This window comes from Dryobates pubescens, chromosome 17, assembly GCF_014839835.1.
Source record: "Dryobates pubescens isolate bDryPub1 chromosome 17, bDryPub1.pri, whole genome shotgun sequence".
NCBI lineage: Eukaryota > Metazoa > Chordata > Aves > Piciformes > Picidae > Dryobates > Dryobates pubescens.
In genome coordinates this window covers 14,851,553-15,124,926 of record NC_071628.1, presented here as the reverse complement: position 1 = coordinate 15,124,926, position 273,374 = coordinate 14,851,553, and the positions used below count along the sequence as shown (strand labels likewise).

The 273,374-nt window shown below is 37.5% G+C and overlaps 2 protein-coding genes across 2 annotated transcripts; one reads left to right on the top strand and one right to left on the bottom strand.

Moving 5' to 3' along the window:
* Positions 1-3,733: 3,733 nt before the first annotated feature.
* On the top strand, positions 3,734-10,847 carry RSL24D1 (ribosomal L24 domain containing 1). Its single transcript, XM_054168930.1, has 6 exons — positions 3,734-3,868; positions 5,928-6,041; positions 7,697-7,769; positions 8,443-8,506; positions 8,840-8,925; positions 10,427-10,847. Exons 1-6 carry the CDS (start codon positions 3,788-3,790, stop codon positions 10,498-10,500), a joined length of 492 nt encoding a protein of 163 aa, XP_054024905.1. The 5' UTR covers positions 3,734-3,787; the 3' UTR covers positions 10,501-10,847.
* A 106,941-nt stretch (positions 10,848-117,788) lies between these two features.
* On the bottom strand, positions 117,789-255,350 carry UNC13C (unc-13 homolog C). Its single transcript, XM_009906444.2, has 32 exons — positions 252,380-255,350; positions 239,889-239,911; positions 239,299-239,363; positions 227,629-227,707; positions 225,855-225,860; positions 220,472-220,543; positions 216,812-217,031; positions 209,445-209,672; positions 206,332-206,473; positions 198,202-198,371; positions 195,625-195,740; positions 194,316-194,479; positions 189,759-189,909; positions 187,326-187,394; positions 185,897-185,986; positions 184,664-184,792; positions 171,377-171,510; positions 160,094-160,179; positions 150,464-150,590; positions 149,416-149,512; positions 148,829-148,972; positions 147,781-147,858; positions 143,405-143,482; positions 136,949-137,037; positions 134,251-134,400; positions 133,176-133,299; positions 130,983-131,039; positions 129,832-129,912; positions 128,454-128,601; positions 120,774-120,866; positions 119,918-120,077; positions 117,789-119,211 (listed from the first exon to the last, which is right to left on the bottom strand). Exons 1-32 carry the CDS (start codon positions 255,345-255,347, stop codon positions 118,926-118,928), a joined length of 6,624 nt encoding a protein of 2,207 aa, XP_009904746.2. The 5' UTR covers positions 255,348-255,350; the 3' UTR covers positions 117,789-118,925.
* Positions 255,351-273,374: the final 18,024 nt, after the last annotated feature.

The following is a 273,374-nucleotide window of genomic DNA, read 5'->3' as shown; positions in this document are numbered from 1 at the left end:
GGTTGGAATAACCCTGCAGCAGTTTTGCAGAAAAGGGGATGGGCATCCTGTTCAAAAATAGGTTGACCAGGAGCTAGAAGTGGACTCTTGGGGCAATTAAGGCCACCTGCATCTGGGGTTGCCTTAGTAAAATGAAGCCAGCAAGCTGAGGAAATTTCCCCTTATATTCAGTAATTATAGGACTGCAATTGGAGTTCTGTGTCCTATTGTGGGTACTCCAGTAGAAGAAAGACATTGACACACTGGAGTGAGTCCAGCAGATGCCACCAAGATCGAGAGGGCTGGAACACAAGGGTTATCAGGAGCAAGAACTGGGTTTGCTTAGCTTTGAGAAGGCTAAGGGAGACCTTTTTGCTGTCTTGAAATGTCTAATGGGAGGGCATAGAGAAGATGAAACCAGACCCATTTTGGAAGGCACAGGGATAAGAAAAAGGCAAGAGAAAAGATGGTGTATAGAAGATTTGGATTAAACATTAGGAAAGATTGTCATCATATGAGCAGTCAGAATTTGAAACAAGGAGCTGAGGAAGGGTATGGAGTCTCCATCCCTGAAGACACTGAAAACTCAACTGTATGTAGACCTGAGCCACCTGATGTTAATTTATCCTACTTTGAGCAGGACTTTGGTCCAGATGACCTCCAGAAATGTCTTCCAACCAACATGATTATATGCACATGCCTGACAGCTGTTGGTTCTTTAATATGACTGCATATGACAGTTTATATGAACTGCATATGATAGTCCTTCTATTAGGAAACTTGGACAAGTCTGTAAACACTTGCAGACCAGAGCTTTGCTGAATTTAATCCTTGCTGTGTACAAAATCAAACAAATAAGCTTCTCACTTTGCTGCAAAACTTCTTCTTAGCAAGGCTGTTTTTTTAGCTGGATACCTAATTCTCTCTGTGAATAACTGTTAATGGAGTAGAAGTACGTGTTCTTTTTTCATCTGGATTCTGGTTCCGGCAGCCTTCATTCTGTATTACCTTTTCGATCAGGCATAAACACTTCAAATGCACAACATAATGGCTTGTGCTTCGAGATGAGATTAGTGCCTTGATATGAAAAAAAGGAGGGGAGGGGGGAAATGCAATTGTTAATGCTTATAGTATCAGCATGCTCTCACATCCCATCTGTCTGCTGGAGGCGTTGGTGACAGTCTGCAATCCACAGTGTTTAAGTTACAGAAGCCTCCAAAGACTTCACAATATAGTAGTCTGCCTGGAAAAGGCTGTTGTCGGTGAAATAAATACAGCCCATGGGGAAAAATGTTGCATGGGCAGGAAACTAAAAGTAATCAAGTTGAAGGACTGCAGTTGCATATGTCCTAGACCTAAGCAAACTTGTTTACTCTTTGGTTTTGCCTCTGGCTGTCAACTTGGTGTCTTCATAGCTTCCCTCATAAAATTCCTTTGTGTACATGCCTCCACTATTTCCTCTTATCTGGGTTGCCACCTCCTGTGGCAGCCAGAGACTTCCTTTTGGTGTGCAGCTTGAGACTAACTAATCCACCATACAGTCTTACCTTGCTGTCTCTGAGGCAGTTCAGAGCTGTTCTTCCTTTGGGCTGGGTGTGAGTAGTAGTCACCAGTCATATGCTTTAGCCTGTCTCCTGCAACAGGATGTGGCTGAGGTCTGGTTTTGAAAAAGATTGGAGGCTGTGCTGATAAGGTTAGTGACTCTACTGTGTTAAAGCTTTTTTTTTTTTAAATTCCATCTTTCTTAATAGAGCCCCAAGCTGACTGCCATTTTGCTGTTCTAGAAACCGGGAGTCACGTGCAAGTCAACGCATGGATTTTTCACCAAACACTCAGTCTTTTTAATGAAGAAGCAGTTGTGGTGGTGGGAAAGCCTCATGTGGTGAGGAAGACTTTCAGGCTTTGAGCTGGGATAGCATCCTCAGACTACGAACAGAGGGAAGACCCTCTTGAATTCCAAACACCGTAGGAAGGCACAAGGCCTAGCATTTAGATCCTTCCACAATGAACAGGCAACTGTAAGGGAGGGGAACAGGAGTAGCAGATTCCTTAAGAGTAATGTGTGCTTAAAAATGAACTCCCCTTAAAATATTGAAATGGAGCAGAAATTGTCTGAATTACAGAGTAAAATAACTAGATTTAAAAAGATAAGCCTGACTCCCTTACCTTTCCCTGAGTCTCTAGCCTTCTGATAATACTGAGCCATGTCAGCTTCATTCATTTCTCACACTTAGAAAGAACAAAACTTTGCATTTATAATGAGAATTCAGAGAGGATCAAACACAAGCTGATCACAAAGTCTTTTAATTTATGTTTAATTTCCATACTAAGGAATGTTTCTCAGGGAAGTAGAAAATAATTTGGGAAAGAGAAATTCAGCTTGCTTTTGAAGATGCAGGATTGTCTCATAGTTCAAACTTCCTGTGGTGGTGGTTTTTTTTTATGGTGGTTTTTGGTTTTGAGGGTTTTTTTTTGGTCCCCACCCCCCCTTTTATTATTTTAATGACTATTTCAGCGTTTAATAGGGTTCTCTCTGGTGCAATCAAAGGATGGATTGCCACTAGCATGCATGTGGCTGCTGTGCATATCCAGAGAGTGAATGCAGTGTGGTGGCCCTGTGGCCCAGTTTATAATTTTTTATATATTTTTTATACATTCTATATATGATTGATCTGTTTTATTAAGGGATCTTGTTATTTAGGAAGACTCACAGTCCTCCCTGTATTTCATGACAGTTAGGCTTGCCAAAGAAATTAAGACCAGTTTGAAAAGCTTATGCTACTTCGAATTAAAACCAAACCGAAACACTCAAAAAATGACACATTCTTCCAGGATCCTTGGGAGCAAATGTCATCTGGAAAGTACTGCCTGGGGAGTCTGGAACAGGCTCCACAGAGAGGTTGGGGAGTCTGTCCAAACCCACTTGGATGTGTTCCTGGGTGGTTTACTCTAGGTGATCCTGCTTTAGCAGGTCCCTTCTAACCCCTACCATTGTGTGATACTGTGCTTGTTTTGGCGAGGTCAAGAATCATGCCTGTGTTGAGCTGTAAAGGGGTTTATGTCCTATGGGAGCTGTCATTCCTATTTCCCATCAGTCGGGTGCAGAGTGCATCAAACAGTAGCTGTGTCTGATCTCTTCAGGCATCCTCAGCAAGCGGAGCTCATTGTTTTTTCAGGTGCACGTCATGCGATCAAAATTACAGGTCTCTTGGGGGTATCATTTTGGATTGCTGGCTTCTTCACAGGGTAGGTCGCTGGGATGCTGATACTGTTGGCAGAGGAGCACTAACTGCTCCTGTGCTGCATGGCTGCCCACTATGGCTGTTAGGACAGGCTTCCACGGCCCCTGAAGCAACTGAAGTACCATTTTCCAGAAAGTAGCTAGTGAAGAGCAATGGTACTTGTGTGCCGTACCTCTTGGCCTACCATCAGCTGCTGGCTCAATAGCAGTAGGAAGTGAAATGGGGCGAGATAAGGAAGCAGCTATCGCTTGCTCCTGCCTACCTAAAGGGTGGCTGTCGCCCCGTCACCCACGGGCTGGCTCGGCCGGAAACCTAGAGCGTGCCTGCGCCAGGGCTGTCTGCGCTGCCGATTAATAGGAGCTGTGTTCAGTGCGCGAAGTTGAACACAGCGAGGTGCACACAGTGAGCACAGGGCGACAGAGTGAGGCGTGCTCCGCCACCGCTTTGGCGACCCGCGGCCGGCAGGGGGCGCCGTGGCCATTCTCCCGGCCGGCGCCGCTCCGCCTCCGGTCAGCTGAGGACGTTCTTCCGGCGCGGCCTGCGGAGCGGCGCGGCTCGGCCCGGCGATGAGGATCGAGAAGTGCTACTTCTGCTCCGGGCCCATCTACCCGGGCCACGGTGTCATGTTCGTGCGCAACGACTGTAAGGTACAGCTTGCCGTTGGGAGGGCGCGGCAGCCGCCTGTCTCTTCCTCCTTCCTACGCCACGCGGTGTCTGTATTTCTCATGCGGTTTGGTGACTGGCCCAGAGGGCTCTCCGGGGCTGGTGTCCCGCTTCTGGGACGGGGTGCAGCAGCTTACACGCTTATCAAGCCTCCTGGCGTGGGGAGGTCTCGGGGGGCGGCAGGCCGCGCTTGGCGCTCCCGTTGTTTCCGCCCACGGCAGTGTGGCGCCCACGCACCGGCCGTGCGGACGCTGGTGAGGTGGTGCCTGGTGGCGTCATCAATCCGCGCAGGTTTGTTTGCGATGTGAGAGGCCTTACTTGGGTTTGGTGCTGTAATTTGGCAAGTATTGCGGCTGTCAGGAACAGTGTGGACTGAATTACTTGTTTTCAGATTTTACTAAGAAGTGTGCTTCGAAAAGCAGTACAGAATTGTCATCCTTCAGTTGTCCATACCTGTCAGCACTTTTGGCTTCAGATTAATCGCAGGTGATTCTAAAGCTTTGAACCATCCCGATCACAGACAGTGCGTGCTGAAGCTAACTGTTTATGGCCAGCTCATGGTACTTGTCATGGGTCGAATTTAAATTTGCAACGATCATTCAAAAAAACCAGCCTTATGCCAGCTTCAAAATGGAAGTGCTGGCTGGAGCAGAGTATTACGAGGCTTGAAGTTCAGATTGTAACATGGGGGCTTCTTGGTCTGGTTGCTGCTTTTGGGTTCCGGCTATTGGACGTTTGTTTTTTTTCTCTGGCAGCGGTAGGGATGGGACTTGGGTAGCATGCTGGGTTTGGTTTTGTGTTTTATGCTGCTTTCTTTTCCTTTCCTGCATTTTACTGCTCTTTTTCTGCAAGTAGGTTAAGCTAAGGTAATTAAAATATTAACTCTCTACTTCAACACGCAGTTTTTATGTTACTTTTCCTTCACTCCGTGTTGAGGGGAAGCAGGCAGGTTAACCCATTCATGGTGCTTTAACCTGTTACTACAAAAAGTTGTAAGTTGTCGAGATATCTGATGTGACTTATGCAATTGAGGCTGTCATACCAGGATGTGCATAGCAGTTTGGGCTTTACATTGTGGTGACAGTTTTGTATATAAAATGTTATGTGTAGTTTCCCAGCTTCTGCTGTACTCCTTGTTGCTCCTACAGGGCATTGGAGACCCCAGTGTGAAATGAAGCTTACACAAATAGCTTCCTTCTCATGCTCAGACGTCAAAACTGTATTGCTCGTCTGAGTCACAGTTTTGGGGAATTTAGGTAAATATAGATTGATGTAGTTCCATTTACTGGGAAATATTCACAAGTGCTACTTCTTTAAAAAAAACAACCCCCAAGCTAACAGATGGCAGGTTGGTTGTGAACAGATAAGCTACGAAAGAGCGCAATGACAGGTTTGTCTGAGTAGAGGTGAAAAAATGTGGTAGAGGAATGTTTTTTAAAAAAATCTGGAGATTATTATCTTTACCAGGAATTTCATGTTTTCTATTAATTTTAATTAGAAGAAACTGTTAGATAGGAAGGAGAGTGTGACTGAATCAAAGTAGGAGTTTTCCAAAACTCATGAGTAACAAATGTAGTTTTGAGTATTCTTAAGTGTCTGCTCTGGATATTAGACAGCTCAGGATAGGGTTGCACAAATTTAGGGATGATTAAGACTGCAAACAGGGATACAATCCTGTATTCTGCCCCCAGTCTTACTGCCATCTTGCTGCATATCCTTTTTGACTGCAAAATACCTGTATGTCAGTTGGATTTGGGACAGTTTGAGATAGAGTTGCTCTTTAGCTTGGTCATTAGGTGCATAATTTCAACATTAGTAAACCAGAAATTTCAAGTATGGATGGTAAAGGGTTTTTTTGTGCATCCCTAACATCTGGATGAACTTAAGGCATTTGAAGTAAAAGTACTGGTATTTGCAAGATGAATGTTATTTTTGATGAGTGCTTTTGTTAGAGAAACTTGTGTGTTTGATATCACACTTGAAGTGGGACAGGAATAGCGTGATTTGACTGTAACTTTATTTTTTTTTCCCTCCTTCTTCAAGATATTTAGATTCTGCAAATCAAAATGCCACAGAAACTTCAAAAAGAAAAGAAATCCCAGAAAGATGAGATGGACCAAAGCATTCCGGAAAGCAGCAGGCAAAGAATTGACAGTGGTAAGAAGTGGAACTGTTTCATGCTTTACATTAGCTCGCTAAAACGACAGGAATCTAGCCTCTTCCAGTTGCAGACTGGTTAGCTCAGTGTGTAAGCATTTCATTGGATGAGCATGAGGGATAGAGTAAGTGAAGAACAAAGGGATTGTGGAAGATCATGTGAGTTTTCTTGAGTGAGCTATTAATTCAGCTTGACTGTGCTACTTCCCATTTCGGCTTCAGTGTGGAAGCCAGTGTATCAGGTGTCTGCATTGATGATAACTTGGTGATTCCCAAGTAGCAAGGCTTTTTTTTTTCCTTTTTTCATCTATAAATCTCCTACCAGTGTATATACATTTGGAAGCTGTATTTCTGCACAAATAACCAGGGTTATCCCAGGAAGATTCTTTACAGACACCTTTAGAAGTCTCCTCTAAAGCATGCAATGCATAGCTTAAGTCTTGGCACACAGGAAGCTTTCAAAAACAGCATCTGAGATCTTGGAAACAATTCAAAGACAAAATTACTTCAATGGTAAAAATGCTAAACACATTTGGTGGGACAGTCCTTAAATAATTTGGGAATTAATGTTTCTTAATTACTTGGTTTTTTGCATAATAATAATCTAGTAAGTATTTTGACATGGTGACTTGCTACTTTCTGTGGATTTTCCAGGAGGAAGAATGTGATCTTACTCTGTGTGTGCTGACTAGCCCACCAGCACCTTGTGATTACAGTGAATTAATGTAGTGCTCTGTCACACTTAGCTAAAAATGAAGACTTTTTTTAAGAACAAGAATAGCATTTAGATGTTAGCAGACAGTATGCCTCACAGCTTGTATTTTGGGTATTTTACTTGATGAAACTTAACATTCTTCTGCTAATGGAGCATGGCTTGCCAGTCTGCATGTGCTTTTTCTTGCTGTTCTGTGTAGTTCCTTGCATTGGAGCTGTCTTTAACTGAAGAGAAGATTAGCAGCCGGTCTAATAACTGCTGATTCATGTCTGCATGAAAGAACTTTTTGGCAGGAAAAAGTCCTCAGATAAAGTTGATACAAAGCTAAGTGTGCCTAGCAGAAAAAAGTTAGAAAATTGTTCTTCTGTCTTAAACTCTTTACTTTTCAGTATGTTTTTCCCCCAAACCTCAGCTGTCCCAACCACCACAACATTGTCAATGGAAATGTTTTGCAATTTTAAATTATTTTATATTTTGTCAGTATTCTTAAAGTGAAATTGTGATTTGTTGTTTTCTAAAACATTTTCAAAGTTGCAGGCTGTTGAGTAGAACTTACTTGAAATGCATTAAATACCTTTGACTGTACACATCTTCAGTTTTACCTTCCACCAGTCTAGTCTACTCTGTACTTCCAACTCCACGTTGGTCTTCTCTGTTCTTTTTTGTCTTGCTGAAAAGGAAATAGCTGAGGGAGATGTTATGGTAAATAGTTCTCTTCACATGAATCACTACAGCATCTGACACTTTTAGGTCAAACACTCCACTCTGTTTCCTTATAGTTTAGGAATCTCTAAAGGTTGTTAAAGTACAGGAACTGAGATTCTGAAAGAAAAAAAAATGTTGTAAAATGTTAAATTATAGGAGTGAGTGCTATAGGAAGAATGCACTGATCAAAACATGCTTCTGTATATAATCTTTATTTACTTTTTTCTTAATACAGGATAATTCATTCGAGTTTGAAAAACGTAGAAATGAACCAGTGAAATACCAGAGAGAGTTGTGGAACAAGACTGGTGAGTCATTATAGAAAAAACCCAAGAGATGAACTGTGGAAAGTAACCTTACTACTTTCAGAAGTAGTCTTAGCATATTTTTTGTAGTGATTGTGTTTGAAATCACTGAAATCATGACCAAATTCATGTGTGGAGGAGGTTTGAGTTGTGAACAGGTGTGGAAACAGGTTATAAAATGAGGTACAGCATTCCTCTAGTGTGAATTCTTGTCCTAAAAAAGCTAAGTGTTTCTCCAGCTTTTTAAGGGGTTCCCAATGTAAGTCTCCTATGCAGATGCCATTGTTTCTTAGTTCCTGCTCATTCCACTTGAGTTTAATAAATCAGTTGCTATAAAATGAATGAGTTGCTTATGTAATGAATGAATGACACAAAGGTGATAATTTGCATGCGATTTAGAGTAAGAGCCTTTTGTAGTGGTGGTTAATTGTAGAAAATATGTGTAGGCACAAAAGTGGAAGCATAAATAAGTTTAAAAATACAATTTATCATAGGTGGTACACTGAATATTCCTCTGTCCTTCTCTTTGAAGAAGGAATAATTTCCTCTGTATAGTGTAAGAGTTGTCTGATACAGAAGTCTTAGGGAATACTGGTAGTGTTGCTCTGTAAGTTAGCATGTTTTTTTACCTGTAAGTATGTAACCTACATGTAAAACAGCTTCTGCTTTATTTCAGTTGATGCAATGAAGAGAGTGGAGGAAATAAAGCAAAAACGTCAAGCCAGATATATTATGAACAGGTGAGAAATATTTGTCTTATGGGAGATTTCACAAGTCTGTATTAGTCCATCTTTCCAGAGAAATAATGATGGAAAATTTTAAATGGTTCTTTGCTTTTTATGTATGTAGTCATCCAGGTGATGGGGTGCAATAGTTTGAGTGGGCTCTACTACACTACATCTGTACTTTATTTACTGTTTGATGAAATGTTGGTTTTGGACACTCAGTAGCAGTATTTCCTTATTTGTGATGGGCGGTCTTAAACACCTGGTAAGAGTTGATATAGTGCATTAAAACAAAAGCATGCATCTCCCATTTTGAAGGTAATTACATTTAGTTTTCCCCTTCCCCAGATTAAAGAAGAGCAAAGAGTTGCAGAAGGCAGAAGACATCAAAGAAGTCAAACAGAACATTCACCTTCTGCGTGCTCCACATGCAGGTAAGAACTTGGTTTGCCTGTTTTGCTCAGGAGAACTTGTAATATGACTTGTGTATACATTTTGTTGATGGATATTATTTATTTATTTCATGTGACCTGGTTTTACAGATCAATAATCCTCTGCCTTTTTCTTACCATTAATTTGTCTATTGGAGATGGAGGGTAGCTCTTGCCACTAAATGTGAGCAGTATCTGAATCAAACATACCTTTTTATTTATCTACTCCTACTTTTATTCTTTTTTTCCTTATTTGAGTATTTGTACTCAATACCTGGTATTCTGTGAAACTGAATGTTTCTTAACCAATACATTTGTCTAAGTCTTCCCTTTGAATGGATTATTTGAAGTCAACAGACTAAGCTGACTGATACAAAAATACAACAGTTAAACTGCTTTTTGAATTTGTTAACTTATTGTAAGAGTGGTGGGGGTTTTGGTAGTTTATAATGGAGCTTACATGAAAATACTATTTCTTCAGTGTAAGCCTAACATTCTTTACAATATCATGGTAGTTCTACAAATTTTCACCAGAAGCTGTGCCTAGTTGAGACACAAGAATGTATTCTTTGTTAATGATCTGAGCTTTCTAGTTGGAGAAACCAGAAAATTACATAGGAAAAAACAGCTTTCTAAACTATCACTAGTACTAGCTTGTGTTAGATGATGAAAATAGATTGTAAAGGCTATTTATTTTTCAAAACACAGTTAATGGAGCAATGGAGAGAAGTTAAAAGCATCTTATTTACTGTTTAATAAAATTTACCAATTATTTAGTCCCCGTGGATGTAGGTGTGATGTATTATTCGATGTTAACTGGAAGTCTGTTCTATGTTTTTTCTTTCAGTTTGCACTAACTATAGCCAAAGATTGGATAAATTTGGAACAGGGCTTTGTCAGAATGTTTTTAAACCTTGGGTTAATTTCTCCTTTGTTTTTGAAGGAAAAGAAAAGAAAATATCTGAATTCAGAAGGATAAAACGGAGAGTCTGTTTCTTTTGTTTGACTTTGTGTTCAGTGAATGATAACACCACATCATGTAGTACATCTGTTTGTCAAATAAAAGCTACCTTTCCAGGGTTTTTCTTTGTTCTTTTTGGTAGTGTTACTGAGAGTTAACACCCAACACAGCATTCAGGAGGGCTTAAATCTATGTAAAAACTGGTGTGTGAAAGCCATTGATAGGTTAAAAGTAATGCATTTTTATAGCCCTTTGCAAGGTTGTGCTAGTTACTGCCAGCTGTATCAAAGTTCACCATACTACCTTAGAACATGTTTGACTGCATTTTAGATTTTGCATAATAAAGGTATCAGCTTTTCTGTTGCATAGTTCTTCAGTAGTTCCAGTAAGTACTTGTAAGGTTGATGAGTTTACCTCTGAACAGCTCTTTAAGCAATATCTTTAGGCTGTTTCGCCTAGAATAGGTGCATATATTGCTGAAAGAAGAACAGTTGTTTCGGTTCAGAGAGACATTTCACATTTAATTTTCCCTTTTCTTTGAAGGCACACCAAAACAGCTGGAGGACAAGATGGTGCAGAAGCTACAAGAGGATGTGACTATGGAAGAAGATTCTTAAAATGCTTTTATTTTCTATTTATATCTCTTCAGCAGTTAACAGTTCCGTACTGCCTCACCTGACATCATTCAGAACTGTGTTTACAGTTGAAGAAAAGTACATTCTGATGACTGATGGTTGGTTGCAGGTTGAATGATTTTTGGCTTTATAAAAAAATAAGAAAATGGGCAGTACTTAAAATTATGTAATTGGAGAAAACCTTGTCAGCAGGATAACAGAATAAAGCATATTGTTTGAGATATTATGTGCTCCTTAGAAAGTTATGCTCTTTCTTTCTTTCTGGATAACTTTTCTGTCATAATTTGAGCAATAAAAGATGTTGGCCTCAAGCTTTTCTTATTTAGTCTGTTCTTTTGTAGTGGTAAAAAGGGATAAAAAAGTCTGCCTGAATGGTTACAGGGTGGGGCAGGCTGTAGTATTCTTCATCAGACTGCTGTGGTCCAGGCCTATTTTTACACTTCTCACTGGGTATTTTTTTCAGTTTGTTCTGAATGTATATAGTATTTGTTTTATCTCATTTTAGAGTCAGCTTCCCTAGGATTATATTGCAGTTGACATCTAAGCCTGGCAAAGCTAACATTGATAGATGACTTATTGCTGTTGGGGAAAATACCAATGGTGATAGCATCCAGTCTGAAGTCAGACCTGCCATCTTCCTGACTTACTGAAATTCAAATCTGACATGTGATCAGGCTGATTGAGGTGCTCAATAAATCACACTTTTGACTGTTTTTACTTAATGCTTGAAGTATTGTGATAGAATAAGAGGTCATGTTAAAGCACCGATACTTTGTGTATCGTGGTGGTGTCCTGGCTTAACAGCCTGCTTTCACAATTCCCCCTCTCCCCATAAGGACAGGAGGGAAAGTGACACCCAAAAACCCAACTCTGGGTTGAGATAGAGTTTTACTGGAAATGAGATAACACAGTGCTAAATTACCTTAGCCTGTGTGCAGAAAAGCATAGCAAAATGCAGAAGCAGCAGCAGAAGCCAGTGATGAAATGGTTCCCTCACCCAAGCACACAGAAGCCCCCCGCAGCAGAAAAGACCCAACACCCCAAATACGGAAACCAAAGGCAGCAACTGGAACAGGAAGCCTCTTGTGTAACAATCTGAACTTCCAGCCCCATGATATTTTACTCAAGTGAGCACTTTAATTTTGAAGCTGGCATGTGGGCAGCATGGTATTCAATATCAGCAGTAGATACAACTCAGCCCATGGCAGGTGGTATTTATTCAATCTGTTATCTGTCCTAAAATAAAACCTGCTTTTAAAAAGTATTAGCAGTTTATCCTCAGAAAAATCTTTCAAAGGCATTTGAAATAGTTGTCAGTGCTGGTTATCCTGAAAAATACTGATCTGTAGTTCTGTTCCAGACTGGAATATGTGCTATATCAAGCACTGGAAAACATCCTCAGACCTACCGTCTATCTGTGTGTTGTGTAGTTCAGAAGAGTCATCTCTGAACCTAAGAGACAATGAGGAGTGTGTGAAATAAACAGCCATTGTACTCCGTCTTTCATCTTGATTCATGAATTATGTTTAGATGTTTTAGATAATAACTGAATTCTAGGAATACAAATATGTGATTCCTTCATATTTTTCCTGAAATTAAAATCTTCCTATAGCTAAAAATTCTCTGGTAAGTATTTTAGATGTACAGTACCATAAACCAATACAAATATCTCAAAAGTATATCGTAATTTGGCCAGGAGAAATGTCAATGGGTTGAGATCGCTTAGGATGCTGCAGTGTAGTCCTTGGACATAATGAAGGCAGATCTTCACAGAATGTTAATTAGTGTGCTTATGTGTGACTGTACAAGTTAATATTTCAACTAGGGAAATCTGTTTTGTTTGTTGGTTTTGTGCTTTTTTTGTTGTTGCCTTTTTTATTTTCTTGTTGCCTGTTTTAACATAGTATTTGATGTCCTTAATCCTTGAAATGAGATACTTTATCTAAAAATCTTGTTTGGATTTGGATAATTTTTTTTGTTTGTGTGTTTAGATTCTTGTTTGGATTTTATTTTTTTTAAACTGAGTTTTAAAGATGCAATGTGTAAGGAATGTCAAGTTTTAATTTCCCCCCAAAATTATAAAGCAAACCTGTGCAAAATAGAGAAAGCTGATGGATCCCATTGTATGCTATGTAGTTTTTATATCCAATGTCACTTTGTGTCCTTTTTTTTAGCATTAAATGGTTTCTATTATGAAATATCTATGGGTTTTCTGTCCACATATGTGTAATTGAACTGCAGTGCTTGTTTGTGTGCTTTATGAAAGTGTCTCTATGGGATTGTTAACTCTTTCCTATGAAGGTCTGTAAAAGAAGTAGTCGTGCAGCAGCTGGGTAGAGCCATTTGGGGCTTATGCTACAACCATGAATCCTAAGTGTCCTGCCAGTTGTATGAGTCACCCTACCTGTACTGCATTAGAGCCTGTGTAACAGTGTAATGCAAACAAGAGCCTTTAAAGTTCTGAAGTTGCCTATCGTTGTGCAGGTGTGCTGTTCCACTGAGAAGCAGAGACTTGTAGTATGTAGGAGGTAGTTGACTTTGAAAATTTGTCATGAGTAACATGCTTACAGCACCTGTTCTGAAGGTGCTTTTGTGATATTTTAATTCAATTTTATTTTTTAGTTTAATTGCTATGGTGTCCTGTTCTTTAGTCTGTGTCAGAACAGAACGCTGCTGAGATTGCACATGGTAAAGGGGGAACAATTGCAGCTGAAGAACACAGTGCTGATGCTCCTCCATCTTACACTTCTCTGCATAAATACACTACATGCAGAGTCCTTCCTGAGAAGCTGCAGAGTGGTGGTTTTCTTTTTCTTTTAGGGGGTTGTCTGTGGCTTTTACTTAAAGATGGTTTGGTGAAGAGCTGTTACTTTTTTGCTTGCTTAGGATGAAGATTTTCAGCTCAGCCAAATCTCACTGAGAGTTCCTTTAGATTATTAACTTTGTTTACAAGACTTGAAGAGAAAATGCCCCACTGAGCAGTATTCTGGTGGTCGTGGATAAATACTTCTAAATTTCAGAAGTAAATGTATTCTGCTTTCAGCTTGGACAGCTTTGGCTCAGACACTGGCTTGTGGAGGAGTGCAGTGTAGTGCAAACAGGGAAGTCTTGTCTACCTCCTGCCTGTGGGTCTGAGCAGTGCATTGTCCTCTGGGGAAGCAGGACCTGCCATCGCTTCTCAATAGCAGGCCTGTGGCCCTGTGAGGTTAAGCACTGAAGTACATCCCCAGAGATACTTTTTTACACCTTTCACAAAATTTCACTCTTTCAGAATGTGATTATCATCAAAACTATGCAAAACCTGACTGCTCAGGGGTGGTCTGTGTGGAATGAGTGGCCTGGGAAGCCTGTGGTCTGGGAAGCCTGCGGCCTGGGAAGCCTGTGGCCTGTGCTGTGTTGATGCCACCTTAGAAATAACATTTGCTTTAGATGTGGGATGCTAAGGTGGTGAGAGAAGGAAAGAAGTGTCATTTATTTCTCTGTATCAAGCTGTGAATAAAATACATGTCTATTGCCCAAGGTGGAGGAGTAGCCATGAGGGGTTCCTGAGAGAAGAGCCCTGACACAGCTGCTGTGCTCCATAGAGAGTCTGAGGTTCCTCTCTGGGCCTGCACTTTTGCTAAGGTACTTTCTGTATGTCAATACAGAATAAGTCCTGGAGATACTTTGCCTTTGCTCATTGTTTGTTTTTGTAATCCAATTCTTGTTGCTTCATTTTTTTTTTTCCTGTGAAGTCTCTTGTTTTCTTGTCAAATTTTGATCCTGAGGGAATACCTGGAAAAATGAACTGGTGGGCGATGGTGGGTTTTTGTTTTGCTTGTTTGGTTTCTTTTGAAGAAAACAAGCAAAAACATTCTCAGGCTTCCCTTTAAGTTTTTCCTTTGCAAGTGCTGACTAATCCAGTGCTGAAAAGGGAAAATGACTGCTTTCTGTGTGATTATGTGCAGATTTTCTTCACAGGAAATTGGGCCTTCCCATAGTTTTGAAAGATCCAACTCTTTTACTCAGAGATCTTCTTGAGAAATTCTTACTTTTAGAGTAACATGATAGAGCCAGGAACGTGCATGAGATCTGCCCTGTTGTGAAACAAAGAAACATAAATCAGTTCAATATGTTGACATGGTTGTATGTGTCAATGGCTGGAAAAGCAATATAGACAGCTGCTAATAGATCCAAAGGCTGATCTCCCAGGAGACAATATTTCAACCTCCAGGTTGTTCAATTCCTCAATTACTGTTCTGGCCTCAAAAATTCAATCTTCTTCACCAGCCTAACTTATTTATGGGTTGCAGTGAACTGCGACCAGGGAGAGCAGAAAGCTGAAATAAATCAACCGCTGATAAAATTGTTTAAGTCTGCTTTTTGTCTGTCTATTTTTAGATCTCAATTTTAAAAGACCTTACACAGAGAAGTGACTATGATTACTTTTTTTTTTTTTTTTTTTTTTTTTAATTACTAATCAGTTTTTGGTGATGTTTGCTAAATTCAAGGAATTTTTTTTCCTAATTGACCTTACTATAGCCATAGTGTTTGGAACAAGCACCAGTACTTGAGACCAAGTAGCAACAGAGGGAGAAATAGGGATTTGTGGAACTAGCTGATTTGGAAGACATTCTTTGCATGTTTTGATTGTATGGTTTAGTTTGGTTGTCTTTTTTTTCCCACTTAGGTTTTTCATTTTATATTTATTGGTAAAAGCACTTGCTTCATCTTTAAAAAGTACTCAAAGAACATTTTTTCCTTATGTGTGTGTGTGCATATATATAAATATATATATGGCAGTAAAGTTATGTACCAAGTTTAAAAGCTCTATATATGCTCTAGCTCTACAAGCAGTGTGATTAGTGATGTTGTTACAGTGCAGGCAACTAACTCCTGAATGGGAATAGATGTGTTATTTGTAAGGCAATAATATTGTTCATCTACAACCTATCACGTGGAATCCAGGCAAGGGTCCCTGCATCACTAAAACAGAAATTATTGCTTACAGTTACATAAGCTGTTTTCTGTAAGGCTGCACTCTACACAAAACTTGCTGATTAAGAGAATTGCTTTGGTAATCTACTTTGACTGAAGTGATTACTGAGGAGAGTCTGAGAGATTTCTTAGTACTTGCAAAATAAAAGGCTGTCAGAATTTCTCTCTTGTGTTGAAGCCACCATTGCTTACAGTACCTCTGTTTATGCAAGATGCTGTCAATGGTAATGTTTTCATTCTTCTAGCCGCACTGCAGAAACTGACTCTAAAAACAGAACTGAGAGAGCGGTGGAAAGACTAAACAGTTTAGTACAACAGCCATTGTCTGCTGTTCCCAGCACTCAGCAAGTTCGGATTGCACTTCAAGTCACCGTGTATTTAGGCTTTACATACTCCCTGACACAAAACTTGAGGACACAGTAATACAAGCTATACAGGTTTGGCTTCATTCATAAAGGCTGCAGACCTGTATCCATTAGTCTTCAGACTCAGCTGCGAAGACAGCTTTTTCTTCTAGCAGGCCTAACAAACTGATGGTGGGTTTGGAAGTCAGAAAGAACCAGCCAAGCTGGCCCCCCTGGGCTGCTTCTGTCTTCTCTCTGTGGTTAGTTGTGCCTATGTACAGATGGAAAGTCATTTAAGGTTAATTTGATTAGCTCTACCCAGCTTATGAAAAATCTCTGGGGAAAATCTTTCTTTTGAAATGGAAGACACAGATAACATAATGTGATCCTAATTCATGTGTGATATTTAGAAAGAAGTAGCATTTATCCTTGAGCTAGGAATGAATTTAGAAAGCATGATCTAATCCAGATTTCTTTAGGACATGGCCTTGCTACTGCTTGGGATGCCTTATAGAGAGGTTCCCCAGGATATCTGGGGAATACTGTGATGCTGCTTTTAAAGAACTTGTGTTTTATTCTGCATAGATGTCTACCTCCCTGTCTGGTGTTGACTTGGGAGGAGATTTGTGTGCCAGATGTTGTCACGGGCACTGTCAGAAAGGTGCGATACAAAGGTGACAGGAAGCATTCTTCACTTTTCACAGCTGATATAGATCCATTTGTTTTGAAAGGGAAGGATATATGTCTCTGAAAATTGCTTTTACTGGCTGTGGAAGGCTTTCTACAGCAAATATATAGAGTTCAGGCTCTGCTTAAAAAGGTATAGCTGAAAATGCAGGAGGCATTCTTAGGTGAAACTGAAGGTGCTTGAGTAGGGTAAAAACATGTAGGCTTCTAATAACAAATTTAACTACTTCCTCTTTGGATAGGAAAATATTGTCAGGAGGCAGACTTTTCCAGTCATCATCATAGTTGGCACCTCACTTGGTTCAGTTTATTTTCTTATTGTATCATATGTAATAATATACATGAACCCAGTCATATGAGGAACAACTAAACTGTACTCTGTCTTCTAAGGATATGCCAATTTTTGCTTAACTACTTCTCCCACGCTGTGTATTTTTGCTTGGCAGTCATTTAAACCTGCTTTCATTACCTGAGTTTCATTTGTTTGACCAAAATTAGTCAACAGTTTTTCACTTTTTCTGACAATTGAGTTGAGCCCAGTTTTGGAAACCTTTAAAGCCTTTAGACCAAGAGAAACTTTCATGCTGGTTCATATGTGAAGTCCATTTAACTTACTAAAACCAGTGGTGGCCATTATGACAGATCCTAGCAGGGAAGTATAACAAAGAATGCATCTGAGTGACCTTTTCCATGGTTTATCTTCCCAAATTCAAACAGTCAGTAATTTAGTAATTTCTTTGGAAAGTCTTAATTTCAAATGTTGCTTTAATTTCTCAGCTTTAATGTGGTGATGAATACTCCTGTTTAATTGCTTGCTGTGAAGAAGGACTCATTCATGATTTGGGTTTGATACCATTGAGTTGTCTGTATTTCTGGTATTGCAAGAAGCTGAATAATCGCTGTGATCCTCTCTACAGTGTTTGCAGTGTTGTAAACCTCCACTTACCTGTTTTCTGAACCAAAGGACCCTAATCTGTTGCCCTGTTCTGTAGGAAGGCCTACTCCTCTGAGCATCTTTTTTGCCCTTCCTTATGTCTACTCTTCTTGATGAGAAACTCTTGCAGTTTTCAAGATATGGATATGCCCTGTCTACACTGTTTCTCTTGTGTTCTTTGTTTCTTTTATAACGAACTGTCTTTCCAACCAATACCCCTATGTATGTTTGAAGAAAGAAAATAAATGTCACTGTTCACATTTCTTTTGTTTTAGAATTTCCCAGGTCACTTATTCTAAATCTTTAGTGAGCAGACAAGTCCTCAGCTACCTGAATGCATCGGATATCACAGTTTGGATTTTGCTTTTAAGAGAAGTAGGATAGACAACATTATAAAAAAGTAAACAGACACACACACAAAAATCTGCAAAGGGATTAAATTCTGTCAAAACTGGTCTCAACAGATGGGCATCTGCTGCTCTTAACAAGCCAAGAATATAACCTTGAATGCTCTTCATTCTTGAGAATTGTGACTTGGAAGTGAGCGGTGCTGTTACTTTAAATGCTTGAGTGCAGTAGATCATAGGTGCAGCAAAGTGTTCACTGCTGTGGAGTTTTATGAATAATTTACCATTTAGAGGTGAATTCTGACATCCTAAATGCATCCTTAACACATCTATTTCCTTTCCTACACATTACATGCAATAGATGAGCAGTGAGCAGATAGTTACAAGTCAGCAGGTGTGAATTTTATTCCTGGCTTTGCTTCTTCAATTATTTTATTCAAGATGTTCAATTGTTCTGAGTTCTGACTAAAAATGGTCTACTTTTCCAAATTTTCCATGTATACTAAAGGTCTGAAGTGGGACCTGTCCCAGCAATCAATTGTAATTTTATTTTAGGAACCTACAAGGATATTTTTAATACCATTTCAGTTTTAGTTTCCTAGCTCTGCAACAAACAGAATTCCTTTCTTCCGTCCTTTCCACCTTTCCATCATGGCTTGCTTTTTTTTTCTTTTTTGATAGGTTTGCATCACTGGCCTCTGGGGCCAGGTTCAATCATGAAGCAGTTTTACTGGTTGCTGTGTAACCCACATGGGACTGTTAGGCTTGAGGTGAGGAGAAAGTTCTTCACGGTGAGAGTCCTTCGTCATTGGAATGCGCTGCCCAGGGAGGTGGTGGAGGCACCATCCCTGGAGGTGTTCAAGAGGGGATTGGACGTGGCACTTGGTGCCATGGTCTGTTCATGAGGTCTGTGGTGACAGGTTGGACTCGATGATCTTTGAGGTCTCTTCCAACCTTAGTGATACTGTGATACTGTAATATCTGTGCCTGACAGAAATCAGTATAATACAGATCAGACGTGGTGTCAGCCAACTAGAAGTTGACTGTTGTTTTACTAGGTGAATGCCTTTGGCATGGGGCATCTTGCTTACTTGTACTTATTGTAATGAAATTCTAGTAGTTTTATAGCTAGTAACATTTTGCATTTAATGTGATTCTTCCATTAAATCACAATTCAGAAGCTCTTTCTGTTTATGTGATTTAGAAATCCTGATAGACCAGCATAAATGTAGTAAGTAACTAAATATAGCACTGAAATCTACACTTATTATCACTAGGGGGACAGGACAAAAGAGCTGAAATATTGCTAATCTACTCACTGAGGCTATAGTCACATGTATTTTGTGTTTCCATGTTTGCAGATTTTGATTTATAGCATGAAATCCAGTATTTTAAAGTAATTGAAAACTTATTTCCTTAGCCCCCAATCTTATGAAGAATGTGTCTCAGCCAATTATGTATGCCTTAAAGATACGATGTCTTATTCAGTCTGCAGACAAGCAAAACAGATTTTCCCTATTTTAAGTCCCATTTTGATTCTGAAACTTGGGTTAATCAGAATCAAACCTGGCAACTCTTCAGTGTGTTGATCACAGCAATATTTGATATCCTTTCATTGCCCCAAAATAGTTCTTACTACCTGACAACCCTGAAGGTTTTTAAGCTGAAGTTGTTATTGATGATGAAAATGTTTCTGGCATATTGAATCAGAGAAACATAAATTCATTCCGTTAAAGACTATGTGGATTGCTATACTAACTATAATTTCATAGGTAATTCTTAACATTCCTCATTGCCTCTTTAAAACAAAACGATGAAGTCCCTGCTAATTGGTGTCAGAAAACAGTAGAAAATTATGAGGGAGACAAAAAGCCCTTGGCTGAAATCAGATTTCTATGGCCAGTGTTTTAGAAACTTGATCTGCTTGAGCCACTGCAGCCTGAAGGAAACAAGTATCTTTCTTGAAAACTTAATGATGGATCGCAGATAATCAGTAACCTAGGGCATACGCCTGAGGATGCAGAAAATGCAGTCAGAAAAGCTATAAAAACTTGAAATGAATCTCAGCCTCTACTCATTAGCATTCAAAGCCCTATCCAGTCATGAAAACGTCTTTTTGCTTTGCTCTCCTCAGCAATGTATTTATTAAATGGTAGGAATTTGGTACAGAAGTTAAAACCTGAGGAAGGTGTTGAGTGTATTGTGATTCAGCTACCTGGCAAAAGATTTTGCTTTGGCAGCCCCCAGATTGATCTCATGAAATATTCCTGGGGAAAGGAAATTTCTTTCCAGAACTTTCCCCCTTTGGTGTGACCATCTGTCTCTATGCAGTCATTTGGGCAAAGATATAAATTGCAAACAGGAAATTGCCCTGTTGCCAGACTAGCTGCAGAATATGCACTGACACTCTGTTCACTCATGAAGATTTAGTGCCAGGGTTCTCTGCTATGGATAAAAAACTGTATCATTTTTTCCCTTTCCTACTGGTGTTAGATCATAAAATAAATCCTGCTTGTTTTACTTTATGAAGTAGTACCAAAGGATTTTGGTTGGGGTTCACATGAAGAACAAGCAGGATTTGGCATTCTGTGTACTTTGAAAATGAAACAGAGGTAAATGTTATCAAAAGCTTTAGTTTATTGATGCTATTTCACCTTTTTTGCTTGTTTTGTGTTCTGAATCTTTTCTGCTTAATACATATTTAAAGATGCTCAGGTAATTTCAGAAAAATCACTCAAAGTTCTGTAAGTGGAAAGTAAGAAAGTTGTGTGTGTAGGACCTTAATCTAGCAAAGACTTGAAATAAACTACACAAGTACTTCTTCCTCCTTAAAGTTAGGCACATACTTCAGTGCTTTGCTTAATTTGGGAGTTAACATAGAGCACATCCTAGATTCTATGCAATGGGTTAGTGGAAGAAGTTCTGTCAGAACAGACCTAAACAAAACCTTTCTTTCTTTTCACCTGCTTCAGTTTTTTACCTCTTTGGGGTTGCCAATTTGTGATTAAGGACTAATTTTTGAATGCTGAGTGGAATCTGTTTCGATTGTTCTCCTGCACTTTAGTTGCATTTATAGTACTTTGGAAGGATCCTCTGAGGAAAACTGTCTTTCCTGGGGAGGGAATGCATGGAATCTGAGCATGCAGTGTCCCAGGAGCACAGAACACAAGTGGGCAGGGAAATCAGGGAAGATAGAATGTAATTTATTCAAATCCTTCAGAATACATGGCCCTAAGGTGAGAGCCAGAGTGGCCTGGTTAATCCCAGAACCTCGTAGGGACCGTTAGTTTTCAGAAACTAATTTAAGAATCCTGAAGATCAGTAATAATCTTGGGTGGAGCCAGGGGGCAAGCCAGGGACAGGGGACGAAGCACTGATTCCTTGAGCACTAGAGATGTGGGGTTTCTATGCAATGGGAGTTCTTTGCTGCTGTTATATTCCTGTCTGTAAATTTAAAGCTAAATATGTCACAAGGATAACATTAGTCTGTCTTGAATGTTTTGTGCCTTGGGCTACAAAGAAGCAAACTGGATCTGAAGGCATCCCTTATTCAAGGGAGACCAACTTTGCAGCAGCTTTTGTGTTGTAATATAGCGTTGTTGTCGGGGTCAGCATTTGTTGTTGTATAGGTGTCCGATCACCATGAGCACAGCTTCCAGGACAAGATGTAAGCAGACGAGGATGTTTATTATGTTTTACAGCAAAGTTATGTAGTCTATCAGAAGGCACATGTGTCACATCTTAATTGGTTATTTTCTATTGGCATACAATAGGCTAAAATAACAAACCAATATTTTAACTCATCCAACCAAATTCTGCCCAGTTTCTTCTCCTCAGTCACAAGATGTTTACATTTGTTTCCAAGTCAAAGACTAAACATAAACTTCCAAAGTTATGCAAACCACCCTTCTCTTACACTTTTGTCCATGCTACACAACAGTTAGAGAATTAACTTTCAATAAATTTCTCTTGTACTTTCTTATTGCCCTGCAGCTGTCTGCTCCAGCCATCACCATTGTCCTTCACAGCTACCCGCTGCAGCTCTTTGCATGCCTGTTTGCTGTCTGCTCACATGGCAGTGTTTGATCCTTTCTTAGTCCATAGGCACATGTCTTGGGAAATAATAATGCACAATCAATACTGCATTTTGAAAGATCCAATCCATATAAAAAGTGCTCTAGTCAAACCCAAGTCTGTGATTCTTGACCTGAATTTTTTGCTCCATGGAAGTATATTAACTTCCTGAATGAACTAAAATGACCCAAAATGGCATGATGTGGTTTTCCCTTGGGGCAAGGACACAGTGCTCTACTTTGTATCTCTACATTTGGCTCTTAGTTATCTCACTTATCAGCAGTCCAGAAGCCTTTATGGGGGCATAGGTAATAAATCCCATATGGTAACTTTCTTACTGTTGTTGCATGGTGCATGGGTGATTTAATGCTGCTCTTGGATTGTGACAGACAACAGCAGAAAACATAAGGCCCCAAGAGCTAGACGTGACAATTGCCCTGGTGCTCTTTGCCTATAATTCCAGACAGAGGGGAGATTTGATAGATGGTTTAAGTGCTGAAATATGTAATGCATTTTTGGTGTTTTCATGGGAATTTTTCACATTGTGTTTAGGTACTTGTCCATCATGTGGGATACTGATTGTTTATTAAAAATGTGAACAACCAAAGGCATAATTTCATGTAGGCTGATAAGAAGGAAGTTCAGTGTTTGTGAGATGCTGGCATTTTAAACACTTTTGACTAAAATTTAACAAACTCACAAACAAGAAATTCTTGACAGTGTTTTTCACATCCATTTTTGAGATACTTCTTTTGAGTTATCCTGATTTGATCCCTGATGTTCCCTAGTCTTTTTGTTTCAGCCTGTCTTCCCTGAATATTGATAGTGACAAATGGAAACAGAAGATCCAATTACTTGATCTTTTTACACATGCTTTCACTTTTAGCAAAGCAGCAAGGTGCAAAATCAGAGCATGTTTAAAGCAGTGTCAGTCCTCATTTTTAGTTGTGGTACGTTGCTTCTGTAAGAAACAGCTGAAATGGTATGTACAGCATAACTACTTGAATGAAATCTGTCTACTACATCATTTAATTCTCAGTGCCTAGATGTTTAGGATGAAGAGCCATTTTTCTGGTTGAAATGGCTTTTCAGCCTCATTAGTAGAGAAATGGAAAACCGATAAAGAGATTCTACAGGTTCTGCAATATACCAGAGATGCAAGGTTGTTATCTTTATCCTTGAACAAATTACTCCCACTCCCTTCTATATGAGAGATGCATTTATTCTTTCATCTGTGTCTTATTGATCCCACACTTATCATGCTTTTCATTTTGTTTGTTACCAGATCTACACCAGTCTGATCTTGTGGTATCACATTTGAACTGCATCATTGTCTTGCCATCTGTTAAAACCCTGTGTCTGCTGAGCACTGTTTGAGAGGGCTGCCAATTGCTAGCCAAGTCAAGAGAAGGTAACAGATTTTTAATTATGCAGACAGGATGGGGGTGGTGGGGGACAGAACAGTGAGTGGTGATTGCTCAGACAGTGGTTGTCTCTCAAACAACCTGTTAACAGCATGAGATCTACCAGAAGTGGCTAATGCTGTGCATGGGTAACAGCTCTTTGAAGATAAGGGAAGTGGACTTCCTGGGGAGAGCTGTGATTGATGGGTGCCCAGCTGTGTGGCAAAAGTGGGCACAGAATTAATTTAGTCACAGGTTTGGTACTGGGAAGAAGCTGAAAGCTCCCTGTAGCCTGCATTCTGACCCAAGGTGTGCTGAACCTACATCTTCTTGCTTTGATAAATGAGAAGACCCGTATAAATAATTGCTTCCCCTATTTCCATTGATTAGTATTCAGAAAAGGCCACTTTGGAGCTGAAAATGAGGAGATTAGGTATTGGATGCATATAATCTTTAGCCCATTTTGCACCAACAGGTTGCTGGATGCTCCCCGAGCCATTCTCCACATTTCAACAAAGGAGATGGGAGAGAAGAGGCATTAGAAGCTCAGAGCAGGTCTGTTTGACTGGGACAGAGTCCCCCAGGCTTTAACAGAAACTTGTTCTGCTTTGTTCTCTTTTCTCTGTACAAAGGATTAAGAACATCTATGACAGCACTAAATTGAAGATCAAAGAGCAGAGTCTGTTTGCAGGGGTCGTGATTGCATAATTAAAGACTAGTCTGGAGGTGGAGTATGGAGGATTTATTATTCCCTTAGAATTACTGTGTGTAAATTTGGCATGGAATGGATTTATTTAGGAATTAAGAAGGAGGGAATGCCATCTCTAGTCAGCAAGGCTGCCTGAAGATGTCATGCTGGGTCCTCTGAGAGCATTGCTAATGCTGCCTGTTTTCAGGACCCTAGGACTGGGACAGGACTGGGGAGCCTTAAATTACAGGAAAGTGATAAATGCTCACTACCATACACTGGGGTTGGGAAAGAGGGATTGCTTTCCTTCTGGCTTCTGAAGCATGACTATTACTCAGATGGGACTGACATTTCAGCATTAGATTAGATTTATAGGCTGGAGCCTTTCACAAGTCCTAAACTACCCTGGCTGTTTCATCCTTGGCTGTCCTCACTGGAGTGTTTTTAATCAGGAGTTTCTTTTCCTAAAGAACTTGCACTTGTACCCTGACATCATGGAACACAGTTAAAAAATGTCAGGGAAGTCTGCGTTTGAATTTCCCTTTCATGTCAGTTCTGGCTTTCTGCCATTTCTGCTGTTGAATGAAGCTGTAAATGAGCTTTCTTTGCTGCCTTGGCTTGTGGGATGGCTGCAGGTGCTCTCTGAATGCTTGGTGGGTGCTGCCTGCCCTGGACTTCCCCTAAATGGGAGAGAGAAGCCTGATTTCTCACACTCTGAGACAGCTGCTGGAGGAGTGGGTATAGACCTCTGTCCCGAAACGCAGTCAGTTGCCTGCATTTGTCAGTGCAACCTGTAAAGGGCTTGCATGCTGCCCACATGTTGGCTTCTGTGTTATGAGGCTTCATTCTCAGTAGCAGTTCATTGTGCAGTACTCCATCCTGGAGGTGTTTACTATGAATGCTGTTGATTTGTTGACTCAGTCTAATGACTGGTTAAAATAAGGGCAAGAAAAGAGATATGCTCTTGTCTGGATTTCTCTCCCACTGTGCCCTTTGCTAGACTGTACTAATTTGAGTTATGGCTTCAGAGATTTTCTTTTCCATGATGTAAATATAGTCAATTAAATAAAAAGCTTATGGAAATCTGATTTGCTGAGTCATCAGATTTCTACTCTTGCTCAAGAGCTCTACTGTCAGAACCAGGCTTCACGGGTTTCAGATTCCCAGATTGTTACTGAAATGTTTATTGGGCAGCTGAGCACTTCTTCACAGTGTTACTGAGATAGGAATTTGCTTGCTAATTCTTTCTTGGCTGACCCAAAGATAGCTTGTGGAAGAAATTTGAATAGAATTGGGGGAGTTGATTGTTTTGGCACATCTTTTGGTTTTCTATGCAAGACAGTTGGAAAGGCATTGCAAATGAAAGCTTCTGAGTCAGCAGAGAGCCAGCCAGGATAGGAATTAGAATGAACAGTACAAATTTTTGACAAAGCCAAATGAATCTATAACTATACCCATTTAAGCTAACAAACCTTTTTTTGTAAGTATTTGTGCCATGTCCTGCTGTGATGCTAGCAAATACCATTGTTATTGAATTAAATAGAGGAGAATTTGCATAGCTGCTAGTGATGCACAGGATAAACAGTTTAGGTTACACGAATGTGGACAAAGAGAATTTAAAGGTAACCTGAAATAATTTGATGAATTTTGACTTGTAGCCAAAATATGTGATGCACTTCTGGAAGTGGGGAAGTGTAAATATGCCAGGTCGGATTGACTCTCTTGTCTGTACTTTTATCTGTGTTGCTAACATGAAGAAGTTTCAAATGATTTATGTTCAAGAGATTTGACTCTTTTGTAGAGTGACCTGTACAGGATAATACTAAGGCTTAGAATTTTGTCTTCATAACTAATTAGAACCTTTTTCAGTGTGGGCTTTACTGGACAATATATTAAACTACCTCTTGAGCTCTGCTGGTCAACACTGAAGGAAGGCAGAAAATGGTGCTTGTTAGTATTTGCCAGCTAAAACCTGTAATGAATGTAAATTGGTTATTTTAATGTATTATTGTTATGTTCCCTTGTACAGGAAAGGCCAGCATATGGTGGGGTTTTGTCTTTTTTGTTAATGTTCTAAAAATTTGGTTTGTGCATGAAGCACATAAATTCCTTTCCTAGATATAGCTGGTATTAATTTTACTGGCACAGCATTACTCATCTAACAAGCATATTAATGATATGCTTTTATATGTCACTAAAGCTTGCCTATTTTTGGGATTATGCTCCCTATGAATGCTGCTAATTCTTGCTATGTAATCTTGAGCTTGATATCTCAAGCTTCAAAGAATACACACAGAATTACAACTTTCAGATCATGTTAGCTCATTGGTAAATCACCACTGGTAGTGAGTTGCTGCAAAAGCAGATCATCCACTTGAATAAAGTGTTTTCTCCCTTCATCCAGGCACGTTGGGCTGGTCTCCCAGAGCCATTCCAGCACAGGGGCCAGCCCCAGCAGGGTGCCATGGAATGTTGCTTTTACCTGCCTTCCTGCCATGGTGCTTTGTAAGGTCGCTCAGTACCAAGCTCTTCAGACTCACCTTCAGATATTAAAATGCTGGAGTGCTAAGTTTACCAAAGGGAAAGGCAAACAAAGCAAGTGTGGCAGAAAGGGCATTGATGGATGGTGCTGGTGGATGGGGAGAAATGATGCTTTTCTTTCAGCTGACACAGCAGGGACAACTTGGATGGAAGTCATGGACACAAAGTAATGAGGTCAATTTTTTTGTGTTTGGGATCCTCTACATCTCTATGACAGTGACAGAAAGAAGATCAGGGAATCTTTCACAATTAAAGGAGCTTGTAGGAGAAGAAAAATACAGTTTGTACAGAACTGTAATTAGTCAACCTTTAAGAGAGAAGCTTAAGATGCAACCACATTTCTAGAGCTAAGCCAGGATCAATGTCCTTTTATTTTTATTTAATATATTTTTAATTTGTTGAGCAGTCAAAAGCTATATGGGAGCAAATCCAAGGAAATAAAACCTTGTGGAATAAATAAGGTAGAGGTTATAAATACCAGCATTCTAGTGACTGCACAAATATCAGAGGTATTGAATCATTTGACAGTTTAATAAAGGAGGTCTAAATAAAATTAATTCTGAACATATGCTTTCTCACTGCTTACAGTCTGAATTTTAAAGCTGAAATACTTAGCACACAACAAGCATTAAGTTCCCTATTTGGAAAAATGAGGGTGGATAATAAGTGTAAGTAGGTATGTAGACAGCAGGGTCAGTAATAAGAGTAACAATAGCCATCTGGTAATGACTGGGAGCTATACTTACAGAAGAAGAAATAAAACAGAGAAGCAATGGCTTCTAATTACACAGCTGAAAAAAATGCCCTGGCACGTTGTTTACAATATACTGCTGAAAATATATTGCAGCTAAGGCATGAGAAGAGAAAATCAGTCCTCTGATAAATGGGAATTGGGAATGTGCAATAAAGATATACCACCCCTATTGATATTTTGTCTTTAGCGATGCCTGATTTCATATGCTCTGTAAAATCTTCCACCAGCCCTGGGAATTCTGCACACAGGAGTGATCTCACCTGCCAAGGAGGCAAGCAGCTAGAGAAAAAAAGCAGAGCAGTTTCTCCTTTCTCTTAAGAGAAAATATTTATGTAACTTAATGGTAAATATGGAAAACGTGGGTGAGTGATGTTTGGGAGCTTGATCTGGTTGACCAAAACTACTCAGTATTACTCGCTCATGGCTGTGTTGGTGGGTGATTTGCCTGCCTAAAGATGAGGCTTAATGAAGGCCCTTTAGTTTTAATATTGGTGCAGCTGCAAATCAGGCCTAAAAACTCTTGATGCCATGTATCTGAGTTTTGAGAAGAAAAATAATTGTATTTTTAGTTGTTAGCATTACATTTCTAAGGACTAGGGGGTAGACCACATGATTAATATTCAGAGAAAGTACTGACTTGTGTCAAGTTGTCAATTAGAAGCATATCAGCCAAAATCAGCTGTGAGGAAAACCTTGATAAAAATAATAGAAGGAGGTTTATCAAAGTAAAGTGAAATTTCACTAGAAACACATATTGCTTGACAGGTGATTTTGATTAGGAAGATAGTGTGATTGCTGGTGGACCTTCTCTAGGACAGAGCAATCCTTCTTATTTATCTTGCCTTAGAAAAAGATGCTGATAATCTTGTTGAGGGAACACTAAAATTAAAAGCACAACCAGAAGAATGTAACAGGAGAGGAATGAACATTTCCATGGAAAGGAATTTGAAGGTGATGGAAACTGCCCTTCTGTGGGCAGTTTCATGTACAGATTTGTCTTATTCTCAAGTATAGCTGAAATGGAGTTTTAAAGTGAGTTTGGTTGCAGAGCAGAGCTTAACATTGTGGCATATTTAGGGAGAGGTTTGAACCTTTTGTGCAGTTATGCAGCTGTTAAAAATATGTATATATACTTCATCAAATGCTTTTGTTTTGCTTTTCCTCTGCTTAAAGTAAAGATATTTACTGATTTGTAAATCTCATTAGACCTCTCGTTAGGCTGTCTCAGAAGACAGCCTCTACTGAACTTGTTTCTGACAGTCAGGCAGGCGAGATCTCCAGTGAAACACCTACTTCTAACTTCACAAATCAATTCCTGGGTATCCCCCTGAGGTTTCTCTATCTAGACCTGCACAGGCAGCCCAACAGCAGTGAAAAAAATGCACTAGACCTAATTCCACCATCTCCAACTATGCCTGATAGACCTATACCATTCCACATTTCTCATGTAGACTTTTACAAGATGAATGTTCCCAATGTTTCTCTGCTTTTCAGGTTCTCAGCAGATATTAGAGCAAATGTCTGTCATTGATTAGTGTGCCTGTCATCAGCCCTTTGATGGATCACATGCCTGATGTTGTTTATACAACATGTTTGGTAGTGTCACTTGCAAGAGCTAACTGGTGTAAACTGGATTTGAAACAAAGGGAACTGTACTGATCAGCAACGGAGAGTATACATTCCATTTGTAGATTAGCAATGATTTTGTTGTAGTTCCCCAGCTGTAAAGCATATTTTACAGAATGCTGTGTGGGTTTTTTTTGTTGGTTCTATTTATGCACTATTAGCAGCTGGTGATTTGGAAAAGTAGGAGCTTGTTTTTCATGAGTGAAAATAGCAGCCTCTGTTTTGAATGTGACTTTTCATTTTTCTCATGTTCTCCGCCACACTGGCAACCATTCTGTTGCTGCACCACATTCTTGTTTCTTAGTCCAACTTGCTGTTCTGCTTCCATGTCTGTTATCACAGCTGACACTAGCAAATTTTTCTCAGCAATAAAAGAGCTGGGGGTCCTGATCTGGAAAAACTTGCTCCTAAATGCTTTTGTAGGGCATGCAGCTCTTACTTTTCTGTAGGGTGAAAAAAGCCTGAGAATGAATGTGTTGCTATATAAACAAGCCTCAAGAGGAAACTCCAGGGAAAGAGTTTTGGCATAAGTGATGTACATAATCTGGCAGGGAATAAATTAGGATCAGAAGTGAACTTCCCAGGTGTCAGAGGAATAAAACTCTTGGACAATGTATCTATAGCAGAAGCAAATGGAGAGCTCAAGTGCAACTGTTTTAGTTTAAGAAAGGTTTATCTGAAGTGGGTATGGTAGAAAGTGTTGGAGTTGATATCAGGAAGAACCTTAGTCCTGTACACTTCACTTGCAAACTCCTGAGGGTCATTTCTGTGAGCTGAGCTTGAATAAATGTGATACTAAGAGAGGAGCAGCAAGTAATGATGAAACAATTTGTACTGCTAGTGTAATGATTTTTCTTTGTAGAAAAAATTCAGGAAGGATAGTCAAATGTCTTCCTAAAGATCAACTTTAAAATTGGAGCACCAATAAAAAAAAATATAGAAGTGCTCCCAAAATTTCTGTTCTGAATTTGTGATGGTCAGTTATTCAAATGACCTGAATTACCTGATGGTTTTGCAGGATGTATTGGAAAATACAGGTGATCTGTCTGAATAGCAATATACTTAGCACAAACAGCTGAGAAAAAGCTCATCTTCAGAAGGTGCTTTGTTGCTTGGTTGCTGTGAACCAAGACTGACTAAAGCCTTTTCCAACTAAGAGGTGCCTGTACTCCTATGATCCCTGGGTATGTGTCACTGTTATGTCCGTTCTTAATGAAGAGGCAACATTTTGCTGTGATTGCTTTTATAGCAGCCTGCTGGTGACATTCTTGGAATTAGTGGTAGAAAAATAGATACCCTGTAAATTGTCTATGGGAAAGTATTTCATTTTGTCATGACCAAACAGTACAGTCAAGCATGGAAGGCTACTGTAGACCATTGTCATGGTACTAACACCTACCTTTTCTCACTTGTGTCACTCCTGGTTTTACTCATTCAATGAAGTCTCTATCAATCTTGATTTTAATTTTCACACTTACTTCCTTGTTAAATCAAGAGATTATTTCTTGATGATATTCATTCAGTGCTTGATGTTTACTAATTCAAGCTTCCTTTAATTTCTGAGAACTTTTAATACCTTGTGAAAATAACCACATAAGAAACTGCTAAAGTAACAGGAATAAAACAGAATTAAAGCCATCTCTTCTGCTGAAAGCTGAACAATACATGTAAGCATCCCGTCAGTTTGTGACTATTGTCACTGTATCAGGTTACTTTATGATACAAAGCTTAGGCTCTTCAACATTCAAGCACACCTGTTTTGTGAAATTTGGATTTTGAAGTTGTATGGAAGCTGTTAGCAATCAATATATGCTTATCCCTTCTTGTTAGTTAGTATCAGAAATGTGCAAAGACAATAATCTGACTGGTTAAAAAAAAGAAATTCAAGGGGAGGGGAGTGTACAATTGTCATTAGCTCGTTTTTCACTGACTGGTGAGTTGCCTACTTTTTAATCTGTTCAAAAACACAGAAGATTATTTGAAGCATTTAAAATGAATGGGAAAAAAATGAGATGTAAAGATCTAGGTATTTTCATCTGAGAACTATCCAAATCTGATTTTCCTGCTTTTTTTCTCTTTGGTGTTGCAAAATTTTTTTGCTCATGATAACACCCTAAAGAGCTATTTGTTTAAATTGTGAATGAAGTTATGGTTAAGTCAGAAAGCTATGCTAATTGGTACACATCACAACAAAAATGAAAGGTTTATGAAACAGCTCTTCACAAGCGGTGTATACATAGTGTTCAACTACTTGGGGAGGAAAGGCTAGTGGCCCTTCTGTGTTCTTGTCATCTTAGTATTAAAAATAGGTTTGTCTTTGCTTCCAACCCGGGCTTAATTTGCAATCAACCTGCAGAAGGAAATCTGATTTTTTTTTTTTTGATTAAATGAAATTTTATATGTGAGAAAATATTGTGAATTTCTGAAAAAAGACATTTAAATAAGCTTCTCATGAGTCACTCTATTGACCTTGGGTGACAGCAATGCAAGTATAAACCATTCATGATCCTCTAAAACATTTAATCACAGAATTAGTGTGAAATTGCTACATTTGCTAAAATAATTGCAGTAAATTATTACCCTAAATATGGCCTTTATATGACTACTGATTATTAACTTGCTTTGATTTATTTTATTTAGTTGAAACCCCTTTGTTTGCTTACATTTTCACTTTAGTGTCAGCATAAGCCTAATTGACTTCTAAAATCAAATTGCATCTGAATTAAATTCAACTCTTCTTAACTTTCTACACTGAAATAATTAACTGGTTTTAAAAATAAATGCACTTAGTTTAGAATGGTATGACTAGTTTTGGGGACAAGCCATTAGTCTGAATAAGCAGTCATATTTAGGCTTGGAGATGTTTACTGGTGAACAGCACATGCAAAATACAGCTTTGTGACAAGGCAAAGCAGACTTTCATCAGTAACTACAAAAATGGTGCTTCCCTAGGGGGCACTTGGATGTGCTTCCCTGTCAGTGGATGCCATTAGCATCCAACTGCAAAGTCAGACTTCAAAATCTGGTGTTTAGTGTACCCAAAAGGAAGCATAAATATAGACCCCGAGGAAGAGTCCACTGGTTTTGGATGGAAATTGCAGCAGCTGCTTTATGCTGGCGTTTGTGGGATTCCTGTATTTCATGTACGAGTGCCTGAAGATATTCAGCTCTTAGCTCCTTGAGGCACAGCAGCCTTAGGAATAATTGTGGCCTGTGAGAGTCCAGACTGACAGGACAGGATTCTGATAGTGTTATCTAATTTCTGTCTCCTTATAACCATAGACACAAGCAAGCTGTCTTTTATTTCATTTCACTTTTTGAAGTTACTGTGATTTGCTTTTTGTGTTTGCATGTCAGCTGCTGTCTGACTGCATGTTACATTTTGGCAGAGAAGAAACTGTAATTCAATTTATCAAAAACATAATTTCAGATATCAGCATTTTATGGTTGTCCCTTATCCACGTCCAGACTCAGCAGGCACACATGAGACAGCAAATCTCCATAGAGACAAACAAATTTCAAAAGTCACAGGCTGCAGCCTAGATTTTCCTTCACTTTGGAGAGTGTAGACAGGAGATCCAGCTCTGCCTTAGAGCAGTGTAGAATTTAAGATCATAATTCCTGTAAATATTGAACTTAACTAACAGTGACTGGACAGCTGGGCCCAATAAATTGTGGTGAATGGAGGTAAATCCAGCTGTTGGCCAGTCAGAAGTGGTGTTCCTCAGGGCTCAGTCTTGGGACCACTTCTATTGAACAGAGGGTGATACAGAGAAATAGGTGCTGCTCTCTTCTCACAGGTAATTAGTGATAGAACAAAAGGGAATGGCCTCAAGCTACACCAGGGTAGGTTTAGGCTAGACATTAGGAAAAAAAAATAAATCACTGAAAGAGTAGTCAAGAATTCAAACCGGTTGCCCAGGGAGGTGGTTGAGTTATCATCCCTGGATGTGTTTAAAAGTTATTTAGATATGGCTCTTAGTGATATGGTTTAGTGGTGGTGTGGTGAACTAGGTAGAGGAGGGTTAATGGTTGGACCTGATGATCTCAACAGCCTTTTCCAACCTGAATGATTTTGTGGCTCTAAATCAACTAAATTACAAGCTGTACTCCTAATTATAGGCACGCACTTGTGGGAACATAATCATACAATTCCCTGAGGTATATCTAGATTGCTGTGTTCAGATTGTGAAAAGTAGAGTGTATGATATTGGGTTTTCCTTTTAACATTAACATGAAGTGAAAGCCAGGGCCCTGAGGCCACATGGCTCAATACATGCTGTCCTAACACAATAATGAAAGCTTGCTTTGAAATAAAGCAGGAAAATCTGCCTTCCCTGTAAACATCAAACCTGAGCAACAGAGTGGTTTTTTGCTTCTTGAGTCTACTCCTTGTCACAGGGCAAGAGTCCCTGGAGGTTAATACCCTTGCAGTAAACTGTAATCACAGAAGACTGCTACTGCCCTGAAATAACATAGAGAAGGTTCCCAGTGCCAGGAAGCAGCAATGGCAACACAGAGGAAAGGCTGAACTGGATCAGTGTTTCATTTATGTAATGGATAATCTCCTGTTTAATGAATATCTGAAATCAAAACATGCAATTTTTATACTGGTTTTGTGGGAAACATTACTCATGTCCCTACTGTAATGCAGTGTATAAGCCTGCTTCTGAGCAACAGCATCGCAGACGTCACTCTCTGTAACTTGTCTTTATTTTGCTGTTGGAGCTGAATCCTCTTAGGGCTGCAGGCAGGGATCCAGTCTGTGCCGCAGCCCCCTCTTAAGGGAACACACCACATGACCAGTGTATCCTCTCACATGAGCTAGCAATTTGCTTCTCATTCTTTACTTCATGACATAATTTTATCCAGTGGGACAATGAGGCTGCTTGTGCCCCCCCCCCGCCCCGTGTTTGTGCAGCAGAGTACTATTGCCCCTCTGATTTAATCTTAGAGCAGAAGCAGTCATGATGGGACTTTACCTTCTCATACTGTGTGAAGACAGCTGTCAGAAAAATGTTACAGTTCTTATAACCCTCTCTTGCATGGTTGTCTGCATTCTCGAAACACAACTAGTTGGGTTGCTTCTTCCCTACTAGTGATCAGTGATAACCTTTGAGTATATCTCAGCTTTGACATCTTTTAGCCAGCTGGTGATGAGATCTGCTGGGATAACAACATGTATCCAGTCTCTTGCATTTGAGATTTCTTGCTTGGTCTTCCCATAACATTAACAAAGGCAAGGGAGAGAAACCATGGATTTCAAGAGACTCAGGTTTTATGAGGTTACTAAGCATTTCATGGAAAGGTAAAAAAATCAGTAGTTTTATGAGAAAATGCTGTTTCATATTATAAAAACCTACCACAAGAGGGCTAGCATATTAATGAAATGCTGCTCCTATTAGCATTGAAGCTGTTGAAATGCTGCATATTAATAAGGACAGTATTTCCTTTAGTCTTGCCTACAAAGCCAAAGTCTGCTGATGTTCTTGGGAGATGATAAACAGATTCACCAGGTTTGCTTTTCAAGTGTTGCCACTTAGGATAGTAACACCATTTTCCTCTGTGGCTTGTCAGGTTGTCCTTGGGGTTATACCTGATGAGCTAGCAGATATTTGCTGTGCTCTTCTTGAGTTGCAAAATTTTATTGAAAGAGTTTGTATATTTATGTAAATAATATTTGCCTTTTCAGTAGCTTGAAAATAATTGCTACAAGAAGCAAACTGACCTTCACATGTTTGTTTCTTACACACACATGTGTAAAAACCCTGTATGCCTATTTGCCATGCTTCTGATGCAGGACATACCTAGCTCAACAAAAGTACTTTTTGCAGTCTCGAAACAAACTTCTGTTGTGATGACATTTCCCTTGCTCAGCAATATATTTAAAAGGGCTCTTCGTGCCTCTGAACGTATTGCATACAAAGGAAGGAAAATGGCAACATTGCTAATCTTTTTCCTTTCTTCCTCAGATGAAAACCTCTGTTTTTGTCTGGGGTTTACACATTCAGAAAGAAACTCGCTCCTGTCACTGTCATCAATCTGATGGTGACATTTACTGTGGTGTTTTCCTGCAGCATGGCTCCATTCAATGTAAGTACAGAAGTTCAGTAAGTTTTACCTTTGCATCAAGTAGAATTTGATGCACTTTTGCAAATCCCTTACAAAGAAGTCAAATTAACTTCTCATGAACATTTTTTTTTTCTTTGTAGTGCTGTTAACAAAATATAATTAATATCTGTATCTTCTGTATCATGCCAAAAAGTAGGCCAAGGAACAAGCTTTGTCATGCTTGTGAAGTAAGTGTTTGGCTTGTATGTGTCCAGGTGCTTGGGATGGAAAATCTTTGTGAAAATTGGTATGATGGGATTGAATCTCCTTTCTGACTTTCTAAGTGCTTAATTGAGTTTGTAATGGTACTTGCTCCTGGTAAAAGTAATGAGAATTAAACCATGTGGAATTCCTGTAAAAACTATTAGCAGACTTCTTGTAAGAAATACATAGAAAGGTAGCAGTTACGTATTTTCTGTGCTTTTATTCAGTTCCATTACCTAAGTAACATATCCTAATCTATTATAATTTCAATTTTTTTTTATATAAAGTAACATCATTATTACTGCTTTTAAAATAGGCTATTTCCATTAATTTATGACGTTCTTTCAGTTTACAGTACTTACAGTGTTATTTAAAAGATGAGCAGACAGAACCGTATGGTGAAAAAGCAATTTATTTTTCCATTGTGGAGGTGCTCGAACCACCTACTTCTTGGAGTTGTAATGTAAGAGGAAAACCTGCAGAGGGCAATGTATTGTCTTAGATGAATTTGACTTCAGCCTCGACTAGCACATAGGATTTTCTAGGTTTCTGTATTTTGCTAAAATTTCAATCAGAAAATATACTTTTATATGTATAGTGCGAGTTTTACATGTAAGTGGAGTTAGAGATTGGACATCAGGATTACAATCTCTGTTCTTGTGTATTTGAGACCAAAAGGTATAAAACAGAAGTAACATCTCATCTTTTCAGCATGATTCTTGCCCTTGCCTTCCTTACTTCACAAATGATTGTCTGAACAAAGCAGTGCTTGGCATTGCCAAGCCATGCAAGTGCTTGGGAAATTAATATTCTACCTTAATAAGGTAAATTCTGGAACTGCTCTATTTCAGAACAGGAGATTTGACACACTACTTGCAAAGTGTGCAGAATTCACTTCCATCGATCTAATGCAGGGCTCAGATTTCAGACAGGAGCTCACCTTCCGTGTTGGGAGGATGTTGCAACACATCTTTTCTGCAGAAAGTGATTCCCAAATAGAAATTTCTGCTGACTCTGGTCTTCCAGAAATTACAAATTTGTCAACTCTGCTTGTACAGACAACATATTTGTGATTGCTGGAGAAAAGTGATCAAACTGTTGTGTCTCATTGTGTGCTTGTGGAGTGGGTTTAAGTCAAATTTAGTGATTTTAAAATGCAGACCATGTTACTGCATATATTTTCAAGTCTCCTTGACATTTTTGTTTAGATTAAGGATTTCTCTGTGAGCCAGCTGGTGTCTCAGCATTGCAACAGTCTGCCTTGTTTTTCTTCTGCAGATAATTATAATAGAATTTACTTTCTGGTTTAATTTTCACTAGTGTTTAGATCTGTGTGTGAAATACAGTCATGTCTTCTAGGTATTATTGCAAGCTCACATGCACCATTTGCAAAGGGGGTTGTTGCTTCAAAACTATTTCTATTGTGTTTTGAAAGCTGAACTTCAAAACAGACCTCAAGATCAGCTCTCATTATAAAGTGATTCTTTAGAAAACAGTGAAAAATGAGAGAGACTTTTACAGCCAGTGAAGTGCTCATCTAAAAAATCACAGATGATAATATCCCTTTATGTATATCTTGGGTCTCCTAGTTTTTCATACTTTGAACAATCTATCTTCTGTAATTGGGCAGTGTTATGTAAGACTGTGATGGGTATTCCAAGAGGCCCTATATCTGGCCATCTAGTAAGCCTGCTGCAGTTTAGTAATTTTGTTCTACCTGTAAAACCAGGTAAAATTAGTGTCCTACAAAACAGAAAAAAGGGGAAAAAAAAAAAAAGACAGAAAGAAGAAGAAAAATAAGAACTAAGTAATCTTGATTCAGACCTTGCTTTAGAAGAGGTTACAAACGATCTTCACCTTTCAGGCCTGTGGCCAAACTTTCATCCTTCACTTCTTAGCCCCAGTCTGGCAGCCCCTCCTCCTACTGAGCAGGAGACAAGCTGATACTTGACATCTGATCAGACTTTTTTGCAACTCAGCATCTAAAAATGCTACTGTCCTTATGCATTTCTGTCAAGGGGACTGAAGATAGGTGAAAGATTCCTGTTCCTTGGTAAAGCAGAACTATTCAGCCATAAAGAAAGTTTATTTGGCAGAGGATAGCTTCTGTTCAAGTCTTCTAAGGTTCATTGTGCTGGCACTTCCTAGTGAAGGGGAGCTTGTTTTTCTGACTGGACCTGCAAACTGGCACCTGAAAATTATATTAGAAAAAATGCTGATAATTTTATGGCAGAAATATGTGAGCTACTTGTATCTGAATGCTTTTGCTGAACAACAAGGAGACTTGATACCAAATTTATATTTGGTTCTCTGCTTGCATGCCTGCTATCAGAACTTTAGTGGTTCTCTTAGTACCACATAGCTAGACCTCTCAGAACAGGGGGTAATTGTCATAAAAACAAAGGTTGAAAAACTGAAAAGGCAAATTTTGCCTGTGATGGAAAATGATGTCCTCTGTTTATCTTGATCTGTAGAATTAAATTAGAGCAGAGTGACCTACAAAGTTGTGGACAAGGCTGGAAGTCCTGGCACTACAGTGCTTTTTGACACTGTAAAAGTAGCAGGTCTGAAGCAACATAATGCAAAAATCCTGTATTTGTTTGTTCCTGCTCATGGAGCCTGTCTCCTTGATGCCTGCCTTATGTCTCCAAGCTCCTGCTAAGTATTGTGAGAGTGCAAGGTATTAGCAGCTCTGCTGAATGGTGACTAAGAATTCAGCACAACCTTGTAGCTCCCTTGCAAAAGAGAACATTGAATTCACATCGGTGAATTCAAGACAATGCAAGTCAAGACAATACTAAAGCACTCACAGAAGATAGATGTATTCAGATCACTCAGAAGTGATCCAGTGCTTTCAATAGCCCCTTCTGGAAAGCCCCTGAAAGTAATTACTCTTTGAGAACTGAATGGCAGTACTGTGTGCTTGGTTTTGCCTTGTGCAAAGTCTGGAGAGTGTGCCACTGGGCTGAATGGGGAGGTGGATTAAAAAAAACCCCACCTATTGCATAGTGGCTGTGGTTTGCTATCCTGGCTGACAAAGACAGGAGAGATTAAAGATTAAACTAAATGGACTATTTGTGATGCTCTTGGCCCATTCAAGTCAAGGTTTAGGTGTCCTATTTTCAGACATCCTTTTGAACTGGGAACTCTGGATACACACTATGGTTAAAGTGAAGATACACAGGAAGGTTTTAAGAGCATCAGACTCATTTGTAAAGAAAGTACTTGCATTTCTTATAAACTGCTCTTGCAAACTTTCTAATTAAACTTTCCTACACCAAATAAACAGGGATACAGTTAGCCTATGCCAGTGCTTCAGACCTTGCAGGACTTGAGGACTCCTGTAAACCTTGACACAAGTCTCTGCCTGCTCGCCTCTTCCCTGAGTACGTACTCCAGGTGGTAGGGACAGATGCTGTCTGCAATATTCTTACCTGAATGCAGAAACAGTAAAGGACAGAGCCACAGGTCTTTCTAAAAATAATTGCATAAAAAATAATTTAACTGGCTGATCAGCAGCTATCATTGGAGTGCACCACAGTGGCTTATCAATAAAGTTCACAATACTATAGATGGGATTACGGCAAGGATGTGCAGAAGTATGCAAAAAGACTCTTTAATCAGAACTATGCCGTGAACACCTCTGAATCTTAGTAAAATATGCCATAGAATCTGTAGTAATTGTGAATACTCTGGACTGAGACAACAATGTCCATAAAATTAGAACACTTTGATCTGTTCCCATGCTGCTTCTGTTTGGCATCCAATATGGGAATTAGGAAGCAAGATTATTTCCTGTTCCTCTTTGCATTAGGTTATTAGTCCCTGAAAACCACATCTGAAAATTCTTATACTATGTTGTGGACTGAAGACAAATTCTGTTATGTAGTTATAAACCTCTGTAAATAGGTTTCTCTACTGAAGTACCTGACATATTCATAACTGTACCACTGCAAATAGTGCTCCTAATACATACAAATGGGACAACTGTGCATCCATCATAATGTAATAGTAAAAAACAGTTATTATCTGTTTGGGAGCACATTGATTTATGTAGCTGACTACATGGTGACTTAAAGCAGATTAGAGGATAGTGAAGATGTTTGTCTCTTCTGTGCTGATTCATATGGGAGACCGTCTCAGCAAACAGTGATTATTATTTCATGGAAAAAGCTTTTAATATAGTAAATTCCATCTACTGACAATATAATGGGACTCTTTTGAAGTAACAAACTATATAGAAACCTGCTGGGAATATTGGTAGCATAGCACCAAATTAGAGGTATATGCAGTAATCTGTCAGCTACTTTTCTGCTAACTGACATATAAAGAAATGCAGAGCAACCACATTCTTTAAGACTGGGAGCTGCAAGAGTAGCCTTGTAAAGAGGTATTTGAAGATGGAAACAACAGTAAGAAATTATCTACTGAGAACGGGCATCTTCACTAATATCTGCTGTCCCAAATCCTATGCTAGAAAAAGGCCAGCTTTTTAGAGAAGGCAAAGTAGTTGGCACTTCATTCATTACAACTATATTAATAGCTTGCTAATTAGTAATTTGCTCTATCCTATAATATAAAGCAATGCATTCAAGGCTTTAGTTTGCTTTTGTACTTCTGTAGTGCATTAAGCATGAACTAAAGCTTTTTTGGCTACTGTGTGGTACAGGATGACTTATTATGAAGAAATATTTTCTCTGTAGAGTGAATGTGACTTGGTAAGCTGTAGGAAAGGACTTCTACTCACACATACCAAAACTTCTCAAAACAGCACACAATGTTAGGCTATTTGCTTACCTTCCTTCTCTCCTTCCTCTCTGTGGCTGCATTTTAAAAGATTCAAGGTGTTTCTGAGGTCTGTGTACTTGTCACTTGGATTTCCACACTAAACCTCAAGTTATTCAAGACTGACAACATTCATACGCACCTCCAGTAATCCTTCCACCCCAGGAAAGATTAAAAAATATAGCAGAGCTTCAGATTCAGGAGGAAAGCTTTTCTGAAACCATATAGGTCTGATCTGAAGAGAATACAACTTGTTTTAAAAAAAAAAATTATTTTTCAAATATCCTGGGGAATGTCTAGGGCGAATATGAAACCCTAGAGTCTTCTGGACAGTAAGGCCTGCATGACTTCCTGAGATATTTTTCCCAGTGATTTTGTTATAATATTAAAAGCAAGCTTAGAGATTCTGCTGCACATTTTGGGAAGTTCCTGATATTTTCTAAGCTGTACTTCCATTTTGTCAATTCTGTGCATATAAAAGGAATTAAATATTTTCTCCAGTATCTGCTTTTTACATGAGTTTAGGATTGGAATAGGAAACATAACATCATAGAGACTCAGTAGACATCAGCAAGTTTTCTACAGTCTGGTATTTCTCTCTAGCCCAGTTCTTGTGGCACTCTTTTTCACCTTGTTTAGAGTGTGCATTTGAGAAAAATTCCACATAAAATACAATATAAGCATAGAAAAGCATCATGGCAAACACCTAAATAAGTATTTTTTTTGTTCACTTCTCAGTAAACTACAGTCGTTCTCTGTGCAACAATTTTTTAGGGACAATGTTCAACTCAGATGAAGTTCCTCTCAATTTTATGCCATACTCCTACTTATAACCATAGGTTGCCTCTAAATAATGTCTTCATTCCACTGTTACTGTAATGGATTGAAGTAATGAGTCATGGCAGAAGAGAGCTCAAACTGGTGCTGAAATTCATCTGGCCTGTGAAAAATGGGGATTTGGCCAGTGGTGCAGTAATTATAACATCTCCTCGAGGTTTTGCATAGCTGTGGACAGATATGTTTTATGCTGCCTGGAAGGCAAGAAATTGGTGAACCAATTTTTTCTGATGAAGTGTTTGAACTTTGTATTGACTAATACTTCTCTCTAGCTTTTCCAGCTTTTTCTCCAGCTAGGCATTCTGTGTGTGAAGGTGAGATGAATCTGTTTGGGTAAATGAAGTATTTTGCACTTCCTATGTGTTATAACACATATGTGTTATTTAAGTCTGCTCCTACACAAATGGCTATAGTAGTCCAGTAGTCTAAGTCAAGTGGGGAGATACTGACACTCAGACCAGTTTATAATTTTTTCTGCTGGTCTTTTCATAGTTTCAACATGTTGTGATATGTTTGTTCACATTTTGTTAAATGCTTGTCTTAAACCTTGAGCTCTTTCTGGAGCTCTTCCTTTCCATTCTTTGTTGCTCTGCAAAAGAGAAGAAACTTTATGCTACAAAGGCAAAAAAGTTTTGTATTTACCCTCAAAACCAGGTTATTGTCATTATTTTTTTTTTTTTGGTGAGGTGTACCTTTTTCTGTAGCTGTTCTGAGTTCCAATGAGAACAAATTTGTGTACTCCAAGAAAGGTATTGTGTCACAAATGTTTTATTGTTTGGTTTGCACTCCAGGGAGTTCCTAATACTCAGTCACAATACAAATTGCACCTATTATTTGCAGTTTTGCCAGATTACTTCATTTACAAATAATCCAATTTTAAGCAATCTTGTGGGGCTAAATAACCCAAACAAATAAAATCAGTTAGAAATTTAAAATTATTTTTTCTGGTGAAGCAGGAGATGAAAGTAAATGGAATCAGAGAGGATGATTTATGCTTTGGTTTTGGATTAATTGAATGACAGACAAGAGAGCTTTTTCCCCCCATCCCAAACAGTTCAAATTTAAATTCTGAAACAACCCTCCACAGTATTTTTCAAGCTTTAAATTGTCCCCAGTAGGGATAAAAAAGCAGCTAGTGACAGTTATAAATAATGCAGTCTGTATCAATGCTGTGTGCTGTGGTGTGATTTGTGCTTCAGGGAAGACAGAACTCAGCTTTGGCAGGGGTGATTTTGAATGAAAGGTTCCAGGAAACCATAATTTTCTTAGTATTAAATATCTGACTTTATTCTTGTATAAACACAAAGATTCAGCACTGACAGTTGTAAGCTGATATAAAAACTTGTTCAGGGAGAAGTCAGTGTTTGTAATAGAGCCCTGGTCAATATTTTAGTGTCATTTTCTGAATGTGCAGAGCAGCTTCTGTGATCATAATTCACACAGCCCTGGGCTTCTACTCCCGAACAGCAGGAATGGTAGGAAGGATGGGTGCTCACAGCAAGTAACAATTAACAGAGTGGCTCTGGTCCAGGGTAACTTAAACAAATCCAATATTCTTCTGTGACCTACTGCAGCACTGAGGTCTCCCTCAGTAATTTTCCTTGCTTTCTGACTTCAATCAATATCACCTTACAGATGCAAGGCCATTTCCCTTATGTGTACCCTGTTGGTCTGACTGTCATCTTCCATCTAACACTTTTTTTGGGCTGCAAACTATTCTCATTGTTTGAAACTACCACACTAAAAGGGCTATATTGCAGGAGAGTAAGAGTCAAGAAGAAAGGACTTTGTGAAAAACAAAAAAACCCCAAACAGTTAAAAACAGACATATTGTCAAAAATGGTGTTCCTTGCTTACATCTACTAACAGAAATGCCTTCAAGTGATAAGAAAGATGCTTTTTTTTTTTTTTTTTTACATTTAATTTTTGGTGTGATGGGACTCCAAGGCAGGCAGAGCTTTGCAGTGGACCTGCCTAGACATTTTTTTAAGTGAAGTGTCTGGGATGCCCAAAAGACTTTAAACCATATCCTTCTAAAATGGTTTATTAGAATTAAATGCAAAGATGTAGTATTTGAAACAAACAAACAAAAAACCCCACTCCAAAACTCAGAGAAGATGAAGCAGGATTTAGAGCTTGTACACAGTTCTATCACCCACTGTCCTTGCAGGGGAGCTTTGTATTCCCCAACTCAACACGTTTTGGCACCAGCGAACTCTGTGCAGTTCTCATGAGTCCCTGGGTAGCTCTTTCTTCCCTGTTTCTGTATTTGTGCATGGACCTCTCACCTCTTCCCCTGCCCACTGGGCTTCTCCCTGTGATTTCTTCCAGAGGGCACCACCTGGCTCTTCTCCTACTCAGGAAAGCACGCGTCTCACTGGCACCGCACAAATACAGCCCCCTTTTTTATTTTTTAAGTTTCTGGTGCCAAGGAGGGGCACATTTGTCTAAAAAGCCTATTATGGAATGGCCTTGTGTAAAATCCAGTGAGGACTGCATGATTCTAACTCTTGCAGAACTCACTGTTTTGAGTCTTCTTTTTGAGGTTTACATATGTATGCATGTACATACCTGCTGAGCTAAACTCCATGTTATGCAAATGTTGGTTATCCCTGTCTGTGCAGCATACACTAGCAGCATGCACTTAGTTTTAGATGGTGTTGGGTGATAGGTTGGACTTGATGGTCTTGAAAGTCTTTTCCAACCTGGTTAATCCTACCCTGCCCTGCCCTGCCCTGCCCTGCCCTGCCCTGCCCTATTCTATTCTATTCTATTCTATTCTATTCTATTCTATTCTATTCTATTCTATTCTATTCTATTCCGTTCTGTTCTTTTCATCGTCCAGTGAAGCTTCCTTGTTATACTTCTGAAATTTGGTAACTGTAATAACTGCACCTGAACAAAGTTTAAAAACTGTTGGAAGGTTTATGGAGGTTTCCTCCATTTCTGCTAAGGACTGAACTGAATATGTGAATTGGATATTTAAGCATTTCTTTTTACAAGAAATTCTTGATAACTTTTCATCTGAGAGCAGGTGAAAATTGAAGCTCTGCAGTCAGGGTAGTGTGAAGATGAAGATCTTAAATTCAGTTTCAAAGTACAGAGAAATGTGGTAAATTTGTTTTCCTTATTATAATTTAATAGCTGTTAAAAAGCAGAATTTAAATTGTATTTAATTACTACAAGGGAAAGAAGCTTAATGATAAAGTAAAAGAAAAGACTTCTTTTATGCTGAAGCAATAGTGCTTGTAAATGAACTGGATTTTAATCAAATGATCTGTACTAAACCTCAGTCTCTTCTATTGCTACTTCTGACATTTCTGATGAATCCATATCACGTGTTTCTGAGATGATAACGAAACTCATCTTATAGAAGCATTGGAAAAACACTAAACTTTGTAAACTGATTTCTCATCATCAGATGAGAAACTAGCTAAGTGGAAATTTATGCCATAAAGCTTCAAGTGTCTGGAATCAGAGAATGTTTAACATGTATTTGCAATTACGCTAGGAGTTATTTTTGTGAAACTCCTATCACGTAATTGATGGCTCTTTCAAGAGAGGTAAGATGACAGCAATAGATGCTCTATAAATCACTAAAATTAATGTTTGCCTTGCACTGTTATAATAGCACTGTTATAATAGCACTGTTCTTGATTAAATCATCTGGGCTCTGCTCTTGCTCCTAGAGAAATCTTGGTGCTGATGTTGGTGAGGCTGTCAGCGTCTCATTCGCAGAACAAATAACCTGGCTGCTCTCAAAGGGTTTGGAGTTCTTACAATAAAACTAGCCCTTTCAGCATAAATCAATATCCCAAAGTCATGGAAACTCTGTAGCAAGGCAAATAAATAGTTGTACTAGAATATCCTTAGGTTCTCTTTATACATTTAGCGCAATCACAGAAGTGCTATAAAGATTAGCAGCTTCAGAAATGAATGAGATAGTAAGTGGCTCTGTTAATGTAGTTATCTAATTAAGTTGGGTATAAAAGCATGATTTAATCTCCCTTATTATCTACCTGCTGGAGAAAGAACAGTTAGTAAAATGATGTGATTTTTTCAGGAGGAATAGCAGTGCAAGACCTTCCTTTCCTGGAAAAGTCCCTTTTTTGGGAAAGTAGCTACTCGTAGATGGGTGGGTAGGGAACAAACCTAGTATTCAAAGGGCAAGTTATGCAAACTAGGATCATTTCATTTGCATGAAAGTATGCATATTCACACTGAAATAGTGGATCTTTAAGTATGTATTGTTTGATTTATTTCCCTCCCACCCCCCAGTTTCTGTCCTTTTGGAGGACTTTACCATTGTTGCATGTGCCAATGTGATTTAATGCAAGTTAATATCTCTGGGCATTTTTCTGTAAGAAAAAAATCATAGATTCCCAAAGGTTCTTCTCACTGGAATTTATCTGGAACAGAATATCATAATGAATTACATTTTGCAATGAGGTATTCAAATATTCTTCAGGTTTGATTTCTTGCAAAACTACAGAAAGCCAGAATAACAGCTGTCAGTGTATCTCATCAGAGCCTGAAGAACTGGGTGAAGGCAAGTATCTGTACCTGTGGTGAACTGGGTAGCAACAAAACCCAGCAAAACAGGGGCTCACATTCAAGCCACTGCTACTTTATTCAGTAGTAAATTCATTAGGAAATATTTTCTGTTACATGTTTGAAATATTCTTCTTTAAATTTGACAATCACCTCTGAAAATGATTTAGGAGTTCTTAAGCTACCACAACCATTTTGAATACTCTGGTTGCATTGCATCCTGATTCCTTGCTTTTATAGGGGCACAGTGAGATTCTTATCTTCCTATAGCTAGTCCAATACTTGAAGCAGTCTGCAGTTAACATATACATTGTATATACAGTAAACCATGCCCTAAGTCTTGCGACAATAATAAAACATGCTTATTTATGGGGGGGAAAAAAAATCTCTAATTCTTTTCTCTGAATTAAATCCTCTCCCCTCCTTCCTCTTCTCTCAGCTGTGTCTCTCTTTCTCATGTTACTGGAAACGAGAATCTTTTCCATGGGAAAAAATACTTAGAATCACTATAGAAACGTTTCTAATTTTCTCTGTTTGCTTTTGACAGTGGTTACCAAAGTCCTGACAGCAGCTAATTAGACTGTAAACATGTGTTCTAATTATAAACATGTGTCTAGTGAGGAAATGAATGATATTCTTGAGAGGACTCCTTCACTTTACTGGTTATATTTGATCTCTGAGCTTTAACATAACAGGAGACAGAAGCAGTTACAGAAGACGCTTGGACACACTTTTCATTGGCTCTTCTGAATGTATGTTGATATTAAAATAACAACAGCAAGAATAATAGATGGGGACCCCTGAGGCCTGCCCTTCTTTCCGGGATGATGCCCTGGGAATCTCAGCTCAGGGTGGCACTTCAGGCTGCTGGTCTTATTGCAGGAAACCAGGAAATGCTATGAAGAGCTGGGACAGATGGGATGGCAAGGAGGCAGATGAGTGGGCAGGAAGCCAGAAAGCTTCAGTCATTAGTGTTGACTAAACTGACTTGCCCTTGCAGAATTTTGCTGGATTGACATTTTTCTGATGGAAAATTTTGGTCTGTGTCTGTTGAGGAATGGTATTTTTGTTGAACAAAGAGTACTTCCCTGCCAGGCTATATTCGTCACCTCACTTTCTGTGCAACTTGGAGCAAAGATGCAGGGCCAGGAACGGTTGCTTCAGTGAGGCAGCGTGGCAGTTTTTGACATGGACTCCTTAGCTAAGGACAGCTGATGCCTTCCACTGGGAAACTGGGCAGTCACAGCATTTCCTGAATGCAAACTAGAACTAACCTCACTCAGTTCTCAGCTAGACTAGACTATAGACAGACTAATCTATTAGTCAGTTTTGTTGAGCTCGTATGTTTTGGTTTTACTCTGAAAATGCCAGAGTGAAGTGAGCATATTTTAAAGAAATTTTTCTTTTCCCCCCTGCAGTCTCACAGTAACTTGTGAGAGATCTGCAGCCTGTACACAGAAGACCCTAAAAATGCTCTTCTGTTTTTTGTTTTGCTAGTACCCAAGAGAAATAGTATTTGCTGTTGCTCTCTGACACTGTTGCTCTCTGACACTGTTGCCACTTATTAATGAAGTGACCTCTTGCCCTATGGGGACTTGTATCCTGTTTCTCAGAAAAGTTGCTCCTACTTATTTATCAACTTATTTGCTTTTAGCAGATCTAGTTATAGGAGCTGTCTGGTTTCCTTTACCTTGCTTTTTAAGCATGGAATTTCGATTACATCCTTGTCACATCTGAGATATGAAAAGCCATTCACAGTATTGTTGACATGTCAGTTATAATACCTTCCCTTCAGCTCAGAGAGCCTACCAAGGAAGTTTGTATTTGAGGGAGATAAGTATTTTTGATGATCACCTTTAAAATAGGCTGATGAACAGAATTTTCAAATCAATTTTACTGCTTGACCCCGGGGGAGAAAAGAACAACATATACCGGGATGATTGAATATAACTAATCTTCATATACTTTGCTGTTGATTTTGTCTCCTTCCTTAAATTAATAAAAGCTTTGCATATTCATATTAGGAAACTTACTGACAATATATTGGTTTCTACAAAATTTCCAGAGCAAATTATTTTTTGTGTAATGGTTTACCTCAGACCATTTTCTAAGTTTTCTAACAGAAATTTGGATTATCAATCAGATGAAAGTATTTTTATGTGTTGTCTGACTTGCTTAGCAGTGCTTACTAACTGATAGCTTCAAACAGGTAGGAAAACAAGTTTTGAAAACTTTGCTTGGACAAAGCAGGAGAAGGCTGAGATGTTAGGAGAGTCTCCTCTGCTCATTTCTCAGGCATTTGTGCTCTGAACACCACAACAGCCTGTAAAACCCATTGTCATGCCAAAGGGGGCTGCTTGTCCATATGGGCCCAGCTAGCAAACACAGTGTGTATCAGAAACATTGGATTTACTGCCCACGCAGAGATCACCTGTGCCACATATTCACAGCAGGTTCCTGGGTCAGATTCCATTCTGGAGGATATGCAAATGGCTGAGTTTAGACATGAAATACAACTTTGAAGTTTATAATTTTTAAGCCTTTTCTTTGATAAAGATTTTTCTGCTCCAGTCCACCTGAATTTTGATATATCATTTAATCATATCTTAATCACTGGACAGAAAGTCTGCAATATTTGCTTTCACATATGGTGCAACTGCTGCAGAGCCTGCACTAACAGAAAAGGAAATCTCCTGTCTTAAGAAGTAAAACAGAAAACCTTGGAAAATACTTGATGTTAATACAAGAAGTGTTACAGTAGAATAAGACATTTGCTGCCTTCCAAATAATAGGAACAAGTCAGATGAAGAGTGATTGTCTGGAGACAATTCTCTCCTTGTTTTTTTTTTTTTTTTTTTTTTTTTTTTTTGAAAGATTGAATTTCTTCTGATGGATCAAAAAAAAAAAGTCCACACAAATCTTCACAATAATAGTTAATAGAAAACAAGGAAGCAATAGAAAATAAAGTTGCCAAACTTTATGTCCCTTTGGGATCAAGGATCAGTGAATCATACAAAGACAGATTGAAGCACCAGAGTGTAGAAGTTCTCTAGCAGAAAAATAAAACCACTGAGATTTACTTTCCTCCTATTCACAAGGTCAACACACACATTCTCTGCTACTTCAGTCTAATTCCTCCATGAGAGCTGTTTGCTGAGGTACAATGAAACAAAGTCCCAAACAGACAGAATATCTAACACCTTTCTGATTTTGTTCTTCTGGCATGTGCAGGTGGGAGGATCTAAGACAGTCTTATTCAGCTCAGAAAAATAAGAAACACAGTGCTTCCACATGTCATTATCTTATATGAAACTGAGTTAGTTAGTGAGCACAGTGGTTATAGGAATGTTTTCCTGTGATCCTCCTATCTCAGCTAAAATAAGCAGGCCTAGCATCCAGGTAACATGTTCATCTCTTACAAAGTAGATTCCTCTTTCCCTTCATGGGCTTGATAAGTATGCAAGGGTATGAACCAGAACAGAGCAGCTCTGTCTCTGCAGAAAATGCATGATCCTCAAGGCATTGTTGATGTCACAAGATTTTGGTTTGTGCTGAAATTATGTGGCTGTTTTGCTCTCATGTTCTCATTCTGTTTCATAAGAAATGAAAATGTCTTTCAAAGTAGTTATTTCACAGCTATGTGTTTTTCAATCAGAACTGATAAGCAAATTAACAGTTGAGGGGAATGCTGGCATTAGTTTCACTAGATACTTCTGTCACTGCATTTATTTTAAATGTAGAATCTTCACTTCTGTATATGACACATTAACTGCCATATTCTTCTGGCTAAGACTGTCTTCTCCACATCAGAATTATTTTGACTAATTATGTTACCCATGGACATATATTTAGCCTATTGCTATGTCATGAAAAAGCATGCCAGTGGATTTTTTTCTAAATACTTACCTTATTTGGCTTGAGTGCCTGTTGGAGAATGCTAGCTTTGCTTAGCATTCTAATAAATGTTATAAAAGTGGGTAGAATCTTGATGACATTGAATCTGTTAGCTCCAGGACCTGACACTCTAAATCTGACTAAAATCTAAACTCTTTAATGCTTCTATACTGACCAATAAAACAGTAGTGTGGGCTGAAATTCTAAGTACTCTGTGAAATGCAGCAGCACAGTGATTTGCTTGCTTTAGCTAGGATTCTTTGTGTTTCCCTGGCTGTTTAACTGAAACACTTTTCCTGTCCTATAGCATTTTGCAGGCTTGTGATTGAGAACTTTCTGGAGAAAATGTAGCGCAGCAGGAGGTTATTGAGATCCTGCCTTTGCTGTTAATTTTTTGAGTCCTGTGGTTACAATTAATGACAGATTTGCGGAAGGGTTGTAGCTGCTTTGTAGTTTTGACTTCTAGCAGGACCTGCACTGCCAAGCACCACATGCCACTAACCTGATCACAGGGGTGCACCACTACAGAGCTGTTCTTATCATGTTTTCCTTCTGAGCTCCCATTCTAATAAGGAAAGTGCCAAGCACCAGATGATTTCCGATTTGACAAGCAGAGATGAAAGTCAAATATTTTGTAGGCGGCAAGGGAGCTCGATACCCTGCTTGTTTGACATTACTGAGGCGTTCTGCTGGTGGTGTTTCTGCATATTAACTAGTCTAATGTGAAAAGGTTTGGTGAAAATCTAAGGAAACATTTGTGTCTTTACAATTGGATCTTGCGCTAGCCATGGGAATATGTGGCCCTCCTGGGAAATGGGGATAGTTAACCTCAGCCTCAGGGAAGTGCTCTGAACTCTTTTGGTGCAAAGAGTGGTGGTTAATACAAACATCAGCATTAATCCCATTGGAGCAGCACAGAAGGAATATCCTTGCACAAAACATACTAAGGCTTGATCTGCAGAGCGATAATTAGGTCTGCTTTGTGGTCTCAATCTTTTCCTACTTTTAGTCAGGTGAGTTGAATTTACTGGTTAAGATGAGGCAAATTTAAACTAACAAAAGGGAATTCAGAATGGTAAAATCTACATTCTTCTTCCTGTGAACCGTAGCTTTTACCTCTAATAGGTATAGTGTAAAGACAGATGGATATGCAGTTCAGATTGTCATAGGATACAACTTGGTAATAACAAACACTTTAAACCTGTAATACTGTGCAGGGTTTTTTTTTTTTTTTGTTTGGCTTTTTTTTTCTTTCTTTCTTTTTTTCTTCCAAATGGAGGTTACTCTTGTCACATGGGGCCTCTGGTGTTTTGTGGCAACAAATCTGAAGAAACTTCCAATAAAGCAAATCCTTCTAAAAATGGCAAGTTCTAGCAGAACTTAATTACTGGCAGAGGGTAGCAGGAAGAAAACTAGCAGTCAGATGAATAACTCCCCTAAAGGTTTTAACTTTTAATTATAGATTAAAGAAAGCCTTTGCTGAGTTGCTTAAGATCAATATGAAATACAGATCATTCATTCACGCTACAGTGCATTGGTGGCATAGTTATAAATATTCAAAAAGAAAAGGAAAGTAATATAAGCAGCCCTGTTTTCTGAGGACAATTACTTCACAACTTACAATACTTTCATATGCTGTGGCACATTGCAGACTATTCAAAACCAGAACAGTTCCAAAGGTCTAGAAGTATGCAAGAGAAAAAAAAAATACTTAATTAGTGACTGCATATATTCATAATGACTGAATTTTCCCCAAAGGTTCCTTCTGATGGATTCTTGCCTGGCAGGTGAGCAAGCTGCAGTGTTACATAATGACGTTTGCAGAATGCAGTATCTGGCGCAGCCCTGGCAGTGCAGTTCAGTTCAGTGGAAGAGGGTCATACTTCTAGGCTGAATTATGGCATTTTATTGCTTTACTTAATTTTTGCACAAATTCAGTTGCTAAATTACTGACCTTTATCCTCTCTGAGACTGTTCTGAGCTTATTAAATTAATTATGGATGTATTGAATAATGATATTTAACATAGCCAATAGCCATTCTGTGTTCTATGAAAGAATGAAATCAGATTCAATTTTCATTTAATGAACTTTTGATTCTTTTTGTGTAATGCTGAAACAGGTACATTTATTTTAGTTTCGTGTTTGCGAGAGTATTCCCTTTAAAAAAACCAAATCCTTCCTTTGACAAGTGAGGGAATTTCTATGAACTAAAGTGACTATAATAAAGGGAGTCACCCTCGTGAGCCAGCTACATGGCTGATGTGAGTCCTGCTTACACTGTCTCCAGGAAAATTTGCTCTCAACTCCTGGTGCTGCAAGTGAGCTTACTTTGTTGTTCACGGGTACACAGAGATGCTGACATGATAACTTTTGTTCTATGAAAGCTGGAAGTATGTGAAGTTACATTGGAGGGACTGAGGAACATGTAGAGCAAGAGCTATTTGCTGCAGATGCCAAAGATAATTATGGGGCCTTCACCGAGCCTGGTTGTGGAGATATCTAATTTGCTATGTAATTGATTAGTTGCAATGATGTTTATAAATCAAATTCACAAGATTGCACCAATGCTCTTTTAGTTATGCATCATTCTGTCAGCACTGCTGGTCACTGCCACAGAAAAACTACCTTTTATTCTGCTTTACATGGCTGAATACAATGTTGAAGGCAGAAACATACTGATGCCTGAGGCAGACTGCACCTTTTAATAGTATTTCAATTGAAAGAAACTTGTCACTTGGGTAAGACAGCAGAAGAAAATAGCTTCTGGTGACCAGTCTGACTTTTGAGTGAAACTGTCTTGAAATATACAAAAATGTCTTACGGGCTGATGTGTGGGAGCGGGATGAGAGATATTGTCACCTGCTTGTGGAGTCAGTAGGGAGAACAGGGCAAGAGCAGGAGGCCCAGAAAAGCTGGGATTACTGACAGGTAATGAATTCTTTCAGATGCTTCTTTTTACTGACCTCTGTTCCCTCAAATTCCTTATTAAAGAAGGTAGATACTAGAAATCCAGTGAAAGATAACAGATGTTGAGTAATGTTTCTTGTGTTTTACTCTGTTGCAACTTCAGGTCATGAAAATGTGCAAGCCTTTTTGCACTCACTAGCAACAAAGGGAGCTGTGAAAAAGGGGGACTTACTCTGCAAAACTGGTTTAAGTCAGCTATTTTGACTGAGAAAGTCCAGAATCCTTTCATCAATTGGATTAAAAACCTTTTCACAACAGTTCTGGCTTAGCAGTCATGTGTTGTTTCTGAGCTCTTTCCCTGCAGTTAGCAGAAGCAGGTATTTGAGCTGTTGTGATTCTGCCCGCTGTGTACTTCACTTGATGAGAGCACAAGTGGAGTTTGAGATTTCATATGGTTTGAGTTGCAAGAAATCTCAAGATTAGTTCACCACTGCAAGTCATAGAAAAACATTGTTTGAGATTATTGGTGCAGGGGAAGGAAAGAAAATTAAAGATGAAAAGCTAAGATGCCAACAGTGGATGCAGCTGGCAGAAGCATCCTGAACACCAGCCAAAGTATCAGATTGCAAACGTACACACTGGCATTTCTAGGGGGGCAAGTTAGCATGTCTCTAGCATTAGATAGCCCCAAGATGTGCATTCAAGAAGGAGCATTAAAAAAAACAAAACAAAACCAAACAAAAAAAGCAAACAAAAAACCCCGCAACAAAACCAAAACTCCAACAGTTTTCTGAGCTGTTATGAATAAACTTACCTCATTGCTTTAACAAAATCAATTCAAGAATGACTGATACAACCTTTCAGTTTCACTAGCACTCCATGGGACACCCTTTACTGAGAAACCAGAGGAGGTTATGCAGCAACAGACTTTATGGTGTTTCTGGTAACAAGAGGTATTCAAAGCAATAAATATTTTTGGTCTTGAAGTCCAGGTATACAAGTCAGAACCTCCACAAGAGCAGAGATACTGAGCAAAGGCCAAGTGGTAGGGATTTTGTACAAAGAGCAGGAAGATAATTCAAAGTCAAAGGGGAATTTAAGCTGTCAGGGAGTAATTACAAAGAATTGGAGCTGGGCCAGCATTCAAGGACTGGTGTCCTTGTCTTGTACAAATGGCTCTATGAAATCTTAATGATGAGAAAATGTCAGGTCCTCAGGCTTTACGCTTTGGGCAGAATTTCATCTCTTGTATGTATTCCCTGAGGTCTTATTGGGCTGTTTGCTCTCCCAATAAAAAGACCCTGTCCTATGAATCACTATCATAAATCCATGGAACACCTCTCTTTTTGTGGAAGGTCTCCCATTCAAACTGTTTTGCTAGTATAGGACTTCAAATCAGAGATTTCCAAAAAATGTACAACAAACATATGTGAATTAAAAAATTCTACAAAAGTGAAGAAATAATAGTTGAAGGAATTTAATCTATTCATGACCATTAGTTAGGATTTCCATCTGTGTCCACACTGACTGACTGTTACCTCATTTCTGGCAGAGACGTGAAAAAGAAGCCGAGAAGGGAGGAACTTAGTTATCCATTTTGTGGGTGGGGGGTTTGAAGAGTCAATAAACCAAACTGTTGTAATGAAATATTGTTTTGTATCATTGGTGATATGCCATATAAAGAGGGTTTTTAAAAATGAATTTTTATTTTTCTTATTGATAAACTGAATCTGTAAAATAATCTTTGAGCATTCCCCCATCCCCATACATTTGCTAGAGGTAAACATTTGAAGTAATTCCAGGGGACTTTTTTCAGCCCAACACCCAGGAGTCTGGGATAATTATAACTGCAGCAGATTCTACCTGTTTGAATGTTTGTGTCTTTTTCATGGTGATTTTTCTGAGGGAGATTGGTTTTTTCCTTCTGTTATTAATGAGAGAATTATACATTAGTTTATATCTTTATGATCAGTCTTTAACTGACTAAACAAAAAAATCAATTTTGCTAATATATTTTCAGTCATATTATTTTTAGCTTTTCAGAAACATAGCCTTTTAATCTGTTTTTTTTTTTTCTGTATGAATTAATTCAAGTAATCCAAGAACTGTCAGTCTTTGAAGTACTATGGGCAGAAAATTTAATATTTCATAAACTTAGCATATCTATGAATTCAGATGATCTTCCCTGAGTTTTCTTTCACTCTGTTTCATTGATTGGCAGATGTTATGCATGTTTTGAGCAAAAGAACAACTTTGTGAGCTGTCATCAGTTGGTGTCACGTGAATTTCTTTTTAATATATACCAAATAATGTCACTGTAACTTTGTTGAATTCTCTCTTGAATAATATTTGATTTATTAAAAAAGACAAGGCTGAAGTGATAAAGCCTTGGAGTGAATTCAGATGAGTTTAATTGTCTTCAACAGAGTTAGATCAGCAGCTAGTATAAGGCTCTTTTTCTTACATCTGTGCTACTGGCATTAGCTTCCCGCTCTGGAGACAGTAAGCAAACTAGAAGTCAAACACATAATCGAAAGTGTTTGATTTATTTGGAGTTTCCAGCTTCCTAGTTCTGGAATCTTTTGCCAACAACCAGCGAACCAGAATTTTCTGCTACATGAAATGTTACCAATTTGTTGATTCATCAAAACCAATTCAGTATAATTTCCATTTATTTTGCTGTGACTGGCAAATATGGTCACAAATTTTTACACGCTGCTTGATATCTGACTGCTGTAATAGTTGCTTTCTGGGAATCATGAAAAATAATAATGAAAATCATAATCCCTGTGACAGAAATTCATGATGCATATGCATTTTTTTTAAAAATTATTTTCTTCTATAGTAAAACTCAGAAGGTCTAAATCGTGTGACGTGATGTTGTAGGAAGCATAGAAAGGGTAGACTGTGAAATGTGCTGCTTTATACAAAGTTTGTTGTAAAGGGTGCAGTACTACTAAAATAGATCCTATTTATGTTTCAGATCCTATTTAGGTTCCAGATTTTTTATTGTCAGATTGCATACAAACAGCAGTCTTGTGTTAAAGTCAAAGCAATTTGAGAAATGACTCTTGCTGTTAGTATTTGTACTTCAGCATGGACCTTCAGAAGGTGAGAAACTGAAAGGCAGATAAAGAGAACAAACTCAGTAGCTGCATTAAACCAAACGGTACGTTCAAGGTGGTGCTACAAAACACAGTGTACTGGGATATCTTGGGTTTGGGTTTTTTTTTCCCTTTTTTTACCACAAAATGGTAAAGCCTTTGTGTGTGTGTGAAATCAAAGTTTCTCTATTGCTCCCTCCTGACAGTATCACAATAGAAATGTATTTTCCCTTTTTTAGCAAAACAGCCTAATTCCTAAGTGATTGTCCTTAGGCTAGAATTCTATCACTTACTGAAAACATATTTTTAAAAAATTTCTTTGTGTATGGACACAATCAGATATGCAATAGCTTATGAGTCCCATCACTACACTAATGGCAAAGATATCAAGAAAGGGTCAATATGTATTTGAGGTAAGATAATTTTTAAAAACAAAGTACGATTGCAATTTGAATTTTTTTTTTTTTTTTCTCTTTAAAGAAAGCTGCCTGGGCAGAAATTATTCTTGCCCTATTCCTGCTTTTTCTGTTGGTGTATGTTTATGCATTATCAAAATAATGTGAATGCTTTTCAGATAAGCCTTCCTGGCATGCATGGGACTCCTCATGTCTGTGAACTTCCTGAGGACAAACCCCACATTTCCTTTGGGGCACTTCTGTGCTCGATGGAAATATCACAACTTGTTGCTCTTTTGTGAGAACACCAAGTGTGGGTGTTGGTGGTCCATCTGTCCTAGGGTTTGCTCTTTGTCAGTAGTAGCAGGAGATGTGGTTTAGGGAGACATCAATGGACTTTTTAAATGTGGAGAGAGAGAACTAAATCCAACAGAGCTTAGAGAATTATGGATATTATGAAATGTAATTCTTGTCAAAACTGATTTAGGAAAAGCAGACAATAATTGAGATAAATGACCATGCTCCACTGCACCTCTTCCCCCCTGACTTCCCCCACGAGCACTACAGGGACATATGAATGTGCTTTTGCTTTTTTTAGTGTTGGCTCTTTGTCAAGGTTGCCACTACTTGACTTTCTGATAAATGTGTTGTAAAGCTCTAGTCAAATTCCTTTGATGTCGTGTCTGGAATACAAGACATGACTTCAAGTGCTTCGCTTAGAAACATGCACTAAGTGAATGGAAGCAGTTGCATGCATCTCAATAAATGCAGTCATGGAGTCGTTTGGAGTTTTTGTGACTGTAATGAGAAACGTTTCTGCAGGCAGCAGCTGGATGATCTCTATAGCAAGTGGGCAGGTTGGGAAAATTTTTTCTTGTATGAGTGAGTTTGTTTTTTGTAATGATCTCTTTCAATGTCAGTCATTAATGTTGAGACTTGGCTTAGAAACGTCTGAGCAAACCAGCAGGTTGTAATCACTGGCAGCTGAGCTGATAACCTTTAAGGTAGCCTTCAAGCTGGTTACAGTGGTCAGGAATGGCTGCAGGAGGGTGAAGGCAGATGGGACTGAGCTTCTCTTTGTGGTGATTTCCTGAATGGGCATACCCTTGATTGAGGTGAAATCAGTGTTACAGACAATTATTTTCTTCAGCTGAAGTGAAACAGTTGGCTCTGAGATGGCTCCATAAACAGGTACTGGTTCAGAATTACTGAGCACTGGTTTGAATAGCTAAGAAACTCAAAAGTATCTAATAGAAATATAGTTAAATCTAAGCAATGGAACTGTTTAGAGTCTTCTTCAAGGAAATACTGTAAAGATTTATCTACCAAAATGATCTGATTTGGAGAGAATTCAATTGACTTCTCAACACTACCAGCTGGTTTCTCCACCTGTGGATCCCATGTACTTAATGTGCTCCTTAGCTGCTTTCAGACCTGCCACACAGGACTAGAAAGGCTAGGGACCTGGGGTTTATCTGTGGGAAGAGTTAGAAATGAGTTTGGTGTGTAAGCTTCACACTGCCTCTGCCCTGAAAATAGAGCCTATCTAAAAAGCATGAGTTCCCTGAGCTGAGGGATGAAGAAGCACTTCAACATAGGCAAGCAGGTGAGTCTTAATGTATCCTGAATCTTCTCATTCGCTTATGTCCCCACTACTCTTTGAACTTCCGTAATGAAGAACCTACCAGCTCTAAGTTGTCTTGCACAACTCTGTGTAAGTTGTCTTGCACAACTCTCCATGCCTTATAAAGCCAGACCCTAGAGCTGTCTTCATTCTTCCTCTGCCACAGTACCACCATGTTCCTTACCTACCCAAACATCTGAATTCCCATATCCTGATGTATGAGATATACCCTCTTTAGGATAATCCTTTAACTTACAGCACTGTCAACGGACCCAATGCTTTTGGGTTCTCTGTAAGGGCTTCCCAGAACTGATGTCAACCACATCCAGCATGAAGCAATGCAATCCTTCAGAAACCAGTGTAGCAGGAACTGCAAGCCCTCAACCTCTCCCCTACTTCCCTGTGAATCTTGTTGCCAGGTGGTGTAATCTCTGATCACCAGTCACCGGTGTACACAGTATCCTCAAACTGCAGTAGGTGAAGAGAGCAAAAGGCATTTTCCTGGAAACCACTAGGTGAAGCCTGGCATCTATTCTGTCCCTTGTTTCTCCTGGAGGTGCATCCTTCTTTGCACTCACTTGTAAATCCTGCTGTACAGCACAGCTTGGATCCTTCCCTTGAGCATGGGGGCTGTGAGCAGGATCTGTTCAGCAGCACTGTGTGGCTTGTTGTAATGGGTTGGGGCAGATCCCCTCCCCACCACAGGCAGAAATAACGACTCAGGCAAACGGATTGCAAAAGTGATGAAAGTTTAAATAGAAAGCGGTGAATGTTACAGAAAACCCAAAGCGCAGTGACAAAGAAAGATCCCATCCCCACCTGAGGGTGCATCCAAAACCCCCAGGGCTCCTTCTTCCCCCTCCCTCTGCTGGGCTAGTCTCAGCTGGCCAGGCCTGAGACTGCCCATCCCCCTGTGGCCTTGGGCCCAATCAGGCCCATGGCCGGGAGAGCTCTCCCCCAGTTACCAAGTCTCGGAGAGGGAAGGGAAGAGAGAGTGCCAGACTCCGCACTGGATCTTATAGTGGTGCAAAGAATTATGGTAGGAAATACACAATTTCCTGTGTCCATCCCTCTGGGCTGGACTTCTGGACACAGGAAGTGAATGCACCAGGGGGGCACCCAGCTCAAACTACAACACTTGTGATCTGTGAACTGGCCACCACCTCGCTGCACCTTCTCCCTGTTGTGTTATCCAGACAGAGGTTTTGTCCTTCAGGCCTGGAAATGATACTTGGTCTCAGTCCATCCTTATTGCTAAATTGCTTGGGCAGCAAACTTTATTTACATTTCGTAATTACCTTTAAGTCTCATTACGGATGGCACCTGGTGCTTGCTGTCACATTTAAGGTTGCAAAACAGTTTCCATAGCAACAGATGTCTCTGAATACCACAGTTCTGTACAGTGTTTCCCTATTGGCCAAAAAAAAAATAAAAAAAAATCCACAATTACATTCTAATTTTCCCATCAATCCATTCTGAATTAATTTGAGGTGAAAGAATATATTACTTCTTAATAAGAAAAAAAAATTATCTCCATTTTCTTCTGGGAAAACCAATTGCAAAAAGACAGGCTGAGGATTACTGGTATTGTTTGGGCTGAGAAAAAAAGTTTGGTTTTAATTTCGTTTTAATTAAAGTAAAATACCATGGGTGTAAGGGGCAGTGATTTCTTTTTGACCATTCAGTTGTACTATTGTGCATCTGTCCTTTTACCTGGCCTGCTTGCCAGTTTTAAATGCTTAAACATTTCAAAAACTACTAGCTATTTATTTTAAAGATTAGCTTTATTTTTGGTGCACACTGTACTTTGAATCTTAGCTCTCCAAATAATGTAATAATGACCCAGTGTTTTCAGACTACATTCCTTTCATATTAATGTGTCTGTAACATTGGTGGATGTGGGGAGGCCTGTGGATGTAGTCTACCTGGACTTCAGCAAGGCCTTTGGCACGGTCCCCCACAGCAAATTCCCGCTATCAGCCCGTGGCTTGGACAGGAGCACACTGCATTGGGTTAGGAACTGGCTGGAGGGCCGAGCCCAGAGAGTGGTGGTGAATGGTGCCACATCCAGCTGGCAGCCAGTCACCAGTGGTGTGCCCCAAGGATCAGTGCTGAGCCCCATGCTCTTTAACATTTTTATTGATGATTTGGATGAGGGCATTGAGTCCATCATCAATAAATTTGCAGACGACACCAAGCTTGGGGCAGGAGTTGATCTGCTGGAGGGTAGAGAGGCTCTGCAGAGGGACCTCGACAGGCTGGGCAGATGGGCAGAATCCAACGGCATGAGATTTAACACATCCAAGTGCCGGGTTCTGCACATTGGCCACAGGAACCCCATGCAGTGCTACAGGCTGGGGTCTGAGTGGCTGGAGAGCAGCCAGGCAGAGAGGGACCGGGGGGTACTGGTTGATGGTAGGCTGAACATGAGCCTGCAGTGTGCCCAGGTGGCCAAGAAGGCCAAAGGCATCCTGGTCTGCATCAGGAACAGTGTGGCCAGCAGGGAGGTCATTCTCCCCCTGTACGCTGCACTGGTTAGGCCACACCTTGAGTACTATGTCCAGTTCTGGGCCCCTCAGTTTAGGGAGGATGTTGACTTGCTGGAACGTGTCCAGAGAAGGGCAACAAAGTTGGTGAGGGGCTTGGAACACAAGCCCTATGAGGAGAGGCTAAGGGAGCTGGGGTTGCTTAGCCTGGAGAAGAGGAGAATCAGGGGTGACCTTATTGTTCTCTACAACTACCTGAAGGGAGGTTGTAGACAGGTGGAGGTTGGTCTCTTCTCCCAGGCAGCCAGCACCAGAACAAGAGGACACAGTCCCAAGCTGTGCCAGGGGAGGTTTAGGCTGGATGTTAGGAAGAAGTTCTACACAAAGAGAGTGATTGCCTATTGGAATGGGCTGCCTGGGGAGGTGGTGGAGTCACCATCATTGGAGGTGTTCAGGAGGAGACTTGAAGGGGTGCTTGGTGCCATGGTTTAGTTGTTTAGGTGGGTTGGATGATAGGTTGGACGCGATGATCTTGAAAGTCTCTTCCAACCTGGTCTGGTCTATTCCTATTCTATTCTATTCTATTCTTAGAACTGGTCAAAGCTAAAGCTGTGCTGGGAGGTTTGGAGACTCTCCCATTGACTTTATCCAGTCTTACATGAATTAGTTCCAGGATTTGCTGCTTTAAATACTTTTAACTTAAAATTAGCAAACTGATTTTCTTCAGTCAGTTGGACTGACTCCTGAATAAAGCTAAAAAGCAAATCTAATTTGAAGAAAAACAGAATTTTAGTTCCAAAGTTATTTGCATTTAACAAAATGAATTTGAAAATTATATAATCTTGGTAACGCTGTTTCAGATCTCATTCTATCCATGTTCAACCATTATTTAGTAATTTCTTGGATCTCTTCAGTTTCTCAGGCTCTGTGAACACTCTCTGAATTGTCTTTTTGGATTATTCTGCATGATCAGCTTTCTTCACTTTGTTAGGTTTTATTAAATAGAAATCCCATTTAAAGCATTTGGAGGATTTAAATCATGGGTGTGTATAAAGACTCAAATGTAAGGGATAGGAAAATCTATTATGAGTCAAGAGATATTTATGTTCCTTTTAACACTATACACTATGATTATTAATCTGGAAATGCATGGTCAGCTCTCAGATTTATTGGGTTTGCTGTGCATCACCTTTATGTCCACAGTGGCTGCAGCAGAACTGGAGGCATTTCGTTGCGCTTTCTGGTGGTTAGCAGTTCTGTGCATGGTGCTTCAAATGCACAGCTTCCAACTCCATGCTAAATGCCCTCCTATGAAACAGATTGCAGCCCAGAAATAGGTTTGTGGGTTGTTTTTTTTTGTTTGTTTGTTTTATTCAATGCACATTTTTGGTCTTTGCATATATATAATAATTGTCAGCAGTCTGAGGATGTAATTTTTATTGATATAATTAAATAAATTCTTCATAGAGAGAGTGATTGCCCATTGGAATGGGCTGCCCGAGGAGGTGGTGGAGTTGCCATCATGGGAGATGTTTAGGAGGAGACTTGATGGGGTGCTTGGTTGCATGGTTTATTTGACTAGGTGGTGTTGGATGATAGGTTGGACACGATGATCTTGAAGTTCTCTTCCAACCTGGTCTGGTCTGGTCTATTCTACTCTATTCTATTCTACTCTATTCTATTCTACTCTATTCTATTCTAAATTCCCATTCAGACTAGATATATCTGTATTAGTTTTTATACCACAATGCTTTTTGTGTGAGGGAATGAGTTGGTGGAAATAACATAGCTATAAGTGTAAAATTAAATCTATTGAATTACATACTGAAAGTGTATTATTAAAAAGCAGTGCAAAAGGTCTGAATACAAAATCTGTTAATGATAGTGTTAATTAATTCCACATTGTCCTGTGGGTCATTTTGTATTTCTCTGTTAAAAACATGGGTTTCACAGGACCAACTTGCCAGGTAAACATCAGTTTTTTATATTGTGATGACTGGCATTGATGACAGCTGAATCTGTTTTGCCAGTTACAAGTCAACTATTCCAGTCTTTGCATGAAGCTGACCAGCTCTCAGTCATCACTTTAATTGTTTGCAGCACTGCAGTAACAGTGGGAACATTTGGTACTTGAGGATTTTCTTGGATTTTCAGATTTGCTAAAAGTAGTTTAGAGAACTTCCCAGCAAATTATCTGGGCCTGTTGATTTCAAACTGTTAATGTTTTTCCAGATGCTGCCTTACAGATGTTTCTTTTATTGTGGGTCATGCAATTCTCTTTTGCTTCCAGCCAGGTAGGATAAATATATCTCTTAGTGCTCTGTTTTAAATCCATTTATGAATGGATAGTATGAATGGCAGTACCTGTATAAAACATTGCCTGCAAGTTACTTTTTTTGCAAAATTGTTTTCAAGAGCATGTGCTTGATGTCTGTGACCCCACTGGCTATTTAATTGATTCCTTCAGAGTCTGTTATCAACCATTTGCATTATAAATCTTGCAGCATGGATGCTGACCTTTTGGTTCGTACTTTCTTGTTAAGGTTGCATGTTTTATTGACAACTAAACTGCAGCTCTATTTTGTTTCTCTTATTATTAAATCTGCTGCATTTTTTTCTGGTTTGGAAAGTGTGGTTTGCTGGCATCCAGTTAGATTATTGTAAGTTTTCAATTTGAAATGTAGTGTTCGTAGCAGAGATGTTTTTGTTATTACACCTGCATACTATGTTAAAGAAGAAAAAAGTTTAAGGGGATGGATACTTTATAATTCTTTCTCTCTCTTCTTTTTTTAAAACTTTTTTTTTTCCCCCTAAGCAATGACATGACAAAGTACATTGGATATAGTATTAAATAAAATTAATACAAAGAAATATAAACCCCAAAAGAAACAATTTCTGTATTAAAAAAAACACATCTCTAAAAAATGAGCTGATTATACAAGAAAGGCTTTATTCAAGAGGAAAAGGGCAAACTCAAGATCTAAAAGAAAATTATTTTAAGTTTGAACTTCCTAGTTATTCACAGAAGTCATGCAAATGAGAAAAAGGTCCTTTAAAAGTGAAACAGTCTGTCTCATACTAGAATCAGGAGGGAATTCAATGATCTGTTTAATATAGACTTTCAAGTTTGTTAGATAGGGTTTCTTAATTTCTGAACTTGAACTGGAAAAAGTTTTAGCTGATGTTCCAACTACTTGCTGTATTTTTGACATTGTGGTTCATCTTGGAGACAGCAAAGGTCATGTCTTCTGACTGAACACTGACCTGGTCTGTGTTATTACATGGATTGCTGACTTGCTAGTTATAATATGTCTTAACTTATACTGAAAAGAAGTATCAGTAATACTTTTGCACCACTCAAGGAACTTACCGATATGAGGCAGGAATGCAAGTAACAAAGCTCAGTTTGTTGTTCATAACATTAACCCATAGTGATTAGTTAGGCTTCTGGAAAACACTTTTATCTTCCTGAGCTGACAGTTGTTTATGGACTAGTGTGTGTAGTATCTATTAATGGACCCATTTCCTATAAATTTAGGTAATTATTCTTTTTGGTCTTGTGTCTCTAGAATGTACCTGGCTTAGATTAAACTGGCGTGCAGTTTACTGTGCACTGTATAAAGAAAGGTACTTGTCTTTTGGTTTGCATTGGCAAGTCATTCCCTGTAAATCTTTTCAGTACTGTTTGTAGCCTTCTGTGCACCAGAATGGCTGTCCTTATGTTCTACCCATACCTCCCTCCTGCCATCTCTTTCTACGACTGAAATTGTGTTCTGTGGACTTAATCACTGGTCATTCTCACCTCTGCTGCTCTGACAGGAAGACAGATTGAAATCCTCATTGTAAGTTTCTTTTCAAATAATTGAACTGTTATAGGAACCCTTCAGCTGTTCACTGCAGTGGACAGTAATGCAGATAATTCATTTAGTTTCTCTGTGAAATGAGAGTCCATCTAGCTTGCTGGTTTTACTTTTTGTGATCAGCCACTACCCTACCTACCCTTGTCAGAAGTGATGAGATTGTGCATCCTACAGCACACAGAGCTGCAAATCACTGCTGCAATGTCACAGGGATCTTGAAACTGGCAGAGATATCCTGCTACTAAAATGGCAGGGCCTGTAAATTAACACAAGAATATGCAACTGCATTTTGAGAGGTTTACAGACTTAAACATATAGAGCTAGAGCCATGCTCCAATCTTAAAGCAGAATTAGTATCAGCGAGGCAAGCACGTGTTCTCATAAACATATTCAGAGAACAAGGAGAATGACTCCATTTGGTATTATGTAGCTTACACAATTGAAGACTGAAACTTAATGTGAAAAGGACTTGGGGCTGACTCCTGCCCTTCTCTGTACTGGGCAGATGTGAATCAAATCTGGTCTAGAAGCCAGGTGGCCTTGTAATGTCATTCCTGAGCTAATCTTAGACACTGTCAATTATCTTAGTGTCCTCCTGATGAAACCACACTAGCTGCATTACATTCTGAATGGATTGAAGCTGATTCCCATCCACTTGACTTGGAGCATAAGCAAAGAAATTTCTACTTGCTCAAGGTAGACACAGTAAGAACTATAAACATGAAAAGTCTCAACGCTTCTGAGAATGTAGGCTTCTCAAGTCCCTTATGCCTTGCTTATTAGAACTACATCTAAATGGTTCAAAAAGTCTCCATCTAAATTAATACAGTGCAAATGAAATATCAGTTGGAAAACACATGGTTGCATCTGTCTTCTGACCATGAATTATACTCCATGAGAAACTATGGGAATAAAAAATGGAAAAGTTTGTGACTAAATTATCTTTTAACTTCACTCTTAAATTGTGTATAGCTGGGTACTTGGTTCTTCTGGCATGTTTGCTTCATTTCCCCCCACCCCCTAACTTTGGAGACCTATCACATCCAAATGATCTCCAATTACTACATAGTGTGATAGAAGCACTGCTCATTCTGCTTTTGTGTATAACAGTTTCTGTGTTTCACTGCTGAGAGTTGTGATTTTAAAATATGGGCACAAAGACTCAAAGGAAAATAATCCTATTTGCTAGAAACTTTCCAAATGTAATAATCTTCAATAAATTACATGCAATTAAGTAACACAATAGAATGCTGGCAATGAATGGGATAAGGAAAAAAAGTATCTAAATCTAATATGACATAGCTGATATAATCATAGATTACCAAGTTGGAAGGCACCTCAAGGTTCTGCTGCAAATTGTCTTGGAAAAACAGTCTAGACAAAATGGCTCAGCACCCTGATCAGCTGTGAATGTTGGTGACCCCACCATTTCCCTGAGGAGATTATTCCAATAGCTAATTGTCCTTGTTGTGAAAAATAAGGAGAGACTGAGATTGGAGCAGATATTATCTCCGAGAAATAAAAGCATAAGGAATGCCATCTGGTCCATGAAAATATGCCATTGAAATTATTATGATATTAAAGAAAAAAGTCTACTAACATTAGCAGTGTAATGAATATCAGTGCTATCTCTTTAAACAGAATGGCAAGCCCAAAGATTTGTTAGGGCAAGAAAACTCTGTACTGTGACGTGCAAAATGATTCTATGTCACCTATGGCCCCTGGTCACAAATTTAGATAAAATCCTCAGCTGATGCAAAACTGTTAGCAATACTAAGCTGGTGCTGAATTACCATTCCAGATTCCCTTGTGATGGAAATGTGTATCTGCAGCTGAAAATGTAAAACCTCCTACAGATTTTCAGTGTTCTGTTCCTTAGAAAGCTGGTGTTTCTCTTGGCACTTAAAGAACCCTGTATTCATCTCTGGAGATATCAAAATATTGTTGTGACAGCAATGCATATATCACAAGCTGTAAAAAATGAATTTGTGTCTTGTCACCCATAGAGCCTGATAACCATACTGATCATTTCCAGGCACAGGAAAGCTTTTGTGCTCTGATGTGAACAAGGAACACCTGGATGGTTTGAAAGTGATTTGAAAATAGTTATTGCTTTACAGTGCAAGGCTGATAGCTTCTCACTTAGCCTGGTGAATGTGTGTCTGCCTCTTTCAGATACAGGTGATGAACTTTAACCAAAAAGCACATACCAATTACTGCTGCTAGTCCTACTTGGATGATGCATCTGTGGTCACGAAAATGTGTTATTGAATCTTTCTCTGCCTTTTATATTACTGGTAAAAAAAAGGTAATTTCAGCTGTAAATACAAACAATAGGGGAACCAAACAAATCTGTTCTCATGTATTAATTTAATACTCAGCTTTGGATAAATGAGTGGAATTACTGTTTTCAAATGTGCCCTTCATTTTTAGGTTCTCCACACTTTACAGGTATCTGATAGGAGCCATTTGGCTTTTCTGAATTCAAGATGATGGAACACTGGCTTTTTCTATCAGGTACTTCTTGAGGAACACTCTAGATTTATGATTTTGAGACTCTTAATTTCCAGCACTTCAGTGTCCCCATCTCTATCTACAATGGCTGTCCCAGCTGGATGTCAAAGAGGCTTGCCACTTCAGCAGTAAACTGGAAAGATTTCATTGCTACTGTTCTCAGATTGCACTATAAAAACTCGGGAGAGGGAAAGTCCATGGTAATTCTCTTTCTCTCATGAAGGTTTTTCCTTGCTGCTTTGTCAAGGAGAAGACTGATATTTTTTTTTGCACTTCATTGATCTTGCTTCTAAATCACACTGTTGGTGGGCCCTATGCAGAAACTCAGACTGTCCATGACAGTTATTAGAGAATCATAGGATAGTTTTGGTTGGAAAACATCACCTTATCTCCACAACCTTGATGGATCTATACTGTCCACTAAATGAACCAATGGAAAGGCTGAATATCTGCTAAAACTGTGCTTCTCCATCCTTTTAGGCTCATCCATCAGCATGCCTGCAGAAAGTGAGGAATAATTTTAGTAGAGCTGCCTCTACTCAAAACCACATAACTGGCACTCTCTGTACAAAGCTTTTGTCTGTCTACAAGCTTCTGTATCCTACAAAATGGCTGTCATGTTGGCCATGTAATGTCTACAGTATGTACAAAAAAAGTCCCACTATGAATTTGCTTGGCAGGATGTTAAATACATTAAACTTCTGATTGGAATGCTTGCATTGAAGAGTAAAATCCTGGGCCTGTATTTACCTTTGCAGCATCTAAGTAACTCTGGGTGAAATTGGTCCTTCAGGCCTCAGGTTTCTAGGAATTTTCTGTTAAGTGCAGAGAGTTCTCATTTTAGAAGTTATCTTTTGTATGGTGAAATTTAAATAATTTAAATGTCAAGTAGGCATTGAATTTCACATAATTTTCTCTCTGAGCTTTGATAGAGCTATGAACCTGCACAAAAGGTAAAATTGTGTAGCCTGAGCAAGCCCAGTATGGGAGATAACTTTGGTTTTGCTCTTCACTTGAAACTTTGTGGACATTTTGATGATAAATGTGAAAGGCACCTTGTCTGGACACCAGAGCAGCTCACAATCATTTGCTGGAAACTACACACCGAGGCAGATTTTTTGTGTCATACTGGACAGTTTCCAATGCATTTCCTTCAGTGCACCTGTGCTGCAGATATCAGTGACCCATTCTCTGCCAACTTTCATACAAGGTTATTTTCATTTCTATGAAATTCCCTTTAGGAAATGTTAGGTTGTCAAACCCTTGACTGATCAGTCTCAGATTTCTCAGAAGCACTGCATTCATGGTATGATATCTGCTCAAGGTCTCAGAGTAATATTTATAGAGTTTTCTATCATTAATAGTTTCTAATTGACAGGTTTGAATTTCTAGTTGCTAAAATATCCTGAAATTCACCTTTCTGAAATTCACAAGCTATGCTTGTAAACTGAATGGGGGAAATTTTCCACTTCTCAGATAGGATTAAAATAGAAAATATAAAAGAAACCTAAAAGCAATTTCATCTTTTTTTATTTCAAAGTAATATTTTGGCTAATTTATTTTTCTTATTCTGTTTGAAAGAACAATTCAATACTTTGATAAATAGGAAAACAAAATATTTAATTTAGCAGAAAAAGTAGTATTATCTGAGTCTGTGTTATTGCCTGGAAAATCATAGCAACAACAGAGCAACATCAAAGGTAGCTTTGTACATGTTCACCCTCTTCTGCACAGCATCCAGTACATTTATGTTCAGTGTATCTATTGGGCTTATACAAGATAACTGCACCCTTCATCCCACCGTAGTTCTTCCTTGCAAAGTTCCTTGCTCAGTCATTATAAATGCAACGTTAGTAATGTTGTACTAAGTTTCATAAACCTAGCACTGTTGAGTGGAGCTGTGCTGCAACTGGGTTCCAAATGGAAAGAGAATATCCTTGATCCGGCTTATGCATGTTGGGGTAAATGAGCTCCAGGGTGCTGCTGGAGCTGTACTTGCCAAGTCAGACTAAAATAAGAGATGCAAACCAGGTAATTAGAGACATGATAATTAGAGACATGAAACCCTGTCCAGCAGAGGGACACAATTAAGTGGTTGTGCCCTTTAGCCTCTCATTAAGGAAACCGTGTTTATTGAAAGAGGACAGTGTTTTAATAACAACTGATTTCATAAGCCCAAAAAATATATGTCCACCATGGAATAAAATGCTATAGCTCCTCTTCTGGGGAAAGCAATGATGAATTTCAGGTATATATTTGGATCAAAATATAGTACCATCTATTTCCATCTTAAAGCTTAGTTAGGTGCAGAGTAACAGCAGCAGATCTCCTGATATTACAGCAGTTACTGTAATATTAGAGTTAGTTCAGGGACAATAAAATGTGGAAATAGAGCTGCTATAAGTGGCCCAAGGTCATAATGGTGTTAACAGTTAGAAAAACAGATTTATTTTTTTCAATATTACATTTTATAGGCAGTTAAAGTTGATCCCAGCCAGTTTCACTTGTGAACACGATTCTTTTTTAAATAACCTGTAGGCCTCTGAAAGGCAATGGCATGATTGTTCTGCAAGTGTGTTTCTGGGGCAAAGTATCATGACATAGCATATTTGTAAAACAGGAAGAGCAAGGCTGTGTTCTGATTTGCTTTTGGATTGTTCTTCCCCTATAAAAATATAAAGGGATGGAACACTCAAACTATGATTTTGAAAGGACTGTTTCTGGTTTGGATGAGCAAACTCACCCCCTAGCCCTGCACCTCCCCCCACCTCACCCCCCTTTTTTTTTTCTTTTAAAAACACTTTAAGACTGTGATTCTGTAGTGGTTTGAGCCTTAACTGAGCTCAGATGGTAACAAACTGAGAATTTCTCAACCCACCTCCCCCTCCTTTTCCTTTATAAGGAAAAAGGAGAGAAAAAGGAAAAGAGAAGGAGGCAAATTTACCCAAAATAATCTGGAGGTGGTTTGGAAGTAGAAGAAGTAAATTTTTAAAATATATATATATATATATATATATATATATATTATATATATATATATCAGCAACAGGGAGGGTTTACAAGGGTAAGGAATAAGGATAAATAGGAAAATATACAAAACCAAGCCTGGATGGTCTTGTATTTCCCTGGATGTGTGTGGATTTCAGTCCTTTAGAGAAGCATGGCTGCAGTAGGGAAAGGCCAGGCCTGACCACTTGGAGGAATCAGGAGACTGGCTGCAGCTGGTGGTACTCTTGAGCAGGTGAGGTGAAAGAGAACAAATGGCAGCAGTGTCCTCCTTTTTATAGGATTGCTGGACAGGAAGGGGGAGTAGAATAGCCCACCTTTGACCTGGGGGACCCCCTCCTCCTGGGATGGGGAAACCAAGTCCCTCTCTGTTCACCTGGATCAGGTTTCTTTTGTCTCCTGGGGGAAGCAGATCTCTCGCAGCCCTCCCTTCAGGATGGGTGTAACCCAGCACAGATTCAAAGGTAGTGACTACTTTTTTATTTATTTATTTTTTAAAATAAAAAAAAAAAGGGATGGGTTAGTGTGCAGTTTATTCCATTTGCCATGAGCAGCATATGGAAAGGCCATTCTGAGTTTTAGGCGTCAAACTTCGTATCCAGTAAAATCTGCATGGAACTTTGCATTTTATAAGTTGAAGAAACCAAAACAATAGCAAACAAAGACCAAGAGCACTCTCATTCAGGAAATCTATTCTGAGGAGATCACTCTGTTGCCACATAAGGTTTTGAAAGTATAACACCAGTTGCAACTCAAGTAATTATTTAGACGTGATTAAAAGTGATAGACTCTATTGAACGTGATCTTCTGCTTAGACAGTTGAAGAAGGACATAGAGACACTTGAACGTGACCAGAGAAGGGCAACGAGGCTGGTGAGAGGCCTCGAGCGCAAGCCCTATGAGGAGAGGCTGAGGGAGCTGGGATTGTTTAGCCTGGAGAAGAGGAGGCTCAGGGGAGACCTCATTGCTGTCTATAACTACCTGAAGGGTGGTTGTATCCAGGAGGGGGTTGGTCTCTTCTCCCAGGCAACCAGCACCAGAACAAGAGGACACAGTCTCAAGCTGCACCAGGGGAAGTTTAGACTTGAGGTGAGGAAAAAGTTCTTCTCTGAGAGAGTCATTTGCCATTAGAATGGGCTGCCCAGGGAGGTGGTGGAGTCACCATCCCTGGAGGTGTTCAAGAGGGGATTGGATGTGGCACTTGGTGCCATGGTTTAGTCATGAGGTCTGTGGTGACAGGTTGGACTTGATGATCATTGAGGTCTCTTCCAGCCTTGGGGATTCTGTGATTCTGTGACTGACAGTTAAGATTCTCTGAGGGTACTAAAAATGGGGAAAAGGAGGCCCAAATTAAAGGGGTGGCTTTAGTGAGCAATTGCAGTAGTCAGTTGACTTACATGTACTGTAAGGTACTGTAGGGGCATAAAGACCTAAAAAAAGTCAGTTTTCCGGGCTATTTTGATGCTTTACATCTTGTTCTTTTCTTTCCCTCCCCTTCCCCACCTTCTTTTACACATCTTTCTCATCCCACATCCTAGTCACAAAAGACATTTCCTAGATGTTTTTCCTTAATTTCTACCAAAGACAAATGTCTAAATATTTACATGAAAGATACATTGCATGTACAGTTTCAGATGTTAGAGGAATGATGGCCTGAAATATCTTTACAGACAGATTCCTTTGCAATAGTAAGATAACCCTTTTCTCTGCAGACAAAATTAACTGAAGTTATTTGCCTAGAAGATTTAGATCTGGAAAAAAACTCAAAGATTTTTTTTCTGTTTAAATAAATAGTGTGCAGATTGTAGTGTATTTATTATGGTGTGAGTAATTTATAGAGATCTGGAGGCATACTGTCTGTTAATAATAACTCAAGGGAACTCTCATGGGTTAGTGCAGCCCCAGAGCAGCATAGTATGTATAGATAGGGCTGATAATGGTATAAGGAAGGCAGACCAAGTCACTGGCCAAGCCACACATTTTTCACTCTGACACAGCACAGAGGCATTGAGATCTAGAATGTAATCTTTAAAGCCAGTGCCCACCCCAGGGTAACAATGTGGTAGGCTGTGCTGATGTAGATGACACTGTTCCCAGATGTGCAATCTTTTGAAGCAGTTATTCCTTTCCAGAATATTAAACTACCATACATGTATCAAACATGCATCATTCACTGTATGAACAATAGCTAAGGGACTGTGTTTGTTTAATCAGTTATATAATTTGTATTCCATTCACTCTTATTTCAGAGTGAAATTATCTAAGAGTGATACCTTGCTTGAAGTCAAAGCCCTGCTATATTAGCTGCTATGAAAATGTGAAGGAGGGGGAAGGCAATCTGGTTTTGCCATCTGCTACCTGGTCTTGTGAATGTGCAATTATGTGGCTCATTTTATGCAGCACATATAGTTTGTGTCATATAAAAAGTGATGTGGCCGTGTAGTAACTGAACACATCAGTCCTTGCCTAAAGTTTCAGGGCTACAAGTGCTGTTTGAATAGTTCTTGGTAAGAGACTATTGTGTGATGTAAGGTTTTGTGCATGTGCTTGTGTCTGTAAGAAGTAGCTACAGGTTAAGACACATTTGGGGAAGGAACGAAAGAAAATGACAGTTACAGTGTCTATGAATATAGCCTAGCATCATGTATAGCTGGTTAGTTTGTTTCTTTTCTAAGTCATGAAATGTTTAAGAACTACCTACCATAGGATTACCTACCACATTTTATGATTACCTATTCCATTTTACCCGGATTCCCATGGGTGTTGTGGCATCAGGTCTCAGTACAATTCTGCCACTGGCTCAAGTAAGCAACCTTCATTAGCATGCTTTCAGTTGTCTTTCAGGGTACCAGCGCTGTACACTTTTGCCTTTTTGCTGTCTATATCGAGATGGCTATACCTGTATCTTAATTTAATGTCAATGAAACTGAGCAGATTTATAGGATTTTGCGTAATTGCAAAAGATGGAAGTTGCCCATGCTCTGAAATTGAAGAAGAGAGGTTTCCTTGTCTTCTGGTTCTGCTTCTGCATCACAAGTTAGAGATTATACTCGACCTTGCTTTGTACAAGACTTGTAACTCCTCTGTTGATACAGTTCTCTAGGATTATTTTATCTAATTTTGTAGGTTGATATTTTGTATTTTCTATGCTCCTAATAAAACTGAATTTTACTTTCTAATAGAGTTCAAGTTACACAGTAAATCCTTAAACAACATGGCTATAAACATTTAATTATGCAAATAATTCAAGTACTCCCCTGAGACCTTAGGAGAATCAGACTCAATTAATCAGGATTAATTGAAACCTTTTAGAGTTTATTGTGTTTGGTTTTGCTTGGGAACATAATTTTTGAATGAAAATGAAATTTAAAACATATTTTGTTTCTAGTTCCCCTATAAACATAATGTAACCAGCTAGGAACTTGCAGACTGTGAATAAACAAAATGAACTATGAACTCCATTAGTCCTAACACTGAATGGCTTATATATTCATGAAGCTTTATGATTGTCACTGGTGGATAACAGAGCCGGTTTTATATATTTCCTATCTCTATGAGTTTCCAAAGTCAAATCACTTGTGATTTGCTCTATGGGATACAGAGACTGCTTGTCAGGCATATTGAAGAATGAAGAATAATCACTAGCCTGTTATGTAGTTGTCCCACTTTAATGTCTTTCATGAGGGCTTTTATATGTTAGGAATCTACCCGCTACCTTAACACATTTATTTTCTGAAGACTAGGCTAAACAGTGGGCAAAAACATATTTTCTGTGCAGTTACAATGTGTAACCTATAATTTCAGGAATTATGCTATTTAAAGAGAAGAATTACCCTAGACCCCTTGGAATAGACATCATCAGCTGAAATAGTAGTGCTCTTCTGAAGTCAGTATTGAGCATCATTGTTACTTGATACAAACCATGTATGCTCCAGAGAGGGGTTAATGAATGAAACTGACTGCAGCCACCACTAGCTGCAGTGAGCTAGTGTTTAGATTTGGAAGTTGAAGAGAGACTATTTGTAGCTGAACAGAAGGGAAATCAACCTGTCGGTAGCCTGGAGAAGAGGAGACTGAGGGGTGACCTTATTACTCTCTACAACTACCTGAAGGGAGATTGTAGACAGACGGATGTTGGTCTCTTCTCCCAGGCAGCCAGTACCAGAACAAGAGGACACAGTCTCAGGCTGCGCCAGGGGAGGTTCAGGCTGGATGTTAGGAAAAAGTTCTATACAGAAAGAGTGATTGCACATTGGAATGGGCTGCCTGGGGAGGTGGTGGAGTCGCCATCACTGGAGGTTTTCAGAAGGAGACTTGATGGGGTGCTTGGTGCGGTGGGTTAGTTGTTTGGGTGGTGTTTGATTGGTTGAGGTGTTGGACGTGGTGATCTTGAAGGTCTCTTCCAACCTGGTTTATTCTATGTATATTCTATGTAATTCTATGTAATTCAACCTTATGTGTGTCATGATGGCAGTGAGAGGAGAGGGAAGCCTAGGGATTTAGAAAAGTTAGGATACAAGGAAGACTGACTAATCTCTGAGGTCAGCAAGTGGTTCAACAGCCAGTAGGTCAGAAGTCTCTCCAGCCTTTTGTTTCAGAAGGATCCTAAAAATGGTGGCAGCCCATTATTTTTTCTGACCATATTTTCTAATTATCAACCTTGAAAGAACCAGACCCCCTGGATTGCCTACAGGTTGACACAATGACAGAGATACAATTCCATCACTCCAGAGAATAGGTGAGATTGACTCATGCAGAGGTATGCGCCACTCTGCCCTTACCAGAAATCATGTCTGATCTTCAGGTACTCCCTGGAGGTACCCAAGGGCTGACTTGTGATTTTGAATGTTTCAGTTTTTAATCCTATTGCCTACATCCCATTTGGACATAGAGTCACATTGTTTCCTTTAAAGCTTCTTTATTTTAGATTTGTCTTTTTTTAATCTTCCTCTGTATACAGCATTAACACTCTTTGATTAACAAAATGTGAATTCAGGTAATTTTTTCTTTGTGACTTTTCTGTTACAAAATACCTTCACTGCCTGTATGAATAGCTTTAGTATAAATATTTTAGAAAGGCTTTTAACTTGTATTTCAAATTGATATTTGTAAAGTGCTGTATGCTGATTTAGAACAACCAACAAAGCAGAAGAACCACCAACTGGCAAAACAAGCACTGCTAGTTTTATCTTCATGATACTGAAAAAAGCCCCACCCAGAAGTGTTGTTTCCATAGTCTATCAAGATGGAAAATGGATTTGAAATTTATCTGGAAATGACAAAGATGCTCTTAGAGATGAAATCTGATGAAAATCCATCAGCATGGCAGAGGGAGATTGTATTTCGGGGCAGTTCACCTATTCGTGCTGTAAGGACTCTGAAGCTGCAGACAGTGACAAAATGCTGGGTGTGTTATTTCCATATTTATGTCAAAGCTGAATCTTGGCAAATTTGAAAATGTCCTTCCAAATTATATCCCATGACAGGAAACTCGAAATGGGAAATGGTTTAATTTTGTGGGTAAGAGTGTAATTTATAATGTGTCTGCTTCCAGAAATCTCTCAGTGTCCTGCAGTGGGTGGATTTTTCTTTTACATAGCAGTAGTTAACTTTGATCAATGGTTATTGTATATGTAACTTTGATCTGAATATTTGTGCTTTTTTACACACAGACATATTGTAATGTGAAGGGAAGTGTAATCATAGATTCATATTAAGCATGGTAGCAATACTGAGACTAAGGATGGCAGAATTTACACCATTCCCAAACACTCGTTCTTTTCTACACTTGAGAGCTAGCGTGTGGGAAGAAAGTTTGATATTTTGGAGGGGTATCCTAAGCCAAGCACTTAAAAAAGAAAAAAGTAATCAAAATAATCACATTTTAATCAGTTATCTTTGCCACTGGAAATGCATGATGCAACCTTTTTTTGTTTCAATACCTTTTCCATGGGTTTGTACAGCTGCATTATGCTCTGTAAGGCATCTGCAATTGTTACTCACAGTGAAAAGTAGTATTTGTGTACCATGTTTGCTCAGAGATTGTGTGACCACACCAGAGGAGCTGGAATCATTCTCAGCTGGGTATCTACCCAGAGGAAGAACTGGGTAAGGAAAGAAACTATTTTTGCATATTAGGATTTCATGGGACTATGTCATGTACATGTATCTAAAACCAGAGTGAACAGCACACAGTAACAATTGGTTTAAAATTATATTAAGAGACTTTGATTAAGCATATTTGTCCAGAGGGATCATTCTAAAATTTCTGATGTGAACAGCACAGAATGCAATTTTAATATTATGCTCATGCAAAATTCAAAGAAGTTATTATCTCATTGAATAAATAAGTATTTCTCATTGAATAAATGGAATAATTTTCTATTGCACTTCCTGCTGTTAACTATTTAAAGACCATCCTCCCTCTCCTACCCCGATATTAGAAATTTCAGATTAAGCAGTAATATGACAGTTAAAATTCAGAATGTATCAAAGCTAGAGGTGTTTGTTCCTGCCTGTATAGTAACTGTGACACAGCATCTTGCTGAGTCAGGGCAGTCAAGATTTCACTCAGGTGTCAAAACAATCTGTTTTAAGGCTGGACCCATAGAATTATGATGGAGTTAAATCCAGCTGGTGACCAGTCACAAGCCATATTCCTCTGGATGAGGTTCTTTCAGAGGTGATATTCTTTATTTGCCTGGATCTAGTTGTGAGAGTGTATGTGCATATTTGTCCGTGTGCATAGCAGAGCAAGCGATTGTTCCAAACATTGAGACAGTGCATACTGATAAAACTATAACTCTTCACAGGGCCTGTGCTGTAAAGTTCACATTTATTGAAGCTTTAACTCTTTTGGTCCAGCCATCCGGCTAGTTTCTGTCCAGCAAAATGTATGCCTATCTAAGCCACAAACAGCTAGTTTCTCCAGGAGAATGCTGTGGGAAATAGTGTCAAAAGCTGCAATAAAGTCTGAGTAGACCTTTCCCTCATCCACTGAGAGAGTCATTTTGTCATAGAAGGGGATCAGGTTTGTCAAGCAGGACCTAATAATAATGTCATTGGTGTTTATTACATTTATTGTGGAGGTCCTTTATGAAGTAAAATAATTTATGTGCCCGTATACTATTTTAGGTGCACTTGATGGCACAGGGGAACTTTTTTATTTCTTTTGCTCTTTTCATTATTTTCCTCAAAAAGCTAAATTCCCTCTGCTTCATCTTTAACATTCCAGATAGTGGCTATATATATCTGTTACAGTCTATAGCAGTAACTGGAGCAGTACTGATGCATTGTAGATTTGTCTCTTGCGTATCTTCCTCAGCTCAGCGTGTGGACCTGATAATGGTGTTTAGGCTTGCACCCATGGGATACTCAGTTCCTTCCTTCAGGCTGGGTGTTCAATGCATATAGGATCAAGCCTAGGATAAATAAATGAGCTGGTTTCTTCATAAAAATAAACCTTAATGAATTCATGGGTGGAAATGATGATTCACTTCTTTGAGAATGCTACCCTTGAGAGTTGTGGATCTGTAGTAAATGCAGAGCCCAGAATGTTAAAAATGCGTATATTGATTTCCTTAAGTGAGAAGGATTCTATGAACTAGCAGTTTCCCCAAGGATTTTGGGGGAAGACTAATCTCAGAAATTTCTATTCTGAATGCAGAGTTGAAGTTTTTTTGATCCAAATTAGGCATGGGAAAAGAAGATTTTCTATTAAAAATGTAAATGTTCAAGTGAAAACATGGATTGGGGAGCTTATTTTCTAATCCAACTACTGGTTTATGGTTACAAAAGTGGGAAAAAAAAAAAGGTTCCTGTGTAACCAGCCCTAAGTGGTTCTGGGGTTGGACTTGATGATCTCTGGAGGTCCCTTCCAACACCTAGCATTCTATGCTTCTATGATTAACACTGTAGCCATTAATCATAATAGTGCTGTTTTGATCACATCCAAACACATTACTGGTTCCTTCCTTTCATTTTTAAAAAGTCGCTATATTACTATTTGCACCAAGCATTTTTTAAAGGTAATATATTTTTCTTCCTGAATCTTCATTATTATCTATAAAAAAATGCAAAGAATCAAATATGTTTAAAGCACTTTAAAAAATCTCCCTGTAAACAATTCATACAATTTCGCAGTGCCATAACAATAGTTTCCTCCTGAAAATCTTTCATTTAAGAATATGCCAGCTGCAGTCTAATCTTTTTACAATCTGTTCTGCAATATATAGGACATTGAGATTTAATATAATCTAATTTAGGACACTGAGATTTAATAAAATCTATCTTACAGAATGTTTGATCTGTTGGAAAGCATTTTCAGGCTTTTGTGGTACTTGCTTGAAATATTTAGTAGTTTGTCAGGCATAATTTTTGCAACTTTGAACAACAGTGTGAAATGTGAAAATACCTATCTTTTCTGTAGGTAGAGCAACTCTATGGCTTTATTCAAATTCTGTTAATGAAAGGGAATTGTATTTATAATTCTACAACAAATGTCACAGAACACTCCTAGCTTATGTTTACTTCATATATATCATAAAATACACTGTAATTGTGTGATGCAATATAAAATTGAAGGACACAAAGCCCTTATTAATTCTATGTATTCTATTAATGTTATGATTATGAGAAGTTTATCTTCATCAATTAAATGAAGATTTAGTATCTTCCTGATTATATGCTATTCTTAATGATATTCTTAAATGATTTCTTTTTTTCCTAATTTAAAGAAAGTAATGTGCATAAAGGAAGAAATATAACCTTGTATCTGAAAATTACCATCAGAATTATATCTTAGTGGATGCAGGTCAGATTGATAGCCTAACCAATTTGAAAAGAAAGTTGGGATAAAAAACATTTGCTGATGTTGAAAGTGATTGCAAGAATATTTAGTGAAAAGTATCCTTTGTGACATATTGTGTTTTGATAAAAATATCCATGTTTTATTCTGGAATATATATGCATGGATTGATAACAAAATGTACCGTCGTGGAATGACTGTGTTACAAAGTTTAAAGCAAAACTGGTTCCTTGGCTCTGATTTTTCAACTCTTCCAGTAGGTTTGGTATACAGGTGTCAAGTTTCACTAAGAAAACTATGTTTAAAATTATACATATGTGTATAACTGATGTATTGAAGCCCCAAGATGAGAAAATTTATTTACAATTTTAAAAACACTGAACCTGTGTCTGGTGGCTTAATCCCGTGTAATCCTGCCTTGGTAGGGCAGGCAGATGCAGAGCTCAGCATTTCATAAAGCAAGAAAAGTGTTTTCTCAGCTGAGCCAACAAAATACATTCGATATAAATGATGTAAGAGGAATTCAGTGCTAATCCAGTCTTCTGCATTAAAACAAAAACATGCTTATAATTTTGAAAGTACAAATTCAAGATGGAAAGTTGTCTCATCTCACAAGACTTTGGCACAGAGCTGTTCCTAATAAGACATTTGAAATGCATTAATGGGACAGTGTTCAAAATGGAATTGTGGTGATATGATTTCCTTACCAAAGAAGCTTCACAATATAAAAATACTCAAAAAATTATTGTTATGGTTTCACCTGAATGTCTTGGCACCTGAACCCTACTGTGTATATCTCAGTTTATATTTCAACTTTTGGCTCTCTACCTTACTATGTCTCTATATCGTACGTCTTGGTGATCAGTATCTTTTCAGTGAAAGTATATAGAATATTTATTGCTTTCCATGGCCATCAGCATTAGCCTGATTAAATGTTGAAGTCATTATACTGGAACATACATTGCAATCAAAATGTAGAATAAAATGAATGTATGTGTGTGTGTGTGTGTGTATAGCATACAGCAAAAGTAATGCCATTAATTTGCAATATATATAAAGAACTGATGTTAATTCATCTGCATCATTTTTATGATGCAGATACAAAAATTGAAGTTGATGGATATTTGTGTTGTACATAAGACACAAAACCAATGAAGTAATTATTTGCTGCAGACATAACACTGGATTTTGTGGTTAAGCATACACACAAAGGAGGTGAAGTGAATGGAATGTGCAGGGAGGGAGACTTTGTATTAATTTCTTTTTTCTTTTCAATTATTTTTTAGTGTACATATATGATGGTGGACAAACATACAGGGCATGCATTTCACGTGAGTATTCTGTTATTGTATAGAAAGCACCTTTTCAATCTATAATTACAATTGTTAGAAATAATTCCTGGCTAATTATTAATTCTTGGTTATATTGAAAGTGACCACCCCTGGAAGTTTTTAAGGCCAGGCTGGATGTGGCTCTGGGCTTCCTGATCTAGTGGAGGGTGTCCCTGCCCTGGCAGGGCTTTGGAACTAGATGATCCATGGGGTCCCTTCCAACCCCGACAATTCTGTGATTTTGTGAAAAAAGCATCTAAAGTTATGTGTGCTTCAGAATAATCATTGCTTGCTGACATTTGTTTCAACATACAGACCTTTGAAACTCGATCTGTAGAAGACACACTGAAGTTGTTTCTAAGAAAATAATTGTAGGAAAAACTCCTTTTCCATTTTGACTGGGATAGTTAGAAACCTTAACAAACCAGAAAAATAGTAAATTCCAGCCTGTTTTTATAAAATGGACTAATGGAAACAAATAAAAAGATTACACATATTCCAGCTTAAGAGAAATACATATTCTGGATGTATTTTTAAGTTTAAAAATACATTAGAAGCTTTTATTTTTAGATAATCTCTCACACAATCTGTCCTTCATAGATTTATGTGCTGAATGTAAATTGATCCCAACTGAAAAGGGAGTATGGGAAGAGAAAACATTTTTAATTCTACCAGCTCAGTATAATGGCCAAGAGAATGACTGTTTAGTGGGCACAATAATTTTGCCACATGACATTCCATTTGGCATCCTCTATTGTGTTTTCAGACCCCAAGAACCAGATTACAGACAAATGAAAGATCTTAGATTATTGCTAATTAATTTAAAATGCTTGAAAATTCCCTTTGGGAATGGCTGATTGAGTACAACTTGTTTTCCACTCAATAGAAAAAGCCAAAAATGCAAATTGTGAATTTATTTCCAAGAATTTTTATATTTTATATATAAAATAGATATATTAAAAAAAAAATTTCTTTCCTCTGTTTGTGTAATGGAAATGTTTTTGCTGTAGCAGTACATATGTTATGCCACAGAAATGGAAAAGATGGATTCTCAGATGATGGTGTATACCAAAATATAGTCACAGGCAGAACTTTACATGAAGTTCTGTTTCATTTAAAATATAACTATATAGAAGACTTGGGCAACAGTAGGAAATTGTTATTGATTTCCATGCATGGCACAGCACTGGGTTCTGTCAAAAAGCTAGTTACTCATATCCTCTGCTCAAGAAAATATCCAAATATTCTGCCCAGGGCAGCCTCATGGATGGTATTCAGCTGTGTCACAGCCTTTGTGTCAGTACCCAGGTGTTGTGAATGAATGATCCATGAGCTACCATGGCTTGGGCTGATTGTGCATTAACTAAAAGTGCTGCAGCTGCTTGTGGTTTAGGAGTTGTTTTTCTTTGAAAGTACCTATTGCTTGAGAAGTAATCACCAGGAACAGGTAGGGAATTTTCTGATAAAATAAAATTGATAGTAATTGCCTTTGCTGGAGGAAACTACTGGGCTGGTGCCATTCATGGACAACAGAAACTCTGTGTCATAACCTGTAGGGGGTTTCCCATGACAGGTTTGCTCCAGAGATGTGGGCCCTAAATGTGTTGTATTTAAGTCCACAAGGAATGAAGTGATAAGGGGACTGCCCTGAATCCTGCTGTACTTCAGTGTAAATTATGCTAAGGTCTGGGCTCCTTGCAGTCTTGCAGCGCAGCTTGTGCGAATCATGGTTGCAGTGCCCAGCAAGTAGTGTGAAAGGAACCCTGTTCTCAGTGTCTTTATTGCTTCACTGGTCCTATAAGCCAATTGTCAAGTTACTTTGACATGACCTCAGGGTACATTGTTTCAGGGTAAGTACATTACATTGTTTTTAGGGTAAAATTTTCTCAGAATCTCTGGTTCATCAAAAATTAATAGAGCAATCAATGCTAAATCAGACTTAAATTGATGTTTTTATGAACCACCTGTCTAGACTTTAAAGCCAGGTTTCCTGGCTTCATGGAAGAGTCAGCTCCTAGAATTCTGTAATTGAAAGACAATTATATTTCTAATGTGAAGTAAGTCAAAAGAAGAAACTATTTCTCTTTGTGTATATTCATACTAGACAGATTTTCTTTTAAATTATTGGAATGTCATCAGGTGAGCTTTTTTTGGTGATCTTTATAGTTATTTACCAGTATTTAGATGATCTATGAATGTGAGCAAATATTGATGTCAGTTCTCATAATGCATTAGACTAATTATGGTGTCCCATTTTTAGTCTGAAATTCAGTTAAGAAGTAGCAGGAAGACATCAATGCAAACTGTGAAAGAGAACTGGAATGTACTTATAAAATCACAGCCAATGAGAATACCTATTTATGGTAGTGTTGTTTTTAAAAGCTTGCAAGTTTTGTCCAGAGATATAGTCGGAGTCCTGAATACATTTAATAAGCTTCTAAATTTGAAACATTTCACTGGCTTTAATAGCCAAAATTGAGCTGCTTTTGGCAGTCACAGATGTGGCTAGGTGGGAGGGTTTGTCAACATAAACTATTCTTCAGGCTTAGACTGGGGATTAAAAAAATGTCAAAGTTATTTGACAAAGCTCATCAGGAGAGTGGAAGGTCCAGAAATTGCCATTAAAATGTTATGGATGTCGTTCCAAATGACAAGGGGACACCCTTGCACTAAGAAATCCAGACAGAACAGGAAAACCTTTCCAAACAGGCTGTAATTATTTTGACAGACGATAATATATGTCAAATTAAAAAAAAGACAACTCTCAGATTGTCATAACTAGTGTCAGGAGAGATTTTCCAGTTCTTGGTTGGTGGTATTTCTCATGGTAGGAGCAACAGAATTGATGTGAATCTCTGTGAGGTAGTGAACAGAATATAGTTGATGAGAAAGTTTTCTGGTAACTTGATCCAAGATGACTTTGGTACCTTGCTAAGCATGTTTATCATTTTGTAAAGCAGTAGCCTTGTAAGCCAAATTCTGTAGCTATGCACCTTTACACTTCTTGCAGGGACTCATTGATTTTACTTTGAGGGTGGTGCAAAAAAAAGATTTTCATTTTATCTATTTATTTATTTTTTTTCCTAGAAAGGACAGTAAAGAGACTTTTTCTCTAAACCTCACTACTTTAAACACCTTTTCATTAAAATACCACTGATGGCACTTCAAAATGTTATTTATTCTTCTGTAGAGGTCTTCTAGCAATGAAGAAGATGCAGCTTCCTTTGATAAGCACAATTTTTTTAGGCTGCCTACTAAGAAGTTCAGTATAGGAGTGTATGCAACAATTTAAAACCATCACCCCTTGCTCTGTCCCTACAGCCCTTGATAAAAAGACTGTCCCCATCTTATAGGCCCCATTTAAATACTAAAAGGCTGCAAGCCTCATTGACAACAAAGGAATCTATTCTATTTTCAGTAAGATACAGCAAGTTTAATAACTGTAACATCATCCTGCTTCAAGTCTCCTCCGGGAAAACTCAGACTTTTATGGTGTTTAATGTACACTGAGCTGAAAAAGCTCAGTGCCTTCCTATAATGCCCTATATATGTCTATCTGACATATTTTGCTATATATATGTATTTTTATTTATTTAATTGGAAGGAATGTTGTTATTATTATAAATTCAAGTGCTCATATCAACACACATAGCTAGGTATATGAGGAGAGAAGAGATAGTTTTAAAATATTAGGAAAAAAATTTCTGCACATTTTTATTATCAAGAATTCTTTCCCTATCTTTAAGCCAACATTACTCAACTGGAAAACAAAAATTGCCATTTATATGACTGAATAGCAAATTATAAGCACAAATAGGGGTCAGTTCTCAAATGATTCATAAACTGTAATTGCTAACAAGGAAATAATTCACAGTACCATTGGGCAGTGAAGAAAACTTGGAGTAATTGGAAATGGAGGAAGGGGTGAAGTTTTTCTAGAAAGATATTAATTGTGCATCACTAGCATAATTCTCAGTTCTTTGGTGCTTCTGGCTAATGATATTTTCAAGAGGGAAATTGTAATGAGAGAGAATGAATGCAAGGCTGGCATGTAATGCCAATTTTTGTTATGTTTGAAAAAAACCCAGATTTGGGAACCTAGGTTTTTGGTCAGCGTTTAAAGCAATGGAGAACCAAGTGTTTTAAAGAAAAATAATCTCCTACCTGCAGAGCAGGACAGATGTTAACTAATGGTTAAGTATCTGTAAGATGCAAATCAACATTACTCTCGAGCAGCATTGATAATGCTGATGCTTTCAAAGACTACTTTTTTTGTTAACTTACATGCTATCCATATTAAAAAGAAAGACATTTTTTCTGCCAAGAAAATGGAAATTTTTGACAGAAATAGCTGCATTATTTGAGCTGCTGTTCTCATTACTTCTAAGACTGAAAAGTGCAATAGTTGCATATTTACACAAAATCAGCAAACTTACAAGGATTTCCCTGAGCAAGAGAGTTAATGCTGTCTTTTAAAATTAGTTTTTAGTTATATTAAATTGTTTTCCACAAGCATAACACAAAGGTACTAGTGCATTGTCAGCACATACTGTGATTCCCCCAATATAATAACTGGAGGACCTTCTCATAACTCCAGAGATTTATATGTGAGTTAAGTATCTCCCTGGTACCCTTCAATTTGCCTTTGGCTCCCTCCCATGTCACTTACACGTCTGACTGGACAAGTGACAGAGTATTTGCTGTGGCAGATACAGAGTTGTGCACATGCTGCTTGGCCATCCTTCTGTCCTTGTGACACACAATACTGACCTCTGCTTCTTTCCTTTTCTGCACTGGGCAACTGGCTCCTTATTGGTCACTGTTTCTCACAAAACCTCTAAAAACCATCTTTGCAATATTCACAGGTTAATGGAGTTCAGTGGCTTAATGTGCTTGCTTTTATTTTTAAGGAAATCAAGGCTCTGTATGTGCCCTGGCTTTTAGGGTAATTGCTGTCCATAGCAAGTAAAAAGCTTGTCTTATTTTTCACATAATGATTAGTGGAATTAGATCTCATGCTGGATAGACTAGATCCTTCCCATTTCTGTTCATCTCTAGCAGGTATATTTGAAATGGCATAGGGAGAAAATGTACACTTATGAGTCCAAAATAATGCATTAATAATGAATCTCCTAGAATTCATTGTCTGGAAGGATGCAAAATGCAAAATAGATTCTTTATTTCAACATATTTTGGCTATAGCCTGTGAGTGAGAGCTACAGAAAAAGAATTATAGGGGAACTCAGAAGTTTAAATAACAGTAAAATTGAAGTGATTATATGGAGCAGTATTTGAATAATTTCCAAAACAGTAAAGATTTTTTTTGGTGTGTGTTTATTTTTTTGTGTGTGAGGTATGGATACTTACTTATTTTAACTATTCATCTGCTTTTAGAGAAGAGTGATTTTATCCCAGAGTCTTGAAAAATGCTTAGCACCTCAGTTTTTACAAAGATTCATGTAAACAAGAAGTTAGAATCATAGAATCCATAGAATTTCAGAGAAGAAAGTTTTGGTCAGGTTGCCTAAAAAATGTGTTGTGGGATACTTCAGGAATAAATTTTAAAGTTGGCATCATGTGACTAAATTCCCCTTCTGATATTTTGCCAAAGGAAACTGAACTCACTTTTGAACTCCTTTATGTTTTTGAATTAACGCACCCAGCTGCTCTGCAGGAGCATCAGCACAACTACGCTGGTTGAGGTGGCCTATTCGCAATAAGAAGCAATCACTTTCCTGAGCTCCAAGGGAAGTCCCAATTTAGTGACCTTTTCTTTCAGAGGCTTTCAAATACACAGTTCTGGTGTTTCTTTGGAGTTCTGCCAAGATTAAAGGTAGTTCAGAGAGTTTTTGTTGTCCTAAATCAGCTTCTGAGGGACAGTGGTTGATGTGCAGCAAATGACAGACTCCATTTTTCTCCCTCATACTTTTCTACCTAATGATGTTTGCTGTGCTACCTTACTGCCTTCTGGAAATGCATTTTGATTTGTTGATAGTACTGCTATTAACTATATTTCTCTGTTTATTTGTGGGTTGGTAGTTGGAGGAGAAGGATGTTGAGCTTTTGTGAAGTGTATTTGTGTGATTTTTTTCTTTTTAAAATTTTTTCTTCTCAAAGAGGTTGAAGTATTTATTCTGCCAATGAAAAATATTGTAGGTGTGTTAAGATGAACTAGGGGAGAAGTAGAAAGAAGTCTCCAAGTTTATAATAAGGACAAATGCAGGAATCTTTGGGCAGTGCTGAAGATCAGTAAATCCACTGGCTCCTAAAGCAATAAATAAAAGCAGCTGCCAGAGCAGAATCTTGCTTAAATGCAAAAGTGTCTTTTTACACAGGAAAGGCAAAGACAAATTGGAAATTAAATATAAAGCTCAGGAGTGAGAAGAAACAGTGGAACGCAGCTCAACACATTTATATGGTATATATATGAGATTAGAAACAAAGGAGGAGGAGCCAATGACCAGTGATAGGTAAAGCAGCAGGAGTTGGAGTGGCTGTACAGCTCTGTGTGCACTCAGTTCCTTCTGATGCCTGTGCTTGCACATTGAATGCACTCTGCATATTTAATGGCATCACAATAAAACCTCATCTTGGTCTTAGCACAATTGAAGGACTGTACATTAAAGAGAACTTAGGAGAGAAGGAATTGAGCTAAAAAGGGTGAAAATGAGACTGTGGCAGCTAAGGAGTTGTTGTTTTACAGTAAGCTATTATCACTGTAATTTAGTACTAATTGCTAACCTTTTACGTGTTTTTATGGCACCTGTGTTCATGCTTCCTATTGTCTCTCATAGAAACATTAAATGACATACAGCTAGTATACTGAGCTGTGGAAATGACTGGAACAAAGCATTGATTTTTTTTCTTTCTCATTTGTATTTAGTTTTAGCTCTCCTTAAATTACTTTAAAGCAACTGAATAACTCACTTTAGGTTGTTCTGGATAATAGATTGATTGATTTGTAATGCAGGGTAAAGAGAAAAAAGGAACCTTTCACTGTCCACTTTTTCCAGTACAATCTTGCTATCTGGCTAACATTTAACTTTCTCCCTGGACTGAAATATAAACACACAAAAATTTTTCTTTCTCTTTTGTTGCTAAGAGTTAACATGCTTCTCAAAGCAGAAAGTCATATATCACACCAGGAAAATAATTATATGCTGCTTTTGCCAAAGTGAGATTAGAATCAGAATGGATAGTTCTGCATGCCACTATACAATTGCTAGCGTACCATAAGTATCTAGGTATGCTGTGTAGCACACCAGCAGGCTAGATTGAACAAAAAAAATCAGATCTGTGTAAGTGCTTTTCCAAAGGGTAATACATAAATCTCACCTTAGGCATTTCTGTTTCTACGGATAACTGGTAAAAACAAAAAAGATGCTGAGACATTCACTGAATTTTTGGCAAAGTAGAAACAAGCTATGTACATAAAGTTGGAAAGCATATGAAGCCCTGTTGTTTTCAACACGTTCCTTGTGCTGCCACAAGAGTCTTTGGAGTGTTAAGTGTACTGTTAAGTGTACTCAAGAAGAACAAATTGATTTCAAAATAGATGTGAAAGCGTGAAAGTAAACTTCTTGGCCCATCTCACTTTCCCACAATTCATATTTGAATGATTCGGGTCTTAAATATTGCTAACAAAAGGTTAACAGATAAAAATGTTCAGTATTTCCTTCTTTTCCATTTCCTTTCATGGTGCTTCTGAAATGCATGTTGTTTATTAAGCTTTAAGGACTCCAACAAAGGACCTTTATTAGGTTCATTATTATGTTTGTATTCTACTTTTTCCTAGAACTGAAGCTGCCAGAGTCTGAAACTTTGCATGCCATTATAATTAATAGTATGTAGGTTTAGAAATAGAGATTAAGGGCTGTGTCAGATAATGCTAAGACTCCAGAAACAAGATGCATGTGTCTGATTTCAGTGCAATGGGATGTTCTGTAACAGTAGTAAGAGTTGTGTCATTGCTTTGTAACTTATAAGGTCATATTCTTTCTTGTAGATTAATGTCTAGCTGATTGAATATGAAGAAAGCTGTCATCTATTGAAATTCTCACTGTATTGTAGTAATTGTTTTAAAAGCCCTCCATGTTGCATGTTGACTGACCTTACTGTACTGTTCCTGCTGCTTATATTAAAATGCAGTTTGTGCTTTCACAGAGCAGTTTAAATTTTTACTTCATTGGATGACATTGCATATTTGTGAACAGAGCAGGAAAAGAAGGACTGTGCCCTGGGACTGGCCATGTGCACAGTAGAGAGATAAGCATGGCAAGTTTTTTTTGCAAATTCGTAAGGACTTTCACATTTTTCTGGTTTTCTGTTGAAATACATTATTTTGGCATTGACTGAAATGTCTGCAGGTACCATGCAGTCAGCTCTGAGGTTGGCATGTCCTTCCTGTCTATTTCAGAGAAAAGCTTTCCTTCTGTATTCCTGCTCTGCACTCCTCACCACCATTGATATGAGAATAAACATGAGATGAACTTTTTAGTTTATGTGTGTTTTGCTGAAAGGTTTTTGCTTTTGGCTCGTCTTCTCTGGCCAAGTGGTTGTCTTCTGGGACCACTCTGACAGTCGCTCTAGTATTTGGCAGCTTCTGGTTCTATAAAATGTTCTGTTTTCTTCTGACAATATAATACGTGCTGGAAGAAGTGCTGTGTATTACCCTTTACTTCTTTTTGAAGGTGATGATGATGATCGATTACCATTAATCATGTGCACTTGTAAACATTTCAGCTGGAAGTAACCAGAGGAGTTGAAAAATTATTCCTGGTAACTTTTTCCATATTATTCTTTGATGTTATAGGCATGTCAGCGTGAAAATACTTCCATTCTTCATTTGAGCAAAAGGTAACACTGTTCTGTGTAAGGACACCCATCATGACCAATTTCCTCTGCAGTCAGTCTACAACTTTTGTTTTTCATGTATTTCTTGGTGTGCTATGTAAAATAGGAATGCTCTTTCAATGCTGCACGTAGCGTGAAATCTGCTTTGTTTGTACAACGCGTCATGGTTTTGTGCCCTGCATTTCCAGTTATTAAAGTGAATTCGAGTTGTCACATTCCAAACTTGTTATCTTCCTGTTTCACAAAATGTGTGTGGAATTTTCCCATGACAGACTGTTGTCAACTGTGCTCTTTGGCAAGTATTTTCATGCTGAGGAACCAGATGGAATGGCAACAGAGAAGACTATCTCCTTGTTTAAAATTACATGAACTGGAGACCATTTCTTGTTAATTGAATTAGTGAGGTCAGCGAGATCTTTCTAATAAGAGTAAGTTAGGCCTTTGCATAACTTTGCATTCCTATAACCACTTATTCTGAATTTAAGAGCAGTGTAATAATTCCTAGCTAAGAACTTCAGGGATTTAAATGTTGAAATGAGTATTTGAGATGATAAATCAAGTCTTTCTGGAATCCACAGCATCTGCAAAACCTCAGAGGATTATTACAGATTCACAGGCCAGCTAAGTATCTCCTACAATATTACTTTGTGTTTCTCAGTTATTGTCTATTACAACATCAACAAATACTCCAACTCCTTTCTTCAACCCAAAACCCAGTTCCTCTCTTCCCCCGCTATTATACCATCCTCCCCAAACTGGTATTGTTGCTATTTAAAAGTCTGGTTGGTATTAATTTCATAAAGGGAGTCAGGAAAAAATGCATGGGATGAAAACAGTTGTATTTTTCTCTTTTAAATTTGCACAGTACATTGTTTTATTCTCTTCTCAGACCTAACTCCTGGTTTATGTGTGTACCCTGTATCCTCTCATCAAGGGTTTTAGCATTAGATAATGATAATAATGGCATTTCCCCCAAACAAATAAATGAACAAATAAATAAATACTTTTCAGTGCAGCTGAAAAAGCTGTACGAAACTAAACTGACAATGTCTTCAATGAGACAGTTGGTGAGGCAGGGCATTTTATGGTGGGATCTTGGAAATGGTACTTGATGTTGGGACAATCACATCAGAAGTTAGCATGTAATAGACTTTCAACTATTTTCTTTTGAAGTAACCTGTGAAATGGGGAATTCTAGAGTAATGCAGCGGATCTGTAAGAATAGCTCTTGTTTTCAAGGGTGCTACTACAAGAATATACTACAGTTACATTCCTCAGAGAAATCACTGTACTTTCTTAAAGAGTCTGACAGAAGTTTTCTACACCAGCTACACTTCTCCCATGTTTCAAAAATGCACTGTTGAGAATTAAACACTGTTCATCTGTTGCCACTGAGCCGCAGGGTCACCTCAAGGCAGGCTGGAAAGAAACCCCACAATTCAGAAGAAAAAGCCATTTGTAATTATATGCTTTAAATTGTCCTGAAAACTCATAGGATGTGGGTAAGATGATCCCATAAAGGTCACCCATTGGGATTTCAATAAAAATTATTTCTTAAAGAAAATTATTCCAGTCCTTCAGCTTGAAAAAATAATTTGCACATCTAGAGTACTCTAGAGTACTTACTGTTCTTTCACAGCACAATTCAAACTGAAGGGTAGTTTTGCAGTGAGTGGAAGGCCACGTGTTACTACTAGATTACCATGAGAAAATATTGGTGTGGCTTAATTTTATTTCAGATCAACAGCTGCGGTTTTAACATTATTTGACATGCTGTGCATATATTCTTTTAGCTACCGTTCAGAAGCAGTTCTAGCGGACAGATTTCTATGAATTTGGAATTATTTTTTTTAAGGCATTCTCTTTCTTCAGTTATTTCTTTGATCCTTAAAATAAGAAGCAACATGAGAACTGGTGTTTCCTGGCCTTTCAAAACCTTTGTTTCAGACCAAATTCAAAGTAGAAATTACAAAGAGATATTTGAATGGACATTCATACCCTTTGATTCCTAGGGCAAGGTGCTCAGAGTGAGTGCATCCGGAATGAGCACATCATTTTATATGAAAACAGCTTTTTCTGCCAGTGTTAAGGAATTTATTGAATTCATAAGTAAGATATGGCAAATAGTGATATTAATAAAATATTAATAACTTTTTCATTAATATGGAAAATTGCCAAAAACATATTAAATAGGTTAAATGTATGGTTAGAATATATATTTACAATGGAAATGTACAGTATTTAGGCAAATATAACAATTTTAAGCAAACAGGTAGGAACGACAAGGAAAGAGAGAATCTCCGGAAGCAATATGCCTTGTTCTTGCCCAAGATTCAGTTGGGACAATAGGGCAAGCCAGCAAATAATTACCCAATGAAAAGATGTTCTGCCAGGCTGTGGCCATAAAAGGCAGAAACATAGGCCTAGTCGGGGAGATTCAGTACAAGTGCTCTTAGCCGAGGAGGAAACTTGTTTACCAGACATGTTAGGTCGTGTCCCTTTGTTCCCTTCCCTGCATTACCCTGCCTTTCTGCTGGAAGGAGGGGGAGAGGGAGACCATGTCTAGACACATCAGGGCCTCTCTGGGTTTGTGCTGAGCCTGTTTGGCCCTACCGTGACATCCAGCACTAGGAGTTATTTTTTATAGCTGCTGAAAGTCAAGAACTCTTGTGAAGTGGTTTACTTTGGGAATTCTGTTGAAGTCAGACCTGTTAGGGAAGTTGTAAGGGTTGTAAGCTGACAAGAAGTAAATGAAACCATCTCTGACACATCCAGCTGTAGAACAGAATGCTTCTAGCTTACTTTTAATGGGTGGGGTGTCCTATGAAACAAGGATGTGTGCAGCAGTACTGGGATGTACCCTGAGAAAGCGGGAAAACAGTATCAGGGGAAGAACTCCCAACATAGTTGGGGAAGAACTCCCAACATAGTTGAGGAAGATAGAGGCATCTGTCCACTTAATCTTTTGGATTCTGGTAAGAGTGATTTTTCATGCAGGAGATAAATGAAACAGACAAGTTTTGGTGGGAGAGAGTTCCCTTGTCCTGAGGGAGAGGGGATGGCACGAAACAAATTGAATCCCATACTGACCAAAAGGTTTGTGTGCTGTACAAATTAAATCTCTTGAGAGAACAGTTTGAACTGAGTACTTGGTGGAATTATTTATTTAGAGTGCTAAAATTTCTAGCTTGAGTCCCAGCTTGTCACATAAAATACCACGAGTGCTTAGGAGCTAAGGGATAGCAAGAAACCAGGAGTAGAAATGATGAATGTGTCTGGTAGGTTTCGAATATGTTTGAATATAAAATAATTAAAATGAGCACTAAAGAGAAATACTTTGTATTCTCAAGTATAAGCATGGAAGAGATGTTTGTATGCTGGTCACAGATTTTAAAATCCTTTGTATTACATTGCTGTAGTTTTATTAATTATAGTTATCCATTATGGTAATTCAATGTGTTTTTTATTTTGTAGTAAGCTTAATTAGTCTGTTGACAAAGTGACAGCAGAATGGATGATAACTTTAAATACGGCTTTGTGCTTATTTTGGTTTCTGTCATCTTCTAGCTTCATTTCTGAAACTTTGGACTGCTCAAAGTAATGCTCTCTAGAGACAGAATTACTTTCTAACATCCAGTTTTAGAAGTGAGCTATATTTTATTGCTCTGAGCTAACAGCAAAGTATGATTCCCCTGGAGGTTGCTCCAAACAACTTTGTAAGAAAAAAGACAGAAATATTTTCAGAAACAGCTTATCCTTGACAAATATATACAGCTGTCTAATAGAGCAACCTCTTAGACCCCATCCATGTCACAGGATTTTTTTTTGGTCTCTCTAATCTTCTTACTTTTACAGAATCCAGTTTTTTATTCCTTTAGTATGCATGTGTATATTCTAATAGACTATAAAAATGCTGCATGACCTACTTACTGAGAACCTGGTTTTACGTCCCATTAGTGGGTATGTATTTCCACAGTAATAGACTCCTGAAAAAACTGTGTGACCCATTTATTCTGCTTCAACAGAATGTATTCTGCTTCAGCAGTGTGTATCTGCATGTGTGCATGTGTATCTCCTTTTTAATTATTTGTGAAAATATGAGAAACCCTTCCGGTTCTGAACAAGAGTTCTGTGCTGCTTGAGCTGCTGAAAATAATTCATGACACTTGGAGGCATTTGCAATGTAAGAAAACAGATGCAGATAAAACAACCTGTACTTAGAGGAGGATTAATATTGCAACGTAACCTGACCTATTTTTGAAGGAATCCCTCTCATTTTACTGATCTGTGATTTGCTGCTGAACTCACGCCTTTCATGCTTTGGTTTTCTCTGAGATTTATACAAGATGTTGAATGAAGAGGAATTCCTACAAATGAGAAAAGCATCTATTTATAAATTTTCTTCCTGAGCATAAATCTTGAATATTATAAAGGACCACTTTTTTTTTTTTTTTTTTTTTAACTTGCCATCTGCCTGTGTTATTTGGTATGCTTTATTTTCTGTGCTACCCTTGATTTTATAGACTTCTATCAAAATTCTCTTTCAAAGACTGAGGAGTCCTTGGTGACTCTAATCCAAAACTGTTTAATAGGTTTACTCATTGGTGTCAGCTCTCTTTGTACTTCCAGTTATTCTGTTTCATTCTTTTTGAGCACAGGGAGACCAAAAGTTGATATTCAAGATGAATCCACCATGAACTGCATAATGGGGTTTTTTGTTTGTTTGTTTGGATTTTATTTTTTTTTTTTGTTTTTTTGTGTAAGATTTAATTTACTTTTTTTTTGACTGCCACTGAACGGTAATCTGGTGTCTTCATAAAATTAGCTTATTATAACCCCAGATCTGAAATCCAAGTGAAGGAACTCTCAGCTGAGAGCTTATCAAATATGCAAAGTTACCATTTTGCTATTTGTATCATGAAGTGCTATTTAAAGTTAACATTATCTGCCTTGGTGGGTACTTTGTCAGATCTTTAGTGTTTTCTTTCCATAGGTTTTCAAGGAGATAGAGTATCTTGTGGTATAGTGCCATCCTTGGTGTGTCCCCAGGGTGCCATGGTTTTAGATGATTTGTGCAGAAGTCCACCTGTTTTCAGACATACCCTAGAGTGTTTTACATCCTGAATCAGAAGCATATGGTACTGGTTTTATAACATCACTCTCTTTGTATCACCATGTTGCTGAAGAAACTTGAAAACTCAATGAGATTCTCATCTGCTTGAGGAATAGTTAACCTAGAAGCAGTTTTGCCACTTAAATCTAGACAGTGGTATGGCCCTGGATTGACTTATTTATTGTCCTTTCCTACGTGCACCCAATGGATGTTGGTTTATAGTCACAATGCAAATGAGAGATGAGTCCCAGAATTTAAACAGAAGATTGAGGCAGGTATTCCAGTGTCAAAAATGAGCATAGCACAGAAGAGGAGGACAGAGTGATTTAGTTCAAATGATTTATAAAACTCTGTGAATGTAAGTAAGAGAGGGTATTGCAGTTCTCTGGGGGTATTACTGTGTCTTGGTGTGAAGTTAATCTACTGAATTAACAGTATTTAATTTGGGGGTTTTACATTGTCCTTCTGAGGCAGAAGCAATTGCGTGGAGAAGTTACACAAAAGAATATGAACACATTGCTTTATTGTACCTCATCATTACATAAATCCTTCCCATCTATTATAACACAGGAACTTGTTTATTTGCTTTACACGTTATATCTAGGTTCATTAATTGCAGTGTTGGAATTAACATAACTGAAAAAGTTGTTCTATCAAGACTGGAATTATGAGATCAATGTTGTAACTAACACCTGATGCATAGTTATCACATCTGACCTGCAGTTAATCATCACACATGAGTAGGGAATGGTACCATATTAAATAATTTTTTTGACCACAATATTTTATCTACAAGGTAATGTTTAGAAGACGGACATTTTGTTTTGACTTTTCCCTTTGGGAACTCAGTGTGAAGAGATCAAAAGAACCGATTTGATTTGGAACTTTTATGTTAAAAGTTCACTTACAGTGATCAGGCTGCCCAGAGAGATTGTGGAGTCTCCTTCTCTGGAGACTTTCCAAACCCACCTGGAAGCATTCCTGTGTGGACTACCCTATGTGATCCTGCTTTGGCAGGGGGGTTGGACTCAATGATCTCTTGAGGTCCCTTCCAACCTCTAATGTACTGTGAATACTGTGAGTCCACAAATGAGAAAATGCTTAGGAGCTTTCTCAACTCTTATTTAGCCTTGCAAAACATAGTTCACCTTCCCTCATGTTAACCAATAAATTATTCAAAGTTGTAACCAGTCCATGCCCAAATAAGTGGATATATGATGTGGAAAGATGCAAGATTACTTTTGAATTTCTTATGGTATATTACATAAAGTATTTTATCCATTTGATATCTAGCAATATGAGGTATACAACATTTGTAGAGACCTAGTTAATTAAGGGAGCGAATGTTAATATTTCCATGTTTTGGACTCCAAACATTGTGTTCTTAGTCCTGTAATAAGAATATGCTCAGGAAATTACAGAAGTATGACACTTTTAATTCATCTCATGTAGGATCATATGATATCTTTATTTAAAATGGTGAATCTTTGTATATGTAACTTGAGAATGACCATCTGGTTATTTGGCCAGTGCTGTTGACATTTCTCTATTTGAGAGTAATTAGATTAGAGAATTGCTAGGAATCTACTGCTAATTAATCTGGAATTGGTTTAAGTTAAGCTACTCTACCAGTTACTCCATCAGTTACTGAAATTGATCTTTTGGAAGTAAGGAATGAGGGCATCTCAGAAATTAAAAACTGGCTTAAGGTGAAGTGTTTCAAGTATAGCATGCTAGCATAGTTTCACAAATAGCAACTGTCACTTCTACCAAGAACAGTGATAGCCTTTTGGTATCTTGTTTCTTTGTTTACTCAAAATATAGAGTGGTGTAAAATATCTTGAATGTATCATTTACAGTCTATTCCATCTGTGAGTGCACTGAAACAGTCTTGCTCTCCATCTGTCCCTTGTTTCTATCATATGGAGGATTCAGTAAAAATTGTGCTTGCTTTATTTGGAACAGTCTCAGAAAAACCCTGAGCGAACACAACTAAGTGAAATGTTTAAGCATATTGCTGTTATTTTAATAAGCTGTAGTCTAATTTTAGTACTAGTGATGTAGATTTTAATAGTTCTGAGTCAAATCCTGAAATTTTGGCTACATAGCTGGCATTACTCGTTTTAGTGCAGACAGTTCCAATTATCAGTGGCACAACTGGGAAGATAATCTTTCCTGCATTGCTCTTATTTGTAATATTTTCATATGTAACCTCTTTTCTTTTTTTTGTTGTTTGTTTTTAAACCAATGATACTTTCAAAAACAGGTCTTCAAAGATGTAAAGTTTAGCATCCTATTATTCCTTTTAATACAATCCTATTTCTTCACCAGTTCCATAATAATACAACATGTTACACAATGTTTAGCATCTGAGAAAACAGTGTTGCGTTACGTTGGAAAATGTGGCAGTTAAAAACAAATATATTCGCTCTTCACTTTTGCTGGGCCACATTTAGGCTACACAGTTTGGGATACTAAACATACTAACTGCATTTAAAATTTGAAATCTAATTCATGAAGATATCAAATGATGGAAATCCTTTTTCCATCTTTTAGATGCACGCAGAAGGCTATTTACCCTCCAGCTGCAGTTTTGCTAGATAAAAAGCTTTTTAGTCTCTCCTTCTTTGGTTGTCTCTATAGGCCATCTCTGCATTGTACCTAATATGAATTGGAAATACTGTCTTTATTGAACATGTTATCATAATTATATAAAATACGCCAGAAGTCTGTTACTACCTTTTACATTTGCAATAATACATCAGCATGTTTCCTAGATATGTTTGACTTCTCCTTTCCTAATCTTCCTGCTGTGCAAATGTCATTCTGTCTTCTGTTGTCTTACCTTCCAAGAGTCCTTTTAGAGCTGGATTAGGATTTTCAAAAATTAATTTTTCTGACTCAGGGTGAAGTTGCAAAAATAGAAGAGCTGGTCTGGGAAAGAATATGGGGGAAGCAGGTGAAGAATCAGGTGGGGACATCAAGTGCTGTCTTGGTGAGAAAAGAGAGGAAAAATTTACACAGAAACATAAAATATCATTTGTCAGAAGGGACTATGAGGATCAGTGAATCCAACTCCTGACTCCACAGACTGGAACCTAAAAGTTAAATCATATATTGTCCCTTCATTAGCAGTTGATCCCAATACTCCAGCCCTTACTGTGGCACCGGTGGAACCTATGTTAGCAGCTAGTGACTGAGCACTCTAATGCTATCTTCAACACAGTCCTTATATGACTACTACTCCTGCTATGCTACTTGGGCAGTAATTTTGTTCTTCTGCTTCTTTGATTTTCCAGTGTTCTCAGGATTGCTCCTCAACTGTGCCTCTGCCTCTGTGGTTGCTTCTTTCTCCTGTGTTCTGTCCTTGTTGACGCAGCTTAGAGAATTACTGTCATCTTCAATGGATATCTGCCAAGGTTTCAGCTCAGCTACTGGCTGATGATCTAGACTGTAAATATAAACACTCCTCTTTTGAAAAACTCATAGTAAATGAGAGAAATTTTTACTTCACACAAATCAGGAATTATGTGTGTTGTGCATTAGTTACTTAGAAACATAAAATCCCACTTTAAAAAATACATCTGACATGCTGCTCTATGCAAAACTTGTAAAGGTGTCATTGTTTTGTTAGTCATTGGTAGGTAATTGCTGGTGCTTTTGTGTTTCATATAAATCATTAGAGAGATTGACTGTCATGTTTGTTATGTTTGCAGGAAGCGTAGCACAACAAAGCCTCAAACTTGTTGACCTGTAGGTGCCTTCTCTGTAAATGTTAAATAACAGGGGTATGGTAGGTGCCAACAGATGGTAGTTACATGCAGTCTTTCAAGTAGGTTTTTTTCTTGGTCTATGAGCATATGTTCCATCTTGGGAAGACATGCTGCGTTGCTGTTAGCTTTGATTATGCAAGTCTCAGTATAGTGACAGATCTTTTGGAGAAGGCATATGAGAGCAGCAGGAGAATTTGCTCTCTACGCAGGCTTCTGATTAAATTCAGTTCTTGAGGCAGAGCAGATCTTTGAGAACTGCCCACTGCTTTGGGGCTTATTATTGAAGAAAGAGATTGCCTAGAGGCAATTTGATAATTTCTGTTCCAAACCTTGAACAAAGGTCCTGCATAAATAGAACAAGTTACACTTAAATTATACCCAGACTTGACGTCACTAGTTTCTCTTCCATTAGGAAGCTGACCTGTAAGGCCCCAGACATCTGCCGTCATTTGCAAGAGCAGTGTCAGAATGAAAACTGCTGTGGGAAGCAAGAGAGACAGGGAAAAAATATCAATCAGTATCATACACGTTATGTGTGGTATTTCATTCAAATGATCTGTTTGACAAATTGTACGAGTTCTACATCTGTTAAGGGAGACAGCAAAGAAAAAAGAAATGTGTATATGTGTGTTCTGTCCAATATCATAGACCTAGACTGGCTTGACAATGCAGATAAATATATTCCTTGATTAAGAGGTATAGATAATGGTGAAGGAAGAAAACAAGTTTTGAGGTTTAAAGTGCATGGAAAACATACTGTCTTCACTTGTACTCGTGCAGCCTAACAGTGGTCCTTTTGTTAGTCATATTCCTTGTTCTGTCATGCCCAATATTCTGGTGTTGTTAGATAGTAAAGATGAAAAGTTGGTTTTGTAATAAATGTTATTCCACAGGTTTTACCTGGGGAAAGTCTGATAAGTCTGAATATCTATTAATATATGAATTCCTGTTCAATGTGTGAAGTATGTTGTCTTTCTCTTTGTAATATATCTCAGCTGATGGAGAAAGAAAAAACTCTGGGTTTTGATAGTCTTTTCTGAATAAGAAAGGGTAATAAGCATGACCATCACTGGCTAGCTGGAGTGGCTCTGAGAGGTACACCAGTGTCTGCACTTCTTACACAGGCCACTACTCTGCACACGAGTCACCCCCCTAGGTCTCCCTGCCAAAGAAAGAATTCTGCCTGTGGGTGCTCATTTAGAAGGATTTGCTGGGTCAAACCGTGGTGTCTATATAAAAAATAATATAAGATATTAATAATTTATAACTATATATGACTATTATAATTATTAATAATACATTATATATATAATAAGACTTTCTGAGAACATAAAGCTTGAGCTAGGGGCTGGTTCAGAAAACCAACTTGGTAAGAAAGAAAGGTAATGCAGGAGAATGCTGAGACAAATGGATGAAGCATACGTATAGACCCACTTCTTTTCTTTTCACTTTGAGCAATGCTAACCTATGAATTTTCCCTGCACTTGGCTTCTTATTCAACCTTATGTCAGCTCCTTGTTTGTGCAAACTAATTGAGCTTAAAAATAACCTTTATCTGGAGCACATATTTACACGCTGAACGCCTCTGAGGAAAGCATGAGAGTCCATGTAAGTTTGCCCAGCTCCTCAGGCTAAATTCCAACGTTTGCAGAAGAATAAAGGTCATGAAGGAAAGTTTGGAAGGGTGGTAATAGGTCTCTAGGAACATGAAATTAATATTCACATGTGCTGCGAGGGTAAAGTTTTACTGGTGCTATCTCAAAGGCTGTGTGAAGTGAAAGTATTCATTCATCTACTATGCTGAAAACAAGAGAAAAGCATTTTTGAAAAAAGCAATGTTCCTTTCAGCTCTGCAGTTCTCTTGTTGGTTACAGAGTCTAGGGAACTAAAGAAGAGACAGCCAGCAGTAGTAAATACTTCACGTTCTGGTGAAGGACCTTTTACTAGAGCTGGTAATGGCTTCTTAGTGATACTTTGGATTGTGGTGTTTTTATTTATTTGTCAGTCTTGGAATTCCTATTCCAACTGTTAGGTTAGCTGTAAATCATCCTTTTGTATAGTTTAGGTGTATAAACAAATGAAATCATTTTGGATGTGCTAGTTCGTACAAAGTTACACGTACAGTACTGATCAAAATTACCTCTGCTGAGATGCTACACAAAACACTGCAAAGATTTTCTTGAGAAGATACTGGCAAATCACAAAGCAAATAAGGGAAGATAAAAAGAGATGAACGGGTGTGTATGGAAATAGAAGTAGAATGAAAAGACTTGCAAACACCTTTGGGTTTTGTAAATGGTTTAATGACTTTTGTTTAATGACATAGTTTAATGACCATGGGTTAGGTCAAAGGTTGCACTTGGTGATCTTAGAGGTCTTTTCCAACTTGAAACAGTTCTATGATTCTATGACCTTCTTTTGTGGAGAAAGTGTGTATAGATATGCCTGAATGATGTCACCAGATATCCCAGAAACTACTTGTGCTTCATATGTACAATGATGTGTATCTTATGAGGCAAAAGATGAAATAAAGCAATTGAGCAAGGAATTCCTTAATTTTGGGTTTATATATCTGATGGGTTTTGTTCACACAGATTAAATGAATTTGTGTGTCTGTAGAGAAAAAGGGCTTTTAAGAATATTAAATACACAGTAATAGTATGTTGGTTGTATCCACAACAGGTATTAGTGGCATTAAACTTGAATAGATTGCCTCATCATCAATATGTAAGGTTCTGTTTATCAGAAATATTTGCTTGCTTTCTTCCTTCCCCCTTCACCTCTAGAAGAGGCTTTGAAGAGGACTTGTAGTCAATATATTCTTCTATTTCTGTAGATATTATCACATTGGTGATTGGTGTAGATATTCACCACCTTGGTGGTGAATTTTGCAGTTTTATTTTTCCACCTCTCTCCAGGAAGTATTTGAAGTCCACCTGCACACATTTAATTGTTTGAAATCCACATTGATTAGAAGTATAGGTGAAGGGAAGTTCAAATGAAGGGAGGATGGTGAAAAAACACTGCTGCTTTTGGTGTGTATATATGTGCTTTCAGAGTTGATAATGTATTGGAATAGTTTTGTATCATCCTTTTTATATTTCAACTCTTGTTTATTTATATCAACATATATGGCTGCTCCTAAACTTATTTTTGTACTAGCCAATCAGCATGCAGGAGAGCTAAACCATGCAGCTTGGAAGTAGCTCATCAGCTGTATAATGAAGACAAATGGCTTGTGAAATTTTGCTGCCTGATTATGCAAAAAGAGCTTTTTATGACAGCAGGGGCTTGGCTTTGCAGTCTGTAGAAAGCCACACACCATGCATCTGATTAATTGTGTATAATGAGATTGAAAGAAAGGAGAAACAAACAAACCAAAAAGGGGTGCTATATACTCTGGGTCTCTTGCAAGCAAATGGCTTGTCCTGGTGCTGGAAGTCTTGCTCTTTGTGGACAGGCTTCAAGGCTGAATTAGTGAAATTCTCAAACTGTAGTAAAACTAATTAAGAATTGGCACTATTACTGTGATTATAAAAATGCCTAATATAATCTCCAATGGAAAACATTTGCCAGGATTGGTTAGATATAAAACAAATGATGGAAAGGACAAGCAGAAGAATGGTTCTGAATTCCCGATCTCTTGGCTTCCCTGTGGGCTCTAACTATAAAGAACATTTGTTGGTGATGTCATTGAGGGTAGGTTCCTGCATCCAAATGAATCCAGCTTTTATTTGTCTTGACTAGGAAGGATTATGGTTTGGGATTATTTCTACCAGTAGCCAATTGTGACTGTTTGTTTGTTTGGTTGTTTCTTTTGTTTTGTTTTTTCAGTTGGCTAATGCATTACAAAGCTTCTTGCATAAGTTTCCATTGTCCTTGACATCTGCAAAAGTTGTAATAAGAAATCTCAAAAGGCACAAAATGCCTGATGTTGCTGTGTTCCTGACATGCTCTTTAAACAAGGAGAATCACAAGGCTCAGAAGATTTGCAGTTGTCTTGTCTTGGGAGATTTTCAGATTGCAGTTCAGGACTCCTCCTGAAAACAAAATGCTCTCTTATCACAGTACATTTGGTCTGTGGAGGATAAGGGTTGTTGATTGTCACAGCAGTAACTGACAGTTATTCTACTGTCAGTAGAATAAATGGTTGATTCAGCATATAGAGTACTGTATCAGAAAGCAAGAGGAAACTGAGTCAGAGGATATATTTTTCATTCATCCTTAGACTTTCTGTGAACATCAAGGCAGTTATATACCAATGAATGGTAATGAAAGCAGACTGCATTGTAGTGCAGCAACATAAAAACCCAACCCCAAGCACTTGATGTGAATCTTTTCCACTTATATGCCAGACAATAGCTTGCTTTTTGCAAGGATTTTGTGTTGGAACACAAAGCAGTATTTTCTGGATATTACTTTTGTCACCAGTACTGTAGTTAATCTCATCAATGATTTCCAAGTCCATCACCTCTGCATTATTGCCTTATGTACATCTGTACAGCATTTCCACTGTGCAGCAGGAGAAATGTGACCTAATTTTCCAGAAATAGGTCCTGGTTGAGGATAGAAAGCTGAGGTAATGACTGTACATTCACTTTAAGGCAGCTGATTGAACCTAGAAGCATTGTACACTATTGCAGGGCTGCTCTGTAGTGATACAGTGGGCACTGAATGTGAAAAGACAAGACAGGACTGAATAGGCTCACAATAATTGAGGGTGGCTTATTGAAAGACAGACACCCACGCTTTCTCTACTTATTCATACAGTCCCTTCCTTTCCCAGATAGGAACTCCACAACAGCATTATTGGAGCGGAATTTGTGACACTGTGGTTCCAGAATGTGTTTCAATCTTAGGGCTGAAATTCAGGGTGTTTCCTAATGGGAGACTAGAGCAATACCTGGGGAGCGATTCAAGATGAGCTAGGTGAAAAATGTCTTAGAGTTAATTCATTGAAACAAAGATTGTGGCTTTCAAACCTGTATGAGTTTCTTCCATCCTGATGACACTGAATTACTTGAACTCAGGTCTTTATTATCTTTCTAACTACATTGTTGCAGGAAAAATGTGATGTTTGCTTCTGGCAGTAATTAGACCATGGCATGTTTTCATCTGAAGGACACACCTAATTGGCAGAAAAAATCAGCAGTACTGTGGATATGCTGGTTTTGCTTTAGCTTATGTAGTTGTTTCCTGTTTAATGCATTTGCCTTACAGGGTCATGGGGAATGAAACAGTACCACGAAGGAACACCTCTTGAGCCTGTGGAAGGACAAAGTATTAAAACTTTAATTTGCACAGTATAGTGTAAGAATATGTTCAAAATTCAATAAACAGGACATGTCTTTGACAGTTTTGCTGACAGCTGCCTGCTAAAGTCAAAGTTGTAAAGTCACCTTTAGCCTATGACAACAGTGTGATGTGGATATCATTCTCTGCTGCTTTGCACTTTATACAGTTATTCATACCAGCTCAAAAGGCTGCAAAAGAGGTGAAAATTTGTTACGTTCTCTTATATGTTCTTTCTACTCTTGTTAGAGTTCAGAATGGAGAAGAATCAGACCAGAAAAAAATGTTGCATATTCAGAAACAGTCTGGCAGTGTGTCAGTAATCCAGCATATGGGAGAGAGCAGTTTGTGATGACAGAGATCATAATTTTGCTTTAGAGAGCCCAAAACTCAGTGCAAATGCTGATCCATGGATCCCATGGACTTGTGGGGATCCAAGTGGCTGAGCAGGTCTCCAACTGCTTCCTCCTGGATTACAGGGGAACTATATTGCTCCCTGACTCCATCTGCCAGCTCTGGAAGCCAGTTGTCTGAAAGACAACCTATCTTGCTATTACAAATTGAGGCAAAGAAGGTGTTAATTACCTCTGCCTTTTCCTCATCTCTAATTACAGTATTTCCCCTCCATGCCCACTAAGGAGTGGAGGTTGTCCCTGTCCCTCCTTTTGCCATTAATATATTTATAGAAGGATTTTTTGTTGTCATTCACAGCAGTGGCCAATCTAAGCTCTAAATGGGTTTTTGCCTCTCAATTTTTTTCCTACACGACCTAGCAACATCCTTAAACATTTCATGGGTTACCTCTCTTTTCTTCCAGAGATGATGCACCCTCTTTTTTTCCCGTTAATTTGTTCAGAAGCTCATTGCCCATCCAGGCTGGCTGTCTACCCTGGCAGCTCATCTTCCAGCACATTGGCACAGCCTCTTCCTGTGCCGTCAAGAATTCTTTCTTGAAGTAGGACCAGCCCTTCTGGACCCCTTTGTTTTTAAGGGCTGTTTCCCAAGGTACCTTCTAAGTTAGTTCCTTAAGTAATCTGAAGTCTGCCCTCCAGAAGTCCAGAGTGGAGGTTTTGTTGCTTTCCCTCTTAGCTTGACTGCATATTGAGAACTAAATTATTTCATGGTCACTGGACCCCAGACAGCCTCCAACCACCACATCTCCCACCAGCCCTTCTCTGTTTGTAAAAAGAAGATCAAGCAAAACCTTACCCCTGGTAGACTCATACAGCAGCTGTGGTAAGAAGCTAACTTCCATACACTCTAAGAACCTTCTAGACTGCCTCCTCTCTGCTGTGTTAAGTTCCCAGCAGGTATCTGTCAGGTTAAAATTGTCCATAAGAACAAGGTCTGGTGATCTTGAGACAGCCTCTAGCTGCCTATAAAATAATTCATCAATCTCTTCATTCTGGTTGGGTGGTCATAACAGACTCCAACCAGGATGTCAGCCTTGTTGCCCTTCCCTCTAATTCTTGCCCACAGGCACTCAACCTGATCATCCATAATCTCCAGTTCTATGGCATCTAGAGCCTCCCTGATGTGCAGGGCCAGCCCTTCACCCCTTCTCCCTTGCCTGTCTTTCCTGAAGAGCCTGTAGCTATCAATTACTGTGCTCCAGTCACGTTTCTGTGATGGCAACTACATCATAACTTTCCTGCTGTAACAAGGCTTCCAGCTCCTCTTGTTTGTTACCCATACTGTGTGCATTAGTGTACATGCACTTCAGCGGGGCTGCTGGTTTCTCCCCTGATTCCAGTTTACCGCCCTCAGACTCCTGTTTGGGGGGACTAATTTCAGCCCCTTTTCCCTTCAAATCTAGTTTAAAGCCCTGTCAATGAGTCCAGCCAGCTCCCTTCTTAGAACCCTTTTCCCTCTGTGGGATAGGCTGCTCTCACATGCTAGGATCTTTCTGCCCCTCTGGGACAGATGTACTCCCTCTGTTGCTAGTGGACCCAGTGCCATAGAAAGTTCCCCAAGATCAAAACCCCCAAAATTCTGTTGGTGGCACCAGCCTCTGAGCCACTTGTTAATTACACCTCTTTCCTGTTCCTTTCAGTATTCCTTCCTGCAGCTAAGGGTATTGATTATGGAAGTGCTAAAAGCATTGAGGAGTCTTATTTGCAAAATCACTCTCTATTGTGTGTGGTTTTAATTGAACACTATTCACTGCACCCTCCCTCAGCAAATAGGAGAGAAAGAATGGTGACAGTCTTTGTATTTTGTACCTCATCTGTACCATCCTTATCTCTTCCACTCAATGAACAAATCTGTCTTTACGGTTTACAAAAGTTACCTTAATTTCATAAATGTCAGTTTCTTTGCTTGGGAAATGTTTATCTGGGTGAATGTTTCTATTACAGTGGAGACTTTAAAGGCAAACAAGCAAAACAGAAATGAAAAAAACCCACCCCAAACGTCTTTAAAATGATTGTTATGTATTGCTAGCAACAGGTAAGGCCCTTTATATTGAAAAAAATCCCTAACCAGATGGAGTTGGTAACATTCAGTCAACCTTCACTAAGCAATTGCAATGAGCATTTAGGATCTAGTCACAAGAGCTTTCCTGTGCTCTCCCTGGAGATTACACATGCGGTTTCAGAACAACCTCTCAGTGGTGTACAAATGTTTCCACGTTCCTCAGGTGGTAATTTTTTACCTGAACTTCTGTCCTCAAAATTTCATACACAGACATAATTTCCTTTTTATGTTTACTTGATACAGGTGTAAAAAATTGGGTAATTAGTCTCTTGATTCTGAATTTGTTTGTAATTTATACACTTTATTTTATATGCACTTATATTCCTTTCTGTGAAATGCATTCTGAAAAGTCTGAATTCAGGACATAACTGCATAACAACACTTCATATATGCTTGACCTGTACTTGGAAATGCAAAGTCTACCCATTGATATAAAAGTCTGCAGCAATGAAATTGTGCCAGCAGTGGTGAGATAATGATGACTCTGCTTCCTGGTGTAGATGAGGTCTTGGTTAGCACTGCTGAGCTCTGTAGACTCCAACTGTTAGCAGAAGGATGGCATGCATAATTACCTACGAGACTGACAGTCTGTATTGACTCATTTATAGTTTATATGGATATGTAAAGTGCTTCCTTGCAGCTGAGCCAGAATCTAAAACTCATGTGAAAACATGGGAATGCTGTCTTGCTGTGATTAAAGGAAACTGATGCATGACTAAATGGCATCTTAGCTAATAAGCTAGCATCCAACAAAGGGGGAGCTTCATAGCTTGAGGCTGTAGTGGTCGAGATGAGGTTTTGGTATTTCCTAAACAATCAGCAAGTAGGTGTGTGTATTGCACCCTAAATTTTGTATATCATTTGAAGAGTGTTGCTCATTTGAATATTCAAGGGTTTATTTTCTTTTCTTTGAATTAGTATTATTAGAATCAGGTAGCATACTTAGAACATATTTGATGTTGTTTCTTAAAATGTGTGCATGAATTCTTTTCATCTGAGCTTGGTTCTTGGTTTTCAGAATGTGCTTTTCTGTGTGCATATGATGGTAGTCTTGATTTTCCAAGTCTGATAGCATTTAGGAATGCGTGCAGTTTCATACTCTTAGGTACTTTGGTTTTATGTGTAACATTACTGTAAGCTCAACCCTTAGGAGTTGTGTCCATTTGACCATTCACTACTTTTATCTACCGAATTGCATAAGGATCTGGGAGAGCTCATGAGAGAGAGTCTGTATCAAACCTAGCACTTTTGCTTCTCATTCCAACCAAATGAAATCTGTTAGAATTGTGATTCGTGTAATAATTTTGCATGATGTGGCAGGAGCACTTCTCCAGGTGTTCTGACTCCTGATAACAAGTTTGAGAAGGAGAGATCCAATGTGTACACATTCAAAATAGAGGTGTTTTCAGTATCCCTAAGTAATTATTCTGAATTATTATATCCATAATGGTTATGTTTTGTATATCAACCTTGCTAGCAACTTTCAGATTGAACTTGGTTAATTTTTAAAATAATCTTTTCTTTCTTAAATCCTTGGATTGATCTTTACTTAAAATCTGTTTATTCTCCTAGTTTTTCACCTAAAACAACTGTGCATGGATACTACCTTGTACATGCATCCTTCTTAAATTGGACTTGATCTACTTTGTGTAGAAATTTACAAGTTATTTGAAATGAATGCTGTGAGAAAAGCCAGACTACTTAAAGAGTAGTTACTTCAGCTTGCCAGACTGAATTTGCTTCCTTGATAGCTTATATTAAAGGTAAGTTGAAGTTCAAATACACCTCTCTTTAAATTTGAGTGGGTTTTGTGCTGTGTGATCTTTGCCAGCTGACAGAATAACCTTGACAGAGTGTAGGTGTTGGCCTTTGCTTCTTTTCATACTTATTTATCCTGCTACTCTAGTACCATTGAATGGGAATTAATTACTTCAGAGATGATTGAAGAAGTCTTGTTTTAAATATAAGCCATTTTATGTGAAGTTTAATTCACAACATAAAAGCAGCTCCTGGGTAATAACTGAAATTGATATATTTTTACTGAAAAATAATTACTTTGGTTCCTCAGTGTCCAGCAGACACAGCTCTCCAACAACCATAGATCTTTGCCATATGTTTAATACTTTCTTATCTTTTAATTACAGGGAAAACTCAAAATTAATAATAAAAATTGTCCTGACTGAACTAAAAGGCTTTTAGAGATGTTGAGGAGATTGGTTTCCAGTTCAGTTCTTTTACATTAAGAAATTTTAAATGAGTTTGGGAAGAGCTCAGGTTACTAAGACCTAAAGTCCCTATGTTTTCAGGTTTGAAGACAGACACAAATTTAATCTATAGATAGAAGGTTCTGTTTATAGGCTTGTAGAAATGTTCATAGTGATACTCCCACATGACCCTCAGTTCCCTGCCTTTTTGTTTCTGAAAAAACTATAGCTACATCATAGTTATAGTTCACAAATAGTGTGGTCATAAACAAATGAAGCAAAAAATTCGATTTCTTGAGTTCCTGAGTTAGTCAGAATACTGCTACAGAATAAGTATTTGAGAAGCACATAACCTGCACTTAGGTGACTAAATTTGCATTCAGAAGGCTAGCTCTGGTCCTTGTTCTGTGTGACCCTAGGCACCTGTCTCTGCTTCTGTTTCCCTTTGTTTTAGAGTACCTCATCTATTTTGAGAATCTCTGTGCAGTAAAAATATTTACCTCTGGTTGCATTTTTACAGATAACAGGTGACATATATAAAGTGTATCTGGTATGTTATAAACCATGTTCTACTAAAATATAAATCTAAGCACATAACTCTTTCTTCCCTACTTTTTCTTAGAGCAAAGTATTTTACATAGCTTAATTTAAAATTCAGTATAATCATAGATCAGACAGCAGGCTAACTCTGAATTAAAACCTTGATCAGCTTTGAATTTTAAATTTGGATCTCAATTAGCCCTTTGAGTAATTTCTGAAACTTGAAGAATACTCAGCCTTTTGAGATGTTTAAATTTTTGCTTTGGACTTGTCTTTTTGATATCCAGTGATAGCAAATACAGAAGCATTAGAGTTTTGCTGAATTAATAATATCTGAAAATGACCTAAAACCCTTCAGAGTAAAAAAAATCAATAAATTACTCTGTATTTTTATTTGTGAACTCTTTTGCTTCTGGGAACAACAGCCAGCTCCTATAGTGCCATGAAATTTCATTTTTGTGTAGTATTCTTTGAGAGGGCCACGGGAATCGCCCTGGAGCTATGTGACTGCGACTTCCAGGTGCAGTGTACATCCAAAGCTTAACAATTATTACAGTGTGTGCACAGATGTACTATTTTTTTTTTTAATAGAGGAATTCTAAAATGTACTAATGAGGCTGTGAAACAATTAAACACTCATGTAAGCTTGTTATTTGCAGTTTAGCAAAAAATTGCTAATGGTCATGCAGAAACGTGGTGCACACAACATCTTTCAGTTCCTGGTGGTAGCTCTTGCCTTCAGGCTGGATGTTAGGAAGAAGTTCTATACAGAGAGAGTGATTGCCCATTGGAATGGGCTGCCTGGGGAGGTGGTGGAGACACCATCACTGGAGGTGTTCAGGAGGAGACTTGATGGGGTGCTTGGTGCCATGGTTTAGTTGTTTAGGTGGGTTGGATTGGTTGATGGGTTGGACACAATGATCTTGAAGGTCTCTTCCAACCTGTTCTGTTCTGTTCTATTCTATTCTATTCTATAACTGGGAAAGAACATAAAATTATTGAATAATCCCTTCCAGAGACAGAAATTATCTCTCCTTCTGTGCTGAACTAGAGAAATTCAAATAATTGCAGATGATGTGGCATATTTTTCATAAATAATAAAAATCTGGTATCTAAGAAAACAAAGAATATCTGCTTTTAATGGTGAAAACTCAAGTCCTGTTAACACTTTGCCAATGAACAGGAATAAGAAACAGATGAATTCATATGTGAATTGAGTAGACAGAAACATCAGTGAAAAGGAGAATTAGGTTCAAACAGCACTAATGCCTGATTCCTGCTGTCATTTCTTATTATCAATCCTTCTATTATGACCAAATCCCAGGCACCTTTACCAGCTGATAACAAATAGAATGTTACTAATGTTAATTGTTTGTGAGTGCATGGCATCATAGCTTTAGTTTTTTAAGTGAAGCCTGCTAGTTCTCTCTTGTTAAAGATGCTACTGGCTGTAAGTGGTAGTTACAGAATGTTCTGAACTGAGACAAAGAAGTTCAAATATTACTTCTCTAATTCATCTGCCTGTTCAGTTTTGTGGTTTCCTATGAGTCCCAAGGCTGAGTTGCATATTTATCTTCCACTTCAGTAATTTGTGTAAACAGTGTTCTCAAGTGCCTCATGCTTTTGCTCTCATTGTAATCAGAATTTCAGAAGTTATATTTATTACATTAACCATTTGCCATCATCACACATAAAAAGTTATCAGGAATTTGACTTAAGGTGTGTGTTAGTTGCATGATATAGCTATGATTGCAATCTCTTTAGATCTTCAGAACTGTCTGGTTTTTGTTGTTTGTTTGATTTTAAAGCAAATACAAGATTTGTGAAATGAATTGGTTGCCACTGAATAGTGATACCCTCACTACAGTGAAAATTGTTGTACTTTTTGTATTGATATCTGCCTCTAGAGATTTTGCACACACCCCCCACCCCCTTACCATCTAGGATTCCCAGGGGGCTTGCTTTCTTGAAATGTCAGTTGAAGTCTTCCTGCTTGATCTAATAAAATAATTGAAGCATATCAAACAGTAATTATAGGCAGAGATAGCACATCCTGTATTGTGCCTCAGGAAAAAACAAGGTACAACAGTTAGAGACTAAATTTGGAAGCTAAGTCTGCCTTAATTTCAATTCTGATTCTGTCACTGACCCTCTATTGGTTAAAGAAATAATTTAATTCTACTCCCTCAGTCTTTGTGTAAATCATTAGGATGGGACTTTGCTTCTCTGAGAAGACTACTGTGGATAGGTTAGCAGCACACAGGATGAATGCTGACAGTTACTGTTCTTCAAATCCTGACTTGTGACTTCTGGCTCACTGCTAACCTAATCAGAAGTCTGTTCTTGTAATTCCATCAAGAAATGTGAACTAGAAAATTAGGCTGCACAATAAAGCAATGTACACATCTGTACTGGAGACAATAAGTCAATTAATCTACACATGGGACAGCACATTATCTTGTTCTCTGGACACATCTGCCCAGGGAGGTGGTTGAGTCACCAAGCATGGATGTGTTTAAAGGCTGTTTGGATGTGATGCTTGGGGATATGGTTTAGGGTTATCAGTTGGACTTGCTGATCCTGAGGGTCTTTTCCAACTTGAATCTTTCTGTGATTTTGTGATGTATACAAACATGCTTGTACATCATGCTCGACCCAGAAGCAAGGACACAATCTTTTGGATTCCCGAGTTGAAAACTCAAAACTGTACGATGCAGTGACTCCTGCAGTCTCTAACAGGTCTCTTTACTCACGCTGTGCACTTTCAGATCTGACCAGACAGAGTTCAAACTGTATGACTGGTGGTGTTTTGCCTGCCCCAGCTCCCACAGTTTATCTTGTTTTTCTGATATTATGATATTGTCTGACTGTAATTTTTCATAGCCATTTCTAATTTCTGTTCAAATAATGCTCTGACAACAAACCTTTCATGAGCCTGAGGTGTGGGCAGAAAGAATGGGAAAAGCTTCTTATACCACTTCCCTATCCTATATTAACCAAAGAAATACTGAAATTATATTTGGTACTCAATATAAATCTAATAAATTTTGTTCTTATCACAGAATTTCAAAATATATCTAGAACTTTAGTCCTCCTGCTGGACCTCCTTCACAATACGGTCTGAAGAGCCTTCTTTTTTTGTTTCTTTCTTACGGTTAGTCACAGTCACCTTGGAATATAGATTTCTGCTAATTATCCTTCATCACTCAGTTGCCTAAATAATTTACAGTGTAAAAGTCTCAAAGGACTCTCTAGCTGACAGGTCTGATTTAGAATTGTGCAGTCTTTGTTATGCAAAAAGGTCCTTTCAATTCTGCCCTTCCTTCTCTGTTTTGTTGCAATGTATTGTGTTTTGGTTTGGGTTTCTGTTTTTTCAGTGATATTTTATTTGATACTGTCACTGAGATGAAAAATGTTACTGTAAATAATGATGCTCTTCCAAGCTTTCCTCCTCTGCTTGGCAAGTTATGGTTTCTAATGTGTTCTCTTGGCTCTGTGCACTATAGGCAGATGTACTTGCTATGTAGTCTAGTTAATTGCATTTGCTAATAGAAACAATGTATGAAATGCTGGATTGTAAACCAGTTCTGTGTTTCAATAAGCTGATTCTAGCAGTTACATTCAGCCAGTTTGGATTCTTGCTGCTAACCTCAATAGCTGAGCATTCAGCAAAGATTTAACCTATTCTCACAGATTATTTAGCCAGCCAATCTAAATAATAGCATTTACCAAAACTGCAAGCTGTTTGTAAGCACATAGTAAATAGAGAAGAGATTACATCAATGAAGAGTTAAACTTTTCATGGTTTCCGTCTAATAAAAAGCAAATGTTAATAAATGTAAACAGTATTCCTGGTTTCCACTTTTTTTTCTGCTGTGGAATTTCTCCCTGATCAGAAGTGAAATTCTCTGCAGTAGAGAGATGTTGTTCTTCAATTATATGGGCTATTGAACACAATACAGCATATCCAAAAGGAGTTAAATTCACTGCTGCTTCTGACTCCAGCTCCCTTCAGCAGCTCCTGCAATGTTTAGTCTGTAAAATCAAGCTGAGCAGAGGAGAATGAGGGACTTGACCTACTTTCATGTTGGTCATTGTGCTGGGGAGGCTTAGTCCAGTATATTGGTTTCTCACAAATAGCACAGGAAAAAGGGATAGCATTTTAAGGGCGTGTTGATTGAATATTTTCACATATGTGCAAATTGGCACACTGATGGATTGATGCACCATTAGAAGGTCCTCAAGAGAATGTTCCACCTAGTTAATACCCTTGTGTTTTGGGTATATATTATTCAGAGAAATGATCTCTGCAGACTCTTTGGCTTGGATTTGTTTGTGATGGCCTCCGGGCTGGGAATATGCTTAATGTTGTTTTTAACAGAGGGTAGTGAAATGTGGAACTCATGTATTCAGACTCAGTACAAAAGGAGAGGGGAGACCCTCTCAAGGACTGAATCCTGTCTTGTGCTTCCACTGAAATCACAATCAACAGAAGTAACTCCTGAACCAGACCAGCACATGACAAAAATGCAGAGACAGATTTAACTTTGAGCATCTATTATACCAAAACCACACTCAATATCACTGGTTCTGCTATGAGCTAAGGAATGCTATCTGAGTCTGGACTGCTGTCAGCCCTCTTTGCTGTCCATGCCTCTCTTTAGTTCTTCATCTTTTCCTCCGAATGTCTTCCCAAACCATTGGAAAAACACAATGAGGATGACTATGTAAAAAGATACTTCACTAGCTGATTGTGGTATGAGGATTACTAAGTTTCTCCTCCTTATCTCTGTAAAATATCCCAATATTCATGTCATTTCACCCTTCACCTGCAACAGTCTTCCTGCCACCTGTGCTGAAATTCCTCTCTTAGGAGCTACCTCCTAGTCTTCCAATGACTTTTCTTCTACACTGTGAACAATGATCACATCTATTCATGCAAAGCACCCATACCCATAAGTTTAAAAGCAAGTCACATCATGCTTTGTAGTTCCGGTGGTGGGTTTTTTAGTATTATTTTTTTTTTAAATCTATCTCTTCCAGATTCAAAATTTTGGTCACTAAGAATTTTAAAGCATAGCAGTTCAAGCAGCTCAGCTATTCTTATTATCAAGTTTAGTGCTTTTTTAATGCATGACTGCTCCGTAATGCATATAAACTCTGTGGTTATGGACAAAGCTCTGCCATGTGGTGTAAACTAAAACCAAGCTAGCAGGCATTGTGTATGTACAGTACCTCTCTGCTAAAAGAAATCTAGGAGACTGCTGTCTAGAGGGGAGCACAATCAACACGCTGTAGATTTCCATTAGTGTTCTACTGTTCAGTGCATATTTGGGCAATCCCTTTTCATTTTTTGATTCTGGTAGTCAGTAATTGACATTTGTTTTCTTAGTGTCATGACCTCAGGCCTGGAGGCTTAACTCCCATTGCAGTCAACTGCCATCACTCATCAGCAAAAAACATCCCGCTTAATTGGGTAAACACTATTGAAGAAAATGTGTGGAGCTTTTTACACTTCAAAGGAATGAAAGTTAGAGCTGCCTCAGTAACTGTCAGAGGAACTGCAGTGAACCAAGAGCAGTAACTGTCAGCAAGCTCTTGTATATCTAGGGCAAGTGAAGACAGAGCTCTCTGATTTTCCTGAGTATGCTCTGTTACAGCTCCAGTAAAGTCAACTGTGCTTATTAATGTAAACACATTTTATGTATTATGTGCATAGTCAAACAACAGCATACTTACAGTTTGCAGACCAGAGCTGTGGACCGCTCTGTGAGTTAGTTCTATGGCCCACAGTGTGCTCCAGATTGTCCTCTTTGCCTGGAACTCCTAATAGTGTTCTGAAAAACTAGAGAAATAGATGTTAACTTATATGAGACACCAAATCAATGCATATTGGATCCTAGGACTATACTATAGTCTGCTACTGTGCTGTCAGTACTGCAGTAGAAATAAATCACAGAAAAATATTAAGGAATAGACTTCCTTCCTTGGATTACTTGATTATTTTGTATTTATTTAGTTGAATATTAACTTCTGACATTTCAATGCTTTCACTATGAAATTTACAGCACGACCAGTTATTATTTCATATTCTGCAGTGATTATTTAGCTAAATTCACAGGGAAGGCTTTCAGATTTAATTGCTGCAGCCTTTGAACTCTGAACCTGAATTCTCATAGCAAAATGGTCATGAATCATTTAGGAACAGTTTGTTTGGGAAAGCTGATTTTCAGCTATAGGATCTGTTTGAGATGATCCATTTATTGGTTCATTTTCTTGAACAGGTTTGTCTTCAAATTGGATTCTGTAGATGCATCATTTACAAACTGATTTATACTCTAGTGTGTGCACACATTCACTCAGAGCAGTACACCAGAGGCAGGTATTGTGCAAATATGTGCCCTAAGTTTTCTGCATTTCAACACATACTTATAGTGAGATCTTCTTGTAATATCCTACTTCTGCCCAGTAGTCACAGTCTAATGTTTGTCTCCAATCTCTTGATTAAAATTGCTAAAATAATTAAGAATTTGTTTCCTGAAAATCAGTCTCCAGGAATTCTTATAGTACAAGTCCATTACATAATGTGATGCCAAAAGCTAACACAAATGATAATACCATCAAAATAATCATATGTATACAACTGAATACTTTCCAACACTTACCCAGCTGTATTTTACAAATAACTCTGAATCTATTTATGTTGCTTTAATGTCTGCTAGCTGAATATAAGGTAATACAACAATTTAATGTTTCCCACATAGTTGCTCAGCTCTTTTCTTTTGTTTTTTAAGGGATTTGTAAGAAATGTGGTATACTAATGTGGTAATGGTAAATTATTCTTCTGCTTTCAGCATTTGCCTACAAATTTGATTTCTACAGTCAGTAGTGTGAGAATATCAATGAAAACTATTAAAACAGATTAGAGAAAAACAATGAAAGTTATTGTTCTACTGCTGCTCTGTAAGCTTCTCAAGTGATTCTGTTGATAGTCTGTCAGACCTAAACCTACCTTTTTCTATTTGACACTGTGTGGCATTGTGCAGCACTGGTTTCCTCCACTGATTGACAGGAGAAGTGTTTCATATGGAGTTATCCTAGGTGCACACTGTATACAGGGTCCAGAGAGTCTTGTTGATGCTGAGTCCAAAAATTCAAGTCAGATTTCTCTTTATAAGGAAAAATATTACTTTTTTGTTTATTTGTTTGCTGTTTGTACTAGATATACTCTACTATATACTAGATTATCTAATAAAATCTGTAGTTCCAAATATCTGGAACTGATTTTCCTGTTATGCACATGTGATATGTCATTCTCCCCCTCCTCCTGCTCTAAATTTAGGTGAGACAGAAGAACTTAGACAGAAGTCATAAGTCTTCTTTTTAAAGACATTAATGCAACAACTGTCCACTTGATTCCACCTTGCAAATCAGCATGCATTTATTCACAGGACAAAGGACACGCAGAAAGGCTGAAAAGTCTCCAGAAGCAAATTCCATGCAGGCTCCTTCTCACCTAGAGATACCTTCTCACTAGAAATACTATTTTAAGCTGCCTTTGGACAGTTGTGAATCAATGGAAAGCTTAAAGCCAAAATAATAATAATGTAATGACTTAAACCCATGAACTCAGCCATGTTCTAATTTTGTTATATCTTTTCATAATGATTTTGTAATTATTGCTAATGAAAGGCAGGGATGCTAATTTCATTAGAGGCCCATTCAGCTTCAGGTTAGCTGTATAGCCATGGAAGCGACTGTTGTGTGTACTGTGTGCCATATAGGACATCAATGATTGAATTATTTGTTAGACTTTAATTAGGACAATAGATGAAGACATCTGTCTGAAGATGTGAAATTTGAAGGTAATCTGGTTTTGCAGTTATTCTGCAGGGTAACAGCCTTTTTTGCTGAGCTTTGAGGGTGAGGTAGACCAGCTGCTCTCCAGAGGTGCCTTCTAGATGTTATTTTGTGATTGTAGGGTAAGCATTTAGCTTCATAAGTTGAAATTAATTATTTTTTTTAAAATGGAATATTTACTCCTCTAAAAAAGAATGTAACAGCTTTTAAGTTAGTGCTGAGAGCTTTGCCATATCAATTATGCTTACTACATGAAATGGTTGGTTGACCTACTTGCTTTTCACCCTTACACATACTCACATTTTGATTCATAACAATATTTAAACAGCCCTGATGTTAACATATTTTCTCTCATCTTCTACATGATAAATTTTGAGGCAGAAAGTATATATTTTTCTGTTAAATATAGTGAACCACTGAAGTGTAGTGTTTAAAGCTGTAGATTATAAGGGTTTGCATCACCAAGTGTGTGCAGCTGAGGGAGACCACTAAGAGCAGTAATTGACTTCCTTGACAAATTTGGTTCTTACCCCTTTATAGGTGAATTTCAGGGATAAATAGTTAAGCAGGTGGTGAATAGAATATGCATTACAATGTATGAATGAAAACAGCTACAGAAATACATAAAAACCATGAAAAAGTGCTTCAGGTAAAAGCCCAGAAGCTGTCTACCCTATCTTTTCTGTTCTCATTCATAGAGCCAAGTGTTTTATTGTGGAATTCTCTTTGCATTTTATCCACAAGAATGTGACATTTTGCAGGACCTACGTGTCTCTTGATTTAATTCCCTCTCCCATTTTTGTTAATGTGAGACTGAGTCTGCTGATGTTTTCTTACATTATATCTTGGTAAGGGTTAATACATTCTGTGTTTTAAATGTCATCCACTGTAGACATATTGAGCTATGCCTCGTAGAAATACAGTTAGGAAGCAGTATGACTTGCATGTACAAACAGAAATTTCTCAGGAGGCCGTATTATACAGTCTCAGCTAAAATAACCTTTAATTTAATTGGAGGTACTGGAGCTACAGCTGGATTTTACTTTCAAGCACACACCACCACATTAAATACATCTGAAACATTAGAAGTTTGGATAGGTTTCAAGAGTGCTTTGGGGGTCTCTAAATCTTTTGGAGAGTTTTGCAGCTATTTGCAACTACATGCAACTAGAATTAAACTTACATTCTCAGAATTGTTCAACAACTGACTCAATGTCTAAATTGATGAGCTACTTTTTGAACTGTGAAATTATCAGCAAAACATTTCATGTGGAGAAATTCCTGAAATGATGACTTACTTAAAAAACAAGCTCATCAAAATCCTTCTCTGCCATAATGTATTTGCTATGCATAACTATCTCTCTGCAGGATATACACTAAGACAACCACCTGGGTCACATCCTGCTCTGCTATGATCTTAGTGAAGTGTTGCCAACTCTTCAAGTATCTAAATGCACTTACGGCAAATATACTTTTCAGTATTCCAGCAAGAGGACTGAGGGTGTTGAAAGACATCCTTAAAATCTCATTCAAGTATCTCCCAAAAGGCTATCCTGGAAAGAATGTGGTTTACCTATGCGGAGTCACGTACCACATTTTTGAAAGCCTAGTTAGATGTCCCCTTTCCTCTGATTTATTTTTTCCCTAAGCAAAGTGGAAAACTCCACCCTGTGTTAGGAATACTTGCAACCCAAACCAATGTCAAATATATGCATTATTAGAGAGAATTAAGTATATTATTACAGAACATTATATTTTATCTCTGTCTATCTATATGAGGCTGGTGAGAGGCCTTGAGCACAAGCCCTGTGAGGAGAGGATGAGGGAGCTGGGGTGGTTTATCCTGGAGAAGAGGAGGCTGAGGGGAGACCTTATGGCTGTCTACAACTACCTGAAGGGTGGTTGTAGCCAGGAGGGGGTTGGTCTCTTCTCCCAGGCAACCAAGAGGACACAATCACAAGCTGCATCAGGGGAAGTTTAGGCTTGAGGTGAGGAGTAAGTTCTTCACTGAGAGTCATTAGCCATTGGAATGGGAGGTGGTGGAGTCACCATCCCTGGAGGTATTCAAGAGGGGATTGGACGTGGCACTTGGTGCCATGGTTTAGTCAGGAGGTCTGTGGTGATGGGTTGGACTTGATGATCTTTGAGAGCTCTTCCAACCTTGGTGATTCTGTGATATGCCTACCTCATTTATTGGAGTCTTTTAGGACACCTACATATCAAATCTTACACTTATAAAAAATCCAGATGCTAGACACTGGAAATCATACGTTGATATATTGTAAAGCTATATTGCAAGCCTACTGCATGGGCTTCACATGCACATAAGTCCTAGAGGTACATAATAATACCAAACGGCAAAAGCAGTTTCTTCATACTTTATTTTACAATTTCTCACTAAATATATTTACAGGACATGGAGTTTGCATTAGTGCAAGACATAGTAATGTTGCATAAGTACAAACTGTTGAACTTTTCTAAAAAAAGAAACAAAACCCAAAGAAATAAAGCACTTAACTGAGGTCACAGCTAAGTATGTAAAGCAATGTTATTAACTGAGTGAAAATGCTAACTGCATCTTTTCTTTTCATAAACAATTTCTAGAAACAAACCACAAACCAGCATTACAGAGTCCAAACTACTAACCCTTGTACAGTACCAGATCATTTAAAAAATGAGTTTTTTAAAAGCACATATACTGTACTGTGTGGCAGTCTGTTTTTCTACAGATACTGACTTACTCTTTTAATACAAATATGATATGACCTTGGCAGTTTTGAAGAACAAAGTTATCTCAAGATATCAAACATCAGTAACAAACTCTGATAAGCATAGCTTCTTGAGAACTTGCTTTAACAGCATTTCTTCACAGTGATACTTATGAAAGGTTGGAAAAAGATTAGCATAAAATATTTCCATCCTTTTTCAGTTTTTCTGCAAAAAATCATTACTTTATATTGATAATTATAAAATTACAAACACTTTCTATAAGTAACTGCATCTGTAGTAATGATAGAAAAAGTTATCAGTAAGATACCTAAAATGAGGCTTGCTTAAAACAATGGTTTGAAGAAAACTAGATAGGCCTTTTAAAAAATAATAGTAAGGAAGGTAACTTAACTTAGAAATAGCAACACAGTAGTTTAACAGAAACCACCTACTGGTCAATAAAAAATAAATAAATCTAATTATTTATTAACAAATGTCAAAAAATAAAGAAACTGTATGAGGTGAACTCAACAGTTAAAAAAGAAGTGATGAAACGTTTTACTCCTAGTCTTAGTTTTGGCACTTCATTGGAACAATTACTTTACCAAAGACCAAAATAATGTATAAAAGATATAGGGCTCCTGGGTATACCTTGCAAATATAGTACATAGGTACTGGCAAACACAGAAAACAGAATTAGTTAAACATTCCCACAGATTTGCACATGCATGCACTATTTGGAAAACAGCATTGCAGCTATGCTCTTGGCGGTGCCGGGCTTGCATTACTTGGGTATTTCAGGCTGTTTCTTCAGCAGATCTTGTTTCTGATTTGAGTCTGACAAATTCTTTAGCAACCTCATCATTGGTCCTCTGAGAAAGTATTCTAAGAATCGTCAGCCCGGTTTCATCTACAGAGATGTTTCTCAGCAAGGGGTACCAAGAAGCACAGCTCCCTTTCTCTGCTATGTTTTGCAGCTGTATAACTGTCATTCCTATAATGCGATCTTCCCTAGCAAAGCAGTAATCTTTCACTGAAAGGTGAAGTTCGTAGGCTCCAGGCTTATCTTCATTACTCAATGTGCTGCATGGATTAAAAACATGAATTTAGAACAACAAGTTAGTTAAATTCCCCTGAGGAATGAACATACTCTGGAAATCTTGTAAAAATTAGTGATAGCAGTAGTTTAGTTTTGGTAGTTCTGTTGTGTTGCAACAGAATATCATTTAGTTTGATACCTCCTACATAATTAACCTTTCCTGTGCTTCTGATGACATAGCCTCTGTTCCCACTGACCTAAACAGAAACAGAATTCATCATTTGCTCAATATCAGTAATAAACATGGTTACCTTGCTGTGGAAAGTACCTAAAACATTCAACTAGTTCTACAACAGACATAACCAAATCTTTAAATCAGCTGCAAAAAAATAAAGCAAAGCAGTGGTAGCAAGCCTCAAAAGGATATTTGTGGCCAGATTGTGAGAAAATGAACTCTGTCCTAGTCAAGGTTGGGGGGATTAAAGGGAGGGAAAAAGATTTCAGTTATGAAAAGGAAGGAGAATTAAACAGGTGAGAGGTGCTGTAAGAAATACTATATTTAAAGCTCCAGGATAGGTTAAAATCTCTTATTGTTTTAGGGCTTACACAATAGAGATAAATAATTGTATTAATACTCAAATGCATATAATGTGGCTTAGGATTTTTTTCCCACGTTCTTACTGTCTTAAGTACAAGAAATTCTAACAATATTTGCATGGAATATGCCATTAACAGACAAGGAAGACTTACAATTGGAAAGTTTCATTGTATTTTGGTGACCACGTGTTGCTTTTTGTCTTGGTTCCATGTTTTCTCTTCTTGTCACTGAGGTTAGGACCTAAGAGGCAAACTTCCACAAATGGTCGGAACATAGCTGTTGTTTGCCAGTTCAGCTTATTAAGTGCTACAACTATAAAGAAATAAAATACATTTAGTTAAATAAAATGCCTTTGGAAAAGCTCTGATTAATTATCCAGCATGACTTTGTACAGCCAATGAAAGGTGACCTGAGAGATTTCCTATGGGATATCAATACTTGGCAAGCCAAGAGGAACTTTTGCCTGTTCTCTGCCAAGTAAGATGTCTGACTATTTTGAGTATCAAGAGCAGCAAATATAAGCATTCATTTTACAACTTCTTGACATTATCAGCTCTTTTGTCTTCTACTCTCACTGCAGTTAACAAATAATTTTATGTTAATTTAAGTAATATTGAGATTCCTCTGGAATTCAGGTTGTGCAGAACAAGGGCATTTTGTTAAAAATGGAACTTCTAATGCCTTGGTGCACTCATTGTCCACACAGCTTTCAGAAGACTAAATTATAGGCAGACAATTTAGAAGTGTAACTTGGCACATTTGAATTTACAAACTTGTATGAAAAATTCTGTCTAGACAGAGATGCATAGGCAGTACCTACCTGCAAAATGTTAACTTCTGCTGATGTTGAGCAAGCAAGAAGTACAGCCCCAATCACCTGAAGCATACTTATAGCTTTACAAGTACTGTAATCCTTTCATTATTGGTATGCTTTATTTTGGGTTTAATGCTCAGAAGTATTGGACTTTGTTGTTGCTTTCTTTTTAAAATCAGCTATTTGTAACTTACCTTTCACAGTGACTTTATGCTCACCAGTTCCAGGATGTGTAGAGACCTCCACCTGTATAGATATCTCACCCACTGAGTTATTAGTGCCTTGACCTGAAATAATAATTAGTAGGTTAGCACACTTGGCTTCTCAGTACATCATGAGAAGCAGACAATGAAAGCAAAAGAAGGTGAGTGGTATTTTCTCTTAGAAACATTTAGAAATTTCTGACATATCTTTCATGTTGTTAAATTTGTCAGAATTAGTTTCATCAGTGATTTTGCCACAAAAGTACCTAGTAATTGCAAATGTCTATGTAAAGGGCCTCAATATGATAAAAAAGGACCCTTTTGTCTGGAATCTTCCATTCTGGTTGTCATTAGGTGTTTTTGCATCTTGCAATGCAAAAGTTGGTGGTTTCATTGAATGTTGTTTGCATGTACACCCCAAAAATCTTATTGTAAGCACATATTTGCAAAGTTATTTCTGTGCTGATACTGATGAAGCCTTTGCTAAAGGTTGTGTCTGAGCAAACTACTGAAGTTCTGCAGTAGCACAGGCATGGGGGCTTAAAGAAGAAAGGGCAGATTGTAGGGATGGCAGAGGAGACAGGAAATAAACTTTGAGGGCTTTTACTTACAAGCACCAGATCATGTTCTAAGTCAATTTGCAAACAATGATTCCTTGAAAAGACTTTCAATCCTTGAAAGGCCTTTTAATGCATCAGATTATAACAATACAAACAAAATCAGGTGTGGTTACTTGTTTTTGAACTGAATCACTGAGCGTGTTGACCTCTGAACTGTGCACTTGTTCCCCAGTCTAATCCCTGTGAACCATATACAAAGCAAATGTCTATCCTATTATAAGTGGCTACTGTTTCCATGGGTTAGCAGAGGAAAGAGTCTATCCTCTTTCTGTTTACACAGAATGTCCTTACCCACTAGTTCCCCATCCATCTATATGTGCCAATTACTTGCAAAGGTGTCCTGGCTGATCTTGTCCTTTCCTTGTCCTAATAGTCCATAACTCACAATAGTGCTCTAAGCAGTACCTCATACAGTGGCATTTGTCCTATATGTATAGTCCTGCTTGATACAGTTATAAAGAACTTTGTGTGAAATCTCACACAGTTTTATACTGAAAACAGCTGACATAAAAATTCCTCTGCATTTCACTATTGCTGAGGAAACTTCCTGCAGCAGAAAATCTCAGCCAGCAGAGAGAATTTCTAGTGGAGTCTGGAGTTTTCTCTCCATCCTGCTAAACTAACTAGAGGTAAAATTCTAGGACATTCAGTATTTGCTTATGGCAGCTCTTGTTGAAGAAGTCAAGGACTATGGCACTTAATTTTAAAGTCTCTGATCTGTCTGCTTCTGCTTTTTGTTTTCTTCCTTGCTACCAGTTCTTGTAAAGTCCCAGCAGGAATTAGTGATTCTGATTGCAATATAGAAAGTTCTGTTTACACTACCACATCAAACAAGTTTGTTTAACTGACAACAAATATCTAGCCCTGCATTGCAGAGGATGACTGCACATTTCTTCCTTTAGTGCTATAATAGAACTCATTATATTTGAAAACTGCTTCCACTCTAAACTCTGTTTTAGATTATTTATGAATCAAAACACAACATCCTCTTCTAGGTGGTTTTTAAAGTGATCACCTTCATTTAGACTGCAGTCATTCTATTGCAGCAAACAAATTCTAAAGGTGTTTGGCTGTCCTCTGGCCAAAGATGTTGGCTCCTCAGTAAGCAAGACCAGTCACCTTTGATTCATGCCTTATTTAGCACCTGGAATATTGTCAATGTGGTAGATGTTGCAACCCAAATTATTGTGACAGAACAGATTCAGTTTGGACTAAGGACACAGTCAAATATTTCTTCATAATGATAGTCATATTGGCTGTGTTTACACAAAGAAACTACTTCCTCTATCTTCTATTCCTTAGCAGGTACCTTTGGAGAAATGTGAACTGGTGGACTTTGGTAGAGAAAACATCAGAAAATACAAGTGGGAAAATGAGTCATGTCTATTTTGTAAAAATAAAACAGAAAGTTCCTATATTCTCTAGAATAATATTCCTGCTAAAAGCAAGAGACTCCATTGAATCAGTCTGTGATTGTGCATAGAAGCACATTTCTGTGAGAGAGGTCCTTTGTCCTGCATGAATCCTTCAGCAGCAAAAAGTTTTTCTTTCAGGAAGACTATGGAAACTATCTTCTAGGTTTGCATGGAAAAAAAGAGCCCAGCAGAAATAAATGGGATTCACAGAAAATGAACTAGCATAAAACTTAAAAATAGTGTAAGACTGAAATAGCAGGAGCAGAATCTCTGATGGAGTGTACTTGACAGTTGCTCTGAAGGTTGGGGCATGGAAAATGCGATGCTTTCATAATTTCTTGAGCTAGGCTCGTCAATGGACTGTTCACAGTTCTCAGCTCTGACTCTCATATTACCACAGTTATAGTGCTATGAGTGTGCAAGACAGCAAAGTTTGTGTACGTAATTACTTTAGCTACGCCCTATTCATATATTCTAATACAAACATAGGGAAGCTTACATAATGATGCAAAATTCTCATACAATTCTTATGGCAGATAGATTTGCTATGTCTGAAAAGGTATTGCCTGACCTGTCTGTTTAACAAAGTTAGTTTTTATCTGGTATTGAACTTAAACAAATGCTATCACCAAGCTTGCAATTTCTATTTACAGTTCAGTACAGAAAAATCTGGCAGGTACAAAAAGTATAACACAACAGCCTCAAAAACTGTGCAGTGAAAACCAGTAATTGGATGGTGTAAAAACATCAGACAGAATTACATAGTACTGAATGCCAAGAAAGAAAAAATCTGTCCCTGCACTCAGCCACACAAGCCCTCTCTACGATCAGCTCTCTCTGTGCCCGTAGTACAGAGTTTGAAAATGGTTGTGCAATTCTACGTTAACAAATCATTTCGTGCTATGGAACATCAGATACTTTATCTTCTAACTTATGAGTGCAATTTTTTCTTTTGAAACTGCCCTTTCCCACCCCCCACCCCCCCTCCATTCATCATATCTTCCTGTTGGTAGTTTCATGTAAGACCCTCAAATCTGGAGAAGGTCTGTTTCTCACGGTATAAAGAATAAGACATTAGCAAACTGTGCATCTGATATTAAGAACATGCTTGCAAAACAAAAATTCTTTTTATGCTGCAAAGTCACCTAGTAACAAAAGAGAAGAAGAAAGGAATGCTTTTATTGTTCTTCAGCTAGGGATATATTCTTTTTGTTCCAACCAATAACAACTACAGCTTTAATAAACAACAGATTTAATTTCATTTTCTTGAGGTTGACTTATTTATTTACATCCTCCCCCCACCTTCTTTTATTTTTTTTAATACTGTTGAATTCCAAGAACAGTTGTTGAAATATTTGTGGTCTGTGCAGCATCCATTCTTGCTTGGTGGTACTTGCAGGGATATTTCTAACTATGCAGTCATAGTATAAAAGTACAGCTCACTGTTATTTTTCTTCCTTTTTCAAAATATTTGAGGAGAATACACAGATGTTCTTACGCCTTCCATTGTGTCTATGAGCCCTTCCCCAAACTTGCATTTCCCCAAAATTGCAATGTTCATAGGCCTTGATTGGAAACTTGTATGTTACTCCAAAGTTTTGTTAGAAATCTTATGAGTTAGACTACAGAATACAGAATTAACCAGGTTGGAAAAGACCTTTGAGATCATCAAGTCCAACCTATCATCCAACACCATCTAATCAACTAAACCATGGCACTAAGTGCCTCATCCAGGCTCTTCTCAACCACTTCCAGAGATGGTGACTCCCTGGGCAGTCCATTCCAATGATCAATCATTCTTTCTCTGAAGAACTTCTTCCTCACATCCAGCCTAAACCTGCCCTGGTGCAGCTTGAGACTGTGTCCTCTTGTTCTGGTGCTGGTTGCCTGGGAGAAGAGACCAACCCCTTCCTGGCTACAACCTCCCTTCAGGTAGTTGTAGAGAGCAATAAGGTCTCCCCTGAGCCTCCTCTTCTCCAGGCTAAGCAACCCCAGCTCCCTCAGCCTCTCCTCATAGGGCTGCGCTCCAAACCCCTCACCAGCTTTGTTGCCCTTCTCTGGATGCATTCCAGCAAGTCAACATCTTTCCTAAACTGAGGGGCCCAGAACTGGACACAGGACTCAAGGTGTGGCCTAACCAGCGCTGAGTACAGGGATGAGTTCCCTGCTCCTGCTGGCCACACTATTCCTGATGTAGTCCAGGATGCCATTGGCCTTCTTGGCCACCTGGGCACACTGCTGGCTCATGTTCAGCCTCCTTTCAACAAGGTGGATTTTTGTTTGTTTTGTTCCCCTCCCCCCGCTGCTAGTTTATAGATCTGTTAAGCTTAAGTTGTTGGAGTTAAACTGAATTGTCAAGAGCTGGATGTAGTAATCTAAGGGATTTCTTCTGTACATGTGTTACAGAAAAGGAAGGCAAGCAGGGAAACCTGCTTTGTAATGATAACCATGCTTACTGCAATACATGCTTTGGTTCAAGAAGTTGCTGTACTGTTGATAATTGTTTTGGGGGATTCTGAGAACCAAGGTCAACTAAGTGGTGACTGAATTTCAGCAACCATTCTCTCACTGAAAAAATTCAGAAGTTTCTATTGGATCAGAAAACACAAACCAGCTATCAGAAGAATGTCTTGGTGTGAAGCTATTAAAGTTGACAGAGATTCTGCAGCATCTGTAAGCCTCTCCATTTTACAAAGCCACACTATCAAAACATTCTCTCCTATTTGAATTCCTGTAATGTCAGAGTGATATTAAGAACTCAGACAGCATAATATAAAACCAGAATATTTAATGTGTGTAGAAACTACTGGTTTGAGTATCAAGGGGAAATTGCCAGTTAAAGCCTTCCCTTTCATCTCTGCATGTAAGCCATGCTGCACACGATGTGGGCTGGCAATTGCACAACTCCATTGTGACTCTTATCTGTAGCCACCCCTATGCCTGTATGGTGAGAAACCAGGGATGAGCCAGCTTTGATGTGGGAGGTAAGTATCCAATTATCATCATCCATCCATATGTATGTGTATACATATACATTCATATATACACACAGAGTCCAACTTTTTAACTTGGCAACATAGAGGCAAGTTATAGCATCTGATGTTATGAGGTTTATGTAGTGAATACTTCACTGATATCATTAAGAAGCTAAATTTTAACACTGGTATCATATAATTGATGGATACCTGTATGTGTTAATTTTCTTTAAGACTAAAGAGAAACTGTAATATACCACTTATTTCTAATTTAGGTGGTTTACTGCATCATTTAAACAAAGACATTTTCTGTTGTGACAGCCTCTTGAGTGAATGTTTTGTAGAAACCCTTCACTAGCATTCTGCCACTATTCTGAATGGATTTATTTTTATATTAGCATAGGCTGGAATACTTCTTTTAGTCGCAATTCTGCAAGTTTCTTCATTGTTCTTGTGGTTCCTTTTTTTGTTCCTATACATTCATTGAAATTTTATGCTGATTTATGAAGCTGATAATGCAGGTCTGCCTCCCCCCCGCCCCCAGCTTCATGAAATAAGGTTGTGTAACACATGGTTGTGACCTCAATTTCAAACTACAGAGCAGGGATTTACTTCTTGAGTTAAATTCTATCTGAATTATAGGTTATGAGAGAACTGGAAATGCTCTGTAGGACATAGAATTCATGATAGAATACAGACACAGCTTTCAAAATATGGCAGTTAATAATAACAGTTTTGACACAATATGGCAGAACAAAACCAAAAATCTTTCCTCATTCATTTATAAGAGCTGGCAAATTATTTGTATTTTCTATAGTCTGATGCTGTCTGTCTGCTTGCCTAAACTTAATGCTTTCTAAGTTAACTATCAGTTTAGTATTTGAATCTTATTCCATACATTTAAGAAGATAGTGAGATTTTGCTTGCCTTGTGCTATTACAGGTTTCAAAGGAATTGAATTTTGGCTTGCCAAAAGCATTTATCTTCATTTTTGATCATGTAATTGCCTTCCCCATATTTTTGGCATCACAAGACAATGTTTCTGTTACAGTTACTCATTCTCATTATGTATATATTTTAAATTCTGCATAGTACCTCATTTTCAGATGCTTCTTTTCCTTTTAGCTTTCAGTTGTCCAGCAGAAGAACAAAGAAATTTGATACAAATTAGCTGATGTGAAAGAGCAGCATTTTCTGCAGCCATTTAAACACCCTAGTAGGGACTGTAGTATGAGCTCAGTGTTGCCAGATGAGTATTGATTTTTCTGCTTATGTAATACAAACTCTTTAAAGTGAGTCTAAAAACTGTGTTGCAGTTCTGCCACTCTGGATTGTTATGTTGCATACTGTACAACAACAGGAGCATTCTCTAATGAGGTTTATAAAACTAAGACGATGTAAACTTAGTAGAAAAAGAAGCATTTCTCTGACTATTTCCAACAAGTAACAGTGGCATTTGCGTTGGAGAAATTAGTGGCAATAAAAGAGCGAATTCAGGATACTAATGTTTGAGGTGTTATCTTTATGTAGTTATTATTCAATATGCTGTTTTCTTTGCATTAGAAGCACTCTTTTTTTCATTGCTTTAATTACATCTGCCTATTGCTTATGAATTCATTACCTGGACAAATATGAGGGCTAACTGAAAGCTGATTGTACTTCAGAGGAAGTTCCTGATATGGAAACAGGATCAATTTTAACTAAATGCTAATGAAATGGCTACACTTGTGAGGCTGGAGGATGTAATAGATGAGGTTTTAGCTCTTTTAAATGAGACATGATGATGAGAAGCTATGAGTTATGTTTCCTTTAATTCCCAGTGGCTACACTTCTGATAAAACTGGTGTGAAAATGTAGGCATGCTGATGTTTGCACAGAGATGAACACAGACCTCAGGCTGAAATCATGATGAAAATCAGAATACTGTAACTTATGGTTCATGATTTATAAAAGCTCTCTGCTTATGGCTACGACTTGTGTGCTTTTTTTTTTCTCCTGAAGTTACAATGAACGTGTGCATAAGAAAAAGCAAAATATACTAGTAATTAATAATGTTCTGCCTAAATCCATATTGCTAATATTTTTTGCAAGTGGGAGAAAAAAGAGTTTCAAAGTAATTTTCTCACTTGCAGAGTAGGAGTTATTAACAGACATCCTCAGTCTAATATGGAAACTGCCTGGGAAAATATTCCTTAGAATTAATCTTGGGGCAAGCTGCAAAACTAGTATTTCATGTTTCTTATACTGTGAGTAACATACTGTACTTCAGAGGTAAAAGGAATTGATTTCCAGTTTAACTGCCCAATAAAAACTTCTTTTGATTCTGGTGCGTGGGAGCAGGGTAATTCTTTATAGATCAGCAAACTGTTTTCTTTCCCAGACATATTGAATGGCAAGCAGGCTGTCCTATAGATAATGCTGATAGGCACTGTTCATAGAGAGCTATGGGACTCATGTAAAGTGACAAGTTGATAAACATGCTGCCTCCCCAGATAAGCTCCACTGACTGACCACAGGTGATAGGGGATAGCATCACAAGGGCAAATTTATGACAGGAAACTCTAAAATACCACAGTGTTTGGAGAATGTGATTGGCAACCAGTCCTTTAAACATTTAAAGTATAAATTAACATACTTCTACCTCTGTTATTGTTCACTTACTTTGAGACTTCTGAGTGTCTATAAATTTCTTTATCAAGGAGTCAGTCGTTTGTGTGTAAAGGCTCAGAGCGTATTTCAGAGACTGCAGGTCTGGGCTCTTTTCCAGGAAATTCTTTTTCAGTCCACTTCCCCCAGCGTGGAAGTATTGCTAAAAGGGAAAACAAACAGGTTCTTCAGAGAGAGGCCTCAGTTACAGACATGCATTTTGAAGGAAAATTCATATGCAAACTTTTAAAAGTAACACCTGGCATATGTAGCTAGATTTCTGATTACAGCAGTAGAGACAACTGTCATTGTAGCTATTACACAGCTTCCTTCACAGGCAAAAATTTAAGCCTTGTGTGAGATAAAAATACAAAAAACCCTTAATTTTTGTCTTCATGATCTCAAGCATGTATATGTCAAAACTATATACACACACACACACATGCACACACACACATATATATGTGTATATATGTATATTTGCAGGGTTCTTTTAGTTTGTGGAAAGTGTAACCAGTTTTAATTCTTTAACTAAAAAAAATCAAGTCATGGATTACAGCACAAGTCAAGAACAGACTCTTTCTGCAAGACAGGGGAAATTTGTCAAAATTAAAAAAAAAAAAAAAGAGAATTCTAGAATATGACGTTTTGGATTTTGCATTGTAATTGTGTCTGAAGTGATGATTATGCTTTGAGAAATGATTAGAAAGTCCATGAAAGATTCCACATTGATTATCTTTTTTCATTCCAATTTTGACTTGTTATACTGTGGATATGTAGCAAATGTATGTGTCATCCTTGAGTTACCACACTAGGGGTTTCCTCCACTCTGAAAGGAAGAGGATGTAAGAGAAGAGGAGCTCAGCTGTTGCTACTGCCCTTGAACAAGCAGAGTAAATTTCCTGTCAACTGGACATTGAATTTAAAACAGTGCAGGGTAGCATGTGGTATTAAAAGTCTTGTTTTCTGGTGTGCTATAAAGAACATGTCATAGGTGTTTGCAGGAGAGTACAGCTAGTAATAACCACATTTTACAGGCTTAGTGTCATCACTGCATGAGAAAAAGAGGCTATGCAGCAACCTAATAAGGATTTAGCCCAGCTGCTTCAGCTGCATTAACTCTAAAGAAACACAAGAATCAGATAAGCTTTGGCCATCCATTTCTTCAAGTGAATCTGTTCTGTCTGCAACTGATAAAATAATTTTTCTAACTCTTCTTCAAGCAGACTATTAAACACATGCTTTCAAGTCAATATAAGGAACTCAGGATCAAATGCCTCTTGATGTATTCAAGGGATCTTTGTGATTCTAAGGGACCATTCTATACTAGAATCTGTTGGTCAGTCATATTTCTGGTCATTCCAGCACAGAACAGGAAAACGTAAAGCTGTACCTTTATAGTAGCTAGTGCTACTTCCATTATTGCACACTGCCTCAGGGTCAGGCTTCTGGCTTCCTCTCGAATCACATGGTCCTGCAAAGCAAATAAAAACTGCAGTTGATTTTGAAAGAGAGAGAGTGCTGTGGCCAGTCTGCTCTTGGCAACACAAAGCCAAACCCACCAAATGTCTCTCAAGTGCCTATGATTAACCAGGATTCATTCAGCTTCAGACTTGTTTACAATAAATTACAACCAAGAGCAGTAACATTATAACCTGTGTTTCCAAGAAACAAAGAAAAAGAACCGATGTTTAATACTAAGCATCTCTGTAGCTTTATTTCTTTTCCCTGGATGTACTTATCTCAGGAGTAACAAAAAAACCCCAACTCTAAAGTTTAACCAAGGATAATAGCTTACACTGAAATAATTAATTTTAAATATAAACCTGACAGGTTAGCTAATGTTTTTCATGCCCTGTGTTTAAAAAACCCCAAAAGTTCTATGAAAATATAAGGTAAATAATGTCATAAAGCAACTATAATCCTGTGAAATCTTTGCTTAAAATAAGCATCCTGCAGTTTACTTAGGCAACATTTTAACGCCTCGAGCAAACCGAGCAATTATTCTTAGAAGCATGAATGACCACATTTCTGCCCAATCTTTGCCTAATGGCAAAGTGGATTGGTGAGCAACTGACATCAATACCAAACATGTAAGTTCTCCATGAAGCATCCTATGGAGTTCAGGAATGTAGTGCTGATGAGTTTAATGTAGAGGTACATGCTGTCTTTCAATGCATACAAAAATTCCTAATATTCTCACCTCAGAGTTTTTTCAGAACTGGTTCCAGAAGGTAACACAAAGACCTCATGATTAATTTGTTTGGTGATTAATGCTTGTAAGGCCTAGTTGTGCACTGTGGGAAAATTTTCTTGACCCATTTAGTGATCATTTTACCATATAAGCATGCAAACTTTTGTTCTTAATTTGCCTTTAATAAGACTGTAAAACCATTACTCACCTATGAACTGTTACTGCCATATTCAATTTTACTGTAGTAAATAAGCACAAGAAAAAAGCTTCACAGTCACTAACATTTAATCTATTTTTTTTTTAATTTATTATTGGAACAAGTCATTCACAGCTTCATTTGGCTCCATTACCTTGAGTTTTGACAGCTGTCCAAGATCTTTGGCTGCACTGAATATCATCTGGGGCCCCTGTGATCACAGATAATTCAGAAAACAGACTGATTACAGTGTGTCTGCTTTTTATGTCAACATGATCTTCTTTTCTGCTAGGACATTAGCCAAAGTCACTGTTTTGCAAAGCTAAATAAAAAATTCAATTACACATGAGACACATTTTCACTCAATTGATAAGGCTGAGTAGTTGATGACTGCAACATAATTCCCTCCAGCATCCCATGCTTGATACAAATATTGCATATTCTGTCGATAGTGGTTTTGTGTGCTCCTGTTTCTTCTCTCATTTAGCATTTAATATTTTTAAGCTAAGGCTGGGATGGTTCTCATGCAGGGTATCAAACAGATACTTCTCCATAATCATAGTTCTCAGGTTCTATGCTAATATAATCATAAAGGGAAGTGAACATCCTGCAAAAGCTTAACTGTCTACAGTGAACTACTCAGCTGAGTAAGACACAGCATAACTCTGTACAGCTAAGACAAAACTTATTTTGAATGTAAAGTGTGATGAAGCCAAATCAACAGAGTCTTATGATCACTTTTAAAAAATCAGAACTACTCCAAGAACTATAATTACTAGTGCAGATATTTAGCAGTTCAGAAAGATGTGGTTCTGAATATCTGGATTTCAGAAACAAAAAAAAATCAGTCCAACTTACATAGCACAATATAGGAAAATTTTTCATTAGTTCCAGAAGGTTTCAACTTCCAGAAGTAATTTTGGTTCTGTATGGTTCAACTTCAGAAGGTGTGACATAGAACCACAGCTTAATTTGTCAATATTTATTAGCAGTGAGGAAGGTAAGAGAGATACGAACAATTAAAAAATGAACCCTGCTTCTGTATGTCTGTGCCTCTTGTCCTCAGAAAGGAAGTCATATTCGAGGCTACAAAAGGGAAGCACTTCTCTTACAGTAACCTACTTTTCATTGATTTTGTTTAATTGTGTGTTCAACAGTAAATAGAAGTAGCAAAATAAATGAGACTAGCTATACATTCCACGCCTTGTCTGAAAACTAGGACACTTTATATAGAGACTACCACTTGTAAAACCCAACAGCTGTTGAAGTGCAGCATACACATATGATACTGAAAGCCTAATGCAGTAGTCTTTGTACCTATTTCTCCTGTTCCTTAGTCATTACAGACTATATATTTAAGATAATCTGAGGTTCGTGTTTCTTTCCTAAGTGTATGTGAAGAAGCAAGGGTTGTTTCCATTTATGGAGAATGGGGCAAAGCACTTGTGGAAATCTCAGCTGTCATCATGTAAAATATCTTAAAGTCTTGAATGATAAGGGCAGTCTCTGCCTTTAATCATTCATGGGCTGATAAACAGAAACCCTTTTACCTTTCATCACTAACTAATCTAACATCCACTCGGAAGACTTTTTGTTCCAGGCGAGGAGGGAGAAGGGCTCCTTGTCTGTGTCACTACGCCGAGTTCTGCCTGAACTATGGAAATCTTGCATTCCAGATGTACACTTGTAGCTTAAGGAAGTATCAACTGTCTAAACTAGTGACTGGAACAAGCCTGTTTGATATGGCCCATAGCATCCGTGTTACAGCTTTTTGTTTGGTGTGATTTCTGAGCATCCATAAGGACAACAGGGGTGCTTTCAGGCAGATGAACTGACAGCCATGTTCAATTTGCTGCCAAAGGTTATTTTCTCTAGGGCTAGGTTATATTTCAACTAGGGGGAAATGTCTGAAAAATATTTTACTATCCCAACTAACTGAAACATATTGTGCTAGTGTCCAGGTGGGCTTACTAAGTTTTTGCCAGGTTATTCTGTATTCTTAGCAGCCAATTAAAAAAAGCAATGAAATTAAATTTCAAAAAACAACAGAAAAACCTCTTAACCCTGAACTGTGCTGTGCCTACGAATCACAGTGTGACACCTGATCCTGCACCAAACCAATGAATGCTCCAAACGCCTGATGAGAAATGCAGTCACCCAATTTAAATGCTACTCATATGTCTGTAGGTAAAATTAGCAACAAAATGTTTGAGCAGCAAATTAAAAATCTCAGAAATCTAAATTGGACACAGTCACAGAAAGAGAGACTGTTTCTAGTTATGGACAGTAAACAAGAGCATTACAGTAAATATGAAGTACCTATGTGAACTGCTGCTGGGACACTTACGGTTTGGTCTGTCAGTGGTGGAAGCACAATTTGTTTTTCTATTTTGTTCAAGACTAACTTCCACAGCTCTTTTAAAATCCGTTTCAGAACTGTCTTCTCACAGATTTTTGCAGACACACTTAAGCTGGAATAAAACAAAACACAAATTAGTCTCCAAAACTAGCATTGAGACTTCAGAGGTGTTGCATCACCCTCTGCTTGGATTAATGCCCTTATGATTTAGCTTTCTCAATATCTTATTTTGCAATATTATCAATAAATACTTTTGGCAAGAAGAAAAGAAAGAAGAGATTCTAAAATCATAGAGACCCCACTATCCAGTTTACTGCTTAATATATCACTGGTATATACTTATCAAAAATGCAAAATGATGATGAGTTATAAAGCTTGATGGATGATAAACTTTAGCACTCCCAACTCCCCACATTAAAGATTTATTATTTAATTTATGTCTTAAAAACAAAAAGCAAGTGTTTCACTTCTTGTCTTATACATGTAGGGCTTATGCAGAACTAGGTGTTGCTAGCTAAAGCATATTTGGGGCTTTTATTTCTATATGCTGGCATGTCTCTGCAATCATACTCTACTACCAGTGGTGAGAATGCAGGACTCTGAAAATTTGCCTTTCTACTGACTGAAATAAATAATAAAATAGAGCTGCTGTGTAAATCTTCCAATGGTGACCAGGTTTTTGGGGACGCAGAAATGTATATTAATAAACAGAGTGATATTTGGTGCCAGCCTACAGTAAAGTCCTTGCCTGACATTTAATTCTGTTCTTTCATTGAATACAAATTTTTTTATGCCACATCTCATGGAAGAGAGATTGTACATGGAAGAGAGTCCTTTGTACTGACTCAAAACCTGACTAGAAAAGCAAGTATAGAGTTTATGTACAAATTGCTCAGTGTTAGTAAGCAGGTTGAGCATAGTATGCTGCACACGTGGCTACCACAAATATTACAAATACTACAGAGTGTTTCTAAGTATTAAGGATGCTGCAGGATGAAAGCAAATATTCCTGACTGCAGCACCACTTTGTAATGTGCCACACAAACCAGCTGGCCACGCTTACGTTTTGTCCAGGAAATCCATGAGAGGTCGAAGCACAATCTCAGCATCAATGGCTGCACTGTTCTTATTGGCTGCTGCATTCCCATTTCCTCTCATTTGGTTCAGTTCATTGCTCATTTCCTTTATGCAATCTTCAATAATAGTTTGGAAACTACAGAATGGACAATGGAAGAATTGTGGGAGAGAATAAAACTTTCATAATGTGCACCAAGTTCTTTAACAAGATTTAACTCTTCTGCAAGGAAGGAAAGTTCACAAATGCCAGATACTGTAGGTGCTTCAGACTGACAATAACTCCTCCTAAGGACTGTAACTCACATAACTAATTCATATGCATTTTTTTAGTTCCCTCCTCCCCCCCTTTATTTCCATTCTGTCATTATGCTTTTTATGCATTTCTAAGGGTGTTGGTGTTGAATTATTATTTTCCAAACACAAAAGATGTATCAGAATCTGTAGTTTTGGGTATGATTGACTATTAGCTAGCATCAACTTCTCAAGATTTTATTTATGGTGTGAAAGGGCAAGAGGAACATGATCACAAATGATTTGTCTCTTGACAGTTACCATGAACCAAAAGTTTATATTCTTCTTGGGGACAAGTAGACATCTTCTACTGATTTTGCCCTGTTCTTTTCCTAGGTTTCACACAGAGTCAGTGCCATGGGAAGCTTTTCTTAGTTCTTTGCAACTAGACAGAGGTAAAACATTTGGACTATTTTACTGTTTATAAAAAAGCCCTCTAAGAATCACAGAATAGTAGCAGTTGGAAGGGACTTCTGAAGATCAAGTCCAACATCCCTGGCAAAGCAGGATCACCTAGGATGGGCCACATAGGAACACATCCAAATGGGTGTTGGGAATCTCAGGAGAAATGAGACTCCATAACCTCTCTGGGCAGCTTGTTCCAGGACTCCATCACCCTTACAGTAAAAAAGATTTTCCCCATGTTGAGATGGAACTTCTGCGTTCCAGTTTGGAACGGTTGCCCCTTTTCCTATCACAGGACACCACTGAAAAGAGACTAGCATCTTCTTGACATCCATCCTTCAGATATTTATAGACATTGATATGATATCCTCTCAGTCTTGTCTTTTCATGACTAAACAGCTACAGGTCTCAGCATTTTGAGAAGTAATTGGACTCTTCCTCATGGATAGAATCTTTTCCACTTCAAGGTGCATGTGACCAAATACTTGCTCTTCAAGTTGTACCTGTTCAGCTTTTCTGAAAACTGTTCCTAACTGATCTGGCTAAGCAATGTGTCTGGCAGTCTTCCAGTGTCATTGATGTGCTACAGTCTTTGGTCAATGTATTTAAACAATGCAGAACAGCAGTTAATCAGAGTCAACAGTTCAGAGGCTGAATAAGGCTCTGCACACATGGTAATTTGGTTTATTAACTGACTTATAATGAATTGAACGGGTTTAGGATTAGTTTCTGAACAGAAATGTAAAACAGAGGGCATAAGTATACAAGGCCTATTAATGTGAAAAGGTAAATGGCAAAGATCAGCTTGAGGGAAGTGAAAGCATTTTTGCTATGACAGAAAAGTAAATTTAGAATAAGGCAGTAAGCACAGTGAAATCATAAAAAGAGAGTGAAAACACTGAAAAAATGGAAAACTTTTCCAAGTACACTGGGACATGTACTTACCTTCAAAGCCCTAGATAAAGTCAACATGAAGTTGCTATTGAAGCTGCCCATGTCAATCCTTGGGACCAGTCCCTCCAACAAAAGCCAATATATTGCACTGGCTTTTCTTGATGCTAGACATCTTCCTAACATTGCTAACCTCACACATCCCAGTGATAAACTGACCCAGTAAGGAATGTTCTAGCTATCTGGAGCATATCTTAGGTTAAGCTATTCCTGGGTTTTCTTTTGTAGAAACCTAGCTGGCCCACTGAGAAAGAAGCCCTGGAAAGAAATAATATTCATGTACAGTCAATGATCAGAGAAACAGGGCCCGGGAGCAAAAATAGAGCAAGATAATATGACAAGCTAAGCACGCTCAGAAAAAGTGAACACTTTTCACCCAGATGGTTCACCAAGGGGATTAAATAGACAACCACAGACTTTGCTTAATGAAGACCACTACAGCGCTAACCCCTCTTAGATTCCTTTCTAAATTGAAGTAAAAATAACTTGCAGCTTCTTACAGAACAGGCAGTGCTGGTGGAGGACTATACTCAGACTGCAGTGTGCACCCTGAAAAATTTTGAGAGTAAGGATCAGTAGACAATTTTTACAGAGGCACAGGTCAAGGAAATGACCCAAGAAGGCCATTCGCAGTGACCATTTGAAGCAGGCTAAGCATAGGCAGATATTCCTGGATGAAGCAGGCCACTTGGAAAAAGCTGTCAGTTTGTGGAGGTAACATAAACTTGGTCAGACAGAAAAGTTTAATCTTCTGTCAAGCAGGAAAACATCAGTGATTTTTGTTTCCCCAAAAGCAGAACGAAAGTTATCAGCCTCAGCTCTACAACATGCTCATGCTCAGACAGTTTTCAGTTTTCTTTACAGTGAGATACCTGCTATATATTTCACCCTATGCACATAGACACACAAAAAGGCATGCCATCAGGGCAGAAGCAAGCTATATCTCAAGACATCTAAACAGCCACCTAGACTTCAGCAATGAGGTAGTTTTGAACAGGAGTATTTCTCTAAGGCTTGCACTAAGACAGGTTCATTACCTTGTAGCATATGTTACGCTGAGTTCATCCAATACACTGCTAAGTTTCACCTGAAGTTCTTTTAGAACAACACTAGCTTCAGGATCCAGCTGCAAAGAGAGAAGTAACACTGTGGTTCTGGGTTTTCTATGAACATTAATGAATTAAGAATTATATGCAATGATACACTGCAGTATGGAAAACCAGATGTGGAAACACTTGTTACAACACAGGACTGGTTTAGTAGGCCTAAAAATCCAGTATTTGATAGTTAATAGTGAAAAAATAAAGTGTAAGAAATAAAACCAGTGCCATTAAACACAATGGCTTTCTATGGGATGGTGCAAACCATGCTGGGAGTCACAAGAACAGAACTACCATTACAAGGCAAATGGTAGTCACAAGGAGTGTCCAGAGAAGGATGCTTGAGAAGTTGGTGCTCATGTTAATGGTGTGGCAAATGGTTTTGTCTTTTAATTAATGTTGCACCTTCCAGCACTGTCAGGAATTTTTTGTGATTTGCGTGGAAGATGTCTCCATATTCCCATTAATGCAGTGTAAAAGTAGAACAAGCAGCGCTAGTAAAGATGGCTTGAAGACTATCCATGCTGCTTCCATTGACACAGTATGAGGGAAGGGAATCTACTGAATTTCAGCACTTCTATTTCTAAAGGCCATTAAGACATACATAATTCAAGCACCGAGCAACACATTCTGACGCACAGGGAGAACTCCCAGACCTCTGATACAGGTTTGCTAAAAATAGGAAAAAATAGAAATGCAGGAGAGAAATCTAGTTTCGTGTTTATGGGGGTGTGGGATCCATGCATGAATCCTGCAGCTAATTTGCTGTGCATTCTTTTCCAAATTAAAAAAAAAAAAAAAAAGAAAAAAGAGATTTTTTTGTCTCCTTGAGCTTTAACCTCTCGTATAAATAGTGAAGGAATGATTTTCAGGAATGATCCTCATATTCTGGACTGTGTTTTGCAGTAAGTGCAGCTGCAGATCTTTTGACAATTTCAATGGAAATCACACATTTAGAACACATAATCAGGTCTGCATTTTCATATGATTTAACTGTGTGGATAGTCTTTAGTGCCGATTCTTCATCTGATGCTTCAGAGTACTGTGGCGCAGCAGGTTAGCTCTTTTAAACATACTTTAGAGACAAGGGAAAGCTGTGTCACAGCATGCTGGACAATGTACAGAATTCTAAGGCAAAATAAAGAAAAGCAAAACAGAACTATTAACACCTTCAAAGATCTACTGTGTTCTGATCTTTGGCCATCCTTTCTCTCCTTAGAGGTTGTGTGTGGTTTAAGTATATAGAAAAGCCATGATTTTCATTACAGGTTTTGACAACAATCTGAAATACGTGACAAGGGGGAGCTGCCCCACATACTTCAGAAGATAGTCAGTGATCTGTTGCACTTTTGTAGTTAGACAAGCTCATATTTTAACACTGTGACTACTCAATGATTTAGTTTTTAATTAATTTGCATTGAAAGAAGTTCTGCTGCTTCTCCAGTTCATGTCTTAGTAGATTCCTTAGCAGAAACACTCTGACAGGTCATATAGTTAAAGTGATTGTTCATATGAAAAGCAGGGATAAAAAAGCTACTTTTACTGAAATGTCTGTATTAGTTTACAAAGCTAGGGTTTACTAACAGAGGCAAAGATCTGTTCAGGAAATGCATTTCACTAGGGAATAATTCTGCTTCCTTTGGTGGGATATACACAGAAATCAGAAATTAACAGAAATTAGCATATTAACATTTAACAAAAGCTGAGCACACAAGCATTCACACTGAACATGGCATACACCAAAGGAAGGACAAAATACCAGGCAGGCAGAAGACTCAACATTTCTTACTGGATCATGCACAAGCTAGAGACTACAAAAGGCAATGTTATTACTACCTATCAGAGGTTGCTGTGATAACCAGAAAACACAATTTATTTGGCAAATTCACCTGGAATTGGACTGCCCAAAATTTAATTAAATACTAATACCAGATTGTAGAGATAACATGTATTATAGAAAGGTGCATGCAAGTGCTGGATGTTTTAGAAGACTTTGTGCTCACAAATTGCATGAACAAGTTTGTGTGTGCACAGCTGGAAGCGTCTGGCAGGACATCCAGCCTTGTGTATACACATGCTCATGCTTATAAATGCAGTGTCAGAGGGAGAAGTGGAATACAAAGAGGTATGCGGGCTGACCATCCAGGTACTCATCACCTGGGGCTGTTGTGATGACTAAGCATTTGTTAGCAAGATTTTTAAATGCTCTTCTTATTTTGGTTTGGCTTCTGGAAAACATGGCAGTTTGAGTGTCTCATCAGGACTAAAATGTGCACTTTTCATTTATTTTACCACATGCCTACTGCTAGTTACTTCCCAGGGAAAATCAGAAGGTCTTCAGGCAAAGCCCTCGACTGGCATCATTCAGATACACCCCAGCCACGACCTGCTTTTTGTTTCTGCTTTGGTACAGCTAAGATGGGAGCTATTATGATGGCTCTATACTATGACATTCTGTATGTACTTCCCAAATGGTAAAGACAGCTTTAGGATGGCCTTGTACAGGGGAGATATAACTAAGTCAGCTTTTGGTACCTTGGCGCATCATACGCTAGCCATTGTGAATTATCTCCTTTATAGCTTGTATTTCATATGTAAATTAATAAATTGGTTGTTTTTGGTTTTTTTTACTATAAAAATACATTCAGCTATGATGCCTCCTTACTTAAGCCCCCAGATATCTAAAAAAAAAAAAAAAGAAAAAAGTGGAAACTGTGAGGATTATTGTCTCACTCTTAAATATCTTGAAAGGCTGTAGTTCACAATATGACTGTGTTGTGCAAAAACATGACAGTTTTGCAACAGCAAGCTCAACAAGGAATTTTATCTCTTCTTTAGAAGGATCTATTATTACAGCAACTCCTGCTAACACATTTTATGCTAGGCTTGCTTACTCTCAGCAAAGCATTGTGTGGGAAATGTACTGTGCTTACTGAAGTTGACATGCTGCTAGACTTACGCAGGTCGACATCACCACGCTCACTACTTGAGGCAGTAAAACACACATCACAAAACCACCAAGAAAAGGAGCCAAGTTTCCCAGTGAGACAAATCAGTGATAAAGAGATTAATGGATTTATCTAAGGCTTTGCATTGTTCAAGAGAATTCCTCAGTGTTCTTGACTTGGTTGAGACTGCTTACTATCAAAGGAGTAAAAATAAAACCAGCCATCTCTGTTTCATGAGACAATCTACTTCTGCATAGTGCAGGGTTATTTTAGGAAGGCAAGTGTGTAAGAACTTGAGTAAATGCAATCTCTAACTCTTCGTACTAGTTGGCACACTTCATAAGATCTGAATTATGGATTATGAAATAGATAATTAGAAGTCTGACTTTTTCTGAATGCTAAACAGAAATAGAAAATACTTTTGCTGAACAGCTGAAAAAGTATGAAAGAAGAAATATTTGAATGTCATTGTTTCCAAATTCCTCCTGTCTAAAAATGTGGGGTTTTTTTAAATGCATATAAGCCTTGGAAAAGAATTACAGATTGGATTCATTTGTCTGTTTTTGAGATATTATGGTAGATTGAACTATTCCATGCTGTAGTTTAAGTGTGCTTCTATGAACATAATCATGTTAACCTCCCACAGAAAGGGAGGAAACTACAGAGATACAAATTGCTTTGCCTGAGTTAAATGGAACCTCTCCAATCTGAATTCCTATTACCTGAAATTTCAGAGGTCTAATTGCTTATAGTTTCCTAATGGAACCACCTAGTTGCTTCTCTTCAGAAAACACATTTACATATTGTATCTACATCTGGGAAAGATAGAGGTGATTAACAGATTTGTCACTTTACTGGCCCTTTTTGTTTCTGATAGACATCATCCTTCCTGCTCCCCCTGACCTCAACAATCTAGCTTCAATGAAAACCATTCTTAGATGTTTGGCTGCTATTGCTCTAGGCACTTAGACCTCTGGCTTTAATGATTTAAAGATGGACACTTCAGAACTATTCTGCTGAAGTCTGAGCCTCTGATATCCCAACAGTCTCTAGGACCACATATAGTATCATGTATAAATTCTTAAGCAATACACAGAGTTGGAACTGAACTTACCAGAGTGGAAATATGATTTACCTACAGTCAGTGTAATGCTGTTGTACATAAACAACCTGCTTTTGCTTTCCACCTATTTACTTTTCTTGATCCCAATTGCTGTAACTCATCTCTGCCATGTTCTGCCCTCTGATGAAAAGCAACACAAGCATGAACTACTTTTCTTTCCCATTTATCAGCTTCCAATGTGTCAAGACATGAAAAAATGATTTAGTGCAAACGTATGCACTCCTTTTGGATGCAACAAACAGGAGCTAAACCAAAATTTTATCTGTTCCCACCATTTTAGACTTCATTCAAAAAAATGAAAAGATGCTTGGATCTCACTTTACTACTCTTACCTCATTATGGCAGACTGATCTCATTTATATAATTTTTAAAGTATACTTCCAGCTTGGCTACAGCAGAAGAGGAGAGTTAATAAAGAAACTCATATTGTTCAGACTATTTTACTTTACTGGCAGGGGAGTTGAGAGCCCAGCTTTTTTTCTCTATTTATAGAGCTCCCTGCCCTGCAATACACAACAGGCCTACTGCTGCTTGCAGGCAGAACTGCTGCTTGATTGTGGTATTTTGACTACATGGTTTAAAAGACATACTGCTCACAACGTGACACTGAAGAGATTAACAACCTTTAAGTTTTCTTAGAATTAGTTTCCTTTCAACTGGAAAAGGTCTCATTACTCCCCTGAAAATCATCTGACTTTTTACGTGCTCTACAAGCAAAGTACTAAACTATTTTCTCCCTGCAAGGAAACGGCTTCCAGGGTTTATGGCTGGCTTTGTTTCTTATAAGTACAGGTTCATTAAGGCATATTTGCCATTAGCGTTTATGCTTTTGGAATAGCTAGGGGAATAAATATTCCATTCTGAGGACAAACATGATACGGGCACTTCAGTGTGGCCGACAGAAAAAATGGAACATGCAGGTACTTCAAGAAAGGAAACCTACTGAGAAACAAACAAAGCAAACAAAACAAACAATTTCTTATTAAGAAACAAACAAATCCCCAGTGCATTTTTTCTGGTGTGTTTTGTTTTGGTGGTTTTTATTTGCTTGGACCATGAGATGCACTTAACACATAAAAAACCAGAAAAAATTAATCTCAGAATTCTCTTCAAGCTTCAATGTGCTGCACCACATTTGTCAGTAATATTGCTTTGATACTGTAACACCTTTACTAATTCACCCTTATTAGCATCAAAAGGCAAAGCAAAGATGATGAGAGATTTTGAAAGAAAACTGCTATGAAAAAACTTAAATTGCCTTTTGTCCCCACTGTATTTTTTATGAAATAAGCTATTGGGAGCAAAAGGAAAGACAAAGCTTTGTGAAACTATCAAACTACAGTGTCTATGAGAAAAAGTTGATGAGTAACTTGTTTATTTAAAGCCAGCCTCTGATAATAAGGATACCATATTTGTGATCTAAATGTTATTTTAACAAGAATATAGGATTCTATAGCCTGAAAAGTTGTTAATGTCTTCATTAGCTTTCAAAACACTCAAGGACTATAATCGGTAAAGGATTGAGGCTCATGTTTATGTCCTGCTGTTGGCAGGACTTAAGGCACTTTAAAGTATTCTCACATAAAAAGCAGATGAAACAAAGCATGGCCTGGACTGTTAAGTAGCAGCTCTTGGTGAAATGGTACCAAATCTTGAATACAAACTGGACCTCTGATACTGAAAAGTGCACTTGAGAATGTTTTACAGATTTAGAAATTGAAAGACTTTACACTATCTACCTAGTTAAACTTTTCAATTAAGAGTGTCGGCGGAATGCCCAAGCATAACTCTTTTACATTTGAGATCGTAGGGAATTACACAAATGCATCAATGGAAATTCGTAGGAAATGTGACTATTCTTAGCCTTAGAAAGTATGGTCAGGAATAATAAAAGATGCTTACTATCACAAACCTCATAAGAGAATCTCTCTCCTTCTTTCTTCTGCTCAGTGGATTGCAAGTCAAAGGCATTAGACAAAGACATGACACATTACAGACAAAGCACAAAGCACATATTCTACAAAATTTTCAGATACAGGCAAAACATACTGATACAGAGAAAGGCAAAGTAGAGTAAAGCTGGCACTACAGATTGCAACACAGAACACTCAGTGCTGGTTGAACTTTACAGATCATTAGCATGTTTCTGTGGAATAGTTTCTGTGGAATTTTGCCAGGACATTAAATAGTTCTTTAGGACTTGCTTTTAAAAAAAATATTTTGATCTTTGCAAGTAGAAGAGAAAGCTGTGACTAGGTTGAAAACATGGTGCTAATGATCTCTAAGGAACCTTGAATGAACCAGGATTCAAATACGACTCACCTCCTTCCCACCCATGGACTCAAACATTTTCTCAAGCTGGACTCTTAATTGTTGAATGTTGTTCATCAAGATACAGGGCTGCAAAGAGAGAACCAAATGTGAGAATGTGCATGTTGTGTTTCATTTATATATGAATGAGTATATTCACAGCCCCTGGGCTGAAGGCCAGTTCTTTGGCAGCCTTGCATACATTAAATGGTGTTTTTTAAGAGCAGAATCGCAGATTCACAACTGCTGTCTTCCCTTTCTACTTTAATTCACAATTCTTGCCCAGTCAGCAAACCCATGCAGCCACTGACTACACTATGTCCTTAAGACAGTGCTGTGTTCAGAAAACTAACCAATTGGGTGGTTTTCAGAGCTCAGTAGCATCCTGAACCTCATATCCCATGTAGTTGCTAGTCATGCTTAATACAATTACATCTGGTGGAATAATGCAAATAGTTCCTCACTATGAGGGTGGTGAGGCACTAGCACAGGCTGCCCAGGGAGGTGGTGGAAGCTCCACCCGTGGATGTTTTTAAAGCCAGGCTGGATGTAGCTCTGAGCAACCTAATCTAGTGGAGGTGCCCCTGCCCATGGCAGTGGGGTTGGAACTAGATGATACCTGGGGTCCCTTCCAACCCTGACAATTCTGTGAAATAATCATTATTTTCTCTTGGAGAGCAGACACAATAATAATCAAAATACTTCTGCAGTGAAAATAGGCTAGGGGAAAGGGATTGCCAGCTTGCTTCCTAGACCCAGTCTTTGCAGAAAGCTGCAGAAGAACTGCAATCCAGCAAATGCCTGATGCTTAAGTAGTTGAATAAATTAGCAGGCAGTTCTGTTTATAACAGAATAATATTTCTGAAATTAAGTTGAAAAGTTGGTGAATGAATTAAGCAACAGAATTTCGTAAACATATTATTTTAGTCTAAAAAATACTGCTGTTTAACCTCATTTCTTAAGGCAGCACACAAAGGCATAGTATAAAAGGCAGCAATTGCTGGATAAATATAAAGCAAAAAGTAAAACATGGATAAAGTTAAGCAAGTTATTCCAAATTTTGGAAGAAAGGATTTATCATTAGAATTTTGTGTACTCAGATGACTTCACATGCTGGTGTGGTATGTTGGGAAACTGGCAGGACAATACTTGCTAAAAGAGTTTTGCCTGGCCAAGGTCAGTGTGTTCTGGTACATGACTAGATTCATTTGGATGCTGAAGGAATGCACTTCAGTAAAACACGTTTGTGTTTTTTTCCACAGAAGACAGTGTTGGAACCATTACAGTGATAGATAGTAATTTTTACCTTTCTAGTTAATAGCATGTTCCAGTGTAGCAGCTTTAATTAGTTCTGCATTGCTCTCAAAGTATTCTGGTGTCAGAGTCCTTCTCAATGGAAGGAAAAAGACATTTGATCTAACTTCTTAATACTTAGATTACTGCTTCCCTGTAAGCCATGCTATTTGTCCTCCTGCAAAAGACAGCTGGCTTGGTACAGAGTTCAAACTATCACCTCTCTTCCTGTCTCCTGGAAAGCCACAAACCCCTCTTTACTATTATTTGTCTTCATTCCATTAATTTATGACTACTAAGACTACTAAGTCCTCTTCTCCTGTGCCTCTTCTCCTCTCTTCAGACATTCATTACTCTGGAAGTGATCTGCAGTGTCAATAATTATGATTTCTGATGGGGAAATAAGTAGCTGAACATGGTAACGTGATGCTTTTGTTCAAAAGAATTGCAAAAGTCTTTGGCAATTTATTGAAGCTATGAGATAAATACTTCGTACTGAGGCAGTTCTCCTTGAGGCTAGACAGAATTGCTGCAGACCCTAAGGCTACCTTGGCTCGAAGGAAAATGTTCTGTTGCTGTCAGTAAATAACAGAAGAAGAGCTTAAATACACTGTTATTATTTCATTATCACCTTGCCCTTCAGAGTGCTGTTCTCAGCAACAGGAATCAGCCAGTCAGATGCAGCAACATGGGAAAGCGAGTGACAAGTACAATACACAAAATCAGGTTTGTTTGTAAACTCTGACAGGAGGTGGAAGATAAGCTATTTTTACATTAGATACATGTCTTTATGAAGTGCATCTTTGGTGGCTTTTTATTTGCACAGCTTATGTGCACATTTAATAAAAATAGTAAAAGTACTGACTTGAAAAAAGAGAAAAGTCTAATCTTAATCACAAAAAGTATCTGTTTTAATCTCTTCTATCAACTCTAATGCAGGAGATGAGCTTTTAATGTAGTTGAGATCACCAGATCAAATAGTCTTTTATTAAGCTATATGTATGTATTTTAAAAAGGTAGCTTCTGCTAAAAGTAAGTTATGCCCCCAAAGGCATTTGATGTGACACTTCATACCATAATGAGATTCATGTCACCTGAAGCCTTAGAAAAGAACAGCACACTAGTGTGACTCCAGAAATCCATCACTCCAGCAATTAAAGCAATCCCATTGGACAGGCCAAAAGACTACACAGACAGTTTGACGCGATGACTCAACACTACGTATCAAAACTAATTTCTTTTGGAAAGTAGTAAGTTTTATTTAATGTTAACATTCAATTGACATAAATGGGAAAAAAATATCCATTTGTTTTGGACATTAAATTTTGAGAAGAGTTACAACTCATATTGGGGCAAATACAGAGACGGATTTAGAAACAGCTTGGCTTGACTAACATTAAAGCAGAAGACATGTAATACTTTCACTTCTCCATACTGGGGAGGGATTGTTGTGTTCTTTTCAGTTCCGTGTTTGCCCTGAAGGGGACAGAAGTAAGGAATATGCAGAAGGTGTATTTGTGAAGTTAGAAATGCATGGCAGGGGGAGGAAATTGGCAATGTGGTGTGCTGGTCTATCGTATATCTGCTAGTATCCAGTGACAGGATGTGTGGGAATGGTTCAAAGCTGCATCAGGGGAGGTTTCATCTAGGTATTAGGAAGCATTTCTTTACTGAGAGGGTGGTCAAACACTGAAGCAAACCTCCTTGGAAGGTAGGTGATGCCCCAGGCCTGTTGGTGTTTAAGAGGCTTTTGGACAGTGCCCTTAGAATCAAAGAATTGTTTCAGTTGGAAAAGACTTCCAAGATCACCGAGTCCAACCATTGACCTAACACCACCATGGTCATTAAACCATGGCCCAAAGTGCCATGTCTACATGCTTTTGAACACTGCCAGGGACAGGGACTTCACCACCTCCCTGGGCAGCCTGTTCCAATGCCTGATCACTCTTTCAGTAAAGAAATTTCTCCTAATACCCAATCTAAACCTCCCCTGGTGCAATTTGTGGTTATTTGCTCTTGTTCTGCCACCTGACACTAGGGAGAAGAGTCCAATGCTTACTTAATAACATACCTAAACTTTTGGTCAGACCTAAATTGCTCAGGTAGTTGGACTAGAAAATTGTTGTAGGGCCCTTCCAGCTGAGCTACTCTATTCTACAGCTGGCACATTCCCTCGTGTTTCTACAGCGATAAGATTTAATTCTGCTTACACAATGATTGCCAAATGCGGTCTGATGCTTTTACTCTGTTCAGATGCTAAAAGTACATAGAAATACCAGAAGAAAGATGTGTGACAATCTACTAAGATGAGTCTTTTCACTGTTTTTACTGCAAAGGGCTTCAAGTTTGAAAATAACCAAAGTGGGATGTTAAATCCCAGATGTGACACTTCTACGTACATTAAAGTCACTCCTCTGTACATAAAACTTCTATTTAATAATCAGGTTTTGAGTCTGGTATTTTTATTTGTTAACTCTCCTTTAGAAAAAGCCTTCAAAATGAGCAGAATCATATAAGTATATCCCAATACTGATAGCCTGAAAAATGAACAAGTTTAGTCTTTTGTAATTTTTCTGGTTTAACCCTAGCCAGAAACTTAGCACCATGAAGCTGCTTGCTCACTCCTAACTTCTCCCAATGGGATGGAGAGAGGAACTGGAAAAAAAGTAAACTTTGTGGGTCAAGATAAGAACCATTTCATAATTAAAATAAAATAAGAATGACCTGATAAAGAGAAGCAAGTCCACACAAAATGAAAACTGGAACAAAAATATTTTCTTCTGTTTGGTAAAAAAGATGAAGCCACCATATTCACCACTGTATATGGCTGTTATCCAGGGTGCATCTCTGGCTGCCTCGTAATTTTATTTCTACCTTAAGACTGGAATTGTTAACTGGGATTCTTAACTAATTCCACCTTTTACACAGCCATATAAGCAGCCATGAAAACATCCTGACCTTATTAAAAAACACAGCAAACCAAAAATCCCTTCTTCCCTTCATGCTTTTTGTCGTATACGAAAGTGGTCAAAAAGTAGAGCGCAACAACAACAGGTAATTTCTGAGGCAGAAACAAAGCACAGCCTTTTACTCACCACATTGTCCTTATCACAATATGAGCTGAAGTAATTTGAAATAATTACAGCGTACTGAAGAAGCACTTTGTTGATAGTCTAGGAAAGGAGAAAAAGATTTTAAATTGCAAATTTAATCACAGAATAAAATGGAAAAAAGAGGCTTTATATAAATTGCAGACTTCACTGGTGTTTACACATTTAGGATATAGTATTTATTTATTTTTTTAAAGATAGAATATAAACAAACTTGTGAGCAGATTTTCAATTCCCTGTGCAACAGATGGTGGGTTTTTCCTTAAAGGAATGTAATCTTCAGTGGCAGAGATACTTTAATTTTAGCCACACTGTTCCTGAGCAGTACTGAGAGCTGTACTCCTTGCATACTTAGTGGAACAGTAGCAAGCTCAAAAAAAAAAATCCTCTAGGATGTCAATGCATAGATTAAAAACATAGTGAAAAAAGAGCAGGAGAGCACTGCTCAAAGCCTGGCAACATGAGCTTGCCTTACAATAACCATGTAACTAGGAACCTTGTTTGTCAATGGGAAACTGTCACAATGGAAGAACAGAAATAAATGTAAATGCAAACTTTTTCACAGCCATCAGGACTATAATGGAAATCTAAAGCTTGTGAGGAAATGTTTCAATCCAAATAGGAAGCTGGCCTAAGTGAGTTGAGTTTATCAGGCAGCAGGTGAATAAGAACTAAAATCTCATGGCTTCAAGCAACATACTTTTTTTTTGTACTGACTAATCAGATAACTGCACTTTACTGAATTCTTCCATTAATGGAATTGCAATCAGTGCTTAGCAATAATAATTTATTGTACAACATATATGAATATGAACTCTCAGAGAGGAGGGAAATTCTCAAACTGGTAAAAAATTTTAACAAAAAGCATGAAAAACAGTCTTGAGCCACAGCCAGTGTGTGTTTCTAAGGATCCCCAGTCAGAAATAGAAGAGATTGATTCTAAACATCATTGGAATTACTTAGGTTTTAAGTATATGGCAACACAATGTCACTCTCTCTGAGGCTTAGTTCAGATACATTGATTTTAATTTACCTTTGCAAATCTTCTCATTAAATGAGAAAGTGCTTCTGGATTAGGACACTCCAGTTTCCTGATTATCTCAAAGCTTTGATTGAGCTGTGTGAAGACATCAACCACAGAACAAGAGAAGAGGGCATGATCCGACGTTTGCTGAAACTAAAGAGAAACATTTGAATGAATTAATGCTTGTTCAGAGATCAAGACTATATTAACAGATTTTCTTACACTGGAAATTCTTCCTAGAGGGGTAAAAAGTACTTAATAATAATAATAATAATAATAGTCTCATTTGTCATTCTGAGAAATGTGGCTTTTTACATTTCTGTTACTTTCAGACCTCTTATAACCAAAATTTTCCTTCATGACATCAGCATCACATCAGAGTTTAGTGAAACCATGGGCTGCAGCCTATAGGGAATTTAGGCAGATGAAATTAGAAGAGGAATTTGTTCACAGGATTGTTTCAAAAACCATTATGGACTGTGTATGTTCTGAGGTCCAACAAGGATGCTGTGGGACCAAATATACTTCTGGTTTTGCAAAAGTAAATAACCATCTTACTACTTTCTTTATTCTTTTCTTTAAATCTCAAGCCTCACCCCATCTTTCTTGTCTCTTTCTAGTGCTCCATGAAGAAACTCCATTGAGACATCTTCATTTTCATCCAGCCATTGAATGACAAATGGTTCAAACCACCTGACAATGAAAAACAATTTTGTAAAGTAAACATATTTCATAAGCATTCTGAGAGCAGAGATGCTTTTTGGCATCTTGTGCCTTCACATCTGCTCTACTTGCTACAAAGCTTCAAAATTATTTTCCACCAAAGGCACTGTGGCTACCAAAGTCTTTCAGGCTTCAGTTTCACAGCACTCTAACTGTTCTACTTTAGTGATACACAATTAGCAACAGCTCTCAGGAAAATGTGTCTGTGTTTCACAGGGGATCATATTCTGCACTTAGAATTTCTTTTATTAACATTGTTTCTTATCATTTATTATTTAGTTGTATATGAAATAACTTGGATAAAGCATGGCTTCAATAAAACATCAGCTGTGCTTTCTGTAGTTTAGTAAAAAAAAATATATTCATGCAATAAGAGGTTAAAAAAAAACCATCTCAGCAAATCAGCAGACTTTCAGAAGATTAAGGAATGAGATTAAAGATAGCTCATATGAAAAGAAATGGCTAAATGTATTAATCTCAGGAGGAAAGGCAAACATGAAAAAAGCAGCTTCAATATTAACCCAATGCAGTAAGAATAATTTCAGTAGCATACCCTATTACCATTGTATCTTTATTTAACTTTGGGTTAAAGCAAATTCCAGAGCCTATAACTAACACTGCTGCTGTTCCCAGATTTCATACCTTCCTCAGGCACTTTCTTGCCAAATTATTTTGCCATCTATGAAGACGTGCAGTTGTAGCTGTCAAATAAACTGTCCTATGAAATGGCTAATTACATGTGAGTACCTGAACTACTTCATTTGATAGACTGAAGAACTAAAGGGCAGGAAGTGCAAAAAGTAGAGAGCTGTCAGTGGTACACATCTTGAGATCTTGCACAAACTTGATCATAAATATTTAACCAAAATAACCCTTGCACCAAGGCTGAGCTCACAGGAGACTTCTCTATACACTACTTACAGAGAGTATTCAGGCACTGCATCCTTGAAAGCAGAGAGCTCTCGCACATATTCATTATAAAACCATTTCACTTTGAAGTGCAAATTCATATAATCTGTGCTTTTGCATAGCCGCTGTTTTTCATGTTCTGCAATAGAAGGAGTTGAAATAAGAGCATTTAACAGCATTCCAACAGTACATAACATTCTTGTGCCTCAGTGCACTAGTGACATAATAACGCAGCACTTGCATTTTAAAGCACGGTTGGTTTGAGATTTTTAGAAGGAGTCATGCCCATGGTTTTAGCCTTCAGGTTCTGAGTACCCTTAGAAAAAGAAAGCAAAGCAAAGAGAAGAACGTAAGTTAGGCTTTTCAACTTTCTTTTTTCACTGCAGTGGGGAAAAAAAACCTACAAATTTCCTGACTTCCTGTTCTTTAGACTCTTCTTTACAGAAGGGTTAAGAAGCTGTGTCAGGTGGCAAGTTAGTCATAATAGCCAAATGAAGTAACAACTATGAATACCAGTCCTGTATGAATCCATCATACCTGCATTTGTAAATTAACACATATAGTTCAGAAAAAGGAGGAGGAGACAGCTCCACAGCGATGCAGCCATCCAATTTATCCACGGCACAGGTAGAAAAGTGTATTAAAGTGGGTCTGAAACTTTTCAAATGGGCTTCTCCACCTTTCCAGAGTCCTTCTGTTTTTGATACACTGGATATGCAGGTGATCATGGATTGCAGAAGTCATGGAGCTACTTGTAAACATTTTCTGCACTTTTAGTATGTGATTTAACTGGTTTTGAGCAAATGTCCATTTTTCTTCCAAGATTATGATCCTTATGTTTGCTCATCCACTCTTATCCTCTCTGCTCTGCAGACTTTCCCATCCAGTCACTTGACATGCTACACAGCTTCATTCTAACATGCATGAGTGTTTCAAAAACACATTACTATGAAGTGAGTTACTAAGTTTTGTGGAAATCTGCTTCTGAAGTGCCCCTGTGGGGCCTTATTGCCTTTTTAGCACTGTGTTAAGATTTTCACTTTCAGCGCCTTTTCATCGCATTACAGAAAAATCAGTAAATCAGTTTCTGTGTAAATACTGATTTTTTTCATGCTCAATTGCTACCTGAGAGTACTACAAATCCTCCCTAGCATAATATCGTTGGCTACTAGCCTTGAACAGAACCACAAAGATGATTTTCCACAATCTGTTATTGTAGACAGCTAGATGAACCAACACTTGCTCAATAAAAAGTAGTTTTTGCGAGTGAGACCCATCTTTGACCGAGAACAATTATCTTAGTCCTACCACATTCACTGCACATCCAGCGCAGTCATTATCAAGAAAAATCTGTCTTGTATTGCTTCCCAAAAGAGTGGAATTTCTGAAATGTATAACACTTCCTCATTCAAGCGTTGCATGAATGTGCTATTCGACTATACAAAAAACTTAGAGTGTTTGCTGTACACAAACCAAGCAAATGTTTATTGCAGTATTAAATATGAGCTGCTGCCAATGATACGCAGACTTGTTCAGGAGGATACAACTTACACATTACCATTCATTGATAATTCCCTTTTAAAAATCTAGATCTAAATTATAACACATTAGAAAGGAGCATAAAAGTCAATCATGAATAACTGAGGTTTTTCCCTCAAGGCTGTTATGCCTTGAAAAGAATAGTATCGTAGTAGTATCAGTCAGGGTTGGAAGGGACCACAAGGATCATCTAGTTCCAACCCCCCTGCCATGGGCAGGGACACCCCACTCTAGATCAGGCTGGCCAGAGCCTCATCCATCCTGGTCTTAAACACCTCCAGGGATGGGGCCTCAACCATCTCCCTGGACAACCCATTCCAGGGCTTCACCACTCTCATGGTGAAGAATTTCCTCCTCATGTCCAGCCTGAATCTCCCCACCTCCAGCTTCATTCCATTCCCCCTAGTCCTATCACTACCTGACATCCTGAGAAGGCCCTCCCCAGCCTTCTTGTAGGCCCCCTTCAGATACTGGAAGGCCACAATTAGGTCACCTCTGAACCTTCTCTTCTCCAGACTGAACAGCCCCAACTCTTTCAGTCTGTCCTCATAGGAGAGGTGCTCCAGCCCTCTGATCATCCTCATGGCCCTTCCCTGGACATGTTCCAGCATGCTCATATCCCTCTTGTAATAGGGGCTCCAGAACTGGACGCAGTACTCCAGGTGGGGTCTCACCAGAGCTGAGTAGAGGGGGAGAATCACCTCCCTTGACCTGCTGGCCACACTTCTCTTGATGCAGCCCAGGATCTGATTGACCTTCCAGGCTGCAAGTGCACATCGAGAGCTCATGTTGAGCTTCTCGTCCACAGCACCCCCAAGTCTCTCTCCTCCAGGCTGCTTTCCAGCCAGTCACTGCCCATATATTTGAAAGGGCCAATATTTAAAAGAATCTCCAAGGATATTATTTGCAGCTACATATAAATGAGCAATGAATATTTTACCATATTATCCTATGAGAACATCAGAAAATATTTCACATGAACTGAAGCAATTTTTACCCTCTCAGTTTATATAAATCAAAGAATAAGCAGGTGCCCATATGAGCCAGACCATGACAATTTCAACTGGCTGATGTCAGAGGGGTCACTGGTTTCAGTCAGAAAGCATGGAAACATCACTGTAAGCATTCTGAACTTAGATTAGGACCCACAGATCACATTCTTAATTTCTGAAACACTTGCACAAGTGAAAGTGAACGTGAGACAACACAGGATATCTGAGTGTACTTTGGAGATCTGTGTCTTTTTTCCTGGAAGGAAAGCTGGCACCGAGTCTTGCTATAAAAATATATCCATTTTAGACTTCTGGAAGACAGGTGTAGTAGCTGCATAAGACAACTGTTCCTAAAAAGGTCCAGTCTTGCCTTGCAAAATTAATGCTGAGTCAGTCTTGATCTAAACCTGCCCATTGTAGGCCATGCTCAGTAGCAATTGTAATAAAAATACAAAACCTTTCTCAGAATTGATTCCAGATAGAATCCCAGCATAGTAAACCAAATATTATTAATCTTTTTATGAACAGTTCCCTGTAGAGCAGCATATTTTTATAAACACCTATTCATCTACCGACTTTCAAAACAAGGACATTTGCAGTTCCTATTAGTGATAATGGCACATTATTATATGTTCCTGTATCATGAATCAGTGAAAATAATACTAAGATTTCTGTAAACTGTAAAATCTGTAAACTGTAATGGGGGGTGGGGGGTGGGGGGGCACTTTAGCTGCTTTCATCTGTTGCAGTTCCAGTAAGAGTAACATTTTTTACAGCATTGATTACACTATGGGTTTTCTTTAATATCTCCCCCAGGGCAGTGCTCTAATGCACACAAGCTTTCCACATGTTTGCAGTAATAGGCAACTACAATGAGAACTATATAAAGACTCCTTACATCTCACTTGTACAAATGACACTTACAGTAAGATTTTAAAGAATTCCAGTAAGCAACAGCTCTGAGGAAAACAAACAAACAAACAAACAAATCAATCTTCTGGGTCAGGTGCTGCTTGTGTAACCAAGAAAGAATAAAGGTGTTTGGTTTTGTTTGCTTGCTTGAAGTCTATTATGTGGAATGCAAGTGTGTTTGGTTTGTGATGAAGTCACAGACCTGGTGACACTGCATCTAGCAAATACTCTAATTGCAGGCAATCATTCTTTTAGAGAAAAATGTATAAATGGACACTGTAAGAAGGACTGTAAGCCAAGGTACTTTCCTCAGACGCCTGTGACCAAACAATACTTCGCAACCATCTTTGAGTTCTTGTGCACTTTCCCAGTAACTGCTAAATAAAGCTGAGGAGATTTTCTCAAGGCAGCAAACGAAAAGGATCTGTCACAGAAATATTATATATTGTCTGATGTCTGTAGTGTCACAGTATTGTCAATGAAGTCATAGCAATGACTTCTTAAGTAGACCCACATGATGCTGAAGACAATGCAGGACAGAATTAATTGATAGCTATGTATAATTTACATTGATTTTGATAATATGAAATACTACTGGTCTTTCTGAAAGGGCTCTTTGTGTTGAGATAAATGTAATAAACAAAAAAAACCTCTCTCATTGCCTCTCTTACAATGGATTTACAGTTGTAATTCTCCTTTAAAAAAAATGACAATGTGGCTTTCAGAAGAGATTTCTACATAGTCAATCTTTTCTCTGCATTTACATGGAAACATTTCACAAACATAGCAAGTTACACCTTGAACATCTCACAGGTGAATAAACTATGCTATTATATTTTACAAATGGGAAATTGAGGTGTAGGGAGACCAAGTGAATTTACCAAGGGAACACACATAAACCATGAAAGGCAGTATAAATCTTGTTCAATGGTTTCTTAACCACAGCATCATATTTTGTCACTGACAAGGGACTGAGAAAGGCAAGCTGTCTCACTCTGAATTGCAAGAACAATAATCTGAGTTGTGCTTCTTCACTGTCAGTGGAATTCTTGCTTTGAACCTTGGAAAGCCTAAAGAAAAGAAACCTATAAATGGAGAAATAGAAATGGCCTATTCTGTCTAAGAGCTAAGATGATGATTAAAGTCGTCATTCTGAAGCGTATGATGGAAGTATCATATACGTTGTACTGAAGTGTCAACATTTATTCAAAGTAATCACATAATCACAAAGTAATAAAAGAGGAAAAGTAATGCTAGTATAGGAATCCAATTTACATTGTTCAGGCTTCATAAAATTCTAATATGTATAAAAATGGCAAAATGCAAACAGAATATACTTGGCTCCTGGAAACCACTGTTTCTTGGGGAATGCTATCACATAATTAAATGCTGTGTTATAATGCTTGAACCTGGGAGGAAAAAGAGAATAGAGATAATAAAGGCAGCCTTAATGGCATTGGGTCTTACCTGCTAAATACTCAGCTCTGCATCTTCAGTGTATTTTTATGATGCTATTTTCATTTAATTCTTGTTTCATTTTTTAGGAATATACCTTTCCATGAAGGCAACAGCTAGACTTGATTCTCTGCTCTTTGGCTTGTCCCAAGAGTGCCAAGTGAGCACAAAACATTACCCAAATAGGCATGGTGACATTTTGTGAGCAATTAGTAGAACGAAGTACAAACCAGGATGAATCAGACAAGACAAATGTGAGACTGCACTGTAATAATTACCTGTGCTGTATCTGGCTCTGCCTGTAAAGCAGAAGCAAAGGCTGAACACCTCTTAAACCACAGTGGTGTTCTCTGATTGTTACCCTGCAAATTTCACGTAAGGCTTACTAAAAGCTAATGTGGAAACAAGCAGTTTTAATGGATTTATCCTATTCCCCTGGGGGTAGAGCCAGTATCAAATGTTTAGTTTAGAACTAATGCACTTGCCTGTAAGAGGAAATTTGTCTCTGTATCTATTAGAGAAAAAAGACACTAAGGAACCTCTATACATGGAAAAGCCCTGAAAGGATAAGCCTGAGTCTACAGTTTAATAAAACAGAAGCTGAAAAAACAGTTGTTTGCTGTATGAGGAAGGATCATGCAAGCAGTGGAAAAGTGAGGATTGCATACAATTGCTGAAATGTGTGAATACATAATGAGATGAACCAAACCAAAAAGGACTGATCTTTCCAAACTGATGAAACCTTACACTGTGCTGAATGCTGCCTTGCTCTCCCTTCCATAACCACAGTCCCACCTCCCCAAATCTGCTCTGCAGTCTTCCTCTAAGCCAAGGCTATATTCTGTCTTAAGGGGAACTTTATAAATTGTAAAGTTGGAATGACAATAGACTTGAAATCTGCCACTAAATGGCATGACCTTTCTCTGGGCAGCATTAGCCTTCTTTTATTTTTTCGCCTATGCTGTCTCTTCTCTTTCAAATCATTTTATCAGTTCTTGTCATGAAAGAGGAATCTCTCACAGAAACAGGAAGATGATATCTGCTTATGCATTGAGGACAAAAGCAAAATTAATAAGCAAACCTACCTTAAAAGCATAAAATGGTTAATGGCTTTCTTGGTCTTCTACTATTTTTCTGGACCTGACACTTCAGAATCTTAGCTCTGCAGGGTTGAGACTGTTTATTGCTACTTTTACACCTGCAACTGATTAATTTCTGGTCTCATCTTGATGTTGACTTCTGGACACTACCAGAATTAGATTATCATAGTAGCAGCAATTAGAATATTCTCTTTCTAACACACTGGATAGCTTTGGATGTTTGATCTAACCTATTACAAAGTTGAAAGTATGAAAGAACTGAATAAGACATTTCCGAGGACATAGAATTAAAAATTATCCTGTAATTGCATGTCTAATTTCAGCTCATTACTCTCTCATCATCTTTTAACCTTCTCAACTTCATACTAGGAAAGGAAAAGATTTCTTACCATATAAAGGCAGTAACAAATCACTTGCACTGCTGGTGAAATGCTCTTTTCTCATTTGTTTGTGCCATAAATACAGGTTAATTTGAGGACAAGACTGTACAAATATATTCACAAGCTATAAGCTCAGATAGACTTGAGTAAACTAAATGGCAGACAACAACAGTTATATATATAACACTTATAACAGAATAACCTGCAAAGATGAAAAAAAGGAAAAAGGGCTAAATCTAATAAAGTCAGTTCTCAAAGAGAAATGTGATACCTTCTGCATGAAAAAGCTGTACATGAAAATAATCCCAAGGTCAGATCAGGTTAGATCAGAAAAAAATTAGAACTGGTGTGGACTCAATTTGTTACATTTGCATAAAGCTTTTAACAGTATGCAAAGGCTAGAAGTTGTTATTAATTTAAAATGGAAGAAAATCTAGAATTAAATTATGAACTCAGTACCAGATCTTGGTGGTTTTGGTTGCAAGGCATGTCAGCTTGGCACGGTGTAGCCCTCATCTTGGCAGTTGTAGAGACTGCTTTGGGTGGCCTTTCATTCTTCACTTAAAAAGCAACCTGTTATTTTCTGACAGCAGCCATCTACCCTGTCACATGCAAATACGCTGCCTTAGTATTCAGAGTGACATCCCACCACTACACACACTCTTGTCTAGAGAAGGCCACTGCTGTGGAAGTTGCTGTTCACTCTAGCTTCTCCATGTCACAGAAGCAGCTTCCTAGCTAGACTGTCCTGGGCAAGAATTAGGAGAGACAAGTGTTACAGCTGCTGGTGCCTGGCTCACAGGGGCCATTGGCTCCCATTGCCAAGGAAGTAGGCAGCGGGGCTGAAGGGCAGTGATTGTCCCTTGCAGCAGCTGCAGCTCCATATATCCCCTGAGCAGGTACAGGAGGCATTCAGCTGTACAGTGAGAGGACATAGCCTGACAGCCATTGTGAACTGCTCTCAGTAAAAAGGGACAAAATAATCTAAACTGGATGTTCCAGAATTACTCTTGTATCAGGGGATGGAGTTGTTATATAATTGACAGGAATGGATATATATATGGAAAAGCCAGAAACAGGATCTTGGATGAGCTAATTCAATCCTGTTTGTGACGTCAGCAATCCCTTTGCATGCAATGCTGGATTATTCCATTCCTTCTTGACTGGATGTAGAAAGGCATCAATTTACACTACAAAAACACTGTTTCAGATCAATACTAAATTGAATCAGGCAAAGATTGCAATCACAGCCCTGGACACTACATATGAGCAGACGGCAGCCTGTGTTAATAACTTGGATGGTGACACTGGCAGAATTCAATGCATTCTAATGACCTCCATTAAAACCATGAAGATTGAGTGTGACCATATTTAAGGGTCTGATCCTTATTTTACTGCCATTAACAACTAGAGAATCAAATTCAGACTGTAGAATATCCATGGAAAGAATTAATGATTTAAAAGACAGTAAAGCTGGAGAGAGTAACAGCGTGCTGATCAGTATTTATGCTTAAATGTATTGAGGTCCCTGTTTAGGAATGAAACCATAGAAGGTGAAATTGCATATATTTAAATTAATTTATAATTAATTTCCATTTCCTTTAATTATTACTTACACACAGGAACAATATCACTACTGATTCCAGGAGTGCCTTAGAAATTCTAATGACATAAATGGCATTTACTCTTTTCAAAGAGACAGTATCCACAGCAACACAGAGACGAGACTATATGCAGGACTCATTTGGAACAGGCATAGAAAGTCAAGTGCCTCCTAATGAAGCTTCTATCTCTCTACAGAATTAGTGTATTAACATAAAAAATTGTTTAAAAGTCCTGATCCAGCCCAAGCATCCACTCTTCATATATTATATAATTACATCTTTCTCATGAGCTTCCTGCTCTATTCTTAATAACCAAGAAACTAACCACTGCTCGGTCTGAAGCTTTCTTTTGAGTGATCAGTATGCTCTACTTACCAAATAGAGTGAATTATCTTTTGTGAACTGTCTTGTTGCAGCACAGAAAGTTTATAGTTCAGTGGCTAACACACTACAAGCACTGGGATGCTCAAGGACATCTGTGTGCAGGGTGTAAATACACATTCCAAGTTACAAAGGTGTGACAATATAATAGCTACTAGAAACTCTTATTAATCTGCCACTTTGAGATGACTATAAAACTTTACTTCCAAATGTTAGTTTAAACATCTCTTCTCCTACCCACATCTTCAATTTAATTTTCCATGTCTTCTTTTGGCATTCTGCATATCACAATAATTGTTCCTGAAATTCCTTCCTTCCTGTCTTCCTATCTTTTTCTTCTGCTGTGCATTTCTTACTGTGCAAATTCCACATCCAAATAATTTAATTAATGAAGTAACACAACAGTAGGTGAACAAAATAATTCTTCCGTTGACAGCTATTCTAGTCCCATAATTTTGCTCTCATTTTCTTTATCATCAGGAAAACCTACAGTATCACCCAAATACCACCATACTGGTACTATTGAATTAGAGATTCTACAGCAAAGATCAGAAATTAATCTTAAAATATTATTTTTTTACTTAAAAAAAAATAAATCCTTTATGCCTGTTGAATTATATTGTTGTGGAAATCCAGTAACATTTATGTTTAATTCAGATTATTTCCCTAACTTCTTGGCTTCAGTATTTTAAAAACCATTTAGTGCAGGTATTTTTACTTGGTTTTCTGTTAACATATGTTAGTGAGTGGGTAACCATTAGTTGAGGTTATCTGCTGCAGAGAATAAAAAGGTATATTTTGTCTATAGTTAACCACAGCAGTATCTTAAAGAACACAAGGATTTGATTCTGTTGGAACTAGAGTGAATACAATCTGCCTTTTGAGCACAAAAAGGTTTAATTATTTGTGTGTGTTTTCTCCATGACTTCAGTCAGTAAATGTTTCTTGTAGGCAAGTTGGAAATGTTCTGCTATAAAGAAAATATGGAATGCCTACAATGCTCTCCTGCAAGATATTGATGATTTTGTCAGATTTAGGTTATAAGCAGCAGCATTTCAAGTTACAGCTCTTGTCACTTGCTTCAACAGGTAACTTCATATAGTTGCAGTGCAATGATTTTCTTCCTTTGCCAAACTTCTTTTCATTAACTTATAAAACATCTTAAACAAATATGCTAGAGAGCTCTTACCACCCACAGAAATCTGATGGCAGGTGTCATCTGCAGTGGAAATCAGTCTTGATGAATTCTCTAGTGTAAATAATAGTTTGTTCTAATTACCTTCCAGAGCATATTTCATGTCCTGGGCAAACAAAGTCCACATGATTTCAGCACTGATTTTTCCCATGTTCAGCTCTTGAGGGAACCTGCAATCAATCATATTACATCAATTCAGCTGCTGATAGGAGTTGTGCCTACAGCTGCACAGCAGAATGGCAAATATTCCCACAAAATTAATTCCCTAATATGCAGTTAGCATATTTTGGGGTTTTGTACAATTATATCAACCATCCAATCTTCAAATAAAAACTTCCCTTTAGTCTAATGTCAAGGGCCTAAGTAATTAGATGAACATTCTATAACTTCCCTAACATCACACTTTAAATCAAGAAATGTCTGTCTACCTCACATACAACTTCCCAACTTCAGATAAATCAGAGAGCAAAACAGTGGAGAGCAAAACAGTGGAAAACAGTGAAACTGTCTGTGAAGCTATAGAGGTCTATACTAATTGAACCCAACTCACTGCTTGAAGACTTTCACCTTAAAGTATGGATCATAGAATGGTTTGGGTTGGAAAGGACCCTAAAAAGCCATCTAGTCCAACCCCTCTGCAGTAAGCAGGGACATCTTCAAACAGACCAGGTTGCTCAGAGCCCAGTGAAATGGGAAAGAATATAAAAGGTAGAAAAATGCATACTTTTGATTCAAAATTTTAGTTTTGGTCTCATGCTTCATGTCACTGAACACCAGTCCTTCTTAGATAATTTTTGCTGTTATCAGGTAAGTATTTTTCACAATTTTTTCACTTATCCCAGCTGCTTCTTATACTGTGTAAAAGAAAGGCTTTAATCTTTCAGTTACCATCCTTGCTTAGTTACTAGCAAAGGCTGCGACTTTAGTGACAGGCACTGTTTCATATGCTGTTTAAAAAGAGAGCTACTTGCCTGTTTTTGGTTGGTTTTGGTTTGTTTATTTTTTCAATCCCCAAACCAAAGAAACCCAACAACAAACCTGAAACAAATAAAACCAAAAAAACCCTTATGTCCATACTGCAGCTCTCAGGGCACAGGAGCAGACCAAATCAGGTCATGCAGGTTCAGCAGAAAGTACTGCACAGAACCCAGGCATGGGAAAACAGTTGCTTATCCTGCAGTGGTGCAGTGAGAGCCATATGACTATTGCCAGTTCACTGTGAATACCTCAAATCATCAAAGGCCATTCTCATGGGTGAAACACACAAAGCTCTGTGGCTCTTGTCCTGAATTCCTCACATAACTTTACAATATCAGAGAGTTTGGTCCAGAGCATTTTGACCTAATCAGAGTAATAAAATTCACTAAACAAATTCAGAAAATGTTAGTCAACAAACAAATTTTTGAAGTTCTTGTTGCCCAAGAAAGATTGAGTGATGTGCAGCTTCAAGATGGTAGCAATATGATGTGATGTATTCAGTCCAGGGACTTATTTGACTTATTTGACCCTGATCATATCTGCAAAAAAAAAAAGCACTTAACCAATTAGTTCTGTGACTTTCACATGAAGCAATTGCCAGTTCAGATCCCTCATACACCTTCTTTCTGCTAATGGCTGCTCAGTTACAGACTTGGTGTTAGTTCTCTTAACACAAAATTAATTGTTGTTCAAAAGCCCAAATGTGTTTCACCTGCCTTAATTTCCTTGCCTCCAGGTCAGACTGAGTGCTCTCTTAGCAAGAGATTTGAACTGTGACACCTTGCTCCAAGGAAATATTTAAAACTCGATTTAGCATTGACACTTTTGTCCATATGCAAAGCTGACCATAATGCAGGGCTGGGTCTGATAAAAATATATATTCTATGACTCAAAAGAAGTATATGTGTATACACTTTGACTTGTTGAAATACGTGCACACATGAACTGCAACTATCTTATCACTGTTTCTTAAATTACTGTAGTTGAAAACAGTATTCCTGGCTTCGCTTAGGTACCTGAGGGTCACACCCAAACATGTTGACTTCTGTGTCCCTGAGAAATATAAACTTAGTGCAGGACTATCAACTGGACATACCAGTGAAATTCTTCCATCCAGTGGCCAGTGTATGGATATTTGCAATTTCATAATTACACAGATACAGTTCTGTACACAGCCCTGCAGGCCTGAGTGTCAATTCCCACACATCCTATTTTGTGTTACCCCATACAGTGTCCTCTTAGCAGGAGATTACTGTGACAACAATCATTACAGAACAGAAAGCCCAATTTGTTATAGTTTATTTTTCACATGGAATGAATTTGCTTTGTGGCAGCTATGATACCTGTAGGTGCATTTATTAGATACTCACATAACAGAGTTTTAATTTGTCCAAAGCAAGTTATCAAAGCCATGTGGACAGCTAGCCAGATCACCATTTTCAGTCAGTGCCATTAATTCAACATGCTAATGAACTAGGACTGAATATGTGGAAAGACATCACGTAGTTTACCAGGGTCCAGTCAGATCTTAGTTCATGAGTGTTCCCTACAGTTTAATAATTTGCCTTCCAGACAGTATAATCCCATTTAAGGAAGCAAAACTACTTGCTTGTTTTGTTCTAAGTACAGAACTCTGTCTTCAGCACTACCCCAGCCCCTTCTTCACACACCACCACCACTGTTTTTTCACTTCTTGGATTTATAAATGAGTGAGTGGAATCCCATAAACAAAGCAAACTTCTGGTTTTCAACACTGCCTTCTCAATGTTGAATGTTAGCTACTGCACCTTTACCCAGCTCAGACAGGCATGCACAACAAAAACTGTGACAAATGCCTTTGGACATTAGAAATAACCATTTCACATCTGATTCATGGCTTTCTTTTATCTGTCATTCATATGAATTGTGTTGACATAAGAAAAGAAGCTTGCATTTTTTTTTCCTATTACCCTGCTCTGCATTCTTTATCCTGTTCACTGATGTACTGCAATTTGAGACAGTACAACATTTGTATCACAAAACTAATTAGCCACAGGCTGCTTCTTAAAATAATGCACTACTTATAAACACATTGCAGAAACAAATGTTATCTACCATTGTTAAAATTCTGTTTGTGTATGTACTAACCATAATGGTTGAAAATGGAAGTAGAATAGAATAGAATAGACCAGACCAGGTTGGAAGAGACCTTCAAGATCATCGCGTCCAACCCATCAACCAACCCAACCCACCTAAACAACTAACCCATGGCACCAAGCACCCCATCAAGTCTCCTCCTGAACACCTCCAATGATGGTGTCTCCACCACCTCCCCAGGCAGCCCATTCCAATGGGCAATCACTCTCTCCATATAGAACTTCTTCCTAACATCCAGCCTAAACCTCCCCTGGCGCAGCCTGAGACTGTGTCCTCTTGTTCTGGTACTGGCTGCCTGGGAGAAGAGACCAACATCCGCCTGTCTACAACCACCCTTCAGGTAGTTGTAGAGAGCAATAAGGTCGCCCCTGAGTCTCCTCCTCTCCAGGCTAAGTAACCCCAGCTTCCTCAGCCTCTCCTCATAGGGCTTGTGTTCATGCAGACCTTACAGCTGTATGGTACAGACAATTTAATTTTAAATTTGTCATCTGTTATGAATTTACAGAAGATTGGACAGGAGTGATCAAACTGTAACTGACACAGCATTGCAGAATTGCAGAATTAATTTTAAATAATTTTAAATTATTTTAAAATTTTCAACTAGTTTCTGCATTTGCTAACATCAAAAAACGTGGATTTAGGTTTTCTCCCCTGATCTAAGTAACGTTTATGTGTATTTTCAGTCAGCTACTCTGTCAATAAATACTGCACAAAGTGTACAGGATTGGCAAACCACATCTTGACAAACTACATCTTGACGAACTGCATCATGCATTCAAAAGATTTGCTACGAATGTCAATGAAAAGGAAATAAAGCTCAGACCTGTGCCCCCAAGTATCAGACAGCTGTGCTGGAGTAAAATTTTGTTCTCAACAGGAAGGACTATAACATTATAGCTACTATTTAAACCATCACCTGGATCATTAGCAATGATGACTGTGATACACTCTGTCTCTAGTAGTGACCACACAGACAGAAGATTGGGTTTTGTTTTGAGCTAATGCAGCTATTTTTATAATATTTTTGAGCAAGTTAAGCTGCAATGGACATCTGAGGTCATCTAAGTTGAAAAAGAAAGAATCTCTGTGATGTCAGGTTACTCAGGGCCTATACAGCTGAATTCTGACTACCTCCAAACACTAAAATGACACAACTTTTCCAGGCAATGTATTTCAGTGTTTGATACCTTTCACTGTGGAATATGAATTTGCTCCTGTAGAACTAATATGAGTTTCCCTACCTGCAAATTGTGCTCATGACTTTAATGTGTACTTTTGGAAGTGGCTTTGCTGTGCCTTTTCCTTATAACATCCCACTAGGAAGGTGAAGAATGCCATCAGTACTGCCCATAGCTGTACAAACTGCTTCCTCAGCTTCTGCTTACAGAAGCTGCTGACAATGGCTGTCTTCTACTGGGAAATCAAAACTTGAAAAAAATATCCAAATGCACTGTCATGGGTTCTGATCCCATGAAGGTAGTTGGATTTGGTCTCTCCTTAACATCCTTAAAATGGCAGCTGAAGTTTTTGTAGTACTTTTTTGGATTAACATTCCTCCATTGCATGAACATTATTTTAGTAATAAATTCCATGCCCTATAAGACCTCTTTTATCAAAGCCTCTAAAGAGGCAATTAAAAACATTCCTGGAATGAAAAAACGAAACCCAACAAACACACAGAAAAACCAACCCAAAACCCTTTGAGTTTTCTATAGATACCCCCCCCACCCCAAAATCCAAATGACCTCTTAATTTCTTATTCAAATAAAACAGACACTTCAGTGTTTTAAGTAAAATCCCAAGCGAAATTCCTTGAAAGAAGCATTTTAAAACATGTCAATTTATCTACAAAAGTCTCAATTATCTACTTCATTTCCATTTGATGGAGTTCTCATGCAAGTGTGGGCATACAAAATAGATCTCAAGCAAATAAGTTAAAGCCCTGTAGCACTTCAAACGGCAAAATTTTTATGTACTTTGTTAAATGTATCACATCAGATACAGAAGCTTCCTTCCACGCTTCTCCCAAATGTGTCTGAAGTTGTTACTCAGTTAAAACTCACAGTATCTGTCAGAGAAGCTGATTCAGCTTCACTAATTGTAGCAGAGGTGGCACCTTTCAAGCAGACAATGGGTAAGATATTTCTTACACCACATCTCAGACCCTGCGTTGATGAACATAGAACAAAAGTCCATTGACAACAGTGCTGCTGATAATGCAAGATATTTTGCCCTTTCAGCTACATTACTGTTAAGACTTAAGGTGCAACCCAGTGATAGTAAATCACATTAGGCATCATGACTGCATCTTCTGCACTGTGTCCCACAGATAATGACTTTGCAGATCTCATTTAGAGGAGCTGCATTACTGATTCCAGCATAGGTGTGATGAAGGCAGGCTGACTTAGATGGTGCTTGAAATCTCATGTCAAACATCCATCAACATCTATATGGTATTTATAAATGGCAATACAATCAGTTCTACCACAGCAAGTAGCAAAACCATCTGTAAAATCAGCTATCATAGTTGTGAGTATTATGCAACCACCATAGCAATTGTTGCAGTGCTGTTATATGTGAGTCACTAACAGAGTTTAACACCCAATAGAAGCATATAAAATATTCCACAAGCTACATGGTAACAGCAGCAGCTGATTTATTAAAGAGAATGGATAAACAAAGGTCAAAAGCATCTATGTAAGCTGGGAATTTTGTACTGTTTGTGTTTTATCACCTTATTTTTAGGTAAAACTACTATTTTATTTTATTTTTTTCAAACTACTTCAGAATCTTGTCTCTAAGCAGCAAAATATCAGAGAAATTTCCCATGTAAACCTCTACACAGTACATTTTCTAGCCTTTGTAAAAGCCACATATTTTCACATTTGCAAGTGAAATATGAGGATAACCAGGAGAGTGCTCTATTAGTAATTTTCTTTTCTCTTGCTGCAATTATTGCTGTCTCATAGGCCAGAAATTTCCCAATTGCTCTGTCATTCTTAGAGCAATGCTATAAAATCCCAGTTTATCCAAAACATTGTTATTAAAATCACTTTGATCATCTGTGTGACAGTCTCTAATTCTCAACTCATATGTCAGCCATGCAACACTATTTGCTAGGTTTTTATACTAACCATTAGGGTGCTTGCATGTGATGATTCCTAAAGTATTTCCTAAAGTACTAGGCTGAAGGTAGTCACTTAGGAATGTCTTCCCTCTTTGAGTTAAAGTAAGCAAACAAACAACAAAAACCCCCACCTGATCACAGTGGCTAGTTCTAACAGAGTGCTATATATATAAAATCACATATCAATGAAATGAAATTGAACTTAGCTTGAAAGAAAATGAGAAGAATCAGTGTATGATGCAAACACAAATATACCTCCAAAACATTTATCCTAGATTGTACTGCATGTCTGGTTGAATTTCAAAACTAAGAAATTTCTATTGTGGCAATTAAAAGTGCTTTATTATTAATCTGTGTTGTTAAATCTTTTAAGATTTAAGTCCCTGAATCTCAGGTGTACATTCTCAGGGCCACTCATATTCCCAGTTTTATTCAGCTACTAATGATGGTTTGGTCCTGGTGGTTTTGTGTTGCACACGTAACAAGTTAGATTGCACTATGTAGAGAGTGCTGGGCATGATCTTCTACAAGTCTGAGGACAGAAGCTCTATCTGATTTGAAAAATCAAATTGGAAATTCTATTTAAACCATGAGCAAAGATTTTATCCATAGAATCAACAAGGTTGGAAAAGACTTCAAAGCTCATTAAGTCCAACCTGTCACCCAAGACCTCATGACTACTAGACCATGGCACCAAGTGCCATGTCCAATCCCCTCTTGAACACCTCCAGGGATGGGGACTCCACCACCTCCCTGGGCAGCACATTCCAATGGCTAACAACTCTCTCTGTGAAGAACTTTCTCCTCACCTTGAGCCCAAACTTCCCCTGGCACAGCTTGAGACTGTGTCCTCCTGTTCTGGTGCTGGTTGCCTGGGAGAAGAGACCAACCCCCTCCTGGCTACAACCACCCTGCAGGTAGTTGTATACAGCAATAAGGTCTCCCCCAAGCCGCCTCCTCTCCATTCTCAGGTTTTTTGCTCTACCCTCCACTTTTCCTAAGATTTTAAATTTTAACCAAAACAATGTTCCTTTTCCTGAAGAAAACATAATAAAGAAGACAGATACCTTATACAGTCTACATACCTGCTCTGGTCTTAAAGTGTTTGATACACTGCTACATGACAAAATGACAGCAGGTCTTGTGAAAGAGCAGCCTGTTGCTTTGTAAAACAGGACAAAGTTCACAAGTTGAATGAAACAGGTGATGCTCATATGCTTTCACAGAAGGAACTCTAATTTATAACAGGGAATATCACAGAATCAAGACACAAACCACATCAGACAGACTTTCCTTTATCAAAGAAAAATTCTAGAGTTAGTCTGACATAGTCCAATTTATGATAATTTCCCTGATGTCTTTTCACTTCCTTTTATTTGCTGATTTTTTTCCCCCGCTGATGTATATTTTGTGACTCACTGACCTTACAGTTATGCTCTCTCTTCAGTATAAGTTACTATCCTTGACATCATGGATTTATTAAACATCCTAACTCATGAAGCATAAGGAAATCCGCTCCTGCAGATTTCACATGCCAGTTCTTTCCTCATTATGGAATGAGGAGGGAATGAGTCATATCTTTTGGCAGTTTGCTTTTACAGCAGCTCAAATAATTTCCATTTCCAAACACTCAATGCTGTTTGCCCTTCTGTGTTGACATCAACATTCCTCATCCTCTGTTATTTTCCTTTAATTTCTGATTGCCCAGATTATATTGTAACTAAATACCACGCTTACCCCAAAGAGAACTCAGTCCCGTTGCATTCAATTCTTTTTTTCCCTTCTTAAGTTCTTTTGTAATGTTTAATCTCCCTTAACATTTCAAATTTCAAGGTAGTGCCTTCTGACTTCCAAAATGTAACTTTCCAAAATGTAACTTTGCTAATCATACCAGGTTTTTCCCCCCATCTCTTATAGGCTCTGCATTTTATCATAATACCATTTTTGAGTTGGTTATTCACTATGTCTTCTCCAGGAACATAGTACTGACACTGCTCCAAATTCTTCTCTCTAACTTCAAATACAAACAAATTTCACAGTACTATTTCATATTAGAGTACTTTCTCTAAGTATCTGATCAGCTATTCTGAAATACCATATGGGTTATTTATTTATTTGTTTATTTAACCCATATAATAAACATTATCACTTCTTGGTTCTTCAGTGATTTGGATAGTTTTGTGACGATCCAACCCTGGTAATCTCAGACAGCATTAATAGCATTTGTTATTGAATGGCAACCATGATTTTTATTTTTCTTCCAAAAGATGGTTTTTAGCTATTAGATGGAGACAAAAGTTCAAGGGTTAGCTAAGCCCTCTATTTCAATACACTCTGCACAAGTCACTAAAAGAAGTCACCAAATGGTACTGAAGAAGCACTAAAGTACTAAATAAGAGTATGAAACACACCCAGTGTTCACAGAGGAAAGAAAACAGATCCTTACATTGCAAAGATGTAAGTATCAGTAAATAACAAGTGTAAAAGTACCACCAGAGGTATCTTGTTTCTTAAATTTGCATCACAAGACATATGACCATTCTGTGTGCTGTGAAATTAAAGGGAAAGCTTTTTCCTAAAGATGTGCAGCGACTCAAAGTTTAGGTTTTGACTTCCAACTACACAAGCATATTGTAACTGAAGATTTGCTCATGAATCAGCCTCCAATCACACTTTAATTTGTTGTAACTAGTAGAATGAGAATTTTGCAACTTAAATAACAGACTTCATGGTTTGTTTTTTCCCCTCAGATAGATATAACATGTTTCTTATGTCATAGAAGCTGTGCAAGTTGCCAGTACAAATCCCACTGAATGGTCTGGTTGGTCTTTCAGTTGCTGCAATGGTTGCTAAGGCAAACATGTCATGTTTCAACTGGATTTGTATTATTTGTATTCTGATTCAGTTCAAACTGCTCTACCACAGCTTTTTTTTTTTTTTTTTTTCCCTTGCCCTCCTCAATCCCAAGGTAGGTCTAAAAATAAGGTTTCCAAAGCTGGTTGAGCAAAAGAACTCTGAGCAATATTGTGCCATTGTGAGAACTCTTTTCAGACTGCCTAGAGTTCTCCCGGGAATCTTCTGTAACCTCATTTTAGCAACAGGGTTCAAGTGGATGTAGACCTAAGTATTCCACTGAGACACTGCATGGCCATGTATTTCTGATAAGGAGTCATAGTTTACAATATTCTTATGCATCCAACTTCTATTTTCCTTTCATCCACAAGTGGAAAGAGGCTGCTTGCCATTGTTTTCAACAGCTCTTACATGCTGCTTTTGTGTTAGGAGAAGCTTTTATTTTAAAAACAAAACATATCCAAAGAAATTCTGAACTATTTTTCAAAATTTCCCACCCACAGCACCTATTTGTGAAGCACATTTTTTCCCTGCATAGACCCTTCCACTTCCAAAGAGAAAACAGTGGAAATGGGAGAGAAGTCTACAAACTCTCTCCCTTAATCTGTCCCAAATCCATCCATTTCTGACTCTGTATTCACGTTACACAGCTACTCAGCTGTGCATTAGGGATCCTCCTAATTGTTTTAGAACAACTTGGCTCTTTATCCCCTTCCTTTCTCTCTCGTTTGCATAATATAGCTAGAACAACTCTTAGGACAAACAACCCCCAATTACTCTTGTTTCATTTCAATCATAATTGAAAACAAATACGTATTTGTTCCAGTTTGATGATTTATAATATTTGTTACACAGCCAGTCAGACAAAAAAAAAAAGGAGCTTTTGTTAGCAGAAGAGTTTCATACTAAGTTGTATAAATGGCTTAAAGAGGAAGAGAGTTTTCTTTCTCTATAGGCTGTTAGATTGTTTCTTAGTAAGGCCAGTGCAGGAAACGACTGGACAAAGATGTTTACACAATCATTCATGTATTTAAAAGAGGCAGTGAAATCTTTTCCAAATTCCGGTTATCACCAGGAGGTTTCTGTGGCTCTATAAAACATGTGGCACCTTTCATCAACCGACAAGAACACCTCCATGTAGAGAGTGCCTTTCAGTATCTATTTTGGCTGAAGGAGATTTGTTCTTGCTCCCCTTCAGATCGTTCAATTACAAGCCACTGCAGACACCTCTGTTAATTGTTTAGCCATAATAAAGACAAGAGTTTCCATTTTAACTTTTGCATAAGTCATCACAGCTAGATTATGCCTGGATTTTCTACAATCTCTCTCCAAGGAGCTCAAACTTTTCCCTAGGCCCTCATCATGTCACATTTCAATTAGAGTGACATCTGTTTCTCTATCCTTAATACGTGAAGGTGTTTGAGTCACCATCCCTAGAATTGTTTAAAGGCCATTTAGATGTGCTGTTTGGGAGATAGTTTAGGGGGTAAACTTTGTAGAGTAGGGTTAATGGTTGGACTTGATCCTAGGGGTCTTTTCCAGCCTGAACGGTTCTATGAAACATGTTCCTTTGTACTCCTTCAGTCTATTTCATTTTCAAAACCTAGCACTCTATCTCCTCTTTCTGTGTTTACTGATTTTGTATCTCTTTTCTACTAGTGTACCAACCATAAGTTATTTGAATTGTCTTGGTCATTAATTGTACCCCCCTTGATCTGTTTCCTCTTAAAGTCTAAGAAGTTGTTTTCCATCTCTGGTAATTCCAAGACATTGCTCTCCATTTTATAAATTTTGATGCCAGCCTGGCTAGGCTTTCTCTCTAGCAATCATAAATTTGGAGAGGGTATTCTTGTAAGGTTCATTATTCTTTTACAAATACATACCTAAAACTCTATTATAATGCCTAAAAGCTCTCAGCATGATTTGAACACTTCACGTGCCTGGGTATTATCCTAACATTAACACCATTGCACTGTTTCAGTGAGTTTTCCCTTCTGTCTATCCGTATCACTCTCTTGCATCAATATTTTGCTGCTAAATTGTTTTTGGATTGTTCATATACCATACATCTTCACTGTTCCTAAAACAAAATGTTGTCTTTCTGTGATCAGAGCACTAAACCTTTATCACACTATGTCGGTGTTATATTCTTGATGTTTAAAAATCACTGGCTACATCATATTAAAATACAGCCACAAATTCAGGTGTATTTCCTGTCCTAATTTCAATAAATCCACAATTCTCAATTTTTTATGGGGAAAGTAATTACTTACTGGTTCAAGACAGGTGTGTATGCTGTCTTATCTTCATCTATGATGGTGACCATCAAAGTAATAAGCTGTGCCCAGAAGTCTAAATTTTTTGTCGTTGGTCCTTGTTCTTCTTTAGGAACTTCTTGTTTCTTACTCTGTTTAAACAAAATTGAATATATTTTAAGTAAGAAAAAGTAGAGAAAATGTTGTGAGATTTCTCCCTACAGATTATTAATTGGTAGAAGAGAATTGGTATATTAGGATATTTTGGACAAAGATTATCTGTCTAATCTAGAGTAGGTTGTATGACAGACCGTACCTGTCTGTGGATGTAGATCAAAACTGGTACACAGTGCAAAGACAGCAGGTCAGCAAGATAAAGAGAGACATGATTTTTAGTGCATGCCCACACTTTAATTAAATATGTTCTTATATTCTTTGTTGTGTTGATCCTAAGAGCAGGTACACTTATATGCTGGGGCAGAACTTTTACACATAGGGTATAAATGAAAAAATCAATGAGAAGGACTTTTTTTTGTTTGGGATTTTATGCTGAAGCTATTGAGCCTCACAGCTGCTATTCTGTTTGCTCTAAATGAAGAAGCAATTAAATTTCCCTTTATATTTTAATGGCAAAATTAATAAAGCCTATTGCTCAGTTTATTCTGCACAGAGATTTCCAAGGACTTATACTGGAAGAACCATAAACTGCATTTAAGAACTGCAAATAAAACCCCCAGAAAGTAGAAGGAAAAAAAATCCCTGGACACATAAAAATACTAGGAAACATGGGAGAATCTGAAAGAGAGGCTTTTGAATGTATTGGCTTGCCAAGAATTTTTAAAGGTGTGAGCAAACCCAGTCTGTTATTTGATTCCTTTTATTTTTATTCAGGGAAATCAAATTCTTGTAAATGAACTTACACTCCTTGTAAATGAAGAGGACTTCAACTGATTTTACATTTATGGGACTGAACTTGAGATGTCCTTTACATTTATGTAAAAATCATGAGGAAGAACATGACACACATATCAGATGGATTACCAATGTGACTCTGCAGTCATCACTTAAAAGTTAATAGCAGTGGATTTTATTCCTCTTGATGAAATGCCTGCTTTTTGCACCTTTTTATATAACTATAAATAAGTATTAGTATTAAATTGGTGTCACTGCCAGGATTTTGAGAGACAGGAGTGCAGGTTTGGTGTGGTCTGTAGCAAGGGAAGGTTGTTTCTTTTCAACTGCATCGGGCCCTACATGCCAAAAGGGTGAGAGGTGTCCAGAGCACAAGGGGAGCAATTAAAAATCCCTGCATACATGCCTTGACATAGAGCATTCCAAACCTGAGTTACAGATTCTGTCTTAGTGCAAAAGGGGGAGCTGTTCTCGTATATATGAGAACTGTCTGCTTGGGGAAGTGAAGGCACAACCTGTGGCAGATTTTGGTCCCTCAACTAAGTTTAGCCTATGTTTAACAACCCCCCCACCCCTTTTCTTTAATTTTTAATAAATTGTTTGACAAAATAGTAACAATAACTTTGATATTATTTTTCACTCTTTTCTATTTCCTTCTCTCCATTTTCCTCTCTATATTTTCTCACTTTCTCTCGCTCTCTTTTTATTCTCTCTGTCTCTCTTGGAGGATCATGCCACCATCACACAATTTTGATGACAATGCTGAGCCATGGGGTGGTGTAAGAATAGGTCCAACGAACATTATCTGTCTTGACATTGTCATCAGAAATTGGAACCCCCCCAAAACTTGGAGCAATATTCTTGCTAACATCTTGAGGTCGCAGCCTGTTTCAGTAATAAGTTACTGATTAAGTTACTGAGCCTGCACAATGGAATGCAGTCTCCATGGATACACAGGTGCATGCTCCACAGAACAGGACTGCTTGGTACTTGAGTGAACCAAACCACTTCTGTTGTCATAGTGAAAGTCAGGATAATGGATTATTCCACTGTCTGAGCTCACTCTGCTAGAGCAAAAATCATAAATGCTGTCAGAAAAGGATTGATGCCTCGGAGCTGATGGGGAAATCGTGAGTGAACTTTGCTCATTATAATGTAGTTATAATATGAAAACACACCTCCTGGTTGAAAGATACCCAACCCCAAGGTAGGCCTCATCTCAGACACTCCTCCCTGGGCATAGACCACACCTCTGACACTCCTCCTTGGGCATTAGTGGAAGCCTCACTCATGAGGGTGAGAGGGGAGAGAGAAGTGGAGAGCAGTGGAGAGGCAGAGATTCGCTGTGGAAAGGTGTGTGTGATTGAGTACAGAAGAGGTCTCCCTAGCAATGAGACTTTGTAAGCTTTCCCCACCAGGATCAATAAAAGATCAGAAGGAGCAGCAAGACTAGACATGGGACCAGAGAGACATCTTTGGACCTTTGTACTGGTGGTAGCTATAAGCCTCTTTCTCTTTTCTCTTCTTACTTTGCTTTACATTACTTTTCTTCCTTCTCTCACCTTTCCTACCTATTGTAGGCTGCTTTTATGGGCAAACAATAAAGTTGTACTGTTGATCGAAGCAAACCCTCTTGGCATAGACACCTTATGTTTTGCACTTCAAGATCACAGCAAACAAACCATCATGAGCCCACTGGGTGGACTATGACAACCACTCACTAACTTTTACTGAGACTTTTATACTTTTAAATCTTGCTAAAACGTGCATTTACAGCTAGATTTTGTCTCCACAGTTTAAATTTAGGAATTCTGAGCCTACAGTTTCCTAGAAGTATCAGATTCCTTATCAATGTCCAATAAACAACTTCAGTGCATAGAATCACATATGAAAAAAAATATTTTCATCTCTGCATGGACAGACATATACATATAATTTCTGTCACACAGCGGTTTGTCAGCAGATGCTAGGTCTACACACGCTCTTCTACACAGCTATCAGAGAAAGAAAGGCTCAACTAGTACATCAGAAATTAAACATCTATTATCCTGCAAGATTAAACATATATTCCCTGAACTTCTCATTTGTAGTCCAAATATGACCACTTCAGTGGACCCCATATCTTTGAGTAGATATGACATTATATTAGTGTCACAGTGAATTAATTGTTATCTTAACCTCAATTAACTTTTATCTATTATCAGCATTTAGAAGGGCAGAAAGGGAATTTCAATGAAGCTTAATTTAAAATTGGTTCTCTAGTCACTGTGGAATATTTTATAAAACTATTATTAATCACACCACTATGTACTCAGCTGATCTGCAAATGCTGTGGCTTCAGTGTCTAAAGCAACTGAAATAAAGGCAAGGCTCAGAACCACTTACAACGGATGGTGTGACTACTACCTCTGGTGATTAACAGCCCCACATGCAAACAAGAGTGCTTTGCAAAACAGAAGTTAATACTGGGGCAATCACAAGTGCTTTCCCTGGTGTACATTATACTATTATAAACCCCCTTGTTTCCATATCAGTGATTTATTTTTCATGGACCCTTTTTTTCTCAGAAGCCAGTGCGTGTCTGAGCCAACCCAGCTGAAAGGTGGCTATAGAGGACAAAGCCAGTTTACATTTAGTTCAGTATCCTAAGAAATACACTTCACAGAAAAAATACTTCAGTAGCATGTATGCAGCTGAGACAGCCTTTCACAAGTGTGGACATGAATCACAGGAATTCTGTTCTTTCATATAGACAAAAATTAATTATTTCTACAAAAATTCTCATGCAGAGAAATCTTTTAAAAATAAGGATGATCTTTGGAAAATCCCCAAAGAAGGTATTTTTCAAATAGTCTCACATTAACAGGGGTGGTTTTATGCTCTTAAATCAAAGTGCATTCTCTGCCCCTGCCCAGTTGAAATTTCCACTGTGTATCCTAAAGTCTAACTAATAGGTTAGAAATACCCAGAATCATTCACTTTTTTTAATCTATTCCTGGCAGTATTATTAGTTTCTGGCAACAGGTGCTTTCATTGTAACAAGGTAAAACAATGTTGGAAGCTTGATTGATTAGTTGCAACCCTGCAAAACTGTCAGAAGTAAGTTCCGTCTTGGGACAAAAATTAATTTGAGACAGCTATTTTCATATAAAAAAATAATTGTGAGTGATACAATTTGGCTTAAAAATCTTTTTATTAGCATAACTGAGAGGTGTACTAGAAAAAGTGAGTGGGAGGACAACATCATACAACTATATTTTAGATTTTCTTCATGAAATAAAACACCTTTTGAGAGGCACTGAAGTTTGATTTCTCTCCTGCTTCGCTAGAGTCTACTTTGGTGACATGGGGTCACCATCAAACCTGCTGGGAGCGGTCAGTAAGAATGCCATTTTAATTAAAGAAAAATCAAGTTCATTTTTTCCTTCTTTGCAGTCTCAAAAAAAATAATAAATCTGCTCTAATTTTATAATTGTGATGATAATAGCTTGTGCCTCAGTCTTGTGATTTGGTCCCATATTCAACCAGTTCTCAGTAGTGTACATTCTTAAACATTAGGAGATAATACCATATGCACTTACACGGCACAGTGAGTGTTCAGTCTATGCAGCAGTTGTGGAAAGGCCTTTGAAAATGCCAAGATGACATTAGCTGGCACATAAGCAAAGTATATGCTTACTATTATTTGCACACAAAAGAAATCTGGAGTATAAAATGTTTATCTCTATGGTCTATTAAGTGGAAAAAGCTTATCTTAATAACAGCAATTTTATTTTTCCACTTAAGTTACATTCATTATAAAAAACCCCACCAGTATAAAACTCATTCAATTAAATACTCATGTACTAAATTAGTGCCAAATTAGCACAAATACAGTGACAAGATATATGAGCCACTCACTACTACTTGTCATTACAGAGGATAATAGCAATACTGAGATTTTAAAAAATGCATCTGGAAAGGTCAAGATGAATATCTCAATATATCAAGATGACAAAATCACTAGATACTATTCATGGTTCTTTTCAATCTCATGAGTTCCTGAAGGTGCCTGTCTTTCATTTTTGGAGGAGACGCAGTTCATTGAACAAGCTAAAATCATAGACTGCTCTTGCAGTAACCAAGAGAGCTTTCAGAACTTTCACTGATAGAATCAAAAGTTTGCTAGTTAGCAGAATCACTTTCTTTTTTTCACTAGTCTTTTCACTTAGGGAAAACAACTTAAAATCTCTCAGCTCTCTGTAATGTGGCTTGGAATGGTGATGCTGTCTACATGCACAGAAGCATGAAACGCCACAAGAAGATATTGCAGTACATACCCTACTTAAAAGCTCAACAACTAACTGGCCAACAGTACAAGAGTGATATTATTAAAAGGCACCATCAAACAAATTATAATATCAGATGTCTATACAATGACAATACAAGTGATTCTTAAACCTGGTCATCAGGCACTGGATTTTACAAGGCATTCCTCTATTGTGTTCCTTTTTATTAATTCTTTGTCACAGGGAATGCTGCCTTTACTGCTCACAGACAGTTATGAATAAATGCCTGCAACAGTATATTAGTGCTAGCTAAAGACAATTGAAAACTTATTTGGAACACAAGAAATAGGGAAAAATCCAAACAGCAGCCAATGCCAAGAATAACACCAGCTTTAGTGGCAATCCCACATCTCTTGGAAAAGAAAATTCCAAAGAGTATCATAGGACTAATGCAAAATCCTGTTAGTTCCTCACTTCACATCAAGTGTAATAAGCCATTTTGGATAAAATTTCAGTTTCAGAGAAAATGAATTCCAATTATTTTGTACAGCTACAGTAAGTTAGATGTGCTTGCCTGGGCAAAGCTGTCTTAATTCAATTTTGGTCACTTTAGGAATCCAAAGAACTAATAGAATTTATAACATTTTTTGTTACACAATATTTAATCGTATTGAGAGCATCACAATTCATTTGGAAAACTACCTAATTGCAAACAAAGACTGCTTTAAATCATCTTTAAAAAGAACCTATATTATTTAACTAAGATTTACAAGCACAGGAAATACTCTAGATTCTATGGTTTATTTTTTGATGCAAAATCCAAACTTGGTGATTTGCAACTGTTTTTTGTTGTTTGTTTGGCATTCCCCCCACCGAGAATACATCAAAACCAGAAAGAGGAACTATGAAATCTTTTTCATATGATATGCATCAAAATAAATTCCTTACTTGCACTAAATGTTTTGTTTTTCCTGTTTCCTTTTACTACCAATCTCCTAGTCACTTGAGTTCATGTGCAGGGAGTGGATTATGTAGGACAGAGGAACCAAAACCAATTGCTGGATTTCTTTATATTCTCTTAGAGAAAAAGATCAAACGTAGAGGGATTTTTCTGAGTTGAAGAAAAAAATGGCTAAACCGTTGACAAGCAACCATACTTTGCACTCTGGAAAATTGGCTGAGGCTGGAGAAAGTAATTTCAGGCACAGCGTGAAGCAGGATTAAAAACCACATCTGTATTACCTTGAGATAAATCTGTAAGGGCTGGTCTAAGGAACACAAGGCTTTCAACTTCTCTCATGATTGATCTTACCAGTTTGTAGGACAAGTGTCTGGTTTTATTTTGCCTACTTTTTAATGTGTTACTATTCTATGCAATCAATAAAAAAACATTTGTATGGGTGTGACTTTAATAAATCCAGTCCTATGATTTCAGGACATAATCTGCATTAATACTGTGTCTGCTGCAAGCCTCAAGATAAGTTTCAGAATGTAGTATTTTCTGTATAAATAATGGTAGAATGGAAGCTGAAAGACAACCAAGGCAGTAGCCCTGGTTAGCAGGAGGATAGAGAGTGCAATTTTGCAGACCACTCAGATGATGAAACATTACTTTCAATGGTACTTTTGGGTTTTTATAATGCTCACTTAATATTATTTATTTTGGAAGAGGCTAAGAACAAGCATGGAGTACACAATATACACTATATATACATATTATACATGGATACAAACATCTATATGTGTTTCACACATCTGTTTTTAAAATTCTGTCTTTTAAAAGTACATTAAAAATATTTTTATATACATAGCAAGTGAAAATTTGGCTTTGCAGCATTTACTTAGTTTAAAGCCACAAACCACTTGCAGGCTCAAAAGGCATTTAAAATGTGTAAGAGTTTTTCACTGAACCAGTCCTCTCTGAGTAGTGCTAGTGCACAGCAATATGTAAACTGTTTTCATTCTTGAAACAAAGTACAGGATGGGGACAGAACTGTAATGTGTAAGTAATGACATTCTCTATTAGCATATTTTATTTGGAAACCAAGGCCAGCTTACAGCATGGATAAATATATGCATGGTCATGTTAATCTAGATAGAAAGGAGGCTGAAGTAGTTTGGCCTCAGCTTAGGTTATGTAATCAGGATGACAGATGGTTTTGCATACCTGAATTGATGCCTGTCCTGTGATTGCTGTACTACTAATTAGACCATAATCATCAACCTACAGGAAGCATGCCACAAAGTTATATGCAGAATTGTGTGTGCACATTTCTCAGAATTGTCAGTGTTCCACTCAATTCCAAGCCAATGTTAATCAGTTTGGAGCATTATTTATGGAGGGACAGATTTCAATGTACATTTGCTTTTGCCATTATTCAGACACAAATAGGACTTGAAGCCACTTCACACAAGAATTCAAGTTTTCATACCCTCATAGCCACAGGATTCAGAATACTGGGCATTCTGCTCAAGCTTATAATGTATTATGGGAATAGTAGGCTAGCCCAATCACACAGTATAAGTAAATAATTATGATCAATAAATAATCAGAGGAAACTGATATCGAACCACTTTTAAAAACACTATGTTTAAAACTGGAGGGGCTGGAATGTGAACTAACTGCAATCTCACAAATAATCAATATTGGTTAGACTTTCATGGTTTATGAGATAGTTTGTATTTAAGGCCTGCTGAAAGTTCAGGTTTATATCACTCGCACCAACCTTTCCCAGCATTTGTATTTCAGCACTGAAAAATACCCTGATTTTTGGAGATCCAACATTAACTGAGAACAGTTCACTGCTATGCACCTAGAGCTCACACAAACAATTGAAGAGTATCAGGCTTTGGATAACAAATGAGTTTGTTTGTTTATCTCCTCTCATGACAATACTAGTACCCTTCCTTATTTCACATCTGAAGACCTATGGCTTTTCCTACTCCTCTTTTACCTCTGCTTTCACAGAATGACAGAACTCTTGCCTTTCTAACCAGTGTTCTCAGACAAGCTTCTAAAAAGCAATTTTATTTGTAAGAATTGATTTAGAAGTCTCAGACTGGGGTTTGAAATATTGGAGCAAAAGTGCATCTTTCTGCTGTTCTAAAGTGGCTGACGTTTCCCATTAAACACAATGCTGCAATGTAAGAAGTCTCTAAGCACCCTCTGCATGCCAGACTTGCAGATGTCAGAACCTTTTCAGTGCATCTAAAGCAGTATGCAAATATAACAAAATTCCTCATAATAAGTGTGACTTGGCACAGAAATTTGCGTGCCTGAAAAACAGGAGTCCCTAGAGTAAACAGCTTTCACTACTGTACAACTTTATTTTGTTCTTCATACTTTTGAATGTGCTCCAAAATTACAGAGGAAATGCTTCCTAATTCAATTCTTACAGGATTTCTATTAAAAAAAATTAATAATCAACCTGTTTTTGAATCACTTCTACTAACGACAAAGAGATATGCCTTCAAAAGCACCTAAGTAGCTTGAGTTCCTAAATTCCAGATGGAAGAGTTACCAGGGACTCAGATTCAAGCACAGCAAAACCATGCCAGCACTCAAAGCATGGGCTGATTCACATGCCAGTCTGAAGCATCTTAATGTAGAAATTTTGGCTCCCAAAAGCTAGGATGTTAGAACATTATTGGTACATTATTGACTTGACTTATGGTGCCATATCTCTAAGCAGAGATAAATTGCAAGGGAAGAGCACTGTGCTGGTACAGCTGTGTAACACCTGCCTCCAGAACTTGATGGTTTGTTGCCCCGGTCTTTTGCACCATGATTCACTGTGATAACACACAAAGCCAACTAACAGACAAAAGAAAAGGTCTCCAAACCCAGTTAGAATTTCAATATTATTCTGCTGAGCAGGTGTCAGGTATAGTACTCCAGTGGTTGTTTCCAGTATACTGGTCCTGTGAGTCATGCAATGATTTGTACTGATGAAGAGCTCCTTAGAGAATGCAAAGAGCTTGATTTGCATTTTATTGGTTTCACTCAATGCAGAAGACTGAAAAAAGAATTACTGAAGGGATTTCAGTCCTTGTGAGCATTAGCCAGGATTTCAAAATCTTTTTGTTTTCTTAAAAAACAGAAGCAGTGACATAGTTGTACATCAAATCAGAAAGTTATCAGAGTGCTTCCTAAAGTACTTTTTGAAGGCCATTTTATTTTTCAACACAAGGCAGCTAGCTCTTCACTCAGATCAGTGTTATTTAGAAAGAAACACTGCATCTGCTGCATAAGGAATCAGGCAGTTCCTCATCAGAATGTTTTGCCTCAAATAATGAGGACAGTAAGATATGTGTCAGTAAGACTGTCAAGATGTCATGTTTTACTCTCTAGTACTCATATGCTCTTTGTCATCAGTTGTTCTTTCTGTTCTGGTATGAAGTATTTTTGCATAGTTAGCATTTACCACACTTTACCCTAGGAAATATTGCTGCTCCTGAGGGTTGGTATTCTGCTGCAAGACATTTGCTTTGTAACAGTGATTGCCTCTCTGACATGAGGGTAGAGAGTTGTTAAAAGAGGAAGTGGAGAGCTGAGCATGCTTTGTGATTTCCTTGTTCCTCTTATAGTGATCATGCTCCCAAAACTCCAGCTTGACCACCCCAATTTTAATTATTCTATTTTCACCCCCAAACCCAATGACAAACATTTGGGCACAAAATGTATTTTCTAGAAATACTGGTGGCAGGTGTCTTAGAGAATTTTAGGTGAAAGATAAAAGCAAACAGAGAGGATGGTTAAGGTAAGTTACACAGAGTGATGGTATGCAACATGCAGAACCTCCTGGCCAGATGGAAATACTACTGTTTAAGTAGACTGTCTAGGTTCCACTTTTTCATAATATCATCCCCAGTAAAACCCTGAGCCTGCAGTGGGTCTCAGCAGAACAACAGCTGCCAGTCTTTCCCCTGAGTGAGAGCAGGTGGTGACCTACATATGAACCATTTCTTGCTGCTTCGGGGTTCATCAGTTTCATTTCTCACTACTCACAGCTCAAATCTCAGCTGTACAGCTAAAACATGAACCTCCTGTGCTGCACCACTTTGCTAGGATGAATTCCTTTCCTCTAAGAGGAGAGGACCTCATGTAATGGGGAGCTAAGCAGCAATAAAAGAACGGTTAATGAAGAAGCCTTAAGGGTGGAATCTGGTGTCTGCACTGCACCTGGATTCACTGCAAATCCTTGAGCTATAGGATCCAATAACTCTATATCCAGCTGTTTCTAAAATTAAATGCATTTGCATATATATGGGAAACTATAAGATAACACAGAAGGCAGTTTCTTTGTACAGCTCTAGAGTTGCTGCAAAATGTAGGTAACTTGAATTAATTCACTCATCCCTCTGTTAAAGCTAGAGTAGTTATTTCTAAGAATTGCCTTGCACTTGCTGTGAAAGAGTTTTAGCATCCTTTGTTAAGATTATATAGGACTGTCATTTGGTTCCTGTTAGCCATGAGCTCATTTGAATGTGGCCCATTTATCTTAATTTTAAATTATGCTATTTGCACATTTCAACATTGCTAGTGATTGTAACTATCTACACTTGCATGCTAAAGTTTCTACATACAAACTCACCCACTGGAAATCTTAATGAAAGAGAACAGAGGCAACGTATACATAATGTGAAATACAGTCAAGTCAGTTCTCCAGCTGAGCAAATATTTGTGGATTTTTAAAATATATATTTTTAAAAAATAATTATTTTGAGGACTTCATATAGAAGTGGAGTTGTGCAAGAGGAAAATAATATGACATTGCCCATCCTGCTGAGCAAAAACAACAAACAGTTTGGAGAGAGACATGTAAGCTACATAAGATCCGGAGGTTTTTAAACCATTTACTAAAACAGGAAGGCTAAACTGTTTCATGAATTCACAGGAAAAAAGTAGTGACAGTTTTTAAATATAGACAAGCTTTTACAGGAATCACAGTGCTTTGCAGAAGTAAGATCATTTCACCTGTAACTGTTTTCTGAAATGGCTAGCAGCTGCTGACAAACTGTCGGCTTATGTGATACTCAGTCTAGCAATAGGTGAGACTATATTTAACAGACAAGATCAAACTGCTGCAGAATAAATATTAGAAAAAATACAGAACAGTTTATGAGGCAAATAGATGTGATGTCTGAAGGTGTCCCTTCCACTACTTCGTATTGCTACTCAGTTTACAATATAATCTCTTGGAGAATAAACCCATACACAAGCACTGAAAAGTGTGGGGTGCCCATGGGTGCTGGTAAGACATTCTTACGCTCAAAGCTTGGGAACTAGAGATAAAGTTTCTCATATAACAGGACTCCAGCATTACAAAGCAAAGTCTCATTTCAGAAAAATTGGATATATAGCATGTATTGCCTCTGCTGAAGTACAGGAGTTCATATTTTGGATTCAAGTGAAATGTGCTTTCAGATAAAATTGCTATCTTCTATCATGTAGTATGACTGTTCTTTTCTATTACATACTACACATCAAATGTGCATTTTCCAAACAACTTAATTCATCCTTCTCAAGACAGGAATAGTCACTGGAATACCTATTTATTCAGTGTACTGTCTAGAAGGTAAAAGACCAAGAAAAGAGTGATGCTCCTGTTAGACAGTTGTATAATTTTGCAGACACAAATGTCTTAATTTTAACTGTACTTCTAGAAAAAAATCCCCATGTTCTGAAGGCTCTTGCATGGCATTTGGAATATGACAAATGCTAGAATTTGCACCAGTGATGGACTGCTGATTTGCAACCTGATGGACTAATAGTAAGAAATGTTACAGAATTATCCTTCACTTTCTTGAAGTGGTTTTAAGCCTGGATACTTGGCATGCATCACAGGTGTTAAAGTATAAGGCTGGAAAGGCAGTATATAATTTCCAGAAAATGATGTTTCTTTTCTAAAGCTATTGAAGTGAAATATCAGCTTTTAAAAATTATTTTCCAATTATGGATCTTAAATTAGCGATAATAAATCTAGTGGCATCTTCCCTAAAGCCACTAGATTGTGGTAATGGTTGCAATAAGCAGTGTGAGCCATCTGGCAGTGTAGGCCTAGAGCCTGACATGGTGGTAGGCCGTGTCCAGCATGGGAGCAGAAGTGGCTAGCAGTGTAGCAGGATAGTGCTGTGCCTGCACCGTGTAACCAAAGCAGGATGCTGGTAGCTATAAACACAGAGAGTTATCTCGGAATAACAGGACGCACACCTGCATCAACAACCTCGCGTGTTATTGCTAGTTTAACCAATAATCAATAGTAATAGTGTGGGGTCACTCGTGAGGGGCCAGTGAAGCCATGCCAGCAATGCCCTCCGAGTTTATATAAGTTGTAAAGGTTTTCTTGCTGCGCACTTCTTCTACGCACTTCTTACTAGCCTGTCAGCTCTACTGTCTGCTCTGTACTCTGCTTGCATTATAATCGAACAACACTGAAGCAATAAAGGGACAATACTAGATCATACTGATCAGCTGTATTGATTCCATTCTCCGTCATCACTAAACCAGACAATTTTACAGTCATGTTCAATGTGATGATTAAGTTAGGAGTTAACATGTTCATTTTGAAACTCATCATGTTAAACATTTTGGTGGTCATAGCCATCTGTGGGTTTATTTATGATACATGGTTTAGTCGATTAGGTGGTGTTGGATGATGGGTTGGACACGATGATCTTGAAGGTCTCTTCCAACTTGGTCTGGTGTGGTCTATTCTATTCTATTCTACATATTGCTCCTTCTCACAGAAACGAAAAGAAAATAACCCACGTGCTTTGATATGAAGAAGCATGAGAATGCTTTGCATTTACTTATGGTACACTGCGCCAGGGGAGATACAGGCTGGATGTTAGAAAAAAGTTCTATACAGAAAGAGTGATTGCACATTGGAATGGGCTGCCTGGGGAGGTGGTGGAGTCACCATCACTGGAGGTTTTTAGGAGAAGACTTGACGGGGTACTTGGTGCTGTGGGTTAGTTGCTTGGGCGGAGTTGGATTGGTTGATGGGTTGGACGCGATGATCTTGAAGGTCTCTTCCAACCTGGTTTATTCTATGTATTCTATGTATTCTATGTATTCTAATAATGAAAGAGCAGTAGCACGAAACAAGTTCATGTGCCTTACCTGATCCACTAACTGGGAGTAGAGATCGTAGCAATTGTCAAAAATGTATTTGTAAGTGGAGTCCAGGCAGGCTCTTACACAGTCTTTCACCACAGTACTGGCTCGAGGTGGGCTCTGTAACTCAAGGACCTAGCAAAATATTCCATAAATAGTAGTGTGTCAGAATTTTATTGAATCCCACACAAAACAAGTGTTGCCAAGAATGTTGCTCTGCAATACAGGATGAAAAGTGTTCAGCATAATTGTGATAAAAATATTTAAAACTCTGTTACCTTAAGTTTAGAGAGGCATTAAAACACATACTGAAGCAAGTAGATTATATCACTAAGATTTATTGGAATGAATGAAATGATTCATACTATGAAAGAGGCACACATGCCTCAGGGTTTACATCTTTAGTGGAAGATCTAAAGGCTTTTCCATTATTTAGGAAATAATTAAACCAAATAATTATGTGCTTTTCTTTGAAACATCAGCCAAAGAGCTTTTCATTTTTTAAAGTAAAGGGTTCATCTTTTAACTCCACTGTAGGATGCATTAATTTGAACTTCACTTAATGGATTATTTTAATTCTCTTTACATAGTGCCTATTGCAGTGAAATCACATGACATTGTGACAAATGTTGCCTTGTGTTTCTGTATTTTCATCCAGTAATATTAATGTGCACCATTTAATTCTAAAAATACTTCAGAACCTGATCACATAGAGAGGAACATCTGGAGTGACTAGGACAAGTAGAGGTATCATACTTGCTGTTTGGCATGATATTATGAGAATAATAGGAAAATATTTTTCTATATGGTACATGTTCTTAAGCAGATCAACTGAGTTTGCTTTATATATTTTGACTTTAGAGTAATTAAACCAGTAAAATTTTTGTTTCCTTGAGGAGATGCAAAAATTATTTTAAAGAAAGGAAAAGGTAGTTTATTTTACAAAGATAATGGCTTTTACCTCATTGTTAATCAAAAAATGACATTACACCTATGATGCAAAAATAATGGTTAAGAAAGGAAAAGGCAGTTAATTTTTCACAGATAATGAATGGCTTTTACCTCACAGTTAATCAAAAAGTGACTTTACACCAATGATATTTGGTAAGATGAAAGATTTAATTTTAAACTGACAAAGATTAATTGATTCAGAGTATTAGCTAGAGTATGATGCTACTGGATTAAAAAAAGACAACTTTTTCCCCCCCCAAGAGTAATTGTACACATGAAGGACAATACCTTCATTCTAAAAAAAGCAATGCTGGTAAGCAGGTCCACAGTTGATTTCAGATCTTGAAGTCTTTCAGGATTGCTGGCAGGAAAATTATCCTGGTGAATCAGGAAGAGAGGAATCATGTAAAATTGGAGTTACAGGTAAGATCCTTGAACAGCTAGGGAAAAAACTCTGGGAAAACAAAGATGCTGCTTGGAAGGATTAGAAATGTTCATGTGTAACCTGAATTCTGCCTGTGAGGATGTTAATTATGTGTAGCCCTTTGATATGAATAGGAACACTTCTGATAACATTCACGCTTCTCTACTAGCAATGTGCATGATTTCCAACACATTAATGGAGTAAAAAAAGCCTCAAACAATGGAAAACATTGCTAATGAAAATAACTTATGAGCTCTCCATGGTACATAAATCACTTGTAGGCACAAATGAAGTAAAAACTTTAATGAAGAAATCACAGTGAAATTTGTGCAATTAACAAGAAGACTGATGGGAAGAAGTGTTATTTAAATCACTTCATACTAATGAAACATAAGCCAAATATCCACATTCTCCAATATAATCTGGATAACATTCTTCAAAAGTAAAAGACCCTAGGATACTGTATGAAGGCTAGAGTCTTAAAAACTGAGCATGTGCAACTTCTACTACTTCCTAATACTTTGGGGTTCTTTTAAATACTCCCTTTTCCCTTCAGTTGTAGAAAGCAGGTCAGATGAGCAGAGAAATCCTTGAGGTAGAGGCTGCCATTCCTAGCAGCTGAAAGGAGATCCATGATAATGGAGCCCTAATCACTCATGTGTCATCCAAAAGTATCATGATCCCGTGGATTGCAAAAGGAGAGGGAGTTCAGAATGGTACAATAACAGACAGGTATTCAGTGCGTGATTCTTTCCTGACAAGCTGGGTTTGGAAGCACACTTCAGTGGAAAGAGCTTCCATGCGGTGAAAATGAAACTGCAATTCCCATCATCTAGAAAAATGAGCAGTCAGATATCTTTTAAGATTTCAAGGAACTTGGCATAGAATTGTAGCAAAGATTTCAGTTTCACAGAATAAATACAGCAGTAGATGCAGTTTTCACTACATGAGTCAGTGAAGGTAATTCCCAGATTAATTACTTATGGATTAATTTAACCCAAGTTGTTGAATCCTACTCTTTCTTGACCATCTGTTCATCCCTTGACCTATTCTTAGATTTTGGAAAGAAAATAATATTATTTTTTTTTTCAAATCGGAGAAATATTCTCAAACTGCTTAAATTACATAAGCTTTTGTTCCAAAGGTGTCTTATATCAGCACCCAGTATTTTCAGCTTCTGTGTCACAAGAGGGATTAATATCAGACTTCTTTAGGCAGTTAAAGTCCGCAAGGATATTTATACAAAATGCCCTACATTTGATTTGTTCCCTAGATAGAGCATGTTGCACATACCCTGTATTTAGATAAATCAATCCTCAGAGAGTTGTGCAGCTGGTCCAGTAGTTTTATGAACTTTTCCCTCTGTAGAAAGAAAACAAGAATATGTTGAAATAAGAATCTGCAGATTCCTGTAATTAGTGAGTTTTTAGAAAGCTGCTTTCCATTCCTAATTTATGTGAAAAATTGTTCTTCGTTGTTTGATGTAAATGTGTAGTCTGAGATACCAGGGTTTCAAGGCCAGGGGGGTGTATTTTATCACTTTATTTTCCCTTTCTGTCCTCCATTGTGATTTACCTGCTATGGATTCAACACTGTGCAGCTGTGCAATACACTAGTGAGGTGACACAGACTTTCCTATGCAGTATTTTTCTGATGTGTTGCTAAATAACTCAAAACATCTAGAAACTGAAAAGCTTTGCCTGATGTCTCTACCCAAAAATGCAGTAACAGCATTAGTTCAGCATAAGGTCCAAAGTTTTAGTTAATTAAGGCTGATTAAAACAGATAAGCTTATTAAATATCTATGCTTGCCTTGCAGTCACTTACAGTCTTGAAGAAGACACTTCCCCTTCCCTCTTTTACAGCAGAATTTGGTGTAAATGAATGATAGACATTTTTACTTCAGAATCAGTGGCTTTTGTAGGAATAAGCTAATTAATACTGCACACTAACAGTTTTCCCTTTGAAAAGTGGAGATTAGCTTCCTATCTTGGTAGATGAAGGTGCAGTGCAAATATGTTACTGAGAGATACCCAGCTGAGTTGTGCCATTCTCAAGTAATATTAATGAGAGGTTCTAATGACCAGTCTGCATGTTAGAGCATATTCCATAGTACACTGCACAAAACTGTTCAGCAGTCCTTGCCAGCCAACAGGAAAGCAGCAGGCTTGTGCAAGTAAGGTCTAATAGCTCTCAGAATGCACGTGTCCACACCCTCCCTGAGAGATCATCAACACTAGTATGAAAACAGTGTTCTTTGTGCACTCTCTCTCATCAGTGGAGCACTAACCTACTCCAAAAGCCACTTATTTGGCACAGTTCCCTTAAGGAACCAATCAAAAGTAACTTTTTGTAATGTTATAGATCTGTACTGAAACATCAGTCAGCCAAATGCTTCCTAGCTGTAGCCTGAGGACTTGAATCTGAGATCTTTTTGATGACTGAAGTGCAGCTATCCACTAACAAATGCCTTTTGACCCAAGAGAGAAAAATAATCTAATATTTTGCCTGTAAGTCAGTTATTTCAAAAAGGAATCCAAATCTCTATTAGTGATGCCTGCTATGGTCTTTCTATCCATCTGTTGGACTCCAAATTGGATTTAAATTTGCGTCAAGGGTAAATTGGCATTAACATCAGAGGAGAACTTAATCTCTTCCCAATCTGAGGAGAAAAGTAGTTCTGATCACTATAAAAGTGACCAGGATGGAAAGGAAGAAAAGAATAGAAAATCTTGCCAAAAAATTCCTGCATTTCAAAACCTAGATCAAGCTCAAAAGTTCAGTAGAGCTTGAACAGTAAAAGTGTACCCTTGTTTCAACAAAGATGTAGAATCATTCCATAACAAACAATCCATCAGTGTATAAAAGAAAACCTGAATAAGAACAGAGCAATATTGTGGTGTCATGATAATAAACTAATTAAATCATACATATTCTGATAGTACTTTTTGCTTATAAAACTTTTTAACCTATAGTAGTTGAGCAAAATTAATATTCTTTTTCCGAAGCAAACTGTTAGGAGCAGGTGGTAGCATTTAGATTCTAGAACACACTGTCTCCAAAGTAAAGACCCTGTCCTTGGTATGTATATCTGCTCTCTTCTCCCCAGTGACAGTAGGTGACTAAATTAGAAAACAGAATGAACATATTGTTATTTTTGTAACATTAAATGATTAGGAAGTCTGCACTGTGAGGAATTAGCCCCCAGGAGTAAAGTTAGCAACAAAAAAGGTACTACTACATCCCAAGATGCTGGTGTTCCTCCTAAAATTTCTGATACCTAAATCCAGGACTTGGCCAACACTCCATTACTTCAGCAAAACCAAGAATCCATCATTATAGAGTCTCATGAGAAGGGAGAGATCCATTCAGTTAATGAGTTCATTGATGACAAAGCCTGAGAAAACAACTGCAACTGATACTTAGTCTGGTGCAGTTAGCAGTTTGCAAGCCCCACTGTGATAAAAATGGAACCTGATTGTTAATGATTTTAGTAATATGCATGTGTGCCAATGTTTTCTACCTTACATGCCTTATATATCTCTACAGAACAAGCTAAGCAGCATCATTAGATCTTACAATGACTGATTATAAAGTCTCATGGTAAAATTTTCAGAAGCTAACAGCAACTCTGAGCAAGTGTAAAAAATGTTTGAATTTAGAAGTCAATATAGTATTACATAATATAAAACAAAAGGGCTAATACTCTATGAAAAGTCTACTTACCCCAAAGTTAGTAGCAGCAAACCGATCTGAGGCAGATACATTAGTTGCTGCTGTAGTATGAGCATAGAAAGCATTTATATTGGCCAATAATGTACTCATAACTGCTGGAACACCAGGGCACATATATTTAGAAGACAGACAGGAAAAGTGCCTACAATTCAAACAAATCAACAGTTACAAAAGATGGTGATGATTCTGCTCTTTCCCTCACTACCATTTGTTTTCAGCTCCAATGATGTAACTGTCGAGCTACCTCACAAACAATAGTGCAGATACACACAAAGGAAATCCAGACATGTTTGAAATAATTCCTACTTGTTGCACACTGACATTGTCAAACTGAATGTGTTGGATTAACACTTACTTCTTACTCTGTAAATCCTAAATACATGAAAATTATTTAACTACCTTAATTTCTATTAAGCAAAACATTCATTATTAAACACAAATTTAGAATCAAGCACAAAATTATTAGCATAAAAGGCCACGAGATCTGTTCTCTAGTGGAGGAGGATTTAATTGATGCCAACAAGAAGACAAACTGGTATTTTACTGTGCCTTGTGTTTTAGGCTACGTTATTCATGAAGGGTGAGACTTAAGCGACTTCTGGGTTCACTGATCAAATTTGGTTCAGGCCAATAAAGTTGGGTAATCAGTTTGTTAATCCTGAACCAGCCAAAACCAGGGCTGCAACACAGCAGCACTGGTTACTTGTTTGAAACAACAGGAGATGCCTGCTTATAATGCACACAGAGTTTACAAGATAAGGTTGTAAGAGGTGAATGACAGATGTAACTCTAGGAGAGTGAACAACAGGACTGCAAAACATAAAGTCTTAATATGCTAGGCAAAATTGGGAGGAAGATATAGAGACAGGAGAGTGAGGGGAATTAGGTAGAGAAAAAGGTGGTGAAAACTAGTATACAGTCTAACAGAAGAGGATGAAGAAACTACAATCACTCGGGAGTTCTCTGTATGTCTGAAGGTCTTGATTTGGCAGTATGCTCCTCTTAACTGGAGTCTTTGGCTCCTCTTGACTATTTTGCCTTAGGAGAAGAATAGGCTATAGAATTTATAGAGTCAAGAAATTTTAAAGAGCTGCAGTTCCTGCAACACAAGCAGGCTTTTTGTTGTATTTTGGGTTTGGGTCAATAATTGTTTTTCTATTGACATAAAACCCACATTTGTTACTTCAAAGATTTCCCTCCTTAAGAACTGGGGAATTGGAATCTGTACCTTGAGACATCCCTTGCCTTGAGCCATTGCTTAAAAGAGCAAGCACCCTTTGGGGAAGAACAGTCTGTATTTCCTGTCTTTATAATGTGGCTGTGGCTGTGTCTGTCTCTAACAGGTACAATCACACTTGGAAAATAAGTTAAATGATAAAGGTCTCATTGAGGACAATGATTAAAGCCAGTAAGTAACCATCTATGTGATATTTTGCATGGATATCCACATTCCAGTAAGTCTTAGGTGACACAGAGGTAAACCCCCTTCTGATCTAGAATTAAACACTGAGTCACATGTGTTTAGAATCACAGAAAATGCAGAATTTCTTTGCTGATGTTTGTTGAGAGAGGAAATGAATTTGATCTTCATGCTCACAGAATTTACACTTCGTCACTTATTGGACTGATTTTCCATGAAGTAGCCAAGTACTAAAACTATAAACTGATCTAAATTTTGTCTTTGCTGAGCTGCAACGATTGTGGTTGGTGGGTACACTCAGTGTATTTAGAAAACCAAGACTATCATTTTGAAATATTATTACCATGCTCAGAAGGAATAAATATAAATAAGAGAGTGAGAAACAAATCATGAGGGTTTACTAAGAGGATCATAAGATGACAGAGCCACCAGCACAAACTTAAAATGATAGAGAAGTGGGATTGTTTATTGCTGTAGCAGAACAGGATGTTAAATTGTTCTAGGAAGTGTTACTTTAGGGAGGTTTCATTGGATTTACAGTGTTCAGAAATGCAGTAAATGCCATCTACCCACACCTTAAAGGACCAGGACTGCATATCCTGGCCCCAGGATATGCAGTGGCCCCAAGACTTTATATAATAGGTAATTTTTAAACTAAAAGTAAATATGAATTTTAAAAAATGACAGTTGTTAGAAACCCCTAAAACTCACTTGAGCCTGATCCTGTGCATAAGATGCATGTGGATGCTCTCTGGGGTCCAAGACATGGCCTATTAAAGCGTAGTCAGATTTGCATTCATAAATGCAAACATTTTAATTTGCAATGTTATCATGAGACATACAATGGAAATATGCTGCAGCTAGATTCTTGAGCATAAAATGCTTAGACAATATTCCTTTGGGCAAAGTGATTACATTCAAATTCTCTTTCTCATATGGCAGAAAATTGCTTTTCTTTCAGTAGGAGTGCATTGTTACCAAATAGAATCTGAACATTCTACTTTCCAAATCAAGAAGCTGTACACTTTCTCCCAGCCATTAAAGTTGCTTTCAGGAGAAAAAAAAAAATTATCTCATAAACACAAAAGAAACCAGCAAATAATAATAAAAAAGAAAATTCTTCATGACAGATCTAATGTCTTCATAATTCTTCTCCCCAAAGTCTGAGTGCTGAGAGACATCTGCAGATGAATCAGCAAAAGAATGTACATGAATATATCTTCTTTGCCATGTGTTGTTTGAGATTAGATTCATACCTGATTTTATTCCTACCTTAAAGAGGATGTGGCCTATTTCTCAAATAGGGATTGCTCATTATTACTGTGTAATATTTTAAAATGTAGATGGGCATTAGTATAGGGGCGATGAAATCTTAGCATTTATTTCCTGTGTCAATTACCTGTGCCTACCAGTATTAAATTCACTTTCTTATTACAACTGCCTTCAAATGTCTAGTTTGTACCCATCAATAGCATGAAAATTTGGTGGAAAAGTAAAGAAGAAAGGAAGAACAAAAAGCAAGACAACAAGCCAAGGTAGGTTATTTAACTTGGCTTGGTTAGAATTTTTGAGTAGGGGTTCTTGAGAAAGGATTCCAGTACTTGACCAAATCCATGTTACATATTCTGAATAAATTTCTTTCTTTTTTTTTAATCTTTATGTTGCATTATTTCCTTGTATAAAAATAAAGCATTGAGATAAGCAACTACCAAGTCTATAGGTAAGAGAAAACTAATGCTAAACCAGTCCTGCTTTATTTTCTAAGCAAAATGGTAATAAGGTTCCTCCCTTGGCATTAATAGCTCTTGGGACTTCATCTCATGCAAAACTTTGAATTCATTTTGCCTCATAGAGCAGGAACAATTCCATCATTTCAAAGGGGTTTTTTTTGTTTGGTTTTTTTTTTTTTTTTTGGTAAAAATGGCATACCTATTGAAATCAAGTTGTGAAGCTATAATGCTATGTTCACTGATAACTAACATAACTTAATCAAGATGTAAAACATATGGCTAAAGAGAAGCTAAACATGAAAACCCAAATTCTCATGAAACTCAGTGCATGAGTTCCTCCATATGTACTATAACACACCATACCACAGGGGAACTATTAAGTTTAATAAATTATTCTGTGCAACAGTGTCCAAGGTCCTTGGAGAAGGAGCAGTAAAAATGTATATATTACAAATGCATTGTCTACCTTTGTGTCAGATGTACAGAACCATAATTCACAACGAGCTACATAAAATGAAAGACATGTTCATTGCAGTAGCAGATGGTGTCATTATGTATAATAAAAAAGAAAACTTAACATGTTTTATGTGCCTTCATACTTACAAGATCTTTTTTCAAGAAAGTATTGTAGAGAGATGGAGGAAATGAGATACATGTTCTGATTCAAAATTTCATAATATTCCTCTTTAGAGGGCTCATTTGGAGACCTCTGCTTTCCTGTGGCTGTAGCAGGAGCAGAATCTAGCCCTTTTCACTGGACAAATTAAGAATACATGATGAAGCTCTTGTATCCCCAGGCCTCTAACCTCAGTGGTGCTGTGTTCTAAAGCAATCAGACAGCTGCTTTAGTACAGATGATGTAGTAACAGCTTCTAATACTGCTAAAAATGGTTTGCATTAATTATTTACATATACTATGGAAGCTTACTATAGACCTTGCTGGTGTTCTGTGATGATTTCTGTACTCCTGGCATTCAGCAAGAGATAAAGGAAAAGAAACTTCAAAATAATTTTTCTGTTGAAATTGTCCATTAACAATACAGCCATGTTGTATTGAGATAACCAGCTGCTGTACTCCTGTACTTGTAAAATCCTGTTTTACTATCCCAATCTCATCTGGAACAGCAGAAGTCTTTCTGATCTTTGCCATATACCAGTATTATAAGGACTAAGAAATGCATTAACAGTAATACCAGTAAGAGCTTACAAAATGCTTATAATATACCTTAATTCCATTGTGGATGAGAAATAACCCAATGAGAATCAGATGGATGAAAATGATAACAGGAATTTCACATGAGTGAAATGGAGGATGAAAGCACGAAGGCTTGGTTCTCATCACTTCCCTCAAACAAATTCTTGACAGTAGAGCAGAAAACCAGACATGATAATACTTACGTCATAGCTTGATAAATATATTCAATTCCATAGCGCATTGCAAATTCATCTACAATTTCTTGTGCAGCATCATCAAAGTACACCTTCCATGCTTCATCACCTTTCACTTCAGGGATTTTTACACCACCATTTGATTTAACTTCCGTCAAGTAATGGAATAGATTCTAAATGTAAGAAATGTTTCAAACAGGAATTTTTGGCTTTTAAGTGGCATCCTGAAAGTATATCCCATAGAATAGTAATCTCTATGGTCAATGTTAGGTTTGTTTCTTTTGTTTTATTTAGTTGTTTCTGGTTTGGTTTTGTTGTTGTTGTTAGGGGTTTTTCAGTCTTTTATTAATCATTACTTTTCTGAAGACTGGCACTAACTAGTCACCATTTGTGAAACACAAATCCCCAAGGTTCTCAAAAATCTTTGTAATGGTATTGCAGGTTTGTGATTCAGCACATTGATCCTTGATACAAGGTCATGTCAGTTAACAGCACAGAAACATCAACATAAGTTCATACAGAAACTTTATCATCTTTATTATATGCCCTTGCTACTGAATGAAATCATGGTTACTGTGTAGTGCTTCAACTGTAACTGGATCTGTGACCAATAAATTTTAAATTCATTATTTTAGAACTGTAATATACAGGAAAGCTATCAGAAACATTGCAGAAACCTCTCAGGTAGCAAAAGGCATGCAATAACTTCAGGTTTAGCAACCATAGGACCAAAGCTAGTATTTAATTTGATGCTATAATGCTTCTCAGAGGGCCCAGATTCACATGTATAAACAATGTGAGCAGCAGATTTTATATATATAAAAAAATAAATCCAAAACTTTGAATTAATTTCTGTTTTGCTAGTTAGTCCATAACTGTCCTGTGGATTATCTTAAAGTAACAGAATTTTGCCATTTTTTTCCCCAGGCCAAAACACTTCCAATATCAGGCAAAAAAAAAACATCTATGAGGAAAAATGCCCTGAAGATTCAGTTTTACAAATGGCTAACAATGGGATTTTGTAGATACACACCAGTGCTAAACTTTCAGCTATGTGTTATCTGTCAGCTTTCAGAAAGCAGGAATGATCTGTTGGTGTTACTTCAGCCTGCCTTTGACTCTGAACCTGATATGCCATCAGCAATGCAAAGCAAGAAATCTAAAATAAACTTGTCCTGAGGCATAGCAACAATTATTTGTTTCCATGTTCTAATCTTCCATTGCCTTACAGCATGCAACAACTAAATAGTAATCTATCCATGCAACAACTAGATAGTAATTTCTGTATAGCTTGCTTTCTTTAACTTCTCCAACATACCTCATGTAGACAGGTGTACTGCACATGATAGGGAGCAACTTTCTCCTCTCCTTCTATTTCAACATTGATTTTCAATCTAATGGCACCAGAGACAGCAGATTTATCTGTTCTCTTCTCTGAAGAGCAGAAAAACAAGACATTAGTAACTAGTATCTATCTAAATTACATATATGACATGTGAAAAACTTTTATAAACCATTCTAGCTTAATATGACCCTTTTAAAAGCCAAAAAGTCCTGCTGTTGACAGCAAGTAATTTTTATTTTGTTTTTAATACACCACATACAGTTCAGGCCATGAAGCAGAATATCAAAATAGGAAATAAAGATTCTTTAACATTTCATCTGCCACATTCAAACCAGACTGCACAATGCTTTAACTCTTTTATCTTTCCAATAGGAATTATATCTTATTTTCTATATGGTATCTGTTCTAATTATTATTTTCATTGTTGATTTTCTTTTTTAGATATGAAGACTTTAGCAACAACCTGAACTACTCTGTCTGAGAGAAACTCAAAATGTTCTTGGCACATCTCAATTGCAGAAATAAGCTGAATCTTACAGAGGAAATGAAGAAATGTATCTATGCTGTATGTACTAGTCCATTGATTTGCTATCACTCGTTGTGGAGGTTACTTAACTTCTTTTGACATCAATCTTCACTTTTCCAGTACAACCAAGCAGCATAACTGAGTCAATAGGTATTGGCAATTTTTATGATTCTTTCAAAAAGCACAGTGATGTGGGTGGTGGTGAAGAGTAAAATTAGAAAGAATAGGTATCCCACAAATACAATCATTTTGAGTATGTCACACCTCCTTGCTCTATATGCTGATGCTGCAGTTGTGTCAATATGTGTGTGTATTCAAATAAAATGTGCTATTGCTTTTGAAATATTAGAATTATTGTGAACCATTTACTAATATTTTTTAGATATTGACAGATAGGTTTTCATTCTAGATTCTTCCTTCCACAGAGGACATGGATTTTTCAATGTTATTATTAAACTCCTTCCAGTCAAATAAGTTCAGCAAGATTTTGTTTTAAAATCAATTTCACAATAATTTATATTTGCATTTATATGAGCTTAATTTTTCAAGGAATAATCATACTATCATAGTATCAGTCAGGGTTGGAAGGGACCACAAGGATCATCTAGTTCCAACCCCCCTGCCATGGGCAGGGACACCCCACTCTAGATCAGGCTGGCCAGAGCCTTGTCCAGCCTGGTCTTAAACACCTCCAGGGACAGGGCCCCAACCACCTCCCTGGACAACCCATTCCAGGGCTTCACCACTCTCATGGTGAAGAACTTCCTCCTCACATCCAGCCTGAATCTCCTCACCTCCAGCTTCATTCCATTCCCCCTAGTCCTATCACTACCTGATATCCTGAGAAGTCCCTCCCCAGCCTTCTTGTAGGTCCTCTTCAGATACTGGAAGGCTGGGGAGGGATCTCAGGATATCAGGCAGTGATAAATAAATCAGGTAGTGATAAATAAATAAATAAAGTTCAGAATTCATAATGACCAAATTACCTTAGCCTTTAAGAGTCTTATAAATAGGAAATAAAACAAGGATTTCTTTTCATGGTCAATAGGAAATCAAATAATTCCCCATCACATATATATTTTTCACAGAAAAATGAAACACTAGACAGTAAGCACTGTTAAGTAGGAAAGGAAATCTCTATAATTTCAGAAGGTTATGTCACATAATTCACCTGCACTTTTCAGAGAGCAGGCAATCTAGAGAAAAATATTATTATCACATTTTTATTATCAAATATAGGTGATTAACTTTTAAAGGGCTACTCCAGAACATTTAGTGCACTCAAGGAGACTTTTACAATTACAGAGCAGTTGTATGCTTAGATTTAGATAAAGGAAATAAATTCTGAGACTTGCTTTCATCGATTTATTTCCAATTTAAAGAATGATACTTCTTAAGACCTGACCAAACAAGAAGGTGCAGTCATTAAAGACAAGAGAGAGTATCTTGACCCTCAGCAGGCTGCCTTCAGGATGTGACTTTGCATGTAAACACATTTGTCATGCAGAGAACAGAAAACTCAAGCAAGCGAGCTTCATGAAGAACAATAGGTGTGACACAGCGCAAACCAAAGCCGATTATGCCCAGAATGGTGCATCATTTCATTATTATGTTTTTAATATGTGATAAAATTAGTGTGGACAACCAGAAAATTATTTGCTAGATTTTTCTATGTGTCTTGATAGATGTGTTTCTCAGAGAATGTTATTGTCTGAAGTGTTGGGTATTGCCTGAAGTGTTGTCTGAACTAGTCTGAGGTGTTGGGTATTCTTACATGTTTTTAATTTCACATTAAAATGATTTTTTAAAATATTGTTGTGATTAGCCTGCTCTCTGTAACTGTCATAACATTCAATCAAAAAAAGGTACCTTCCCCCTCCCCCCCCAGATTGACCTGTAACAGTTAACATTTTAGAAGTTACATATTGGCACAAAAGTTATATATTTTAGAGGTCACAGATCTACAGATACTGAGGTTCTGCTTAAATTTGTTTAAAAGAATAATAAATCAGTAAGATTCCTACCTAAATTATACCATACATCCATTTCTCCGCTCAGTGTTCTTACTTCAATGATAGTTTGCCCAAGAAAGTCATCTGATTCCTTTTTGAAATGTTGTTTTACTCTAGATTTGATGTCATCATCTTCATCCCATACTCTCACTTTTATTCTATCTGTAGAGTTATGGCATTCACTGTAATTATAAAAAACAAACCCCAAATGGGCGTGATACATAAGCTACACACATTTCTACTGTCTAATCCATTGTCCTCAATTTCCATGCACTTGCTTAAGTGCATAAAGTGACAGGACACAACCAACCTGTAACACTCAGTGGAATAAAAGGCCATGACACATGGCCACGGACAAAACTACAGTTACTATACATAAAAAAATTAAAGATATTAACTTGACCACATTTTTACATATATATATTTTTTTTTTTTTTCCATTTATTCAGGAATGTCATATATGTACTTTAACAGTTATCTTAAGAGAGATGCAGCTGGATCAGGTTTATTCATTTGGGAATGGAAAGTAGCACATACAGTAGAACACAAAAGCAGTACCCTACAATGATATAACACAAAAAGTGAGAAAAATATTTAAAAGTTTTTTCCAGTGTATGGCAGAAACCTTTTGAAAAACCAATCCATTAAGTATTGTGGTAGGTTGAAAGGCTGATCCTTCCACCATGGGCAAAAAATGAGACTCAGACAAACAGATTGCAAAAGTGGTGAAAAGTTTAAATAGAAAAGCAGTGAATATTTACAGAGAACCACAAGCGCAATGACAAAACAGAGATCCCAAAGCATACCCCAAAACATCCCAGCACTTCCCTCTCCCCACCTGAGGGGACACCCAAAACTCCCAGGGCTCTTTCTTCCTCTCCTCACACCCCCCTCTCTCCCCCTACCTTCTTCCACTGTTAGGCTAATCTCAGCTGGCCAGATCTGAGATTGTCCTTCCCCCCGGCCTTTGGCCTAGGCAGGCCCAAGAGGCCGTGAGATGGCTCACCCCATTACCAGGTAACGGTGAAGGAAGAAAGAGGAAGTGCAGGACCCCCGCTGATGGTTTTATAAGGGAGTAGGGCACTATGGGATGAAATACGTAACTTCCCGTGTCCACCCACTGGGCTGGACTCTTTGGGGCACCGCAGATGTGGCTTGTGTGGTGGCATCAGGGGGGCACCCAGCCTGAACAAGTATGTGCAAACACCACAGAAAGACAAGAGAGGCAACCAGGAAAGCCTAGAGAAATAAGTATCTGCTTTCTTTAAAATATATATTACTTTTCTCCAAGACCTCGATTCCCTGGGAAGGAGAAAGAGTAGGGACAGAACACCATACAGTAAAAATACAGCATACAGACAGAACACCATACAGCAAATTTAAGTGGCTTACTAACTCCTTATGAGTTGAGTGGGATTGAGAAAATACTAGATGTATGAAAGAGTGAGGTGACTTCACTTGCAATCTGCAGAGTTAACAGTAGCTACAAATTTTTACTTCTGGCTCCATTCTGTTTATGTTGTCACACAATTGGAAAAGAAACTCTACTGCTGCTTATTCTTATAAGACACAAAAGACTCATTCTTATTGTTCAGTGTTGGCTTTTGTTGATTCCATTGGAATCCCCTTACTGCAGAAGTCTGATAATGAAAAACTCTCTGATGACATTTAATGGCTACTCCAGATATGGCATCAGTTAGAAGTCATGTCACACTCATGAATCTGTACTAACCCAGGTCTTTCTATGTCCATTCAGTAATACTAGCAAAATATGTACTATATTACAAATCTTTGATTATCACTATTTATAACTTTAAAGTGTGGCAGTAAGTTTTTATCTTCAGCAATGTCTTAGCCTGATGCTAGATTAAGAATTCTTACTTGAATTCTGTTTCAAGCACTATCACTGCTCAGCAATCTGTCTCAGTGTTTCCAACATTAAAACAGTAATACTATAACTTATCTCCCAACTGGATTCCCTCAAGGGTGTTCTAAGAATTAATTAGTGGTGGTAATGGGCTTTGGAAGTACAAAGTGCTTTAAATGGTATTATTACTGTCGAGGCAAATCAGTCACTAAAAATGGCACACATAGCATTTGCTCTGTCTCATTGTGACATCACTCAGTATCACAGAAATGCTTTTGTCTGTCTGCATTCCAAATTTTAACATTGCAGATATCTCTGGTAATTTAAAACCACATTGTTCTGTGATTAGCAAAACTAATGAAGCCTGGTTTCCTTTTGTCTTACAACTGGCTTCCCTGGTATCTAACAAAGTGCAATCACCTATTGAATCTTCACCCATAATTGGGATTTTCATAAATTAGCCCGTCATATGGGCTCTCTGGTGTCTATTATGAGGTGAACTCATACTGAGGACACTGCTATGATTTCATCTCTGTCTGACTCCTTATTTTCATAGAGCATGATGGATGTAGTATTAGGCAGTCTGTGAAATTCCTCTGACCAACCACAAAATTCCAAATCTGACTGGCAAGGACATATGAAGTACAGGAAGATGCAGATGCATCAGATAAAAATGTTTGCCTTAAGAAACAGGCCAGACCTGGAAACCATTTAATTTTCCTAAAATATAGCTATGAATTGTTTAACACTGCTAGAGTCCTGGACTGCATTTAGCTGTACACGCAATAGAAACACTAAACAGGGGACTTCTACTGTGGCATAGGGTGAGCCATTTATATGACTCTCATTACTCTATCTGTTCTGTTAACAGAACTAATTTTTCTTTTTCCAAATTAACATTTAACCAATCATTGCACAAATGAGTAGTCAAAAAATCAAACATTTAGTACTTTTAAATAGAGCTCCAAAGAAGTGGAGAAAAATCTTCCCTGTAATAGTAAGAAAAATCTGTTTAGACCTGGAAAGTTTTCAATGCCACAGAAACTGATCAGGTTCTTTAAAAAAATAGAAAAGTATCCTTGAATATAACAGAACAAAGAAATGAAAAAAGGAAAGCATTATACTATACTTATTTTAATTTTTCAGCTAGCATAATGATTCACAGATAGATTAAATTACTCTAGAAGTGTCTTTCTTGCTTCTCTCATTCCTCCTTTTCAAAATGTGCTTGGCCTTATTCTTTTCTCCTGAAGCATCAGCAAAAAGGGTTATTAAAAAGAAAAACAAAACTGTGTGAGATAAGTTTCTTCCATAAACATTCTCTCTGCTCTCCAATACCAAAATAATATTCACTTACATAACCCTCCAGAAATGTCAAATCCACAGCCAATGTGATTTACCTAAGTTTCAGACAAGTCACTTCAGTTGTTGATGGACAAACCTAAAGATCTTTTGTTTTCAGCAGGCTACTTCAGCTGAAAACTGCAGGTCTGCCTATGTAAGAGCACTTGCTGAAGAGTCATGGTGGACTACTGTAACTGAAGTAGCTATTTTTTCCTCTATTTTGTTTTCATTTTCTTTCTCTGGTAGCTTCTGTTTCTGTTTAGCCTGTTACAAAAGTGCCTGTAAGTTTTGCACAAACACATACTAAGGCCTGTTGAGAAAACATGGTACATATCACTTCACAATACTAACCACAGCAAGATTTAGTATTCATATCTTTATTTCAGGTGGATATTTCTTTAGGTGCAGACCATTGAGAGACAAGATTTTGTTCTTTTAAGTGCTTTAATTCATTCAGTGAGTCAATACAGACTTAATTTAAAAACATAAGAACTGAGGTGCTGCTTGGCTGTGTGAACTATATACATGAAAAGAAAACAGATCAGAACACAGCAGAGATAAAAAAAACCCCAAACTAGTGCATGAAAAGTCCGAGGGGTTTTGTTGTTGTTTGTTTTGATTTGATCTATTGTGGTTTGTTTGTTTGCTTGCTTGTTTTGTAAATCCCCTTATAAAGAAGTATAAAGAATACATTTTCTGTAACAGGCAATTCACATAAAGCAATCCAGGAACTGAACCTTGCTGAATTTTTCAGTTTTATTCTCTTAGATGAAAATATCTTGGATGCTATATGGTCTAGATGGGGAATGGAAGCAGTAAAATGAAGTTCTGGGAGGCATTTATTGCTATTATTAACCTCATGGTTATTATTGCCACTATTCTAAGTCAGTGGATTCATCCATTGCATTGCTATGAAAAGTCTGTCCATGCTGTTCTTCAGTGTTCAAAGATTGTTCCATAGTCTTTTAGGAAATCTACCTATTACTACTGGAATACTAGCCTCATTATCTGCAAGCATTTTCTGAAGTCTGATTTAAACCTATCCAAATGGAATTTGTGTCTGTTACTTTTACTATAACAGCAAGCCTGAAAAATAGATTATTCCTTTCCTCTTTGCAGGAGAAAGGATGTGTTTAAAGACATCCTTACCTCCACTACTTGTCTCTTCTCTAGTCTGGGCAATCCAATTCTTTACAGTGTGGTCACGGGCCATGCTTTCAGATAAAGCAGAATGAGACTAATTATGTCTTTTCTTGCATTACTTTACTCTGTCACAACAAAAAGAGAGTTGTACAAAATTAACTCGGATTGATAACAGTTTGAAAAGACCAAACATATCGTACTGTGAAACTGAAAAATATTGGTGCTGAACAAATAATTTATCATTTGAATTAGTTCTTGGAGGTGTTCCTCTCTCTTTTTTTTTGGCCTGAGATTGTGAGATAATTAATTAGTAGGATGTCTCTGAGAGACTGACAGCTGGATGCCTGAACTAGTTACTAGGAATGCTCACTTCAGCAGAAACTGTAAACTTAAATCTTCAAAATATGAAGCAAATGAAGAGCTTCTCAGATCAACACACAGACATAACTATCATGGTCACTAAAATATATCAATGCTGTTTGCTGCCAGGGAGTACTAATCTATGCTGGCTTCCCATGGACATTTAGCAGAGGGTTACATTATCATAGAATCAATAATGATTCTATGATGATCAAAGATCATCAAGCCCAACCTGTCACACAAGACCTCATGATTACTAAACCATGGCACCAAGTGCCATGTCCAATCCCCTCTTGAACACATCCAGGGATGGCAACTCCACCACCTCCCTGGGCAGCCAATTCCAATGGCTAACAACAATCTCAGTGAAGAGCTTTCTCCTCACCTCAAGCCTAAAATTCCCCTGGTGCAGCTTGAGACTGTGTCCTCTTGTTCTGGTGCTGATTGCTTGAGAGAAGAGACCAATGCCCTCCTGACTACAACGACCCTTCGGGTAGTTGTAGACAGCAATAAGGTCTCCCCTGAGCTTCTCCTTCTCCAGGCTAAACAATCCTAGCTCCCTCAGCCTCTCCTTGTAAGGCATATGCTCAAGGCTTCTCACCAGCCTTGTTGCCCTTCTCTGGACAGGTTCAAGAGTCTCAATGTCCTTCTCAAATTGAGGGGCCCAGAACTGGACACAGTAGTCAAGGTGTGGCCTAACCAGTGCTGAGTACAGGGGCAAATGACTTCCCTTCTACTGCTGGCCACACAATTCTTGATACAGGCCAGGATGCCATTGGTCTACTTGGCCACCTAGGCATGACTTTTTCCTAAAAAGTCATGCTCTCTTTACAGTCACTTTTTGGGTGATTGATAAAGTTAACTAGATTGCTGCCCTCACTCTATCTGCTATGACAGAGCAAATGCACAGAGGGGACCCAATGGTTTTTCCAAGACCATGTTTTGGAACAGATTGGTTGATTTAAACTGATGTTTTGATATTATGAATAAATATGTGATTGTAAGATTTTGGGATATATTTTATTTCTGCAATTCACCATTTAGAAGTTATAATGATGATTAGTATTTGATTTTAAAAAAGGCCATCAAATATTATTAGAAGAATTAAAAAACTTCCTGAGTTAATGAGATAGTTATATTAATGTACTTTAGATTTAATCTTGTGGTTAAACATTTATAGTTTATTTAATACACTTTAGAAACGCTCATATAGTTTCAGCTGAAACCCAATGCATTAAATAAGTCAGGGAAGTAAGTTTAAGAAAATACATGTGCAATAAGAGGGACTGAATGGGTATTGAGGAGATGTATGCTATTAGTAAGGTTTGGAAGGGTTTTATTAATGTTGTTGCTAGAGCAGCAGAAGACAGTAATGCTTAGTGCTGGGTGAAAAAACCCCAACATAATATTTGCAAGTTTCCAGGGACACTGTGGCAACCCTGCTCAAATCTTTGAGAAAATACATTTAAAAATTCATAACAAATTTGCTGACTTGGTCATTCAACTTTTTTATACTATGCAAGGCAAACAATTAAATTCAAGGAAGTAATTAATCTCCTACCTTTGGTTACTCTGTCATTTGATGAGGTATGACACCTTAACTGTTACTGCAGTAACACTAATAACTTGAAAAGAAAACATGGTTTGTATAGGGGAAGCCTGTAAGAAGTTTCTGAGCATGTGTTTTATCTGAATTAACTAATTTTAAGTACTAGCCTTTGAATCTGTGAAAGCAATGAGTGCACGTTATTTAATCCATCTGGATAGCCTATTATTTTCTCCAGACACACAGAAGTGACATATTGGATAATACCTCTTTCAAAATCACTAGTGAGATGGTACCCTCCTCAACAACAAGGTATCAGATTTTAGTCAAAATCAGGAAAGAGAAAATAGGTATTGTGGTACATAATGACAAGAAGACATGTCCCCTCCTTGAAGAAAACAGATGCCATTTTCAAATGCTTGAACCCAAGCAGAAATTGCTTCCATGGTCTGTGTAGATGGGAATAATAACAACTGATGCACTCCTGACAGGAGGAAAGGAACATAAGATAAAACAAAACAATGTTCTAGCCTAAGTACTAGTATTTTACATTGTGGTGAGTGGTTATTTTGAAATTGTCTGTTGCACACCACGACTACCTAGAGATTCTGAGTCTTGACTGGGCAGTCTGGACGGTCCTGAACTGTTCTGATCCTGTTTTGTAAATTCAGGGTTGTTAAAACAAAACAAAACAAAACAAAACAAAACAAAACAAAACAAAACAAGACAAGGCATAATTTTTATCATCACTGATGGAAGGTTTCATCAAGTTGTGTGAAATTAACATCCAGTTTTGAATAGCACTATTAGGCATAAACATAGACTTTTGCAACATATTACCAAAAGGTTAGACTATTATAATGTGTCAACAATTTGCATATATTGTCAGTAAAAATGTAAATGAAACCATTGCATTTGATACTGAAATTGTGTATCCTTTTTCATTATTATAATTTTTTCTTTTCTTAATTTATTATGTTTTCACACAGCTTCCACTAAACACCTACTAACAACATGTGATGATATTGTGGTAGGTTCTTCCAGGGTAGACTAGACTTTTACAGAACATTTAAAAAAAATCTGCCTAAATAAACAGTTATTTTCCACTACAATTTTTCCAAAGAAAACCTAGGGTTTATATTAGCAAGCAGGTGCACAAAGGTGTTGGAAGGCATTGGGGCCAGAACAGCTGGCCTGAACTAGCCAAAAGGATATTCCATACCATAGGATATCATTCCCAGTATATAAACTGGAGGAGTTGGCTGGGAGGGGCCAACTGTTGCTCTGGCATTGGTCAGTGGGTGGTGAGGAATTGCACTGTGCATCACCTGTCTTTTCTTGGGTTTTATTTATGTCTATTATCTCTCTTTCCATGACAATGATTATTGTTATATTTTTAGTATTGTTGTTATTTTGTTATAGTTTATTTCAGTTATTAAACTGTTATCTCAACCCATGAGTTTTACTTTTTCCATTGATTCTTCTTCCCATCCCACTGGGAGAAGAAGTAGGAGCGAGTGAGTTGCTGTGCTGTGCTTAGTCGCTAGCTGGGGTTAAACCACAACATTAAGGAATAGTGCTGAGAAAATCAATACTCTTATCAGAATGGTCACATTCTCAGACAGGAATGTGTTGTATCCTAAGGCAATATTTTCAGGAAAGGATCAGTATAGTACCTGTGAATTATGAGATGTATGATTGCTACATGAAAAATTGCAATAAACTTCTATACTCTCTCCATGCAGAACTTGCTAATTCATTAATGCTATGAATAGTACAGACAACAGGTATCTTTAGACTAAGTAATTATTTTAGTTGGTAGCATTCTATTACCTAAATGTAAATTTTAAAATCAAGAAACAACACTGTGTTCCATACTTACAAATAGAATTTTTCATCCCATACTGGATTCAAATTTCCAAAAATAGTCTTCGTTCTCCGCTTGTTTTTGCCAACTTGCACAGTAACGTATGGGTCGCTTGAGCCAGTTTTGTCCTTAGCCTGTAAGCCCTGAGCACAAAGAACTGCAAAAATAGGAGAGAAATGTGCTTTAGCCCTCATAGCTTCATTGCCAAGAAATAAGTGAGACAGTGATAACAGCAACAGGAAACAAAGTCCTCAAACTGAAGGGTCTCAAAACCAAGCTTTCTGCATGAATGTTCCAAGTGGCTGTTACTTTGAAGGTAGACAAGGCTTACCTAACTACCCTTCTGGACTGCATAAAATTGACAAATATGCTTTAATAGAGTAATAATTTTTTAAATTCACTACAGAGTATGAAACAAACACTTCTCTTGTGATGCATAATTCATATACTCTGGTTTAATCAGCATGGCCATAAATATAATGTTGTATAACTTGACTTCAGTCTACTAATTCCCTAAAATTTCCAGTCCCTACCTCCCAATAAATATTTCCAAAGTTTCTCCAAAGATCTGAACTAGAATTTCCAAAAGAAAACTTCCAGTTTTCAGAAATCTGTGCTGTGGATTATGAAATTAAAGATGAGAAGCATAGTTGTGACTTTGCTATTAGTTTTCTTCATATGAGAGATGAACTGTGCAGATTTGCAGAACACTTCCTATTTTAACACAGACAGGATGACAGTTTAGATCAATTATCATTAACTGTTTATGTATTTGTCAGCCTTTTTGACAGTTAAGTGGGTGTATAGTTAATGCATATGCATTGTAGCACAAATACAAGTACACACAATTTGATTTTCCTGTAATAATTTATAAAAGTTGAACTCTCAGGAGAAGCTAGAGCCTACCAAACCTACAGGGCTGCAGCTAAAACACTTCCCATGAGTCCTAGCATGAGCACTGCTTGGGCTTATTGTTTGGCACACCTCTTAAACACCATCAAGGAAAGATTGCTGCTATTCCCTCTACAGATTAATTTTGCTCCTCAGGAACACTGGGTTCTCTTTCTACCATTATCTAAGATCCAGCAATTACTTTAGGTTTGTCTCTAAGTTTCTTCACTTGGTGTGAGAAACTCTCTCATGAAAAGACAACCTGGCATTCTCTCTGCAGGGAATGGGCACCACTATTTGACACCTGTGAAGCCACACCCAAACTAAAATTTGTCTCTGCACTTTGAATCTGCCCAGAAAAAGAGATTGACAAACTAGAGAAAGTCCAATGGAAAGTTGCCAATTTTGTACCTTTAGGGCACATGGTGTATGGAAAACTGCTAACGGTGTTGCATTTGCTTATCCTGGAGAAGAGGAAGAGTAAGAGATCAAGCTGCAGTCCTCAACTACCTAAAAAGTGTGTCACAAAGACAACAAACTCCAGGACAAGTTCATCTACTTGAGGATGTTTCTGCTTATGGATGATATTTCAAGGTCCTTTCCAACACAAACTATGTTTCTATGAAGGCAGACTCTCCTCAAAGGCACATAATAATAAGATTATAATAAGAAATAATAAGATGTAACAGCTGCGAGCTGCAGCAAGAGTAATCCCAGGTGGATATAGGGGAAACAGTTTTACAATGTGAGCTGTTAATAACTGAAACAGGCTGCCTAGTAAGCAGGTCAGATTTCCCAGAGAAAATGTGGAATCTCCATCTTTGGAGAGTTTCACATCTAACTTGGACAAAGCTGTGCAAGCTTATCTAACTGCTTTTAGTGGAAGGTTTGAATATACTGCAGAAATCCCTTCCAACATTACTTCCTAATTCTATGATTCATTTGTTAGGTAATGATTCTGCAAATCTCATACTCTGCAGTATAAGTTTTACTTCTGAAAGTGAAGAACCAAGCCATTCAGCAATATAAGTAAGTTTTGTACCAATACTAGTAAAGTGATGTTTACCCAGCAGAGAGCCTGAAAATATTTGCATATTTACTGTTCAAGGTATCCTAGTCTCTTGTTTCATAAAGAAAAAGAGGATATGTGCAAAATATCTTGTAAAATGCCTTAGGAAAATTACCATATATACAAGTATGAAACAGGCACAAAGAACTGACCTGAACACATCTTTTGTGAAAGTTGCACTGAGAAAAATGTGTTACTTAAATAGGCACTACTGTTTAGTTGAAAAATATAGGGTTTGTTTCACTCATTTTTAGCAAAACTAACTAGCTAAAGCTAAATATAAGTTCCTGAAGTTTATCTCCTTACCCTGCATAACAGAAATAATATGAATCCCGCAGAAAGATAGACTAGCATAGAATAAGATACTTCATTTACTTTTAATATAAAAAGAAGGCTTACCATTTTCTTGTGATATTAAAATAAAATTGAGGCTAATTTAGATGTGAAACATAACTGAAATCCTTTAACTCTGATGCAAAGAGTCCTTCACATTATTGCTTTTCAATTCTTTGGTCTTTCAGTTTAATCTGTACTTGTCTCTATCCTTACATCACTTAAAGTCAGGCTGGCCTGTCAGATGAACTTTTATTTAGATCTTTGGTGCTGAGGTTTTAATTCAAAAATTGAAATGTCAAAGTCAGCAGGCCTGGAAATCTTTATGAGCAAGCAGACTAATGTAGTTGGAAGGAATATCGAGTGTGTTCTGGGTGCACACGTTTCCCTGGCTCAGCTTCACTAAACTGGAAAACAATCCTAGTCAAGCAACAAGAATGGATGATGAGTTTCAAACAAAAAGGGTCTGGAATTGCAAGCTGCAATGTTCTTAGCATTACTGTCATTAACCCCCATAAATTCAATTGTGAACTTTAACTCTTGCACTTGGTAGCAAAAAGTTCAGCAGTAACACAGGGGATATTAATAGGAGGTAGAAGAGATACAGGACCATTTACTTCCTTCCTAGAGCTTTGGAATATAAAGTAGTTTTGCCAACAGCTGTAAATTCAAGCTCTTCTAGTTAGCATGCTATAAATTCAACTGTTTGTAGATGCACCAAGTAGTCAACAGAACACACAGTTCCAGCTCTAATTACGTTAAATCTTGTTCCTAACCCAAGCAGGGGACCAGAAAAAAAGAGCCCTTAAAATGAACAGTTCAGAAGAAAATTTACCTGTGATGGTTATTTTTGCTGACCATTTGGATGTACCATCCAAAACATTTTGTTTTGCTGCTTTAGTATATTGTACAAAATCTTCTTTGGAAATATTAAACATTTCCTGGATCACTTCAAACACCTCTGGTCTATTTTTCTCTCTAATCTTCATTCTTTCCTTCATAGCACTAATAATATTTTGTGTTTTATCTTCTGCACCGTGTTTGGAACTTTTCTCAGCAGCTCCTGAAATGAGAGAAAATGTCAATACTTTTATTACAAAGTAGCTGCCTTAGTTCTTTTCTCTAGAGCTTCCAGACAGTTCTTAGTACTGCAATACTCAAAGGAGATATGTTTCATCTGGATAACATTAAGCCTCTTACACTGTGAAAACATCTAAACACAAGTGACTTTTCTTGCATAACTGGGCATACTGATTTTTACAGAAAGGGTTGTAGAAATGTACATTACCTGGGTCTATCAGCTCTGTGCTCTGCCTCTGTTACTACTTAAACTTCAACAACATATATGTGGATAATTCAATTTTTTTCTACGTCCACATGACTTAACAATATTTTCACTCCTTTCTCTTTTGGAGTAGGATGGCACAAGAAACCATACTTGGTTTCTGAGGATAAAATCCCTCCAAAATTAATAGAAAGTGCGTTTAAAGCAGGTAATATTTACAGCTCATTTTTCAGAGAATTTTCAGTCTGGCAGTAAGGACATTAATCTAGACTCCTGCTATGCTCTCCCACAGTGAAAATCTAATGAGCAATAGGAAGAAATAGACAGAGTGACTTCAGCCATTTTTTTGACTTCTTCCAGGTACATCTCAGCACTTGCTGATGTTGCCTGCACTAATGGAAAATTTTTTGTTCCTTCCTGGAACAGTGTTCATAAAAAAAATATTATCACATAAATCCATTTAATGAAGCACTCAAAAATATACTGAACAAAAGCATTCATTTGATTTAAGCATTTAGATTACTCTGGGACTACCTTACCTGTCAAACAGTTGTGTAACACTGACCTGACATCCTTGCTCTGGATCAGTAGTGCACTCTATCCCTTCTTTAAATACCATGCATGAACAAATGAATGCTTCACAAAGCTCCACGCTAACAGTGGCATCTTTTGATATCTATTTAAGCCAGTCTTCCATGCCCTGCTTCCCAAAGAGTAGACAGGGCTTTATGCTGAGGCTGCAGCTGAATAAAGGGAATGCTTTCCTAAGAATTCTAAGACTGGAACAAATCAGAGAATTTCTGCAAGGAATCCTGCATCTAGTACACACAAAGAAGGTTCTGGATAGAGTGAGATGGGAACAGAGATCTTTTTAATTCTGCAGAGTCACTGCAGGGACAGGATTTAAGGGAGAGAATATTGGTGTCCTTCCTCTTACAAAATAGAAAGATGCAGATGCATTATTAGATGTAAATGTTACAGCAGTACAAAGTAGAGAATCTTCTAACTAAAATAAATATATTTGCAAGACAGAAATGTTTTGCTTGCTGCAAAGGCATGTGTCCTGCAGACTGAAACCTAATGACTGAAAAAGCTATTGTAGGGTCAGTTCTGAGATGCAGCAGCACTCACTCACTTTTGCCAATACATTGGCAATAATTCATAAAGAAACATCAGATTTGGGAGGTTAAAAGAGTGTGACAAATATTGGAACCAAAAATTTGAATTCCTGAAGTGCTAAACAGGCTGTATAGATACATATAAAACAAGATGCAAGAATACTACAAATCTTGTCCAGTGACACATTATCATTTACTAGAAGTACTGCTGAATTTCAGCTAGCATTGTTAAATGCTACTTGAGGGTTCCCAGCACTGACTGTGACAATCATCACCATCTTCACTAGGAGCAGTAAATACTTTACTCTTCCAAAAGGTTGTGAAAACATCATTCAACTAGCAATTCTCACCTTCAGGGAGGACAAAAGCAGTACTGTTCCTTTTAAACTGATAGTTAAATTAAGACAAAATTATGTTGAACTTGCTATGTAATTAGAAATCAGATAGTTCAATACTGAAGAGGAACATAATTCCTCCTCTACACTATGATCAAACACCATTATATTCTTTTGATGGCATTTTTTGCTGAGAGGGACACAGCTTCCAATGACTACAGAAATTATCAACACATCTATAGAGCTAGAAGAGGTCATCTTTCAGCATAAGATTTCAGTGAAGCCTTATGGAACAAATATTTTATGCATTGTTTTCTTCACTGCTTTCATTGTATCTGAAGGTTTCTTAGCATATCAGGACAAAATAGAGAGATGCTTTCCAGCTGCTTTCCAGCCAGTGAGTGGCTGGAAAGCAGCCCAGAGGAGAGAGACTTGGGGGTGCTGTGGACGAGAAGCTCAACATGAGCTCTCAGCGTGCACTTGCAGCGCGGAAAGCCAATCAGATCCTGGGCTGCATCAAGAGAAGTGTGGCCAGCAGGTCAAGGGAGGTGATTCTTCCCCTCTACTCAGCTCTGGTGAGACCCCACCTGGAGTACTGCGTCCAGTTCTGGAGCCCCCATTACAAGAGGGATATGGACATGCTGGAATGTGTCCAGAGAAGGGCCTCAAGGACGATCAGAGGGCTGGAGCACCTCTCCTATGAGGACAGACTGAAAGAGTTGGGGCTGTTCAGTCTGGAGAAAAGAAGGCTCTGAGGTGACCTCACTGTGGCCTTCCAGTATCTGAAGGGGGCCTACAAGAAGGCTGGGGAGGGACTTCTCAGGATATCAGGTAGTGATAGGACTAGGGGGAATGGAATGAAGCTGGAGGTGGGGAGATTCAGGCTGGATGTGAGGAGGAAGTTCTTCACCATGAGAGTGGTGAAGCCCTGGAATGGGTTGTCCGGGGAGGTGGTTGGGGTGCCATCTCTAGAGGTGTTTAAGACCAGGCTGGATGAGGCTCTGGCCAGCCTGATCTAGAGTGGGGTGTCCCTGCCCATGGCAGGAGGGTTGGAACTAGATGATCCTTGTGGTTCCTTCCAACCCTGACTGATACTATGATACTAAGATAGCTGAACAGGAAGGCATAATGTCATCAGGTTGGAAAAGCACGGGATGAGATCCCAGATACCAGTGATTTTAGACTGTCAACAGGCTGAATTATATGGCTTCTTCAAGGTGCTCTCCATTGCTATTAAATCTTCAGAAATGTTGAAAATCTCTTGGTTTGAGTAACTAATTATTTTGAATGCTGAAGATAAGACTTCTAGTGATTAAGGGTTTTCTACACTGAAAAATTAGGAATTAGTAATAAAAGAAGTAAATGCTACCCTGAAACCAAATACCAGTTAAAGAATTCTTTAGTGACTCTCACCATGACAGAAATTATTGCCTGCATAATGTGACAGCAAATAAAAATTCTAATTTTGTCTTAGTTTCTTACCTTCCTGAAAAACTACAGATACCACCTCATAACTGAATGATAAACCATGGACACAAGCTGAATGGCAAAAATGTATTCCTGTTGAAAACCTTGCTGATTTTTGAGACAGGATAGATAAAATTGGAATATGCATTAAAATGTAACTTCCTCTAAGTTTTCCTGTAAGATCAGTATAACCTCCTGTTTATGCTGAATTATTTACTGCACCTATGTTTACAACCACTGTTGCTGACAGTATATGGACATGCAGTATTGATCAGACTAATTAAGTCAATATAGTAACTTAAACTGCAGAGGAAGTTAACAAGCCCCTTTTACCCTAGGGACTAATACAACTCAACAAGATTGAAATCAATTCTGATTTAATATTACACCTGTTACTAGAAAGGGAAGATGAGAGGCATAATGAAAGTACTACTGTTTTTTTTTTAAGCTAATTTAGAACAAGCTTAGATATTGACCTTAAAGAGCTAGAGATGTTAATTCATTTCCACAGTCGACATTAGCAATCATTACATTAAAAAAACCCCAGAAGCTTGGAGGCCAATGTGTCCTAGTGATTATGAGATGCCCAAAAGGATGACTCTGCTACAAATACCAGCAGCGAACAGCATTCATTTCATTTTATGAGACAGTTAGCATCAGCTTTCTTAGAAATAAGGATCTTACCAACCACTCTGGTCAATTAATTTCTTCAATGGAATGCGAAAGATTTTAAACATAAATGAAACAAAGTATTGGATCTAATTTTCAAAGTAGTATGACACACAAACTCACTGTTGCAAAACATGTGGCAGGATGTTCAAAAACATATGTATACTAGCAGGGAGATCAGGGTCCTTAGGTGTGTTAAATATTTTTATATCTGAAGTTTGCCTTCTAGAGGTTTACTCTTTCAAGTCTCATTTGTTCAATGTTTCCCAACTGTTTATATCACAGATGACTGCCACTCCTATTTATAACTTGCAGGTTCTCTCTCAGCCTTATTCCTGATGTATTTGTAAAAAAAATAATAAAATAAATAAAATCACAGGCAATCTAGTGCTATGGACCATTTGTTATGTTTTGGGGGGACTGGTGAGATGGTTCAAGCAACCTCTAGACTGAGTTTTCTTCAGAGAAGTGAAAAGGAAGATAGAAAGGGTACTTTTACTCTATATATTTTTTAGCTTTTCAGTTTTAGCCAAGATTCAACTATTACAGGGATGGGTACATTTCTCATGCTACCTGCATCATCGTGGCATCCTGAAAAGCAGCTCAGCTCTTAGCAAGTTAGCAGCAGCTTATTTCTTTGCAGTGTGAAGGGTAGAACAGAAGGAATTGTAGTCAGTGGATAAATATCACAGAGTCATTTGAAGGTGTTTCGCCACAAAGGAAAAAGAACACTAATTTTGAGTGCTAATAACAGCTGAGCCCCTCCATGGTAGCATAAACACCTGAAATTGGTTCCTGCACTTGTAAAGCAGTGAACAGCAACCAAATTAGAAGTCATACAAAACAAAACTCAAAGGTACCACACTCAGGTCTAGCTGGCTTGAATATTGCTTCCTGGTTTGCATAGTGATGAAAGATGTTATCACTTTTAAGAAACCTCAGAAAGAACAATCTTTCTAAGCATTCTCTGTTTTGAAAATTCATGGACTAGATGAGGATTACAAGAAACTCACAACACTGATACTGTTAGGGACATCACCTTGGATTTCGCTTTTCTCACAATATAACTGAAGAGAAATAGCTGTTTGAAGTGTGGCTTTCTCAAACAGCAGAAACTAGGCCGGGAAGTTTGCAGAATGGAGAAGGGTTTACACAGATGTTTGGTGAGACAAGAACCACCCAACTAACAGCACCAGAAAAATCCCTTCAAGCAGAAAGACATGGTTATAATGCTCAGAATCATTTGATCTTTGCAGTACTTCATTACACTACTGTTAAATCAAGATGTCTTGTATATGTCTGTCACTCATGGAGTGAATCAATTTTAGTTTTCCTGAATTAAATCTTTTTCTGAATCAATGTGCTAGGATATGAGATGATATTCCTTTAAATCCTCAGAAAGAAAAAGTGCCCTTCTGGTGGAGAAAGTTCCAGTTATGCCTCATTTCTAGACCATTATGCATGCAATTATGAGAGGGAATTCCCACAACACTGTATGGAGCACTTGATACTTATCTCTCTGACACAAAATACAATCAGTATTTTCAGGAAGCAGCAAATGAGACTCCTAGCAAAGGAGCTCCAAATCTATCACTAGCCCAATCCCGTGGAGAATGTGGAGCTGGTTAGCTTCAAATAGACCAACTGCAATCCATACAGATTTGTTTTGAAAGCCTACAACAAGACAAATCCTACATTACATGTTGAGACTACCAGAATTTATCGTGCCCCTCCTCCATGTTTTCTTCTTCCTGTACATAGATAGTGCTAAACAAGATGTGCATGAAAGAACAGATGAAACTTGAGAAAGCTATTTCTACTTCCTACCTCTTCCATCAGTTCATGAACAGGTATTTGGCAAGTGACTTTTACACATCCTGTTACCAGTAGATGCACAAATTCCTCATTCTTCTAACTAATTTTCATTTCCCTAAGTCCAGATAATAAAAGCCAAGTGATTCCTAGCAGAACTGTGGTGTCAAATGGCTAGCTAAAACAGAAAAATCAATGGGCTGATGTGCAATTATTTACTTTTGGCTAGTCTTAAAATGTACCTAGAATGAGATAGGACAATTACTCAATAAGAGTAAACAGGAATTGACATTATGAACCATACTTTGTTACTGTCCAGGCAACAGAAGTTATTTGCACTTAATTGAAGAGGATACTCACCAGTATCTTCTTTACTAGATAAAGTTTTGAAGACTCACAAACAGTAATCATATTAATGCTGCACAGTATACTTTTACAACAGTCTATTTTCAAAAATACTTCTCTCATTTGTGAAGCTATGTCAAAAACTTAGCTGTCAAACACTGTGAAACACAAGCCAGTTTCAGTAATAGTGTAGAATCACAATTAAGCACGGTTAAGCAGATTGATTCAGAAACGTGTCATTGATTCATGCTCCATGGGGTCAGTTGCTCTGGGAAATCATGATTAGTTCCTGAACAATGTGAATCATGAAAATCCATCTTTTATGACAGTTCCTCACATAGACAGCCCAGCAGGAAGAAAGAGGACCTGACTGGAATATCTAAGTATTTTTTCTACATGTAGAAGCTAGGTAAATTCTCAGGAATGTATCAACAATGAACAGTGCAGAATAAGTTCAGAGCTGTAAAACGCCTTCCATTCCAAATTCAGAATATCAGAAAGTGCAGGTCTTCACTTTACATTGTTCAGAGTCTTGCATATTGAATGTGTTGTAACTTAAATATGGTTTGAATGCACATCAGGTATTTTTGGAGTAAAATGCAAGGAGACTGGAATAAATTCAGCCAATGAAAAAAGCAAAGAAAATAGTTGTTTCACCTTAATTCTAGTCCAAAAATACTTCCTGAATATTTCCCCACCACCACCTTACACATACATGATTTGGTATTTTGAAAGGACAAGATCCTGTTCACTGATTGTCTATTCTATAGGATATTAATGTAACTACAACAAGTATAAGGAATAATTTTATTATCTTTGCTTTGACATTTCATGTGTTAAGAGTTAAATAAAACAAAGAGGTTTTACATCATGTTACAAATTGCTACAAATTGCTCTGCATGCTGCTAGAGGCAGTGGAAAGCAGATAATATACTGCTGCTACCAAACATTATTTTGTAACTGATCAGGAACATTCATAAAGTTCCCAGGACAAAACCAAAATCAATAATTGTTATTTCATAAAGTTTCTGGGTAGCTTCTCAGCCAATGAACATCAACATGCTGTCACTAATTTCTAACAATCTGACTCTTTTCACAAAACATCTGAGTTTACATACAAAATCAAAAGGTGTGAAACACTGCAAAGCTTTTGCACTCAGAGTATACTCACTCTGCAAACAGTCAGCATTCAGGAGGTCTTGGCACTTCTCATGGCATTTGACACCACATTCAGTGCATTTCATGCCTTGTCTGGCTATGCCCCAAAGTAGGCCTTCACATTCATAACAGTAGGTGGGAGTTGTAGCTGTCCAAACTTCAAAATTATGAGGTGTAGTTGATGATATTGGATAGATCAAAGCCTGTAATGTCTTCTTGAAGACATGTATTTTCTGTTGAGTAAGAAAAAAATAAAAATGACCAGGACTTCAGCTGAAGTATTGTTTAATACAAGCAAACTGGAGCTAAGCACGTCATTGCACTTACAAAGTTGTAAAATATAATATTATACATACAAATATGAACTAATTTGCAAAGTACTGATTTATTTATTTTGCCTTGCACTTTGAAGACAAAAGAACCCTGGATGAAAATTTTGACTGACTACAGAAACAGAAGACAAGCTGGAATCCAGTCAGTCAGTTAACAGAGAGTCCTATGTATTTTTTATATTTTGAAGCAGAAATTTAAAAATTCATTAGCATTACATTAACTGATGCATTTTAAGTATCTACCAAACATAGTCCTTCTGAATATTTAAATACTTCCTATAGGAACTTAGACATACTGCACAAAATATGCTTTGATTACGCATAGTGCTATCCTTGAATACTTAGTGCCTATGTAATGTCCTCACCAAACAGAAATGGGACACTTTTATGGTTCCATTTTGTCTATATTCCCATTGTAGCATACTTGCTGCCTTCCTTTTTAAGCACCAAGATGCTCTTTACCAATAAACAAAAATGATACTCTCAAAATTCCACACCCTTGGACCCTTGGTATCACCTTGGACTCTTTTGGCTCAGGACCCCTGACCAGTTCTAGCATATCAACAATTACCAGCTATTCATTGATTAGTACTGCAAACAACCTGAATCTCAGCTCTTGATGAGGTGAAAACAAAACAGTCCCTGAAATTTCATATGTAAAACATAGGCTTAGCTGGCCACAATGGCCTGGTTTGTTTATTTGAGCTTTGTTTACAGGCACCTAGATCTTCTAAGTTCAGTTGATTTATCTGGAATAAGAAAAATTAATCAGCCTGTAGGTAGCACTTGGTATCACACAAAAATATGATCTGGGGGTTTTGTTGTGGTATTGTTTTTCACTAAATGCACACTGGCTGCCATGAATGTATTAGCAATTTCAGACCTGTTCCCTTGATAAAATATTTTGTGTACTTATCAGCATAATGTTGCATGCTCAGAGCCACCAGTTAAAGGACTTTCCTAGGATGGGAAAATCATTACTGTACAGCCATAAATCTACAGATCCATAGGTTCAAGCACTACAAATAACAAAATCAAATGCCAAGTATCTTAGGCTGCAACAGCTCTTACTGAATTTCTGTCATATACTACTTGAGATACTTTTGCCATGTTATCAATGTGTTATTTTCACAGACTTGTAGCTCTGTCTCTGCTCAGCAAAGCAATTAAATGAATGCTCAGCTGAAAGCAGATACTTAACCCTCACTGAAGCTAATATTTTGACACTGCTTAAAAGATGTTTTGATTAGTGCCTGAGAACATAGGAACTCACAGTGTCATAAATGTGTTATAGCAGGACAGCAACATTGGCTGGAAAAGCTGAAAGCATTTAACAACAGGTTTTGATTATGGGGGTAAGTGGCAGTTGATTTTGAATAAAAGGCATTAGTTCAAAGAATTTCCATACTGAATCTAAACAGCCAAATAACCTGCTTCCATCAGAGTTGCTAATACTCCCTCTGGAAAAAGCTGAGGGAAAGTAAAAACCAGAAAAGTCTTAATCAGAGGAATAACTTGCCCAAAAGAGATTTTCTTTCTCAGGTCTCATTGGTGACTGCACCTTTTCATGTAGTAATATGGAAACTATCTGGAGAATTCTTAGATGCCTGAAAATGTCTGTTCTTTTTGGTTTTAAAGCATGCTCTACTCACTTTTAAAGATGCTTTAGAGCCTGAGGTTCTGCTGGATACTTACAGATCAAGTGAAAAAGTATTAGCTTTCCTGTGTTTTAAATGCCTGCAAGTGGTTTTCCTGGCTGTACTATTACAGTTATGCTTGAAAAAGTACCTGGCATAAGTCAAGCTTTTCTTATTCACTTCTCTCAATTAGCTTTATACCTTTTCTCAATGAAGGAACTTTTATGTGCCAAAATTAAATTTGTTGCCTGCTTTTGGGCTCAAGAAATGATTAAATAAAAACTTAAGAGATATCTATTTCTGGAATGCATTTTTTCATACATCCTGCTTCAAATGTAGCCCCAAAAGTGTAATTGCATAAAACCAGATTCAAGTTATTTTTCCCTTTCCAGTTCTCCTGAGTCATACTTCAGTAGTTTCTCCTGATTGACAGCAAGCATTGAAGAAATGTTGGCACTGAACTGTCCCCTGGGATTTGCTGCTTTTTTTCCTTCCTGAACAGCGCCACTAAAGTCCAGTCTAAGTTATTCTTTCTTGTCCTGCCTTTATTGCCAATTATTATCATCTCCAATACTTGCACTTTAGCCTTCTAACATCACAGGCTGGTAGTTTCTTCATGGGGGGAGGCATGTAAATGAATGTTTGACCCTGTATCTATTGTCATAAAAGGTAGTGATACATATGAATGGGGGGGGAGTGGGCGGGTTGTTTGTTCACTTGACATCTTTTAGTAAAGCATATAGAGTATCTTAGGGTCTTTTACTGATCACAGATATTTTGGTAGCAGCTATAACATAACTGGAAAAAGTCGTCATTCCGTATCACTTGCACAGCATAAGTTTGTTCTCTATAATTTTCCCTCAGCCTTTAAACTTCTTTTGAAGTTCTCCTTCATTCTATCAACCTTTGTTGCTGTTTTGAGAGAACAGAACAAAGTAATTACTGCTTCCACTGAAAGATCATTTCAAACACCAGCTGTTTCCTACCTCATCAATCTATCTTTGAGCACTACCAAATTGTTCCTTTGTGATTACCATATAAGAACAAAAGATCATAATAAATCAGTGATGGACATGTGTATTCTTGTGCCATGGGTTTCAGCTCCTAGAATACCTGTCAAAGTACTCTTCTCTCCCATTCTTCTACTATGGAGTTTAACAACAGTGTAAGAAAAATGCGACACTTCGCTTTTCTTGTTAAATATTTCTTCATCAGTAATCATGTGTGTTATTAACAGGACTCACATTTACAAAATCATATAATGTCCCAGTCACCTGGACTAGGAGGGAAAAAACCCAAACTACAACACATTGAAACCTCTTGCAGATTCCTCTCATTCTATAATTGTATTCATGGTGTGACAAAGACAGATGTTGAAAGACTGCAGGTAAAGCACAGTGCAGCTAAACAATGTAAAATAGAAAGGTTTTCCTAAGTAACTATTTTGTAAAAATAGGTTTCATGCTTAGTGTCTTCTGACTGTCATGGATGTGAGTAAGCAGAAGGACACCTGGTCTTGTCGCCGTGAATTGGGCAGAAAATTCTGCTTAAGACCCCTGGAAGTTCCTATATAATAAAGGGAATGTTTATACACTCACTTGAAACCAGTTTAGAGTGTCTAAGGCTGACATAATTTCTAAAGCACTGTGAACAAAGTCTTCTCTGTTATTCAAATGACTGAAACCTGCCATTGAACTTACTTACCATTTCATCAGTGTTTATGGAGGTCCGGATGAGCATGCCCATGGAAATACCAGATTTTCGAGCTGCAAGTGTCTAAAGCAAAAGCAAAACTGTTAAAAATTACACTACCTCAAACTGTTGAATTATGGAAGGCAAGTAGTTCTTGAATATGCTCTTGGATTTAAGCAAAACTGAAGGAGTTACAAAAACTTTCAGGTGGTGTTTGCAACAGAACTTTTGAGCACAAGCCCTACGAGGAGAGGCTGAGGGAGCTGGGATTGTTTAGCCTGGAGAAGAGGAGGCTCAGAGGAGACCTTATTGCTCTCTGCAACTACCTGAAGGGTGGTTGTAGCCAGGAGGGGGTTGGTCTCTTCTCCCAGGCAACCAGCACCAGAACAAGAGGACACAGTCTCAAGCTGCGCCAGGGGAACTTTAGGCTCGTGGTGAGGAGGAAGTTCTTCACTGAGAGAGTCATTAGCCATTGGAATGTGCTGCCCAGGGAGGTGGTGGAGTCACCATCCCTGGATGTGTTCAAGAGGGGATTGGACGTTGCACTTGCTGCCATGGTTTAGTCATGAGGTCTTGTGTGACAGGTTGGACTTGATGATCATTGAGGTCTCTTCCAACCTTGGTGATACTGTGATAATACAAGTACACTTTCCATCATCATCCCTGTTCCTTTCAGCAGTGCCTAGCTGAACTGCCATCTCTAATATAAAACCTGTTCTTCAGAGCTTTAGCACTCACTTTTTTTTTTTAAAACCACAGGCTGTCACTATTCTTCCACTTTGCCAACCAAATTAACGTGGTACAGGGATAAGCATCCTGCCCCAATTTGGAATCTGTCTGTGCCTGCAGTAACATGGGAGATCATTTTGCAATAGTTTTACAGTTCATGTTGTCAGTCTGGATAATTTTTTTGTAACTCACTGAGCATTTTTAAACTAAGTATGTGTAAAATGCGAGTTGTCTTAAATAAAATGTCTTTAGGAAACTCAAACATATATTTTTTTCCCCCTTAAAGACAATATTGATTCAATACTGTGAATAGCTACGTGGCTGTCCTTGGTTGTAGAGACAGTCTCTACACAAAAAAGGCACTCAAAATAAAGTGTTTTTTAACATGCAGTAAACAAGGAAAATTTATCTTCCTTAGTGCAATGTGTGTAATTTAAATGGGTCCTCAAGAATTAATTAGAGACTATTATGATCAGAAGGAAAAAGACTCCATGGAAGAGTTCTGCATGTTTCCCAAATAATATTTCCATTCTGAATATTAATCCTGCTATAAACAGACCTTTTGGTGAGACAGAAACAAGTAAGATTTATTCCAGTGTACAAAATATTAACCTTTATGCTGCTATATTACTGCATCTTACCTGCAAAACTAGGCTCATGTATCCTTTTCCCTATTCTAAATAATTCCAAGTGTGTCTGTACACTTATGCTTTTTCCTCTTTTCTTCTGGAATCTGTCATCTGCTGCCCTAGCAGTATGAGGATGATCACTTAAAGCATACACTAACCTCAAGTCTGTTGCCTGTGTTTTGAAGATACAGATTTTCACCTTACTGTGAACTGGGTCTCTGTAGTCCACCATCACAGAGCTATTACAGTAAAAGTTTCAGTGATATTTTTGCATATGACAATCTTTTGTTAAATACATATTGAGTCAGTAGCAATTTAGGCTTATATCAGTGGAGGAACTGCATCATTAATCTTTGGATAGAGAGACAACTCCAATTTCTTCCTATTTTATAATTCTAAATACTGACATAACTTAAATGGATTTTTAAAATTGTATTTAGAGCTATTAAGACTGCTAATTTTAATTTTTAATTCTCACTTTCCCCTGAGAACATATTAATTCAATTTTCAATAACTCTCCCTTGATAATAATTAAACTTGCAGATAGACACAAGATTATTAATCTTGTGAAACCAATTAAAGCGTAAGATGCCATCCCTGGCACAGAAATATTTGATTTGATTCATCACTGTCCTATTACAATTAATATGTGATGCAAGGAAACTCTCTTTTTCTTTTTTTATTTAATTTATTCTAAACTCTGCTGTTTACAAGTCTGCCATTCCTTTGTTAGCATTTGTGTTCATTCTGTTTTTAACAAGTAAATAATTGTTTGCTTTTCTGTGAGGATGACAAAGTGACAAGAAAGATTAAACAATCTTTGCCATTTAAAACCCCTTGTGACAAAACTGAATGCTACAGAACCCATACATCAAAGAGAGACATTGCAAATAAAAGTGTAATTAGGAATACAAAGACTCAGTAGAGTTTTAGGTTTAAAAAGTTTCATTTTAAAAGCACTCATTTTCTGATTCCTCTTGAAGTATAGGTTCCTCCTCAAAGCTTTGGAAAGCAGCCATTTACATTTAGCTGCCTGCAGTATGCTTGTGTTATGGTTTTGACCTCTGGTCTTCATGTCCCTTACAGTTAGAAGTGTGCTTGATCCTTTAGGTCTAAATTACACAACAATAGCCATTTGAGGCTACAGAGCAATGTGGACTACTGTCTGGGCAGGAATACAAAGGGCATAACAACATTAACCTTGAATATAAGGTAGTGAATGCTACTGTGTTCTGTGTTCCAGCATTATATCAAAGTACAGGAGCCAGTAGAACTGCAGTTTCATGCTATGGGTATACATCAATAAATAGACAATATATCCTGTGAGAAAACCAGTTCTGACCCTGTCATGTGTCCTTGATTCCCAAATCTCCCAAGGAGTACTCCTGGAGTCACACAGCTTAACTATTTTGCTTCTTAATGAGTATAAAATAATATTGTCCTAATTAGGTTGATCTTATTTGTCAAGTTGGAAGGATAATAGAAGAATGTGATATCTAGAAGGATTTGTGATAAACCAGGAAAGTTAACAATTGTTATGGATTAAACTTCTGTTTTAAGATACTGTAATTGGTAATAATTCAGCAGCTTGAAGCACTGAACACAGAGAACAGTATCTGTTTGTAAGGATGAAATAGAAGTGAGTATTTTAGAGAGAGGAAGGGTAAATGTTGCTAGACTAATTTTTTGGAAACAAGGTGCAGCTAATTATCATTGTTTTGGTAAATGGATTTGTAGTCTGTTGCTTGTGGTGCAGGGATGGGAGCATAGAAGGTTCCATATGAACATAAGGAAAAACTTTTTCACTGTGAGGGTGACAGAACACTGAAAAGGGCTGCCCAGTGAGGTTGTGGAGTCTCCTTCTCTGGAGACATACAAAACCAGCCTGAATGCGCTCTTGCCTGTCCTACACTAGGTGATCCTGCCCTAGAGTGGGGTGTTGGACTAGATGATGTTTTGAGGTCCCTTCCAACCACTACTGTTCTGTGATTCTAAGAAGTGAGAAAGGAATCACCCAAAAGTAAACAAGATACTGTCTGAAATGACTTACCCAATTCCTATAATTTTTCTGTTTAAAAAGTTGGTGTCTGATGCTGAAATGTTCAAGAGAACTGCAGTATTAGGCCCAGGAAACAGATTTAGAAAGGAAATGGCAGCTCAGCACCAATTGTTGCTAGACACCCTTGTAACACCATTTACTATTACTTCGTATTTGTTTCCATAACACAGACACAACAGCACGCCCCACCCAGCCCCTAAGATCATTCTGAATATCAATGTTAGTCAGAAATGGCATGGAAAATGAAAAAACCTAAGCAAGTTCATCAATGAGTTCATTTCCCCAAAACTAATTCTTAATGTTTGGAAAACACAAGCATGAAATAAAGGAATATAATGATATCATGATTTACAGTTAGTTAAACGTAAAAACTCATTAACATACAAACACAATTAAATTATTTTTATGGTTTATGCCATATATGAATATTGATCTAGTAAATTCAACTTGTCTATTAATTATTTAAAGAGTTGATAGAAAATAACAGAATTGATCTAAAATGTTCCAGATGTTTAGCTTTTACTTAATGATTACTCTGACAATGTACAAAACCTGAATTTATACATATGTCTTCAATATTAAAAGAGTTTAAATTGTTACACTCAAGTTATGGCCTCTATAAATGGCTCATCAAAAGAATCGTTGAGTTATTGTTTTAGCTGAAAGGGGAAGTTGTTTGACCTGGTGTGTTCATTTCAACAATATGAACCCAGCGGTTGTTTTACAATAGCAGAAAGGACCCACAAATTATTCTTGAATTCTTATGATGAGATGATATAGCTAAGTAATAACACATTTTTGAAACATCAAATGATTAAATTTGCCTAATTACAGCAGTTGTATAAATTCATCTTTAAGTCAAATTAAATCAGACATTTTCTAGAGTGTTCATAATATTTGAAATGATGACTTGCATTAGCAGAAGCAAAGACTGAGGCATAGTGAGACAGAAAAATAGAATAGCAACCTTTTGTCCTGACTGAGCAGATCACCATACCTGTTTGGCTGTCACTAATTAAGTACTGCTAAGCTCCACTGTAATTATTTCCCTTACTCTTTCTGGTTATGGTCCCAGCTCAAAAAAATTCTAGTTCTACTAGACTCTTTTTTTGGCTCCACATTAAACAGAAGCCTGTTCAAGCTTTCTGTATTTGGCTGCAACAAAAAGAACTGTTCCTGTAGATGGGCTCTGACTGCTTTATCCTCTCCAATCCAAAACAAGCGTGGAAAGTAGAGTGCCAGTGCATTAGTGGAAATGCTTATCTAAGAGACTTGGGAAGAAAAATACTCTGAAGGCTGATGTTGAAAATTTGATTTTCAAAATGTGAATTTACGGAACCAAATAGGAGATAAAGATGTACCTTTAAAAATATGTACACCATTTGGATAAAAAAAATATATTGAGATTCCATGTTCAAAGAATGAAAAGTAGTGCAGAGAAACTGGAAATGCAGAGGGACTTGGGAGATAAGGAGGGACCTCTAAAAGTGCCAAAGTTGGAGGTAAAAGAAACTATTTCCACAAGTCATTAATTTAGTTATCAGGAAAAAAAATTGCACCATAGTGTCTAAGAATCCTTATTTGCTTTAGAAAATTCACCTTTTACAAGAGAGATCAAAGAATTTAGTTGATTGATACGGGAGGATTTCAAAGTAGGGAATCCTTCAACTTATCTTTATGTAGTTATCTCAAGCTATTCAGTTTTGCAGGGGAAATGTCACAACTGGGTCCTAAACAATCTGCCTGTACCATTCAAAAGGATACTTGGAATACATAGGTGACTTTTTAACATATTTTTTTTTTTCTGATAATTTTGGCATACATAATGCTGAGGGCAAGATATTCACATATGGCATGACTTCATTTAGGATTAAAGTCTTGGTCATAAAATAGTTTTTCTATTTTCCAGCATGACAGTCATGAAATCCCTGAGTTATAATAAGCATTTAAAAACATTTATCAGTATAAAAGCACTTACCATCGCCTGAAAAATCCATCCAAGACAGGAAAGAAATTATAAAGAATATTAATACTTTTTAGATTTATTGCAACAAAACCCCGTATCGGATGATATTTCAGTCAGTGTCAAAAGGATATAGCACTCATTTCTAAAAATATTATCTTTACTTTTATGAAATAGTCACATATGTAAACTTAGAACAACATCCTAGGCTGTATCAAAAGAGGCATGGCCAGCAGATTGAGAGAGGTAATTCTGCCACTCTGCTCTGGTAAAACCTCACCAGGAATACTGTGTCCAGCTCTGGAGCCCTCAACGCAAGAAGGACACAGACCTGTTGGAGCAGGTCCAGAGAAGGGCCATGAAAATGATCAGGGGGCTGGAACACCTCTCCTGTAACACCTCTCCTGCAAGGACAGGCTGAGGGAGCTGAAGTTCAGCCTGGAGAAGAGAAGACTCCAGAGAGACCTAATAGTGGCCTACCGGTACCTGAAGGAGGCCTACGAGAGGGCTGGAAAGGGCCTGTTTACAAAGGCTTGTAGTGATAGGATGAGGGGCAATGGATATTTAGATTGGTTGTAAAAGACCAAGTTCTTTACCATGAGGGTGGTGGAACACTGGAACTAGTTGCCCAGGGAGGTGGTTGAGGCTCCATCCTTGGAGATATTCAAGGTCAGGCTTGCCGGGGCTCTGGGCAACCTGATCTACTGGAGGATGTCCCTGCTCACCCTAGGGACATTGAACTAGATGACCTTTGGAAGTTCCTTCCAACCCCAACCACTCTATGATTCTATGATAGAAGATTTTACAAGGACTTGAGAATTAAATTAGGTATTTTGGAATCAATCTACTGTAAGAGCAGAGATCACAGGAGATTGCTCTACTATGTCATAAATTGAACTTCTCAATGATTCCAGAAAAAATTCTATGCTAAAATGGTTGCTTTCTTTCTCTATGTGGACAGTCAGATAGTATGGTACAACATTGTAGAGTAGCTGAACAGAGTAGCTGAGAATACATTCAGCAATAATTTGGCAAAGATTGATCTTTTGAAAACAACCATAATAATAATTTATTTCTCCTGACTCCCCATCATTTCTTTACAATGAGAAATTGGTTTGGGGGCTTACCACCACCAGAGACTAAATAGGTATTTTACTGAATTATGATTTTATACTTCAGGAAAATAAAAAGAAAAATGTGAATGGCACCTGAAATCCTTCGGAGCAGAGAGATTCTACTTAATCATGTTTAGACTGGAAGTCAGAATAAATCTCAAAGTAAATGCCATTCTTTTCACCTTTCTGACATTTATTTGCCAAGATTATTATTGTCTACAATGACTGCTAAAATAACATACCTCATCTTATACCAAGAGTATGCATAAATCTTGGAAACATTCACACTGAAAAAGGGTTGCTTTTAAAAAAGGAACCATCTTCCTCTTTCAGTATCATAATGAACCAAGTCAATCTGCATCCCAAGCACTCAATAACAATTGCCTCCATAAGTTAAATCAACACAAAAATAAGTAGCTTATATTACTCCATGAAAAGCATGTTACTTGATTCCACAAGCAATATCTAAATATTCTGTGAGATATTGAGGCTTATCTAGTGCATCCTAATAACTGCCACACTGACTTTTACTGGCCACAATCCCTTCTCTCAAGATACCTTTTTCCATAAAACAACTGAAAAACCATCATTCACATGCACAATGGTAATAACAATGAAAGTCCTAGACAAATGACAAATAAATCAACAGTTTTATGGGATCAGATGTTACTTACCACATCTCTAACAATGGGAAAAGATTTCTTTCTACGCAGGTCTGGCATGCTATCAATTCCATATAGCCCACGACCAGCACTGCAGGAGATAAAAAGGCAAAGGAGAAAATAAAGACTTGGAACTTACAAGTTTGCATCCTTAAGAACTGCTTATCATATCTGTATTTACATTTAAAATCCAAATTAGTAGTTATTTGCTACAGAAGGTAAGTGTTCTGATTCTTATGGAAAAAAGAATGAGAGTGACCTTGGTGTGGCTAACATTTTTTCTCCTGGCACTCACACAAATTAAAGAGTAGCTGAAAGGTTGCTTAATACCTGCTAAAATGATTTAGCATGGATTTAGAAGTTGTAACAGTAGCTTTTCATCAAAAGGACTTGTAATTCTGGTAGCTTAGATGGAGGCCAACATTGTAATAAATTTCATACAAAGAGTAAAGTACCTAACTAAATACATAATCGTATCTTCTCACATGAGTCCATGTGAATGTGGAAAACAGAACTTGTCACAATTTAAGATAATTCCCTTATGACCATCATTGTTTTCTCTTCCTGGTTAAGTTTTATCTTTATACACATATTAAAACCTCCCATTAGCTCTCACATGCAACTTGAAAAAAACAGCAAAGAACCACCTGAGCCCACTATAAAGAATAAAAGGTTGACAGCAGGATTTAAAAGAGAACGTAATGATCCGTAACAAACTGCCTGATGCTTCAGAATAGGTAACACAGGCATTATCTTCCTGATTTTTTTCTACAGTGGATGTTGGAAGATTGTTATGTATTTTTTTAGATCTAATTCTGAAGTACTTTGAGTATCAGAGAAACTGAGATACCATATTTTTTCAAAACCCAACCTTTTCTCCTCCATCTTCCTTCTGTTTGGTACAGTCTCAAACACTCTTTTTGGTTGCTTTTGCATTTCTGTCTCTGCCTCTGTGTATAGTGTATATGTCACAGCAAACAGTTAAGCATCTCAAAGCCCTTGGTTAATTTATACAGATTACAATTACTGGGTGAAAAGTGATCTAACTGAAATTAGGTCAGAATTTTTACTTTCTGAAGTATCAGTATTTGGTCCCAAATACTCCTCTGCTGACCTAATTACAACCCCTTGCCACAGCACAGTTGACAAATTCTGTGTTTATTTAAGCCAAGAATTTGGCTTAAACTCCTGTTATGTAGAGTTGTTTCAGTTCCACAGCTACAGCTAAATGCAAAAGGAATTATGAATCAGAGACTTCAGCTGTCACTATTTAAAGTCTAGCATATTGACATAAATGGAAATCAATGCTAGGTTATGCTAATATGCCAGGCTGTAAGCAGTTTAGGGACAGACAAATTTCTGATACCTCCACTGCTAGTATCTTCAAGACAAATCCGTGTAAGGCAATAGAATTCATAAATCAGAACCCAAATGATTTAGGAGAAATTAAATACATTAATAAGTATTACAAATAAAGGGCACCAACTTCAATGTAAGCAATCTCTGAATTACAAACTATTAGAAGTCTAGAGGAGTATCCCATGCTATGGATATTTTATCCATCTATGCTTACACTTTTCTGACAGCTTCTGGATTTGGCCAGTGTCAGAAGTAGCAAGATGCTGGGCTAGATGGATGTCTTTGTCAAATTCGGTATCACTGAAATTTGGGTGGTGTTTTTTGACTAGTTTATTGTTGGGGTGGTTGTTTTCATTTTGTTTTTCAGGCAAAGCCTACAATAACTTTTATCTCTCACTTGGAATTAAATGGGATTCTATTTAGTCCCATTACTCTTCTATAGACTTTTGGGAGAAACAGACACAGCAAGAGAGTGGCAGTATTTATTCACACTCTTTACTTTCAACAGATTCAGAGCAGCAAATTTTATTTCTTGGGCTGTACTTGATAGGGAACTTGTAAAGCTCAGCTTGAGTGAAGCTTAACTGAACTAAAATCAGAGGAGAGGAAAGATAAAAGGGCAAAACAGTATCTATATTTTTAGGGGTATTTGTTTGCCCTCTGTCTAGTAATTCTCATACTCTGAAGTTCTGGTGAAACTTTGTCAGTAGCAGTTTCTGATCTGCAGAGAAACGGGGAAGCTCTTTTGCACAAAATCCTGCCTCTGAGATATGGGAGACAAGCAGAGTTACAACATAAAAGAGTTAGGAAATTAATAGAGCAAATCATGGCTGACAGACTACTTGGGCAGCTCTCCAAGTAGAATAAATTGCAAAGGAATTTGAGAAGCTATCCTTAATGTCAAAGAGTACTTTTACATAATGGGACAAATCCCTAAGATGGACTCAAAATGAACTTACAAAACCGCAAAGTGGAAATAACCATTTGGGGCAAAACCGATGGGCACTGAAATCTTTGCTTTGGATGCAAGAGATAAGTTAGCATCAAGGGGACTGTTAACTGTTAAAGCTAATAGTAGAAATAATGAGTCAGAAAATACTGCTTTATACTCTGCTCCTGCAGATTGTGTTACCATGATGAAGCATTCATCACAACTGCCAAATATTAAAGCTCAAAAGTTAGATGTTAGACATTTGGAGCTGTTAGTACAGAGATAAATTCCACAGAGGGAACAACAACTGTTTCTCATATCTGTCATAAACAAAGACACTCTGAAAGTAATTTCTCATATAGATTTAAAAATATTATGTTCAGGATAATTTACATATTCATTCATTCAATCTGGTCGTTTAGTACATCTGCAAAAATCTTGATAAAGATCTCCTACCATTTACACTGATGTTCACAAGATTCAATCTCCAAAACTGTTCAGTTAAACTCCTGAAAACTCCGTGGAGTCTAGAAGCTTTCTCAACAAATTCAAACAGGATAAAGACTAGTTTTTCAAAACCCCATGCTCACCTCTCCCAACACCATCAACTATTTTGATTATCTTTCCTCTGCCCTAGTAATTCAGTATTCTTTTGCATATGGTGCCAAAGTCAGCTGATGAAAATGCAACACCTTTTTTTCTGTCACACAATAAATATTTTTTTTCCATAAATTGCACCCCTTTTCCCATCAGTTAAAAAAATAAATCACATATCACTACCACACAAAGCAACAACTAGTTTCAGGTAGCTGGTAGGAGTAAAGATGTAAGCAGAGTACATTTTATTTCCTAGTAGGAAAGCTGAGCTCTAATTCAAGCATTGATACTCTTCAAGTGTAATGCTGTTTGACAATGAATTTTTGCCCTTTCTCTTGCAAAGAAAACAACAGATATGTTTTACATTTGAAACATGACTCAGAAATGCAGTGATGTTTGCATCCTTAGGTTGTGTACTGCCATTTTTTAAAAAAGCAGAATTTTGTTGTAGTGTTAAATTGTTTCTTCCTGAGGGACGCTGAACCTCCTTAAGTCCTTTTCTTCAAAGTGGCACTGTGCAGGATAAAGTCACAGATCACACTCTGAATAAAGTGAAGGGTAGAAATGGATTCAAAATAAGAGACTCTTTCTTAAGAGATTAGAACAAAAAAAAAATAAATTCAAAATCTTTAGAAGCTGAGTAAGTTGAAAGTGTCTTTGGGTGTTCTATCTCATGATGTCTTCAAGTTATGAGGTGCTTTATTGCTAACAGATAAGCGCTTGCAGGAAGGTTCCTAAGTAGTATGTTGTTAATTGACATTTCACCTACGGATTGTAGTATGGGTAATACTCTGAATACAGAGAATAATTTCCTACTTTTGAGGATGGATTAAAGTTGTTTTAAGAGATGTGAGTTTCTGTTAAATTACTATTTTCCAGAACAAAAGCTTCAAATAAACACAGCCATTATATACTCCCCACAATGTATATCAACATTTAGCTCTACATTCTACTTTATTTTATGATACCTATTGGTTCACAGACAAGTTCTGATTCTGCAACAGTTGAATGCAATTTTGGAGCTTTAAGAGCCTGAAATTTAATTTTGATCCATACTGACAAAACTGGATTAAACATATAAAAATAATATATGGGAAGAATACATTCTTTTCTCTAGGTTCTGTAAACCCTGAGGTACATAGGAGATTATTTCTAATATTTTGAAAAAAATACGATTAATCTGCAGTCTCTAAATACTCAATACTAACAATATGCAGCAAGAGTGTTAGACAGTTCTTGTAAAAAACCCTTTAAGCAGTATTCAGAATATTCTCTCATAGTGTTCCTACTCTAAACTGTACTTTTCTTTAGGAACTCAGTTTTAACATTAAAGTAGTCCTTTAAAGATGTATTTCATTAAGAAAGGTGCTAAGTCTGAAATTACTTTTTACATCATCTTTAAGTAATAGAAGGTCATGGTATTGTTTACCAGTGCAGTAAGGAACAGAAGGCTACAAGATGCTTTCAGATCAATGGTCTTACAGTGGATGAATGATTTCTGAGCTATTCACTGCATTTGATAAAAGGTGTATTAACAGCCGTGACTGACCCAGTAATGGCTTGCTGTACAGCATAGAGACCTCTTAGTCCAAAGGATATTTGTAGGAAAAAGGACAAAATAATTCATAAAATAAATAGACTTGACATGTAAGAATCATTAATTATTCTATGTACTGCAAAGAATTTAAAAAGAAAGGTACAAATATTCTAATACTTTCTGCAACTGTTCAGCTTTGTTGAAATTACTTTCCTTATCATCTGCATACTAGGGCATTTTTCTCTATACTCAAATGTGAGGTCAGTGCACATATGATGATGCCTGAAATAGTCTATCTGCCTGTAGTATGACAAGCTTGCTAAGACAGGAGAAAGAAATTTTCCCCTCCAGTTGATGAATTGTGCTTCACAATTTTAGGGCTTGTACAGGGCAATTTTCCTTGACTCACTTTTGATATAGTACAGAATACAGTGATGTGTTAGGTTCACGAACAAATACTTAATCAGATAACCTGTCACTCTACAGAATCAATTTGCTTCACTTTATGTCTGCCAGCAACCAGACAGCAGAAAACTAATTATTTTAGAGTTTCATCAGGTCAGGATTCACATACCAGAGAATTGATTTTTTTTTCTTTATTTGTAGCTAAACTGGGAGCTGGCATCCAAAACTCCACAGGAAAAAGCATAAATGCATTTTTCAGCACAAGAACAATGTAGTTCTGTTGCAATTCTTCAGAGAGAATTGAATCTGCATTATGCTGACTTTTGGTGTCACATGCATTTTAAGACACTTTGGATCGTACTTGTATGTGCTGCAGTTAGAAAAAAATTCTACAGAGATTCCCCAGTATTTGGGCTGTTAGTAAGATGCTAAAGAAAGCATACATACAAATAGCTTTAAAGCATTACAGTAAGTAATTTCCACTTAGTCACAGCAGCAACAACACCCTATTTAGTCTGATCCTGCTAGCACTCATCAAGCCCACACTGTTCAAGTGAAATTATTCTTTCTCCCTTATTACAAACATAGGACTTGAAAGTTATAATCAAAACACTCAAAATGAACTCTTGATGAAAACAGTAATATCTTCAAATAGAACCTGATTTTTTTTAAACTTTTTTCTAGACTGACAGTTCAGTGTAGCAATTCAGATGCAACTCCCAACAGTAAAACATGCATTAATTTCTGTTGTGTAACTAGTGGATAGTCCCTATGGTGAAAACCATGACAGATAGTCTATATGTATGCCTATATGTATATACACATATAGCTTTTATTTTTTTTTCAGATAAGAACTTGATCAACTGTACCTTCCTTTCAGACTATGTAAGCAGACCGCCCCTTTACTAAACTACACAAAACCCTATTTGGAAACTGTGATACTCTTTGCTGTATAGTTGATACATTGAACTGTCCAAAAACTTCCAAACTTCCCCCTCCCCACCTGGTTTAGTCCTAAGTTTTACAGGATGGAATTATAAATTTAGATTTGTGGCATTCTACAAATTCACTAGTGGCCACGAGAAAAATAAAGAGGTGAGGTTTCACTGTTTTGTTTTGTAAATCACTCCATGATGAAATACATATTAGGTTACCGGGATACTTCATATTCTTGAAGTTTTTAAGATTTCAGGTCAGATGAGCCTGTTTTACAGCATACTTAAATTTAGGTAGTTAAATATGATAAATAAAATATGTAGGCAGCTTTAATAGCTTCTAATTCTGGTCTGACTTCTAACTGAGTTGGTCTGGCAAAGTTAATGTTGAGGGGAAACTTCAACCCACCACATTATCTCATGAAAATTCAGATGAATTTTCTGAAGATTGAACTAGATGTTAAGGAAGGGAAAAAGAAAATTATTGCTGCATGTTATAATCATAAAATGTAGCCAGTGGCTTCTGTAAAAACATAAAAATGGAGCCATGTAAGTGAATGCTCAATAATTCCAAGACAGTCCCACTGTCGCAAGTCCCACAGATCCATACCTGGGGAGAAATACATCGTTTCTGCTAGAGTGGAATACTGAAATTGGAGGTTTAAAATAGTATATGAATGCTAGGAGAAAAGACCAGCACTATAGAAGTAATTACAGGACTGGATTAACAGCTTTTTTTGGTCATCATGAAAATACCACCAAAGTAATACCTAGAACTTTCTCTGAAAATGAAAGTTGGATTAAAAGTGTCTTAATATGAGCTAAAAATACTGTATCAAAAAGAAAGAAAAAAAGACTGAATCTGTTATCCTGACCAATTCAAGAAGCTATCAGAAAATTTTGAGGTAGAGGATGTTATCCTAAAGGACTATATGTGCTTGATAGATTGTGTACTCTGATGAGTATGCATGTACATGGCATGAAATTTTGAAATTGTTTGTTAATCATATTTCTGTAGTAAAGATACGAATTAATCACACATTAGGATATGCTGAAAGATGCTCAGATCCTGGCTGAGGAAGCAAAACAGATCTTGTGACTACAGCTTTGAGCCTCCCTCTGCCTTCTGATCATAAATCTGTTGAGTGCTTCATCCTCAGGTGCAAGCTAAAGCAGACCAATACATACTCCAAATTGTACTGAAAGGCCTCTGGGGACCATCTCAGCTCTTGATAAAAAAGAAGAATGTTTGCAAAGATGTTCTGATCTCATTTTTTCCCCTGCCATGCTTGTCCCTTACAGGGAGCTGATGCTATCCAGCTAAAATGACTTTATTCTCATGTTGGGTAATGTGGTCTCAAAGCACCACCTTTTCAACTTGTAATTTTTTTTCCTTTATTTTTTCCAATAGTTGAGGGAAAACCCAAACACCCATTCCCTGCCCCAAATAACAACAGCAACAAAAAGCCCCCACAAATCCAAATAAACAAAAAAGCAACCAAACCCCAATGCTCACACTCCCAGAGAAAAAACAAAGAAAAAACCCAGGCACCTAACACCAAAACAATAGACACAAACCACCACACAAAAAGCCCCAAAACACTGAATTATTTCCTAAGGCACAAACTTAAAAAAAAAAAAAAAAATTAAAACCCATGCATCAGCAAACAGTTTTAAAACTACATTAGCTGATATTCTTGACCCTTACACCAGAGCAAATCAGTAATAGATTGTAAGAAGGATTAAATATCCACAGTATTGCAAAGATAGTCTAGCAAGAAAATCTGGTCTCGACATTATAGGGAAGAGAAAAAGCTGCACACCCTTCTCAAGATTAGTGCTCCCTTAGCAGAACTAATACAATACCTGAAAATCAAGGGGGCATTTTGAAATCTCTGTACTGTCCTTGAAGTCTATGTAAATGGTCTCAGGGCTTGTTTTTACTCAGGAGCAGTTCGATCAGCAGTGACTAAAACTCATCACATGTAAGAGATGCTCTTATGCTACAAAGACCTACTTCTGACATGCACTGTCTGTAAAGTCACTATCTGTTCTGCTCTTTATCATAAAGCGTGATTAAAACTGAGGTTGTTACTGAATTCCTTTTACTGCCACTACAGAGTAACATATAGCAAGGAAAAATAATCCACATTCAAGACTGACTGATGGTTTTCTCCTAGGAGAAAATAGGATGTCTTAATTAAGAATGCTGTTGATGTTACTGAAGAAAGAAAAGAACATGCTTTTAAAGGAACAGTAAGAATGACAGAGTCAAGACAGATGACTACATAATATAAAGACATTTTATTATGACATTAGTGGTGTAATTTATGCTCAGTCAGTAATTCACACCTCCCTCTCTTTAAATAGCTCAATTTTTTACTCAACCTGTACTTCCCCAGAAATCTTTTCATTATGATTTCCAGCAAAAGTTCAGCTCAGCAGAAACATCTGGGGTTTTTTCCCTCTGTTATCTGTACAATATTACCAATTATTCAATCACATGATTGCATTCAGAGGGTACTGGTCAATGACTTGATGTCCAGATGGATATTGGTGACAAGTGGTGTCTCTCAGGGGTCCTTATTGGGACCAGTACTGTCTAATATCTTCATCAATTTACATAAACAGTGAAATTGAGTGTAAGTTTGCAGATGACACCAAGCTGCTTGGTGCAGTTGTCACACCAGAGGGACAGAATGCCATCCAGAGCACTCAGCATCCACAAATTTGTTAGATTAGTAGGCTTCAATTCTATATTAGTATTCTTCAAAGCCCACTATCACTTGCCTCTCAATTATCAGAAGTTATTTTAACAGATCTGCTTATAAATGATAGAGGAAGAAACCACAAGGCAAGATGCTTCCAGTTGCCTTAATTGTAAAAGTATACCCTTCTCTGTAGAAACCTAGTGAAATGATAATAAATCCTGTTTTCTGCATGAAAAATTCCTGTGTTCCTTATGGCTGTAGGCAAGTAGAATCCAACAAATTATCTGAAGCAGTTGCTTCACCTGCAGGACACTGAGGCTTGTATTGTTTAGTACTTAGTGTTCTGTATTTTGACATGAATGAACATGTTCTTGAATTATCTTTAGAAAAAAACCTACACTTTTATATTCTACCTTATGTAGACTCTGGAGTATCATTAATTACTCTCCTTGTATTTATGATGTAATTAAGCTTAGTTACAGGCAAATAATTCCCCCACCCCCTCCCCCCCAAAAAAAAAGTAAAGGCAAAAAATCCCCCCAATCAACTAGCAAACTCAAATACCCTCCCCCCCAGTAAAACCTTAAATCCATATTTGTTTGGGTTTTTTTAAGGTAAAGAATATTTCTTTCCATTGCTGCATCACAGCTTTTATTTTTCAGAATTGTTCTTGAGTTATACTCTCATAAGGCTGTAAAGAATTCTCATTTTGACAGATTCCTGAAACTTTTATCAAAGTTTCCATTCGTCTGGATCCAACAGTTGCCTCTCTGCATAATTTTGCATAAGCAATGACTCTGCCTTTCTTTTTGAAATTAAAGAGAAATGGAGAGAAAAGCAGCTTTAGTAAGGGAGCAGATAGCAGTGGCCTTGCAGTAGTTTGAGCCATCAGGATTGTTCGAGGGGTGGGGTTCAAAGCAAGGGAATGAAAAAAATAACCTGTGTTCCTAAACTCTGTCATGCTAATAGCATAAAGGCTGGAATGAAGGTGCACAACAATGTGCACAATATCCACTAGAGACATAGAAAGGTTGACCCACCAAACTCTCATATCTCACAGACAAATAAACAGATATACAGCTGCCTGGGAAGATACATTCCTGTATTATGTGGAGAGTAGGACAATCCACCAGAGATCCAGTAGGAAAAGAACTCAACCAATATGTGTACATGCTGAAAACACACACCTCTGCCTGATTCTAGCAGAACTGCATATTTAGTACTTTTTCTTGCATCCTTACTGAAACAGCCTTGACTTTGGGGACATGAAGTAGAAATTCAGTACATGAACAAATTTGGTCCTTCTAATAACATTTAAGAGGATGGTAAGTATGCAAAGACTATTAGCTATCAGCTGGAAGTAAAAATTAATATACTGCTCTGGATTGTGAGATGAAATTTAGTGGAAAACAGGAGAATAGCTACATTACTAGAACTAACAAACTAGGCAATGCTGTATTGACAGTGATATATTAGTCTCTGTGTATAGTCTTTGGAACATTAAACTTTACAGACATTAAAAAACTGTTTATGTAATTGACATTACACATTAAATTCTCTACTCCCCTGCCTCCAATAACTAAGACCCAACAACACCCTGAGATACAAGATGATGAAGTTAAAGGCACACAAGTTATTCAGCACAAGAAAAATCCCTATAACATTGAGTATTTTGTGTGCTGCTGAAGATATTCTGCATAACACTCATTGTTTGAATTTGTCAGAACATGCTACTGAAGGAAAGAAGTAATCATCTACATGCAGCACCATCTGTGTACCATTAGCTAATTTCAGAATAGATTAGGCCATGTGGTGAAACTATCAGTCTCTGACATCACTGCCATCAGGCAAGCAGTAAATTACCACACAGCAAGTTTCTGGAAGAAGTAAACCAGTACTACTCTAGATTCATCTGGCCTCCATGTACTTTTTAAAAATCCTGTAAGGATGAATTCTACAGTGTCTCATCTTCAACAAAATGAAGAGGGAAAATAAAAAGATGAAGATAACATTGATACTGGCATGGAAAGAACAGGAAAGGTGGAGCTTTTGCCTTTTAACAGAGGGTTTTCTCTCATTTTATGCAGCCAATTGAAGATCGTTGCAGGGAATGAAGAGCTGCAATCTGTGCCATGGACTTGGGATGTGCTGGTGCATGAGGTGGGTTCACAGCACTATGTTAAGATAAAGGGAGGGGTAAGGCACCAAAAAAGGCAGTTGAGGTATTTCTATATAGATAAAGCAAGGTATTAAGTGTTTTGAGGGAAAGAATCTCCCCTCTCTTCAAACAGCAATACATTCTGGGGCAAGATGGAAAAGGAGTCACAGCTAAGGCTGCAGCTAGCTGAGGGATCCTAGAATTTAGGATTAGTTTATGTATGCAGAAGTAGTGCAGAAAGTGTGATTAAAATAGAGCTACAACATTCTTTGGGATGTCAAGGTTTTGCAGCTGAGTAAGTTAAATGAAAATTGCATCACTCTCTTCAACAGCATGGGAATTATATTAAGCAAATACCATTAGTACCTTTCACAGGAAAATAAACCTGAAGGATAGGAATCTAAGTGGGAAGACCTTATAGTGTCTAGAGTCTGCTACATAGCCTTTAAGAAATACAAATGAGAAGATGGAAGATAAAGTAGACAATCTGATCTCAGTATCTTGTCTTTGTAACAAAGCACAACTACAGCAAACAGTGCTTATATGGTGCAGCAGCAGTAGGAGGATAACATCCCTTTTAAATAATTAACTAATGTAACTGACATATTTTACCCAAGGCTTTCCTTATTTCCTTTCCAAACAGAATAATGAAAAAGTATCCAAAAAAGGAAGATGATAGGTTCCTCAAAGGAAGGAATCCTTAGAACTGGATGTAAACAACTCCATCTGGAGAAAACTAAACAAAACGTACATGTTTCTACCACATTCACTCTCAGCAAAACTACAACAGAACTACAGCTTCAACTGGCATTAATTTTGTATGCAAAGAGCTAAAACATTTTGTCATTCAGCTGACCTGTGCAACTGAATCCTTGTATTAATTTCTGTAAAAAAGGAGGACTTAAAGTAAAAGGAGAAGATATACACAATGAAACTCAAACTTGCTATCTTTCTTTGAAAAAAATTTCTTATAAGAAGAAAACTTAATCAAAACACTATTACACTGATTTGCACAGTAAATTACAAAATTCAGTCATATTGGTACTCACCCACTAAATGCCTGGACTGCAGAAAGTTTGGAAGCATCCAAGGAACTTCCACTTACTATCCGAGCCTTTAATAAAGACCAAAGAAAAATTACAGTTACTCAGTTGTTCTTCATAAGTCTTTGGACAGAATTTAACTGCATCAAACATGTAACACCTAATATGAAAATGTTTAGCAGGGTCAGCTCCAGGCCAAAGCTAGAGTAACTATTGCTTTGGATTACATTTTGGTAGCATTCAGGATTTGGTGAAATACACTGGAAGAACCCATGGGAAGGTAAGATACTGCTTCCCAAATATTGTTGTCCTTTAAGTCCTACAGTGTAGATGACAATTAGAGGCAAAAATCCAGATATCGTGTTTGACAGTAGCAGACCCCTATGTTGGCAATTATGATAAGCACAACAAGTGAGGGTTATCCTGTTTATAAATGCAACACATTTGCAATACACTCAAAGGAGAACAAAAGAGTGGAAAGTTGGGAAAAACATGCAGATTTAACAACTAAAATGAAGGAACCAAACAGGTCAAATAAGTCACAAACATACATCAACAAAATACATGATCCCTATAGTAAATACGTGATTTTAAACCTTTTCATCCACAGAACCGCTATCTGAAAGAGAATTGGGAAGAAGGGGAATATAGGTTAGACAAACAGTCTCTGAGAAAATGTCTCATGCTATAAAAAACTGACACTGAGCAGAATCCAAGTAATACCTGTGCTTAGCTGTATCATCGTGGCAAAAGTACTGTCACTACATTTTGAACAAGCATAAAGATATTTTCTTTGGACAAGAACCACTGCCACTTATGCCAGACTGTGTGGATACCATGTAATTTAAACACTGTATCTCATTCCCATGTGGTTTTATTTTATTTTTTATTTCTTTTTTGATAATAATGAAGGTATTCAATATAGTTGCACTGTTAAAATAAAGGGGGGGTGGGTGGGAAAAAAAGCTCTGTTTTCAAGGAAAATGAAAGGAAGTCTTCTGAACTCAAACTATCCTTTTTTATCCCAACAATTCATATAAGGACAGAAATTACCTCCAAAATGGCAACAGCATTGTAAGTATATACATATATATACACTTATATATACTTTGCTGATAGGAAAAAATCTACCCTTATTTTATTGTCTTGTCCATTTAAAAACTTGTTCAGAATTGGCTTTATCTACTATTCCACAGTACAGTGCATACATGAAACTACATTGTTTTAATTGTCACCTTACTGATCTTTCCACTTTTCCTCACTATAGAGTACACATCCTACAGGCCTTGTAAATCATTCGGGTATCTTTCAGATGCTTGGAGATCCCACATAACATACACCACAAAATTGTCATTTACACCTTATGTTCACTTTTAAGCAAGTTTATCTAAGAAAATATCCCATTCACATGTTGTTCATATCATATATCTGAAACATATATTGGCAAATGTGAAAGTGCACTCAATAAAGCAGCAACAATCCAGGGAACTAAAAGGATCTGTTGTGTCACTCATTTTAGAGGCTACTTAGGTGGTCAAAGAAAAGCACATGCACAAGAATGGGCAAAGTGGAAAATGGAGATAAATTGTTCTAAATGTGTTTTATCACTCAGAACTTCTTTTGTATTATTCAAAAGGGTTAAAAAGGATTGAGCTACTAAGTATTAGATAATGTCAAAACACCAAACCTGAGTCCACAGAAAATCCGGCTACACAACATCCTTTCTCTTGCGAGACCACAAAATCTGACTACAGATCTCAGTTTTTCCTTTACAGCTATTGGGAACAATCCTTAAAGTGTATACATAAAATAATGAAATATAGTTTATATCCCCAAGGCACTTATGATTTATTAAATGAAAACTATTGCAAATAGCAAATACTACAATTTACCAAAAATTGAGTAAGCATATCTGTGCACCAAGAGCATCTGCTTGCTGTGAATCGATACTTTTCATAGTTCTCCTGCTGAATGGACATAGTAGCAACTGTTATTTTTGTGCCTTAGAAAAACCCATCGAAGTGTTTTTTCTACTGGGACATGAACTATTCTGATATTGTCTTCAAAACTTTGCCTGCCCTTTAGAAATACTAGAATATTACAATTTTCTTTTGCCTCAGAAATTAGTTCTTGACTAAATTAAATGATGACATTTTAGTTGTCAAATTACTCTCACTTGTCTGAGTGGATTTACAAAAATTACTTTAGTCTTTACATTTTATTGTCTTCAAAAAAATAAAATTATTTGCCTGACATCAGATATACTGTCCTCTCTTTCTCCACAAGCATATACATAAGACTCGGACATCCATTTGATCCTACCTTCCCTCTACAAAATTATTACAGCACTTTCATAGGCAGGGTAAGAGCAGAGGCAGGAGTAACTTTATGACTGCAAGCAGGTCTGGTCATGGAAATAAAATGGGACGTGCCCTTATGAGTGCTAAGCGAAATAAGAGGAATAGTTAAAACCGAAGTGCTTAGAGCAGCACCTGGACAAGCGAATGAGAAGAAAAGCAAGAAAGGATATAGCAACAGGACCCTAAGTAGGAGATACTGAGTTGTCAAACTGCTATAAAAAAAGGCAGTCTAAAAATGAAAAGAAGGTTGTGGACTGAGGGAAGTTTTATGTAGGACACCACTTGCAAGGTAAGAAGCTTCACCTGCACCTTCTTTCTAGAATATCTGATTCATATCTCAGTATTATTTATGTGGAATACATTTTTTTCAATAGTTTGCAAGTACTTTGCTACCAGCTGCCTGAATCACATGAATTACATGTTTCAGTTGTTTAGAAAGTTGTATATCTTTAAAAAATTTAAAAATTGTTGAGATTTGTTTTCCACATTAAATGGAATTTTGTATTTCAGAGTATGAGAGATGGATATATGAAAGTTTCTTTATCTTTCTTGGATTTTAACCAGCTTCATCTAATTTCGCTACACTTCCTTTGCTGGAACCTAATTTTGCCTAAATTTAGGAAGGAGAGTGACAATCGAAAATTAAGAAGGGAAAAAAGGTATTATGTTTTTGGTTTAACTTGGTTTTCTTCATAGTTGCTACTTAAATGTAATTTTAAACACACCAGTCTAATGGCCTCTTTTCTCAACAGAAATTGTGTAAACCAGACAACTGATGCAAATTTCCCAAACTCAGATTTTGAAAGCATCTCTTTTTTGCTGCTGCTGTTGTTGTTGTCATAAGAAATGACTGCATCTTCAAAGACAAAATTAGTTGGAAAACTTCATTGTTTATTGCTTCTCCTGTGGAGGAAGTCTCTGTGCGTATGAGAGCACCAAACAAGGAAATGTACAGTCACCAAGCAATTCACTTCAGTAGTCATTAGTCTACTAGAATAGACAGCAACATTCCTTGATGTAGATGAGAAATGAACTGTGATTATGTAACAGACCATTGAATGTGCTTTCATATCAGGGACACAAGGCTGGAGATCTCAGATTATACTGCTGAATGACAGTGATTTACTTGAAAAAGCTTATCTTCATTAAATTAATTTCTGTCACCCACAGATTCTATGGCCAACAACTAACCTAAAACAATTAAGAATATACTAAGAACAGTGTAAACATCAGTCCACTTAAATCAATGAGATACATCCTATTTTATCTTAATTAGTTTATTTCTCCTTGAATGTTTATCTTATGTGAAATTCACCCTATTACAAAATATAATATAGACTTCATATTAAGCATTTACACTATATGCCATTTTAGATAACCAGAGTGTGTTTTACTAGGGCTAGAGGAAAAGTTTATGGGGTGATACTGCTCCATAATGGTTGCTATTTAAGCTCAGTGCACTCCATATTATATACCTGTGTAAAGGAATGAAGAAGAGTAGGATGGTCATCTAGCTATGTACTAAGGAAAATTTTATTTACAAATATGATATATGTCTCTTTTTGAGACAGTCTGATAATTTCAAACTTCATTAAATATAATTTTAGGTAACTGGTAAAAGAGGAAAGAACTATTTTAACATAGTTAAAGATATTGTGGTGGTACAATGTTTCTGTTGTTCATTTAAAGGTACATTACAATGAATACAAAGAAAAAGAAGGAGTAGCATATCATTAATTGCAGCAAGGAAAGCATGACGATCAGCTATGTGAAAGACTAAAAGCTTGTCTCTCCTGGTGTGATTCCACAAAGATAAAATCACTTGCTGCTTGCCCAGACAATAGCTGATATGTGTTGGGCAGAGCCACTGGTACGACTCTTGGAAGGTGCAAAGATAACATTGCTCACTGGACCACAGCTGGCCTGACAACAATGGACCAAGGCCACCTTTGGGAATATGCATAAAACAAGATAATCTCCACTCATCAAGTACCCTGGAAAGGGAGGATGGCGAGACAATGGATTCATCACCTGGCCCCTGAATTCCTGAGGGACAATATTTGGACACATACCTAAGGACTAAAAAACTGTATAAAAGACTTGAGCAACTACTGGCTCAGCAGAAGAAAAACGGAGAACCGAAAACACAGATGAAGGAAAACAGGACAATGCCACTGAGAAAGAAAGCACGAGAGATGGAAAAGCCCGGGACAATGCTGCTTCGAAGAAAAGAGGCCATGGAGCCTGGAAGAAGCAGACTGAACCCGCTCTCCGTGTCCTAAGTTCCACCTGCTGCACCTCATGGAGATGAAGAGGCTGCCCAGAGGACTGCTTCTCTTCTCCAGCCAAACCCTCAGCACCCTTTCTCTACAGACCCAACATCTCTTGCAGCACCTTTCCTCCACAGACTCAAACTGTCGGGGGGGGGGGGGGGGGGTGAGGGGTGGGGGAGGGGTGTGGTAATATAATTCCTCTCTCTCTATTTTCTGTCTCTCCCCTTCTGATCTATCCACTTGATTTATGTAATAAATAGTCTAGCTGTTGATATTTTGGCTTCGTTTGTGCCTCTAATTTCACAACACAGGAATATTCAAAAGAACTGAGTGTCTTTCCCTCTGCGGACCGAGACAAGCTATCATATCACAGTTCTCAAAAAAAAAATAAATTAAAATCTCATTTTCTATGCAGAATTTTTAAGATTCAATGATGGAACAAAATATTTTTAGGAAGGACAGGAAAATCTTAAGGAATCTATATCAAACCATATTTTAAAGTCTCCATGTTTAGCAAAAAAAGTTCCCTCCAGGTCCATACCATTCTTCACCGCTAATCTCTGATCCTCCTCCTTCACTGTGAGTCCATAAGCCTCCCATAAACAGATATAAACTTTTAGGTAAACATGAAATTAAAAGGATTCATTACTTAAAATTAATCTTAAGGTTCCATTTATACAAAGTTCCAGATATTGAAAAGGCAGTATAACATTCAGCATACCTGCTAGACCCTGGCTTTTGTTGAAAATGGTTCACAACTATCCACTGAGGTAAGTTAGCCCCAGATGAAGGGGGTGGAGTAAGAGAGGCTTACTTGGCATTTTTTCACCCCCCTCAAATAAACTCCAAAGCTATTTTCTGTTTGCATAACAGCTAAAAGTTTTTGAGAAGGCTAATTAAAATTTCCAGAAACTGTTTATTAATGTTGCATAGTTACTACTCAAACTCATTCTGAAAACTAATAGATCTTATAAAGGTTGAACTTCACACTACTATCAACTGTTTTCAAGCTAACACATGGTCTGATTTACCCATTTTTAATAACAACATTGCCACCTGTAACCTACCACAAAAGACAGGAATTTATCATATAAGATAAATAGTTTCTATAGCCAAACTTTCTAGAAGAAAAGTCTTTCAAGGATGCTGAAAACATTCTTACAGCATGAAAGGTGAACTAGCAAAGAAGATAAAGAAGTGAAGACAGATCTTTGCTTTTGTAACTTACAATACCACCAGAAACACAGCTGGACAATAGTCTCATCAGTCAGCAGAGACAATTACATCAAAGAAGGTCAGGAGATTATTCGACCCACCCACCCCCTCCCCCAGTCCTAAGCATCTTCAAGTGCTGTGTCATTATTTCCATTGTGAATTTTTTTCTGAGCAGCAGAGCACCATCCTAGTACACTTCTCTTTACTTAATGATTGCAAAAAAAAGATTTCACCACCTCCCTGCCACAGAACAAGAACTGTAATAAGGTCATAAAATATAAACTGTTAGGAAACCCCAGGATTAAAATGGTATAATGTATATTACCTTGATTTTCCACTCTTGTAAGTGTGCATAATTGTATAAAACTAAATTGGAAAAACCTTTAAAGTTCATAATTAAAGATTCAAACTACCATTTGAATCTTTAATTCTGCAAAACAGTTGCAAGAACTTCAAACTGACTGATAATTATATCCCTCCTAGAATCAAAACCTTTAGACATAATACTTGCTGGAATTAGGTAACAATACAGCTGTTCATGGAAATAACTTATAAAGTACTCATAGAAGTAGTTTGTAGTCCAAGATAAACAATTCCAATTAGTATGCAATGCTAAGAAAAGGAAACAAAGGATAAACACCAGGGTCAAATAAAAGCAGCACTTTAATTGTGTGTTCAAATCAATGACACAAATTAAGACATCCTAAAATAACAAATGCTGTACCCAGAAGCTAATATTATCACTACAGAGCAGACTGTTACAGCATGTGAGCCTAAAGGATGTTGTGTTGCTGAAGCATATTCTAGGAAGATACAGCATATAATGCTTGAAAGATAATATTAAAGCTGGCACACCATAAGAGATGAGTGATGCTTGTCTGACAAAGAGAAGGTCAAACTTGAATAAAGCTTGGTTGACAGGAGAAATAGAAGAATTGCTGCTAGCACTTTACTAGCAGTGATGTAGAAAAATCACTAGCGGATAGATTGGGAGCCAAAACAGGAGGTCAGCTTGGTTAAGATAAAAACTGCATTTGTGCCTTTGTAATAAACTGCTCTGCAAATCTGAAACAAGAGGACATGCTTTAAAAACATCTCTGGTGTTTGGAAATTGAGTTCCATTAGACTTCAAATAGCTCCTGTTTTCCTGCTGTCTTTTAGCAGCTCCTAGTTACTTCTGCCAACTTACAAAACTTACCTCTAAATTAATAAAATATTGAATATTAAGAGAACTATTTGATTATGGAATGTGGTATGATACTAGTGCTTTTTAATTTGTCATGGTCTCAAAAAAACCCACACCCATTTTGAAGACTGAGCTTTCTTGAAAGTCTCCAGCTTGTCAGAGTGACAGTAGTGAGTAAAATAGACTGCATTGCAACCCTCGAACTCATCAAAATTGTAAAGCATGCATTTATCCATAAAGGATAAAAAGGCATATTTTATATCTTTTTATACAAATGATAATTGTAAATGGAACCAAGTAATGAATTACAGACTGTGAAAGCAAACAAATAATTGATTATTGAAAGTCTGTCCATATCACACAGCCAACATTTAACTTGGATGTCATGGTCTACCTTACAAGCCAAAGTCCCATTGTGTTTCTTCCAAAGAAATCCAAGCAAATAGCACCTGATTTGACATCAGGTATGATCAAGAAACCTCAGTGCTCAGGAGAAGTCAAAAAGTTTTGCCCCATCACATCTGAGATTCCAGTGTACATAAACAAGTCCAACTAGTTTCAGTATTTACCTCCACAGAAACTACTAGCCTGTCAGCAGCTTGCTCTTTACTACTACTTGTTTAGTGAAAACAGAATAGTCTTTCCTGTGTTCAGCAGGATTATTCTTTTTCTAGTATTTTTTTTTCTATTTGAATTTGTCTGTCAGTTAATCCTGTCTTTATTTTCAGGTTCTCCAAAACTTCTGACTATGCAAGCTATCTTAAGAATACTCTACTCATCAAGAAGGGGCAAATCTCACAGCTGACAAAATTCCATCAGTTCCAACGCTAATTCTGCATCAGCAGGAACTGGAGACATTTATGATATTTTCTCTTATTTAGAGTCCCAGGGAGACACAATTGTGTAGGTGCTCTGCTGATCACCTGGAAAATGTGCATAAAGAAAACGTCTGGCAGCTGTCCCATGAAAGTAGTCAGAATTTCACTTTGGCAGCAAAATGGAGAATCAATTTCATTTCACATTTCACTGCAATATTCTATTCCCTGAATAGATCAGAGGAAGATTTAAGCATATTTATGAACTCATGTTTTCCAAGTAATTACATTTTTTAAATGCATGTCTAGATATTTCCTTCAGCTAGTTGCTTTAATGAGATTCCTTTTATCTTGAAGATAGGGAATGCAGGGATATTTCTCTTTCTAAAATACAATGATCTAAAGAAAGGGCTTCAATGTTTGCCAACAAAAAATAGAAAGTCTTTCTTAACCTTGGTGATAAAACACTGATTTTTGTTCATTTCCACAGTAGAACCAGTATAACTAAATCCTTAGAACTGACATTCACACTCAGATTTTCTCTTAGCTCTAGCAAATTTACTTTAGGTCTGTTTAGTCTGTTTAGAGTAGGCAAATTGAGTATGTTTTAAGGGATAAACTAGAATTCTGCTATCTGAGTAGATATTCTTCCTTTACACAATCCGCACCAGCAGCCTACAAAGGAACTTTGTTTTCAAGGGAAAAAAAAACTCATGAACACAAGCACACTATTTTAATCAGTCAACATAGTTACCTCAAGCAACTAAGAAATAAGATGGTATATATATGTACCTTTTGTTTCTCTTTCAACAAACAGTGATCTTTTCTTAAAGCTTATTTCCCAATACAGCCCATGTAGATTGAGCATAGGAGAACTGTTGAACATTTAAAAGCAATTTATCTTCACAGACTTTTTATTTCCCCATTACAGTCACCGCCAATCAATATGCAATTTTTGCAACCAAGGTAATGGATTTATTTATCCTGTTTCCACTTGAACAGATATAAAATGACTGATTCATTTATGGAACAATACTCTATCAATTGATTTTCAGCTGGGCCACAGCACTGAACTTTTCAAGTCCAAACCCATTATTTGTATTAACATAACAAGATATAATGCTATTAAGTATAGCTATTAGTAACTGCACCTATATAAGTGTGTTAAAGACATATAATGGTGGCAAGACATAAAGGAAACAAAAGCCTACGAACCATAAGGCAAGGTTAGATTAACTTCTGAAGCCTATACTCTGGGAAAATACAGCTGACTCAGGCAGTTCCAGAAAACAGATATTAAAAAAATGCCAAAAAAGCTTTCAGAAGAAGAAAATACATACTTGTTTAAAAAAAAAAAAAACAAACCAGGCATAGTTTGCATGGAGAGAATTTTAAATATTCATTAGCGTTTTTCTGATAGCGTTTATTAATATGGAGTCAAATGATCACACTGCAAGGGGAAGGCAGCTAATAACTTACTGGTTCCTTTTGTTTTAAACCTTAGCACCACATTTCCTGTTTTAGGCATGTACAAAACACAGCAGTACTGATATTGGTCTTAAAGTTCTGCTCTTCAGTTAGATACCACCACACATAATACAAAACCTTCCTAGAAAATAAATAGAAATCCCACTTTCATCCACTGTTTAAGAGGCAACTCTCATCCATAGCTCCTGTAATCTTACTTACCACTGCATGTATGTATAAAGTAAGATGAGTTCACACATCTTGATACCACAAACAATCTACAGGTTAGCCTGTAGAAAATTCATAGGAAAGGCTTTTTGAAATCTGACCAGTCACCAAATGATCAGTAAGATCCTTAACTACATCAAAAAACTAGTGCCCATTCACAGAAAGTCTATGTTATCACTAAAAGCAACTGAGTGCATGCAACTCTGTAAGCTTATCCAGACTGATAGTTTCACCAGGAGAAAGAATTATGGTTATTCTAAGGTACCTGTAAAAGATAACAAGATAGGAATGGTGATGAAAGAAGACATAAAAGAAAGCTAGAAAATAACAAGTGATTATACTAACAATAAATAAAAGGGTAAGAGTTATTCTCAATTATAGCATACAAAGAAACAAGCTGGTATTTTCCTAAAAATTCATCAGTCTTTCCATTAATATACAAGGAAAAGCACGCTGCCTCTATGTCCTTACAAAACTTGAAATCCGAGGATTACTCATCTATTGCTCATGTCTCCTCTCATCCATATACCCTATTACTTTCATCCCACTGTGTCTCCAAAAACACATTGTAATAAATAATACATAAGCAATCAGCCCATAGTGTATTTTTTTTTATCTCCAGCTACACACAGAGAATAGAACTATTGGATGGGGATCTTGTGCACTAATAAATTATTTATGACCTTACCTCATGTGTTACTAGAATGAAAATAATAGCATTCTAAACCTTCCTTCCATACTAAATTGGAGAAATAAAACTACTGTATTATCTGGCTATATCTCTGGTTGTCCAGATTGCTGCCTACCTGCGCCAGCCTACACAGAGAGATGACACAATTCGTTAAACAGTAGTCATTAAACAATAGATTATGCTTTGGTTACATAATGAAGATTAATTCAAGGAACTTGATTTGCAACTTGTACTTTTCCATCCATAAGTAAGAAGTCAGAAGCTGATTGTGAATCAGTTATAGGTGTATGAGAGTGAAAAACCCAACTCATACATAAAAGTCATGTAAACCACAGATCAGCTATTAGTCACTTTTGTTTAAAGTTGTAACTGCTCCTGCAAATATTAAAAAGCTATAATACCCCAAACTGCTATTTGCTTAAATGATAAATGAAACATTCTCTGGACATGCATGAATCTACACATGAAGAAGAGGGCAGGTTGTGTAAATGGAGAGGCTGCAAGCTGTACATTTTGTGTGTTTTGTAAAACTCCTCTGAGAAGTGATTTATGATATGTTGTTTCCTATACTGATTCAAAATTGTCATGCAATTTAAGTAATAAACAAAACCTAAACATCAGATTTTTTAGAGGATAAATGGACATTAAGAAGACATCCTTTTTCAAAGACTTCAAACAAAGTACTAAAAAAATGTATTTCCTTATCATGAAATAGTGGAGGCTGGAAAGAACCTCTGGAGGACGTCTTTTCTAAGAACCCTGCTCAAGCAGGGTCACCTTGAGCAGAATGTGTTCACAGCGCTTTTGAATATCTCCACCTCACTGAAAGCAAGATCAAGAAAGATTTTACTTTAAGACTGCATGTCCCTCAGCCACAGTTTTTTTGGGTAGACTCCTCCAGGTAGGAAATATATTTTGAAAATTTTAAAGTCTGAAAAACTCATAGGTGTTCTGCAGATATTTTTTGTGACTAAGTATTCACACGTTATGTATAAAACATGACAGATTTTTGTTAATAAGTATTGCCAGATATGCTACAGCATACATTCAAACACATCCTCTCTGTGGGCGTGGAAAACAGTGTGAAGATAAAACAGAAGTACTACTAAAGAGTCAATGCAGACTGTTTTTGAATAATCTGAAAGAAGTGTTGTTGTAGCAGTTCATCTGTAAATTCCCTTTAGCCTCTTGCTGCTGTATTCCCTTCTCTTTTATTTCAGTGGCAAAAAAAAAATGAAGGTCCTAGTATGAAATCCTAGAACCATGGAAACACTTTGTGCCATATAGACTTTAACCAATAACACCTTTTTATAAACTGGTCTGGGTGTCAGATGGTGTCTCTTTAAATATAGTATAAGAAATGCTTCAGTAATTCATAAATAAAAAGTGTCAAGAAACTAAGAGTTTGAAAGAGCTTTTCCACCTGCTGGGTTAATAGAACAAATACGCTTAGTTCATAGAACTAATCGCATGAGATGCAACATCAAATTACTTCTCATTTTCTAGCAGTCTATCTAACAATGTATACAAATTCACAAACCTTAAACAGAGGAATCTGTTTAGGTTTCACTACTGTGTGCCTTCCCTGTATGCTTTAATTAAGTCCTTAAATGTTTTTTTTTTTTAATATATACACAACAATGACTGGGCACAATGATTGTTGTCCCCCTCTCCCTTAAACTAAAAAGTCATGATAAAATACTAGCTATTGCTGGATCCTTCTTCATAAACACACCATCTAATGTCTAATACATCACTGTAGAAAAATATCTGCAAATCTACAATCTTATGTCATTATTTGAATATAAAAAAAGTTTAAACACTTTCTATTAGCCATATTTAATTGCTTGTGTAACACTTTCACCTTGACAATGCATTTATTGTAAAAGTATTTGTCTATAGAAAAAAAAGAAACTTTCAAGCTCAAGCTTTGGATACTGATTACTACTAATCACAATTCTGTGCCAAAGGCACAGTTCTTCATCTTTAAAATGAATGTATCAGATGATTATTTTTTCAAGGAAGCTAAAGAAAGCAAAGATTCAGTCAAGGTGACAATTACCATCTGGCTAGCTACTGTAATTAGGTGCTCCCAATTAAATGCACATGCAATATTATAACATTAGCATTACAGTGTAGATTAATATTGAAAATCACCATATTTGTGTATTACTAGAGACATTAAAGTTATTTATATGACTTCATTTGAAGTATGTTAACACATAGGGTAAATATCATTAATAAATCTGTGTCGACACCCTCTGTAAATTTAATTACTTTCCAAAACCTCTTCATACATGGATGCTACCATTTACACTTCTTCAGTCTTATCTTCCCTCTCCACAACCTTTTCTTCCCTTTTCTGGAGACGGACTACAGAATGTATATAGGATGCAGAACACTGCTACTCAGGAGGCAGAAAGAACCATGCCTTGAAAACTGTTAAAGAAAGCACTGCAATACCTGAACACTTTGGATTACTCCCATGAATACTTTTGGAAAGCTATAAAGCAACACCCCCAAAACCAAGAACGGTGCACTGCCCATTTCTTTTGATAAAATTTAAATCCTGAGAAATTTAATTTTCAAGTTAGGGAAATTCAAAGCAATACAATTGCTCACAAACATGTTTGACAAAACATACTCAGAAAATTCCTTCAAAATAAGCATGTAAAATGTTAGCCTTTTGACTTCCATGGGACTATTTCCCCAGAAATATGAACAAAACCAGACATAAGCAGAAGTTTTGTCAGCAAATTCAATGAACGCAGGATCAGGTACCACACAGAAATAATGTCTAGCTCTAGAAAGAACAACATTTTACTTAAATAACAATATTAAAATACTATTACCTCCAGCAAGGATCTTTTCTTCCAAATCATTCATTTGTTTCTTGTATGCTTTTAAAGCAGCTTCTTTAAATGATGGCCGTATTCTTTTTTTCTTTGGAATTTCAGTAAGCAGCTCTGGGACATTCTGGTTCTCATCTTCCCTTACTACTATGTCAACAGCCAAGTGACTTTCAACTTCCAACATCTCTTCAGTGACCACACTGTCAAACTGTGTGTCATATTGTTCCTCTGGTAGTATTGAATATGGAGCTTCATATGAAGCCTGCTCCACTTCATATTCTTGGACCTGCTCACTGGTTTCACTACTATTAGTTCTGTTCTCTAATTTAGCAAGGACTTGTTCCATTACTTCTACATAGTCTGTTTCATTCTCACCAGGCGGTTCAATTGAGTCTTCCTCATAGTCTGCTTTGTAGCAATAAGGCTCAGCATAAACATCAGAGTCGAGTGTTGTACTTGATTCATTTGCAGTAGACTGAGATAAAGTTCTAAACCTCCCCATGAAAGATGATCCACTGTCTTCATATCCACTTAAACTTTGTGTACTTTTATTCCAGACTACTTCTAAAGCTGACTTAGCACGTTGAAGCGTAGATCCAAATTTAGGAAAGCTGAAAGTCTTATCTGAAAGATCTATGCTTAATCGGCTATGCCATGATTTAGGGGCTGTTTCTTCAGAGTCATCACTTGGTAATTCACTCTGACTTCGGTACATCACAGGCATTCTGTTTTGATTCTGATAAGAGGATATTGAATTTGTTTCTTGATAATCATCATATTGACCTGTCCACTGACTTTGTGTTTCGCTATCAAGGCCAGGACATGATGGAGAAGTACCATCAAGTGTGTAATCATAGCTTTCAGTATCATACTGGAGGTCAGAATTTTGGCCCTTTCCAAAATCTGTCTGTTGATCTGAAGGGCTGCTCATATCATACACAAAAACTTCCTGTGTAGAGGATAAGTCTAGGCCCAAATCTGTCCCTTGTTCCAACTGATTCCAGTCTTTCCAAGGGGAAAGATCGTCGTGTAAAGAAAGCTGAGAATCACTATAGTGGCTTCTGTCTTCAGGTGCACATGTTATTCCATTGCTTACTTGACTGTCAACAGTTTCTGTGTTCCCGACTTCATCTTGCCCTGGATACTGTTGCATATCATGGCCAAAAGTCTGTTCCTGGGAACTACTATACCAGTTTAGAGAATCGTCTTGCCTTCGCTGCCATAGTTCTCGATCAGAGGAAGACAATAATGAACTGCCATTTGCTCTGCTGAAATACTGATTTTCTGAAAAATCCTCAGAGTAAGATTGGCACAATTTTGAGAAATCTGACTCTGAACGGCTAAGTTTTGGTGTGGCAAAGTCATTCTGTAAATGCCATAATGGAGTCACGTCTGAGTAATAGGTCTTTGGTTGTTTTTCTGTGTTGTCAAGTTCTGGTGACTGACTGCCACTATTTCTCCTGTTTGGAAAGGTGCTGTCATCAGCAGTTCTATTCAGGTCTTTAGTATTTGGAGACTCGATGCTCCCCTTTGTACTGCTTGTTTGTATTTGAAATGCCGACTTAGATATCTTTGCATAACTGTTCTTATTTATATCTGATTCCAAGTCTTTATCACTGTCAGGTGACTCCCAGTCATGCATTTTAATTTTTGTCTCCACAGTTAAAAGCTTCATATCCATACTCTCATATGTCTGAGAGGAAGGTAGTCCTCTTTCTTTTTTGTCTTTTATGTCATGGGAAAAGATATCTGTAGAAATCCCAAGGCCAGTTCCCTTAAGTTTATAAGACTTTTTTAAAATCAAGTCTCTCTGTTGTGATGACTCAAAGTAAACAAGAATAGGTCTTGGCTTTGCATTTGGACAGTCTCTTTGTTGCCCCAGTCTTTGGGCAAATTCAATTTTAATAGTGCTTTGTGCCTCTGAGAACCCCATTTTATCTGTTAGTATTTTGTAAACTATGTTTTCAGTTTTTTCAAGCCTCTCTTCAGGCACATTTAGAAACCTAAGACTTGCCTTGTTTCCTGGATGGCCTATCTGCTTAATGTAGTCATGTATGTCCCGAGTTTCTCTTCTGGACTGTACAAATCCAGTTCGCAATTGTTCAATTTCATTTTGTACAACTTCTACACTACTAGAAATTTCATCAATTGATTGTTTCAGAGCATTAACATGCCCTCTTAATTCAGAGAGTTCTGTTTCAATTTGACTTATTCCCTGAAGCTCTTTAAAGATCATTTCCATAACATCATGGGTCTGACTAATAGAACCTGTTGAACTGAAGCCAGGTTCAAGAATACTTGATTTCTGGTGACGACCAGTTCTATCTAGAGATTTGCTTCTTAAGCCCCATGTTTTCTTCCATGTACTTAGTTCTGAATCTGATGAGACACATTCTTGGCTCTTTTTCCATTTCCTTAGTTTTCGTAAAGCTCCCAGTTTCAGAGTGTGTAAAGTGCGTTCTCCATCTGAACTTCCATCAGATGGTGCAAGGCTGCTTAAGCTTTTTCTGTTGCGTCTCACAGGCATCGTGTGTGATAAGTATTCGTTTTTCTTGCTACTACCTTTTACTTCATTCAATGACTCGGAATATGAGCTATCATTGGAAGACAGATCTTGAACTATATCTTCATTAGTATTGTTGGTTACAAAAATATGCTTTTGCAGTCCATTTGCAATAGCAACTCTGTAACTGAATGTTGGAGAAAGCGAAAATTCTCTATTACTTTCCTCTTCTTCTGTTGATAAGTTGCGAGCAGATGGACACTTTGCAATCTTTTTAACAGTGCTTTTAAAAGTATTTGAAAATTTTGGATTCTTAGTTTGTCCAATTGGAGCTAAATCTTGTTCCTTTTTGCTCTGACTACTCTCTTTCCTTTTTGTACTATTTCCTGATTTCTTTGTAAACATTCCTTTGCAAATCTTATATATGTAAGATGAGATCAGGCTCCTTAAGAGGGCAGAAACCATGGAGTGTAATTTATATTAAGCTGTTTCCACAAAACACAATTTTTAATCCAGACAAGTATTTGTATCTCCAAGAGGCTCATCAGCATGTACTTCATTAGAGACCACAGATGTATAAATTATTGATGCTCTGGTAGCTGGTATTTGACAGCAAGAAAAAAAATATTGAAAATTGAAAACAAAATTAAAAAAAAATAAAATCACACATCTGCTTGAAACCAAATCCTGAAGAGGTTTTGTATGTCTTCCAAAATCTCACTCTGCTGCGCATGGCTTCTTGAAGTGTCTAAAAAGGAGGGAATTACATTACAATAGCTGCCAAACTTAGCATTCAATAATACTAACATTGTTTTAAATGGGTTACAATGAAAATACAGAGGAGTTATGTAGTTAGCTATACCTCCCCCATAATTGTTTGAATAGAACTCTTCACGAACAATTAAAGCTGAAAGCAGTTCTAGGCAAATATTTTTAATATAAATTAATAAGCTATACTTATTTAAAGGCTTCATTGTCCAGCTCAGTTGTCTGGCTCTAACAGAGGTAGTTGGTATTAATGCTGTCTTTCTTTCACAGTAATGATATTTCAATTTAGATTCATATGATGTACAGCAGTAGTAAAAAAACCAACAGGGGAACAAGTTGTTACTAACAAGTAAAAGAGAATTAGAAAGGTTTCTTGCTTCATCTTTTGGAGCAAGGATTCTGTGCAATAATACTGTATCCAAGGGGAATTGTTCTGTCAAGGGACTGCATTGTGCACATGACTATGATTTAAGAAATAGAGTGTTTCTTTTTATAACAGACTTTAACACATTATGATAAGCCAGGACTTAAAACAGGCCTACTTTCTTGGTTTCTCTTTAAGAAAAAAAAAAAAGCAACAAAACAAACCAACCAACCAACCAAAAAACAACATCCAAATCACTGTACAAAACAACAGAAAATCATAATGACAACTAATAGAACATTTTCACCCAGGTTACTAAGTCTTACATTCTTCCAGACACAGAAAAAAACAAAATGAGAGAAAGAGGGAGAAACAAGAATGATTTACAAGTCACAGGACAAAACCAAGTGCTATTACAACAGGAAAGCAATTTGATCTACAATATGGAGGAATAAGAAAAGATTTCATGAGGTATCTGGAAGGTCAATGCATTTAAACGTATAAATAAAACTTTTCTTCATAACACATCAGTCAGTTCCCAGTCTTATATTTGCAGAATAAAACCAAAACAAATAGCTCAGAAAAAAATCCAACAAAGGAGTAGTTCTTAAATTAGCTATTTCAGTTTCTAAATAAGCTAAAAATTCTTTGGCAGAATAAGAAGTTTGTTTAGAATCAGGGTAAAATTGCTCTGTGGTGTCCAAAGTGGACACATGCATCCCTGGATGTTTTTAAGGTCAGGCTGGATGTGACTCTGGGCAACCTGATCTAGTGGAGGGTGTCCCTGCCCATGGCAGGGGGATTAGAACTAGATGATCCTTGGGGTCCTTTCCAACCCTGACAATTCTGTGATTCTGTGATATGAACTGTCCTCCTTATCTGCAAACAGCATGGCCCTGCATGAAACATTATAGTCCATTCACAAGCCTCAAGATCTGGTCTTTTCATTACAGAGATTTTTGACTTCACAGACCTTACTATTACACTTATTGTCAATAATAAATGCTGATTAATGCTGATTATTGACTCATACTGCAGCAGCAAAATGCAGTATGCTGAACAGAGCCCAAGCACAACTGGTTAAAACCTGGTTGGTTTCTGGAACCCTGGAACAGTGGATGTAAAAGGACATTTCTTTTCCACTTTGAACAAAATTGAGATGCATCTCATAAGCGAGCAGAACAAGAGACAACATTCTTCATCCTTCCTAAAGCTGCTGCCTGTTATTTTATAAAAGGTGAAATATTGTTAACATATATGCTTCAGCATAGCCCTTGTTAACTTTTTTTCATTCTAGGCTTATGCCTGAAGTCAGAATATTAAGAGTAAATTAAAAGCAAGCAATGTTTACAAGCAAAAGAATGCTTGGTGCCACTGCATGCAATTTTTAAGGCATGCAAATAGCATCTTTCAGAATATTACAAAGCTCTCACCAGAGCCAAGGCGGCCTTTGCTTTCACATATTATTAGTACAGGAAGGAACCATTTTGGGACACTTCTCAGAGGCATGTTTCTAGATGTAGAAACACTTGTTAACCATTCAGCTCTTACCTTGAATGTTTGTAACCAACGACACCTTTTTAAGTACCCTCATATAAACTTCATTCAGATGACTTCAAAACTCATCTCATTGAAAAGACTTCAAACTACAAACATATAAACAAGCTAAAATGCTTCTTTACTGGGTCAGCCTCCAAAACATCAGGAAATAATGAAGCTATCACTGGAATCTTGAACTTTTCCAGTTATTTAAAATAAGGTTTTATTATTCTCTGTAAAAGAATCTTCATTTTATTGCCAACCCATATGTGTTTCAGCCAGTGCTTAACCTATGCTTTATCTAAACCCAGTTTCTGACAATTCTGTAGTAAATTAAAAGCTGTACTGTACAAATATATAGAAATCTGCTAAATGGAGATTCATGTTCTCCCATGCAAGTTCCATTGTATCAGCTACATTAGTCACATGATCTGCTTATCAGTTTAGAACCTATCATTGCTCTGTCAAATACTCATTTTCTAAAATTGAATAGGTACACCTGGAATAAAGTTCATGTCATTAAAGGTCTCATTCATTAATTTTTGCAAATATTTGCATAGGATTGTTCTCATTATTTTAAATCGGTGTAGCTTAAGCTCTAGGAAGTAGTCTTTTGAGATGCACATAAGCCCTGGGCATTTGAATGAGCTGAAAGGTGTCATTCAGTGATTCTCTGGTTTTATCCAGGTCTCCCAATAAACCACCATGACCCCATTTTTTATTTTCACTTTGCTTATTTATTGACATAAATCAATGTATACGATAAAGCTTAACACAGATGGGTTAACCCATTCTAAGCATAAGAGGTCAAGCTGTAAAGTACCAACTTCATGTTAGATGTTTACAGAGCAGGAAACTAGGAAGTGTTAATTGTTTCCTTCTGTAAATAAAGCACACAATGACATTTCCTTCAACTTGTTACCAACAGCAAGTCTGAATATAGACTTTTGTCAAGCAACCTGATGGTGACCAGGTAATTTTAATGATTTCAAGGATACTGTTGATAACAGACTGTCAAAACAAAAAATGTTGGTTGGAAGCATCAAATGTAAAGGACCTTATTCCCAAACCTAAAACTAAAGTGTCAGGTAGAAGGCGGGGGGAGGTGGGGTGTGGGGGTGTGCAGTGAAGGTGAGGGCAGAGTGGGCCAGTGAAAACATTATAGCTTTTTAAACAATTTCTTATTCATTTCATAAAATCCAGCCCTCTGTTTTTGTAAAGAAAGTAGATTGAATCATCTTAAAAAACTATTTTGGTATTTAAAGAGAACTGCTAGATCACTGCTAACCTTCTGCTTGGACCTCAGTAAAGAAGCTGCAGAGCAGCAGCCCTCTCCATTCAGAGGTAGCCCTGTGGATGCAGCGTCCCTTCAAAAAGTAAGAATCGGGCAGAACCAGGGTTATGCTTTACCTTTATACTATCGATCAAGTACAGGAGGACTGTATGTATTGGAAGGGGATAGGGAAGAAAATGAAACTGAAGTGCAGTCTCCCACTGTAAAAAGGCATATGACAGTTTATGTACACAACAGCAAAACAGAAAGGGAAAACAAAATTAAACCAAAAAGTCTCTTTCTGCAGTGCTACCACTCTGCATTACTGTCAAAGCAGTCACTACCTGCCCATAGGCAGTAACATCAACTTGTGATATGTAAAATGCTTCACAAAAATTAATTAATCACACATGACAAAATGTAAACAATTCACTTTGCAGCCACAGAAAATGAGTCTAAGAGAGCCATCCTCAGTCATCTAGAATGCAAGAAATTAATAACAGAATAACAAGAATTTAGATCTACAGATTTCTGAAGTATGCCCTTTCACTAGTCTTATGGTCGTCTGGCAATAGAGTTAATGTGACATCACTGTATTTTTCAGTGACCTCTGTGGGGTGACTGCATATACCTCAGAATGCATTAGTTTACTGTAAGAGCAGCATTACACTGACAATCATGTCAGATGACCTAACTCAGAAGAACCTAATTTGGAGCAATTGTCAGCTCCTTTATATTCTTAAATACTGAGATTTAAAATCTGTGTTATTGGTGAGTCTCTCAAAGTAAAGTGATGGTCATCTGCATGCTGCACATGCTGTGCAGACGACCTGTCTGCAGACCCTGGCAAAGGCAGGAACAAGAGCAATAAAGTAGTTCTGCTTTCTCTTTTGAGTAATTAGTCTTTGTTATAGGAATCCTTTAGGTTCTCAGCAGCAGTTTTGCCCTATCTTATCACCCCCTCCAACATTCACATTGAAGTGTGGAGTGCTATCAGCACTCTTTCCCTTTGACTAAAAAGCCATTCCTATTGTTCATCAATATAATTTGGAAAGCTCGCTCTACTGGGTCATCTGTCTTTATAGATGCTGCTATTCATGTATCTAACCACCAGTAAACATGCTGCTTTTCTATGTATGAGGAACTAACACCAAACTGCTGTTTCAAGCCACTGTCTGAAGAAACTACCATCAGCTGGTATTTTAACCCACACAGCCTACTGCTGTCCTGAAGAGCTTGCACATATGCTCAAGTACGTTATGGAACCCTGGCTAAATATTTAACAGTCATACTGCAAGATTCATAGCTGTTCACTAACTTATCTGTTCTTCCAGCATACAATGTCATTGAGTCTCAGGATAACAACAGATGCAAGTAGCACAAGTTTAAAACTGAGTTTAGCTCACTGTGATTTAGAAGAGTGTCTCAAAAAGAAACTATATAGAATAGCTTAGAAGAGTAGTCAATTATGCTGCCCTTTTAACAGGTATTTTGAATTAAACTACTCTGCAATATATAGAAATACACTGTCTTCAGGACAGCTTTGAAGAAGATGTAAATTCCCAGATACCTAGGATGAGTAATTACTCTGGAGAGAAAGAGTCATCTTCACTGCTCCCCTACTGCTATGACCACTAAGGGGAAAGAGAATTTCATTTTTATTTTTTTTTCCTCAGAGTCAAAGATGTCCTCTCCTCAATTACTGTGGAGGACAGCTCTGAGTTGGAAAAAGAAAAAAAAAAAATCTTATTTTGCAATAATTTTTCTTACTTTCTGAGTTACACTATCCTCCACACCTTAGGGTGTATTCATAATATCTGCATTTCTTTCTGAGACTTCTTATTACAGCAATTCTAAGGCTAAAGTTGCCAGTCCATTTTCCATGAACTACTAATAAAATTGAAAATGTTTAGAACACTGTTTAGAAACAAATGTATAGAATGGAAAACCTGGAGAGGGAGAAGTTATTTACTGACAATATAGTGATAACTGTATTGCTAAGTCAGTGCCAGGCATGTTACCTTCTAAGTATGAGTTATACTACTACAAGCATGCTATTATGTCAGGTTATTACATACAGACAAGAGATTTACTGTATAGAGTCTAGAATAATGAGAACCTATTTAATGTCTTTAAAACCCAGAAAGCACCAACATGCATTTGACCAAACCTGTTCTGTTGGTAAATGTGTCTGTATTTTTAGTAAGTTTTTAGCAGAGCATTATAGGCTGAACGCCCAAGTGATTTAATTTACACTGAAGCACAACACATATGCAGAGGCTATATTTACAGTACACTGAGTGTACATCCAAGGTCACATATAAAACTAGCATTTCAAACTTTTTAGCAACTTCAAACCAACTGTATGGTAACTCTGTAAGAAAGCATTGTTTAAAATGCCTTGATTTTCTTCCAGGTGTAGAATGTTAATTCTCTAATTGTACTGGCCTGGGCCATGGGGTGGAAATTCTCTGTCCTGAATCAGACCTCTTTTAGACAGAGACCTCCATGGAGTCTGTGGGCATGTGTGTAGTACATCACTCTATAACACAGAGATTTTAGAGATCTTTTCCATCTGAAAGCAAGAAACTCTGCTTTAGAGTTATCAACCTAATTGACACAGATGAGAAAACAAAGCCTGCACAAGAACCTTCTTAAGTGCCAAAGAATTTTTATGCTTCAGAGCTTCTGTTTTACTACAATGGTCTTAAGAGTGATTAGAATCAAATATATTGCTTCATTCTTCCTAGATTTTCACAACATTACAGTTCAAAGAAAATTCAGAATTTTCACTTCTGCTTGGTATATTAATGAATTCTGAGATATTCTCAGCTATCAGTTTTCTCCCTGATAATACCCTGGAATCCCATTACTACACCTGTGATTTCCCAAGTGTTTCCCCAGCAATATATAGTCATTATGATAATGTTCTGACATCACTACAGGATCAAGCAAATGGTACAGTGACAGAAAACCTTTACAGAATTCTCTTCATGTCATTTAAATTCCAAAGGAAAGAAAAAATCCCTTATCTTTCATCATAACTTCTTTCTACATGAAAGGCATTTGAGATGACAGCTAACCATAATTTTTATTGTAATATGCTTTACAAAAGTAACTTATGATGAACAAAATACCTTTTAATGTTACCTACTGCTTTTCACTCTTTAACGCTTTTAGACTCAACAGGACAGCAAGGATTAACATTGACTTTTAGAACGCTTTGGTGCATCAAGTAATCTTATGTTTTCCGTTGCCAAATCATAGCTCTATACTACACTTTAAAAAAGGTATTTATTTTATATAACCACTGACAGCTTTGTTCAGGAAACAAGCACTGTATCACCTCCTCTGTGAAAAATAACTACAACTTCATGATCATTTTTGTTTTCATATAAGAAAGCAACTAAAGAATGTAACACCAATGCATGCTTTTAAGGCACATTCTTGTCAGTCAAGGGTTAACATTAAGATGCTGAAATTGATATTAACCCTTTTATATCAACATGTTATAAAACAAAATTAACGTAAGTAGGAATCTACTTACAGCCAGGCTGCATTCAAATTAGAAATGCAACTGAATGTTGTAAGAGATTTCAGGTCCATCAAACAATCAGAGGAGTATTATTTTTAATGTCTTACATGTTTTTAACACATTTTTACTAAACATCCCCATTATAAGAGAACTAACTATTAGTGTCCTTAGTTTAAGGGCACACAGCTGGATGTTCTATTTCACTTATTATATACAATCAGCAGTCAGCTGAAAGAAAATATTAATGAGACCAAAAAATGCAATAGGACTCAGGTGACTGAAGAAAGTTGGGGGTTAATGAATACAGTGCAATTTTTATATCTGCATAATTCTTTCCTTAAGCAAAATAAACCATCAATCTCATAGTAAGAAATTAGTTTCAGCTACTATTGCTTGACCTCTGGAACCTCAGAAGGCAACTAACTAACATTATCTTCCTGAACCTAAATGGTTGAACAAAAAAGTATTAAATAGCTATGGGGTGTTGGTTTAAGGTTGGGGCTTGTGGGGCAGTGGGGGTACATGGGAGAGGGTGTTCTAACACATAGAGCAGAATCAAGCATGTATTGTGAGCAAGCTGCCTCCTCAAAAGAAAGCTGCAGGGTGCTCATCTTGAAGATTAATCAAGACCCAGAAATACAAGCATCCATGGAGCTCAATTTATTACTAATCCTATCATGAACTAGGAAAAAGTATTGGCAGATATAAGCAAAATATATACATACATTTTGAAAATATAGGACATCTAAATTATTTACCTTTTTATACCAATGTTACAACTCACTGTGAATATGCTGTCTTACTCAACTTATATTGTGGAGTTACCAACATTACAAAATAAACCCTCCACTTTTTAATAAAATGTTGATTCTTAAGTCCACAAGCCCAGAGTTTCGTCAACATTATAGGGATTAGAAAGCAAATCAGTTACAAATCAATGCATTGCATTAACTAGAACAGTGGGAGGTACATTCAGAATGAAAACAAGGAAACAAAGGAAACAGAAAAATGTATGTAGACAAGATACAAAAACACAAAGAGGATACATACCTGGATCAAATTCTTCTTAAAAATAAAAACCAAATTACATACCACCATCTTTATATTAGTTTCCATTTATGCAGAAAAACTGGACATAATCCCACTACTATTTTGCCGTTCTTCCTTCACCCTTTAAAAATGGTACAATACAACATGAGGCTGCTTCTCAGTGATTCCACTCAAGTGCAATCAGGCATGCTGTTAGTCCGCAACGGTATCTGCTCTAAATTCCACTGTATTCCCTAGGCAGCTTTAAAGATTTTTTTTATTCCTCCCTCTCCTGGTTTCTTCCCCCCTCCTACAACTTGTGCTAACAGCAAAGAGTAATCATGGTGTTCACTACTAATTCATTCTGCAGCTCAGCTTTATTTCTCCTCTATCACAGCAAAACGGGAGTCAGTGTCCTACTCCTGCTTAAATGCAACATCAGTGTGAGAGAACAGTAATCATCCTGGTGTTTCTTGTGCTGGTAACTTCCCTCGTTGCTGTTTTCTCCTGCTACTGCTTTTGAATGCGGTATTCGCTGCAATAGCCACAGCCCTCCTGCGTGGAAGGCAGCCCCTCTGCTTCACAGATATAGTAAAAGAGGCTTATTGAGAAACCTTGCTCACAGAAATAACACAGGCAGTGCATCGTGAGAGCTGGCAGGTGCGCCAGTAGCCACAATGACGACACTGATAGTGTCTCCTGTTTGGTAGGGTCACGTTTCACCTAACCTTTTATTTATCAGTTCGATGTGACCCAGAGAAACAGCTGTATAGCTGTTTCATTCAGCAGTGCTTTCATCAACAGCTGATGACTTTTGGTAATGAATCTGCTAAATAGATTCATAACTACTATCATTCCATGCTTATTTAAGGATGCTCCAGATAATAAGAAGCATATCACTGTTTTCTGTGAAAAGTATTATGATGTCCCAAATGAATAAACAGTAGGAGTCAGTCATTTGTTTACTGGGATTCAAGTAGCAGAATGGATTATCACTATGCATGCAGTGAGTAAATTACCCTGTACAGAAAACAATAGGTGTTTTTTTTCAAATGTTAACTGATTTTACAGGGTCTGTAAAGCCACATTCAGCCTTGCATGTATTGAAGATATGATTAAAACTCTGACACATGAAGAGCCACAGAAATACATCCACAATGATCCCATAAAACCACTCTAGATACAAAGTAAATACGTAATCTATGTGTAAAAGTTTCACAAAACGTGTACAGGTTCACTATTATCCCCTTTAATCTTAGGAAACAGCAGCACTGAAATGCCATGTACAAGTTTTGAGGTAGTAAATTATTTATGTTTCCTGTACAAAAATAAACATCACTCTAGACTTTCTAGTAATAACTGACACATCTGTGACAGTAAAGCTTGTAATTTGGTTATTTACTTCAAAAATATATTAAGGATACTTTGACTAAAAGGCAGCACTTAAAAGTATGCAACTATTTCTAGTAATACTTGAATCTTATTGGTTGTTGCTTTCACTTTCTGCAATCCTTATATTATTGCTAGTAATGCAATCTTGGGATGCAATGCCTAATTAAGTACATTTTATAAATGAAACAATTACAGAATAAAGACCCTTCATATAGTCATAAAAATATTATTGATTTTTTTATATATCACTGTAAAAATAATTAGAGACCATTCTATTTATTACGTCCCACTGAAACTAATGAAATCTATAAATACTCCATTAATTAGATTTATAGTTAAGAACCAGATGAATGAATGTTTTATTATTCAAATCTTATTGTGGTTATTAGCTATGGTAATTGCTTACTATTCCAGCTAAACTCAAACAAACTGATGCTTCAAATCTACCGTGTTGCATACCAATAAAGAATGCAACAAAAGTGCACAACAGAAAAATAGTCCACTACAACCAGTACTATGATATAGTCCTAATTACATGAGTTATATTAAGAATGGCTCTTAAAATCAAGGGGACTGCTCATTCAAGCATTAGAAAAGCTAAATGAGGCAATCTGGTCATGTATGGCCATCCATGGTAGATACACACAACAGAAATAAATTGGAGCTTTGTGAAGATGAAGCAAATGGTCCTGAGAATACAGACAGTAAAGCCAGTAAATATTTGGAATGTTTTGCCAAAATAGAAGTTTTTTAAAATGAAAATATATCTGCAAATAATGTTACGAGAGACACTTTTACTAATGCTGACAACCTCAAGCAAGTTCTTAAATACTGACCCTGTTTATACTAATCTGTTATGCTACCAGATGTTGAATGTTTCTGTTCAAAGCCACTTACTTGATAGCCCAGTGTAAGCAGGGAATTTCACTCTGCCAGATGTACCATTCAAATAATACTTAACAGGGAAAACCAAAACCCCAATCAAAAATAAAAAAAATCAATCCAAAGAATTTTAAAACCGATAATGACTTATCCATCCTGGAATTAAACTTCCATGTAGAACTTGCCCAAGCCGGCAAAATGCTGGCTTTGCTTGTAATTATACTTATCAATCAAGAATCTAATATCATGTATAGATACTTATTAATTACTTGCAGCTAGTTACCCAAATTCTATTTCACAAGAAAGTTATGGTGTATCTCTGTTCACATCAGTCTTACAGATACAATGCTAAGAGCTTTCAATATTAAGTATATGAGTAGGGGCTTTCATTCTGTACAGCAGCTAAAGATCTCACAGATATGGTAGTCCAGCCAATGGTTGGAATGAAACTACTGTGCATTGTGAAAAGGCATCCCCATCAGCCTTCAATGAACTGATACAAAGGGACAGTCAGAATCCATGGGGGCATACTGTGATCTTGTCAGTAACCTTATAATAATAAAGCTGGTCTTAAAGGATGACATTTTGAGGAGTTCACATCAGTTTACTATACCTCACAAATACAGTATTAAAGATATTATATTCAATGGAACAGGGGGAAATACAGAGATGTCAGAATTTGTTACCCATTTTGGCCAATCCATGTATCTTAATAGAGAACCCCGCAAACACTCAAATCCAGACACCACCAGTTACCACCACCCCCCAAAAATCTACCAAATCACACCCCAGACAAAAAAACTCAATCCCCAATGGGCAGCTCTAAGCCTTCATGGAGAGGACAACAATTCTGGGTGCTCATTTCCAGCATTATGTAACCAGAACTTTCAGAGATGATTCTCAGAATTAGGAATAAAAGTCTGTCTAGTATCACTAATTTCCATCACTATTGTTGGTTATTTCTTCCCTTCCATTAAAGAAAGGCAATAACTATGTCAGTTGTTAAATCTAATAAATAAATTCTTAAATCATTATATTCTGACCTATTCAGTGATGCCCGGATTAGGGTGGGGGTGTGGAACTGGGAAGAGTAGAAAGGGAGCCTCTCTAATCAGTCTCTGACTGGAATCACTAGCTTTTTCTAGCTGCAGAGATGCTTAAGAGGGAGGGATGGAGGGAGGGATGGAGGGAGGGATGGAGGGAGGATTAAAGGCATGCTTAGCTGGAAGCAGGCGGTGCCTGGGGGCCGGCGGCGGGCGGAGGAAGGGCGACCACGCCGCTCCCAGAGCGCCCTCTGCTGGCGCACAAGGGGTTCTGCAGGCAGCCGCATAGCGAGCCAGAGCGCTCCATGGGGGCGATGCAGGAAAACCGAGAGCCAGGCGGGAGGGGCCGCACGGCTCTGACCTAGCTTTGATTGCAACCAGGGAAAGGTCTCAGGGCTGCAGCACTTGATAGAATTTCTACGATCCCCACCCCCCTGAGTTGTTTTTTGGGTTGGTTTTTTTGTTTGTTTGTTTGTTTTTTTATGCACACACAATTTTACATATACTTTTCTTCATACAATATATTTATCTCTATATGGCCATTATTTACCATAAATCTCAGTGTTTTCTTCCAAAAAGAGGGGAAGGAGAAAATAACTACTCATGAGAGACAAGCCTATTTTGTAAGTGCATAGACTTGGCCTGTGAGCTGGTCTAAATTCTACTTCAAAGGACTGAAAAGTGTTTGGGGATTTATGAGGTTCTGAAGGCCAAAGCCGTTTCTTATTCTACACCAAACCGTTTTCAAACACTGTTTCTTTAAGACAGTTTTATAAAGTCATGCAGTTTGAATTTTGTTAAGTCAAGTAAAAACACTTTTGTGATTTTTTGGTTTTTTTGTAATAGCAAATAACAGAGGAAATTTAAACCATAAGAACAGCTTCTTCCAGCTGCAATTTAAACAAAAGTTAGCCCTGGTTTCAGAATAGATTACAAGATGGGATCACAGTGCAAGGTAAATATAGAGGGCAGGGGGGAATCCCAACAACAATTAAAAGTAAAAATAGTAATAATAGTAAAAGCACACCACATCATGATGTTCTGGATTTGAAGTTGTCACTTAAAAACTATGTAATTCACTCCTGAAATTCACTCCTCCAACTGTGCCCTTTCTCTATTACTGTTTTGTTTATTGCTGGCCTGTAGAAAAGTGGTCATTCTAGAGACTAGTTGATTTTCTTGTCCAGGAATGCAGCATGTTTCCTAAATATTTTTTTTACATCAAAAATCTGACTCAGTTGCCATTTTTTATGTAGGAAACTACCTTGAGTTTGATGCTTTGCTTTCTATTATTGCGTTTCTTATGTTTTGCTATAACTTTTCTGCAGTACCTGATCTCTTGGAGATACTACTATTAAAGCATTAAGCTTTTCACAGAAAAGACAGTATTTCTGTTTCTAAATATTTAATCAGACTATTGTTCTACTAAATTGTTTCTAATTCTGGAACAAACCAAAAGTTTGGGAAGAATATTAATCTTCATTATTCCCCCACAGCTTCAATATGACTTTGAACAATTTGTGCAGAAGAACATGCTGGTCTTTACAGGAATTAATGTAAAATGCACTCACAGAAGCATTGTATTTCAGGAACATTTGTACTTTTTTTTTTTTTTTTCTCCTTCTTTTATCCTAAAAATTGTCAATTATCAGCTGCAATATGCAGATAGTCTCTTAAATTACATATGAGCTTTTTACTGATGCTTCTGACAGTAAAGTATAATAAACTCAGTAACAGAATTTACCTGCCTCAGATCTGTATGCATTAGATTTTCCTAGCCCTTTCCTATCTCAGTCTATCAGTGCAGAAATTCTAGTTCCAGCTGCGGAACTGATTGTTACCTTCAGCCTGGGGCTACAAGTTTCTTTGATTCAAGGTCTCCTCAAACACAGTACGGGTACATGACCTTAGCTGATCGTTACTGAGAAAGCTGTAATTATGATGTGAGCAAGACCAGAAGGGCAGCAGGGTACTGATATGAAAAGCTGTAAAAAAAGAAGAAAAAAGAATCTGAGGATGGCAGTCCAGTATTAGCAAGAATCAGACCAGAGGGACCCATTCCCTGCTTTCCCAGCCCAGTGGCACATGAAAATAGAACACAAGCAATGTTATCAGGGTGATGCACATATCAACAATTAGCCTAGAAACTTCCTAATCCTAGATTTCTGCTGTTCATATTAAGAAATAAATAGTTACTCTGAATTTTCAAGTCATATTTATCTTGCTTGCAGAGTCTCTTTGCCTACAGCAACACTCATTGGAGCAGAAGTGACCCTGAGTGGGAGAGTTACAGCATCTCCATTCCACACAACTCTCAGTCATATACTTAAACTCAAATATATAATTAAGAGATATATAATTATCAGATGCATAATTAACAAATATACTAATAGCACTAATGAAGAGTCGTCTTGAGACTCACCATGAATTGCAGATTTTGCAATAAGAGAGCACACCATTGAACTTGAAATGAAAAATGTCTTTGGTAGCAATTTAAAACAACCAACCCCACTAATCTGACAATGGGCAAGGAGGGTAGATCACAAGAAAGATTCATAATGATGAAGGAACTCTAAGGCAGATGCTGCAAGGATTCTAGAAGCTGATTACTTGCAGCAATCCTGCCCACATTGCTAGAATTGCCAAAGATTTACATCATTTATCATAAACCTGGATGCAAGTTAATTTGCTCTCCTGAATCTCTTTTTTTCCCTGAGCACTCTCTAGCCATCACACTTAAATCCCATCAATATCATTCATTAGCTTTTCAGTGTGTGGCCTGTCATTCTCTTTGCCAGGATTCTGAGTTCATCAGTGGTGCAGCTCCATCCTTGCCTGCTCCCAGCTCTCTTTCTTGTGATAGATCTCCCACTGAGATGATTGAGGGTCATCCCATTATTGCTTTCTCCTCCCGCAGGGACTTCTTTCCATTTTTTTTGCTGTTGTGGAAGGTACTCTGCCAATCCTTATAAAAAACAACCCCAACTCTCTGCAATGTAATGGATTCCTCCCTTCATAATCCTCGCTACCTTCACAGCATTCCCAAAGTCAGCTTTTGCCTCCATAGAACAGTGCCCTTAAAGGACAGCCCTGTTGAGTTTCATAGTCTTCCAAGCATTGCCTCAAATGTTCACAAAATGCTCTATAATTCAAACATAAATGTGTTCCAGAAGCTATAGAATTGTATACCATATTCACTTAGCCACTGGCTAAAAATAAAATCAGTAATAAATCATTTAGCATGAGTCCAAAGACAAGCTGCAAAGCACTTTAACATGGACAGAAAGAATGGCACAGAAGAATGAACTCTGAATCAAAGGAGAGCATTGATGTTTAATTGTGGGAGAGTATAGGTTACATTCCTCTCTCTTGATTTTCTTGTATGAGAATCAAGAGAGAATGCCTAGGTGAATGGTATTGTGAATCATGATATCTCACTTTTTGAAGTGGACAGTAAAGCGATAATTCTTTTTCTGACCTTGCCCAGCAGAATCCTCAAATAATGGTGCAATAGTGCATAAAGATTTCTCCCAGGGTCTATCATCCTTAATACCTTCAATGAACTGCAGAAAGCAATTTTTGACTGACATATCAATTTAAAAAGGGGGAATAAAATACCTAAATTCATATTACCATAGGAAGATTTTAATTAAAATGGGCCTTCAAATAAGTTTACAGCAGTTTTATTCAGAACAGACACCTTCCCATCTTGTTTTCTTCAAATCTGAAGACTTTTTGATACATTTTCTGCCTGAGAAACTTTCAGAGGCAGTCACTCCAGAAACAAACAAATAAACATGTTAGCAATTTACTTGAAAAGATAGGAAACAAAACAAACAAAAGAAGTTCTTTCATGAAAGTTGATGCAGGTGTGACTCTCTCTTTACATAGTATATATCTTGCACAAAAGCCACGAGATGTGAAAGACAGTGGTGGAATAAATTTTAACATAATTGAAATATAATTAATCTGGGCTAGGTGGTTTACCAACAAGGCAGCAAAGAACTTTCAATTGCTTCCATATAACTAGCAACTACTTTTATTACTTTATATAACTTCCCTTGATATGAGACTTGTCATTTGACCTAATTTCTAATCCATTATTTCTGCTTAGATCCATGTATTCCAAGTTGCAATTAGAATGAAGTCTTGGATGATTTTTGAAGACATGAATGAAGATGAATCAATCCCACATGATCTCTTTAAGAAAATAATTTATGGTATTTGCAAGCATGGTACTCATTATGTGTTCATCAGCCATGATGTAAGTGAGATATGTTCACGAACTTCTGCCTTTGTCGGTGTCAAAATAAACTTCCCAAATACTTTTTGAAAGTCTCAGGAGCAACTATGAAGTGATCTAAGAACTGGATATCAGTCCAGTCTCCTCACATTCACCTTTTTACCTTCATGTAAACTCCAAATGTTCAGACACAAGATAATCAAGATCACGTGTACCACAGAAGTAGAACTATTTGATATAACCAATCAATACTTTTCTTCACATAACAACAAAAATAAAGAATGACATTTTGGAAAGTCCTTTAACTCTTCAAGGACATTGAGCTTCCTTGTAACATTAATTAACATTCTAAACTATTCTCAAAATATCTTAAATTTGGCAGACTTGCACTGATACTAAATTGACTCGACTGAAAAAAAAAGTGCACCTCAATGTTTGTTTTCACATTTTCCTTTTGCTGCTTTTTAAATACTTGATCTTTGATATAAATTCACAAAACCTTAAGAATGCAGTTTGTTTGCTGACAGTCATCAATATGCTGATTGTCACTTGAACACTTGAACTACTTTTGATTGCAGCAGGATACAAAATATCTATTATTAAAACTTAATGAAAAGAAATAATTGTTTATTCCCACTTGTGACCGTTTGAGGCTGTGCCTTTAAGAAAGGGACAGTGTTGGAACACTCTGGCTGAATATTTTGGAAGCAAAGATAGGTCTAAACAAATGTCATTGGTAGATTGGTAGAATGCATCTTTAAGTTTTAGTTCAGTTGGAATCTTTCTCAGTTCCACTCTGTTCTGCCTTTCCAGCCTGTCTGCTTCTGAGCAACTAGCCGGAGTTTGGCCTTGAATGCCAGATAAGAACTAATCCTGCATGCGCTTTGAAGCCTAACAGAGAATTTCCTCCTTAATAACTACCTTTTCTCTCTCTAACCCTTTTTGGGAAAAAAAGGGAGGTAGGGGGAGAGAGAGGGGTACGGGGGGGGGAACCCTCCTCTGTCCGGAGGAGGGAGTTTTGTTCCCGTATTATTTTCTTTGCTGTATATTTCTGTATATATTGTAAATACTGTATATATTGTGTATATACAACCTACATTCCATATTGCTTGTGAATACAGCTCTACCCCTTTGCTTCTCCGACTGAGCTAGCTGTGATTTCTTTGTGTGGGAGGGAGAGCTGGGCCTTCTCTCACCACCACACCACTTCACGCTTGCATACTCTCTTTTTAAAAGAGTGTAACTTCTTTGACCCTATTAAAATCTTACTAGGAAGTTTTACATTAATCTCATAGCCCCATGGCTCCTAAGCAAAGAATGATTTCTATTTACCAAGTTCTAAATTCCCATTGCTGTCACTGTCTACTATCTGCTTTAGTATTAGTTTATCAAGTTTTGCTTCTGAACAAGACAATAAATCAATAGTGCTGACAGAACTAAGCTACTGATAACACTGATATTTTTTGATGTAATGGCAGAAACTGTGATATACAGATGTGCTACGCTCATCTTGCAGACCAAAAATTAAGGCATGTAGGGAAGATTTTCCTGGGCAAATCTGTGTCACTATCCCTAGTGATCTCCAGATGGTAAGGCCAGTCAATACAGTGCCACTATTTTGCCAGTTTTTGTTTCCAGGACTAATACCACTGAACACAGTTGTGAATGATACAAAGAAAAACTCAAATAAGTAATCTTTTCCTTAATGTTAACCTTAGGAATCAACTACTATGCTCTGTATTTTGTAAAAAGAGAGGTAACAACTATTTATTCAAGTGATTGTATTTTAACAGCACCAGCTCTCCACTACACATAGGATTGGTAAAGATATAATCAAACTGACATATACAACTGGTGTGGGTGGGAGGAAATCCATTTGATTCTACTCAAGGCTGACACAGAGTTAAAAGAAAAAAAAAAAAAAACACCACAACCACCTCTAAATGCATCTTGTCATAATTATTGCCAGTAGTTCAGCACTTATTTCAAATCTTAGAGAAGTAAAGCAAGCAAACAAAACATTGCTTGCTCACTGTTCCTAGCAGTACAGTAAACATGAAGCTGAAAAACAGATACCAGGACTGGATTAGTTTTTTGTTTTCAATCAATAAGGAGAGCAGCAATTAAATGACCTTACCTAATCCTGTATTGTCTTTTTAAGAGTTATTCATTTCTGATACATAGTTTTCTCATTTTTGTTTTATGCCTTGCTATATCCTCTATTATTGGAAGAAGGTCTAACTACTGTTATTGCAGACACCGAGGCAGTTTATTACATAAAAAGATACATTCTCCAAAACAACACTTTAGCACTTCTCCTGTCTGGTCGATGTTTCAGTAAATATTCATTAGCTAAAATGCCTCTGGTGAGCCACTGAATGTCATCTCATATTTAATCAGAACTGCCCAATTCAACTTCTTATA

Bases quoted from the DNA above. Each gene is read 5' to 3' on its own strand.
- RSL24D1 (XM_054168930.1), top strand. From the start codon at position 3,788: ATGAGGATCGAGAAGTGCTACTTCTGCTCCGGGCCCATCTACCCGGGC. The intron at 3,869-5,927 runs GTACAGCTTGCC...TCCTTCTTCAAG, and splicing joins TCGTGCGCAACGACTGTAAG to ATATTTAGATTCTGCAAATC. The intron at 7,770-8,442 runs GTGAGTCATTAT...GCTTTATTTCAG, and splicing joins AGAGTTGTGGAACAAGACTG to TTGATGCAATGAAGAGAGTG.
- UNC13C (XM_009906444.2), bottom strand. From the start codon at position 255,347: ATGGTTTCTGCCCTCTTAAGGAGCCTGATCTCATCTTACATATATAAG. The intron at 206,474-209,444 runs GTAAATTTTCTT...CTATTTTTGCAG, and splicing joins AGCAAAAATAACCATCACAG to TTCTTTGTGCTCAGGGCTTA. The intron at 195,741-198,201 runs GTAGGAATCTTA...TCTGCTCTTCAG, and splicing joins GGATGTATGGTATAATTTAG to AGAAGAGAACAGATAAATCT.